A 283,860-nucleotide genomic window follows, 5' to 3' on the forward strand; every position below is an offset into this window, starting at 1 on the left:
ACCTGGCCATGCCCTCCCCACTTCAGGATGCTCCATGGCTTTTCTAGGGTTTGGAGCCATCAAGAGGTGCTTGTCATTTTGCAGACACTGGGTAGAATGGAAGTGTCCCCTTGCCTAGTTATGGTAGTTTAAACAACACGTCCACAAATTTTTCAATACTTCTTCCTTTGAGTGGTAGAGCTTAATTCTCCTCTCTCTTTTTTTTTTGCGGTACGCGGGCCTCTCACTGTTGTGGCCTCTCCCGCTGCGGAGCACAGGCTCCGGATGTGCAGGCTCAGCGGCCATGGCTCACGGGCCCAGCCGTTCCGCGGCATGTGGGATCTTCCCGGACCAGGGCACGAACCTGTGTCCCCTGCATCGGCAGGCGGACTCTCAACCACTGTGTCACCAGGCAAGCCCAATTCTCCTCTCTTTGAGTATGGGTTGGATTTAGTGACTTGCTTATAATGACTGAAACTTAGCAGAAGTGATGTCACTTTTAAGATTAGCTTACAGCTTCAAATAGAAGACTACAGCTTCTATTGGACCTTTTCTCTCTCTCTCGGATCCCAGCCACCATACAAAGAAGTCCAGGCTCTCCTGCTGAAGAGACCACATGGAGGAGAACTGGGACACACTGGCTGAGAGCCAGCACCAACCGCCAGTCCTGTGAATGAGTCTTCTTGGAAGAGGACCCTCCAGCCCTAAAGAGACTTCAGATGAAGTAGCCCTAACCAGTGTAATTGCAACCCATGAAAGACCCCAGGCCAGAACCACCCAGCTAAGCTGCTCCTGGATTCCTGACTCTCAGAAACTGTGATATAATCAATGTTTGTTTCAAGCCACTTAAGTTTAGGGGTAATTTGTTATTCAGCAATAGATAACTGATACACTTGGTCAACCTCACTGTCTGGAATCTCACCATTAGAGCTTCACCTATGGGTGGGTTAAGTCACTGTCACCTCCATGTCTCTCCCCAACGCTGAGATAAATAACAACTGGCTGATGCTGATTTGCTGACTCAGATAACGGCTAGAGGACACCTCCAATCTGGTTAGGGGATGCCATTCTGGGAATGGTATGTGGCCACTTAATCATTTTGAACCCACGCAGGATAGGGGTGGTCACCAATGAGCCGCTTTGACAGAGTTGTATGATTTCACAGCTTTCGTATATGGCAGCTTCCAGAAAAACCACCCCCTGCTTTAGCTGATAGCAAAGGGGCAGGGCTGTCATGGGGATGAGGGCTTGAGGAGAGCTGAGCTCTGACAGGAGTAAGGCCCAGGTTCCACAGATCTCTGACATTCCTGGGCTCTCTCCATTCCTTGTCCAGTAGTGGCCAGAGCTGCATTCATGAGACCCCTCTCAGCATCTTCCAACCCGTTTCAGAATCCCCACCCTTGGCTGGCCACTGGTCAGAAGTTAGCAGTGTGACTGTGCACATCTTAGTGTCATGGTATGTAGGTGTGAGTGTGTAAGGGCATGAGGTGGGAGACATTTGTGTGCAGAAGCATGTGCTGGTGGGAAGCATTCATCTGTGCACGTGTGCATTTGATTTGTGGGTATCTGGGTGGGAAGGAGTGTATATGCTGCCGTATTTTTGTGTGTACCTGCGAGAGTTTTTGTATACATCTATGAGAATCAGTGTATGTGCATGATGGCTTTATTGGAGTGGGGGCCTGTGCACCTCAGTCTGTGTGCCTGTCTTTGCTGCAGTTGGGATGCGTGTCTATGTGTCTGGCTTTCCACAGGCAGGTACCAGCGCTAGGAGAGCCTGGGCTGTGGTCCTTCAAGGGTTAAGAGAAACAGGCACCGCCATAACTCTTAATCATAGCTTTGCAAGCTTAGCCAGTGCCCCTGTTGAAAAATGTTTCAAAAAGCAAAATAAATGATCTTTTAGTTACAGAAGTATTGATTTTGCCCACATCTAGTAATAAAGAGCAAGTCACCTGTAGCTAAAACTCTTGTAAAATATATTTTATACTCTAATAGTCTGCAGATAGAGTCACCCGCTGAGCACAGATGACAAATCTCCCCAGCGCGGCCTGCGCCCCCCATATTTCACGTCAGGTACGCAGTGGTGGTGCAGGCAGTGACGGAGCTGGGCCTCCCTGCGGGTGAAGACACAGCGGCCTGGCTGGCCAGAGGAAAAGAAAAAGCCGGGTTCCCGGCACCAGGTCCATTCCCCAGGCCCCAACCTCCACGCTCAGCACCAACCTGGCTCACAGTGGAGGTTCCAGACCACCTGTGCTGCAGAAAGAGCTCCCCTCCTAGATCTGGATCCTGCAGAAGCAGCTCCCCCAGGCTCTCAGAGCAGGGCTCTGGCTCTCCTCACTGCCTAGCTGCAGAAGCTGACAGTTTGGGAGTGTTGAGGCTGGATCTAAGAGAAGAGTGAACAAGGGGGTGGGGACTCCTTCCTGGTTTGAAGCCTAGTTACCCTAGGTGTGCACACACACGTTCACACAGGTGCCACACGCTGCCCCTCCCAGGCCCCCATGTACACACAAAGGCACACACTTAGCCCCCAGTGTACACATACACAGAGAAACCCTCCATACGTTCAGAGGGACCCCACCCTGTGCAAGTACACACTTGCACACTTGGCTTTATCCATGTACCCAGACACACACCCAGGAGCTCATCCAGGGCATGTCCAGTTCCCCACACAGTCCTGCCGTGCATCTAAAGAACCAGCTGCATCCACTCTACCCAGAGAATTCTTTCGAGAAATAGACTTGTCTGAAATGACCAAATAGTTACTTTGCTTTTGGGGATCGCTCCTTTCCTTCATTACCTATGTTATATCCAGATAAATCTGGTCCCGTACACACCCACATACAACTCTCCCCACCCCTCTCTGCAGGTGGGAGGGCAGTTGCTTAGTGAGGGCACCCTGGTCTCTTGGCCTCTTTTACTTCCCAGAGTGGTGCAGCCAGGGATGAAGCCCAGGCCTCAGAGGTCACACACCTGGTTCCAGTCCCTCTTGTGCCCTGATCCGCTGTGTGGCCCTCAGCAAGTTTCTGCATCTCTCCGAGCCTCTGTTTGGATGGTGCCCAACATTTCCCCCCAGCCCTCATGGCCTCCCTCAGAGAAAGTCCACCGGACTCACCATGTCCCTGGTCAGGGTACTCTGGGAGAAGTCACAGTGTCCTCTCACCTCCATAGCCATCCAGCCGGCCTTGGGCCACCTCACCCCCGACAGTAAGATCACCTGGAGCGAGAGCGGTCAGAGGAAACTCAAAGACACGGCAGGGTAACCCCTCCCCACAAAGCTGGGAACAAACAGCCTTTTCCAATCCCTGATGGCAATGGGGTGGGGAGAGGAAGTGAGGAGGGTGGAGAGTAGAGGGAACCTCTGGGAGTGAGAAGGTGAGGGGCTAAGTCAGCACTGAGGCAAGGCTGAGAGATGGTGGGAAGGGGCCAGGAGCTTGTGGGGGATTTGGGGAGAAGGTAGTGCTAGCACAGGTAGTGCTACCCTAGCGAGGGGAGAAGGAACTCGCGCGGGGCAACTAAGAGGGTGTGTGTGGGGGTGGACGCTTTGGGGTGGTCGGAGAGGGCCAGGAATCCCCAGGGGTATCTTTGAGCGGTGAGGGCCAGCAGCCGGGTGGAGGGAGGGGACAGAGCAGGTAGCCGCCCCGCGCTGGGCTGGGGGCGGGGGGAGGGCTCTTTAAGCGGCGGCCGCGCTAATAACCTGTCCAGGAGATGGCTCGTGGCAAATTGCTTTGTTAGTCTTGTCAGCGCGGCCGGGGCCGCCGTCAGCGCGCGCCATGGATCACGATGATGAATCGCCGCGGATCGCGCAGATGCGGGCGGCCCGCGGCCCTGCCCCGGGCTGGGGGTGGGGGTGGGGGTGGGGTGGGGTGGGGTGGGGTGGGGTGTGGGGGCGGGGCCGTGGGGGGCCGGGCCGCCGCCGCCATTAGCTCTCGAATTAGCTCTAAGCCGCCCACCCGCCAGCCACTGCCAGGGGGAGCGCCAGCCGTGGGGGCGGGAGCGGGCCAGGATGGGGAGTGGCACCGGGGCCCTCACCCCGCCAAACCCCGAGCCCGGATGAGGCCTCCGAATCCCGGCAGATCCGGACGCAGAGAGTGGGCCTCCGGGAAGGAGCGCAGGGCGGCACGGTCTCCAGGCTCCCCGGCGAGCCTCCGACATCGCAGCCGGGTGTTCCCGCAATTCGAGGGTATCCCCTGCCCGTCTGGGGCGCCTAGAGAGTGGCCGCATCCTGGCATCCGCCCCTCCCCTCTGGTGCTGAGTGGGCCTCTCTTTCAGAGTGTGTCTACGTGCGGGGGATTGGGGGGGGGTTTGGCATTGCTGCTCTAAACCGAGTCCAGAAATGGCAGGGCTGGGGTCTGCCCTGGGACTTTCGGAGAACCTCGGATTCTCACTCAGTTCCCAGATCTTTTTGCACAGACGTCTGGCATGTGGGGGTCTCGGTTTCCAGGCTGCCCGAAGCCCTGTGAGCGCCCGCTTTTCCAAAGTTCCTAAGTTATTGGACCCACCACCTTGGTCCAATTTAGAAACATCTCCCCACACACACACCCATGCGCGCAGCCCACAGAGGCACAGTCTGCATCCATATGTTACATATTTAAACCTGTACACACATATGTTACATACAAATATAGGAATATATACCTGCAGCTACAACGTACGCATAACTCAGGGATAATGAATACACACAACACCTCCCAAACTGCACAGCCGCCTCCACTCCCAGCTCCAGTAGCCCCCAGAAAGTCTATTGGAGGCGGGTCCCCAACCAGTCTGGGATGCCTTCCTTTTAAGCCCTTTGAAGGTGTCAGCCACAGCCCTGGGGCGGTGGGTGGGGAGGCTCCAGGAACAGGCTAGGGAGGGAGGCCCTGAATCATTTCCATTTCTTAGCTCCTGTCTAGACGGTGGCACCTGCGGAATCATTTTGGTAAATCAGTAAAACCCACCCACATTGTGGCATGCCAAGCTCTCCACTGCCCCAGACCTCCCCAAAGACACCTTCCCCTTAGCCCTCCTACCCTGTTTTCCTCTCTGACTTTCTGTCCCAGCACATGCCAGGGATTTTGTGTACCCTCCCCATAAGAATCCACAATCAACTCAGAGCCCAGCACTTTGCCACCATGTCTCTGGAAGTGCACGGGGTGGGAGTGTGAATGAGCAGTCCATGGTGTCCCCTTGTGTGGAGGACCAGTGTGTACCATGAGGCTCTAGGCATACTGGCCCCCCAGCCACTACCTCCAGACCTCTAGGACTGGGACAGCTGGCACTGGCCAGGGCCTGGGTAGGAGGCAAGCAAGGGTTTCCCCAGCTGGGCCCAGAGTCTGTGTGGCAGACACGTCCCTTCAAAGAGCAGGTGCCTAGCTGAGCCCCATGACCCACCGCCTGGAGCCCTCAGTAGCCCTCAGCTCACCAGCAGAACCTGTGCTCTCCCTAACAGTCTGCTTCCCAGGTCAGACCTAGGCGGGGTTGGAGTCCTCACCCCCCAAGTCTGCCCAGCAGCCCCTGTCCTGTCTGAGGAGGGTACTAGGGAGGGATAGGTTGGAGTTGGGTCCCTGGGCAAAGAAAGATGATGTTCCCTCCTGCTGGAAGGGGAGACCCATCTGCAGCCAGGATTCCTCTTGTGGGGAGTGCACTCAGCACCCCCCCCCCACTACCAAGTAGGGATGGCTAGGGGCAGGGAGGGACTCCACATCTGTGCTACCATGGGAGGGATTTTGGTGACCACCCCCCGTTCATCTGTGTGTGTCTAAATGTGACCCTCTGCACATGCACCTGTATCCAGGTCTGTGTGTGTGACTGAGTGACTAGTGTGCATAGGGGGTGATAATTTTCTCGAGGATGATCTGTGTGCGTGTGTTCGTGTGTGGTGGGCAGCCAGCTGGGGGCGCAGCGTCCCACCATTTCTCCAGCGTGTGGAGTGAGCACCTGGCCTCTGTCCCGATTACCTAGGCCAAAAAGCCTGGGCTCCCCTTCCTTTCCCTTCCCTTCCCTATTCTCCTCTCCCCTCCCTCGCAGGGCCAGATCCCTGAAGGGAAATTAAAAGGTTATTTAAAGCCCCCGCCTCCACCTTTCTTGTCCCTTTAAATGGAGCCTAAACGGTTTTGCTTTGGCAGAAGAAATCTTTTCTGGAGCTTGGGGGTGGGGGATCCTGGTGGGAGGGAAGGGTCTAAATGGCCTAATCCTCTTACCGCCCCCTCCTCTCCCCTCCCTTCTGAGGTCCACCGCTCCCCGCCCCCCTCTGAGGCACTCAGTCCCTAACTCTGCCTGGGGATCGACCCTCAAATCTGTCTGTGGCCCCTTCTGGCCTGCCCAGGCCAAAATTCCTGACCTTCTCCACCCAGGCCAGGACTCTAAAATTCACTGGCAGCATGGGCCAGTCAGTACCTCCTGCCTCTCCATGCCTTTGCCCCTAAGGAAACAGCCAGCTTCCAGGAGCTAGACACAGAAGCATCACAGACCAGAGGGAATGCCAGAGCCAGGGTCCAGCTGCCCAACCCCGAGCGTAAAAACCACGTGCCTGCCCTGTGTTCGTCCTGCACTCAGCCACCTGGATTCACAACCACGCTTGAACTCACAGTTGCACAAGGATTGGTTATACACACTAAAAGGACTTATGGCCATACGAGGCTCTGCAGTTACATGTGGACTTGTGGTCGCGGGAGCATGGGTCACAAGGACACACTCCACATGTGACTCACAGTCGCTACCACTGTGCCTAAAGGCAGGCCACACAGAATCCCACTAAACAGGGACACACACCATACGCACCCCACACCCTACCCACCCTTGGCCAAGCACCTCTACATAGAGCAGCCACACACGGAGCTTCAGTACAGCCCTTTGCCACTCCAGCCCCACCAGCAGTGTGGGCGTTAACCTGCCCCTCTGGCACACAAACACCTTTCAGGAGGCCAGCCTTCATCATTGCCAGGGCCCAGAGCCAGCTGGAGAACACATCTTCCTGTGAACAGGTCCTCCTTGGAGGGAGTGGGGCACTGGTAGGACAGGAGAGGATCCCAGGCCCGAGGTTTTCCCCACGTAGGCCAGGCAGCAGGTGTCTGTCCTCCTTGAGACAGGTGCGTGCGCTTCGTGTGAAGCTGAGTCCCAGGCCAGCAGCCTCTCCAAGAGGCCTCCAACTGCCAGACAGGTGACCGGCTGCTAGGAGCACCCTCCTGTGTATGGGCTGAGTGTGTGTGGGGTGAGCTCTGACGGCTGGTGATGGGACGGTGTGGTGGCACTGGGCTGACAGGGCTGCGGGTGGTGTGGGACTGATAGGGAGTGTGTGTGTGTGTGTGTGTGTGTGTGTGTGTGTGTGTGTGTCTGTAGCCCTGGACCGATCTCAAAGAGGGACGGTGGGCGTGGGAGTCAGTCAGGGCGCTCCCACGCCATCGCTTGCTGACCCTGGTGCTAAGCGCCCAGCTGCGGTTGAGGCTTTGGGAGGGGACGGTTTCTCAATACCCCCTCGCCCTAGGGATTGGCCTATGGCTTCTGCAGACCCGAGAGAGGCAGAGATCCGGGGACCGGGAGGCCGAGACACGGAGATTCGGAGGAAGTGACGGGCGCTTATCGGGCCCACAGACCCACGGACTGTCGAACCCGGGCAGCCTAGGCCGAGAGCCGCTCTGCCTCACCGGCGGGGCGGGGCGGGGGCGGGAGAGGCGCGTGATTGGCAGCCACCCGGGCCATTAGGGAGCGCGTGGGCCCGCGCGGGGCGCCCGGGAAACGCCGTTTAAAACTCCAGCCCCCGCCAAGGCGCGCGTAGATGGCAGCGGCGGCGGCGGCGGCGGTGGCGCGGGCCGGGGAGACCAGGTGCGAGCGGGCGGGGCCGGCAGGACCGAGACGGGACGGGGAGGACGCAGGCCGAGAGCTCTGGGGACCGCCACCGCTCTAGTGGTCCTGCAATCCCGGACCCGCTAGGAGGACCGGAAAGTTTGCTTGGGGCCAGGGACTTGGAGACAGACAGACTGCGTAGGGACAGAGGAAGGAGGAAAAGGCCAGGGAGACAAGAGTCTGGGAGAGACCGGTAGACAAGCAGGGTGAGACGGAGGGAGGGATACCCAGGGCTGACAACGGAGTTAGAGAGAGGGAGCAGCCCAAGGAGCCAGAAAGAGCGCAGAACTCGAAATTCCGAGGCAGGAAGAGAGGAGAGCCTTGGGCAGAAACGCGCCGAGGCAGAGACGGAAGCCTCGGCCCGCGGAGACGCAGGCACCCGCAGAGAAAGCTTCGGATCCGTCACGGTTTTGCCTCATTTGGAAGATATTACTTCGCCCCTGAAAAAAAAAATACAAAAAAGGTTTGGATATTAAGCGGAGACAAATCTTTCTCAGTTTGGAGGGGGCGGGGAGGAGGTGGCCGGGGGTAATGCGGAACAGATGCGGCCCCGGGCTTCGCGGAGCCCGGGGCCGGGGCTGGGGAGGGGGTGCGGCCCGCAGCCCAGGACCCCGCCCTGGGAGGGCAGGGGCCGCCCGCGCCTCCTCAGCGTCCGCATTCACGCCGCCCGGCGAACCCCACGGTGACCCGGGCATTACCCGGGGTCTCGCATTGGTCCGGCCCGCGCAGCTCCGGCTCAAACTCCACCGGCTGCGAGTGAGCCTTTTCTATCGGGATTGCGATTCTGCACGAATTCTCCGGTCGGGGGTGGTTCAGCGCTCAGCCAGCTTCTGTCCTCGTAAATGCAGCCTCGGGCTGGAGTTCCCCAGGTGGGTGTTTGCGGCGCAACGGGCCTAGACCCCTGGAATTCGTTTTGCCTCCCGCGGCCTCGGCTGGCGTGGGTCGGGTGAGCTGCGTGTGGAACCGCAGGCTGGGGCCAGCCCCTGGAGCCTCTTCATGGTGCTTCGGGTGGAGCGGTCAAGGGGCTGGGGGCACTGCCAGGGACTCTCCTCTCTGGGCTCCTAAACCGGGTAGCTGTGACCCAGTTCTGGACGGGGACAAGCGGTGTCCCGGACTCTGCCGGCTGAACTTTCTCGTCCATCACAAGTTTCCGGGCTCTGAGCCGCGGCAGCCCTGGTGGTGCGCGTAGGGGGCCCGAGCTGAACCTCTCCTCTTCCAAATTCGCCCCGGATCTGGGGCCCGAACTTTCCCTGATTCCGGTGTGGGGTGTGTGTGTGTGTGTGTGTGTGTGTGTGTGTGTGTGTGTGTGTGTTCCTCATGCTCGTGATTTGTCCGATGAGGGAGTCCGGGATTGGGGGGTGGGAGGAGGCCGGGATCCGCGCCCTTTCCGCCCTTTTTCCGTGTTTCGAATCCCCCAAGCAGGGAGCCCGCGAAGCCTCTTGCGCAGCCTCAGGGCCAGTCCGCCCAGGGCGCGGGACGATCTTTTTCCTTTTAGAAAAGTATGCAGAGGCAAGGGGTCGATCGGGCTAGTGCTGGTTTTCTAAGGCGGCTCTGGGTTAAGGACGTCGGGGAGAGAGGAGGGCTTTACTGCCTCGATCGGCCTTGCGTGTTGGGGGGTGGGGGGGTACTGCTGGCCTCGCGGCGGCTGTTTGCGCCGCAGCCGCGAAATTGTGCTGTTCCCAGTTGGCAGCCGCGACGGCCGGGTGGCCGGGTCTTTCTCACTCGAGCTCGGGATCCTGTGCGCTGCAGGCGGGTTGGCCGGGCCCGGCCTCTTACTCGGAGGTCCTGTCGCCTATTAGTTTTAGGTGGGGTGGAGTGAGAGTTGTTTTCAATTTTGCAGGGATTCGTATTTCACTTCTCTTCATCCTCAGTCTTTCCCCAAAAGAGAAGGCAGCCTGACCAAAGGGTCGGTGAATTTAGTCCCTACCTCCCCTCTCTGCAAACCAGCTGTGCTAATGTTTGTGTAGGCGGTCAGAAAAAAATCGAATTTGCTGCCCAGTGAGAGCAAATTATCCGGACAACTGGCTCAAATCTCTCTCCTCCGTGGCCCGGGGAGTTACAGTCTTTGGACAAGAGACAGAATCGCTACTCAGGATGGGGGTAAACACCTTCCCCCACCCCTTCGGACCTTACGGGCGCCGACTCCTGCTGCGACGCGGGAACCTGTGTCGCCAGCAGCACAGACCCCACGTAGAAAGTGGAACAGAAGGGCAAAGGTGCAGAGGAGCGGAAACCCGCCCTGAGCGAAGGCAACCTCGAAGGTGAGCACGCAGGCCTCCGATGGGCTCCACCCGACCTCGGGCTGACGAGTCAACTTCAAGGGTGATGGGTGAATTTTTGGAGGACCCCTGCACTGGTCCCCACCACTTTCACACGCAGAGTCCTGTGTATCTCGAAATTGGAGCCGTTTCTCTGCTCCGATGCAAACATAACTTGCTCTGGAGACCCAGCTCCGCAAAGCCCCTCACACACAGCTTAGTGGATCTTTAGGAAACAGAAGTTTTCAGAGGATCCCGAGCTGACAGCACTCTGGCCCTCTCAGGCCTGGAATGGGGGATCAGCCCACTGCCCTCCTCTCCGAGCCCGCTGCCCTGAAACCTGGGTTCTGAGGGAACGCCCGATTGAGTTTGGCGATTAGAGCACTTGGACTTGCCCGTAGGTTGCAGAACCTGACCTCGGGGCAGAGACCCCTCCCTCCCCAATCTCTGAGCTAGTCCTGTACACGCACACATTTTGGGGCCATCCAGATGGACAGACACATAGGGATACACACACATACACACGCTGACTGCCACAGAGCGGCAGAGGCATGGGTTAGAGTTACCTGGGCTATGGGTGGCTCACTCAGACACATACAGGTGAGAAGTCACACAGGTAGAGGAACACACACATAGGGGCACACAGGCAGATCTGCTGGACACATAGAACTCCTTAGACAGACACCAAATACACAGGTTAAACGCACTCGGACACTCACGCATATCACACAAGATGCCCCCAGGGCACCCATCAGAGTCCCAACAGCGCCACTTCTCCCCCTCACCCGGTTCAGCCCAAGGGTCCCCCGGCCCACAGCTCCCGCCCCGCCTCTGCTCGCCTGATTCCCCACTAGCCCGGGGCCTCAATGCTCACTCCGCTGCTTACTCCCCCTGTCAGGTCTCTGGTCCTTGAGGAGCTAACCCCCACTTCCCCCTCGTTCCCAGTCCCCCACCCCCACCTCCCAGTCCCGCTCGGCCGCCCCGCGGTGCCCATGTAAATGACAGCAATAAATATCTAATCAAGGCCCCGGGCAACGATGCCCGTCGCCCGCCAAAGCCCATTACCGAGCAGGCGGGCGGGTTAGGGAGGGGTGCTGGCGGGACGGTGAGTGGCAAGCCGAGCATGTGGTCCGTTCTGGACCTTCATTCTGCACTGAGTACCCATCGTCTCTGACCTTGGGCGAGTCATTGCTCCTCTCTGCACCTCAGTTTCCCCTTGGGTAAGACGGGTGCTGAGCTGGGCTCTCCATTATCCTGGCCTGCCCTCCCACCATCCAGCGATCTTTCTTTCCACTTAGTCGCCTCTCTGTTCTTCGGACAACTTATTTGACTCGGCCCAGTGCTGCCAGATGGGCGGACATCCCAGCTCGCAAAGACCGAGGATCTCAGCTCTGGCCCCGCCTGTTCTTCCAACTTTAGCTGGGTTTCCGGCAGCGGCAGGGAAGAGTCCCCTGGATCTGCGGTCACCAGGCCGGAGTGCATTTCCCAGACGGGGTTACTTCTTGAGACCAGTCTACTGCCACTGCAGGCGCTGCTTCAGTGTGTCCCCAGGTCACTGGAGCCCACTGGGTCTCGCGGCCCCTTCCAGCCCCCACGGCTCTGTGCACCAGGGTTGTTTGCTTCCCCATGGCCGCGTGTCCCTGTATCCGTACTTCTGTCCGAGCACGGGGGCATCCGGGGTCTCCGAGTCGGCACGACACACCCCTCCAGCAGCCCAAGGCCCACACCTGGGCCAGGAGCAGGGACTTGCTGTCCCTGTTTACGACCTGGCCAGGCCTGGGTCTGGATGACCCTGGGGCGGCCCACCTGGTCCCTGCGGGACTCCGGGCCACCTCCTCCGTGCGGGTGTGAGGCAGGAATGCTGGTGGCCTACCCTGCCCTGCTCCACTCCAGCTCGGTCCAGGTCCAGGTCTCCTCTGGCTCTCTAGCTGCATCTCTGCTGGAAAGGAAGAGGAGAATCAAGCAATTATCCTGACAGTTCGATTCCCAGGGCCTGCGGTCAGACCTCCCCCGAGCCAGCCTGTCCTCCAGAGCAAACGCTGGATGGGATTTGAGAAAAAAAACAACAAAAATTGGCCTGTTTCATTTTCTCATCCTTCCCCCGCCGCATTTCCCTGCCTTAAAAAAAAAAAAAAAATTAACTCCAGCCGCCTGATTTCTTTGCACCCCCCCAACACTGAGCACCTCAGAAAAACTGAGAACAGTAGGGGGAAGGGCCTCCCTCAGTCTCGGCCCATTAGCCTGCGGGGGGCTAATTACCCCAATTAGCGGCTGATTTATAATTAATGGCTCGGACTGAGGGATAATTGGATGTTAATGGATAACAGTTTGTGTAGGGAACTAAGCGCCTGGGCTCCTCCAGAGGGCCTCGGGGGCGGGGTGTGTCCTGAGACCCACCCAGAACTCTGGAGATCTCTGCACTGGCGCTCCTCTTCCACCCTCCTCTGTTCCCATCCCTAAGCCAAGAGGCTAGGTGAGAATCTCCTCTGAGAAGCTGATGAGTTCTAGGTGCCCGGAGACCAGCACCCCATCTGACCTGACCCTTGCAGAGCCACACACCCTGAAGCCCACCATCTGAGGTCCTTGGCTTCAACCCTAGGACCACTTTGGGGGCCCTCAGCTGAGCTGGAAGGGGGATGCTGGAGATTCTGGACCTCGACAGCCCATTACCTCACCACATGGATCAAGCAGTGTGGGGTTAATGGTAGCAATGTGCGAGTCACGGTGCCTGTATCAAGTGCCACTGGGGGGTGGGGCATGGCCAAGACGAGAGCGGTGGCCAGGGCTTGGTGTGGGACAGGGTCAGGGCTCAGTCTGTGGCAAAGTCAGGGCCGAAGGAAGCTATGGCCAGGAGGTGGCTTGGCTTCTGGTGGGGACATGGGGTCTTCCCTGCTGGGTAGGGCAGGGCAGGCAGGTGAGGAGACTCTGGGCCTTGGCTCCCTCAGTTCTGGGTTTTGCTGCCCTTCTCACATCTCCCAGAGCTTCACCCAGGGCATTTGACCATCTGACCATTCTGCTAGAATTTGAGCCCCTGGAGCTGGAACTCATTGCATTACCCCAGAGTTCATTGCCTGACAAACAGTGGCTCTATTTTTACCTATGGGATGAATGTCTCACGTCTCCTGTGCTGGGTAGTGAGTACTTGCTCTGGAGCCAGACCCTGCCTGGCAGGAGCCCCGGATTGGTGAGGTTAAGGGCTCTTGGTGAGCACTGAGTTCACGCTTTGGAGTTAGACTCCATGGATACCATCGTGGCTAAGTTGAGTAGCTGTGTGGCTTTGGGCAAGTGAGTTTCTGTCTCTGGGTTGCAGCTTGCTTACCAGTCAAATGGGATGAGATTGTTGTGAGGATTAAATGAGATGCTGCCTGTCTCGGGATGGCTGGTAAAAAATAGTTACTATGATATCTTGGGTGAAGGGCAGGCAAATGGGCAACTGCAGTTTGGTGAGGTAATGCTGTGATGGAGAGTTCAAGAAGTCACCTGAGCCAGCCTGGCCTATCAGGGGAGGCTTCCTGGAGAAGGGGGTGCGTAAGCCTAGTGTGAGGGATCAGGGGTTCTCCACGTAATGCTGGTGGAGGGACAGTGTTCCCAGAGGAGGAGGCATGGCGACTGTGGGGAGCTGTGTCTCAGTGGGTGGGAGGGTGCTGGTGCAGAGAGTGAGGAGGGAGCAGGGTGGGGAAGTGGAAATGACAAATATGTGTGTCTCTAGAACGTGTCCTTGGCTGTTCTCTGTGGTTTTGCTGGCCATATCGAGTCACTGAATTGTTGGCGCCCTGGCTCACCCTCCTGGGAAGTGAGGCATGGCTGAGGGGAATCTGGTGCCTGGCAAGGGGAGAAAGAGGCTGGTTCCTGGGCTTTCTGCACACTTGCGTGCCTGACACTGACAGTGGAGATTCGGGGAGCTTGGAGGGTTCAGCAGTGACCTGAGAATTGATCTGGAAAATAAACAGCATCTGAGAGGGAGCGGCTGGGTGTATCCTCATCTCAGGTCTGCCCTTAGCCCTGGTGCCTGCAGGGTCCTTGGTCAGGGTACGGCCGTGGTTTCGGTGTCCTCTTATATCATATGCTCCCAGTGCTGATTTCTGGCGACTCAGAACAGATGTGGGAATAGGGGTGCTTATTGGGATGGCGGCTCAGGCTTTCCAGTTCCCAAACAGGTCAGCCAAGGGTGACTCACCTTCTTTGAGCCTCAATTCCTCATCTGTAAAGTGGGAATAATAATAGTACCTCCCTCAGAAAGTTGGGCTAAGAAATTAATGAGGTTACCATGGTTGAGTATCTGGCATGTTCCTGGCACAGGGCTTCTCTTAAAGTCCTGTAAACTAACACAACATTGTAAATCACCTATACTTTAATTAATTAATTAATTACTCTGGCTGGGGCGTAGCTTGCAGTATCATCTTAGTTGCCTGACCAGGGATTGAAACCAGGCCCCGGCAGTGAAAGCGCTGAGTCCTAACCACTGGATGGCCAGGGAATTCCCAACTATACTTTAATTTAAAAAAATGTTTTGAATAAAAAAAAAAAATCCTGTACCCACTGACTCAGAGCTGGAAGGCATCTGGGTCACTTGGTCAGCTACCCCCTCCCCACTCACACACATTCACGTGCACACACGCACACACATGAAGGACTCTCTCCTCCTCAGCTTCCTCAGGTGGCTGGCCGACGCTGGGTTACACACTTCCCCCGACCACGCAAGATTTCTCTCCCCTCTGGGGCAGCCGTGGGATCAGTGTTGTAACAGAAGAGGTTAGGGATGGTAGGGCCCTAGCCAGGGTCAATAGCAGCCTGGGGTTGGGGCAGGAGGCTTGGTCTGGAGCTCCCGGGTTCATGTGTTCATGTTCTTCTATCTGCCTAGCTAAAGTCTTTTGGTCTCCAAACTACTCGATAGGAGGAAAGGCAGCAGGGGCCTCTTCCCCCCAGAGGGTCACTGGGGAGCCTCCAGGGCTGAAGGGGTGGCAGCATTTCTCAGGGCAGGAAGTCCAGGGCAGCAGGCCCCCTACAGTCCCTCCCACTCCTGTTGGCACCCAGGGCTAGTCCTCACCAGGGCCTAGCTCTCGGTCACACTCTGGAAATAAATACCAGGTAGGTCCTCGGCAACCAGGGTTCTTGTTCTGCCTCTACCCCTTGGTAACTGTGGGGCCTCGGGCAGGTGACTTTACCTCTCTCAGCCTCAGTTTTCTCACTCCTATAGTGGGGGTAATAAGTCCTACCTGGTAGGGTTGTGTTGAAGCTTGTTAAGGTGAGCAGAAGAGGGTTTGGCTCATGGTAAATGTTCAGTAAAAGGTAACTGTCATTGGTAGTGAGATAATGTGTCTGACCATGCTTGGAACAGAGGAGGCAAATTGCTCAGAGAATTTTGGTTCCTCCCCTCCTGCATTTTTTGTTTTCCTTTAAACAAAGTTGTTCTGCATGGTTCTCCACTGTGCGTGGGAATGAGAAGAAATGGAGGAGGAATTAAAAGTTCAGAAAAGGAGAGGAAGAGGTGAAGAGAGATGGGGTAGGCCTGTGGGCGGCTGAGCTGGGTGTGGCCAAAGGAAGGGTCCACTTTTCCTTTTAATCAAAGATGCCTTGCATGTGGTTTCCTAGCTGTGCTGCCGTTAATTTATAAAAAATGCCGCCTAATAAAATTCTGCTTGATTCTTCGATTGGCTGGGCATTAGGCCGCAGCCAGCAGCGACGCGGGGACATAACGGATGCATTTGCAGATTTGGAAAATTAAAGCCATCTATATGGTGCCTGTGGTGGGACATCCGCCGATCTGCTTGCTTAATGAAATATAAAGATTCTTTTAACCAATGTAAGCACAATTCGACAGCTTGTGAAACACGGCCGCTCCATGATGGATGGCTCTCCTGGCTCGCCAGGAATTGCGGGGCGGCACCTTTTAAATATATAATTGATTCTGTTTGGAGTGTGCAGTGGGCTGAGCCCATGCACGGCCCGGCCTGGGGCCAGGGCTGCAGGGCCCTGTTTAGAGGCTCCGACTAGCCCTGCAGGACTCCAGCCTGGGCGGCTCTTGGCCTCCCCGTAGGACCCACAGCACTCAGAACTGGATATGGATGGGGCTCTAGCTGCTGGGCCTGGCTGAGGACCCCGGGGGGCAGGTCTGGGCTGCCCCTTGGCTGGAAAAGTGCCTACTGGGCAGGGTTCCCCCCAGTCCCAGACTTACAGTCCTGCGGAGAGAGGAGCTGGTGGTACCAGGGCCCGAGGACCATACTAGGCTGTGCTGGCCCTGCCTCCCCTACCATCTCTTAGCTGGTGAGTCTTTCTGATGCATGCAAGATTTATTCTTTACTAAGCACTGGCTGTGTACCAGGCTCTGTGCTAGGTGGTACAGAAGCCCAAAATGGGTAAAACAAATCTATTTATTTTCTCTGTGTTGATCTGTCTTGCTCTCGGCATCAACTCCATCTCTTTGCTTTTTTTTTTTTTTCTTTCTTTCCTTGTGTTTCTCTCTCAGACCCTGTTCAGGGCCACATGACTTCTGAGGGTACCATTTAGCGTACGTTCCTCTGGTCATACACACACACACGTTCACACACAGCAGCCCACAGAGGTATAGATAACCACAGACACCCACTTAAACACAGATGCATACACAGTCATGTTCCTGGTCACAGTCGGGCTGCGTACACACATGGCCCCACGTGATCACTGAAATGAGCTGCAGGCCTGTGGCTGTGTGGTTCCACATCTGTGCAGCTTGGACGGTAAGCAGCATCGTCAGTCAGGGGCCCCTCTGTGGCCTCAGAGGAGACCTGGGGCCCTGATGTCCGTCTGGAGAAGGAAGAGAGTGTGAGGCTGGGGAGAGAGGCGCTCAGCTGGGAGGATTCAGGCTTGCACAGCCTCAGCTCACAACATACACATGCTCACGTGTGCACACACGTGCATGTATGAGCACACGCACTGGGGGAAGGTGCTTTTTCTCTGCTGTTGCCCTATTGCCTTGGATCAAACCAGAGATGCTAGAAGTCAGGGAACAGAACATGCCGGAGTAAGAACCTGTGAGTGGGGTTAGGAAACACCAGCTGGTGGGAGGAATATCACCTCACCTGTGGAAACTTGTTCTACCACTTCCTAGCTGCGTGGCCTTTTACAAATTATCCAATCATTCTCACCTTCCGTTTCCGCATCTGTGAGATGGGGGTAATAACAGTCCCTACCTCCTAGGGCGTTGGGAGGATGGATGGGGATGTCTGATGTATCTGGGGCACTTAACAAATAGTTGTTATTATTAATTCATTCATCCGATCCTCATCTCCTGAGCGCTGCCTCTGTGCCAGACCCTGCGACTGGGCTGAGGTAGGGAATCCAGAAATGCATGAGACACACTTTCTGCCCCCAAGGAGCTCAGTCTGGTGGGGGAGATAGAAGTGTCATCACACTCCTCTGGTCCGGGGCTAGGATTGAGAGAAGCCACGTAAAGCGCTTTGTGTGGTGCCTCACTCAGTGTGTTCAGTAAATGGTAGCTGTTGTTGTTACCATCATTTCTATGACCTGAGCTTAGTTACGTGCAGCCTGAAGAGGGGAGCGATGCCTTCTCAGGGGCGGGTGGGGAGAGCCCCACTTCTGAGGAGTAGGTGTCAGCTGAGTAGCCTTGTCAGGTCATGGGGAGGAAGGGCAATGATGTTTCAGGTGGCGGCCCAGCAGGAGCAAAGGCGTGGAAGTGACACGTGGGAGTGGCAGGTAATCTGGTATTGCTGGGTACCAGGGAAGGGGAGGGCATCAGGCTGGAGGGGAGGGGTGGACAGACGCCAGACTGTGAAGGTTCTGGAGGCCGTCAGAGGGCCAGTGGGCTGGGCCGGTTTTGGGGCCAAGAGAGGCACACCGCTCCTGGCGTCCGTTAATAAAGACTTGTCGTGCATCAAAAACTGTGAGGTCAGCAATAATTAAGTCAATTAAAATGTCCCTTACCACATTAACAACAGTGGAGTTTTAAGGCCACAAAGCCCCTGAGTTTGGTGGGGAGGGGCATTCCAGCCCAACCGGGGTGGGGGATGAATAAAATTACTTCTAAGCTCTGTTCCGTCTTCCCCACATGGCCCCTGTGACACGTTTTGGAGCCTGGCTCCATCCCCACATCTCTTGGAACACAAAGATAACCCTCCCCCCACCCCCACCCTCAAAAAGGAAAGAAAGAAGGAATATAAACGTGAAGATCACCTGTAATCCCATCTGCTATCTCCCAGAGATAACCTCTGTTAACATTTCAGGGTATAACCTTCCGGACTTTTTTCCTATGCATATTTATACATACATTACAGAAATGGGATCACATCATGCATACTGTTACCTATTTCTTCCACTCAACAGTATATTGTGAGCATCAGCACATACAGATACACATCATTGTTTTAAACTGTGGCACCGTCTTGCATTGCAGGCACGACTCTTCCCTCATTTACTGGACTAATCCTCTCTTGATGGGCAGTGAGGGTTCCAATTGTTTGCCATCATAAGCAAAGCTGTCATAAATATTCCTATATCCATATCTCTGCATACTTGAAGGATAAATTTCTAGAAATGGAATTGTTGAGTCCAATGATGCTCTCTCTAAAGGCTTTTGATGCAGGGAGTAAAGAGCTCTTTTGTCAGTGAGGTAGGAGAAGGACCATTTCCTACGCCCCTCAATAACCCTGGGTAATAATTTTTCTTCATATTTGCTGACCTGATTGGTGAAATTATTTTATTGTTTCTGTTTTTATTTCTTTGGTGACAAGGAAGGCTGAGCATTTTTTGGTCATATGTCAGATGGCTATTTGCTTTTCTTCCTTAATAAGTTGTCTCCGGAATTCCCTAGTGGCCAGTGGTTAACACTCTACGCTCTCACCACCAAGGGCCCGGGTTCAGTCACTGGTCGGGGAATGAAGATCCCACCAGTGCCGTGCGGCCAAAACCAACCAAACAAACAAAGTTGCCTCTTTATTTACTTAGCCCAACTTTTATTAAGGTGACCATCTTTTTGTTTCTATATAAGAGCTCTTTATATGTTATGGGTATTCTCTTTGTTTTTTATTTGTGCTACTTTTTAAGTCAATTTTGCTATGTTACGTATGGTAAATACTTTCCCAGGTTTTGTGTTTGCCTTTTAGGTTTGTTTATGGTACATTCTGTTATACAAATGCTTAAACACTTTATGTCGCCGTGTCCATCACTCTCTTCTCTTAGATCTCTGCCTTTGGGGTCACGCTTATGGTACACGGAGTGGGATTCTGTAAGTAAGTGTTGTTGGTAGGTGTCATGTGTGAGTGTCGACTCAGAAATCTGTAAATCCAGCCCTCAGTTTCCAACTTATATATCCAGCTACCAATTTAACATTCTTTTTTCTTTTTTTTTTTTTGGCCAGGCCATATGGCTTTCAGGATCTTAGTTCCCCGACCAGGGATCGAACCCGTGCCCCCTGCAATGGAAGCACGGAGTTTTAACCACTGGACTGCCAGGGAAGTCCCCCCAACTTAACATTCTTACTTGGAAGTCAGACCCATATTTCACACTTACCATGTCCCCAAAAAGCTGTGATTTCCATTCCCCACCTCCTACTTCCCAGAGCCGCTTCTCCCCTAGAGCTCTCGATTCAGGAAAAGACCCATCTTCACTCAGTGGCTCAGGCCAAAAACTAGAGTATTCTTTTTTTTGCCCTCTTTTCCTCACATTTTATAACTGACCTATCAGCAGTCATGTCATTTCTACCTTCAAACTATGTCCTGATTCTGACCACTTCTCCCCCCTCCACCTGTACCACCCTAGTGGAAGGCACCTCGGTCGCTGGCCTGGGCTTATGCATTGGCCTGGTCTCTTCGCTTCTCTTCTTGACCCTCTGCAGTCTGTTCTCCACACAGCAGCTGAAGTGAGCTTTTAACAGCAAATCATCCTGGTCCTCACCTATTCAAGACCATCCAGGAGCTTCCCATCACACTCAGGGTAGAATTCAAACCCCTTACAATGGGCCATGAAGCCCCCTGGGATCGGGACCCCTCCTCTCCCTCCCACCTCCCCTCCCCCACACGCCCCCTCCCACTCTGTGCTCAAGCTACTCTGGTTTCCTTGCGGTTTCACACACACACCAAACTTATTCATGCCTCAGGGCCTTTGTCCTTGCTGTTCCTCTGCCTGGAAAATCTACTCCCGCCCCGCCCGACCCCTGAGATTCACATGGCTTACTTCAAATATCACAGTGCCCTTTCCTGACCACACGTTCTAAAACAGCCTCACCTTTCCTCCCGTCATGCTCTGCCTCTGCCTTGTTTTTCTTCAGAGCACTTATTCCTGTCTGACTTTACTACATAGGTTTATTTGTTGTTTTATAGCCTTCCTCCCTTGGAAGGTAAATTCCGTGAAGGCAAGGACTTTGGTACTTAGTATGTGGGTGCTTAATGAATATTTGTTGAATGAATATGTGTAATACATGAATGTGTATGAGTGTCACGTTTGTGTGTAGATACATGTGCTGCGTGGATGGCTATCTGTAAGAACATCTATGTGTGGAACTGTGGAGGTAATGACATTGTGTTTGTGAATGTTCACGAATTTGTGTGCAAATCTGACTGCTTATGTGAATGCTTTGCTGAGAATGTCTGCGTATGTGTATTTGTGCATGAACCGTGTGTATGCCCGTGTGTGCACGTATGTGCTGTGGATGTTTGGTGATGTGTCCACTTCAGTGAGGGTGGGGAGCTGAGACATCTGGACACGTCCTTCCTCTTATCAAATGGACCACTTTCCAAAAGTGACGTTTCAGGCCGATACATGGTGGGCACTCAGATGAGGACTGCAAGGGTCCGGAGGAGCCCTGGGGCTGGTGGGGCCCCGGCAGCCTCATGCTGATGCGAGCCACCTCAGCAGAAGGGATGTGCTCTCGGATGCGTTGGCCACCAAAGAATGAGGCTGAAGCAATGTGGGGCAGAGCAGGCACTGGACAGGCTGTGTGGCCTCAACACGTCACTGCTCTTGCTCCAAGCCTCAGTTGACTCGTCGGTAAATGGGATTCATTGCTCTTGGCCTGCTTGCTTCTTGGCAATACGGTGAGAATAGAGGGAGGCAATGGCAGTGTGTGTATGACAGTCACAGCAACAGTGTTCTTAAAGCTGTGCAGCATATGAGGGTTGTAATCCACGATATCATCAGAGCGAATGCCTCAGTGTTCCCAGGCCAGCTCTGGACCTGGCCCTGTGTGAGCCTCAGTGGCTGTTTGTTGAATAAATAATAGGTGTGTGAGCAAAACAATGATGTGCAAGTGAGTAAGTGCCTGGGTGATTAAATGAAGAGATGACTGCATGAAGCAGCAAACGGATTGATGAATCCCAATGACTAACATGTTTGAGCACACGCTACGTGCCAGACCCTATTGTAAAGGCTTCTCTTAATCCATGCAGCAACCACATGAGATAAGTACTATTACTAACCCCATTTTGCAGGTGGAGAAACTGAGGGTCAGAGAAGTTAAGTGACTTACTCAAAGCCACAAAGCTCCCAGATGGCAGAGTGGAGATTCCAGCCCAGGCAGGCTGACTCCAGAGCCCAGAGCACTAAACCCTACACAAGTCCTGCTGTGTGAATCAATGAATGAGTGGGTGAATGAATAAATACATGCAGGAGCCCTCTTGCTCTTAGCTGTGGGCAAGGCAGGCCACTTTCCGATGGGGAAGCAGAATCTCTCAGGGGTGAGGTGGGCATCCAAGGTGCGGACCTTGGGTGGTGTCTCCGCCAGGGTAGAGTGTGACCGCATGGCCTCACTCACATCCCCTCCCTCTCCCTGGTCTGCAGGCACATGCCGCGATGCAGCACTACGGGGTGAACGGGTACTCGTTGCACGCCATGAACTCGCTCAGCGCCATGTACAACCTGCACCAGCAGGCGGCCCAGCAGGCCCAGCATGCCCCCGACTACCGGCCCTCGGTGCACGCGCTCACCCTGGCCGAGCGCCTGGCTGGTAAGGGCCGTTTGTGGGGACGGGGGCTGGGGGGCCTGGAGGAAAGACCTGGGGGAAGAGACTCTGGAAGGTGAAGACAGGAGGGAGTACTGGGAACGTTTACTCTGGGAGACTCAGGAAGACCCAGGTCACTTAGTAACACAGGGAGATGTCAATTCAAAATCTGTGTGCGAGTGTCCAGAGCACCCTTGTTTGCCAGCACTGTGCTGGGCCCTGGAGCTGCCCTATGCCTTCAGATTCCCTTAACCACCCTGTGAGGGAGGGATTCATTAGCCTCTCTCACAGGTGGAGAGACTGAGGTAGGAGGTAAGGGACTAGCCGAGAGCATTCCAGCTAGGAAGTGGCTGGAGTGCCCAGGGAGTCCCATCTGTAACAGCTCCCATGTTTTGATCACTGATTGTATGCCAGGCACTGTGTGAGGCGCGCTCTCTCTCTCTGTGCGTCTAACCATTCAACTCCAGTAAAGGGAGGCTATTATCTCCATTGTATGGACAAGGAAATGGAGGCTCAGAGAGGTTAACTCTAGGCAGGGCTGGGGTAGGAGATTAGAATGTGACATTATGGCTAAAAATCTGAGCTTTGAAGTTATAGACTTGCAGTCATTGTAGGGTCTGCCCACTCACCTCTCTTCTCTGAGCCTCAGCTTCCCCCTTTATAAAAGGGAACATGGTGGTGCCCATCCCATAGGATGGTTGGGATGTTATTTGAGATAACATAATCAAGGTATTCAGTAGGGACTGGTAGGTGCTCAGAGGAAATTATTACCCGGGTCCCAGGGGAAGTGCCCATGAGGGAGCTGCAGCCTGGTCCCTCCTCTCCCAGTTCAACTGATTGTTGCCCTGCCCTGGCAGCCCCTCAGTGAGCATGGGAAGGGTTTGATGGCATAGGTGGGGAACGTGATTTCCTGGGAGGTGAAGCCACCCGCCCCATCCTGTCCCAGGCCAAACCTCAAGCAGCTGGTGAATTGCTCTGGCCCTGGGCCAGGTGGTCCTCAGAGAGCTTTAGGACACTCCCAGGGAGGCCAGGTGCCCAGAGACTCATGAGAGGGCACGGCAGGAAGAATGTGGCCAGGATCAAATGGTGGGGCAGACCAGAGAAGCATGATCAGCTGATGCAGCCAGGGAGGGCTTCCTGGAGGCCACGGAGCAGGAGTCAGGCCTTAATAGGACAAGGAAGGGGGACTAGCGTGAGTAAAGGCACAGAAATGGGTTGGGATACGAGGCCTGGGTAGGGGTTCCGGCCTGGCAGGGAGGGTGAGGCGGCCGCTTCTACTCCTTTAGATGCTGCCAGGCTCTGGGAAGGGCTCAGTGGGCAAAATGGAGCCCCTGGTCTCCTTCTGTAGATCAGCATTGGGGTCATCAGTGTCCAGCATGGGGATGTGGGTGCAGTCCTGCCCGGGCTGTGGCTGCTTCTCTGGTTTGGAGTGAATTCCCTGTGCCCAAGCTGGTGGTGACATTTGATCCTTACCATGTTCCAGGGCTCAGAGAGGAAGAGTCAGGGACAGAGGCTCACCTCTGCTGGTGGGGACAGAGGAAGTGGAGTATTCAGTGCTCCCACCAATTCTCTAATCTTGAGAAGGAGGGATATGAGCTCCAGGCGGGCCTTTGTATGGAGGCCTCGCCTTCCAGCAGGAGGTTTTGCTGACGGTACAGAGAGCCTGGCATCCCAGGCTGTGACTACCTCCCACCTTTGTAGTCCCTGAAGCCAGCAGCAGAAGGCTGAGCTGCTGCTCCCACACCCAGTGTTCTACTGAGAGGGGTCCTCACTCCTTCCCCTCCCGCAGCGTGACCAGCATGAGCTCAGGGCTCGGTCCAGGCTGGGATCAGTACCAGTTTGTAAGAGGTTCAGGGCTCCCTCTTCACACTGAAAAAGGAGCAGCCCAAAGTCTGAGGCTTCCTGGATACCCAGTTGCCTCCTACTTCCTCGTTTAGAGTGTGGCGTTGACTCCCCAGTCCCTGGAGTGCAGGGGAAGGACCTTGGCAGCCCTGTGCAGAGGCTGACACAGCTCGGGTTCCCTTCAGCATAGATAGTCCAGGGTCCACTTATGGGTGTTGGTAGGCGGGGAGAGAGAGGTTAACTGTCCATCCTCCAGGGACTGGTCAAGCAGAAGTGTTGGAGGCTAGACAGCAACCCCAGACAGACATCTATGCTGGGAGGTTCATGTTCCCAGCACGTGGGCAGGACTGTGGAATCTGTGGTCCACCAGGCCTGTCTCCCCTCCAAGCCTGTGGTGGTTAGTACCTGCTCTCTTTGTCCTTCCCTCCTGGAGGAAGCAGCTAGAAGGGTCAAGACCACACGCAACAAGGCTTTCCTGTGTTTTGAGGGCCCTGCCAGAGCCAGGCTTTCTGTTGAGGAGACATAAGAGCAGGAGCCTCAGGTCCTGCCATCAGAGATTCACAGGCCAACTGGGACGATGAGATTCATACCCAGAGGACATAGGATCAAGTGCCAGTGAATTCCGTCTCCTCAGTCAGACCTCTCCTGAGTGTACCTTGCAGATAAGTCATGGCCTGGCTTCTCATGGTCGGGACAGTATTTTGTTGGTATCTAGAATCTAAGGGTCATAGGCTATTAGAAGCTTTGTGACATGGACTTCCAAATTATTAGCATCATGTACTCTCAGAATATTATACCCTTATTATTCTGGGACTTTAAGGATTTTAGGGCAATGCCCACCCACCTACCTACCCACCCATCCCAAACCAAATAAGGAAGATCCCCCTCAGTCATATTCCTGACAGCCATTCATAGAGATGAGTTAGACCTCAGTGGTCCTGATAGTGAATGATGGGGTGGAGCGATCTTGAAAATCCAGCCACGTGGAGAGGAGATGGGTGATTTCCAAGGGGGAAAGGACCAGGGTCTAGCTCTGGCAGGACCACAGTGGGTCAGAGCAGGGTAAGATTCAAAATCTATTTCCCATAATTAAATGGGCCCCCTCTCCTTGCCCTCCAACGGCTGTACATTTCAAGACATTATCTTGGAGGCCCGCTATGGCTCCCAGCACCGCAAACAGCGTCGCAGCCGCACGGCGTTCACGGCTCAGCAGCTCGAGGCCCTGGAAAAGACCTTCCAGAAGACTCACTACCCGGATGTGGTGATGCGTGAGAGGCTGGCCATGTGCACCAACCTACCTGAGGCCCGGGTACAGGTAGGACCCGGCTCCTCTAGCTAGACCTTGCAGGCAAGCACCAGCCCATCGATCTGGCTTCCTGCTGTCCAGGAGCCAGCACTTTAGCCCTCGGTGCCACACTGCAACTGGTGTCTCCACGAATGCCTTCAGCGACAGGGAGGGCGGGTTGGAAAGGATTGTGGGTGTGTGTTTGCTACAGGGCGGGGGCAACCTTGCCACTCACACTCCCTCCGGGAGCACCCTGCCCCTCAGCTCTGCTGCTTCCCCCCCCACTCCTGCTCTCCTCGCCCTGTTCCCAGGTGTGGTTCAAGAACCGCAGGGCCAAGTTCCGGAAGAAGCAGCGCAGCCTGCAGAAAGAGCAGCTCCAGAAGCAGAAGGAGGCTGAGGGCTCCCACGGGGAAGGAAAGACTGAGGTCCTGACTCCAGACACCCCGCTGGAGGCCGACCAGCCCCCCAGCCTGCCCAGCGGCGACCCCCCTGCTGAGCTTCACCTGAGCCTATCCGAGCAGTCGGCCAGCGAGTCAGCCCCCGAAGACCAGCCAGACCGGGAGGAAGACCCCCGGGCAGGGGCTGCGGATTCCAAAACTGAGAAGAGCCCTGGGACTGAGAGCAAGGGGCTGGGCTGCAAGAGGGTCAGCCCCAAGGCAGGTGAGGCCCAGCAGCAGCTGTGGTGGGCCGGGGCCCAGCCAAGGGAGAACAAGCAGGTCTAGTCGCACGCGGGCCTGGCTGGCGAGGGGTGTCAGAGCAGTGATAGAGTTAGCCTTGGTGGCACTGGACCTGACCCAGAGAAAGGACTTGGCCATAGCAGGCCTGTTCCAGGTGGTCACCCTTTAGTTGCTGAATCCTGGAAGGGTCCAGGGAATTTAGGGGGTCGGGGGAGAGGCTGTGTGGCAGGGGAGGGGTACTTGGGGAGCTCAGGGCAAAAGCTATTTATCAACCATTATGGAAATTTTCCAGTATTTTAACAACCAGTACAGATGTACCAGTGCATACTGGGTGAGTACCATATGGGTACCAGAGAGTCCCACATGCAGCAGAGACTCAGAGCTGTGTTTTTGACGGAACAGAGCTCTGGCAGGAGGCATAGCTCAGACACAAACCCTGGGCTCAGGCAGGGAGTGGATGGGGCTGTGAGCTGAGAGCTGGAGGGGAAGGGGAGCCACAGACAGGAGAGGGGAAGGGGAGGTGACCGCCCTTGAGAAGAAAAGGAGTCTTTGGGTGGGACATTTCTGTACTGCCTGACTTGCTTATGGCTCAGCCATTCCCCGTGTCAATCTGTGATTCTGTTGTGACGATTTCAAGAGTAAATAAAACTCTTTTGTCCCACCAAAACCAAACAACAACCAAAAAAAAAAAAAAAGGAAAAAAGAAAAGGAGTCTCCCTAAGAAGTCAGACTTGGGGGCCTTCCAGAGTCTGGTGCTCCTCCAGGAAGCTTGGGTCCCTCCCTCCCAGGATCCTGGGGGATGCTCAGCCCTGGCTGACGTGGGTGGATATGGTTTCAGCCAAAGCCTTGTCTTGTCTGCAGCTCCAAGGGGGTGGCAAGGCCGAGGGAGCCCTCCTGGCAGACCAGTGCCCTGTCCTGAGTCCTCGATTCTTGGTTCTCTGCTTGCAGATTCCCCGGGCAGCCTGGCCCTGGCCCCTGCAGCCCCCGGGGGCGGCCTCCTGGGCCCCTCCCACTCTTACTCCTCATCCCCGCTGAGCCTCTTCCGTCTGCAGGAGCAATTCCGCCAGCACATGGCCGCCACCAACAACCTGGTGCACTACTCTTCCTTCGAAGTGGGGGGCCCGGCCCCTGCTGCTGCTGCGGCTGCCGCCGCCGCCGTGCCCTACCTGGGCGTCAACATGGCCCCTCTGGGCTCACTGCACTGCCAGTCCTACTACCAGTCGCTGTCAGCGGCCGCTGCTGCCCACCAGGGCGTATGGGGGTCTCCACTGCTGCCCGCACCCCCCGCAGGCCTGGCACCTGCCTCGGCTGCCCTGAACAGTAAAACCACGAGCATCGAGAACCTGCGGCTTCGGGCCAAGCAGCACGCGGCCTCCCTGGGACTCGATACGCTGCCCAACTGACTGCTGGCCTCCCACCCGCCAGGGCTCTTGGGTGCCCCCAGCCCAGCCCCATGGTTAACCCAGTACGGCTCTCAGGGAGTTAACTCCAGGAGCCCAGGGATCCCGGAGCCTTGGAGTCCTGCTTCCTGCCCCTCTCCCCCTCCCCCCACCAAAGCTCCAGCCCTCGGTGAAGCCCACACCTACGCCCTGCCCTCTGCATGGCCCTGCTTGGATCCCACGGAGGCTGAATGAGGAGGAGGTGAGAGGCTGGTGCCCCCAGCTTTCCTCGGGGAGTGAGAGGCTCTCGCTGGCTAGATCCCTGCCTCAGCGTCACCTCCTCCCATCCCTCCCTTCCTCCCCTTCTGTCCCTAGTAAGTTTGTGTGTGGAATGTGAGATATATAAAGCTATATTTTCAGGCACCTGCCTGCCCCAGGCCCCCTGCCCTGCTCCATCTCTTCTCCTCTGCTGCTCCCGCCTCCACCTGCAGCTTCCACATCTCCCTCTGGCCTTCCCTTCTCTCTGTCTCTCTGTCTCCCCTTTCCTTCTTCCCTGCCTGCTCTCTCCCTGTCTCTGTCCAGTTCCCCACCCCGTCTCTCCCCAGCCTCTGTTTTCCCCACTCTGGATCTTCCCCCATGTCTCTCCTCCCTGCCCCCGCTTTCTTTCTTTGGCGCTGGCTGTGTTGGTGTTGTCAATTCCCAAGCTATGCTTTGTTTGGGGTTGTGGCTTTTTAGTTTCAGTAATTTTGCTTCTTCCTGTTCCTCTCCTTTTGCTTCTTCCCTGCCTGTCTCCTCCCCGCCGGCACCCTCTTGAGGCAGCTGTTTCTTTGCATCCCCAGTAGAGGTGATACGGTCCTCGCTGGAGACCCTGGAACCACTGGAGCTTCAGGCAGTAGGGGGCACTAAATTACCCCCCCCCCACCAGCCCAGATTCTAGAAGGGCATGTTCTCTTCTCTCTCTTTTCTAGCTTTGAGGCCCCCCCCATACCCCTGATTGAGGAGGAAGGGAGTGGAGGCAGGAATCAGACTGGGGCAGGCAGCAAAACGGCAAGGCAGCATCTCCGGCTGCCACAGCGTTCATCCAGGCCTGACCACAGGGCTCCAGACCTCTCTTCGGTGAGACTTCCCTGGGTGGAGGGAGGCAGCAGGGAATGGGTGCTCTCAGAGAAGTGTCTTCAGAGGAATGCGGTCCCACGCCCTGGGCCTCCAGGTTCTGCAGTTAGTGTGCAGGGCAGGGGTGTGGCTAAGCCAGGAGGGAAGGTCGGACTCCAGCTCCTGATCACGGTAAGCGCAAACCATGCAGCAGTGCGGAGTCTCAGGCTTCTGCTGGCATCCTGTCCCAGAGCCAACTGTCGAAGTAAGGGCTCTGTCCAGGTAGTCACTGGCTCAGAAAGGTATGCTCCTGCTTATGGCCAGGAACCCAGCCCAGCAGACTCCCTCTCCGGGTGGAGTGACCTTGAGTCAGCCCGTAGCCTCTCTGGGCCCGTTTCTCCACCTGGATTAGATGGCCTGTAATGTCCTGTCCGGCTCTAACATTCTGCACGTCTGTGCTTACAACCTTGCGGGGCAGAAGTTTTTAGTTAAATTAATAACAACCACGAAAAGGCTCTCAAAAACACAATGTATGAATTAGAAAATGACTGTTGCCTTGCTGTGGAGCAGTGGGTGTCACACGCACAACCTCTCCTCTCCAGTCTCTGCATCTCAGTTGCCCCAGTAAGTATAATGGGTCCTTTCAAGTTGAGACAATCTGGATTGGATCCTGTTGTTCTTGAGTTTTAGTCCAGCTTCTGTGGTCCCCCCATCTCTAAGCCTTCACATGGTCTCAGGGGCTCAGGGTAAGGGGAGGGAAATGGCTTGCACAGATTCTGGGTCATGATGCCCAACCCTGTGCAGCTCACCACTGAAGCCTCCACACCCTGCTTAGGGAAGTTGGATCTGAAAACCAGGGTAAAGATTCCTAAGGCTTACCTCCTCTCCCAGTGGTAAGAGAGGGGGGTCTACTGGCAGGATTGCTTTGCAGAGTAGTTGATGCCCATGACCCTTGGGGAGTTCGTCTGGCCTAGGGCAGATGGAGAAGGCTTTGGATGGGAGCAAAGTGAGGGGGATGGTAGCTTGGGCCAAGAAAGCTGTTTGAACAAAGCAGTGGAGTGAGACTTTGTGGGTGATGGGGAAATGGTGGCTGGCTTCATGAGAGGTGGGGCTGAGGGTCCTGAATCCAGTATCTCACCTGGATGTGGCAGGGACCAAGGCAGGCAGGTGAGGGTTTCTGAACAGGGGGATCAGTTGAGCCAGGATCAGGTATCTGAGATTTGGAAGGTGAATCCAAGAGCCACAGGAGATCAGAGGAGAGACTTGGGCAGGGAGACAGGAGGGTAGTAGAGACTCTAGGAGACAATAGGGATTTCTGGTTTATCCTCTGGGATCAGCTCCAGGAAGTTCTGTTTCCGAAATGAAAGCAATCTCATCTAGCCCAGGCATGGGGACTGAAGCTTTTTGCCTGTCCCTGGAGGCAAATGACTGTCACTGGACCTTGGAATCCAATAGCTCTAGACATTACCACCTCCTCCAGGAAGCCTCCCCTGACTTCCCAAGGAGCAAGTCCACCCCGGAGTCATGTTCTACTATGGCAGAACCAGGCCCACCTCTGGCTCAGCCCAGCTTCTCTCAGAGCTTTGTCAATACTTCCTCATTCAATTGACCCAATTCCACCAGCCCAGAGAAGGCAAGGAAAGTATATGTGGTCCCCTTCCCCGGGCAAGTCTCAGCGTAGCTTAGGGGACCAGCCTCAGTGACTGAAAGCAGCTAGAGAGCAAGAGGGGAGAGTACTTGTAAGCCGTACCCTGCATCTCCTGTCAGCTTGGGGTGGGCCCAGCACACCTGAGACTGAGGCTGAAGTCTCGCCCAGGTTGGCCTGGTCATCTCAAGGCTGAGAGCCAGAGGCTCTGACTGTTCCTTCCAGGAAGGCCTCATTCCTCTCCTCTCCCTCCTGTTGGAGGTCTCCATTTCCCTGCTTCCTCACTTCCCCAGAGCATGATCCAGGGGCCTGGGCCCCCACCCCGACTCCGCAGCAGCGGGCTGTACAGACTGCTTTCCAAACCAGCTGTTTTGTGACCTTTTGTGCTTAGAGGTCGTGCCAGCCCGTGGCAAAACCACTGTGTACCGTATTTATTTATTCTGTTAGTTGAAAAAACAAGACTCAAATGCCCCTCCCCAGCTCCACCCCCTGCGTAGTACAGCATGACACTCTGTCCCGTGTATCCCTCCGTCTGTCTGTCTGACTTCCTGTGACGTTGTGACCTGTTCTTTGTCCTACTTGGCTAATAAAAGAGAATCTGGCAGCACAGCCCTCGGTCCAGGTTCATTCCCAGAGATGCCCATAGTGGGCTGAGCAGATGTCGTCTGCCTCAAGGTCTGCTCACGGTGATCCAGCGCTGTGGCCAGTGGTCACGGTGGTCTAGCTCCCTCCAGGGCCCTCACCAGTCTGTGGCTGGTGTGCCACTCTGGGGAGGTCATGGGGAGCAGAGGGACCAGGGCGGGGAAGGGTTCCACCGTCTTCTCTGGGCGGCTTGGTCCTCGCCCAGGCCCGTGTGGCAGGGCAGCTGGGGGCTAGGGCCAGCTGAGGGTATTGGGGTAGTCTGGGGGATGGGTATGTCGGACAGAGAGGGGCGGGGGTTCTGTGGGAATGACAGGAGGGCACACTGGATCTAAAGCCAGAGCTGTTCTCCAATGGGATTCTCCAGTGGGATAGGCAGCTTTGGGAGGGAGGGAGCCCTTTGTCCTCAGAGGTGAGGAAGCAGAGGAGGAGGAGGGACTCTGCTGCGGTGCCGGATGGATTGGAGATGTATGAAGCTCCTCCTTTTAAGAAAAAGACGACTGGCAATTTCCCCTACTCAGCCGTCACGGCCCTTCCCTGGGGTTCTGCACAGAGGGTCTGCACAGGGCCCCTGAGCCAGAAGGGGTGGTGCAGGCTCGGGGTTGGGGTTTGGGGGTGAGAGTCCCCTCCGGGGGTTTCCTGGAAGGAGAACACCAGCAGACCTGACTGGTGTGCAGGGAGCTGCTTCCTGGGCTTCCCAGGGAAGGCGCCTCAGGCCAGAGGGACCCATGGGGCCCTGACCCCCCCATTTCCCAGGTCGAAGCTGGACCCTAGGAGGCACATTCCTCTCTCCCCAGTGGGGCTGAGGATCAGGGCGGGGAGCACCCCCTTCACCTTGCCTTCCCACCTCCCTGGGAGGGGCTGGCTGATCAAATGTCTGCCCCAAATCTCCTGCTGCCCCTCCCGGAGCCCTGCCTGCCCCTACATACCTCTGCCCCAGGTATACACCTTCCCTGGTGGAGAGGGCACCCTGGGAACTCTGCAGTTTAAATCACTCATGCACTCAGCACTTACTGAGCACCTGCTGTATGCCTGGCCCTGTGCTGGGCACATAGAAACGAGTAAGGAAAACATGGTCCCTTTTCTTAAGACAGTACAAAACAGGGTTATTTGGGGTTCAAAAAATAGAGAACCATGGGAGTTCAGAGGAGGGGTCCCTAGCTCAGCCCAGGGAGGTCAGGAAGGCCCCTTGGGAGGGAGACTTTTGAGCTGAGTCCCATAGGTCCAGTGTTCACCAGGAGGGCAAGAGAGAAGAGTATCCTGGGAGGCACAGCACACACAGAGCTGCAGGACCGCCAGCTGGTGAGCCCCGAGCCCTGGGGGAGCCAGGGCCTGTCCAGGTGGGGCTTGAGAACGGTGCGGGGTAGTGTCAGGGGCTGAGGAGGGAAAGGAAAGCTGGGAGCTCGGACTCAAGCCCAAGGGGCGTTGGGAGCTATTCCCACCCAGTGGGGGAGTGGGGTGATCAGATTTGCATCTTAGAAAATCCCAACCCCTCATACCTTTGCTGCATGGTGGCTCAGGAGGAGGTAAGGAAACCAGAGAGGAGGCCACTGTCACATCCTGGTGGGAGGAGGGTGACATCAATGTGGACTAGGGGAGGAGGGGTGGGAGGAAGGAAGTCAAATTACTATGGTTACTGCAGGTTTAGGAGGGGTCAAGGGTGCTCCTGAGTCTCTGGCTTGGTGGATGGGGACCCTTGGGCTGGGGTGAGGGGAATGAGCCCGAGTTAGACTGGTCTTTGGGGCACCTTTAATTTATTCAAGGGAAGATGTTGGGATGTACTAGATCAGGGCACAAAAGAGGGGTCTGTCTGCGCTGCTTAGACTTTATTTAATAAGTACTTACGTAACACTTTCTCCGTGACTGGCACCTCACAGATATTGTCATTTAATACTCACATAACTCTATGTGGTATTATTATCCCCATTTAACAGATAAAGAAACTGAGGCGCAGAGAGGTTAAATAACTTGCCCATGACCACACAGCTAAGTATTGGGCAAACCAAGGTATGAACCTGGCTAACCTCAGAATCCATGCACTTCACCTTGGTGGTTGTCAACAGAGATAGAGAATGAAACCACGTCACTAAGTAAGATCACACAGGGGACTCTGAGGATGGGACCTCAGGGAAACACTGACTACAAAGCAAAGAAAATTCTGTTATGGAGTTGGGACAAGCTGCTCCTGGCTTGCTGGTGACTTTGGGCAAATAACTGCCCCTTTCTAGTCCTCAGTTTCCTTTTCTGTTGGCTGGGAATCATTAACTATGTCCAGCCTGCTTCCTGGGAGGCTTAGGTGAGACCAAGAGGAGAAGGGTCTGGAGGAGGCCGAGGGGCTGAGTGGCCTGTGCCCGGCACGCAGTAGGTGCTCAGACAGCCCACGGTGGGTGCGATGAGAAAGGCATGGGGCTCCCTGGAGCTTCTCCCTGAATCCTCATTTCCTTAGACCTTGGCCCATGTTTTCCTTCGGTCCAGGGTTCTTTGGGGGCCCTGTGGAAGGGGCACCATCTGAGAGGGTCCTGGGGGATGGACCCCTTTAGGGCGGGGCGGGGTGGGGTCCGCCCCTCCCCCGTTTCCCACAGAGCTGCCGGGCCTGGAGCTCCCCCACCCCCACCCCACCCCATCTCTCATTCTCTGCTCCCTTCTGGGAAAGCCGATTAGGAGGCAGCCTCCTGCCCACCCCCCTGACAAGTTTGTCTGAACTTCCAACAAAGGCCCTCAGAGGGCTGCAGAGGGAGGGCCCGGCACCAGGAACCTGACACCACTGGCCCAGGATCACCCGGGCAGCCTAGGAGGCGGCTATGCAGCTCTGCTCACCCTATGCAGGCAGGAAGGTCTCCCAGAGGGGACCTGGCCCCTCCAAGGCCTGGGGGCTGGCAGGCTGGGAGACATCTCCCCCTGGGATCCCCTCCTAACGGGGACAGGGCCAGCCCCAGGAGGTCAGGTGGGGATCTGCATACATTCTCACCCACAGTCACACACACACTCCCAACTCCCAGGGACACTCGTACCCTCCCCCGCTCACAACCACACACACACTCACACACGTATCCTCTGTGTGATACACACGGGATGTGCTGACTTCTGCATTGCACCACACAGTCTCAGGGTGTCTGTGTGTCTGTCTCTGCTACGCTTGCACACACCACCCATACAAGCCCTCAGCCTCGCCTGGAGGTTGCACACTTGCCCCACTCCCAGATGTGCACTCTTCCTGGCTTACACTCCAGACAGCATCCCCCCAACGCTGGGATAGTGGCTCCAACTCCCCCCTACACACAGGCCTCCAAGCCACACTGCCAGCTTGGTGCTTGGAGATACTCCACGATTGCTGCCCTGGGCCTGCTGAAGACACTGCCCAGATACCCACACGAGAGTCAGACCCGGGCCCGAGCTGCCGTTTAACACCCTTGTTCCCTGACTCCATGCATCCATCCTCACACACCATCTGCTCTCTTGAGGACACCTTGGGGAGACATAGGCCTCTGGGCTCAAGCCCTGTATTGTTCTGATGTCTCCATTTCAAAATCCTTAACTTTTTTTTTTTTTTTTTTTGCGGTACGCGGGCCTCTCACTGCTGTGGCCTCTCCCGTTGCGGAGCACAGGCTCCAGACGCGCAGGCCCAGCGGCCATGGCTCACGGGCCCAGCCGCTCCGCGGCATGTGGGATCCTCCCGGACCGGGGCACGAACCCGTGTTCCCTGCATCGGCAGGCGGACTCTCAACCACTGCGCCACCAGGGAAGCCCCCAAATCCTTAACTTTTAAACAAAGGACCCTGCATTTTCATATTGCCCCGGACTCCACCAATTGTGGAGCGGCTCTCACGCCCTCATCACAATCTCCCTCAGTCTGACTCACTCGGCCCTGCTGAGGCTTTAGAAACTCCGAGTCTCCAGAAAGCTCTCAACTTCTCCCACCTGCCTGAATGCCTCCGCTTCGTCTTACAGCTGAGCCTTCCCTGTCCACCCCCATCCCTCACCAGGCAGCTGAGTGTGATGGGTGGAGGGAACTACTAAGCATATATGACACTTCTATATACCTCCTCCTAGTGCGATCTTGGGGTTCAGCGTCCTCATCTGTAAAACAGCCTAATGATAACACTGACTTCGGGGTTCTTTGTGAGGTTTAAATAACATCTGTAAAACATTTAGCACAAAGCCTGGCATTTAGTAAATACTCAATACATACTTGTTATTATTGCTATGATTACATTCTTATAAGTGCTGGCGAACAAAACTAGACTGGCCCTATGATTGTCTAGTGGGTAAAACAGAGATTACTCGAATAATCACACATACATGAATGTGAAGTAGCAGCAGTGAATGGGGAGCACAGGTCTCTAACCTCGTGAGGTTTACAGTTAACAGGAGAGGCAATCTGAGGCAAGGATCAGGGATTGGTCTGGAACAGGGCCAGGAATAAGTCTGAGGCTAGAATCAGGGATCAGCCCGGGGCACGTCGGTTAGGGGACAGAGGTGGGGCTCAGAATGGGGCCAGGGTCAAAGCTTTGTGTGTGGCTGGAATCAGGGATCATTTGGGGCCAGGGGTAGGGCTCAGTCTAGGGCAAATCACAGCTCAATTAGAGGTCAGAGTTGGGGCTCAGAATGGGGCCAGGGCAGAGCTCAATTTGGGGCAGGGCTGAGCTAAGTCTGTCACTGGTACCAAGTCAATTTCATTTCTAGCAGTGACTCACTGTGGGGCTGTTTTAATAAGCTGCTAGGCTTCTGTGAAACTCTGTTTTATCATCTGTAAAATGGGGAGATCTCTGTCTACCCCCCAGCCCGTGGGAATCCAGTGAGCTAATAATGGAAGCGGAGGATTAAACCGCTGCCACAGCTGCTGCTGATTCTAAGCCTGGCCCCCTGGGGTGCTCCTCCCCCTGCCAGGCTGGGGAGGCCGTGCCATCCTCACCTAAGTCCCCAGCTGTGGGGAACTCGCCACCCCAGCCTGGGATCCTTTCCCAGAGGATTCTGGAGATTTTGCAAAGCCCTTTGAACAACAAAGGCCACGGGAGCGATACTTCCTCCTGGGGACTGACTGCCCAGTGGTTCCTTTATCTGGGCAACCAGGTTTGAAGAGCCATTCTTGGAAAGAGCTCGTGTGGGGCGTGTGCGGGTGCGTGTGAGTGTGAGCATGTGCTTACAAAGCTGCTCTTTGTTGCCGTCCCCACCTGAGAAGCTGCAGACCTGGAAGCCTGGGTCCTTCAGAGTTCAGCCCATCCATCCCTCGCCTCCACACAGATGTGCTGGGCAGCCAGGAGGGCGGGAACACTTTCTTACCTTAAGATTTTCCCGGAGGAGAGAGCTCCAAGAAACAGGAGCCCTAGTGCCTCAGGAACAAGGTAGGCTAGGCTGAGGGGGATGCTCGATAACATGGGGAGATGAAAGGGAGTTTTGGTTCTTTTAGCAGGTGCAGGGCATCCTCGGCCCTGGGGTCCCTCCCCAGCACACACGGACCCTCTGGAGGCAGGGCCGACAAGATGCCCGAGAGGCTTGCCTCATTCAGACTTACCTTCAGTCTGCTCTTGGTAAGCCACCTAGAGAGAGACTGTGCAGCCAGCAAGCCCCGACCTGCCTCTCGGACTGTGGGACATGGGAGAAGTCCGTCTCTGGGCCTCAGTCCCTGTGTTTAAGTTGGGCTTGGACTGAAGCCCCTGACTGCACTGGGTGGAAGCTCCAGGTATACAGGCAGGACCTGGAGTAGCCAGACCTGCAAAAGGAGTCTTTCTGCCTGTCTTTTCCTCTCCCTTTCTCCTGTTCTAGCTGCCAGGATCTCACTAAGCCCAAGCGAATGGACAAGTGTGGGCTGGCGGTGGCCTACTGGAGGGCCTGGTGTGTGGATGGCCTGGGGATTCCTGCTACGGGTTCTCAGAACAGACATCCTCAGGGGCCCTCCAGTTCAGTCCCCATTTGGGCAGGACTGACACCCAGCCCCTGCCACAAACCCGCAGGGACGGGAAGCTCATTACCTTGCTGGGCAGCCTGCTCCAGGTCTGACCGGGAAGTTCTTCCTCATTTGAGCTGAAACCTGCCTCCTCCTCATCAGGCCTGGCCTGGGGGGTGGGGGTGGTGTGCACACAGAAGACATCTATTCACACTGTTCTGGGACGTCCAGCCAAACTGGACCACGTGGCACCCCCCGCACTCACTGTGCCCCTTCCCACCTGTCCGCTCTTGCTGATCAGGCCTTCTGGGGAAAGCCTGTTCACTCTTCAGAACCCATCCATACGCACTCTCGCCTGATCACTCAGCCCCTCCCTTTCTTGACCCCTCTTGGCCACCCAGGGACACCCAGATAGAGCTCCCTGAGCAGGACTTGGCACGGGCAGAGCCAGGCTCAGAGTTGTTGTGGAACCAATACTGCACCTGTCTAACTGAACTGGAGGTGCAGCGTGAGCGGCGGGCTCTGCCTGGGACCCTGGGAGCCCGGTTCCTGTCTGGCCTTGCTCTGTGGCCCCGGGCAAGCCCTGGCCTTTTCTGGGCCTCTGTTTCCTGTGTAGAGGTTGGAGGGTAGTCTATTCAGGTCACCCGCCTGCCTTGGACGGCCTTGCTTTCTGAATGTCCTGCTGAGTTTTCTCTTCTGTGTGATATTCACCCCCCCCCCCCCCGTTTCCTCAGTTGTTCCACCCAGGGCCTCTCCCCATGCTGGACCACATGACCCGCTGTGGGTGCAGACGGGGCTTGGAGGCACTCGTGGCAAAGGCCCAGCAGCTGCCCAAGGAAGTGGGATGAAGGGGTGTCCAGGGATGGTGCCCAAGGACCAGTGAGCACCCTTTGGCCATGCAGGACCTCGCCCTTCTCCTTTAGAGATGAGGCTGGGCCTGAGGCTGAGGCTGTAGCCCAGCCCCTGTCTCTTCCTGTCTCTTCTCTTCCTGAGGATGTGGCCCTGTCTTGGCACAGGCTTTAGCTCCCTCCTCTCAGTCTTGAGTCCCAGTGCCCACACTTTAGGGACCACCCGCCACCAGTCTTTGTGAGGTGGTTGGGAGGGGCCTCAGTCAACTAATGTTTACTGAGCACCATCTATGTGCCAGACACAGCCTGGGAACTGGAGATGCAGTGCTGAACGAGACTGTCCCTGCTCCCAAGGCACTCATTGCTGGTGGGGAGACAGACAACAGGTAGATAGGTGCTGAAACAAATATGTTTGGGGTGCTGATTAAAGGTTATGAAGAAACTCAAATAGAGAGTGGGGTCAGGGTGCAGCTGAGGAGACGGATGGAAGGAGCAGACCAAGAGTGAGGCCAGAGAGGATCAGACAGATCAGATCGACAGACAGGCTGGTGCAGGCCTGGAGGCTCCACTGAAGGCTGCACTGAAGGCTCTGGGGGAGAAGGGGTGGGGGGGGGTGGGATCTATTAAGCTGATGACTCCAGGCCCTAATCCTGTGCCAGGCCTAGGCGGGTAGTGTGTGTGTGGGGGAGGGGAGCACCCCCGCTGGGGTGTAATTTCACGCTGAAGGGCCTGATGGGGCGTCCCAGGGACTGATCCTTTCTGGATCAGAAAACTCACTTCCCTTTGTCGCATGCAAGGGCGATTAATGCCTTAACCCTTTGTGGGCTGGCCTAGGGCAAGCCCCGCCCCCCTCCAGTCCCTTGGGACCTAGCCCAGAGCCCTTCGCCTCCAGCCCCATCAGCTCCTGGACCTGGTTCTGTCTGCAGAGAGGGAGAAGCTGTGACTGAGGACAGCCAGGGGACAGCTTTCCAAGCAGCTTTTCCATGTCCCTGTTCCCTGGAATGCAGCTGCCCAGGCCCTGTGCCCCCAGAGACGTGAACTCCCCACCCCTATCTGCAGGTTCTCTTATAGCTCAGTTCAAGTCCAGTCTCCTTCAGGAAGCCTGGGGTCTAGTCCACCGGCCACCACAGCCTTCCCACATGTCCTGCGAAGGGGCTCCCACTCTTTCCCGGGGGGCCCCTCCCAGCGGCCATAAGCAATACAGCCATAACCGCCTAGTGCCGCTGCCCTCGCAGCGAGGAACGAACACTACTCCGCCCCACACCCCCAGAAGGCCAGGTCCCCTGACCCTCACAGTCCACGCCTCCAGTAGCACCCCAGGGATAGCCCTGGCCATTCTGTCCAATGGTGGCATTGCAGGCCTGGGCAGCTCACCACCGGCAGCCCCTGCCTCTCCGCCCGCTCGAGATCGCGGCCCGCCTCTCTCCCCGTCTCTATTCAAAGCCCCACCAGGAAGTTGTCGCACCTTCTTTGGCCCCTCCCCTCGCTCCTCGCAGCGTAACTTCGCCGCATCCCGGGGCAGCCCCGGCGGGTCGCCCCTCCCAAACTCCCCTGGGGTCGGGGCAGAGGGGCAGGGACGTGGGCTGGGCCTCCCCTAAGCTCCCCGGGTCTCTGAAACCCCAGCCCCGTTAAAAGAAAGCCCCTAAATGTTATTTACACTTCGGAGTCTTAAAAACCATTAACAAAAGCCACTTAATTCAATTATCTTCCCGGCTGGCTCGGTTCTCAGAGCTGAGCGCGGGCCTCCCCTTGCCGCCACCCCCCGCCACCCCCCCCCCACTGTCATTGTGTCGGGCTAATGAGGTAAACTGAAGCGAGCCCTGTCCCCCCTGACAGGTTTATGAGAATTTAATAAAGCGTGGCCGGGACCAAATGAGTTGCCTCAGCCTGGGAGAGCTCATTGTCTTCGGCGTCAGCGTTTTTGACTCGAGCCGCCCCTCCCCCGCCCCGGCTCCCGCCTGGCTCGGCCCCCACGCCCGCGCCAGTGCCGCCCAAGGTGAGCCTGGGGAGGGCCTGGCAGAGGCCCGCTCGGGCCCCGCAGGGCCGAGGCTCCCCGGGCCGGCCCTGACCTGGGCAGTGTGCCCTGCGGAGGGGCTGCGTGGTGCCTCGCGGACCTGCCTGTCCTCACACACACACCAGACCCCGGGAGGGTACGGGGACCTCCGGGACTCCTCCTTCCCGCCTCCCTGCTCCTGTCTCACCCACCACTGCCAACCTGAGGCTGAGGCCTGGCTGGAGCCGCCTTGAGCGTGATTCACTTTCTCTTGCTTGTCTGCAGTGACCGGCCAGAGCGAGGGGCCTTCTCTTCCTGCCAGGGTACACGGTGGGGACACGGGGCCCTCAGTCATGACCTGGTCACCTTCTCCCTTTTGCCCTGAAAAGTAACGAGGGGTGGGGCACAGCCCAGTGAGTGGAAGGGACTTGCCCAGGTTTTAGCGGGAGTCAGAAGTGCTGCTGGAAGAGGCGCCCAGTGTGGAGGCCCCCAGACGCACAGGCAGGCGGGCAGGCCTCACCGGAGCTCCAGAGGTATCTGGAGAAGGCCCAGCTGTCCTTCGTCCCTCATGTCCCGGACAGCCTAGAACCGGCCTTTCTCTGTCTGGCCTCTGCATCCTCAGGGATGCAATGTCTAGGAGTTTCCAGACCATTCAGAGACCCAGAATTCCTTCTTTCCCCTTCCAAAGTGTTTCCAGAAGTTACTTCCTTCTGGGGCTGAAGCCTGGCCTGGGAACCTCATCTGGAAGGTCCTGTAGTCAGTGGGGTGTGTGGGAGCCAGTCTTCGGGATCAAGGCTCAGTCCGTGACCATGATGAAAGCTCAGTCTTAGTTCAGGGTCAGCATTCAGTGTATTGATTAGGGTCAGAGTTCAGGTTGGGACCAGATTCAGGGCTCTGTGACCAGCGTCAGGCTCAACCTGTTACTAGAATCAGGCCTTAGTGCATGCATCAGGGTCAGGGCTCAGTCTGTGCCCAGAATAAGGGCTTAATGTTTGTCCATGACCAAGACTCAGTCTGTGCCCAGATCAGGGTTCAATTTTTGGTAAAGGTCAGGGTTCAAGTCAGAACTCAGTCTAAGATCAGGGTCAGGGTTCACTGTGTGGCCCAGGCAGGGTCAAGGCTCCGAATGTGGTCAGGACCAAGCTCAGGTCGGGACTTAGTCTAAAATCAGAGTGAGGGCTCAGTCCAGGACCAGACCCAGGACTCACCTGTGTCCTTGATAAAGGATGTCTGTGTCCAGCACCAGGCCTCCCTCTGTCGTAAGGTCAGGTTCCAGGGTTGGAGGTGTCACTCAGTGAATCTGGGTGACTTTAACACCCACCCCCTTCATGCACACCCAACTCCCTACTCCCCACCTCCTCACCTCTATCCCCTGTCATGTGCCCAGGGTGCCCTCTGGTGGCACTCCCTAGCAGTGCCGGTTTCCTCAGTCTTAGCCCATCCATCTGGCCGTCTCCTATGCAGGGGAGCCTGGCCCTCAGGTGCATCCATTAATGCTCATCTAGCCAGCTCTATATTCCTGTGTCACCCCCCACCCCCACCACAAAGCAGAAAACAGGAATTGGCCAGGAGAACTCCCACACGCATAAGGAGCTTTTCTCCCTTCCGGTCCAGAATCAGGCATCTTGATAAATCCCTGTTTCCGGAGGCCCAGAACCTTAGCTGTGTGATAACATTCACACTCTTTACTCATTCAGTCGTTTGACAAATATTTATGGGCCACCTACCTTGTGCCAGGTAGGCACTGAGTGCACAGCTGTGAATAAGCCAGAAGTCCCAACCTCTTCGAGCTCACATTCTACTCACTTCTCCCTGATCCCCGACTCCTAGTGCACAGACCTCATCAGAAAGGCACTGGCATCAGCAGAAGGTTAGGTGAGATTCAGAACTGGGCAACTTCAAGTCCCTTCTTTCCTCTAAGAGTCAGAGGTTGGACTACTCTAGGTTCTGGTTCCTGGTCTTCATCTCTCCTCATACGCCTCATCTGGACTCGTGGCTTCACCACCACCCACAGGTCAATGGCTTCTGCATCTGCCTCCCCAGGGCTCTCCATCTGGAACTCGGGCCTGCGGCTCCAGCTCCTACAGGACAGCTCCACTGGGTTTACAGACCTTTCATATGACAACAGCCCTTGCTTTTTCTCCACCATATGCCCAGCTGCTCAAACCAAAATTCTAGAACTTCCTTCCAGATTCCTCTCTTTCACTCCCTTAAACTCCCCTGACAGGGAGACCTCAAAAATGGGTGTCGAATCGGCCCAGCTCACAGCCACCGCTCCGGTCCTGACTCCCAGCGTTTCCCACTGCAACGACCTCCCAACCTGGCCCCTCTTTTCCCTTGTGTCCCTCAACATCTATTTTCCACATAGCAGGCAGAGTGAGCTGTGCAATCATAAATCAGATCATGTCACTTCCCTGCTTAAAACCCGCCAGTGGCTCCCATCTCACGGAGAATAAAACCCCAGCTCCTCACCCTGCTTACTAAGCTTTACAGGAGCTGAGCACGACGCCCGCTCCCCCCTTCTCCAACTTCATCTCCCACCCTTGTCTCTACAGCCCTTCTTTCTTGGTCTGACACATGGAAGCCAAGTTCATTCTCACCTTAGGGTTGCACTGGCCGTTTTCCCGAGCATGAAATGCTCTTGCTCTAGACCCAGGCGTGGCTAACTCTTGTCAGTCAGAGCTCAACTTAAATGTCACCTCTCAGAGAAGACCTCTCCAGCCATCGAAGTCCCTCTGTCACACCTTCCTATTGTGATTTTCTGCACAGCACTATCAACCAGCTAGGATTTTTTGTCTTGTTTGCTTACTTATTTAATGCTTTAATTCTCCCCCAAGTAGAACGTAAGCTCCTCCAGAGCTTGTTCACCAAGCTATGGGTTCATAGTAGGGCTCAGGAATTATTTGTTGAATTAATTAGTAAAAAATGAGCTCCTCAAGGTCAGGGAGCTTCCTGCCTCTGTGCCTTCAGAATCACCTCCTCTCCTTCCACAGAAACCTGCTCCCCACGCGGTGGCACCCTGGAGCCCCTCTCTGCCCTCAGGGCCTGGAGCCTGCCGGGGAGGGGACTGCAGATGTGCGGAGACAGGGCAATCCTCCAGCCTCCTTGTGCGTGGAGACTGTGGCTGCCCTTGGGCCTCGCTGGCTCCACGGGGGATGCATTGCCCTAGGGGGGCCTGAAGGGATATGAGGGGAGGAGTACCCGGGTGTGGCAGGCCTGCAGGGACACTGGGGGGCTTTGCTAGGGCTGACGGATTGGAAAGTGGGTCCTGGGGTATAGAGCATATCTCCTGGTGTGCCTGGGGAGGGAGAGGAGGCACAGATGGGACAAAAGATGACCTTCAGCTGGCGGTGACAATGCAAGGGAGACTCCAAGGAGCCATGCCCCACAACCCACCCTCTGCTGCCACCTTGATCCCATTCTATTCACTCACACCATCGATCTGTGGCCCACTACCTTGAACCCTATCACATGCTCACTCTCCTCCCCAGCAGCCAGGCTCCAAGACAGGATCTGGAAGTCTTCCTGTAGAAGAGGAAGAAACCCTGATGGTGCAGCTCCAGGCCTCTGCCAGCAGGAGGGGGACGGGTTTGGGCTGGGCCTGGCATTCCCGGGCTAGAATCTGGGGTGCCTCTTCTTAAGAAGGTGGTGGGAGAAGGGTGGTCCACACCCCAAGGCGGCATCAGCAGCGGCCCCTCTCACCTCCTACTCTTCCAAGGCAGCAGGTGGCGTCCGAGGCTGCCAGTGGACCAGAAGAGACAGGCCTGGAGCCTGGGGAGGTGGCCTTCCTTACACACACACACACACACACACACACACACACACACACACACGAATGCAGGTGGGGGTGGGGAAGTGCTCTGAGAAGAGGTCATCAGCTCCAGGGGCTAGATGCTTCAAAGGTTAGGACCATCGACCCGTGCTAATTAATAGAGATGACCTGCTCAGCGCCCACTGAGAGGGAGTCACTCTTCTTCAGGTCAGTGGGAGGGAGACAGCAGGAGAGGAAGAGGCAGAGAGAGGGTCAGAGGAAGGGAGGAAGAGCCCCAGGGCTGTGGAAAGTGCCTGTGCCAGGGCAGAAGAGCAGCAGAACCCAGCCTGGAAAGAGAAAGGGAGGCTGATGAAGCCAAGGGCAGCTGGACAGGGAGTCATGGCCAGCCAGGGGTGGTGGGCCAGCGCGTGCCACCATCCCTGGGCACTGCTTGCCTGGGTCCCTGAAGTGAGACGAGGGGCTGGCCCAGGGTTGCAGTGTCTTTCCTCCAGCCCCCAGCCCCCTTGTTTCTCCTTGCAGGGCAGCCTGCATTTCTCTACCTGGATTCTCTACCTGCATTTCTCTCACCCACCTGGACAGAGGACAGGCTGAGCCCAGACTGCAAGCGCAGCCAGGCCAGGAGAAAGGTGTAGGCTTTGCAAGACCTGGGGAGCCCTTCTTGCCTCACCATCCCTGCTGGGTGACTGAGCCCTCAACCACCAACACACACACACACACACACACACACACACACACACACACACGCTCCCACACAGGTGTGATGTCAGACAGTGTCACCCAAAATACTCCCACACTCCCCATCTCATAATGTAGCCGGGCTGTCTCACCCACAGTCACACTCATATACTCATCCAGCCCCCTATCCGACACCCTGTTTCCACAGATGTTCACAGGCACCCACAGTCTCAGTCTTTTGTTCACAGTCACACACTCCTCTCCCTGGGGCTCCCTTCCAGGTCTCCAAGGTGGGCAGGTGCTGGGATGATGAAGCACTCCGCCGCAGGGTGGGGGGACCGAAGACTCCAGGGTGCTGGGTCAGAGGCCCCGCAGTCAGCTCCTCCCTCCTGCACTGCACAAGGGCAGAGGACGACTCCAAAGGTGCTTTATTAAGGAGCGAGGGAGGTACAGCGGGAATACACAGTGCGGTTCACACCGAGACCTTCAGGGTGGGAGGAGCCCCCTCACCACTCCTCCCTGTCGGCCCCCAGCTCAGCTCCCCCTGCTATAGTCGGGCAGAAGGGGTGGAGTGTGCTCAACACAGCTCTACCTTAGGGATGATCTGGCTCAAATCAGATCCTGCCCCCATTAATCCCAAAAGGTCATGTTGGGGTAGAGACAAGGAGGGCGGGGAGGGACAGAAGGGGGTCGGGCAGCCTTTCTCAGCAGGCGGGGACAGGAGACAGCCCAGGCTGAACCCATCCTTTCTCCCCCTCTTCCTCCCACCCCTTGGGGGCGCGGGCCTTGCTGAGAGCCCCTCAGAGTGGCTCTGCTCACAGTGCCCAGGGAGGGAAGGACCAGCAGCCCAGTTTCCGGACGTCTGGGGAGTGAGGTAAACTAGGGCCCAGCAGACCCCACCCTTTGAGGGCCGTGCCTGGACACCATCCTCACACTCCCCCCTCCCTCCCCCGGAAGTTCCAGAGATGGGACAGAGGAGGCCACCTGTGCCCAGCACCGGACCCGTATGAAAGTTTTCTTTTTCTTGTCTCTCCTCCTCCCTTTCTTTTTTCCTAATGGCACTGATGGGAGGGAACCGGGACAGGGGAGTCAGGGCCGGGGACCCGGGAGGCTAGGGGGCGACGCCCTCCCGGGGCAGGTCGAGCCGGACCCCATCGGCGCGCGGCGCATAGAGGGCTGCGGGCGCGGGGGCATCCAGGGTGAAGGGGCCGGGGCTGGGGCTTGAGCGGCCGGACGACGCGGCCGAGGCGGCGGGGCTGAGCTGCACGGCCGTGGTGTCCTGCGCCGTGCGCTCGCTGCTCTCCATCTCCAGCGCCACCCGCCCGCCGCCCCCGCCCTGGCAGGGACCCGCGGCCGCCGTCGAGCGCGAACGGGGCGCGGGCCCGCGGCGGCGGCTACACACGCAGCAGGCCGCGAAGAAGCCGAGCGCCAGCACGAGCAGCGCCGGCCCCAAGATGAGCGGCGCGTTGTGCCCCGGGACGAAGGAAGCGAAGGCGCCCACCAGCGTCACGTTCACGCCCGCCAGCAGCACGCACAGGCCGCAGGCGCAGAACAGCGCCGGGGACGGCGGGCCGGGCAGCCGGCCTTGAGCGCGGCCCGCGGGCGCCCGGGCCGGGGGGCCCTGGCTCTTCTCCGGGGGCGGCATCGGCCTGGGGACTCCGGGCACTCATCCAGCTCCCTCCTGCCGCCGGCCCCGGCCAGCCCACATGTCAGGGGCTCAGCTCACAGTAGTCCTGTGGGCACAGATCAAGGGAGAGGTCAGCTGGGCATCTGGGCTTCCAAACCCCCTCTCCGTTCTATGGCTATGTTCAGTGCCTGGGAGTGCAGAGGCCATGCCATCTTGGCCAGCCCCTGTCTCTGCCTCTGCCTTTGGGAAGCAACAGCTCACCCCCCATGGGAGGACTCCCTTATCCCACCAGGTCCCTGGAGTTCCTCGTGGCTAATCTTGCCATCTTCCCTCCCTCCCCACTTCCTTATGTCCTCCAGACAGACACCAGTCCTCCACCTCCTCTCCTCCAGAAAGCCTTCTTGGGCTAATTAAGTGAGTAAATAGGTGGAAAGTCCTCGGCACCGTGATAATCATGATCAGTAGTTCTAATCAGAGGCCAGGTGGCAGCTCTTGGGACTTAGCTTCCTCCCTTGAGTGTTAGAGGCCCTAGAAATCATCTGGTCTAGCCCCAGCTCGTCCAGAAGAGGAAACTGAAGTGCTGAGAGATCTAGCGATTTACCCAGTATCCGGGACCGGGACCTCATGACCTGCTGCCTGGCCTGGGGGCCACCACCCCAGGTTCTGATAGGCATAGCAATGACATTAACTTTCCCGAATATTAGATGAGGCCCTGGAGTGAATGACCACATAAGAGTGAGGAGCTCTTGAAGTTTTAGATGGTCAGTGAGAAGAGACAGTCCCTACATGGGTTGGGCTGGAGCAGACCCAAGGCCCCGGGTCCTTCCCAGACTGGGCATTCTATTAGATTCCACTCCTATCCCCATCGCATCCCCCAGGAGTCTAGTGTTGAACCTGGACTCAAAAGCCCAATCACAGGGTACTAGGATCCCTTTCTAGGATTTTCTCATTGTATCTGGTTGTGGGATCTATCACTGGATTCTATAATTCTGGGAATGCGTACAGAAGCAAGGGTAATGTCATCAGAGTCTGGGGAGTTTAAGACTTCTATTTGAGAATTCTGCTCTATAACATGAAATCACAGGTATTAAGGCCCTCGAAGGATGAGATCATAGCCATGGAGCTGTGTTAGAATTGTGAAAAAGTGTCGGAAAAGGGCTCTGAGTTGGGGTGGGAGGGGAGAAATTAGATGGGACTACTGGTTGGCACGGAGCATGCGGGATGAGCAACGGAGCATGACCTGGACCAGTGGCCTAACTCTCTGTGCTTCAGTGTTAACACGTGTAATGTGGGGCTACTAAGAGAACCTACCTGATAGGGTGTGGTGATAACTAAATGCTGTAGGCTAAATCAAGTGCTTAGAACAGTGCAGGACATAGTGAGATTTCCATGTTACTCATGTCGTAGTGGTGGCTGATAAAGAAGGGGCTCTAAGGTCTCAGATCTGGGGGGGTCAGTCATGTCAAGTTTGGAAACAGAACAGTTAGTCTGTCCCTCAGATGGAAGTGCCTCAGGGACGGGCCCTGAATTATCCTTCCCGAGTCCAAAGCCTGTACACAGAGGAGTTGGAGAGAATTTGATGATGGGGTGTGTGAAAACGAGGACTAGTGCTGGGGAGGGGCAGCTCAGGTTGTCACTCTGGACACAGGTAGGAATCAGCTTGGCCCAAGCAGGTCAGAGGGTCTGGAGGCCACCTCCGGGCCTGCCCAATGTGATGACTCCAGGGCTTCCTCCCCTGGCATCACAGTGGGAGGTGGCACCAGGGGAGGTGACAGCTGTCCTGCAACTCCAGCGAGAAGCTCCTGGCTGACACAGTAAGCTGGCAGGAATTCAGAAATCCCCAAATCCTGGTGAAGAAAGCATGTGTTGACCCTTGAGGGCATCTACCGACCACAGATTCCTCAGGAAGCGCCATATTTGCATGAACCCTCTTTTTTTGTTGTTGTTGTTTTTTTGCGGTACGCGGGCCTCTCACTGTTGTGGCCTCTCCCGTTAAGGAGCACAGGCTCCAGACGCGCAGGCTCAGCGGCCATGGCTCACGGGCCCAGCCGCTCCACGGCACGTGGGATCTTCCCAGACCGGGGCGCGAACCCGTGTCCCCTGCGTCGGCAGGCGGCCTCTCAACCACTGCGCCACCAGGGAAGTCCTGCGAACCATCTTTGATCTGCAGCTGTTGGTTCTGCCAGGCAGCAATAGCAACCGCTGAAGGGGTACAATTTTTAAAGCAGCTTCACACGCATGACATCACTGAACGATACACCTGCTTGATACTTACTAACAGCCACATCTTACAACTGAGGAAATGGAGGCTCAGAGAGGGAAGTTGATCTGGGTCTAGTGGCTGGACTAAAAGGAAGACCAGAATCAGAGAACACATGGTCTAGCTCACAACGTATGCAATCGTGCTTCATTTTAAAGAGAAGGGTTTGATCCCCTTGGTGTTGATATGGAGATAAATCCCAACACTTTCTTCCTGCTGCCCTCAGGAGGTGCTGTGAGATTCCCAAATTTCACCCCTTCTGTACCTCATCATTATCTGACATTGTCCTTCCTATGGGGAAGGCTCTGTCTGAGGCTGATGGAGGGAGCCCCTGATGGAGGGGATAGTGTCTGGCCTTTCACCTTATCTCACAGCAGACTCCTGAAAGCTGACACTGGACAAGGGTCGGGGGGGTGGCGGGGGGAGGCCTAGGTGGCTGGAGGATCCAAGGCTCTCCTTTCTTTTCCCTTATAGAGAAGACTCTTTATCTTTGGGTTTTGGCAGTTTTACTATGATGTGCCAAGGTGAGATTTTCTTTGTATTTATCCTTTGTGGGCTTCCTGATGCTTCTACAATCTGTGGCTTGATTTTTGCCTCTTTTGGAAAATTTTCAGCCATTATCTTTCCCTCTATTCTCTCTCTTCTCTCCTTCTTGCAACCTAATTGCATACATGTTCAACCATTTGACATTGTCCCACACATCTCTTATACTCTATTCTGTATTTTCTAGCCCTCCCCCCACCCCCGCCCCGGTTCTCTCTGGCTATTTTTCTACCGATCTGTCATCCAGTTCACTAATCCTCTCTTAACCTGTGTCTTCTCTGCTGTAACATCCATCTATTCAGTTCTTAATTTCAGTTGTTATAACTTTTCAGTTCTAGTATTGCCACTTGATTCTTTTTCGTAGATTTCAGTTTTCTTCTGAAAAACTCCCTCTTATGTATTTTCTTGAACATATTAAACTCTTTGAAGTCCATGTCTGAAAACTCCAACATCTGGATCTCTTGTTTTTATTGTCTGTTTTATTGCTTTTGGTTTGGGGTCATTAAGTCTTATCTCCTGTAATGCCAGATCACTTTTTTATTAAACGCCCAACATTGTAGAGATAGCTTGAGGTCCTGGATGATGTTATCTTCCTTTAGAGAAGATTTACTTTTGCTTCTGACATGCAGCTGAAGAAGGGACAGGCCCAATCTGTGACTGCACTGACTGGGAGCTGTGTTTCAGTCTTCCTGAGTCTGGTCTATATCTGGTTAACCAGTACTCAAAGAGGATAGCCTTTTGGGGCCCCCAACTAAAAGCTGGAGGTGTTTAACAGGGCCTTTCCACTTTTTAAGCCCTAAATTCCAATTTTGACTTCCCAAATCCATGGCCACTGCCCCCTACAAACTGGAAAATGCCTTAAGGGAAAGAGTGAAATAAAATATTATTTCTCTTCTCTCCAAGGTCTTGGCCCCTCAGGTCCTTACTGCCTTGGTAGCTCTCCCATGCCTTTAAACAGATTTCTTAAATGTTTCATCCAGCCTTTTTAGTTACCCTCAGTGAGTGAGTTGGTCTGATACAAGCTAGTCTTTCTTAGCCATAAACAAGTCTAGATGAGAATCTGAAATTAGCACTTTCAGATTGCTAACCAAGTTAGTTGTGTTATGTTGAGCACTTTGCAATAACATCTAATTTAATTTTCACAGCATGAGATTAAGTATTATTGTCATATCCCCATTTTGTATATGAGGATATTGAGGCACAGAAAGATTCAAGTTTCCCAAGACCACTGAGTGGCAGTGGTGGTGCCAGGATCTGAAAACTGGTGTCTTGACACCAAAGCCTGAGTTCTCAACCCAGTATAGCGCTAGGTTTGCTAAGTGCTTGTTGAATGACAGAAGCACAGGGCAGAGGCTTCTGTGGATAAGCTCCTGTAATCAGTACTTATGCTGCTCAAATATCAACAGCAGAGGAGGACAGGGTGTGTTCTGTGTGTCTCTTAAGGAAGGTAAACTCACTTTGCTCCTTCCTTGGCTTACCACACTCAGTTCAACTAAAGCAAATACCTGCCCAAGGGCTGAGCTTCCAGGGGCTAACTGCCAACAAATGATTCTTACCTGCTCCTGGGAGGCAGAACTGACTCTGGAAGACAGACTGCTCCCAGAGTCTCCACCCCAGGCAGAGAACAGGCTAAGGGCTGATTCCTGAAGTTGCCTCCATCCTGGTTGATTGGGACCTGGAGCACGCAGGGGTGAGGTGTTGAGGTCGTTCAGCTATTGCAATTAATTCAGTCTGCAGCACCATTTCCATCTGGTGGACTGTGGCCCTCCAGCTGGGGCTGGTGGATACTGTTTTGTAGCGAGTGCTCTGGGTGTCATTGGTGCTATTCACTAGATCTTTCTGGTACTCCCGCCTTCTGAACACATGTTATGATTGCACTTTCTGGCCAATTTGTGATTAGGTGGGGCTGTGTGACTAGTTCTGGCCAATGGATTATGACATTCGTCACTTCTAGGATGGAGTATTTAATTTCAGAAGCAGGACCCTCTGAGTTGGTGCTATTGCTATCCCTTCAAATATCCCTTCAAACCCTTTCTACCTCATCCCAAGGCCAGTCTTCAACTCCATTGCCTGAGCAGGAGGGAAGGTCATTGCTCTGAATCTTGAGTTTTAGAATTGGAACCTTCTCTTTAGTGAGCACCCCAAGCTGCTGAACCTGTAAAGATCATCTCGTTCAATTCCTTCATCTGCAGAGGGGGGACACTGAGGCTAGGAGTGAGGAAGTTCATGGAGGGAGTCTGTGGCCAAGCCAGACCAGAACCTGGCCTTTTCCCAAAAAGCCAGGGCTCTGACCATTGCCATTCAGCTGCGCATGACCCTGGTCAGGCAGCCAGAGTCCCCCCTGCCCTGCCTTGGCCTGGGAGGCCTTGTGGACTCTATTTGGGAGTCCAGGCCATAAGCAGTTAGAGGCAGAGGCAGACACTAAGGGGCTGGGCCTCAGATAACCAGGGTTCTTGACTCTGGTCTGGTTGGGCAACTTGGGAGGGCCAGGGCCCCTCTCTGGGCCTCAGCTGCTGAATGTAAAGGGAAAGGTTTAACCAGATTATTGTCTCTGAATCTGTCCTCCTGCTGCTGGTGGTTTGTGAAGGTGGACATGGAAACCAATCAGAAATTACTGCCAATATAGCAAAAGATCTCAAAAAACTGTGCACTTATCTGTAATATGGCTGTTCTTTGCTTTGGGCTGGGATTAAATCATTCCCTTCACCCTGGCCTGCAGAAGTAACCTGATGCTCTGCTGTTCAGGGTGGGGCTGGGGTGGGGGGTAGCTCTGATTTTGGGGAGATGGGCACTCACGTTGAACAGCAACTCTGTGCTAAGCACTTTCCCTGCACTCACACATTTAATCTTTACTATGACCCCGTGGGCTGTTGCCATCCTGAACCCAGTTCACAGTGAGAACCTGAGGCTGGGAGAGGTGAAGAACATTCCCTGGTTTACTCAGTTGTGATAGGTAAAGCTGGGATTTGAACCCAGTTCTGTCAGATTGAAAAGCCATGTTGTTTCCGCTACACTGGAATTTCTGCTTACGGAAGGTATAGAGATATTTATTTTAAAAATTATTAATTGATTATTACTATCCAGCCAATCATCAACAAGCTTGGGGCCCAGGGAGGATGGTCCTCCATAGGTGATGCAGAGCTCCTAGAGAGGGGGGTCTCCATCTGAAGCCCCTCAGGTCAGCCTGACCCACCCAGTCTCTGAATCTTGGATGTCTGTGTTGTTCTAGAGCAGTTACTTGACCAGGGGCAGTTTCCAGGCCTTCTGGTCCCAGGTTCCTGCTGCAAGGACCCAGGAGCCTCTGGGCAAGGGGGCTGGGGCTTCGGTCCAAGCATCAGGCACTGGTCCCAGCACCCTGTCTTCCATGTGAGATTGAGTCCCTCATTTGCTCAGTCTGAGCTCTTTCCCCTCACTGTGAAACCCTCTGTTTTCCTTAGCTTTGGCCCCTCTGTTCCCCTTCAGTCCCAGAAATTCTGGGCCAGCCCTCTCCCCTGGCCTCCCCATCCACCACCCTCCATTCCACCCCCATCCTCAGGGAACCTCCTACATCACCATTACTCAGTGCCAGCTTGTTCACTACCCTGGAAGCTCTCAGCTTCTGCCAACTGAATTCTGCCTCCTGGGAGCCCCCAAAGCTGCCACCACCCCCACCCTAGCCAATCCCACGGCTCCCCTACTTCTGCCCAGGCAATAGACATGCGAGAGAGCGCATGCACGCACACACACGCACACACACGCACACACACACACACAAACACACACACACACACACACACACACACTCTCACACGAGGCTCACCCAGATTCTCCAGGCTGGAAACAAGAGAATGAAGAGAGTGAAATCTGGAGGTGTGGCTTCCCAGCTGCTGCGTCTGACACCTGGGCCCCATGATCCTCATCCCTGAGTGCATGTGCACACACACACATCACACGTGTACACTCAGTGGCCAGACATATCCAGAAACACACACACAGATGCATTACACACTGAGAGTTGCAAACACATAGCCAGACACAAAGACCCTCTCAGTTGCCTGCCTATGTAGTAGAAAGAAGCTGTTGCCCAGCAGAGGGACCTCTGGAGACTTCTCTGCCTGGGAGCGTGGAGGTGGACTGCAGATTGGCAGCAGTGGAACTGCCCTTCCTGCCCACCTCCTTCCAAGGCTTTGGGAGGCGCTCTTTCTCCTCCAGCCCAAGTGCCCTGAGGGACTTCAGCATCCTTTGCACGACCGCCCCACCCTGCACCCTCTTAGTTCCTTGGCTCCTCATTTCCAACGCCCAGTTCCTCCGTTCCACCCCAACTATGCTCCCCCTCGTCACCCCAAGGACCTCACCACCCCTGTCATCACCCTGAATCCTTCCACCTCTGAGAAACCCAGCCATCCTACTCTTGACTAAACCCCATGGCGACCACTATAGAAACACCTGCACAGCACCTACTATGTGCCAAACACTGTTTTAAGCCCTTTATATTATTAACTCACTTAAGCCCTATGACAACCATATAGATAGATGCTATTGCCATCTCCAGTTTGGGATGGGGACAAAGAGGCTCAGAGAGGTTGAATCACCTGCCCAGGGTCGCAGACATGGTGATAATATGTGGCAGAGCTGGAATTCTGACCTAGGCTGTGTGTCTTCTAAATCTGTGCTCTTTACCACGACTCCGCAGCCTCTTGCTGTAACAGTGCTCTGACCTAATGCAATCCTGGAACTCTCTCTACATTTTCTCCGTGAGCCTCTCACCTCTGCTTCTTTCTCCTTCCACCCGAGAACCCCCACTGCCTTACTTCACTTACCCTCTTGCAGTTTACCTTGTCTTGCAACTTGTTCCTTTGTCCTTCTGCCAAAGCTGCCCAGTGATGCCTCGACCCTGCATCAGTCCAGCTTTCTGTCTCCTCCACGTTTGTGCCCAAACTGCTAAGCTTTGTAGGTGAAAAGAAAATCACCAGCTGGGCAGCAGGGCCCTCGTGCATCCCTGTCTCTGGCGTGACTCAGGCCCTCAAGGATCCCGGGGAACGTCCCCCTTCCTAGTCAGTGCTCAGCCCTTCTCACCATGCCTGCACCTCCTGGAGGCACTCGAGCCTCTCCTGCTTGAAACCAAACAAAGCCCCCACCTCCCCCACACCTGCCTGCATCCTGAGAGCACTGTCTGCGCTCCCTACTGTACCTCCTTCTCAAAGGTCAGTCCACTCCCGTCGCGCTTCTGTGCCACCGCGCTCCGAAGGCGCTTGCTCCAAGGCCGCCAGTCACCTCCTCGGTGCTGAATTCAGTGAGGATGGTTCAGTCCTTAGCTAACTTGACCTCTCCACAGCTTTGGACCCCTGAACCCTCCCTCCTGGGAACATTCTCTTCCTCTTAGAAACAAGCCCATTAAGCTTCATCTTCTCCCACAAAGCCCAGACTCCCAGCCGGAAACCTGGCTTCATCCTTGCACCTCCTCCTCCCTCAGGCTCTCCCCGCCACATTTGCAATCTAGTCTGTCACCAGCCCTGCAGATTCTTCCCTCCAGGGGTCTAGAACCCATCCCTTCCTCTCTAGACTCACTGCTACCCCATTCCACTCTCCTCCCCCTTCGCTCCCTGCTGAAACCCCTCCTGGGCTCTCCCAGCCCCAGCTCCCTCCAGGCAGCCCTCTAGATTTTGCTGGAGCGGAGCCGAACTCGCCAGGTGTGGTCGGGTGGCCACGCTGCTCCTGTTGCCTCTACGTTCACCTGGCTAACTCCAGCTCAACCGTCAGAGCGCAGCTGGGACGTCGCTTCCTTCAGGAAGCCTTCCTTTGCCTCGGTGATGGGGAACTGCTGTGTCCAGGTCTGTATCCCCCACTGGTCTACCTTGAGGACCAGGATTATATCCACCTTGTTAGCTGCCACATCCCCACTGGAGTGTCTGGGTCTCCCCAGGTGCCCAGGAAATATTGGTTAGACAAATGGTTAAGGTCAGAGGGGCCACTGCGGTCTGCCTTTATCTGTCTCTTGGTTTTGAAGTCGCTCTGTGCCCACTTCTCCCTATTCCCTCCTCACTTTGGGTCTTGGGAGGGTGCGGTGGACAGCTGGATGGGGACTGGAGGTGGATTCTAGGGCAGATCCTTACTGAGTTAAAGACGGGGGAGGGCTCAGGGTAAAGCAGAGGGGCCCAGGGCAGCCTCTCCATGCTGTGTGTCCCCTTCTCCTGTTTCCGTCTCTGTCGTTCTCATCTCTTTTCAGAGAACTGTGCTCAAGGCTACAGGTGCTTGACCTCTTGTCTGGGCACTACTCAGTTCCCCTGGGGTTTAGGGCTGGATATAGAGTATCTCCTCCAATCCTAAAGCTACCCTCCCCATCGTCTCCCTTCTCCTTTCATCCCCTTGCCCTCCCTCCAGCCTCCCCCAACGCCTGTAGCTTGCACTTGCCTGAGCTGGTCCAGTGGACACTTCTCTGCTGGTCCTGCCCCCGGGAACCCCCAGGGGAGAAAGGATCCCTAGAGAGGAGGGCAGCCAGGGGGGTGCCAACTTGGAGGGGGGTGCTGGGGGGAGCGGCGGCCGGCCCCCCTCACTCACCCGGCTGGCGGCTTGCAGATCCCCGGCTTAGCGGGTGGGCGGGGGCGTGAGGGCAGAGGGGCTCCAGGGAGCAGCTCCCGGGGACCCGGAGGTGCCGGGAGGGCCCTGGCTGTGGGCTGTGCCGTTCGGAGCGCCCATCTCAGCTTCCTTGCGGCCCTCGGCTCCCTTTGACCCCCCACGGATCAGCGTTCCCACCAAGTCTCCTCTTCTCTTTGGCTCCGGCTCCGCACCGCCCTTCTCCCCTCCCCGCCTCTAGGTTTTAACGCTTTTCAAGCGCCTGGCAATGAACTCCCAGCCGCCCACACACTCTCCAGTCTGGACTTCCTGAGTCCGGGATGGACACATTGCCGGTCACTCTAGAGCGAGGGGTGTAGGTCTCACTGGCTCTGTCTTCAGTTTCTGGCGGATTCCCAACCCTGGGCGGGGGTGGGGCTTGGGGGGCAGATGGGAGGGGGATGGAGCGGTGAAAGCAGGAAGATTTTTCCGGGGATGGGGCTTGTTTTCAGCAACCCTTCTCCAATCATCCTCCACAAATCCTGCATCCTAGAAAGAGGTGTGGCCACGAGCCCCTTATACAGCTCCTGGTGAGATTTGGTGGGATTTGTAAGGGTTTCTTCAGGGGTGGGAGCGGGGAGGGAGCGCTTGGCCTGCCTCCAGGCTGGACTGTGTTGGCGAGGACTGGGTGGGAGTCTGAGGTGCTGATTTTCCAGAACCTGGGGGAGTTCAGCTGGAGGAGCATCTCCAACCCCCTCTTCATTCATTCACTCATCCATTCATAAATCCGCCCTGATGTGAACCACGCGCCAGGCAACCTTCATCCTGACAGTGGCCTGGGAGGGACCACTCATCTTCCACCTGCAGATGAAGAAACTGAGGCTCGAGGCCTCACAGTCTCTTGCCCAGGCCCTGGAGGTGGGAGGGGGGTTCCTGAACCAGTACTGAGTCTTATCCCTAGACTCCAGCGCCAGCCTGGTCAGTCCTCCAGGTTGGCCCAGTGGGAATGTGACTTCCAGGGGGCTGCCTGGACTCCCCACCTTTGGTATAGTGTCAGCACCCAGCCCAAGGCTGGCTAGTCACATCCACAGTTGAGGTCAGAACAGAGCTATTGGATAGAACTGATTTCATTTATTGAACAGACCGCTGTCGTATAACCTGTCCCTGTCCCCGCCCCCCTCCCCCCACCACCACTGAATGGAGGGTTCCGGACCTGCTCGGAGGGGAGAGGGCGCTTTCCCCTAACACTACCCACCGCACCACCCCTACCTGCTTGGCCCAACCTCAGCTTCTTCCAAAGCATGGATGGGGAGAAGTCACGTGTCTCCACAGGGCCACTACTGGGACCAGGTGAAGGGGGTGGGGGTCAGGGGTAGAGATGCAGTTGGGGAGGAGGTATCTGGACACTCACCTGGACTGGGGGAAGGGAGCTCTCAGGAAGCCCATGGCAGGGGAAAGAGAGGAAACAGGCCCAGGCCTTGAGAACTCCCAGAGTTTCAAGGGTCCTTGGAGCCCCACCCAGTTCTTCCCCAAAGGACATAGCTCTTGCCTTTTCACGTGTTCATTTCCGAATTTAATCCGCTCTGATGCCCAACGCTGCTCTGTGCCTGGCCCTGCCAGGCATCTGGGATACCATAGCCCTGCCTGGGGGAGATCATGGCTGGGAAGGGTTGATGGTGGGTAAGGGGAGGACCACAATCCCTACAGCTCAGGCACCACCTTCCCCACTTCCACCCCATCCACCTCTAGGCATCTCTTTGGGGTGCTGCTGGTGAGGATGAAGACGGACCAGAGGAAGCACTTCCTTACTGATCAAGGAAACCAGGCCCGAGTTATTGTTGATGACGATGATGTTGAGGAAAAGGAGAAGGGAGAGGGAGCAGGCGGGAGGGAAATGCAAGGAGGGGGACACTGACTTCCCTCGGGCTGGAGGAACAAAAGTCTCCCCAGCCCAGCAGCATTTGTGAAATTTGTTCTATCCATGGAGGTCTGTCCCACTGTGGTCAGGGAGTTGGTCCCTGGGGCCTGTGCAGAGGGCAGCAGAGGGTAGAGCCGTGGGTGGGGAGAGAGAAGAGGCCTGGATGCGAGGTTTGGGACAATCTCTCACCATGGGACTTGATGAGTCCTTTTCCTGCAGGGCCTCAGCTTTCCCATCTGTACGATAGGGTGCTTGCTCTCTCCTGCTTTTGGTGTGGTTTTCCAACATCCACTGGGTACCTTCCATGTGCCTGGCCCTCAGCGCCCCCACTCTTGTGAGGGGGAAATAGACAGAGGCCACTCAGAGTGCTGGGGGCTGTGATGGAGGGGAGCCCTGGGGCTGTGGGGGCACAGAGAAGTCAGGGGAGGCTTCCAAGAAGAGGTGTCATCTGCACTGATTCTTGAAGAATGAGACTTTTCCTAGCTTGTCTTTTGCTCACCAACGAGGACAGAGGCCACATGGAGAAGATGTCTCCACAGAGGTCATACAACTCTGCTTCCCCCTGAGGTCGCAGGTGTATGAGGAGTGGCGTGGAGGGAGGAGCAATGTTTCCTGTACAGCCCGGCTCCAAACCCTGTACACATGTGGAGCCTTGAAGTGGCTCTCCCGGGAAAGCCTAGGGAATTGTTTTTCCACTAAATTTAAGCCATTTAACATTTATTGAGCACTTACTGTGCACCGTGATGGTAACTGGAAAAGGGCAATAGACAGTAGGTTTAAACAGGATTAGTAACTGTTTTGTGAAAAAGAAGACTTCAACCTGCCTGGAGGGTGTCGAAAGAGGGAGACAGAGGCTGGTGGAAGAGGATGAGGAGGGCATTGTGGTTAAGGGGACACTTGGAAGGAGGCCTTTAAGGATGGGGGATCTGATAGGCAGAGAGGAGCAGAGTGGGGGGCATCCAGGAGAACACAGGCCAAGGCTTGGGAGCTGGAACGTGTTTCGATGGTTCAGGAGCGGTGAGAGGGTGGGGAGAAAAGGAAGGCTGGAGGTCTTGTTTGCAGTCAGATCATGAAAAGCCTTAAATAGTGGAGTCAAACCCCAAGAGTCTCAGCACAGGGCTCAGCTCAGGAGACACCTCCTCCTGGAAGCCTCCAGGCCCGTGCGTCACCTGGGCTCCTGTCAAGGCAGCGACCATTTTGTTTTTCTAGGCTATGCCGCTGTCTGGTTCACTGCTGCTCAGGGCCCATTCCTGAGGAGCTGCCTGGAGCTTTTGATATTCAGGGGAGTCTGGTCCAGGCCCTCTATGCAGCCAGTGAGCTCCTGAGGCCCAGGGCCAGGCCCAGACCCGGTGTGGTTCCTGTGAGCCTGCGGTTCACTTCCCTGGCCAGGCTGGAGCAAGAGACTGGGGTATCACTGGGCCCCAAATTCCAGAGGATCCAGACAGTAGATCAAAAAGGGAAGAAGGCCAAGCAGCAGTTCAGAGAGAAAATCCAGGTCAAGAGCATGAAACCAGAGACACCGTGGTCCAGGCCCCACCCCACTACAGGGAATCCATTTCCAATGGTCTTGGTGAAAGCAGGTCTGGCATCTCCAGGACCTGGTTCATCTCTGGTTTGGACCCGGGCAGGCTCTGAGATTGGGGTAGCGGGTGGGAAGAGAGGGCAGGGCAGGGGGCAGCCCGTCAGCCCCTGCCTCAGCCCTCCCCAGCCCCCCTTCCCCCTGGCTTCAGCTTCTCCAGGGTTCTGCTCACGGTGGACAGGCTGCTGCGGACTCCTGCGGGAGAGACCAGGACAGGCCTTGCTGAGTAGACAGGTCCCGGGTCAGGGCCACCCAGAGGGACCCGGGGTCAGAGCGGGCTAGAATGGGGAGGGAGGGAGGCATGGATGGTCAGAGTGGCCCTTCTGGAGGACAGCAGCATGGTGTGGGTGTTAGAGGCAGGACTCGGGGCTGAAGGCCTGGTTTCTGGCCGCACCACTTCCTGGCTGCCTCACGTAATCTCCCTGTGCCTCAGTTGGCCCATATATAAAGTGGGGCTAATTATAGCACCTGCCTGTTCTGAGAATGAAACAAATTAACACATGGAAAGTGCTGGGCAGGGTGTCTGGAATAGGCACTTCCACTGGCAGCAGACACAGGATGGAGGCATCTTTGAGAAACTCTTGCTCTGGCATCCTCCAGTGTGTGGGGAGGAGGGAGGAGGGAGATGCCCAGTTTCAGGTACCCGCTCTGAGAGCTGGATTCCACAGTGGAAGAGGAGAGTGAGAAAATAAGCGGGCATGGGGCCTAGGGCAGGGAAGGGGGCAGTGCGGTGTCATGCTGGGCCTGACAGAGAAACCCTGGGGACCAGAGCAGCTGAGCTCAGCTGGGAGCAAGAAGGGTTCTGACTAAGCTCATGGAAGAAATACCCAACGCTGCTGCCTCCCTGTGATCGGAGAAGTCCCCTCTGCACTTCCCTCAAGGTTTCCCCACAGAGCTGTGCACCCAGAGGGGGAAGATGGCAGATGGACTCCGGGATTTCTGGAACTTACCTTCTTTATTACCATTGGCGCTGGATCTTCCTTCCCCGTGGTCTGGCCCTGGCTGGGGGTGGATTCTTAGGCTCCCTATAGGATGAGACCACCCCAAGCCCCCTGGTTACCAAGCCATTCTCAAATCAAGTCCAGCTTTGGGAAGGGAAGGCCCTCCTGTTATCTACCCTCCATCCCTGCTGCTGTCTTTGCTCCACTACATCCCTTTACGTCTCCCACGTGATCTGAGCTGATCTGGGGAGAGGAGTGAAGGTGGAAGAAATGGGCCCTGGAAGGAGAAGGTGGCAGATTTTTATTTTATTTTATTATTATTTTTTTTTTGCGGTACGCAGGCCTCTCACTGTTGTGGCCTCTCCTGTTGCGGAGCACAGGCTCCGGAAGCGCAGGCTCAGTGGCCATGGCTCACGGGCCCAGCCGCTCCACGGCATGTGGAATCTTCCTGGACTGGGGCATGAACCCGTGTCCCCTGAATCGGCAGGCGGACTCTCAACCACTGCGCCACCAGGGAAGCCCAAGGTGGCAGATTTTTAAGGAGGTGGAGGTCCCGGGGAGACCCAGGGATACATAGCCCCACAGGATTGATGGAGATGGGAGCGCATATGTGGGGAGCTGAGAAGAGGAGGGGAGCTGTACAAGGGTCCTAAGGTCTCACACACAGCCAGTACCAGCGACACACGTGGGCTCGGCTCCACTGCAGAGTGGGCCACAGACTTACAAACAAATCGTCTCACACAGTCCTCTGCTGGGGGCCGGGGAGAGGACTCACCTATCGTAGGCAGGATGCGGTCCAGGTTGAACCGAGCCTTCAGGAAGGGGTAGGCCAAGATGAGGAGCCCTGAGAAGAGAGACACAGAGGGGTTCCCTGATGGGGAGGGAGCCTGTTTAGTCTGAGCTGCATGAAGCTGTGGGCTGTGAGCCTGGGGGTGGATTATGGGCGAGCATGGGAGGAACCCCAGTGGCAGGGTTGGGACTGTGGGTGTATAAATGCAGGCTGTGAGTGTGTGCGTGGGGGGTTCCCCAATACCCGGCCCCAGGAGGGGTTGGGGAGCAGTGCCTTCTGCGGAAGGGGCTACAGGCTGTGAAGGCCCAGGCTCCTGGCTCCACACCACCCAGGTGATGAGCAGGTTGGCTTTCTTCCTTCCCAGCTGGCTGGAAATGGGCCCATTGACACTCCCCAACTCTCTGATGTCCCACCCTCCCCTAGGGCCCCCAGGGCAGGACTGGGGGTGCTCCTCAGTGTGCTCCTTTTCACCCAGACCTGGGGAGGGGGTAGCAGAAGAGCGGGTCCTGCTCTGCCCACTCCCAAGGGTCTGTGGCCCTTGGCCTGAGTTCACAGGTACAGATGCCCAGAGCCCACCAGCCTCGTGCTTCTGCTTCTGCTTGTGGCCCAGGGTGGCGGAGTGGGGCGAGGGATGGTACCCAACACCACTGTGGGGAGGTGAGTGGGACTGGCCCAGATAGACGGATAGATGCCTGGACAGACAGATCTGCTGCTGCGACATTTGGGAAAAGAAAAAGAAGCCTTCTCTCTGAGCTAGATCCTGTCCTGGCTCAAGGAGGGTCCCACAGAGAACTCTGTTCTCTTCCACCTGCCCCCCATCAACTCAGCCCCAGCAGGCTTATGAGTCCCAACACTAACCCAAGAGCCCAGGGCTTGGGACTGGGAGCCGGAGCTGGAGTAGCCCAAGAGGAGTGGTCGCCAGCGCCTCCTCCACACCTGCTGACCCCTGCAGTGCGCTGCGGGAATCTCACCCCAATCTCCCTCTCCCTCCCCGTACCCGCCCCCCACCATGGCTGCCTTGCTCACACCTCTTGCTTCCGTCCTCCCCAACCAAATTCCTGATGACCGAGCTCTTCCCTCCATTTCTCGTTCACCTGACCATGGCCCCGGCTCCCTCTCCGAGCCCAGCACCTGCTCACCCACAGCAGCGGCACCAATAAAGATTCCACCCACGGCAGCTGCAGCTTTGGACACGGAGACACCAATGATGATGCTGCCGGCCACCAGGCCGAGGGCCACGCAGGCCAGCTGCAGGCAGCGGAAGTCTCTGCTGCTGATGGGGATGTCCATGCAGGCCCACCCGGGGCACAGTCTCCAGCCAGCGGAGCCTTTTCCCCTGAAGAGCCCTGGAGGTCTCAGTCCTCTTGGATGTCTCCTTGCTGGAGCTCCACCTTTAGGGAGGGAGTTTCTGGGCAGTAAGATTCTGGGCTGGTAACCCTTGGCTTTATCTGCAACCCTATCCGACAATAGTCTTAGCTAGGATCTCTCCCAGGTCGCCCCAGCTTACTCTTCCTCCCCTAAAGACCCCTGAAGCTGGAAGCCACTCTCGGAACTTCTGCCTGCTCACATCCTGCCTTGGTTGCCAGAGTTCTGGAGAGCTGGGACTGCCCCACGGGCTCCTCCCCCGTCAGCCTTCTCTCGGGAGAGCTCAGCCCGAGCTCCCCTGCCCAGGACCTCCCCTGCCCAGGACCTCCTGCCCCAGCTCCCTGGAGCCTGCTCAGCTGCCACTGAGCCTCAGCCTATTAAAGTTTAAAGCAATGGAGGTGGGAGGCGGGGCTGGTCCAGAGGACGTGGCTTCCTCAGAGATGCAGGCGGCAGGAGGTGCTGAGTTATTTATGAGGTTGCAATGTGAGCTGCTGCCCACAGGCCCACTAGGGCAGTCAGCCCAGGTTCCACTGTTGGTCCTGGACGGGGCAGGATGAGCGGGCGGCTTCACGTGCGGCTCGGCAGCCAGAGACGTGAGGAGACTCCTTGGCCACATGCTCAGGACCCACTCTGCTGTCCCTTTGGTTGGAGGTACACCTGGGGGCCTCTGCTTGGGGACTCAGAGACAGAGGCATGGAAGGAGACCTGGACGAGGCTCAGGAGACAGGAACAGCGACGGGGACAGGAGGAGGAGGGGGAGAGGGTCCTGCCAAGTCCCCTCGCTAACCCCACCTCTCCCCCTCCCCCCTCCCATCAACCTCTGGGCCCCCAGGCAGGGCTGAGAGGTCCTAGTATGAGGACGAACTCAGGCGACCCTCTCCTCCTCAGGTAGGCTTCCTTTCAGTTGCCAGTGGGCTGAGAAGGTGAGCCCTTCCATCTGCCCTGGGATCCCGGGTGGGGGGCTGACAGGGAAGAACAGTGGTGGGTGCAGGGGTGGGAGGAAACACATGCAAGCTAGGGGGCTAGAGTTGGGAAGAGGAACTGGCAGGGGCTGGGTGTCAGCAGTCGGGGTCAGGAGACGGGGACAAGGCTGGCGCCTCCTGACCTCTGGGCTGAGCTCTGCCCAGCCTGTCTGACCTACTTGCAGAAGCCACCAAGTCAAGGCCGGGCAGCGGTAACCCAGCCCAGCCCGGCCCCGCACCCCAGTGCCAGCCCTCATCGCTAATTGCATTCTCTGGCTGTTAATGTATCAGCACAGTTCCCAGGGTCCCATCACCAGCCCCACTGGCCTCTCTTTGGATCTCCTGTCTCTCCGCTCCATGTCTGCCGTCCGATGCAGCCAGGCCCAAGGCCTCTGGCCTCCACCTGCCTCCACAGCTCCTCCTGCCCCCGGCCCCCCCCCTCCTCTGCGGCCCTTCTGCTAGTGTGTACCTGGCCTCTGCCATCTGGAGAACCCTCATCCTGCAGGACCCTGCAGAGCCATTCCTGAGGGCTCCTGAGTGGCTGCATCCCCACGCTGAAGTGCCTGCCACCTGTCTCCTCTGTAGACGGTGAGCCCCCTGAGGGCAGGTTCAGGGCGTGAGCACCACTGAGTGGCCAGTGGGCACCCGGGCTGGGCTTCTGGACACAAGGACAGAGCTTGGGGAGGGCTTGGACCTGTACGACCACCTCAGGTCGGCAGAGAGGAGGGCCGCGGGCACCATGGGACCTCTGTCTCTAACAGGAGGCTTTCCTGGGTGGGGGTAGGGGCCTGGGAATGCCAGGGTCATCTGACTGAGCTTCAACTGAGGGAAGGCCCTGTCAGGAAGCTGGAGTGAGGCCTGGGTGGGGACACGTGTGAACTCAAAGGTTTGAAGAGAGGAGGGGTGACCGCAGAGCACCGATGGACCCCAGGGCCATGTTCCCGGCCCCCATACGAGGAAGGCCCTGGAGGTGGGCATCCCAGCCACAGCTGCTGCTGCCAACATCCCCTGTGCCTCTCGCCAGGATGAGGTCTGATTATTCCTCTAACTAGGCATCAAATGACAACCCATGTCTCTGTCACACAATTTATCCCCCACTGACTAGTTTTAGAAGGAGCCATCAAAATAGTTGTCCATGAAAACGTGTTCCTGAGACATGAAGCTTTGGGAACCTGAACACCCTCCACAATGCCCCCCCCACCCCACCCCTCCGCCCCTATTAAGTGTTTGCATAACTCTGGCCAGGCAGGGCCTGTGCCGGCTCCTCTCCTGGTGTCAGGCTGAGGGCGACGCTCCCATACCATCAGCAAGACAGAGGCTCCCCGGCCACATCTCCGAGGTGGGCACCTTGCACTGTGGGACTCACTTTGCTCATCTGGTGAATGGGGATGGGGATGGCAGGGGCCAGAGTCAGGGATGCCTGTGCATTGTGGGTTTCAGATTCCAGAACACCCTGACCTCTAAAAACCGGAGACAAATTCTGAATTAGAGTTTTCCTTTGACACTGTAAATCCCTCAGGGCACAGAGGCAGAGCAGAGCATATGGAGGAGAGACACATTAAGCCACCATCAGTTACAAGATCACAGAACCTCCCAGCTCCTTCCCAGAACAGATGGGGAGACCGAGACATGGGGAGGTGGAAGGACGGCTTCAGAGTCCATGATGGAACCCAACGTCCAGATTCCCCGCTCAGCTGGGAAGTATGCTAGCACATCTCTAAATTATCTTATTGGAGGTGGGAGGAATTGGCAACCCCATCATTAGAGGGAGACATGGTGTTCAGAAGAATCAGTCGAGGCCTGCGTCGTTCCCGCATGACAGGAGTGTCGCTAAAGGCTACTGGAAACTTGTGACACCTGCTCCTCTGTTGATTACAAATGTAGAGAGGGAGACTTGCCAATTCTTTCCTCAATACTGGCCGTACCAGCTCTGAGAAAGAAAGTGCATGCTTGCCCTTGGGTGATGAGCTTACTGGCACAGGTGGATGAGATGGGAGCCCCAGGCTCTAGAGCCTGACCACCCTACACTTCCCCATCCCCAAGCTCAGAGCCCTCCTAGCTGAAGCCTCGGTCCTCCAGGCCCCCGGATCCAGTGTGGCTAGGCCGTGAGTCACTGCTGAACTCTGTCACAAAATCTCTTTGTCTGACAGGGAGGCCAGGGCTGGAGGGTGCCTGCCTATGCTCTTTCCTTCCTGGAAGCACCAAGTCCAAGGGTGGCATGGGGGTGGGGAGAAAGAGTGGGTGAAAAGGCCTCAGCTTGGTTTAGTTCTGTTTATTTTCCTTGAGGGGTGAGGACCCTGGAAAAGAGCTTGATTAATTCACCGATCCCTTGGGGGACAGGCAGCTTTCCTGGACTGTTTGGAAGCTGAAGTCGGGGAAGTGGCTTCCAAGGCAACTGCTACCATGGCAACAAGAGTGCCAGCCGTGGGGGGACCTTGCTTCTCGCTGCTCCCCTCAGACCTCAGCAGCTGGAGCAGTTGGCATGGGACTAGGGCACTGCTGTTCACCAAGCTGGATCTGGAGAGGGGCAGTCAGCCAGAAGGGAGGAGGGGACCTCAGAGCTCAGGCAGGTGGACACTTGGAGGGAGAAAGACTCCATCCCTGTACCTGAGCCCCCAGACGGAGCTCAGACAGGAGTCCTCAGGGTCCATTTGAATCAGGATGGGCTGGGGTCGAGGCCTGCCGAGACTGGATTTGAGGCAAGAAGCCTGAGGTCCAGGACACTCCAGCCCTCTCCTAAGGGCAGCCCGCACGTGAGCCCTAGAGCTGGGGCTCTGGCTGCCACAGTTCCAGGCCCCAGGGCCTCCCTCAGCATGTCTGCCTCTGCCCAGCAGAGCCAGGCACATGGCCTGGTCCCCAGAAAGGGCAAGGGACTTCCCAAGGTCACCTAGTGAACAGTGGTAAAGGAAGGACTAGGACCCAGGGCTCCAGCCCCCAACCTGGCTCTTCCCGTGGCATAACAGCTGCCCCATGGGGACAGGGACCCCCACCAAGAGGGACAGAGCAGCCTGCCAGCAGGAGGATCCCACAAAGGGCCAGAGGCCAGCCCCGTGTGGAAAGGCCAGACACATCTCCACCCACACAAGCCAAGAAGAAGGTTTCCTCATCTCCATCACTGGGGCCCAGTTGAGCAATTATGCCCCAGGAGACAACAATAAAAGTAACTACAACCATCACGGCTACTGTAATATTTATTGAGCACTTACTATGTGTGCTTGGAACTGCTCTAAACACTTTACATTTATTAATTTGTAACTTTCACAGTAGCATCACGAGGTAAGCACTAGCCTCCCCAATTTTTGGTTTAAGAAACTGAGACCCTCAGAGATTGTGTAACTTGCCCAGGGCCCAAGGCCAGTAAGTGGAAGAGCTGGGATTTGAACCCAGGTAGCACAGCTCTGGGTATCAGGTCTCTGGGAAGAATTCCAGTTCTACCTTCCTAGCTCTACAGCTGTGGGCAAGCTATTTTTTTCCTTTTTCCGCTTGGTTCTTCATGTTAAGTGGGGTAAATAGCACCTTACCTCATATAACTGCTCTGAGAATTAAATTAGAGAATGCCTGTGAGCTTCTCAGAAAGCACTTGTTACTTAGTAAGTGCACAACAACGCCAGCAAAACCAAAGTAGGCACAGCAGCATTTAAGCAGAGCTGTGGATGAGAGAGGCCTGGCCAGGTGGACCTGGGGAGTGGGATGGGTGGAATACTCGGTCCAGGAAGCTCCTGTAAGTCACATCCCTGCTGGACCAACCTGGAGGATTGACCAGGGTGGGGCTGGAGTCCAGAGACAAAAGTCACACCCTGCTTCCCAGTCTCCAGGGACAAGGAGACTGGGTCAAAAGGCTCAGATTCTGCAGGCCAATTTATCCAGCCCATCCCACACCGGGTAGATGAAGAGGGGACGTGAGGATGGTACGGGTTCCTGCAAAGGAAGGACCATCAACAAAAAGTATGTCCTTGTTGACATGGAGGATTCACGGTGCAGAACACCTGGCAGCCTGGCCCATGACCTGTCCCCACAGGGAAGAGCCCCGCACCCCCTCTCGGCTCTCTGCTCCCCCAGGGAGCAAAGCTGGCAGCAGTGCCCAGTCTTCTGCCCTGACACTCAGACCTCCCTCTGCCACCTCCTTGGGAATTTCTAAAGGCCCTCCCCATACAGTCCTCTGAGTCTGGTTCTGAGGATTACTAAGGCAATGCGCACAGAAGCCTTCTGCTTGAAGAACATGAGGACTGTGGATTGAGGCGCCATTTTTCTTTGTTACTAACTCTGGCAGGACAAGCACAGTCCCAGGCACACGATGGAGCCTCAAGAAAGGCTCAGTGCTGCTTCAGACAGACGGGACTCTGCTCCACTTCGGTGGGTGGGCTGGACTGGGTACAGGGCATGCCTGTTAAAGTGCTTTTTGAAGCCAGCTTGTGTGGTGGTTGCTGACACGGCCTCTTCCACTGGATAGGGAGATCCTAAAAGGCAGAGGCTGTTTCCCACTTATCTCTGGGTCCTGGCACAGAAAAGGAGATTGACAAATGTTTGACGAATTTCATTTCCTCACTGAAAAAAGAGAAGCAATGATCTCGCCTTCACCTTGTGCTATATTCAGAGGTCTTGACAAGGGGCACCCCCCCCTTGGCAGGACCCAGCCCCTCTCTAGAAGGCCTGTCTCCTCCTCAGGGTTGCAGGTGAAGAAAGGACCACCAGGAAGGCACTAGAATTTAAAACAGTTTTATTAAAATAAGCACAATGCATAATAGCATCCTTGTGTTGCAAAAACATCTGACATATGCAAATCGATTTTCTTAGATAACCAAGCAGCTCCGCTGATGCTCAGCTATCAGCTCCCCAGCAGAAGGCACCACACAGCTCAGACCAGGGTGGCCGGGCAGCCTCCGGACTGGCTCCACCTCAGGCACAGAGCTCCTCAGTGCCCCAGACCTGCGCTGCCCTCCACACCAGGCTCGAGGAAGGTAGCAGCAGACACACTGGTCTCTAAGTCACTCATCATCTGAACAGCTTAAAACCAGTTAGAGTAATAGGAAATAGCTCATTAAAACCTTCCAAATACATGGAAATTCAGGAGAGAAGAATGAACCCTAAGAGCTCTGGAAAGTCCACGGGCTCACAGTGGGAGTTTAAAGTCTCATCTTTGTCGGAAGAGCACGGTTAGAAAAAATGCCAAATATTGTAAAACACGAAATAATACTGACTTCAGCAGCAATCCCAAACAAGGCAGAGGATGATAAATGACGGACACATTTTGGTCATGGCAAAGAAAGATTATGTGCTTCTCTGAGCTATCGACTGGAAGACGGATCTGGCTTCCTGAATGCAGAAGGCTCCCTGCCCTTCCCTGAATCGAGGGGATGGCTTCCCTCAGCCCACGGGGGAGGACGTCCAGAGGACAGAGGAAGGTGGAAGGACCGCCAGAGGGGGGTGACAGTGCAGAGAGAGGGAAGAGCCTCTGTCAACTGACGCTTCTCAAGGCTGGCTCCCTGAAGGCCACAGCCCCAGCCGGTGAGAGCGGGCTGGATCCTCGATCCGCAGGCGGGTGAGCAGGTGGGCAGGAGCCCAGTAAAGAGATGTCCCTGCTGCAGGCAATTATGCAAAGTGACAAGTGATAGTTTTCCCTTTCAAAGACAACCCCTTAGGAAAAAGCTTTTTCCTTGAGGACTCTGGGGAAAGGAGGACGAGAGCCTTTGTGGATGAAAAGGCCTGGATGGAGCCGCAGAGCAGGCCCCTCACAGGTTTCCAGTGGGGCCAGGCCTGGGGCCCGGAGTGGGACAGAGCTCTGTGGGTGTCGGGCTCGGTTGCGTGTCTCCACTGCGGCCTGCCTGGGTCAGCGCCCTCCGGCGGGCCAGGCGTGACTTGGAGGGAGGGGAAAGCTTCACGGAGCAGAGGCCCTCGGCCAGCGCCTCCGACTCCTTCGCCAGTTCATTCTCCTCGTGCTGAGACAGCTGGCGGTTAAGGGCGATGGCCTCAGCCGCAAAGAGCGTCAGGTCCATTGTGCTGCTATTTCTGCAGGGATGGGGGGAGCAGAGAAGAGAGGGAGGCAGGGCTCAGTGGGGTCCGCCAGCCAGCTCCTCGACACCCGCACCAGTTGCTGCGGTTCTAGGCTCCCACTGGATTTTTCTGAGCTGGCACAGGTTTTCTGAAGTTCTTGCATGGGTTTGGAATCTGACTTCACTGGGGCTGGAAAGGCTTTGAGCCTCAAGGACAGTCTCTGGACTTAAGAGTTGGGACAAATGCCGCCTTCCATCCAGAGCCCCCTCTTCTGAGCCCTGCACACGCTCTACCAGAGGAAGGGTCACGCACTTGAAACTCACCCACGTACATCCCTCTCCCCCATCAGGACAGGGGGCTCCAAGAGCAGGGGCTGTGCCTTTACGTCTGTGTCCCCAGAACCCAGCTCGGGGCTAGCATGTAACGGGCACTCTGGGTTTGCTGAATCAGTTTCTAAGGTGGATCTAAGGTTTGGAGGCTCAAGGCATCTGGATGCAGCTCTAAAGAATCAGGAAGAAACCCAAGCTGGGCTCAAATGAACTGTGACTATAAAGGTGTAATACCTCCCTGTTTAACTCCCGGAAACTGGCCAGGAGGTTGGTTCCCAGAGGGATTCCCATGAGGCTTTATTTAGCCCTGGTCCTTGGGGAATAGGGAGTGCTCACTGGGAACATGATCTAGTGGTAAAGGCACTAGAGTCAAACACATCTGCGTTCAAAGTTCCACTCCCTAGGCTACTGTGTAGCCTTAAGTTAACTTGATTTATCTATTCCTCAGTTTTCTCATCTATAAAATGGGGCAATAGGAGCACCCCTTTTTTAAATGTATCGTAAAGCTCATGAGATTCAATATATGTAAAGCCCTTAGTACGATCCCTGGCGGGTGGTTAAGTATTTCCTATACAGTGGCCATTATTATTGTTTGTCTAGTAGTGTATATGACACTTGGGCCCTCTGCCTTACAAGGCCCCAGGTTCCTGCTACTTTCACCAACCCGCAGCAGTAGAAGGAAACCCTGGTATGCTTCGGGCTGTAAACAGTGATTTCCAGTTAGGATTCACGTGGATCCACAAAACAGGTTTTTCTCCTGCAAACAGCCTAAGGCGGGATCTTAAAGATGCTGGGGCAGGGGAAGCCATCCAGGCGGAAGAAGAGAAAGTGTAGAGGGAGACAAGGAAGAGGAGCAAGGAGAGGGAGGCCAGGAGCCCATTCACGAAGAGGATACCTGAGCCTAGAGATGGACTCCCCGTCCCCCACGGGGGCATGGGCCCCAGTGTGGCTGAGAGCTCGAGGGGAAAGTCAAAGCCAAATGAGCAAGGGCGTGGAGTGCAGCAGGAGCATTTACCTCTGGAGGACTTGCGGCGTGGGGAGTCCCCTTTCTGGAGCTTGCTAGAACGGGAAGGACAGATGTGTGGGTAAGCGCTGCTCCCGCTTTCAAGAGCTGCCCCCACCCAAGCCAGAGGAGTGGGCAGGTTACTAGAGGCTCAGGCCCAGCACAGGGACTTGCCCATGCATGCCTGCAGGGTCAGACCTTCCAAGGAGACAGAAAGCAAGGTACAGACCCCAACCCAGCTGCCTCTGCATGGAGAGCCCTCTCTTTACCTGGCAAAGTCCTAATCACCCTCCGAGACCCAGCTCCAGGGTCACTTCTCCCATGAGAGGGTCCCCCTTCCTTGCTGCCCCCCAACCCCTGTCCCAAGCAGAGGTGGGTCCTTGTCCTTTGGTGCCCTGAACACTTTTTTTTTTTTTGCAGTACGCGGGCCTCTCACTGTTGTGGCCTCTCCCGTTGCGGAGCACAGGCTCTGGACGCGCAGGCTCAGTGGCCATGGCTCACGGGCCCAGCCGCTCCGCGGCATGTGGGATCTTCCCGGACCGGGGCACGAACCTGTGTCCCCTGCATCGGCAGGCGGACTCTAAACCACTGCGCCACCAGGGAAGCCCCTGAACACTTTTGATAACACTTCTGTCGTACTATCCTATCATTTATTCCCTTGGTTCCCTCTCCCCATCAGAACATGAAGATAGAGCTTGGGTCTCGCTCCTCCCACTACTGCCAGTGTCTGGCATGTGGTAAGTGCTCAGTGGTGCAACACTTGGGTGGCTGCAGCAGCTCTTGGGTGGTTGGGAATCAGCCACTTGGAGACCCATGGATGGGGTTCCCACCTGTAACTGGGGCTGGCAACGCTTGCTTCCTTCCCCTGAGGCTGGCTAGGGACTGGCAGACCAAGAAGACACAGTAAATCACAGGAGGTTTGGCAGACCCTTTGGAGGGACAGAGGTCTGGTATCATGATTAACTGAGGAGGATGGTTAAAAATGTTTTCTAGTGAAGACTTGGAGCTTTCCTTTGGGGAAAACACCAGCCTTTGCCTTTCAGGAAAGCTGCAGCCAGACCCCAGCAGCACAAGAGGAACCTATGAGCCCCCAATGCAGCCGCACAGCAAGCAGGGTGGAAAGGCCTTGTTTCTGCACGCTCTCAGCTAAGGAAACTTCTGTATAAGGGGATGGTGCTACCATCCAGGCTGCTCCCTCTGCTGGGTGCCTCTGCCAATAGTGGGACGCACATGGAGAATCTCCCAGAGGCCTTTTCCATTCCAGAGGGGCATGCGCCGCCTGGGGCTTAGTCTGTGGCCAAGGTTAGAGCCCAGTCAGTGATATCTGTAAGGCACTCGGTGTGGGGTTAGGCCAGGGGTCAGTTCAGTTCTACGTGCACAGGGGTTGAAGCTGCCATCCGGCTCCCTCCAGCTGAGATCAGCCACGGGGGTGTGAGAGCTTCCTCATGCCTTGCTGCAGCCCTGAAGAGGTGGACGCCCCCACCCCCCCAACCAGTCACTCACCCCCTGCACCCACGGGTGCTGCAGAACTTGGGCCGCACTCAGTCTCTGTTTCACGTCTCTAACCAGGAGCTTGGAGATGAGGTCTTTGGCCTCGTTGGAGATATGAGCCCAGTCCTTGTCAGGAAACTCATACTTGCCTTCCTGGATGCTCTCAAACAGCTTGTTCTAGGTAAGGAAAATTCCTACTGAGGCCACACTGGCCAGGGGATGGGCAGAGTGTGCCTGTCATGGTCTGATCATGTGGGTCCAGTCGACCTCAGCTGCACCTGCGGCTAGTGGCCTGGGTATTTCCCAGACTAGGGCCCCTTCCCCAACCCCCACCCTCCCCTAAATCATCCAACCACACAGAACGCCCTGGGTGGGTGGGATGGCAATGCTACTTGGAGGGCCAGGTGGGTGATGAGTGAGGAATGTCAACTAGAGAACAATGCCCAATTCCTCGGCCTTTCATCCAGGGCCCTCCATCCAGATGACCGGGCTCATCTCCCGCCACCAGAATCCTTATCCTTCCTCTTCCTCCCTCAACATACACCACTGTTTCAAACCTCCTATCTTTGCTCGTGCTGTTCCTTCTACTTGCATTTCTTGCCTCTCTTCCCCTCCTGGAGGGGGCCAGACTCCTCCTTTGAGACTCACTCAGCTCAGGAATGATATTCTCTAACAATCCTACCCTGAACTCCTCTCTGGACTGAGGGCCTGATGATCTCCATCTCACCTGGTGGCTGCTCTTGGACTGAGAGGGAAGGGCACGATACACCCCATTCCAGATCAGGCACAATCACCAAGCCCAGTCCCGCTTGGCCTCCCCCAGCCACCTGACCTCCCAGCAGGCCCTGTGCTCACCTGGCACACTGTGCAGACCTCTCCCCGGTCCCAGCCACAGTCGGCTCCGCAGTGACCCACAAAGGGCGGGTAGCCACTCAGCATGATGTAGAGGACCACACCCAGGCTCCACAGGTCACAGCGCTTGTCGTAAAAAGTGGCCTTATCCGTGAAGACTTCTACCACCTCAGGGGCCATATATTCTGCAGAGCCACACTGGGCAGGGCCAGAGGTGGAGATGGGGAAATGGCAGAGAAGAGAGAGGCTTAGTCACAGGGAGGGGACCGTAATGGGACTTGAGCAAGAGGATGGAGTTGCAGAGTAAGAAACTGTCGAGAAAGTCGGCCAGAGAGCTTGACTGGTGCCACCCAGGCACTTAGAAAAGCTGGGCCACTGGACATTTGTAAACTGAGTCCTATCATTCCCCACAATCCACAGGACCAGTTAGTTCCAGGTCACCTTCTTATCTTCTCAGGTCCTTCTCCAGTAGGCAGAGACCCTGGGTCAAGAAGCTCCAGGAATCTCTCCCTGCCCTGGCTCTCTGTAAACAGTCACTCAATGAGCAGATACTTCAACGTACCAGGAGCACAGCTCTCGGGAGGAGATCCAATTCCATAAAGCAAGGATTTCTTTCTTTCTTTTTCTTTTTATAAATTTATTTATTTATTTTTGGCTGAGTTGGGTCTTTGTTGTTGCGCGCGGGCTTTTCTCTAGTTGCAGCGAGCGGGGGCTACTCTTGGTTGCGGTGCGTGGGCTTCTCATTGCGGTGGCTTCTCTTCTTGCGGAGCAGGGCTCTAGGCATGCGGGCTTCAGTAGTTGTGGCTCATGGGCTCTAGAGCGCAGGTTCAGTAGTTGTGGCACACGGGCTTAGTTGCTCTGTGGCAAGTGGGATCTTCCCAGAACAGGGATCAAACCTGTGTCCCCTGCACTGGCAGGTGGATTCTTAACCACTGCGCCACCAGGGAAGCCCAGCAAGGATTTCTTAAAGTGAAGTCCTGCCAAGCTTCCCTGCTAGCTTTGAGCATGGAAGAATAAGAATTTAGAATTAAGAGACCATCAAAGCTAGGAGAGCTCTTAGAACAAAGCTGATCTCCTCACTTCTCCCATTTATGGATGGGAAAACCAAGGACTAGAATGGGATAGGGATTTGTTCAAGCACATCAGTGGCAAACCCAGGTCAAGAATCCAGGAGTCCTTCCTCCTATACTTGCATAGAAGACTGCTGATAAAAACAAAACAAACTCTTTTTGCTTCCCTCTTCATTATTTCAGGCTCACCAGGAGGCAACCCTCCCCCCAGCCTCGCAACATACACAACTAATTTGACGGGAAGATGGCGAGTGGAGAAAGGACATTTTCTTTGTTATTGGCAATCAGAGTTAATGCCTTTGAGAATAAGGCAGTTCAGTGTAGTAGAAGCTAATACAGAGACATCTCTAATAATGTTGCTTAGAATGAGACATGGGCATATTTTAAAACGTCTTAAAAAAAGATTATTAGGGACTTCCGTGGTGGAGCAGTGGTTAAGAATCCGCCTGCCAATGCAGGGGACACGGGTTTGAGCCCTGGTCTGGGAAGATCCCACATGCCGCAGAGCAACTAAGCTCGTGTGCCGCCACTGCTGCGCCTGCGTGCTGCAACTACTAAGCCCGCGTGCTGCAACGAAGAGTAGCCCCCTGCTTGTCGCAACTTGAGAAAGCCCGTGCACAGCAACAAAGGCCCAATGCAGCCAAAAAAAAAAATTAGGAAAACTCACTTTTGAAGTGTGCAAATCTCAAAAGAATTGTAACAATTATAGTATATCCAGTATGTACAAGAGATGTCTTAGTAAGAAATAGCTCCCAGCAGCACCATCTGGGCAGGAAATGGGAAGTAGGAGAAGCAACAGGATAACTCAGCCAGGCCCTTACGTGCAAAGACCTCTCAGTTCTTGCCACAGAGGCCATGCTCCCTAACCTTCACCATAAGGTGGATGTGCCCCGACTCCACCATGGGAATGGGAGCTGTCCACATGCTCATATGCAAGAGTGGGCCTGAGAGTAGTGTCTGTCTTCACCTGGGTCAGGAGTCAGGGGTCAGCCTGTTCTTATGGATATAATTAGTCTCCTCATTAGCAGTGGACCCACCCCAAACTGAAAGCTCTAATGTCAGTTCCACTAGCACCTAAGCAGGGGAGGGGTGGGGGATGGGCGTGGTTGTTAAGATAGGAAGTGAGGCCAAACAACAACTCAGGCAGCAGCAGATACACTTGGTTTCCCTTCCTTAGCCCTCTGTTCTGGTCTCCAGAGCATTAGGGACAGGAGCTCAGAAGGAGAGGGCACAGGTGCCCAGCCATACATACTGGAGTGGTCAGCTCTGGTGTGGTTATGGGGGTGCAGGAGTTGTTCAGTTTCACCCCACTGCCCAAGTCAAAGTCACAGATTTTCACCGGAGACACCTGAAACGGAAAGCAGGAAGCAACGTTACAAATAGGAGCAGCCAAGGGGCGTGAGGAGACCGCGTGTCTATGTGGGTATATACTGCCACAGTGTGGCTGCCACGCTGAAGCCCAGCTTTACCTGGCAGTCATGTTTCCTCATCTTGAGTGAACTAGAAATCACCTGAGGATTTGTCCTAAGGTGTCCTCTTCTCCATGCTCTTTCCTTATTTCCCGACTAGGAGAAAATGTGTGCACTACACGGGGTCAGACTGTGATCGTGAACTTCGTATAAGACAGGGAGCAAACCTATGGAACTCTCACCAACAATGTAGGTTGCAACTCAGAAGTTAGAGAAGTTAGCACGTATTCCTGAAAGACTCCTTGTAGCTCACTCACTGCAGGGCAAAGGAGTTTTGCATAAAACCCTTGACCACCTCAGGTGGCTTAGGGTGACCAACCTGTCTTTGCTTACTTGGGGTTTTGTTGGGTTTAAGCACCGGGAGTCCTGCATTCCAGGAAATCCCTTAGGCCCGAGCAAACTGGGATGGTTGGTCACTCTAGGCAGCATCAACATAGCAGCCCAGTCCACTGGGACTAGATGCTGCACCTGAGACTGCAGAGAGCATGAGTCATCTCTGGAGCCAAGTGGGAGGCGCTGTGTGAGTGCATGAGAATGGCCTGCGTGGTGGAATAGCACAGCAGCCAGTCAAAAGTGCTAGGCCCCATTTGCCATTTACCTACTGCAGCTCCCACCTCTCTTTCTTTCCTCCCTCCCTTTTCTCTGCCTTACATTCTAGCTTTCTTCTTTTCTTTTTCACTTAGCTTCTCTTTTTCACTGTGGTTAAAATATATATAACAGAAACATGCCCTTTTAACCATTTTCAAGTGTACAATTCAGTAGCATTATTACATTCATGCTGTTGGGCAACCACTACCAGTATGTTTCCAAAACTGTCACATCACATCAAACAGAAACTCTACCCATTAAGCAATAACTCCCCATTTCCCCTCTCTCCAGCCCCAGTAACATTTAATCTACTTTTCGTCTCTATGAATTTGCCTATTCCAGATATTTCACATAAGTGGAATCACACAAAATTTGTCCTTTTATTTCATTTAGCATACTGGCTTCAAGGTTCATCCATGTGGCAGCACGCGTCAGAACTTCATTCTGTTTTACGGCTGAACAATATTCCATTATATAGATATACCACATTTTGTTCAGCCATTCATCTGCTGAGGACACTTGGGCTGTTTCCGGCTTTGGCTATTATGACTAGTGCTGCTGTGAACATTGATGTTCAAGTCTCTGTCTTCAACTCTTTTGGGTATATACACAGGTGTGGAATTGCTGAGTGCTATGGTAATGCTATGCTTAGCTTTTTGAGGAGCTGCCAAACTGTCTTCCACAGTGGCTGAACTGTTTTATAGTCCCACCAGCGATGGGGAAGAGACCCCATTTCCCCACGTCCTCATCAACTCCTTTTATTTTCTATTTTCTGTATTGTAACTATCCCAGTAGGTGTGACATGGTATCTCACTGTGGTTTTGATTTGCATTTCCCTGATGACTAAGGATGTTGAGCATCTTTTCATGTTCTTTTTTTTTTTTTTTTTGGGGTACGCGGGCCTCTCACTGTTGTGGCCTCTCTCACTGTGGAGCACAGGCTCTGGACGCGCAGGCTCAGTGGCCATGGCTCATGGGCCCAGCCGTTCCGCAGCATGTGGGATCCTCCCGGACCGGGGCACGAACCCACGTCCCCTGCATCGGCAGGCGGACTCTCAACCACTGCGCCACCAGGGAAGCCCCTTTTCATGTTCTTGCTGGCCATTTGTATACCTTCTTTGGAGAAATGTCTTTTGAAGCCCTTTTCCCATTTTTAAATTGTCTTTTTGATATTGAGTTTTAGAAGTTCTTTATATATTTTGGATATTAAACCCTTATCAGACATATGATTTGCAAATATTTTCTCCCATTCTATGGGTTGTTTTTTCACTTTCTTGATAATGTCTTTTTACACTCAGTCTCTCTTAATTTTAACGTCAGCCATAAAAAGGGGCAACAAACCTGTGTCATGAACATCAAATGAAACAAAGGACATGAAAGTACACTATAAACCAGAGGCACTATGACAGAGTAGTTCAGAGCACCAGTGGAGTCTGGGGTCAGCCTACCTTAGTTTTAATCTCTACTACTTAACAGCTGAGTGACTTTGGGCAAGTTTCTAAATCTACCTAAGCTTCAGTTTCCTTATCCCCATAAAATGAATATAATAATAGTGTCTACCTCATGAGATTTTATAAATACTAGATAAAACAAGTGTAAGTGCCCGGTACAATGTTAAGTGCTCAAGAAATGTTAAACATAATTATTAATAATAACCATAATGATAATCACGATAAATTATAAAGTTTTATGCCAGAGCCACTGACAGGAAGTCACAAGATTTATTTGAGCGAATACATTTCTATTCCCCACAAAAGCATTGTAAGTAGCAGGCTGACTCACATGTTCCCTCACAGCCACTCCTTATTTATGAGTTCTCCCCTAATCCAGACCAAGATACGTGTGTCATGCATATGCACATGTATACACACACAGCTAGGAATGTGGGCCATCAAAACCACCTGGGCCTAAGTCCCTCCTAACAAACAAAGACTTTGTCAAATTCATACATGCTATGAAGATGCAAACACTTCCATTTACTAATAGATTAAGATAAAGATTAAAATAGGCTGCATTTGTTCAACACCAAGTATAAATGTCTTCTTTTTAATGGGCATCTTTGGAAATAAAAATGGAAGCAGAAACCCTTTTCAAGAACTTGCTTCCTAATTATCACTTCTAGTGGTGGACACCGGCAGGCATATATACCATAACATAAACATCATTTACAGGCAGAGATTTGCTTGATGTAAGATGGAGGTGCTGTCTGACTCACATCTACTGCTCTAAAGGTAGGTGCATTGGATTAGAAAACATTCATTTTGTGCAGGTCTCATATATTTTACAAACACTCAGGCTTAAGCCAATCTGCTGATAAAGAGCACCGAAGGGCCAAGGATTAGCCCTACTTGGGATGTAGAAACACTACACGTTAGGTATAATATTCTCATGTGCCTCTAATAATCAGTTCAACTTGGTACCTGAGGCCGAGAGAGCTGCTAATGATTTACACTGAAAGTAAGGGTGGCTTCCCTGAGTCAGTATGAACTGTGACATCCCAAATCAGGCCCTAAGTACCTTTTCTGGAGATTCACACAATATATTTTCTGGCTTCAGATCGCGGTGAGCAATGCCTGAAATGACAAAGAGCAAAGAAATGGTTAACATATGCACTTGAGTATCAAACATTCCACACACAATTAATTTTTTCCAAATGCTGTTGTTCGCAAATTAATTCCCAATTATGGTACATTAAAAAATCAACTAGCTGCAGGAGGCAGAAGTAGCCAGAGACGCAAACCAAATGCACAGCTGATTCTGCAAGTTCTTTTGAAGCAAAAGCTTTAGAAGTCAGTCAGGGATAAGAAGGGCTAAATGAATCCCAGCCAGCCTACCTCTCAGCACCGCACTGACAACCCAGAATAAGCAGCCTAATATGAAGCAAAGAGCCCTGCAAACAGCGATGCTTGGAACAGCAATGAAGAAATAATTAGTGCCTTGTTTAAGAGCATCTCAGGGGGCTGGGACTGCTCTACCTCATTTCTTCTTGTGTGGCCGATTCAAAAAAAAAATGATTCCTTCAGTGGGACTCCCTGAATGTTCAGAGGATCAAGCATTAGTTAACAAGTCTCCCAAAGCTTGTCTGGTTCCCTTCTCACCTGCTCTGCATGTCCAAGACAGTCCTGCCAGAAGCTCAGCAAGGACAGCTTTGGCCCGAGGGTGCTGTTCTTAAGAGAAACCTCTCCTGTATTTTGGTCAGACCTCCTTGAAGAAGACTGCGGATTTACAGCCTACCCTGTGAGGCATTAAAAGTTGCTGAACTGGCCAAGAAGGCACCTGGGGGCAAACCCCTTTAACCAAAGACAGAGACAAAGAACCAACTCATGGCCATGGTGTGCTAGTGGTGGACACAGAAACCTCCCATTCCTTTTTCCTCCTGCAGAGTGTACGGCACAGAGATAGAGGGCTGTAAAGTCAAGCAAAAGCCAAATAGCTACTGCTTGGAAGTACTGGGAAGTAGCAGAGGATTCGTGGAATAATGGGGAAAAGCAGACTCTGCTTCACTACAACTCCCTTGCTGATCAACTTCTCAGCAGCCCTCTAGATCGCCAGCAGGAGACACTTCACTAGGGAAGAAGAACCTGAGCTCCAGCAGCCTAAGTAACTTCATCAGTCACCTAACTGAATGAGAACCCAGAGCGACTACGTCCAGGCTGCACAAATTGAGCTGGGCTGCAGCTCGCCGCGTTAAAAGTGAAAGATATTTTCCATTACAGCAAATGCTCCCACAAAAGGATCATGAACCACACGTGGAGCCTTACTCTCCAAATAGGTGTCGATGGCCCCGTTGTCCCCTGGCCTGCGAACTGAGAGCCAGGCCGTAATAGTGGGCCTCCTCGGTGAGCACACCGGCCATCGAACTGCTCCGGTTCATTTCCCAGAGGTTGAGCTGCAGTATGTCCAGTATTTAAAATATGGAACTTGTTTCAGGCTGACCCATTCTAGCCCAATTCATCTTTCCAGCATAAAGTTATTTAGAAAACAGCCAAGTTCAGCTGCAAATCGTTTTTCATCCCCTCCAACTTCTAGTCACATGGGCAGCTGGCCAGCTAGATGTTAACTAGCACTTCAGAACTCCTAAGACACCACCAGCCTCTGTTCCCTGTAGTGCGTTCTGGTAAAAAAAAAAAAAAAAAAAAAACACACAAAAACACACAAAAAAACCTGCCTTTACCCCCCTCCAAGGTATGGATCTTATAAAAAGTGTGACCCAGTTTTGCAATCTACAGAGGCAGCTTGGGGAGCAGTTGTAAATCTCTGTCAGGCAGGTGTTACGTACAAGCATCCCAGCTTTCAGAAACAGAACTACTGCTATTCATCATGCTGTGCAAAGTACAGACACCCCCTTCTAGGAATTTTCATCCCATGTGCAAGTCAGGCCCCCAACATGGGCAGCGTCAGCACGGAGCACTCTCCTCAGCCACAGGAGGAAGCGAGGTGGACTGGTGAACCTCCCCTCCGGCACAGGTCTCACCAGCCTGCACGGTATCACTGGCACATAGTGGTATACGGGAGCAGCATGCCTGCAAGCGGACCTGAGCGCTCACAACCAATGAGGCTGGCCAACGTCCATGGAAGTGAAGGGAGCAGAACTAAGTCTCAGAGCATGTGCTCCACCCCCACGCCCACCAGGCAGAGTGTGTAATTTTAAGGGAATCAGTATGCGGAGTAAAAATGCCTTCTGCCTGGTGGGGGAGGAGGGTGGAAGAAATGTTACTGAAGAACTACTATGTGCCGGGCACTATGCTCCACCTATATATGTATATGTTATAAGTATACAACACATACACAAGAGACACACAATTATGTAAGTGAATCAATATATATAAAAGGCCCAGGCTAGTGCCTGGCACATAACAAGGGCTACGTAAGTGTTAGCTACTGTTGATGATGTCATTATTATCTCTCTTAATTCTCACCATAGCTCTAGGAGGTAGGCATTGTTACTGAGAGAGCACACAGCTGGTAAAAAGGTGAAGCCAGAATTCATTTTTGCCATGGCACTGCTGTTAGGCAAATTTTAAAAACATATGTAATAGTCAAACATATTTCAAGAAATGCAAAAACATATAATTTGCAAAAATATTTAATTTACTACAAAAGTTCTAGCTAAGGAACTGTAAACTGAAGTGTAATTCAAACAATAGTAGCTTGCTATTTACACAATGTTCAACAGATACCTCAAACTCACCATGTTAATAGAAAAATGCATTTCCCATTTATTGTGAACAAGATATAAAACTACAGGTATACTACCATGCCAATTTTGAAAAGAGAGATACAGGTGATATATTTTAAAAGACTAGACTGAATAATACCCAAATATTTATATTAGAGTCTAGGTCATATTATGCATGAGTTTTGCATTCTTCATTAGTAAAGGATCATTCACATACACACACTCAGACATGCCTTGTTCAGCATGAAATTCATTGTTTTTTACTCCTTGCTCTTTCTCCTGTATCCCTATCCTGCTTAATAGCTCCACGTCTACCCACCATTCACATCAGAGATCTAGAAGCCACCCTGGCCTGCCCCCTCACCCTCCTGGGTGGGCCTGCCAGCTGTACCAGCTCCTGGCCCAGCCCTCTACCTGGCCTGCCCCTCTCCCTTGGTCCTCAGAGGCAACCAGCCCAATCCACCCACAACGGCCAAGGCCTGGCTAACCTTTGGTGTGCAGGAAGTCAAGGGCTGCGGCGACATCCTGCACCACTCGGCTGGCTTCTCGCTCGTTGAATTGCTTCTGCTTCTGGATGTGGGTCAGGATGGAGCCTGGAGAGCAGAGGGACACAGAGGAATGCCTTTTCAGGCTCTAGTAAGTGTAACTTCTCAGAGGCCAAGTTTTCAAAAGTTTGGGGTGGGGACATAGGCTTATTCATCGCTAAATGTCCAGCAGCAGTGTGGTACCTGGCACAGAGCAGGTACCAGCACAAAACTGGACCAAACAGAACTGGAAGCCTATCTTCTGTATCTGTCTATGATAAGCACAGAAGGGAGAGAGAATACCATTTAAGTGACCAAAAATATTAATGCCACTGGGGTAGATTCGGCTTCTGAAATTGAAAAGAACTAAAAGTGAATCCACACGAGGTTGGGGCCTCTCTAGAGGAACTTTTCCTCCCTTGCATCTGATCTCAGTCCAAACAAAAGCACATGCCTTCAAATGGAAAAGCCACACCTTTACGCGTTATGTAAAGGTCTAGTAAAGGGAAAAAAATGGCTTTCCCCCCGAACTTTCCCATTTATTATTATTATTTTGTTGTCAATGGCTAACATTTACTGGGTAGTTAACTATATACAAAGCACTATGTGATACTCTTTAAATAGATTATTTTATCCTCATTGCAATTGTACAAGATGTACAAAATAGAGTCATCCCCACTACATAGCTATAGATGGGGAACCTGAAGCCAAGAAAGGTTAAGCAACTTGCTCAAGATCATACACCAGGAAGTGGTGGCATCATCAGGACCCAAGCCCAGTAAGTCGGGTCTCGGAGCCTGTGCAGACTTCTCCTCAGCAGGACCTATGGTCTGACTCCTGGGGAGATGGGTTTTCCTGAGGCAACCACATACTCTCTTTACCCGCTGAGTCTGCCCTCAGTAGAGCTGCGCTCTAAGTGATATAGTTACTGATGACCCCGGCTGCATCAAGCATCTCAGACAGGTAATTCATGGTGCTGGTGTGGTTGGGAGGGGCGGGGTAGACACAGGCACGAACATATGGCTTGGCTCCATGTGGTCTGTGCTCACCACTGGAAGCCAGCATTTTGGGGCAGAAGGTGTCATCTCTGTATCCTAAAAATGGCACATGTTTACTTATTATCTCTGGTTTTTGTCATGGGGAGGGGATGAAAGATCTTCCACTTGCCAGATTAAAGAATCAAAGGATCCCAACACGCTGTGGAACATTCTGAGAAAACTGGCTCTTGGCTAGGTCTCAGGCTTGCTCTACTGTAGTGAGTCTCTCGTTTTCAAATTTGTTAAAAGGGAGAGTGGCGAGTAATACTCTACACAATTCTAAGATAGCCCCCAGCATACCCAATTGTTACAGCTGACATTTATTGAACCCTTAGTGCCTATGGGGCACTGAGCTAAGCATTTCACATGAATTATCTCATTTAATCTGCACAGTGTCCCAAGGAGGTAGGTGCTGTCATTACCCTTATTTACAGATATAGAGAATACTGTTGGGAAAGATTACGTGACTTGCTCAAGGTCACACAGCTAGTAAGCGATGGAGCTCCCTTAACCACCAAACCACTCCGTGTAGCCCTCCACTAGACTAGGCTCCAGACATCCTCCCTAACCTTCACCTTGCAAATGCTTCCTAGGGCTGGGTGAGTGATGGGGAGAGAAAGGGCTTCTCTATGTCAGAAAAGCAACTTAAATATATATTCCGGTGATCATGTGTGTGGGTGACAGTGGTGATGGTCGAGAATGGCATCTGTCCATCTGAAGGATGGTATCTTCTGGTGAGCCTTTTTAGACTTCACAATGAATGCAAGAGCTCCCACCCCATAATTAACTTCATTAAATAGTGAATGTATCAAAACAATGGATTGATAAATTGATGACTAAATGTATCTATATATGAGTCCTATTATAATGAGACGGCAATAGAAGTCCACACAGGTGACATTCTGAGTTCTGCAAAATGCTAATTACATCCTTCCCTCCGGCCTTCCTTCTCCCAAATCAAGGGCAGTTTTAAGTCCTTCATCCTTTTTATTAGCTTGACTCATTTTAGAAGTCTCTGGGATTCATGATGGATGATCACCGCCCTGGGTCTTAATCAGAAGTCCAAACACATACTCAACAGTAAGTACCTCCTTGCAATTTCTCAAAGACCAAGTAAAACCTTGTGTCGTCTTCAAAGAACTCAATCAGCTCCAAAATGTTCCTTAAATAGGGAAAACAGTATTATATATTGAAGCCCACTTACAAATACACGATGAAAAAACAAAACAAAACAAAAACCAATGCCCTGTAACAGGGCAGAAATCAACTTGAAATCAGAATGCTTATTAAAGCCCCATGTTTGAGAAGTAGCCAATGGTGTTAGCAAGATTCAGGTCACCTTATCTTTCCATAATGTTTAGTCTCTGGTGTTTTCACCAAGTCTGTGCTGTCAAACCCCAACCCTAAAACCCACTAGGTAGAGTTATAAAAAAGTCCCAGTCACATTAAACTGAATAAAATCTGCAGCCGACTGGAAGCAATTGCGGCTAATAACACTGAATAGTAGGTGTGTGTCCTGGAGGCAAGCAGCAAATAATTACCTGCCCTCCCTCTTGCCCATAAATCACGGGGCAGTATTTACATTGCCTGGAGAAAATGGAAACATCTGTCAAATAGACTTGGGGCCTAACGTGGGCACCGCTAGGCCCTAACTGCTAAGCGCTACTTAATGAAACGGCTGCGTTCCCGGCCACTGTAGCACTTGTGGCCTTCCCCGGTGAGCACTCTCTGCCTGCCTGAGCGTTACTGCGCTCTGCCAACAAGGTCGTCTTGTAACTCAGTAGGGAAGCCACCAGCCTGGATATTGGAGGTGTTGGGGGCTTTTTTTCTTTTAAAGAACGAAATAAACCAAGTAGAGTCTGTAATGCTGAACTCAGAAGCTGTAGGGCTGAAAATAAAAATCTGTTCCTCATAAAAAATGCTGACCATTTTGGGAGACACCGGACATTTACTAGCAAAAGGGCGTCCGAATAAGATGGCCAAATGGCCTAATTTGAAAGAAGATTGTAGAGGCAGTGCCTGGAGTTAAAATCAACAGCAGCCCCCTTCCTCCAAGCTTAATGACAAAACCATCAATACTGGCCACTGGCTCCCTGCTGACCCTGCCATGGAGAGAGAGGCGGGAGCGGCGTCTTAGAGGTCACCCTGATTTAAAGCCACAGTGGGAGAGCCATTCATTTGGAGAGGGTGGTGAGTAGACTAAGACGGGGCTAGACACCACCTTGGCCCAGTTATCAAGCAACGAGTGTTAAACAAGGTTTCAGGACCCTTAGTAGTAGCTGCACGTATATAAATATGCTAGGAACAGAAAGCGCAAATAGTCTTAATAGTTCTCATCATCCTCAACTATTAACTAAAGCAGGTCCCTACAGATTTCTACTAGGCAACACTCAGTCAGCCTGCTTTCCACAGGCACTTGAAAGAAATAAAACCCCGTTTTTTCCCAAGCAGCCACTGATTCAGATTGCTTGCTCTTCTAACTTGCATAAATTCCTGATATGTACAGTATTTCAGCCTAAATAGAAGACAGCTTCTTTGCTGCTGCTGCTTTTCCTCTCTCTCTCTCTCTCTCTCAACACTGAAAGATGGAAGGAGTTATACACAGTTCTGGGGGAAAGAGTGACAGCTAACTGCTGGGGTCAGGAGACGGTAAGAATAACTTCCTTTTCTGCAGCCAAGCATCCCCCCAGAGAAGCAGCAAGTAACCCAACACTATACTCACTTGTTTCCTTGACACTGATACAGCGTCTCCACCTCCCGAAATACCCTACTCCGACTGTGTCCTGCATGTTTTTCAATGATCTGTGTGAAAAATAAAATCTGTCATATACACCCACCTGGTCAAAACACCCCTCAGCGGGTGCCCTCTGGGACAGTGCAAGGCCAAATTCAGGCCAAATCCAGTTTCAAGCGCAAGTCTGGAGTAGGCCGTGTGGCTCTGTCAGCAAAGCAACCGACTGGCCCCAGGGCTTTCTAGCCCACCTGGGCTTGTTTGACTCTGGCCAAGTACATCACCATCGAAGCCTGTGAGGTTGCTACCCCCAGCCGCCCAGGGGAGACCGAGGCAGCCAGCAAGACAAAGAACCAGCTCTACCAAACTCCTACCCTGAAAACATCTCAGTCTGCTTTAAGGATAAGAATTTACAAGCTCTACTAAAGGATCTTCTAGTGCTGGAGGAAGAGCAAGGGGAATAAGGGATACAGTGAAGAGGAACTAAAGCCCCAAGGCCCAGCTCAGATGCCACCTATGCAATTCTTCTGAGAATCTACCTTTGGCAGGCACCGTATTAAGTCATTTAGGTACATAATCTCAGTTAATCCTTAATCCTTAATCCTTACAATCCCGAAAGATAGGCAGAGGTAAAACATTTTGCCCACAGCTCTGGTAAGTGGCAGGGCTGCAATTCAAGCCCAGAGCTGCCTCCAAGGCCCTTGCTATCCTATACCTGCTTATATCCTACACAGCTTTTTCTCACAGAACCTAGAGGCTCTGTCTCTCCTATGATACTGTGGGCTGCTCCCCCTCCCCACCTGTACATGGAGATGCCTGGCAAGTACTGACTGAAGGAATGGGGGAGCCAACAGCTGAGCAGGTGGCTTACACAGGGACTGGCTGTCCGTGCACATCTCTACAGACCCATCCAGAGCCCCAAACCGTTGCTAGTAGAGCCTGTGGGCAAGTCTTCTGCAGAGCTGGCTCTGCCTTATAGTTCGATGTGCGGAGTGGACAGACATCTGGTTCCTTCATTCCAAGACTGCTGTCAAGGACACTTCACACTTCTCCAATATGCAGCAGCACAAACATCCACAATCAAGTAATTTTCTAAACAAGTACATGTCTGTTAGTAGACCACTGAACCCATTTTCTGAGCTGTCAGAGAGGTGAGGTGCTGGGGCACAGAAGCTATTCAGCTCATTTGTTCACCAAGCAGATCAAAGTCAGGAAGAACTTTCTAGCAGGCAACTATTCAGCAATGGCATACTTTTCTGAGGAGGTAATGAGCTCCTGCTACCAGAGATGGGGGTGGCGGGTGCCAAACATGGAAAACTATGTGAAGAGTTACAGGGGAGGCTGAGGACCAGATTACCTTGAAATTCCATTCCAACCGTGAGACTCTAGGATTCATCAGTTGGATGCCTGTAGGGAAAGTCCTAATAAAACCAAGTACTGTGGAGCCAGGCTGGAGAAGTAGCCCACGTCTGGGGAGCTTTCAAAGAACAGAAGAGACATGAGACATGGGCAGAACTGCTGAAACCAAAGAATTGCCAAGCCCAGGTCTGGTGTTTGCCCAAAGATGCCATGGAGCATGAAGGAAGGGCAGCCTTGAAGAAATAGTTCTGTCATCCATAAATGTATTCACATCTTTGAAAATCAATTTACATTTGTGTTTTTTACCACACTTAGGCATATTTTTTTAAAAAAATTACTTGTAATTTATACTGACCTGTTTCCAACAAGGAATCGAGATAATGCTTTTGTTACCATATGAAGCAACACTCCAGCAAAAAGGGACATGGCTTAGCAGAAGTGTTCTCCTTTATAAATCCAGCTGCGACTAGGACTATGACCAGTTGGTTAAAAGAAGAAACATTTCTTTCAGGAGCCAATTTGGCTGGGTTTGCCCATATGAGGTGGCACTTAGACCTGGTGGCTCTGGCAGATGATTTGAACACTTTGCTGGATACCAGAATCACCCGGACAGCTTGTTAAAATTAATGTTGCTGGGGCCTACCTCTAGTTTCTGATTCAGGAGGTCTGGGATAGGGCCAGATAATTTGTATCTCTAACAAGTTCCTAGGCCATGCTGGTACTGCTGGTGCAGGGACCACACTTTGAGAACCACTGCTCTAGATCCATCCCTTCCTCCATGTAGAGTTGGCAAATGGAAGCACAGAGGGATACGGTGAGCCACTCCACGGTCATGCAGCTGGAAGTCACCTCTCCTGCCACACAGCTGAGTGCTCGGTCCTCATCACCACATTGCTGTACGTCACTTGTATAGCATCTTGTAATTTATAAAATGTTTCTACTTCTACCAGTTCATTTTTGTTTTCATCTTCATAACTATTCCATGAGACAGGAAGGGCAGGTATTATTATCTTCATTCTAGAGATGCGGGAACTGAGGCTGAAAGAGGTTCAGTGACTTGCCCCAAGTCAAACAGTAGTAGTTTGTCAAAACAGAGATTCAGATAGGCCCTCTAATTCCAAATCTGACTGTCTGCTCCCTGAAGCTAACTTCATTCATTAGAGGCATTGTTCTAAGCACTTCACACATATCAACTTATTTAATCCTCATGACAATACTATATACTATATCGGTTCTGTTATTACACTCATTATACAGATGAGGAAACTGAAGGACAAAGAGGTTAAGTAACTTGCCCAATGTTACACGGCAAGTAAGTAGAGAAACCAGTGAATCCAATGAATCCAGCTTCAGAGCTCCCGTTCTTATTAAGCCACTATATTGCAGAATATAAAATTTATCTGGTTTAGGACAAGCTAAGACTGACCACCTGCAAAGTAAAGCCTGGCATCCGGATGAGACACTCACTTTGACAGCATACTCCTTGCCACTCTGCAGGCTCACGGCACCTTGAACTTTGGCATAGGCTCCCTCTCCAAGCAGCTCAGAGGTCAGTTTGTACGTATCTAGAGGTGAAATGGGTGAGAAGAATAACAAGATGAGTCACCCCTTTGCATAGAAGGAAAGAAGAGCTGTGTCACTTGGCTTCCCCAGTCTGACAGCGCAGGCGCACGAGGACTCTGCAGTGCTCAATGACGAGAGTCTAGTGCTCCCAGCCGCCTTGGGACTCGGCTTCATAACGACCAGGCCACATCACTGAAGGATCTTGTTCCTCATTTTAGAGATGAGGTCAGTGAAAGAGGTTCAATTCGGCACATGCTTCCCAAGTACCTACTATGTGCCAGACGACATCGATGGGGACACAGTGAGGAATAAAGTATAGTGCCTGCCCTTTGAGAGTCACGATCCAGTGGGGAAGACAGACACATACCCAAGTGACCCCAGAATAAACCGGGCAGTGGTCAGCACTCTACTATCACAGAGGGACAAGACATAGTAAAAAAAAGCGGGGGAAGGGAAAGGTTAAATCTGTTGAGGGAGTCTGGGGGATCCTCACAGAAGGGATGTGATTTGAATGGACATCATTCATTCATTTACTCATTTGTTGAGCACCTCCTATGTGCCCAGCTCTGTGCTAGGAACTGGTGATACAAAGGGGGATAAAGCACTGTTTTATTTTATACCACACACAATGGAAGTCGGAGGTTTTTTTTTTTTTGTGGTACGCGGGCCTCTCACCGCCACGGCCCCTCCCATTGCGGAGCACAGGCTCCGGATGCACAGGCCCAGTGGCCATGGCCCACGGGCCCAGCCGCTCCGAGGCATGTGGGATCCTCCCGGACCAGGGCACGAACCCGTGTCCCCTGCATCGGCAGGCGGACTCTCAACCACTGCGCCACCAGGGAAGCCCTAAGGCGGAGGTTTTTGAGACATTTTCAGAAGTCACCGGCAGGAAACAGGAGACAGAAGATGCAAACAGATGCCTTGAGGTTTTTAGGGTGCTGAGTCAGAGAGGCTCTAACACAGCAATAGGCCTGGGTGAAAGTATATTTAGGTGGCCTGCCCAAGGCCCGCTCCTCACAAAGAGCACAAGCTCTCTGACCCCCTTCCAAAGGAAGCCATAGCTCTATCATGGTCTCTGCCGAGGCCTCTCCTCCCTCGGTCTCCATTCTTCAGCTTTTTCCTCTTGAGGCAGCCTAGCATTTAAACCCACAGACTACTGAGCAGAATACTTTTAACCATGAAATTAGATTTTATCACTCTTAGTCATGAGAAACCCCATAACTGCACAAGCCATCCCTGAATAACAGGAAATACTCTCGTGTTCATTGAAAGAGGAAGACTTGTTGATTTGGAAACTATTCTAAAAAACCTTGGGACTTTTGTTCATTCCCCAACCCCCTCTGCCATACACACACATCTACTGTTAAAGACAAACAGACAAAACCTACACTAAGCACCCTGTTGGTTCCATCAAGGTTTGGTCTCACAGCTGTAAGTATTTTAAATGACGTGCTTCTCTTACAATGGACACTTGGGTATCAGCCTTTGTGTGTGTCAGGATAGGTTGGTGGCTGGAGGTCCAATATTCCTGACTCATAAAGGGCTTGTTTTTAGGACCACTCTACAAAACAGTCAGTTCACTAGTATGTCTGCAGTGTTGGAAAGAGGGACCGTAAGGAGAAGCTATTTCAAGTTTCACAATGAAAGAAACAAAATAGATGATGGGGGCTCTGTCACTCCTAGGAGGAGCTACTTATCCTTTCAGTCCTTCGCAGGAGTGTCCAATGAGTCACTTCATCCCATCTGGTGCCCAGTGATAACAGGACCAGCACTGAGCCTGGTGCCTCACACACACTGTTCAAAATGTTTGACAACTCAACATCGTGTCCCCTGAACACAACATGCACTATTAAACAGAGTCAAACTCACCCAGCACAAGTAGTTGCAATCTCTATAAGCTGAATTCTCTGCTTATAGAATACTGAAGCTTCTTTCCTTCTTTCTTTCTTTCCTCCTTCCTTCTTCCCTCCCTGCCTCCCTCCCTCCCTCTTTCTTTCTTTCTGCCGCGCCATGTGGTTTGCGGGATCTTAGTTTGCCAACTAGGGACTGAACCCTGGCGACGGCAGTGAAAGCACAGAGCCCTAACCACTGGACCGTAAGGGAATTCCCTAGAAGATTTCAGTTTCATTTGCAGCCATGGCCCTTGACGTTCCCTCTTCCTCTGACATGGCTGTTCTACCTCTCGGCAGCTCCTCCAGGACCAGCTGAGGGAAAGATCACATCTGAAAAGCAGCTGAAGCATACCAGGCGATCTCACTCCACGTGCAACTGTGACACACTGGCCTTTCTGCTCCCTGATGAAATGCTCAGACCATTCAGAGGAGGCTTGTGCACCATCCAAGAGCTCTTCCCATCCCTGCACTCTCTATCACCCCTTTCCGTAAACTCCCTCACCCCTATCTTTCACGCCTATCACACGGAGAACCATGAAGCTGGCTCTAAGATGATGCATCCTATGACCTTTACCCCTGGGCTACCAGGACACTCCTCCCATGCCTGGGAAGCCACCAACCCAGCTCTAAGAGATCAAAGAGGGTGACCAACCTTCAAACTTTCCTGGCAAGGAGTCAGTGGCCCGGGCCTTCCGCTTCTTCTTCTTCCTCTTGTCACTTTCTGCAATGGGAACAGGTTCACTGCTGCCCATCTCTGGGAGAAAAGAGGAGATAGAAGGGAAATATCATTGGACTGATCAGGCTATAAGTTCACCCAAAAGGAAAAAAAGGAGGGGGGGACCCAGGAGCTTTCCACTCACATTTTAAAAATATCTATGAGGGCTATTTATCTGTTTTGACCCAAGAGGCAAAACTAAAAGCAAAACCATTATAGATCATTAACTGTGGAAAGGAACTCAGACAGATACGCTAGATTAAAAGAGGATAGCAGAAGCCTGCCGTAACCAAGCTCATTAGCACATGGATTTAGATCTGCCCCCAAACTGAACAACGAATCCTTAAGCAGAATCCCACATGTGACATCCTCCTTCAGCCTCAGCACCAGAAAGGCAGGACCCAGGGAGCTTAAGCAGGAAGGGAGGCGGGTTTGCGGGGGCGGGGGGGGGGGGGGGGGGGAGGGTCCATGCAAATGAAATCGCATGCTGCTCAGTAACATCCATGTGGATGTGCACAGGGACTCAAAAGGCCCTCAGTGGAGGCTGCCTCTGTGACGGTACAACAGGGCAGGGGGTGGGTTTGAGGATGGCCCTAAATTCCTTCATGTCCAAGAGCACAGACTTGAGTGCTTGGGAGGCCAGCGCATACCCTCCCTCCTCAGCTCCTTATTTGAGAGGAGGCAGGTAGGGTCCATTCAGAAGCCTGCAGTTGACGGGTCTACACCGGGTTGCTGGATGCAGTCATTTATTGCAAAAACATTATTATCTCTCTGGCAAGCACCTGGCTCCCCACCTTAAAGGGAGGATTTGTGAGGCAGACATTCAGACATTGGACAGATTGGGCAGGAAAGGGTGGGGACAGAAAGAATAAGCATGAAGACTGAGAGGGGGAAAGAGAAAAGGAGGAATAATGAACCAGCAGCCAATCATAGTCCTGTTTCTAAGACACTGGAGTAAGGGCCTTCCCATGTTAAAGATAAATTACTTATAGAACATGCCATGCCCTTGATCCAGAGTGGAGCCTTAATACTCTTCGCCTGCAGTTAGAAATAATAAGATTTCTCTGAAGTCTCTGGGTCTAAATCCCCACCAGGGTGATTAAACCTTTACCTCCTTCTAAAATAGAGGCGGTCGAGCACTGATGGGGCATACAATGTGAGTGACTTTTAGACCAACCTTCAATAAACACAGGCTCTGGGTTGCTGGATTTTTTTTTCTGAGATTTTGAAATGGAAGCTGGCTCTTTGCCCATTGAGGGGAAAGGCCCACTCTCTTCTCAGAGGACCCCAGCTGAACATGATCAGAAAAATGGCAAGTCTGCTCAGGAAGATTGATTAGAGCCTACGCACAACTACTGCACACTGTTCTCAGAAGCAAGTACACACAACCATTAGGAGAAAGCACACAGAACAATGGCGCGTTTCAATACCACAATCCAGAACCTGGTTAAGCAGCCAAGTGTCTGACAGCTCAATTGAGCTGCATTCTTCCTCCCATTTTTAGGATCTGACGACAGTAGACTTTCATTTACACTTTAGAGAAGATAAACATGTGGAGAAAAGGAATCCACAGAGGATCTCCAAGTATTACTCTAGCCAACAGCTTCAAGCACAAGATATACCTGGGGACTGCGACATGCTATGAATTCAAAGAACCAAACTCAAACAGCAGCAGCCAAAGATCCACCCTCACCAAGGGAAATCAAAAGGAAAAGAGCCGCCCAACACAGTGAGAAATTCTACAGAAATAAAACAAGGCTCACTCGTCTCCAGGACCCCAGGAGAGGGGTGCTGGCCATTGGGACAGCAGGCTGAGAAGGAGGGACCACTGCCCCTCTTGCCCTGCCCTTGAGTGCAGTCCAGTGGCACCCCTCCCCACCCCATCTATTTTCTCACCAGCACTGCGAGCTGAGTGCAGAGGGGACAGATTTGGGATTCACTTCTCTTCCTCCTTCCCCTGCCCACACTCTGAAGGAGGGCCAAAGTACAAGCAAAACAGCCCAAAGGCAGCAATGGAGAGAAGCAGCAAGACAGCTGGCGGTGTTATAGTTCATGGGGGACGCGCAGACATACTTATGACTAGCTAGAAAACCCCGTTAGCTGCAATTTATACTTGGTTTTCACCACAGCAGGGCTGAGGGAGCCTCTCGTGGAAGAAGCATACCTCTGAGCACTGCTGCATACATGGTATTAGATTTTATGGCTTCACACACAAAAAGATCGAGTACCTGGTCTATTCTGCATGGATTTCAATGGAAGAGGGTGCGCCAGAAGGGACAAATGGTTAAGACTTTCCTTGGAAACAGAACTTGTTGAAGGAGAGTTGTTTTTGAAACTAGGAGGAAAAAAATGTAGGAAGACAGTGAAGTGGAAAAAACATGCTTAACTTCCCTGTTTACAGCGGGGGGAGCGGGATGGAGATGTGTCATAATCTTACCAAAGGTCTGAAAGCTCTTCACCTGGAGCCTGTCCATACACTCTGTTGGGACCTTAGTTTATTATGCATGCAATCATTTGAGAAAGGCTTCCTCAGGGTGTGAGGCTCCACAATCAAGCTGGCTTACCTCCTTCCTTTGGCCTAAGAACTCCTCTCAGCCATCAAAACCCAGCTCAAAAGTCTCCCCACCTTAGAGTAAGTTAAGGTTTGCACAAACACTTTTGAAATCTATGCAAATAGATGGTGTTACTGCACAGAGCTCGAATCCGGTGCTCCATCCTCTGTTCCCAAACACCCTGCTAGCAGCTATACTAGAGCACTGGTTTTATTTGGCCTTGAGCTCTCTCTACTGTTCCTAAAGGCCAGGGCTATCCTTGCCTGTGCATCTCTGCGTCTCCTATAAGTCGTGGTGTGGTGTCAGACATGTATCAGGCATCAGAAAACGTGTACTGAAATGAGAATGATATGAGAGGACGCACATCCTCGGGGTTAGGTGCAGGCCTGTCACCCAGGCCCTCTAGGTAACGAGTGCACACACTGAAAGAAACGTAGGTACACCTTTGCCCTGCAGGCAGCACAGAGTAAGGCTTTACTCAGTCTATGAATTCGCTGATAAACTCCCTCTCAACAAAGCCCTATGACTCAAAACGTCCTTAACTTTCTAGCAAGAAGCCTGGTCTTTGCTATAGGATTGGGCGATGTGTCTGCTACTTCAGAGGAGGGAGTGAGCACTTCCTTCATGTCTGTAGACAGACCTCAGCTGGCATGGAGGCTCCCAGCACTTCACTGCCTCCAGCCCTTGCTTTCCTCTTGGGCCAGGCTTGGCGGTCGGTCCACTACTTGTGTATCCGCAGAGGTAGAGTGGAGAGGAAGCACACTGCTGACAGGGAAGGCTCGTGGGCTTGGCATCGGGAGACCTAAGTGAAAGTCTGGTTCAGATATTACCAGACGTAGCACCAAGACCAAGTTACTTCGCCTCTTAGCATCTCCGTTTCCTCATCTACAGGTTAGGTTTAAAAATAATACCTGCCCTTTCCAGCAATGCTGTGAGGACCCAGTGAGCTACTTAATATAAATGCACTTCAAAAAAACATATATGGGGCTTCCCTGGTGGCACAGTGGTTGAGAGTCCGCCTGCCGATGCAGGGGACACGGGTTCGTGCCCCGGTCCGGGAAGATCCCACATGCCGCGGAGCGGCTGGGCCCGTGAGCCATGGCCGCTGAGCCTGCGCGTCTGGAGCCTGTGCTCCACAACGGGAGAGGCCACAACAGTGAGAGGCCCGCGTACCGCAAAAAAAAAAAACCCCAAACAAAAAAACATATATGTATGCATAAGTCTGTATGCATATACAACACAGTAGAAAGATTAGACAGAAATACACAAAATTGTTAAACTACTACAATCTGAAAGAGTGCCTATTATGTGCCAAGCACAGGTATTTTACATACATTATCTCTAATTCTTACACTAATCTCCAAAGTAAATATTTCACCATATTTCAAGTGAGGAAACTGAGGCTCAGAGGTTAAATTATCTACCAAACACCAAACATCTAGTTAGTGGTTTAACTTGGATTCAAACACAATGCTGCCCTTTCAAGTCCAGGTCACATCTTATCTATAGTAGTTTTCTCTGTGTGATAGGGTGATTTTTATTTTCTTCTTTATATTCTTCAGTATTCTCCAAATTGTATACAATGATGTTTATTACTTTTTTAAAGTGCTATTATTGTTTCAGTCAAGTTTCATTTTTAACAAAATACACAGTAACATTTCTCCAATGCACACTGGAATTTAGAGTCCGATTGTACAGTTTTACAAATTATACCTAGATTTCTTTATATTGAAATTCAACAGCAGGCAAAGAAAAAACATTTCAGGAATATTGGGGCCCTGAATTTTTATAATCTTGGAAAAACAACAAATGGCATTTTAACTTTTATCTTTATAAATGCTATGTTTTAAAAGGAAAAACTGTGAAAAAACCCCCAAATAATGCACTGAACATCTGCACCTGAGATACACCCTTTTAAATCCTGGTCTTCACACTGTGTGAGCTTTGGCAAGTTGCTTAGTTTCTCTGAGTATCAGTTTCTTCATATACAAAATAAGGTCAGAGTAAGGCCTGGCCTCCCTGGATCACAAGGCTTTTGTGAGGATCAAATAAGAAAGGAGAAGTGAAAGCACTGCTGACTTACTCATTCAACAAATACTGTTTTTTATTTGGCACCTACTGATTGTCCAGTGCTAGACAGTGAGAATATAAGAGAAGACACAGTCTCTGCCCTTATCGAATTTAAATCCACTGACATGTAAAACGATTTCAATTCAGTGGGACAAGTGCTATGACAGGGGTACCAGGTGCTGTGGAGCAAAAGACAGGCGGCTAACTCACTATAGGTCACTAGTGACCAGTTTGATCACTAGAAGAAGGGACAGCTAAGCTGGAGCCAGCCAGGAACCAGCCAGGGTGGGGGCTGGGAAGAGAGACAGAGGAGGTGCATGAGCTAAGGCCTGAAGGAGAGGCAGTATGGCCAGCTAGTGCCACTGCAAATTGTTCAGGCTGGCTGGAGCATAGAGTATGTGGGGAGTGATGACAAGTCAGCTGAAGGGGTGAGCAGGGGCAGATCATTTGCAGCTTCACCACCATAGTATCATCACCATCATCACTATTATGTGTTTCTATTCCTAGGCATAAGTTTATCTTGTTTTCTCCATTAAAGTAAGTGTAGGGATGCATATTCTCCTTTCTTTGTAAAACAGGTATTCATTGGAAGCGTAGTAGGTGCTAAAGATACAGATCCAACCACCAACCTGGCTCCTTCACGGGGAGAGGGCCCAGAGGACCCACAGAGCAGATGAGGAGCGGCTGAGGGGTCTCACCTGGGGGGACTACCAGAGCCACAGATATTCCTAACATGCCAGTACCGAGCCACTGTACAGCCCACAAGTCGACCTCAAGGCCCCCCTTCTGAAAGAACTGTGTCATTTCTCCATGAGGTCTTATGAGCCACATGGCCCCCAAAAGGCACCAGATCTGTTCTCCACCTTTTGGTAGAGCTTAGAGAGAACTAACCAGCTCTAACATCTGGTATGTCACACCAAAGACGATCATTCTTCCCCAAGAACATGACTCTTCTGGCTAACTCAGCTTGACAAACTTAGCTCATGCTCCTCTCCCAACCACCCTAGAGTTCTTTTCAAGATCTATGATTCACTTCCCAACATGTGACAGCTAGTTCCCTCAGTCGCTAGAGCTTTCTAGAGAAGGAATAGTGGTGACAGTAAGCTGATGAGGGTAATTATCAATTCATCTGCCTTCTCAGTCATCAGCTGGCTGAGGGCCCCCAAACAAATGGAGAACTGAGAAAACGAAAGGGAACTGAGGAAATGAAAGGAAGGGGGATGGACACTCCTAAGGAAGAGGCCAAGATTAAGAAATCTGAGCAGAGGAGGAGGCAGTGAGGAGGAATGGGGAGACTAGCCCGGGACACTTACTTCTCTGAAGCAGTAGTAATAGTAGTGGTAGTACACACACTTACATGGTGCTTACTCCATGCCAGGCAATGTTCTAGGCATTTTACAAATACCACAGTTTACATATACTGACTTACTTAACCTTCACAACTCTATGAGGTAAGTACAATTATTATCCACATTTTACAGATGAAGAAACTGGGTGCAAAAAGATTAAGTAAGTTGCCACGATCACATCGCTAGTAAGTGGCAGAGCTCAGATTTAAATCTAAAGAGTCTGGCTCAGAATTCAAGCTTTTAACTATTACAGCATACTTAAACATTAATGCTGAAAGGCAGAAGGGGACAGCCAGTCAGAGTTAGCTGGGCACCAACAAGAATGCTTTTATTTAGAAACCTTAGCACAGAGCCTCCCCACTGATGTGCTGTGAGTGAGATATTGATCCTCTCACCAGGCTGAACAACATCATTTTCTGTGTGCTACGATGTCCAAAAGGTTGGGTGGCACTGCTCCAGCTTAAACACAAGGGCATTACGACCATATTATCACGATTATATTAATCTAAAATCTAATTTATCAGAAGTTTCCTCTCCTTGCTCTGAGATAGCTTTGTGTTTTGGCCTGTTTTGTAGGATGAGCTACAAGCCAGTCCAACCACATTATTCCATGGCAGTTCTGGTATCAGGACAAGGCTACTGTATTCTTCTTTTGTCTGGCCTATTAGTTGGTTGATTTGGTTTCTGATGGTATCACTACCACGTAGGGGACAAGGTCAAGGGTACACTCAAATGGAAGCTAGTCAAATTTAACACACGGTGGATGAAAGGAGTCCCCCTGTGAAATCAGCTTGTCCTGATCAAAGGACGGTCTGTTAATGTGATTCCAAGGGGCTAAGGTATTTCACAGGTTTGCTGCAGAGTCCAGTGTGTAGTGGGGCTGGGCAGCATTACACAGATTGCAGTCTCTCACTCAACTACAGTGAAAGCAGCTTGAGGCCCACTAAGGTGCCAGAGGGGTGGTGATTCACAACAGGCCTCAAACAGGCTGGGATGGTAAGATTCCCAGGGTCAAAAGGTCTAGCTTCAGGCCCACCTTCTTCCTCGGTTCTGATTCTGGGATCATATGCAGCCTTCAGAGCTCTCACTGCATCATCACCTGGTGGAAGGAATGAGAACAGGAATGGTGCAGGGGGTAAAGGGAGTGTGTACTTAAGAAATAGCAAGGAGGAAAACAGAACTACCATATGACGTAGCAATTCCACGTCCGGGTATTTTTCTGAAGAAAATGAAAGCACTAACCTGAAAAGATATCTGCTCCCCATAAGTAAACAACCTAAGTGTCCACTGATGAACGAGCAGATAAAGAGTGGGAGATACACACACACATACACATATACATACAATGGAATAGTATTCAGCCATAAAAAAGAATGACATCTTGCAGTCTGCAACAATATGGATGGTCCTTGAGGGTATCAGGCTAAGTGAAATAAGTCAGACAGAGAAAGACAAATACTATATGATCCGCAGGACTTCACTTATATGTGAAATCTTAAAAACAAAACCAAAAAACAAGCTTATAGACACAGAGAACAGATTGGTGATTCCTGGAGGTGGCAGGTGGAGGGTAGGTGAGATTGGGGGTAAAAGGGGTCAAAAGGTACAAAATTCCAGTCATAAAATAAATAAGTCATGGGATGAATGTACAGCATGGCAACTACAGTTAATAATACTGTACCGCATATGTGAAAGTTGCTAGGAGAGTAGATCTTAGAAGTTCTCATCACACACAAAAATTCTGTAACTATGTATGGTGATAGATGCTAATGAGACATTGTGGTGATTATTTCACAAACATCAAATCATTATGTTGTACACTTGAAACTAATATAATGTTGTTATGTCAATTATACCTTAATTTTTTAAAAAAAGAAAGAAAGAAATAGCAAGTAGGAGTAAAGGACTGGATTTGTGTAAGCAGGACTGTATAAAAAGCTGAAAAAGGCTGAAGTCAGCTCATCCAAGCTTATTAATATGGCCTACAAGGCCCTCCAACATCCAGTGCCTGTCTACTTTCTAGCCTCACTAACCATCAGTCAGTCATTCTTTCCAGGAAAAATGAAAATAGGTAGTTCAGCTTGCAGTTCACAACCTCACAAGTGCTTTTCCTTGAGACAAGCGCTGTGCTTTGGTATGCAGCAGGAGTGCTTTCGAGCATTTCCACTGTGTCATGCAGAACATTAAAAAGATGTGTACTCAAGGGCTGAGATTCAATAAAATTAATAACTTTTACTGCTTCATCAAGGACATACTTAAGTGAAAACGGCATTTTTTTAAAACTGTGAGTGCATAGCAATAAGAATACAATGACTGCTAGTGCAGTTCAGTGCCACTGCCTTGATTCGCGCTAAGGCATCAGCAGTTTTGCCCACTGTTGCTTTGCAACAACAAATAGCATCTTGGCACTATTATGAAAGTAGTCTTGACCTTGCAGATATCTGAAAGGTTTTCAAGGATCCCCAGGGTCTGTAGAGCACACTTGTGAACCACTATTCTAGGCAATGGGGAGGGACTGGGCCCCACTGGAGCTATGCTTTAGGGCCATCAAACCAGCTGTGATGGCAGAATAAACTGGAGGCTGGAGGGGGATGAGAGGGCAGAGCGAGGCTGTGGCAACAACCCGGAGGAAGGCAGGGAAGGTGTGTGGCTGAGGTGGGGATAGAAAGGAAGAGGAAGAGGTGAGGGGTGTGATGGGGAGTGGTAATGAAGCCAGAGAGGCAAAGCTGGTCCTGGTCCTGCCCAATGACTGGAGATGGTGGAGGAGTCCAAGACCACTATCCTCCTTGAAGGGAAGGCATGGAGTCTAATTTCTCTCTATCCCCACTGCCCTGTATGGAACCAGGCACACAGGGGGACCTCGATATATGCTTATTAACCAAAATCAGGTAACTGTAAGAGCAGTAGTACCATCAAAGAAGGGGAGAATTCAGGAAGGGAAGCTGGCTGGGGATGGGGAGCAGGGGAAGACTGTGCCCCGGGAAAGCTTCAGTTGAAGGAGGGTGACATAGCAGCAAAGTCTGAAAACTCTCAGAACAGGCTAAAGCCATTCTCACCTAGCCCTCATCTGAAACAATCTACAAATGAGGCATTGTTTATAAACCACCAGGCATGATGAGACCTCAGGATACTGTGTCATACAGAACACTTCAAAATGTCCTCAGATATGTCACAAATTTTTAAAACCTGGAAAGATACATCTCAAGCCATTATTAACAATAGTTAACTTTGGAAGAATGAAATTGAGTGGGTACAGAATTTTACTTTTGATACTTCTGTTGTATTTGATTTTGTTTTGTTATGATACAGTCATTTTACCTTTATAATTAAAAGGGAATAAATATGTTTTCCTTACTGCATAGTTTTCCTTATGACCCTCTCTGCCAGTTTATTCTGGTAGAAATGTGCTCCACCCTACTGAGTAACTGTCTTAGGCATGCCAGAAAGCCCAGCTAATCCTAGCTGCCCAACTGAACACTGGAGTCTCTGACTCACCCCTTCCTCTGGAAATATCAGATATAGGTCTCCCAACTTTTGGAAAGTTCGCTTCACACCACTTTGCTTTTATGAAAGACCTACATTAGTATGTACCTGTTTTCAAGACATACTAAGAGGATTTTCATATTTACAAGAAAGGGTGAAAAGTGAAAATAGGGTTCAGCATTTGTCTTCCAGTGAACATTATAGAGGAACCACGCACCACGAGCAGTGAGAATGGCACTGCCAAGCTCCTTCCCCAGGAACTACACTCAGTATCAAGCTGACAGAGCTTGGAACTGTGTCTGTGAGCATCTATGCTTGACCTCCGTTTATTTTGTGCATCCGTTAGCAAGATGTGTCCTAAGATAACTGCTTTACACCATTTCTGCTTAAGAAAGGTTTCATGGGAACACTCTACTTTCAGATAGTGGGGGAATCTGCAATTTCAACCTGATGCAATCTAAAAGGTTAAATAAAATGTGCATCCAATCTTACCTATAGGTCTGCCCAACTTTGCGAAGCAGACCCTCTGTAAACTTGAAATTCCAAATGCAATAATGCTCCTGTCAGGGGGCTGCTGTCTTCCAGCTGCAGGAAGTGTTTCAATGGCCTCTGTACATAGCAGACATTCTTCAGTTTTCCATTGGCCTCTGCTTCATTATACCTGGCATGAAAATCTTCAGAAAGCAGAAACAGAAAGGATGTAAAAATGCTGACTTAAAAAAAATGAACAGAGAAGATAAAGATCAACTTGTGGTTCCCCAAAGCTATGTGTTACACCAGTAAGTAAGTAATCACAAGGCAATCACAGATTTCCCCAGTCTTTAAAATTGGAGCATGTAAAATGCTGACACAAAGCATGTGAAGATTTAACAAGGGTCTGGGTAAAAGTTTTCGGATTATGCTTCCATTGTGAGATTCCAGAACCAAAAAGATGTAACTGGACCTGAATGACAGATATGGGCACCTCTGTACGCTGAGGAGACTCACATGGAAGGTAAAAGCTGCCACTTTTCTGTTGTCCACTTTTTTAGAGATGAATGAGCTCTGGTTTCACCTCCTAGTGGTTAGGTCCAAGATTCACAGGCAGGAGGCACCAGAGTCAGAAAGGTAAAGTAGATGCTGAGAGCAGCAGGTGGCATGAACAAGAATAAGGTTTTATGCCAAATGCATAACTATTGCTAGTTTTCCATCTGATGACTTCATTTTCTGTATGTCCACTGCTATTTTTAATCTCATGGCTCTAGTTACCATGTGTCAAAGTTGATTTGTCAATTTCTCTACTCAATGAATATGTACTTCCCCTTTTCCCAGTGGAAAAGCTCTAAAAATGTAGTTTAAATCTGAATTCTAGGCCCTGGAAGCCAGATGTGTTTCACCATTACCTCAAATCACATGTCCCAAACTGTACTTATCCCCAACCCCCATCTACCACCTCCTTCCTCCTTCTTCTTCTTCTCTATCAGATTATATCATTCTGCCAGTCACCCAGCCACAGAACCTTTAAATCATTTCTAATGTTGCTTTCTCCTCCAACCTCATAAACTCTATATATTCCCATTGGCAGGCTCTCCCTCAGCCTGGTATATTGTTCCTTGCAAACACCACCTATTCATCCTTCCAGGCCTATCATAAATTACTGAAAGTAGTCCCACAAATTACAGGAATAGTCCCTCTTTTTTCTACTTCATTCTGTATTTAATTGAAACCACATCTAAATACTATTGTAATGCTTAGAGTAGGCTATACTCATGTACATGTGGCTCTCCCATGAGGCCATAACCTCCTCAAAGGCAAGGACATGTCTTTTTCATCTTTGTATTTCCAGCACCTAATGTAGTATCTGGCACAAAAAAGGGCTCCAGTAAATATCTGAATGAATTACTTCATCCACAAAATATTTCTTTATTGTTCAAAAGAGAATGTCAGCATGTAGAATTATCCTTCATATTGTGCCTTTTATTCCCAAACAAATCTCTGTGGCCCAACGAAACTATTTCCAGGGCCCAAAGAAGCTCAGGTTGCGTTCCCTCTCCCTATGGCCACAATGCTTCCAGGGGCAAACTTGAATACCTTGACTTTAACCCTTTGCCTTCAGTTTTGCCACAGGTTTAAACCCCTTGGTCCCTTCTTGTTGCCTATAGTAAAGGTCGGCAATTTGTTTTCTGTTTAGGGCCAGACGGTCAATATCTTATACTTTGTGTGTCATATGGTCTCTGTCACAATTACTCAATTTTGCCTTTGCAGAGCGAAAGCAGCCAGAGATGATACGAAAATGAGTGATTGTGGCTATATTTCAATAAAACTTTATTTATGGATGCTGAAATTTTAATTTCATATGATTTTTGTGTCACAAAATATTAATTTCTCTTGAATTTTTCCCAGCCATTTAAAAATGCAAATGGCTTGCAGTCCAGACAAAAACAGGTGGTGAGCCAGATATGGCCTGTAGGCCATAGTGCGCCAACCCAGCTTATTCCCTTTCCTCACCAACTCCACTCCGCTACACACACACACACACCTCTAGTAGGCCTACAGTAAAAACAACCTTCACAATTCCTCTGTGGACTTTGTTATTTTGCTGTTTGCAGCCACTCTAGGGCAGGGGAGGTAGAAAATGCATGGGCTTTTGAGGCCTAGATTCAGAGTCTGGCCTTACCATATACTAATGTGGTAGCCTTGGACATAATATTTAACCTCTCCGTACTTCACTGTCATCATCTATAAAATGGGGGCAGTAACACCCACATGACAGGGATTTTGTGAGAATTAAACGAGCTAATGTGTATCAAGTTCATGGCATAGTGCCTGGTTTATAATAGGCACTCGATAAATAGTAATTATTACTCTAGCTTGGGATATGGCTTCCCCAGATCAGCTGTGACCCTGGAAAGCAATCCAGACACTCTGTAAACCACAACTGGGCAGCAGGAGAGAATGAACTGAGAGCAAAGTACAAAGGCAGGAATAGAATTTGGAGGTTTTCAGACACATGACCCAGGATTCTAAGTGCCTGGTTTGCCCCGATTCCTTCTGACACCATTCCAAATTCCACTGGGCCTCCTTTCCTCCTCAGAAAGAACTTCTGACTCTCACACTACCTGAATCTCCTTAGCATTCCTTACCAAATATCCATATGAGCCCTGGAACCCTCTCCTCATTCCTGCACCTCTTTCTCGTATAGGGCTGGGAAAGGGTGAATGCGGCCAGACCAAACCTCACAGACTGGTCTGCCACTGGGTCTTACATAGACCAGGCACCCAACTCTCTCTCAATTATTCATGAATTTCCTGCTATACAGAGAATGAACTTTTTTCAGAGGTCAAGAACTAGTCTCTCTATAGAAGTTTTAGAGCAAAAAAACCCACCAAGTATACAAACAAGGGTTCCCCCATAAACCATCAGCGGTGGGCAGATAGGACAGATAAGCTTGTGGTATCTGTCCTTGGTACAAAAAGCCAGATTTGAGCCTGGTACTTCCTTGCTCCAACATGTCTAATGGGGGTCTACTGCCTCTGGAATCACCAAGCTCCTGTGCTGTCACTCAGGGCCTCCACAGTCTTGCCCTAAGCCACCCCTCCTGCATTATATCTTACTACTCCTCTATAGAAGTCCTCACCTATAGGCCAGGCAAAACAGACAGTATCTACCTAACTACCCTAAACAATTTCCAGCTTCCCACACTTGTGCATAACTCAATCATAGCACCTGTAACATTTTACTGCACATCTCCCCCTAGACTGTGAGCTAGCAACAGGGCAGAGACTGTGTCTGATTCATCTCTGGGTCCCCTACACCTAGCACAGTGCCTGACATGGGGAAAACATCCAATAAATGTTAATGAATGAATGAAAACACCTGAAATTATTCCTCCCTTAAACTGTTTTAGTTGGACTCTTATTAGCAGCTAAGTACAGTCTGGGTCACTGCCAAGAAGTAGAAAGATCTAAGAAAAAGAAAAGAAGCATGACCAATGTGATCCAAGCAACGGAAAATAGGTTTTAAGAGTGAAGTAAAAGAAAGCAAGGCTGTTTAGCCTGCCGAAGAGAAGATAAGGCCCAACTCGATTCTGGCTTTAAGTCTACAAAAGGTCCTCATGAGAAAATCTTGATTTCATCCTCCCTTTATAATCAGAGGGAACTTTTCCATATTCATGGAAAATGGAACAAGAAGAAATAGCTTAAGTTAAGGCCAGAGGGGCTGAAGCTAAAGAGAAAGAAGAACCAAATTAGGCACCACTTTTCCAAAGATACCGTTATTGTACTTTTTGATGAGTGAATTGGAGGGGTTTTTTTTGGCCGCACTGTGTGGCTTGTGGGATCTTAGTTCCCGGACCAGGGATTGAACCTGGGCTCTCGGCAGTGAGAACACAGAGTCCTAACCACTGGACCGCCAGGGAATTCCCGCTGAGCACTTCTGTTGAAGGCTGTGCAAAAGGAAATGAATATGCTGCTCTGTTCCTGTTTGCTGTGGAGACTAGGTGGGTGAAAACACAAGTTGGGTAAGATTTTCTAATAAGCCACTGACTTTTTCCCTTTTTATTTATTTATTATTATTATTATTTTTTTGCGGTATGTGGGCCTCTCGCCGCTGTGGCCTCTCCTGTTGCGGAGCACAGGCTCCGGACGCGCAGGCTCAGCGGCCATGGCTCACGGGCCCAGCTGCTCCACGGCATGCGGGATCCTCCCAGACCGGGGCACGAACTCACGTCCCCTGCATCGGCAGGCGGACTCTCAACCACCGTGCCACCAGGGAAGCCCCGCCACTGACTTTTAATTGACCCTTTTTTCTATAGGCACTTTCTGTCATGTCATGTTTTGCAGTCCTGTGATGGAACAACCTAGTATAGGCATACCTCAGAGATACTGCAGGTTCAGTTCCAGACCACCGTAATAAAACAATTATAGCAAAAAAGCAAGTCACACAAATTTTTCGGTTTCTTGGCACATATAAGAGTTATATCTACCCTATACAGTAGTCGATTAAGTACGCAATAGCATTATGTCTAAAAAAACAATGTACATACCTTAATTTAAAAATATTGCTAAAAAATGTTAACCATCATCTGACAATGCAGGGTTGCCACAAACCTTCAATTTGTAAAAGACGCGATAATTGCGAAGTGCAATAAAATGGGGTATGGCTGTATTTCAAATTTTCCTGAAGAGACAATGGAAAGAAAGAGAAGGCAACAATGTCAAAGTAAGATAGTAGGGAAGATGGCCCTAAAAAATATATTTTCTATAAAAACAATACCTAACTGGATATTAATAATAATTTTTAACAGTATTACTATTAAAGCTAACATCCACTGAGCACCTACTATGTGCCAGGCACTGTGCTAAGTGTTTAACATAAGCTATCTCAATCCTCATAACAACCCCATAAGGTAGGTTATATATGTAGCCCCATTTTACAGGTGAAGAAACTGAGACCCAGGAAGGTTATATAACTTGCCCAAGTCACACAGCTAGCAAGTGTCAGAGCCAGGACTCAAACCCAGGCAGTTCAACGTAGAGTCTACTAACTACTGTCTCCCTGTATAAGAAGGGTAACAGGCTGGAATTTAAACCTTAGCCCCTCTGAATCCAAGTTCATATTCTCAGCTACTTCCTTATACTGCCCCAAGCTAGGAAGAACAAAGTAACATATGACATCAGCAAGAGAAGAGATCTCAGATGTAAACCAAAATTACCCGCCATATTCCAGAGAAAGAAGCTAAGATGTAAGGATTCACAGATTCTAATGAGCACAACCAGGACTTGAATGCCAGCCTCTTGACTGCAAGTGGAGTCCTCTTTCCTCCATTATAGATTCTTGTTGAATTTGAGGGTGAGAAAATGAAGGAACAGTATGTGCCAAATGGGCTCCCTCCCCAGGCACTGTTGTAATGAACTGTTAAACTCACATTAGAACCTGTGCCTGAAATACCAAGGCGCCAGCAGCCTCTGTAGACTGATTCTAAGATTCTAGTAGTAGAGATGGCAATGAACTGATTAATGGTACTACAGGAGCTGCCAAAATGCTCACATAGTAAACCAATCAAGCAGACCTAGACCAGGCAGCTACCATACTAAGTCAGTGGCTCACAGTTTAAGCCTGGACTGAACTATTTCAACAGCTTCCTTGTTGATGTCCCCATTCTCAGACTTCCTTTGCCCCAGACTAGCCTCCATTCTGCAGCCAGAATAAACAGAGCCCCAGTCATGGCATTTAAGCCTTGCAGCATAATGAAAAGAACATGGATCTTTGAACCCAACACTCATAGGTTTGGACCAAACTCTGTCACTTACTAGCTACATGACCTTGGGCAAATCACTTTAATCTTTCTGAGGTCCAGTTTCTTCATCTTTAAATTGGGGCTAAATATCTCCTTGTTACAGGATTCTGAGGATTAAATAAATTATAGTGCATCTAATATACTCTTGGCCACAAAGCAGAGTAGAGACTGGATAAATGTTAGTGTTCTTCTTCCCACACCCTTTTCTACATTTTGGCCACAATCAATCATTTCAGCTATTTCCCTTCCTCACCAACTCCATTCCTCTTCCCCAACACACACACACACACACACACACACACACACACACACACACACACACACACACACACACACACACACGCCACCTCTAGACCCCTGCTCAAGCTGTTCTTTCTCACAGGAATGAACCTCCTCTAAGGCCCAACATAAATTTTCCACCTTCAGGAATCCTTTCTAGACCCTCTTCGGTCGTGTTGGGATTGATTTCTCCTTTTCCCAAACTCCCACTTTGTTTACATTCTTTACTACATTTACTATAGTCAGTCTGATTTCAGTTATTTATGTACTTACCTATCTTGCCAACAACACTGGAGGGAGAAGGCTCTAAGAAGAGAATTACTGTGGGTGGTGGTGGTGGGATGAATTGGGAGATTGGGATTGACATATATACACTAATAAGTATAAAATAGATAACTAATAAAAAAAAATGAACATGCACTGGAAAAAAAAGAGAACTACTTATAGGAGGGCGGGAAATGCGTTGTTCTCCTCTGTGTATATTTCTCAATACCTGGGTCTTGTACACAGCAAGAGCTCAATATGCGTTTATTAAACTGAATCTTGCCACCACTGACTGGGCATCTTTACAGAAAGATCCTGGACTGAGTTTACTAAAATTCTGCTCTCACTGCCTGACTTGATCAACATGCAATTTTTAAAGTGTACTAATATTCCTAAACTGTTCTACCCCACTGGTTAGGAGACGACAGTCATTAAAACCATATTAAAAAGCAGAGTCGGGGAACCCGAAAATAGATCTGAATGATTTCTGTCTCAGTTTCTAAGTCTGTAAAATATAGAGTTTTGAGATGTTACATAAAAAGCGCTTAAAACAGGATCTGCCACATAGTAAGTACTCAATAAATGTTACAATTTTATTATAATGTAGTAGACTGGAAAAAACAGAGTCAGGACTTTTCACTTCTAGTACTATCTCCACCACTGACTGATGTCTTGTCCAATCTTGATCAAGTCCTTTCCCCTCTCTGGGCCTCTCCCCATCTGTAAAACTGAAGTAGAACCAGACGGTTTCCAAGCTCCTTCTATCTTCAACGAGGTATATTTTTCTATGATCAACAAAGAGCCTTCTGTTCCAGATGCTGAAGCTGTTGGCAAGGAAAAATTGTAGCTGCTGGTTCCCAGAGGAGAGGGGCCAAGACCAAGGCAAGGCCAGGACAACTGATTAGTAAACCACCTGTGCACCTTCCCCTGTGTGAACTATAACACATTCAGTGCAGGTTCCTGAACAGAGCACCACCTCTCTGCCAAGAAAACTCACAGCAAAGGCAAGACAAGAGCCTGAAAACAATAGCAGCAATGAAGAATCCTGCCTTGTGCAGAATTCCTGCACTTTCTTACCTTTGATGCCTGTAATTAGGGCACCATCAATCTAAACTAGGGCCCTCCTTAGGCACAAAGAGAAGGAAGAACACAAAGGCCCACTCTGAGCATGAAAGCTCATAAAGCAAAGACCAAAGCGAGTAAATAAAAAATGTCACTGAATCATTCGACTGAACACACTGCAGAGGCCTACTATGTGCTAGGCAGAGGAGGTATGAAACAGACATGATCCCTTTCCACCAATGTAGTCAGAGTACATATGGGGTGACACATCCCAAAGCAGACTGTAATAAGAGCTATATTTGAGGTGTAGCCTCTGCTACGGAAGACGGGAAGGGGGCAACAAATCCAGTAGGGGGGACCAGAGAAGCTTCAATGACAAGCTACATGAGACACAGGCCTTGAAAGATGGGGAGGTGGGAACCTCAGGAAGATGGAATATAGGCAAAGGAACATGCAGGGAGTACTAGAGAAAAAAAAAAAACAAACTAGTTTATTTTGCCTGGGCCACAGGGTGCAGGTTTGGGAGAACAAAGGGAAACAGGGCAGGAGAGAGATTTGGGAACAGATTATGGAGGGACTCATCCACGAGGCTGAAGAGTCCAAAGTCTATATGGCAGGCAATGAGGCCCACCAAGGTTTCTGAGCAGAGATATAACATGATGAGAACACTGTCTCAGGAAGATCACATGGGCACCCATGAAAAGGATGCAAAAGGAACCAAATTACTAGATTACTATGGGAAGCTTCATAAGTATGTGTTGGAATCCAACAGCTCCTGTTCACAGAGCTTCTCACTGCCCAGGTTCAGCTTCATGTAATCTGAGTTTAAGAGGTGTTCCCTTGCCAGGTCCGTTAACCGTCAAAATCTGCTAGCATAACAGGACTTCCAGACAAAGTAAAAAACCCAATTAACCCTATGGATCACAGAACAGGAAGAGCTGATGCGGGAGAAGTTGGGGAGGGAGCACCAAAGTCTCCACCTGGCCCAGCTCCGCATAAAAAACCAACCCTGGATCTCCTCTTTATATCACTTCCAGCCAAGCCTTCTTTACAGGGGCTGAAGCTAAGTACAGTGGGGCCGAAAGCACTTGGTCAGAGGCTGCAGATCTAGTGAAACAATATATATGAAATGCCCAGCACAGTGCTGGGCACATGGGCACTGGTCAGTAAGCACTGACCCAACCTGCAAGGTCAGTTCCACCGATAAATCCCACTGAGGCTTCAAGACCTAAGTCACCTTAACTCTTCCCTCAAAGGCCTCTCTAAAGTACCCCAGTCCAAAATGACCTAATTCCTAGATATCACGCCCATTTCATGTGCCAAATATTCAGCACCCAATTCATGACAGGTGCCATACAAGGTGACTCATGTAACCCCATTCAACCTTCACAATGACCCTCCTAAGCTCTTTTAATACAGGAGAAACTAAAGCTCTGAGAGGGGAAATGACTTTCTTGAGAACACACAGCTAGGAAGTGGCAGAGGTGAGATCTGAACCCACGACTGCCTGACCCAAACTCAAGCACTTCCAACACTTCAATCCTGTCACCAGCGATGGCCTCTTATCTGCTACTGACCATGTGACAGGTAGCCTGGAAACTCCCTATGGAGAGAGAAGGTACCTGACACTATTCTCTCTCCTCACTGTACAGCGACCCACCTATGTCAGGGGCTTTTAAATGAAAACATCTAACTTTAAAATAATGGAGTACACAGATATGATAAATTCCTCACATGAAAAACTATTCATGACGTTGGACTGTCTGAGCCCTGAGCCCAGCCATATAGCCTGATAGGGACTGAGTCTCAAGCTGGCCCCAGGATGAGCTCCGACCTCAGACACCTGTCACAACCCAAGCCCCGACCCTAGGCACAGGCTGAGCCCGGACCGGAAACACACGCTGCACCCAGAGCTCGTCCCAGACGGAGCCCTGCCAAAGGAGAGCCCTAAAGAAGCGTCCCCTTCGGCTGTCCCCGCCCCCCGCAGCAGTCTCTGGTCGTGACCTCGGGCCGTTCTGAAAGCCCCGACTGCTCCGTCCCAGGCACACGACTCATTCACAAACCCACCCCGCTCCCCGCACCATTTCACTGGCAGGGAAACCTCGCTGTCTGGGCTTTACCTCAGCTGACTCCCGGCAAGGCCTGTCGCGCACACCAACCACCTGCTCGCTCAGCCAAGAACACGGAAGAAGATATACCAGCCCCGAAAGGTGGGCCCGACGGCGTGTAGGGAGGAGCTGCGCCTGCGCCCTGATGGCCACGCCCAGCGAGTGGGGGCTAAGCAAACTGCGCAGGCGTGACGGGTGAAGGGCGGGGAGGTTGCTGGGATAGGGGGCAGGGCTTAGCTCCTTCTGGCCGTCCCTTTCCTGAGTGGAGGTCGGGAAACCCGGGAAGCGCAAGGAGGGAGGAGGCACGGCAGCAGCAGGTATAATTATATTTACCGAGCGCTTCTGCATGCCGGGAAGGAATTTTTAAAATCCCTTTTACATATGGGGAAATGCTGCCAATCTTTTTAAAGACGAGAACGAATTCTGTAAAATTTCTTAAAAGGTTTGCGTGCCTGTAATTTCACCATGAGAGTTTCTCCTTGAGTAAAGTATTACCCCCAGTAGGTGATGGTGGTTTAAAATAAAAAACGTAAGAAGTTCATTTCTTGCAGAAAACTACCTGCAAATAAATTAATATTTCAACCAACCCCCGACCCTCCCCCAGGCTGCAAGTGTGATGAGGGAGTGAGAGTGCTGACTTGAGGTTAAGGCAGGCCCTAACTGAGTGTGTTTCCTCCGTTGTGAAATGGAAGTAAACATCCCTCCCTGCCTGTGTCAGGATTGCTGTGAGGGTCTGGTGAGCAATGCTCGTGAAAGAGCCTCTTGGACTTCCTTCCCATCATCCACCCGACAAATGTTCGTTCCCTTTCCCCTTCTGGGCTCAGTCTTCTCATCTGTATGATGGAAGGAGGTCTGGAACAATAGGGAACATTCAGGGCTTTGCTAGATTTCCCAGTCTGGGTGACAGCTGGAGGCAGGGCGGGTTCTCCCAAGCTTCTGTATTAAGTAAGTCACTTCCAGAATCTCTCAGTTCAACCTGAAAGCCCCTGTGTAAGTTGACCTCTCCCACCATCGCCTTCCAGGCCCATCCAAGCCTCAAATACTCAGAGGCTGTGCTAGCCTGTTCCCATCTCTGTTCCCTGAATGTCTCAAGAGCTAGATGATCCTCAGTCACTCAGGTCTGTGTTCCAGCTCAGGTTCCCAAAATTGCTGTGTTCCCTGCATGGCAACCAAGTTCAGTTAACAGCAGAGATGAGGGCTCTGGGGGGCTCAGAGGAGGAATGGCTTAAAGAAGGGCTTCCCAAATCAGTTGAGCTCCAGCCATGCCTGTGGCTCCCTTCACCACACACTCCACACAGCTCCTGATGGTGGGGCAGTGGGAGTGGCAGCAGGAAACTTCCAAGAGGCTGCAGTGTTCCTGGGGGCCAAGGGTGGTGGGCTATCTTTCACTCAGCAGGTGAATGCTCTGCTCCAAGGTGGGGAGAATGGCTGGGCAGCTAGGCTGCAGACGGCTTTGTTTTCCTGTTGGCTCAAGAGCCATAAAAATATTTGGAGCAGGGAATGAGGAAGCAAGCCAAACTATCCCTCTACCTTCAATACATTGCCTCTCCAAGGATCCTCTCCTGCCAAGTTTTGCCCTATGGGGGGCTCTTTTCTCTGTGTAGCTGAGGCCTCAGCTCTCTCTTTTATCTTCTCCTTTCTCTGTCTAGTCTTCTGCAAGCATCCCTCTCTGAATTTCTCAGAGTAGTTTTGTGAGGGCTTCCTGATGTATTCAGACATTCTCATGTAAGGTGCAGGCCTTGGCCACACAGTTCTGAGATAAGTCTACGCTCATGGTGTATTCCAGAACAACTATGATCCCAGAGCCTGAAGTTTCTAAGAGTCTAAGCTGTCCAGTAATTGAGGAAGTAGTGCGTGACCTGCCATAGGAGGTATGCAAGCAGAGCCACCTTTTAGAATGCTGGACTGGGGCCTCCTCTGGTAAGCCAGAAGAAGGGGCTGCAGAGTGCAGGGCCTTACAGTTCCTACAGCAATGAAAGGAGGGATACCGGGCACCAGGAAGGGAGCTAGGCAACTAGCCAAAGACAAACGATTCAACAAGCTATTATATGTCAAGCATCTAGAGCTGTACCTAACACACAGTGTTATTATTGTGAACGATCCACAGACTGTAATGAAGGCGCTTAGAGATCTAAGTCCCTCACTCCCACACCTGATCATGCAGTACATGCCAGAGTACCTTGGGGGCTGGGCTGGGACTGGAACCCAGGTCTCTGTCTCCCAGGAGAGGCACTGCACAAAGCCAGGCTGTCTCCTCGGGTAGAAGGAAGAGCTCTAGGTGGGCCTCTGCTGACTCTTAAGAACCAAGCTGGTTTTCAACTCTTGGCTGGGCAGTTGAGGGTAAGGGGCAGTGGACTGATGGCAAGACCTGAGCTAAGAGTGTCAGGTGTCTCCTGGGGAAGAAGCTCAGGAGTCAGCCCCATGTCTTGCCACCACTTGGAGCTCTAGCCAGCACCCGACAGACAGCCTTCTTTTGAGAAGTGTTTCCTCTGCTGTGATTACAGTTAGGGCTGTATTTCTGCCCTGTACCTTAACCCATTAGCTCCAATAAACCACCCAGATTAAGGGGGTGGAGTGAGAGTAGCCAGTGCCAGGTGACCTGAGCTAAAACAAGGAAAGACTTTCCCAAGAGACTGAGTTCCCCGAAGCCCTCCCCACTCTGAGGTTCCTAGCCTAGCCCAGGAATTCTGGGCCTAGGATTCTCAGAGCCCTGGGAAAACCTTGGTGACCCCACCCTGGAGAGCTGGGCCAGACATGACCACATCAGCCAGCCCTCCACATGGCCCAGGATCTCAGGACAAAAAGCCCTCCCTGCCCCATTCTGGCCCAGTTCCTTCCACAGCCTTCCCAGGAGCCATGTGGCACCCAGACCACAGCTTCCCACCAGGGCCTTTAGTTTGCCTCCTTTATTTTACCAAAAATAACAACAATAAAATTTCCCTCTGTTTCACAAAAAAATACATCCCCCGCCCCCTGCCGCATAATCAGTACTGGCCATAGCCTAGACTCCATCTTCCAATCCACAGTCCTCCTTGGCAGAACCTTTGACACCACCCCCCACCACCCCCCTCACACCAGAGCTTCTGGCAAAGCTGCTGGGCCAGTGCTTCCCTCGGGAACTTCTCTGGAGGCAGCTGTCCCAGGTCCAGCTGGCTGGACCCAGGAGCCCCATCTGCTTCCCCAGAGATCTGGCAGCTGCGGGGCCATGGAGAGGGGCATGATTTTGGAGTTTTGGCTCAGCAGACAACCCCAGCAGACCACAGGGGTGGTGGGGTACTCTGGCATCAGACTAGAAATCCTTGCTCAAAGCAGGAACAGTTGTATCCTGGAGAGAAGCTCCCTCCTTTGGAGTGCATCTCATCTCCCTGTGTAGCAATCCACAGGCCAGGGGTGGGAGTCAGAACCCCTGGTTTCCACTCCAGCTCCACAAAAGCTTTGCTGGGAGGCCTTGGACAGCTTCTCCCGCCTCTCCTCTGGCTTCAGTTTCCTCCCATGTACGTGGATGATTCTGAGTGAGACTGGATGATCCTCAGATTCCTTCTGGCTCTCCATCCTGGCCCCCCAGCCTGGAGTCTCCAGGAGAGGAGGGCCTTGTCCCTGCCTCAGTTTCCCCACCTGTGGGTCTGGGCGCAGGGCTGGGCATGGCCAGTGTCTCTGTGGACAGCTATGCTCTGAGATCCAACCAGCTGGAATATTTCAGGGATGGTTGGGAAGGAGGCAGGCACTTGCAGGATGGGGGCTCTCCAAGCCTGGAAGAGTCCATTCACAGCTATGTGGTCCTCAATGTCCCAGGTGGGAGATAAGGCTCCGGAGCTTCCCAATTCAAGCTCACTAGCTTTGTGGGTTGGAGGATGATCTTGTGCTGGGCTTCAGATCCTCACAACCACATCTGGAGATTCAGGAAGCTAGACTGGAGTGTATGATTCCTGATTTAAGGACTGGGGATCTTTGTGGACATGAAGAATCACCCCTGACGCCCATGAGGCTATCTATAATCAGGCCTTCTGGAGGCAGAGGGATGGGGGAAATGACAGCTCCTGGGCATCTCTAGCTGAGCAAATCAGAACCTATGGTGGGCCAGGATTTTAGTCAGGGCAGGGCCCCCCTTCCTACCTCCCCCCATCAGTGGCTCCCCAGAGCTCATGCTGATGGAAGATGGTAGCCTGGAAGATTCAAACATGGAGCCACATCTACCACCACAGTTCGTGCACTTACACACACAGTCAGACACACCAAATGGGGAGACTGACTCGTCATCATTCCTAAGTGGTCACGGTCCGATGGCCCTAATCCCTACTTCCTTCCTTCCTTCCCTTCCATCCATCCATCAATTTACCTAACATTTATGGAGGGCCTACTATGTGCCAGGAACAGTCTAAGGCACGTAGCTCTCACAGACACACCCCACAGTCAAAATCATACACGTACACACCGATACACACGTGTCATCCGTGTCCACTCACTCACAGGCTGCTCATGCTCTTGCATCTTTCTTGCCGTCACTTCAGCCACATCCACGTTCCCCAAACAGGCTTGGCAACCACCGTGGAAGGGTCAAGTGTCAGAGCAGACTAGACTGCATGCTAAGGGTTTAGCTGCTCCTTTTTACCTGTCTGCCCACCTTTAAGCTCTTCCCTACTCCACTCACAAACAGTCAGGGGGACATGTGGGCAGACTCCTGAGAACCAGAAGTCCAGGGGCTTTGGGTGTGTGGAGGGGCCCCAGGGCCTTCAGGTCCCTCTGCTACCAGACTTCTGAGGGTCCCCTCCCTCGCCACTCTGTGTTCAGATGGTCCATCTGATGGGCAACAAGGTCCAGGTCTGGGCTCAGTGACAGATCCGCTCTGTCATCTCCCTCTGCAGAGACACAAGGTGGGGAGGGGTCAGTCAGAGCTCAACCTGCCAGGCAGCCCGTTTCCAAACCACAGGGCCTGGCTACTCTTCTGCCTGAGCCTGGCCCCTTCCCGCCACCACCGCCTCCCAACTCCAGGCTGCAGATCTGTGTTTGTAAACTGATACTTGAATGAAGTCGCTATTAAAGTACAAAATCCATTGTTAAATGAATTGCGGTCCCCTAACATATCCACTTGGATATTGGATTTTCTTAAAGCAGGTAGCCTTCGGATCTGAAAACTCAGAGGCTAGCCCTGGTGGGGGAGGGCAGTAGGGGCTTGGCCTCACCAGTGGCTCCAGCTCCCGCTGGTCCACCAGGCTGAACTCACGGATGAAGTAATAGAAGTGCTTGTAACAGGTGTTGACGTGCGCCTCGGCCCCCATGCTGAGAATGCTGTCGAAGTGGTGGATGTAGACATGCACAAAGACGCGGAAGAGGCGGGTCAGGATCTTGGTGCAGACCTGCTGGAAGTTCTTGGGGAAGGGAACTCCTAGGGGGCGGGATGGGCAGATATGGGGCATCAGCAATCTGATGATGAAACTCTGCCCAACCCTGCCCTCCCCGACACAGGCAGCCTCTGCCCAAGATGGCCTCTTCCCTAGCACACTTCCCTGTGGGAAACAGAGATCAAGGTTTGCTTTCTCCCATACTTCCCTTTTTAATGAAGCACTGTGCCTCTCCTCTGCTGAAATACAAATCATCTTCTGATTTTCCCATCACCCTGAACAGGACTCTGCTACTTTGTTGGGTCACTGACCAACCCTTCTTAGACTATAATAGAAGTTATGCCAAAACTCTCCCCAGAAACATGCGCATCTGTAGGTGCTCGCACACAACACCCTTGGACGCAATTCCAAGGAGAGTTCATCAATATCTGGGGTCCATTTTTAAGAATATGGGCCTTCAGGATTGAGTCCTAACTTCCCAGCATGGCGCCTGCTCAAGGCCTTTCATGATCTGATCCTGACTTGCCTCTCCAGCCCTACCGACTCCTTCCCCTTCGCAACATTCACACGGCAGGCCCCAGACGCCAATCCTGAGAATTACTAAATCTTCATGAACAAGTTCGTATATCTCTCAGTCCTTCAAATAGTCAATAAGACTCACAAGAACCTTCTATCTGTGAGCCAGGCCTTGTGCTGGGTCCTTTGCACCTTTAGCCTGGTATGATAATGGGTATGGCAGCCATTCTAGATCTGATAAAACAGAGGTGCATAAATGTGGAACCACTTGCCCAAGGCCACACAACTATTAATTAGTACAGACTGGAGGCAGGATTCAAGCCCTCTTTGCACTGCACTGCAGCACCCCTCGGATAAATGCCACAGACCCTGCCAGAGACAAGGTCTAGGACCTGTGGAAAAGGCACAATTTCTGTACAGTCCCCCATGCTCACGGTGGAGATCTTGGGGGCTACTCTCTCTTCTCTGCGGTGGCAGAGCCATCCCAGGATTAAGGCACAGGCACCTGGGATCTCACAGGCCTGGGGGTGAAGACTAGAAGGGAACAAGCAGTCAGACGCAGGCCCACACTGACTCTCCCCACTCCATGAGGCCCTTCCCCTTCCTCACTGCTCTCGGGTGGGGCTGAGCCCTGTCTCCCTGTGAGCCCTTCCAGGCCCAGCCCAGGTCCCTCAGACTTGTCCTGTCCATCTAGATGTGGGGCCCTGGGCCTCAAGAGACCTGAGCTGGTTCTGAGTCCCTCCTGATTCTCTCGGCCTGTTTCCTCTCATGTGAAATGAAGATACCCATGTTGGACATGATAGTGCAGGAAATGGAAGGCCACTGACTGGGGAGGGGCGTGGGCACTGATTTGTGACTCAAGGCCCTCAGCATTCAGACTTCTCCCCTCCAGGCCTGACCACCCTGCCCCGCCCATCTCTGATTCCCATAGCCTTAACACAGATGAACAGGAGGCCCTGGTGGGGCGCGGCTGCTGTGATGAACACAGGGTCATGCCTGCTCAGCTCCTGAGCCAATACCGTGTCTTGCTGCCCTTGGGTGGGGAAGCCGGACCAGGATGACATCATTCATCTCCTCTCCCCACCCTCACCTGCCCAGGCTGCCCAGCTGAGAAAAGAAAAGGCTCCATGGATTGGGCTTGACAGGGAAAATTCTGCCTTCAGAGCCCACTGAGGAGGACATACCGTCTGGCCCCCATGGGGCCCCACCCCTTTCCCTTTCCTGGGGCCAGGAGTCAGAGGGGACTCCCAGGAGGCTGCAAGTCAGATCAGCCCAAGCAGGGCGGGCGATCTGCTAGGAGCACCTTGAGGCACTTGTTCTGGAAGGTTTTGAGAATCACAGTGGTCTTGCCAGGGTGTTCCCTGGAGGGACACTCAAGCTTCAGACAAAAAGAGGCCCCAAACTGGGAGCCAGGCAGCCCTAGCTCAAGATGCTCAATCTTGAGCAGACACGATCTCCCTGAGCCTCCGTTTCCTCTTCTACAACATGGCTGTATCAAGCTAAATGCCTCATCTGCGCGATGGGCCCCGCTGGCTCCCTTCCTCCCTAGCCAGGCCTGACCTGCCTGCCAGGCGGCACTCACCCACGCGCGTGGGAAAGACATCCTCGTCGTTGATGAGGCCCTCAATCCAGTCCATGAGCAATGCCATGTAGCGAGGCGCCGAGAGCTTGGCCGGCCGCCGGTACTGGCGCTCGTCCTGCCAGCGGTACTCGTAGCGGGGCCCGCCGGCCATGACCGGGCAGCTGCTCTCGCTGCAGCGCTCGGCCATAGTACCGTAGATGAGGTTGATGCGGTTGAAGAAGTCCACCACGTGCACGGCGATCCAGTCGTCGATGTTCTCACCCGGTGGCAGCCTCACCACACTGCGCAGGTCCAGACCCGACTTGAGCGACGCCTGCGCCTTCTTATACAGCTCAAAGCGCTGTGTGCCCGGCTCGAAGCGCTTCCGCGGCCTGAACGTCTTGTCTTTGGCGAACACCTGCTTCAGGCACAGCGCCATGGCCAGGATAGGCCGAGGGCCAGGGGTCCAGGGGCAGGCCCTGCGGATGCCCTGCCAGGGCCAAGGGCATGGGGGAGCATGGTGGTCAGGTCCTTACCAAATGGGCTTGACTTCCCAACACATCATTTCCCTCCCACCTCTCGGCTTTTGGCCTGGAATTCTCTGCCTGGAATCTAAATCCTCCTCATCCCCACAGTCCAGCATCCTGCCCTATTTCCAGATACCCTAGCTCCCCCTGCCAAGCGTCCACAGCCCTCCCATCTTGTTTAGTTTCCTCTCCACTTTCATTGTGTCTCAGAGAGAGGGCTGGGCCTGGGCTCCAGACAGGTGCTCCTCAGACTTGCTGTGAACCATTAGAGAGCTGGCAGAGGCTTCCTGCAGGCAGAGGCCCCTGCAGGAGGCAGAGGCCTGGACAAGATGACCTCTGGGGATCCCATGGGCTAGTTGGTAAAGCGTGGGAGAGCCGGCCTGCATTGTCCTGGGGCTAGGGGGGAGCCCCCACCCTCGGCTTCCTCTGAGATATCCCGCAGTCCATCCGGTCACCGGGGATTCCCAGGGAGCACAAGGGACTTTTCTACCAAAAATGTACTTTCCTTTTATTACCCTGAAAGGAAAGAGCTCTCGTATGGCCAGCTGGGTGGCCTCTGAGTGTGGCTGCAGGCACTGGAGGGAGGGGGAGGTGGCAGGTCCAGAAGGGCACCACTTCCTCCAGCAGTGGCTGGAGATCCTTCCTCCCAAGCTAGCCTCCTCCAGCCTGAAACACAAACCAGAACAGCCGGCGGCCCCTCCCACTGCACCTGACATTCAGTAGACATTCCTACAGCACATACTATGTGCCCGGCACTGGAAGGTAGGAAAATGCAGTCAAATCACCCAGCTGGGCCCATCCAGAATTCAGAAGGATTTGCTTTGCCTCTTAGAATTGAAGGATCTCAGTCTCCGAACAGACTTTGGGGACGGTGATAAGAGCCCCAGGCTTTGAGGCTGGAGACCTGGGTTCTAGTCTCATCCACCACTGCTGGGTGACCCCTACAGCAGGCATGGATTGGGCCATGCAACTTCCTCCGTCAGTCACAGGCCAAGTTCCTGGGACTTCCAGGGTAGTCACCTCATCTCCCCTGTGAGTGTGTGAGCTCTTGGGAAATGCAGAGCCAAGTACCCACTGGAATTTAGCCACATGAGCACTGATCCTGACCCCAGACTGAGCACTAAGGCTAAGTGTAGGCTAAACACTGAGCTTTTGGGCTGCAGGCTGAACTATGACCTGGCCCTGACCCTGGTCAATTTGAGTCCTGGACTCTAACCCTAGACTGAGGCTTGAATACAGCCACAAAGCCTGGCCTTGACCTCAGAGCTGACACTGGAGTATTTTCCTTTCTCATATCTCTAGAAATACTGGGACAGGTTTGGGGAAGGGAGGGTGGGAACAAGGTGACAATTGGATGTAACCAAAGGTACATGTGGGTCATCATGTCAGACAAGTCAAGCTAGTGGAGAAGTCTAAAACACGCAACACACAGGCCATGAAGGGGAAGTCAAGTAAAATGAGAGGAGTTTGGAGAGTAGGGGCAGGTCTCCCAGCAAGATCTTGTCCTCTTGAAAAAACCTCAAAGATGTGGCAGGTCATCCATCCCCCACCCCTCAACTTCTCACCCAAAGAAGTTCCCAGTGTGGGACTTCCTGATCCAAGAGGAGATTTCCATGCTTGAATTGCAGCCTGCATTCTAAACTCTGCTTGGGGCAGGACCTTCCAAAATCATTCACACTGCAATTAGGTTGGGTCCCTGGGCTCTCCACCTTTGCACAGCCCCCCTCAGTGACAGCTACCAACAGTCCCTCACCCTGGCATTCAACACCTCACCCTAGCTTTCCTGCCTCACTTCCCTACAGAAACTACCCTGGGCTTCTTCCTGATCCCTGAACATGCCCCCAACTCCTGCTTCTGTGTGTTTTCTTACACTGGTCCCTTGGCTTGACTCACACTGTCAGGTTGAATGCTACCTCCTCCCACAGCCCCTCTACTGAAGCCAGATCTCTTTGTCCTTAGGTGGAGATTACTCTTTGGCCATTTGGTCCCCCACCAGCCCCACCCCCCCGCCTCGGTCAGGGCCTGGCACATAGCGGATGCTCAGGCTTTAAGGAAAGCTCAAAATCAAGAATCATAGGATTGAAATAGCCCTGAGAAATCAACTGGCCCAACCCACTTCTTGTATGGATGGGGAAACTGAGGCCCAGTAAGGGGACTTGAGGAGACTGCATTCACACAGCAAGTTATAGGCAGGGGATCTCCAATGGCAAAACTGGACACTGGGATAAGGTGGGGCATGACAACTAGTAAAGGGCCATTTTCCTGCACTGCCTGGTCGCTGGTCTGGTGGAGATAAGGGGAAAGGAGGGGAGTGAAGGGAAAGGGGAAGCATCTTCCCATCAACTAGACCAACCTAATTCCTGTTCCCCCAGCACACCGAGCCTTCCCCACACCCCACAGCAACTTTGGTGTCCTAACCAGTGAGCTAGAGTCCCACCTTCCTGCTGCACAATTTCAAGGCCCGGGTCTTTCCCCAGGAAAATGAAAGCTTGGGGGTGGGGGGATGGATAGATGCCCTTGTATCCGTGCCACTTGTCTGTCTTCACTTCCCACTCCCATCCCTTTACTGAGTTTCTAACTCTCACAGAATCTCTGTCCCCTCCCTGAACTTCCGAACCATGGCCATTCCCCCTCTTGGCCCCCGTTTCCTAACTCTGGATGTCCCTTCACTCCTAAAGTGGCTAGTGATGGCTTGCTCCCTGGGTGAGCATCTTGGTTTCCCAAATGAAGACCACAGAGGGGCCCTGCCTGCTTCTGATGCTCAGCCACACCTGCCACTCCCCCAGGCCTGACCCAGGATCTTGGCCCCAGTCTGAAGCCAGAATCCAGCCTAGAGTAGTGCAGGTGTGTGTGTGTGTGTGTTGTGTGTGTTGTGTGTGTTGGTGTGTGTGTTGTGTGCGTGGTGTGTGTTGTGTGCATGTGTTGGGGTGTGTGTGTGTTAATGTGTGTGTGGTGTGTGTGCATGTGGTGTATGTGTGGTGTGTGTGTGTGTTGGTGTGTGTGTGTTAATGTGTGTGTGGTGTGTGTGCATGTGGTGTATGTGTGGTGTGTGTGTGTTGGTGTGTGTGTTGTGTGCGTGTGTTGGGGTGTGTGTGTGTGTGGTGTATGTGTGGTGTGTGTGTGTGGTGTGTGTGTGTGTGTGTGTGTGTGTGTGTGTGTGTGTGGTGTGTGTTGGTGTGTTGGGGGTGGGGGCAGGCGGGAGGGCTGAGGGCTGAGATCCAAGAGAAAAGTAGAGGCGAGGACTCCCAGCTCTTCCCCGCGGCGCTTGGCCACCTACGACCACTCCTCGGCCTCTCCCAGGACCCCTGACACCCCTGCCTCCCCAGCCCAGACGCCAGGACAGACGGGTCGTAGGACCCAGAGGAGCAGGCCTGAAATTTCCGCCTCCGAAGACACGCCCTCCTCAACCGACTCTCCTCAACCCCAGCCCCGACTTTCCAGCTCAGAGCTTCGGACACGGACCGAGGGCTGTGGCCAGCCTGCTCGGGCACAGGTCGCCTCGGGACGGTGCCACGCCGGGACGGCCGGAGAAATGAAAGTGGAAACGAGGCTGGGCCGTGTGCGCGGCGGGGCGCGAGGGGCACTCACGGGGTCCGCCGCGTGGGCTAGCGCGAGTCCACTCTGGCCGCGAGGTCACATCCCCAGCAGGCGGTCCCCTCCTTTTGCTCGTCGCCGGCCGCGCCGGTCCTCTCGCCCGTCTGCCTGCCGAGCCCGCGTCGCCCTCCCGCCCCAAGGCGACGCCAACTCCGCCCCGGCCCTCCCTGCCCGGCCACGCTGCGGCCAGGGGGCGGGGAAGGGGCGGGGAGAGGGGACCCCCCCAACCCCAATACCCCCGCCTTTCCGGAGAGTCTGTATCGCTCCCCCAGCTTCCCAGGGGCAAAGGACTAAGAGCTGGCCCTCTCAGGAGGGCCAAGGAGGCAGCCTCAACTTCTTCGACTGTAAAATGGGGACAAGCCCAGCTTCTGTCTGGAGCTGGATAATGGTGGTTTCCTTGCCCTCCTAGAATCTTCTGTGTCTCGTGTGTCCCTGAGCTGGAGATCACTATGCACTCCCATACCCTCAGCTCCTGGCATAGTGCCTGGCACATAGCAGGCACTTAATGAATGAATGCCTTGGGTACAATGAGCTGAGTCCCCTACCCCAGCACTGAAAGGACTGGCCCTCAAGAGTGCTCAAATCACAGACTTTCACCTCCCCCACCAGGGCTGGGGTCTTGACTTAGGCTGGGCAGATGGTCCTCACTCCTGGGCGGAAGTCACCCCATTTCCCCCACCACATTTTTGTTCCAGCTGTTCCCACTTTGGGATAGCTTCTTTCCTTACTTTCTTCCAGCCAAATCCAAAGACTTCAAGACCTGATTTGCTTTTGCTACTTTCTACTTGGGTTCTTCCCCTGAGGGCAGACAAATATTCTGCAGCAGCACAAAATGCACACGGTGCGCCCCAGGCCCAGGGACCAGTTGGCTGGCTCTGCCCTAGGGTGGTAGGGAAGGTTCGAGGCCTTCTAGGGTGGGAGAGCCAAGGCAGACAGATGGGCTACAGAAGTCACCTTGGAGGGGTATGAGAGGTGAGCAGGCAGGGATAAGGGAGAGCTCGAGGCAGGAGATGGGCATTTACATGGCACAGAAGCCCCTCTGGGCTCCCCTTGTGTCTGGATCTTCTGCTTGCTGGATGGCATGAGAACACACTGGATCCTTAAACATCTTAGCTCATAGAACTGAAGATTCTTTCTTTTATTGAATACCTATTTTTATCCCAGTCTGAAGCTCTCTTTTTTTTTGGTGTCTGAGTCTTAACTCAGCCCCAGATTCTCTATAGGCCAACATTTGCATGCTCTAGTGTATGCAGAAGGAATTCAAACCTAGTCCTTCATTTATTTGATATCGTAATTAATACCCTTTATTGAGCATGGCTGTGCACTGAGAGCAGGGGATCAGGTGACGGAGCTGACCCGGTTGCTGGCCTCAGGTGCTGACAGGTCAGCTGGGGGGTCAACACACAGAGATAACACAAGGTCCGAGCTTAGTCATCCAGTTGTGAGAACACGGTTATGGACTGACAGCGAGCACTTGGTAAGTGTGGAGTTATCGGCGTGAAACACATGGAATACCCAAAGTGGGTGCTTTGAGGAGAGTTTAAAGAAAGCAGTGTTTAGAAGTATAGTCAGGGTGTAAGGAAACCACAGGGATAGCATATCACCAAAGGACTAGTAGCCCTTTGCTGTCTATCCTGAGCTGGAGGGAGGGGTAAAAGTGGGAGCCATGAGGATGGCATTATTGACCAGAGCTGTGGCCCGAGCTTGAGGGACATACCCAGCCCACAGCAATCATACTGCAAAAGACTGGGGGTAAAAGGGGCCCCACTTCCCTCCCTCTGATTTCTGGCAAGATTTCCCCATTGGCCAAATCCTACCAGAAGCCAAGGGCAAGGGAGCCAGTTGATGCAGCCCATAGAGGTCAGCCTCCTGGGACCTAGAGCTTGGAGGAGGAGGTTGGAGTGCATCTGGAGGGGCAGTGGAAGATACTCAGCACGTGGGCCCAGGGACTTTGACTTCACAAAGGAAGTAGAAACTGCTTGTGCTTTCCTTATCATTCAGTTCTAAATATTTCATAATTTCATTGTCATTTCCTCTTTAACCCATGGATGATCTAGAAGTGTGTTTTTTAGTTTCTCAACCTATGGGAGGTTTATATTTCTTGTTGACTTCTAATGGTATTTCATTGTGGTCAGAGATCATGGACTGTAAGATTCTTTGGAATGTGATGTGACTCCCTCTGTGGCTTTGTACATGGTCATTTGCTGTACCTCTGAGCTGGGTTTTATAAGATAGGCAGGAGTTTGCTTGCTGAAGAGTGAAAAGCATGGAATCTTACACTGTGGGAAATTAGGTTGATCCATTTTGAAGAAACTTCAGAAGTTCCCAGCTTATCAACAGAGCCCCTGGGTGTCTGCCTCAATACAAGCTGACAGGCTGGCATGTGGGATGGGAGGCAGGTGGAAGGGTTGGGAGAAGCCAGAGATAGCCCAGATCCCACAAACATCCTGTACCCCCTTCCTGTGACTCTCAGTCTGGGCTAGTGAGACTGTGTTCTTCCAGGAGGCTCTGTTGGGGCTGAGAAGACCCAGACCTTGGAGAACAAGGTCCAGGCTTTACCATGTATTAGCTGTGTGTCCTTGGGTTACTCCTACCCTCTCTGATGGCATGCTGTAATACCACAGCACTGCCTACCTACACAGGACAGGCACTGTTCCCTGACACTGTGTCCTGAGTATGATAAGTGCTCACGTAAGGCCATCTCTGAAGCTTGGCAGGAGTCGTCGAGGACCTAGTTGAAGATGTACCCTCTCCCACTGCACAGCCCAGGCTCCTTGATGGGAGAGCCAAGTGGCAGTGGAGTGGTGTCCAGACCTGGGCTCCTGCCCTGCTCTGTGTCTCTGGGAAAGCCTCTGCCCCTCTCTGGGCCTCACTTTTCCCCATCTGTACCACAAAAGCATCTTCCAGCCATACCATTCCAAGTGCCTTATCAAGACCAGCTTCCTGCTCCTGCCTCTGTGGGCCTGTACCCAGTGACTCCACTGATACAGAGTGACCTCTCCCTGCGAACTCCCTAGCCCCTCCCATGCCAGAAAAGGCTCCCCAATCCCAAACTTCTCCCAGAATGAGCAACAGTAGTCCCAGCTCACCCCACCAGACTACAGACTTCTCCTGTAGTCTGATGGGGCCCACCTTCTCCTCACTCTCCCAAGAAAAGGTTTCTATTTCAGTTTCTGCCCCTCCCTGCCCAGAAGGTAGGATCTCCTATCCTGGGTCTTCCATCCTGGCACACTGAGGAAAAGCAAAGGACACCCTCATGGCAGTAAGAGGAATTAAGGTTGGACTTCCTTTAGCTTGAAGAAGACAAGTTTCAAGGGAATGTGACAGGGGAAGACAAGGTTGAGAAATATGTACATCAAAATTCTGTGGGACCTCTCTGAGCCTATTTCCGCTTCTGTAATACAGAAACAACAACAACTGGGACTTCCCTGGGGGTCTAGTGGTTAAGACTCCACGTGTCCACTGCAGGGGGCATCGGTTCGATCCCTGGTCGGGGAACTAAGATCCCACATGCCGAGTGGCATGGCAAAACAAAACAAAACAAAACAAAACAAAGAAACAACAACAACAATAGTAATAATAAGCCTCCCATGGAAGAGCTGTGAGGATCAGATGTGCTAGTCCTCATAAGCAGCAGAAGTCTGCAGCCAGTCTTTCTAGGGGTACTGCCTTCAAGCACCCTGCAGGCTTTTGTGTAGAAGAGGGACTGCACTTATTTCTCTGGTCCTGGAGGGCACGGGGCAGAGACCAGGATAACACGAGGAGACACTTGGCACATCAGAGCTCTCCAACCATGCAGCCTGGATGGCTACACTCACTTCTCCGGAGGGAAGTGTGCAAGCGAAAATGGCACAGCCCCCCTGTGACATGGGCTTCAGAGGGTTTCAGTCCCTCTGAAGAGCAGGAGTGCCCTCTTGACCTTGAGAACCTTGCCCATGCTCCAAGGTCCTCCTCCCTCTCAGCTCCCCATCCATCTCTCGAGTTGGAGGCAAGGAGACCTCTAGAGGCTGTGGTGGAAACCTGGGGTGCATAAGGGCCTTAGGACAATTTCACAGCCCCCCTACCTGACCCCCAACATGGCCCTGCTAGGCACTGCCCCCTCCCCCAGGTGCACGCCCTCCAATCACTTGGGTTTGTTCTCAGCTCAGAAGTGTCCCAGGAGTGGAGGTGATAGTCGGGTGGGGGGAGGTTCACCAGTGTCCCAGGCTCAGACTTCCATAGAACCCACCACGAAGCCTGCACAGGACGTTCTGTCCAACCCTAACCCCTCCTCTGCCACAGTGGTGCCTCATATTCAGCCTCTGAAGCTGCCTGCCTGGAGCACCACCCCAGTTCATAGCCCTTCTCCTACAGGCAAGCCTCTTCAGACTGCTCCAGTCCCTATGGCATTTTCTTCCTTCCTCCGCAGTATCCTTTCTCCAAGTGTGTTCAGTAACATGTGCCTCAGAGTTGCCAGTGGGGATGGAGTTTCCTTACAGAGAACCATCTGATTCTGACTAGGCCTGGAAATCTAACTATCAGTTATATGAAGGACTGGGAATAGAGGAACAAGTGAAATGACACTGGGGATGAAATCAGCAAAATCCAGAATGAGGAAAATTCTATAGGTTAGATTCTCAATAAATAAATAGCAAGGAAACAAAAGAGATGAGGGGACACCTATTAGTTAAAAGTGACCATATGGAATATTACTCAGCAATAAAAACAAATCAACTATTGATATTTGTAACAACTTGAATGGTTTCAAGGGCATTATGCTGAGTGAAAAAATTCAACCTTAAAAGGTAATATACTATATGATTTCATTTATATAAATTCTCAAAATAACAAAATGATAGTGATGGAGAGCAGATCAGTGGTTGCCAGAAGTTAGAGTTGGCAAGGTGCATGCAATTCTAAAGACATAGCACATAAACCATAATGGAAAAGACTATGAAAAAGAACATATATACATATATATATGTGTATATATATATGTGGATCACCTTGCTGTACAGTAGAAATTAACACAACATTGTAAATCAACTATACTGCAATAAAATAAATTTTAAAAAAAAGATCGCACAGAGGACTTTGTGGGTGACAGTTCTGTATCCTGACAGTTCTGTATCCTGACAAACCTATGCATGTGATAAAATTTCATAGACTTACATACAAAAGGAGAAAAATGAAAAATGAGTACATACAAAAACTGGTAAAATCCAAATAAAGTCTGTAGTTTTAATAGTATTGTACTGGGCTTCCCTGGTGGCGCAGTGGTTGAGAATCCACCTGCTAATGCAGGGGACATGGGTTTGAGCCCTGGTCCGAGAGGATCCCACATGCCGCGGAGCAACTGGGCCCGTGAGCCACAACTACTGAGCCTGTGCGTCTTGAGCCTGTGCTCCGCAACAAGAGAGGCCGCGACAGTGAGAGGCCCGCGCACCGCGATGAAGAGTGGCCCCCCCTCGCCGCAACTAGAGAAAGCCCTCGCACAGAAACGAAGACCCAACACAGCCAAAAATAAAGAAAGAAATAAAGAAAGAAATAAAAGAGTGCCTCGTGAATAAGGCAAGTCAGAGAAGCCTAAGGAAATTGAGCAGAGGTCACTCACTAGTGAGGCGAAATTCAAAAAAAAAAATAGTATTGTACTGATGCCAATTTCCTGGTTTTGATAATTCTACTATGGTTATGTAAGGCTATCATTGGAGGAGGCTGGGTAAAGGGTACACAGGAATTCTGTATCATTTTTGCAACTTTTATGTGAGTCTAAAATTGTTAAAAAATGAATTTTAAAAAACTGACTTAAAAGACTATCCAGTTGCAAGGTATGGATCTTATTTGGATCCTGATTTGAACAAACCAACTGTAAAAAGAAAAGTTATAGGACTAACAGATACACACTACTATATGTGAAATAGATAAACAGCAGGGACCTACTGTATAGCACAGGGAACTATATTCAATATCTTCTAATAACCTCTAATGGAAAAGAAACTAAAATACATATATATATATATATATATATATATATATATCTCAATCATTTTGCTGTACATCAGAAACTAGCACAGCATGGTAAATCAACTATACTTAAATTTTTTTAAAAACCACCAAAAATTAGGAACACTATTAATAAAATTCATCATTTATAGATCTAGGGTGAAAACCAAATTATCTCCATATGTACTGGAAAAACATTTGACAAAATCAACACTTGATTTTTAAAAGTAACTCTATAAGATAGAAATCAAGGGCATTTTTCCTAATGTGATAAAATATATGTTTTTCAGAGCCAAATGGAGTAGTTAGGGTACTAATATTTATTTTTTTAAGAACTGCTAATTGTTAAGCGGTAATTCAAGAATCATTTCTACTAAAGTCACAAACAAGATGAGGATGCCCACGTCTATTATTTAACATTATATTGGAGGTAATAGCCAATGCAATTAGGTAAGAGAAAGACATCAGAAGTGTAAAAATGGAAAAGAAGGAAAATGCTATTATTTGCAGACAGTACGGTTGTCTCCCTAGAAAACACAGGAAGTCAACTAAAAATTTACTATAAACAATAAGAGAACTCAGTAAGGTAGCAGAGCACAAAAATATACATAAATAAATAGATTTCATATATTCAAACTACAGCTAGCTAGAAAATATAATGGAAAAAGAAAGTCCCACTTACAATGGCAACAAAAAATAATAAAATAACTAATAATAAATCTAACAAGAGATGCAAACCTATATGAAAAAACTTTAACACTGATGGATACAAAATAAGCTGAGCAAATGGAAAGATATGCATTCTCAGATAGAAACACTGTCATTATTAAAGATGTTGGGACTTCCCTTGTGGCGCAGTAAAGAGGCCGCCTGCCAATTCAGGGGGCACTGGTTCGAGCCCTGGTCCAGGAAGATCCCACATGCTGCGAGCAACTCAGCCTGTGCACCACAACTATGGAGCCTGCACTCTAGAGCCCAAGCTCCACAACTACTGAAGTCCATGTGCCTAGAGCCCGTGCTCTGCAACAAGAGAAGCCACCGCAATGAGAAACCCGCGCACTGCAAGGAAGAGTAGCTCCCGCTCGCAACTAGAGAAAGCCCGCTCACAGCAACGAAGACCCAACGCGGCCAAAAAAATTAATTAATTAAAAAAAAAGATGTTGATTTTCCCCTAAATTAATGAATAAATTTAATCTGATTTCAATAAAAATTCCTATCATGTTAAAAAAAGTTATGAGACAATTGTGGAAATTTGAATATGACTGCACTTTTGATAGTATTAAGGAATTATTGTTATTTATTTTAGGAATTTTTAAAAAGTACCTGTCTTTTAGAAATATAAATGGAAGTATATATGGATGAAACAATATGATATCCAGGATTTGGAGGAAAAGTGGGTGGGGATATAAATGAAACCAGATTGTCATGTGTTGAAATTTTTAAATGTTGGATCATAGGGACCTGGTTTCATGCTATTATTGGCTCAATGTTTGAACATTTCAACAATAAAGTGTTTAAAAAAGGAACTACACTAAGGGCAGATTTCTGGGCCTCTTCTCATAAAGATTTTGTTTCAGTGTCTCTGGGGTGAGCCCATGAATCTGCCATTTAGCAAGCTCCCCAGTGGTGTTTATATAGAAGACTAAGGTTTGAGAACCTCTATTATGGACTGAATGCTTGTGTCCCCCCAGTTTCATATGTTGAAACCTAACCCCCACTGTGATGGTATTTGGAGATGAAGCCTTTGGGAGGTGATCAGGCTATGAGGGTAGGGCCCTCAGGAATGGGATTAGTGCCCATATAAAAGAGACTGGGAATCCCCTTCCCCCTTCCACCATGTGAGGACACAGTGAGATGACAGCTGTTTATGAACCAGGAAGGAGGTCCTCACCAGACACTGAATCTGTGGATGCCTTCATCTTGGACTCCTCAGCCTCCAGAACTATGAAAAATACATTTCTGTTGTTTATAAGCCACCACATCTATGGTATTCTGTTATAGCAGCCTGATGGACTAAGATAACCTCTTCCCGTTCCCCATATACTATTGGTACTTGTGGGGTGGGGTAAAAATGGGAGACTTCCAAGAGGGCTAGGGTGATGTCTTCTAATAATAAAAGTGGTAAATTAGTATAGTTTTAACATCTTACAGAGGCAGCATGGTGGGGTGGAAACAGTATATCTATTTCATTCATTTGTTCATTCATTCATTTATTCCATAAGTATTTACTGAGGGCTCATTAGATGGCAGGCACTGTTCTGGGGCCAGGTGCAGATATTGCCCTTGCTTTGTAGGTGATGACAAAGCCTCAGTCTTCTGAGGAACTTCCACTAGGCCCAGGTGTCCCATTTCATAGCTCATAAGACTGAGGCTGCAGAAGATGCTAAGTAAGCAGCAGGTCAGAGAGGGGGTGGTTCTTAAAGGGGAAGGGTCCTTGGCTATCACTCAGTCTAATCTCAACAGAGTACATGAGAAAACTGAGGAGCAGGGAGCAAAAGGGATCAGCCCACAGATAAATACTGATGATGACAGACATTCTCTGAACCGTCTCTACACATGTGCTGGAGATGCATTTTGTCTTTTCTTCCTCTCATCAACCCTGGGAAGGAGGGAGATTTGTCTTTCTGTAGCTGTTAAGTTGTCCTTCCCTCCAGAGGGAGGGATGGAGGGGCGTGAAAGAGAGAAAGACAATCCCCTTAAGGGGGAAGAACGCCTTGGACATGTTAGGATGACACCCCAAACTCTGCCCTGCAGTTCTCTTTGGGAGAACCCCTAGGTGCCTTTGTGGCTTCATTTCCTGGAAATGGGAAAACTGTGTCCCCCACATCCAGGAAGCAGCAATTCAGGCAGTGGGCGGGAACTACTTCTTGGTGGAGACCCACACTGCACTCCGTGGAGTCTGGATTCCATGGCAAGTACAGCCTGTGACTTCCTGAAGTTGTTATCCAGCTGGTCATGGGCTGCATTTGGGCCTTTTTCAAGAAGCGTCTGTAGGAGCACAGCATTGCCCAAGGCTAAGAGAACTAAGGGCGTGTGCTTTTCTCTTCCAGGAAGTCTTCCTGCCTTATGCCAGCTGCCTGGAACCAACCCTCCTCAGGGGGGAGCCCTTGGCACAGAAAGTTCTTAGTGCTTTGCAGAAATGCTCCTTGCTTAAGCCCATGAGATTATTGTCTTCCCTTTGGATTGTAAACCCTTAAAAGTGGGTTCTTATTTCTTTTACCTTCTCCCCTGGAACACTGTAGCAATAACTAACTGTTGTATGGGATTTTCTGGTTCACAAAGTGCTTTCATCACTCCAGACGTTTTTGAGTCCTGCAACAACCATGGGAGGTGAGTATTGGCAGCAAAAGGTGAAATGACTTGGCCAAGGGGTACAGCCTGAAAGTGGCAGAGCTGGGACTCAAACCCACGCCTCCCAACTCCATTCATGGTCCACCCCCTTGCCCAACATTGCCTGAGCGCTTAGCAGATGTAGTCACATGACCCACCCTGTAGGTTAGGGAAAGGAGAACAAATTTGAAAGGGGGTAGGCACTTTTCTAAAAGTGTTCTGGGAAAGTAGATGAATGCAGACATGTGTACCTGGATCCATGTTAATGCAATTAACAGCATTAAGATCATCAACCATCCTCAGTAACCTTGACACCACCTTAGATTTCTTGCTTACTCTTTGATACCCTGGCGAAATCTGCTGGGACAGGTCATACTCCATACAGATAGCACCCAAGAAAGTACGTCACTTAGTGTGAGCCGAGGGTAGAAAAGGAGAAGGAGATAGGGAGGAGACCAAGTACAGAGAGAAGGGGTTCAGGAGACAGAAGGCTACTGGAGGGTCACTTGGCTTCTAGGGTGGAGGGTCGCCTGCCTCTGGGAATGAGGCACGTGGTAGATCACCTCTGAGATACCCAGAGCTTCCCTGACCGTGAGAGCAATTCCTTCTCCACCGGGACACCCAGAGGACACAGTGCAGGCTGCTGTCTCTGAGAAAAAGTGAGAAGGGAGAGAAAGTGGCAGCCAATCAATCCCAGCTCCAGTGGGGTGTGAGTCTCCCAGCTGAGCTTTGTAGCTGAGTTTCCATCCATTCTCCATCATTGCTGCCTGCCCAGCTCTCCGTACATCATCCGCCTCTGCTCCCTCACCACAGGCGAGAGCAAATGCACATACGATGGATGGAGAGCTTCAGCCTACACAGGCAACACACAATTCTCCATGCAGCTACAGGGGCCAGGCACAATAACCCAGTACAACAGATAATCCAGCATTGGGCTCCAGGGGTCATGGGCCTGGGGAATTCTCAGCTCTCACAACTGAACGAGGAAGCTATCTGGACTCCAAGGGTCAGAAGGCCTCTGCTTTCCTCTGTCGTCCCTCAAGGTCCTCACCCAAGACATGCTAGGAACAGCTAGCGTCTCCCCAGAAATTGTCCCTAGAAGCAGACAATAATCAAATCCTTATTTTTCAGATATCTTCCACTTGTGTTGCCTGGGACGAAAGTGCAGAGAAAATTTGCAACAAAAGGATAGAAGGAATGTTGCTACCAATACCCTGTGTGATGTAGGGGAAGTCATTTCACCTGGTTTGGGGTCTTTTTCCTCAGCTATAAAATCACTAATTTTTGCAGGGGATCCCAAACCAGGCTGAGCCTCAGAATTACCTAGAGATTTTTAAAAAAAATTGTTTTCCAGACCAAAAGAATCCATATTTCAGTGGTGGGGCCCAAGAATCAACATCTTTGGCAAGTTCTTCAGGTGTTTCTGATGCCCAACCAGGTGGGTAAATTACAGGCTTTGGTCTCTTTAAGCTGTAAACTGTTATGTGCAGTGAGTCGACAAGGAATTAAGTAAGTAGCAGTCTGTAATCAGGAGTAACTTGGTCTGATAAGCCAAATTATCTGGCAGGCCCTGCACCTTGGCCTGGAACTTCAAGTGCCACCTGGCTCCTGACCCAGATGTCAGCTCCCGGGCTCTGAGTCCTGCATCCACGCCTCCCTTTCTTTGTCCAGGTATGGGCACTGGGTCCAGCCAGCTGGTGGTTAAGGAGAAATAGTGGTCACTCCAACCTGTATGCTCTGGTCTGGGCTTAACCCAGCCTTCCCCTCCTTGCTCCCGCCCGCCAGCTTGTGAATCCAGCCTTGAGATTCCCCAATTCCTAATGTCATGCTCTCTGGCATGATTACTATTGCTCAAGCCTTTTTAAATTCTTGGAAGAGAATTTCTGAAAATGGCAAATACAGTGCAGGAAAAATAGCACAACAGAAACTTGTGTTCTAGAAGTAGAAGATCTATGTTCCAGAAGCAGAAGTTCCCACCTCGTCTATATGAGACGTGTGCCTTGAAAAGGTAAAGAACTTAATCTAACAGCTACTACTCTGTACTTGTATTATGTGTGAAGTATAGAGCTAAGTACTCTACATGTATCATTTAATTATTTTCTTAACTTTTGAGATAGGAACATTAATTTTTAAATTTACAGGTGAGAATACAAAGGCTCAGAGAAGACTTCCCTGGTGGCGCAGTGCTTAAGAATCCGCCTGCCAATGCAGGGCACACGGGTTTGAGCCCTGGTCCGGGAAGATCCCACATGCCTCAGAGCAACTAAGCCCGTGCGCCACAACTACTGAGCCTGCACTCTAGAGCCCGTGTGCCACAACTACTGAAGCCCATGCGCCTAGAGCCCATGCTCTGCAACAAGAGAAGCCACCGCAATGAGAAGCCCCTGCATTGCAACAAAGAGTAGTCCCTGCTCTCCACAACTAGAGAAAGCCCGCACGCAGCAATGAAGACCAAACACAGCCAATAAATTAATTAATTAATTTTTTAAAAAAAGGCTCAGAGAGATTGAGTAATTTGTCCAAAGGCAGAGCTGAGATTCTAATTTAGTCCTTACTCTTAACATCTACGATGCTGTCTCCCCAGTGTCCTCATTTGTAAGATGGGAGTAATGTTATCCTCATAGTATTGTTGAAAAACATCAAATGGAAGAAACTTAGGTAGTGGAAGCAAATACCTCAGTCTGTTGGAAATCATACACCAAGTGAGACTCAGGAAAACACCTCTGTGCTTCCTCTTCTCCCCTGCGAAATCAGTGTCAAAATATAAGATCTGTCAGCTTCTTCCCACCTGACCAGAGGCAGAGCCAAAATGCGAAAATAAATGTAGACTGAAGAAATAAGAATGCAAGGTGAGGATTCATGCCAAATCATGAGTGTCGGAACAATAACAACAAAAGTGATCTGGGGGGCTTCCCTGGTGGCGCAGTGGTTGAGAGTCTGCCTGCCGGTGCAGGGGACACGGGTTCGTGCCCCGGTCCGGGGAGATCCCACATGCCACGGAGCAGCTGGGCCCGTGAGCCACGGCCCCTGAGCCTGCGCATCCGGAGCCTGTGCTCCGCAACGGGAGAGGCCACAACAGTGAGAGGCCCGTGTACCGCCAAAAAAAAAAAAAAAAAAAAAAAAATAGTGATCTGGGGATCACAATGGACCAAAAGTCAAACATGACCCAGTAGTGATGCTTCAAACCAAGGCAAGGATTTTTGTGTGTGTGTGTGGGGGGAGGGGGTGGAGTAAGTGAAACACTTGAGGGGACACCTCTGATTACCTCTGATTACTGCCATGGCAGGTGTAGAAGAGCACCAAGGAAAAGCGAGTATCACATCTGTAGGGAGGGACATGGGTTCCCGGCAACAGGCAAGGTTCAAGTCAAGATGTGATGGGAATGCTGGGCTGAAACCAGTCAGATGAAATGATATAGGGATAAGTGTAGAGACCCAAAAGTCAAGAGTTCCAGGTAGGAAAAGCCATGTTTGACAGCAGATCCTGGGAAGACAGCTGAGGGTGGAAGTGGGGACGAGGTTGAGGGGAGGGCACGGTGGAGAGGTGACTTCAGAGTGGGCCAGGCCAACTTCCAAAGGACTTCCATCCTAAATCCACTCTGGTCACCCCACAGGATTATCTCTGGCTTAACTCCAGGCCCCAATGGTGAAGCAGACTCTGGTGAGTCTGTCCAGAAGCATGGGCTGGGGTTTTGGGTCATATAAGGAAAGACAGAAGGTTGTTCCATTTGCTGAAAAGACTCCAAGGCAACTTGAGAGCTATCTTCACACATCAGCAGGAGATGCTGTGGGGTAGAAAAGCCAACAGACTTTTCTGGGAGGCTCCAGTTATGTGGGGCAGAACAAAGCCCAGTGAGGGGAGGGAGAGATGGTTAGATTTCAGTGCATGGTGGGGACAAACTCGCAATCACTCAGAGCTGTCTCTGCAGGGCCCAGGTCAGCCAGCAGGGTAGAGAGCTTGCAGTCCCTGGAAGTTTTCGAACAGTTGCCCAATGGCTTGGAGATGCTGTAGGCAGGGCTGCTGTGGTGGGTGGGAGGTTAAACTTGACAAGGTTTTCTTCGGTCTTTCTTGGAAACGGTTTCTTCAAATGACAGCTTATGGGAAGCCCAGTACAAAAACAAAAACAAAAACAAAAACCTTGCTTCTCTCTGGGTGAGCTGGGGATAAGGACCAGGCTACCAGGATCCCCACCTCGAGGAACTGTTGGGATGTTCTTGAAGTACAGTTGAAAAGTAGTTACTAGATAGCGTATGAGATCTTTTTAATGCTAAGCCCTGGTAAGCCAAGACAGGAGCTTGAACGTGCCAGGCTGGTAAAAATAATTGTTTTGCTCCCCAAGTTTGTTCGCTGTCTCAGTTCCTTTTGCTTACAAACCCTGGACCAGCTGCCTCCTCTGATGGCTCCTCGGCTTTGTTTTCACATGCAGCCTCTGCAGTAAGAACAAGCGAAATGGCCACTGCCTGGGGCTGGCCTGGGGCATAATCGCGATGGGTTTGCCAAGGCTGGGTCTCATTGTACGAGGGATGTTTGCGGACACAGGTGGTCTGAGCTGAGCAGTCATCCAAGAGGAATTTATTCAACAGTCACTGGTATCTTCTCTCTCTGTGCTGGGCTTCATGCTGGACCCTGGGAATACAATGTCCAGTAAGATATGATCTGTGTCTCTGAGGAGTGTCCAGTCTCTGGGAGAGACAGCCTTGTAAAGGCAGAGCACAAAATGCTGGGGACGCTCAGGGGAGTACACACCAGGTGGGGACAGCGTAGAGGGGGTTAAGTGCCAGGGAAGGCTCTGGGAGAGATGTTTCAGTGGAGCTTTGAAAGACAAGTAAGAATTAACTTGATGAAGGGGGAAAAGCTGGCAAAGTCTATGCTAAGATCAGAGCAGAGGGAAGAACAGCAGAGTGTATTTGGGGAACTGCCGGTCATCCGGACTGGCTGGAGCTAAGGGAGTCAGAGGGGCCTAGCAATAGATGCGCCTGGAGAAGTCACCAGAGACCAGTTCTTAAAGCTCTTGTGAGCTGATCCAAAGGGACTTTGTTCTGAAAGCTCTAGGCAGCTTGGGAGGATTCGTAAGTCGTATGAACTGATTTTTGTTGTGGCTCTTGCAGTTCCTGAGGCCCAGAGGGCTCAGCAGTAGCCCTGTGAATTTGAGGGATGAGCCTACTCAGTGGGCGTTACCAATGATACCATTAAGTCTGGAGCACGGCCTTCTATTCCTGGCTTGGTTCCTGAAGCAGCGACCTTCAAGTCATCTCTTGCCTTTTCGTGCACCAAGTCCCTCCTTTAGCAGAATAGGGATAAACATGCTGCCACCACCCTGCCACATTAAGAGAATTGCCAAGACCAAAATGTTCCACGTGGTATGAAACAGAGCACAAAAAGGTCCTCCTTTAGGTAGAACATGATGGCTCTTGAAAGAAAGTTTGGATGAATCACAAATGTATAATGAGTGCATTCTGTTCTTAAGTTGTTGGCAGGATAACTGGCACACCTGTTTCTCAGAGCAAGGGCTTGTTCAAGAGACACCCATGACTTCTTAAGGCCTGAGCTGGCTATTGGAACGGGTTTGGGGTGATTGGGAAGCTGCCCTCTTTTCTGAGCTGGAGGTGGGGGAAGGCAGGGGGTGCAAGGAGAGCAGCAGCACATCCCACCAACCAGCAGGTTTCTGCTGATCTCATTGGGTTGTTAAAAGGACTGAGACGATCCGAGTAAAGGGCTCAGCACCATGCCTGGCTCATGGTAAGCCCCCAATAATAGATGTTAGTGGTATTGTTAACGTGTATATATTTTGAGACCAACTCTGAACTCAGAGCGCCTCCTGTCTCTTGGATGGAATATATATTCTTTGAGATTTTAATATCATCTACCCTCTATTCCCTGTTAAGCCATGGGTGCTTCAGGGCAGGTACCATGGTCTAGCAAGACATGCATTCCCCACAGCACCCAGTAGTGTTCTCTAACCCTCCTTGCCCCTCTTCTGAGATGGCACTGGTCAGTTTGCCTTGTAGTGTAGTTAGTATTCATGTCAGTGTCTTGCCTCACTGAACTCTGAGCTCATCAACGCTGGACTGAACATTTAAATCTGTGCCCAGAGACAAGCGTGCTTAGCTTGGCCCTGCTTCAAGGCCTCAGCATTTGCTGATCTCCTTACCTGGTACTTTCCCCAGCTCCAGCATCAGCTGTAACCTCTGCAGAGATGGTGCTCCTGACCATTGAGTTATTGCCTTCACTCCACATTCTATCATATTTTAAAATTTTCAGTATTTGAAATAATCTTGTTGGTTTATTCATTTGTCTTCTCCACAAGAATATAAGCTCCATGAGAACAGGGGCCTTAGTTGTCCCTTCATTGCTGTATTCCCCAGTTTCCTATAATTGTGCTTGGCATATAATAGGTGCTCCATAAATATTAATGAATGCTGAATTGATTCTAAATTAAATGGCTGGGGGAGTGGGCCTTTGTACCTCTTCTCCAAGACTGAACAACAGGTCAGTATTGCAGAGATTGCAAAAAACAGAGCATGTGGCTCCTGCTTCCCAACTGCTTGGGGAAGAAAGAAACAGCAGTATAAACATCATCAGAACAAGACAAGGCAAACTCCTACCAGGCGCTAGATGTGAGGCACAGAATCAGAGGCAAGAGACACAGGTGGTGGTTGGAACACAGCTTGAGCGCAGGGACCATCGTACTCACTCCACTATGTCAGCACCTAACTCAGAGGTTGTAGAGGAAGTGCTCTGTGAGCGACTATTGAATTGCACTGAGCAGACAGCCCACCAAAGAAGTGCAGGAGGTTAGCTGAGATACAGAGAATCTGTGTTTAACTTGCTATCTTCCTACTCAGTTAAGTTTTCGACCTGTGTGTGTCAAGAGAGCCTCTTAATTTCAAACTATTTAAATATAAGCATATACAGAACAAGATAATGTTTTGGCTAAAATCCATGTCATTTATTTATTTAACAAAAACCTGAGTATCTTCTCTGTTCCAGACCATGTCCTTGGTGCTGAGAATGGAGATAAACCCTGGCCCTCAAGGAGCTCACATCTGGGGGAAAGATACGTACATGAGTAAATATAATGTAGCGTATGCCGAGGGGACCCCTACGGGAGGCAAAGAGCAGAGGGACCGGATTCTACGGTTCATGTCCACAGGAACGAGAGACCTGGCTAACGGGTATTTTTTGTGAAGAACAGATAAGGTAGTGGTCCTCAGAGTGTGGCTGGCTAATTATCTACATCAGAATCATCTGGAGCACATATTAAAATGCAGATTCCCAGCACTTCAGCAGGTTGGGCTTTGGGACCTGGGAGTCTGCATTCTAAAGTGCTCTAGGTAATTCCACTGCAAATTAAAGTTTGAGAACCCGTTTGCTTATAAAACTGGAATGAAGAATGATCTGCACATCTGAAATGCTCATTTGTGTTGGCCTTTGGTGAGAGGCAGGGCAAGAAGGGAGGAAGAGGGGAGATGACATTTATTAAGCTCTATATAGTCTCTATATAAGTTAATTTAATTCTCACAATAATTCTGTGAGGTAGATATTATTACTCTCATTTTACAGATAAAGAAACAGAATTAGAGAGCTTAAATAATTTGTTCAACATTTGGAGCTAATGAATCCCAACACTGAACCTAGATTCACTTAACTGTAAAGTCTGTCCACTTTCTGTAACACCATGTTGTACCAGGGGACTGAGTAATGTAACAATTTTCTTTTAGTTCTTTGCCAGATCTTGCTAGGTAAATATAAAGAACAGCCAGATGGTACTCTGATCATGTCCGAAGTAACTGGCCATGGATACATACTTCTCTGGCGAGTGGGGGACTCAGGGCAAAGCTGGGAGGAACAATAAAATGAGCAGCCAGTTCTGGCTTCTTTCCCCATCATTTTCTCACCTTCTGGTGGAGGTGTTATGAAAGGTACTATGGCTAAAGCCTGGGTCCATCCGGAGGGAAAAGGAAACATATCCATGAAAGTAACTCCACCTGATAGCAGAGATTCCTGGGACTCCAAACATCCAGACTCAAGTTTCTCAAAAAAGTTAACTGTCAGGAACAGAGGCCTGAACTTGCATTAGGAAACAGCTCAACCTTAAGAGAAACTGTGAAAGACCAGCAACTTTTCCAGGTTAAACAAACACTATCTCTTTCTACACACAGACTCAGAAGTACAGCAAAATAAACACAGCTCAGAAAATAATGGGAAGTCCAACCCCCCATTTTATAAGCCCAACTTATAAAAAGTCTCCTGTAATAGAGAAAACACACACACAAACTGCAAATCCTGGTTAAATTCCCACTCACTATATTGTGTCATTCGCCAGACCATAGGCAGGAGCAGCGAAGTGGAGCATGTTAGATGAAGAAAAGGAAAGGTGTTATAATAGAGGCAGCTGACAACAATACTGGGGGCGGGACACGCTCCGGGGCCTCGAGTTCAGAAGGCAGGTGCGTAACCGCCACCGGCTTCTACCGCTGAGCTTGGAGCCACAACAGTGGCACTACTAACCAGACCTGAGTTTCCTGCGCTGGAGAGCTTCTTTCTTATTTCTGGCATTTCAAGCAACTGCTGAGTCCAAAGATGAGTTTTGATGAAATCAGCCCACAGTACTGACGCTATGGATAGAACACAGCTTAGATTTCACTATTTAGTGTAACAAAGATTATAAGCCAGACTTTATTTTATTGCTACATTTTCCCCACACCCATTATGGGTACATTTGCTTCCACCTACCTTTTCTATAATACTGGCATGGTTTAGAGTTGTTAAAAAAAAAAAAAAGCCAGTCTGGATTCATCCTCTCTTTACAAAAGTGTTGATTTATTTATACTGCACTTGATTCAGCCCCTCCAAATACACAGCTCCCAACAGGCAGAGTTAGAGAAGCAGGCACCACAAACCATAGTTTAAAAATATGCAGGCAGCAGGCACTGTACCCGTTTAACTATAACTGAAAGCTGCTGATACTTCAAACCAGCTACACTAAAGCCATCTCTGGGGGCATCTAGACGGAGTCTTAATCCTGATGGCAATATCTGGTTGTTCTAGAGTCTAACAGGATACCTGGGTTATGCCTTTGGCCAGCCAAGTGGGAAGAGTACGTAGAGCCCACATCTAACTACAGCAGGTCTTCAAGCTTATTATCCTGTCACAGTTTATAAAGATGAGGAACTAATCATTTGGGAGCTGTGCAGTCAAAATGTCCAGAAAACAAATATACTATTACAGTGTGTAAAATCAAGTCAACCATCTTGTGGATCCTTGGCTGTCTCTGGTCATGACCTCAAACACTTAAAAAGGAAACCTCAAGTATGCTGGGAGATAATGATCAGAACGCTTGGGTACCTTGGTTCCTGACTGTCAAGTAACAGGGCTCACCGCCATGTTACTTCTTGCAATAAGCATACAGGGCAAATCCTTAGAGACTGCTCATTATCGATGCTAAGCTCCTGAGAGGTCAGGGGGTGGGCAGGCTCAGGACTATCCAGGGCTGAGCAAACTCTGTAAACCAGCCTTACAGCTCTAGGTCTTATCCTGGTTCTGAGAACATTTCAGTTCTGCTCCAAGTCCGCTTTGTTCCAATTCAGCGATGACAGACATATATTTGAACTCGTTTGGTCTGAAGTTAAAGGTCTCCACTAACCCGTAGGTCTCTTTTCGATCAGTGGCATAGAAGAGCTGAACTTGGTTGGCAATGCACTGTGCCTCAGCAACATTCTGAAAGGTAAAAAGAACAGTCAGGTCCTTTCCAGCACAGGGCCATGAAGCTCTGTGTCTAAGTCCTATGGCAGTTGGGGGCCCTCATCCAGGAGTCACTGCTTGCAGAAAGCTTCCCTGACATCCCAAGTCTTGGTGAGGTGCCCCTTTTCTGTGTATTCAAATTACCCTACACGTCCCTCTAACATAGTATGCATCATACTGTATTGTATCTGTCCTTTTTTTCCTCTTTTCTTTTTTGTCCGTCTTCCTTTGTGTGAATTTCTCAAAGTATGTGCTTCTTTTACATCCTGTACCCAGTGAAATCTGGTGAATGTTTGCTAATAAATTAATGCATATGTTAAAAATTTCCCTCTTCATTCAGTTCTTTAGTAACTGTTTAGTTTATCTCAAGGGGGAAAAAAATAGCAATAGTTACCCAGCTCCAAGAACCAGTTTGTGAGTTACTACTAAGTTCTTGACTAACCAGACATACTTTGAATAAAACCTGTTCCTCATACCACCTCAGTCAAAAAAGTAGTGCCAAAGCCAGCTGTAGTTTTACAATTCGTCCATAAAGTCTATGACACAATGTTTTTTTCTTTTTTCTTTTTGACTGTGCTGCGTGGCTTGTGGGATCTTAGTTCCCTGACCAGGGACTGAACCCAGGCCCTCGGCAGTGAAAGTGCGGAGCCCTAACAACTGGACTGCCAGGGGATTCTCTATGACACTCTTTCTTCCCTGTGATGGAGCCTCGTTTCTCTTTCCTTGAGTGTTGGCTATACGTAGTGACTTGCTTCTAACGAATAGACTAAAGTGGAATGATGAAAAATGACTTCTGCTATTCAGTCACAGAAGACACTGCAGGTTCTGTCTTGCTATCTCTCTTGAATCACTTGCTTTGGGGAAAGTCAGTTGCCATATCATGAGGACATTCAAGTAGCCTACGGAAAAGCCAGTGTGGCAAGGAAATGAGGCCTCCTGCCAACAGCCATGCAAGTGGGGTCAGAGGTGGATCGTCAAGCCCAATCAGCCTTCAAATGACTGTCGTCCTTGCCAACATCTTGACAGCAACTTCATGAGAGACTGAGCCAGAGCCACCCAGACATGCTGCTCCTGAACTCCTGACACACAGAAACTGTGAGGCGATAGATATTTGTTGTTTTAAGCCACTAAGTTTTGGAGTAGTAATTTGTTATGCAGTCATTTCTAACTAATCCACCCGCAAAGCCCCAGGGAAAAGAAGGGGCCACCTTCTCTAAAGCTCAGTAGCAGGGAAATGGTGACCAGACCACTCTGTGTAACAGAAGTGGGATCAGGACACAGGCTACACTCTTGAAACCTTACAAGAGAGTTACTTCAAAAACTCTTACTTTTGTTTCCTATACATTCTCTGGTGCCAGCTGATCAGAGGCACTTATTCATGATTACAATGTTCACACAGCCAAAACCCAACCCCAAGCGATAATGGAAAATTCCTACTAAAACTGTCAGAAGTGTGCTATGCGTAGCTACAGTGATAAAAAGAGGTTTATAAATACCACAGCCTGCTTCACCTCCATTCCCTCCTATGGGCCTTGCAGGTCATTTCTCATAAGCAGGCACTGATCTCTGAGACTGGATCTTCAATCAAAAGCCATTTTCCAAAATGCTGGCTATTTCAAATTAATAGAATTTTAGAGCTGGAAGGGGCCTTAGAGATCACCCAGTCCTCATTTAATGGACCAGGAAACCAAAGCAGATGAGGGTCAGGGATAGACCCAAGGTCATATGGCTAACAAGTGGCAGACCAAGGACCAGACCTCTGGACTCCCAGGCTGGTACTCCCTCCACTTCACCCTGATAGTATTTCTGGTGGGGCAAATAATTAAGACTGATCAAGGTCGATAACTCTACTTCATCATTTTTATCTTTCTTATATTCAAACATGCCTCAAGAACAAACCATCTCTAAAGCAAGTGCATAATCTGAGGCAGATACCACCACTCTCTGAGGCCCTAAACTGTAGGGCCTGTGAGTCAACTTTTATTTGAGGCTTAGGATGGTGGAGGTAAGGGTGATTTCAGTTGTGTACATTCTAGAACAGTGCTGCTCAAACTGCAGAGTCCTAGGTGGAGGTGCCTCTGGTCCCTTCACCTCTCTTTCAGCTGTTATATCCTGGGGTTTTACATAATAAGATTCTGTGTGGATAAAGGGCTCTGACCACTAGTTTGAAGACCATTAGAATGGTGGGTAGAGAGTTAAGATATGGAGATATGTGCAAATGTCTCTCATGGAGGATTATGGAAAGCTCTCCTGCACCCCAACCCCTGCCCACTTATTCACCCCCTGCCTTTTATTCTCTCAACATGAAACAGTAGTCTCTTCCCTTTCCAAGACCCAAGAAGATAAACATATTAATTCCCTATGTTGCTCAACAAGGAGGTTTATTAACAAACCTGATTCCTCCCTCTTTTCAATCTTAATAGCTACAATCAAATTACCAATTCTTGCCCATTTTATTCCCTATATATTTCTGGAGACATTCTCTCCCCTCCATCCCTACTACCACTGCTCTAGTTTAGGTCTTTACTACTTCTTGCCCAGACTATTGCAACTGCATTTTAAATGATCACACTGACCAGGCTAGAACTAAAAAATATTTAGGAAGCAAATACTTAAGGTTAATGGTCTTAAAATCCAACTCTTTATGGGTCAACCCCCATTCAAAACCCTTTAATGATCTTTTTGTGCCCACAGCATAAAGCTGATCCTTTAAACACAACCCACCAAACCTCCTTTTTTAATATACCAGTGACAGCAAACTGCTTGTAATACCCCAAGTCATTTTATGCCTCCTAGCATTTATGTATTCTATTTCCACCACCTGGAACATTCCCCTCCCCCTCCCCACTTTACCCTGCTAAACTCCTGCTAATCTTTGAGGTTCAGCTCAGGTGTCATCTCTAGGAAGGCTTCTTCCTCCTTCTGGGCCAGGAACGCTCCCCCTGCCCCCTCCCCCAATGCTGTGCATGTCTCTCTCCTAGCACTTACTACATTCCAATGAAATCATCTGTTAACACACATGTGGACACAAATGAGGCTTTCTAATACTATACTAAATTTTCATCATTAAAGTTAATCAGTTCAGAAGAAACCTCTAGTTTCCAGGTATTTCTATTCATTTGCTTTACTGTATTTGGAAACACTATGCCTAAACTGCAAACTCATGCATGAGTGTGCAGGGGATCATATATTTATATTACATTTCTAGGTTTCCCATCTCTGAATCGTGTATCTCTACACTAAATTCTAACATGTCTAATTCTGTACTACATTAGAAACTCACAGTCAAGTTGACTTATACAAGGCAAAGGTGTGTTGTCTGGTATGATGTTAAATATAAGGCTAGGAAGCAAATTTTAATAATTATGGGTCTGAGACTACTAGGGTGAGGGGGTATAAATGCTAAAACAGAAAGGGTCTCCTCTGACCTCTAGAGTCCACTTCTAATACAGTTAGATATTATGCTTTGCTGAAGATCAGAAAATGCAGTATAATCTCTATGTCACTCACTCCTGTGGTCAAATTTTAAACTTTATCATTATTGATAACTATATCCCCTCCAAATCTCAATTTGAAACATCCGTACTTTGTCTACTATTTCCTATATTTAACACTCACTCCCAAATTAAAAAATCCTTTAACTCAAGTAGGACTCGCAGTTCTGTCTCTAACCTTCCTCATGTTTCCACTTCCCTCTTTATCCAACTTGCACTCCATTGTCAATAATTACAATCATTCCTTTGCATTCACTTTTAAATTCCTGGTCCCTATCTTGCTTCATTACATCACTTGGCTAAACCATAACCCTAGTTAAATCCAACTCTCGGTCCTCCCTCTCTGTGCTTGTACCCGCACACCCATTCTCTCTTCCATTTTCCTAGATCACACGTCAACAAACACTTTCTGGAAAGGGAGACACTGTTAATATTTTAGGCTCTACGGCCCTACAGTCTCTGTTGCAGCTACTCAACTCTGTTGTAGAGGTAAAGCAGCCATAGATAACATGTAAATGATAAACATGGCTGTGTTCCAATAAAATTTTATCTACAGACACTGAAATTTGAATTTCATATACTTTTCACAGGCCATGAAATATTATTCTTTTTTAGTTGTTTGTTTCCTCAACTACTTAAAGATGTAGAACACATTCTCAACTCATAGGCCTGTCCTAGACAACAATTTCACACTTTCTCTTTTCCACCCAAAAGTCCAACACCTATTCTTCCATCCTCACTCTCAGCTGACGATCTTTCTTTTCACTAAGCAATCTGAAGAGAACTTCTTACAAGCTACCACCACCTCTATTCATTTAACTGTATTTGTGTCATTATATCCTGGCTTCTCTCCTGTTGTTACGTTTCTGGCAAAGATCAACCCCTCATTCCCAAGACTCACCCCACTCAAAAACACCACTTCAACAACTCTCCAGCCTCCTTCTTGTCCATTATCAATATTTCCCTCTCTACTGGATCTTTCCATCAGCCTATACATATAATGCTATTTCTCTCATTTAAAACAAAACCAAAAAAACACTCTCATCCCCACTTCTTCCCCTATTCTCTCCTTCCCTTCTCAAAAACATCCCTTGAAAGATGTGTTTATGCTTACTCTTTCTCTTCCCATTCTTTCTTAAATGTACTCCAATCATGCTTCTGTCCTACCACTCCTTTGAAACTGCCCTTATAAAGGTCCCCAATGACTTCCATGTTGTGAAATCTAGTAAATTCTCAGTCCTCATCTCATTTGCCCTACCAGCAAGTGAGATTTGGCTAGTTGAGCACCCTTGTTCCTTGAAACATTTTATCTTAGCTTCCAGGGGCTTCTACCATCTTAGTTTTCCTCCTGTCTCACTGACTCTTCCTTTTTAATCTTCTTTGCTGATGCTTCCTCATCACTCCAGGGCTCAGTTCTTAGACCTCTTCTCTTTTCTACCTTAATTAACTTCCTTGGTGATTTCATTCAGTCTCATGGCTTTAAATAACAACCTGTATGCTGACTACTCTCATTTTTCTCTCTCTAGCTTGGACCTCTCCCCTGAACTCCAAGCTCATGTATCTAACTGCTTACCACTTGGATATCTAACAGGCGTCTCAGATTTAACGTGTTGAAAACTGAGCTCCTGATCTTCCTCCCAAACCTCTTCCGCCTGCAGTCTTGTCTGTCTCAGTTAATGGCAACTCCATTCTTCTGGGTAGGATTTTGGGTGACTTCCAGTTGAGTGTGATGGGTAGAAGGAAGAATGGGAGAAATGGGACTGAACAGTTACAGGAATAACAGACAAGGAAGGAGAGTCTCAATTATGTCCTAGACTTGGGACTTACTGCTACTATGAGATACTAGCTGAGTAGCATAACTTTTCCCTTTCTTGTATGCAGCTGATTAAGAGACAGAGGAAAAATAAGTGGGTGTTGTAAAAAAGAACCTCAGGAGGAAGAGGCACTAACGTGCCCACTGTCTTGAGGACATCCTGAACTTAAACCCTGCCAGATAAATGAGACTGAAATGAGCAAGGACTAGACGAACAGGCTGAACAGTAATCATAAAACTGCTCCTGGCCCTGGATATGTAAAGAACACACACAACAGACATCATTACCTACGGGCATATGGTCAATGCTCTATCCCAGCAAACGGGAAAAGGAGGAAGGAAATTCACTATGTATGATGAATGCTGTACATGTGAACGGTGTGGAGGAAGATAAAAGATTAAGAACTATTCTAGACTTTGAACTCTTCCCTACATTTAAGAAGCCAATTTACTTGTCCATAGTCTCTTGCCTGAAACCCCTAGGGCCAGATGTGTCTTGGAGGCAGAATTACTGGATTTTAGAAAGGTAACAAGTGCAGATACCATATAACTGTATCTGAATACCTTCAGGGTCACCAGGTAAATCCAAAAAGGTAAAAGTTGATTCTTACCAGGAACGTGGAATCCATTTCTGCTGTCATCAGCACTATGCCCTTTTCTTCCTTAAGTTCAGGGTAGTGATACAAAATCAGCTGGCTGGCTGCAGCTTCCCCTCGGGTCTGTAAGGAGGAACACTTAATCAAGGCTCAGGAAGGTGCCACCACAACAAAACTGCGACTTCACAGCAACAGAGAGTCTGGAGGGAATTCTGGCTCTTAACAGCCCCTTGGGTGGCTGGTGAGTCGGAGGACTGGCACGTGGCGGTGGCCAGGTCTGCCAAGGCACATCGAAACTGACAGCTTGCACAGTGTTATTTGTGTCTTCAATTGAAAAAGGTTTGGCTTTTCTCCCGGAAAATGTTTACAGTAGGCAGTGAATCCTTCATCACGGCCATATATTTAAAAACAAAACGGCACAAGCAGCTACCAGATCAAGTCCTAAATAAAGCAATATGCCTGTGTAATTGCCGCCTTTATGGACTAGTGCATTTCACAGTTGAAATCTACTCCCCTTGGCTGGCTCTGAGGACTGAGCTCTTTTAAGCTGTAGCAAACAGCTGGAGAGTTTGCACATGGGCCAGATTTGTAATGTGCAGTTTTAAAATATAATCTGGGTGGGAGGAAGGGGGGAAAGAAGAATGGGAACATCATAATTTCATGAAGAAGGGACAGGGCAGTGGTGACTAGACCTCACTCCAGACTAGGAAGAGAGGCTAGGTTCAAAGCCTAAGCCCTCACATAGTATAGAAGGAAACAACTATACATTCAACAGATCTCTGGGTTTCATCTTTAAAATTTCAGCAAAAGTCCTTTTAATTATCAATACCTAATTATTGCTAGGGTACTCTTAATAATAGTTCAGCCTCAGTTCTCTCGAACGTACTTCAGATACACATCATTTTGGTCATAATTATGTTTCTGGATCTTTTTCCTATACTTGTATATGAGCTTCACGAAGGCAGTCCTAGCGTAGTTTCCAACACAACAGCATAATGGTTAAGTTCATAGACTTTGGAGTCCATAACCTGGAGTCAAGCAACCCCAGCTCTACCACTTACCAGCACTGTGAACTACCTTCTCTGAGCCCACTATTTTTTTTTTCTTTTCTTTCTACTTTTTTTTTTTAAAAAAAACAAACACAATATAATTTTTGGATACAATCACAAGGGCTACAGTCATGAGCAAATTCTCATTCTGTTTTGTGCTCCCTTTACCCCAACTTCAAAGCGATTATAATACATTCTTGTTTTTGCCAGATTCAGCCTCCAAATATAGAATGTCAATCCTAGTGATGATCTTATTTAAAATACTTTTATTTTAAAAGCTTCAAATGCTTTGGATCAAACTTCTTAATCTAATACTTGGGAGTAAAACAAAGAAAAAGGAAGGAGGGAAGCAAACAAAACGACATCTGTGAAATGAAAACTATGCATCTAGCACCTCAGAAAGTGCTGACCTGGTCAATAAAACACATGTAAGACAAAGCGCCTACCTTAACGTTATGAAGATAACCATCACCACTCACCCATGTTTGGTAAGTGAGGTACGTGCAGTAAATGTTATAGATGTATGGGGAAGAGAGCAGAGAGCCAGCAGTAGTCAGAGAACGTGTTTTGGGATCTTTTCAATTTCTAGGTAGTGAGCGGGGCCTAAAAAGCGAGCCCAACAAAGTATGACAATTCATCAGTGCTACAGCAAATCCTGCTGGTAGTTAGTACATATTATGTGTCCTCAAGCCTCAGCAAGGGCTCATAGTAACACAAAGGGGTAGGCCTCCTTCATCTAGGGGCTGAGCACAGGCCACCTACCTGAATATTTATAAGTGCAGTGAAATGGAGTTCAGTACCTGTCCACTGCCCGACAAAGAACTCATAACCTTCCCTTCTTGGCAGTGCACAAAGAAACTGTGGGAAACAAATACATGAGGAGACAGATGAATAAATAAAATCATTTGCTCTATGTCCAACCACCTGTGTCATTCACTCCATTTCTTCAAAGTTTGGGTTTTAAAACTTTTTTTAAATTATGAAATTCATATGTATGTGATGATGTAACAAACACTCATGCACTTCCCAACCCACCTAAGAAAGAAGGCATTAGCGATCCAATTGAAGCTCTCTCTGTAAACCCATTCTAATTCCATTCCAGTATAACAGGTAAACTGCATTTGGTGTCTGTCATTCCCTTTCAGGTTTTTATACTTTTAATGTATAGGTATACATCCATAAACAAGAAATAGTACTGTTTGCATGTTTAAAAACTTAAATCGTATCAAACTATATGTATACTTTTTTTTAACATCTTTATTGGAGCATAATTGCTTTACAATGGTTATATGTATACTTTTGCAACTCGCTTTTTTTTACTTCACATCATACTTCTGAGATTTACTCATGTTGATAAGTATAACTTCTAATTCATTATTTTCACTGTTATATGGAATTTGACTACAGAAATTTACCACAATTTTATCTATCCTTCTTTTGATGAACTTTTGGGTCTTTTTCAATTTCTAAACTTTCTAATGCTGCTGCATTAATTTTTGTCACAATTATTGTAATCACTTCATATTCTACTATCTGAGGCTGATACTGAAGCATGTCTCTAAACACCAAGAAATAATTAGTTTTATGCTCAAGATGAATTGGGGAGGAGTGGTGAAGAGAATGGTGGCAGAACAAAACAAAGTATAATCAGTCCAATATGCATTAGTCATGGAATTGTCTCCTTACTGCTAACCACCAAGGCTCTGTTTTATTATTATTACATGAGATAACCTCAGTGCCTAATGGGTAAACATTTTTTTAAAGCTTTATTAAGGTATACTTGAACTATAAGTTGCATATATTTAAAGTGTACAATTAGAATCGTTGTGACATATGTATACAGTGAAACCATTACCACAACCAAAGCAATGAACATATCTATCATCTCTAAAAATTCCTTTGTAATTCATATCTCCCTCTCTCCCACTGCTCTTAAGCAGCTACTGACTTGGTTTCTGTCACTACTGGTCAGTCTTCATTTTCTAGAATTTCGTATAAATGAAACCACAGAATCTATACTTCTTTTTGGTCTGGCTTCTTTCACTCAGCACAATTGTTTTGTGATCTATCCATGTTGGTGCATATATCAATAGTTCATTCCTTCTTACTGCTGAATCTTACTCCATTATATATGTATTGTATATGATGTATATGTACACACACACACAATTTCTTTATTCTTTCACCTGTGATAGAGTTGGGTATCTTCAGTATTTGGTTATTACAAATAAAGTTGCTATGAACACTTGTATACACGTCATTGAACGGACATATGCTTTCAGTTCCCTTGGGAAAATATCTAGGAGTAGAATGGCTGGGTCTTATGGCAGGTATATGCTTAACTTTTAAAGAAACTGCCAGACTCTTTTCTAAAGTGGTTGTACCATTTTACATTATTACCAGCAATATATTAGAGTTCCAGCTGCCCCATATCCTCACCAACATTTGGGATGGTCAATCTTTTTAATTTTAGTCATCTTAGTGGTATCTCACTGTGGTTTTAATTTGCATTCCCATTATGACAAATGATGTTGAACATCTTATAACTTCCATTGCACTTCATTGGTGAATTGTCTGACTCTTTTGCTCATTTTTAAATTGGGTTGCTTGTCCTCTTATAAAGTTGTAAGAGTTTTTAGTATATTCTATATACAAGTCACTTGTCAATATATGTTTGCAACTATTTTCTCCCAGTCCGTGGCTTACCTTTTCATTTTCACAACAATGTCTTTTGAAAAGTAGAAATTTTTAATTTTTTTTATTGTGGTAAAATAGACATAACAGTTACCATTTTAACCATTTAAAGTGCACAGTTCAGTGGCATTAAGTACATTCACAATGCTGTGAAACCTTCACCACCATCCATCTCCAGAACTTTTTCCATCTTCCCAAACTGAAACTCCATACCCGTTAAACAGTAACTCCCCGCCCTGCTTTCCGCTCATCCCCTGGCAACCACTGTCCTTCTTTCTGTATGTGAATCTATTCTAGGTACCTCATATAAGTGGAATCATACAGTATTTGTCCTTTTGTGACTGGCTTATTTCACTTAGCATGATGTCTGTAAGGTTCATGAATTTGCAGCATGTGTCAGAATTTCCTTCCTTTATAAGGCTGAGTAATGTTCTACTGCATGTATGTATCACATTTTATTTAACCATTCATCTATCAGTGGACACTTGTGTTGCTTCTACCCTTTGGCTACTGTGACTAATGCTGTTATGAACATGGGTATACAAAGAGAAAATTTTAATTTTGATGAAATCTCATTTATTGATTTTTTCTTTTATGGTTTTGTGCTTTTTGTGAGGTATCGATACTTAAATCTCTGCCAAGCCCAGGTCACTAAGATTCAATCTAAGATTTTTTTTTCTAGATCATTTTTTTTTTTTGGCGGTACGTGGGCCTCTCACTGTTGTGGCCTCTCCTGTTGCGGAGCACAGGCTCCGGACGCGCAGGCTCAGCGGCCATGGCTCACGGGCCCAGCCTCTTCGCGGCATGTGGGATCTTCCCGGACCGGGGCATGAACCCGTGTCCCCTACATCGGCAGGCGGACTCTCAACCACTGTGCCACAAGGGAAGCCCTTTTTCTAGATCTTGAGTTAATTTTTGGATACTGTGTGAGGTAAGAGTAGAGGTTCATTTTTTTGCGTATGGATACTCAAATTATTTTGCACAATTTGTTGGACATGTGTTGAAAAGATTATCCTTTCTCTATTTAATTACCTTGGCACCTTTGCTGAAAAACAACTGACCATGCATACGCTGGTTTACTTCTGAATTCTCTATTTTGTTCCACTGATCTATTTGTCTGTCTTTATGCTGCTACCACACTGTCTTCACTACTGTAGCTTTATGAAAACACAGTCTTGAAATCAGGTAATGTAAGTTCTCTAAATTTGTTCTTCTTTTTCAAAATTGTTTTGTTATTCTAGGTCCTTTGGATATCCAAATAAGTTTTTAAAATTGGCTTGTCAATTAAAAAAAAGAAAAAAAAGGCCTATTAGGATTTTGATTGGTATTATGTTTTATCTAGAGATCACTTTGGAGAGAAATGACAACAATATTGAGTCATCCAACACAGTATATCTCTCCATTTACTTAGATGTTTTTTATTTTCTCTCAGCAATGTTTAGAAGCATTTTTTGAGAATCTTAGAAATTAGTATAGACACCAAGTCAGCTGATCCATCTCACCTATTCCCTTTCTCTTAGGTCTTCTGGCAGCTCAATACCCCAGCAACAATTTCTTAATTCCTTTTAGGTATATATAATCAAAATAGCATGGCCAAAGCTGAAAAGAAACTGCCAATAAAAGAGAAACTTAAAGGAGTCTGAAAAGATTAAGGTCTCAGGTATTGCTTCCAACATTCACTTCTATTAATAAATAAAGATCCACATCAGAAAGGGCTGAGACGTTTCAGAGAGCTAAACAGCCACAGGCTCATTGGGCCAAATCCACATGATTTCATAAGGCTAAAAATCTTACTTATCAGTACAATCAATATGTGAGCATCTTTGTTAAATAACTATAACATGTGAGATGGTATGGAGCATGAAGAGATTGGTTAGGAAACATCCTTGTCTGGCAGCACTGATAAGCAATCCTCATATGGTCACTGGACACTTACTGTTGGACAGGACTGAGCTCGGTTCCAGATCAAATCAAACTTCTCTTTCTGTAGGTTAGAAAAGAATAAAATTCAAAAACAAGAAAACATAAAAGGCCACAATCACATTTAAATTCACCAAGACTGAACTCTAGAACTAAAATACAACTAAAACAACCCCAAGTTCCATCATCTACAAATCCCTACAACAAAGAGGAAAAAGTAGAGGTACGCTTTCCTGTTCAATATCGGAATTCTTTGTGAAGAGTGGATACTGCAAATGCTCTAACTCTTTAGGGGACTCTGCCCAGTGTCAGAGACAACAGGTCACTGAGTCTGTCCAGGGAGAGCTAAGAAGGCCTGTTCAAACAATGAGTCAGCATTGGAGACCTAAAATATCACGAAAAGTGCCAAGCCTTCTGAATGTTGCACTCATGAAAGGAAAGGGTATATATGTAAAAGATCTTTTTATTTTCTTAAAAGAAAATAAAAGATAGCAATACTCTCACAACAACCAAAAGGCCTGGCTTTATTTTTCCATCTGTAAGTTTTCCTCCTTAAACGTACACGTGTAAGCTCAGTATATATTTGGGTGCTTGATATAAACTTAACCTAAAGCTACTTCCTCTTCAGAGAAGAACAATTAAAGAACTAGCTGATAACCCAGTACATTAAATGCTTTCTTCTGGTAGAAGGCAGCAGGACATAAACCAGAAGAAGTCGGCAGCCTTCCTTCCCAGTCACAGATCTTAATGGTCAAGCGGTGGCCCGTTACTATCTCCAAGAAAGCAATTTTGAGAAAGGAAAAAGAAAAAAGCCACTTGCTAAGGGGAAATGCCAGAAAAAGACTAGGAGGAAGCTCCAAGTCAGCTCAGGTACAGGTCACTCACAGACAGGAAGGGAAGAAAGCTAGGCCAGAGGCCTTGTCCTAAATTCCAACAGCTTGGCTGGAAAACACCAAAAAGAAATAAAAGACACTTGAAAATTGCTCAGCAACATAAACTTACACCATGCTCCCTTGTCAGAGACTTGACTCAAAGAGACATTTCTAAACCAGAAAGATGAAAAACAAAAGCCATAAATATACCATATGGAGCTCCCAATCTTTGGTGCTCAGGGTATAATAAAAACCCTCAGAGCTATAAATGTAAGTTCTCAAGAGGCAATAAACATAGGAAAAGTAAAAGCAACTGGCCTGCTAAGGTTAGAGCCCTGACCTTCATGTTATAACACTCTCATTTTCCCCTCCAAACTACTTACAGGAATAACTGCGTAGACTGTATCTTTTGCTGCAAAATACTGCTGCCAAATCTGTACAAAAAAGAGAGAGTGTCTGTGACCATCAGTAACCTTTTCAACCTGTACCAAGAAGTGGTGACAGCTTTCATTGCTCAGAGTAATATGCTATTTGATAACAGGGAGGAAAACCCAACGTAATACTTTTATTACTAGTACATGATTACAAAAAAGATTTAATACAACCTACTCTTCTAGATGATTAAACTGTAACTCTTAATAACAAATTCCTATCAGAGAAACGGATTCTGAGACCTTGTTAATCACTTCTCCCAAGGTGTGCCTTGTGTGTAATAGACAAGCTTCTTTTTTATCATATGTTCTCTCTTCTCTCCCAAAACCCGCACTGTCCGGCCAACTGTGGGCCCTCTCAGAGAGCCAGGATCAGTCATTCGGAACCCAGGGTCTGAAGTCAGGCAGATCTGGACACATATCCCAGCTCTTATCATTTGCTGGCTCTGCTACTTTGGGAAAACTACTGGAAATCCCTAAATTATATCAATATACTCATCAATAAAATAGTAATATTAACCTTAGAGGATTACCGTGAAGACTACTGAAATAATGTTTGTGCTTAGCACAACAGAATTACAATGCAAACCAAAGCCAAGGTGCTCCGAGGGCAAAAAAGAGGCACTTAATCCAAGTTAGGGAACAAGTGGCAGAGGAAGGGACACTTGAGCTGTATCCTGAAGAATGATCAGGAGTTAGCCAGGTGAACAGGGAGTCTGGGAAGAAAAACAGGTAGGAGAGAAGATAAGAGACACATTCTAAGCAGAGAATGACAAGCAGTAGCAAAGGCATAGAGGTTGGGGAAGGCATCATAGCCAAGGTGACACCTGAGGGAGCTGGTGTTGAAGACTGGGTCACCTTCCTTTAGAGCTGCTCTGCTTTGTCAACATTCCCATGAAAATGGGGGGGGAGGGAGGCAACTGAAGATACTAATCAAAGTGTGATCTCACCAACACAAAGCACAGAAGGACTATTACCTCCTAGGACCTTACTCTATCAATGCAGTAAGGTTGCTTTTCTTTTTTTTTTTTTTTTTTGCGGTACACGGGCCTCTCACTGTTGTGGCCTCTCCCATTGTGGAGCACAGACTCCGGACGCGCAGGCTCAGCGGCCATGGCTCACGGGCCCAGCCGCTCTGCGGCATGTGGGATCTTCCCACCAGGGCACGAACCCGTGTCCGCTGCATCGGCAGGCGGACTCTCAACCACTGCGCCACCAGGGAAGCCCTGTCTCCTCATTTTAAGGACAGCATATCCAGCTTATTTTTATTTAATTTGTATTAGAAGATAGTTTATGAATCCACACTGAATTTATGAGACTGACAGACGTTCCCTAACATAGTTGACCTTGGTTACTCAAAATTACATTAATGAACACAAATTCGTATCTAAAAATATAGGTCTAAATGATATTTGTCATATGATTATCAGGCCTCCTGGGCCTGGCTTCTCTCCCCCCTAAAGGACATGCCTGGTGTCCACTTTCTATTGGCACTTCTTCCCAAAGGCAGTTTGAGGTCTCCCGGAGACTTTGCATTAAGCCTCTATTAACAGAAGTTAGAACTCTGCGCTGTTTTCTTTTTGTTTTTCTGTCTTTCCACTAGGCTGAAACCCCTTGAGAGCTGGGGATTCTCTCATTTATTTCTATGCCTGGCACAGAGGCTGACATTTAATAACTGTCTGCTGAAATCAATGACACAGCGTTCAAGGACACCCACAGCAATTGGCACAGCTTCCCGTAAGGGAATATGATGCAGAGTCAAACAGACAAGGCTTTGAGTCCTAGCTCTGCCACTAAGTTGCTTCATGTCTTTAAGTTACGGTTTCCTCAGCTGTAAATTGGGAATAATAGCACCTACTTTATAAGGGGGTCATGACAATACAATGAAATAGTGTATATAAAGCACTAAGTACAGTACCTGACAAGTAGTATACTACTTTTATTATTATTTTGATTCTCTCAATATACCTAAAATATAATTCATGGAACTATAAGGAATGCCAATAAATAGCTTATTATATTCTAATTAAAGAGAAAAGAATCAGATGTGAAAATGTAAATAGCATTTACAAATGCTAATTCAAGCAATATGGAATGCCTGGTATATGGAATGACCAAACAAGCGGAATAGATCACACGTGGTTTGAAGGTGTCCAGGAAGCTTCCTGCAGAAGGTCCTAAAATAATGGAGGACTCTGAATGTCAAGCAAAGGAATATGGGAAATCACTGAATATTTGAGAGCAGGTTACTAACATAATATTTATTTTTATTTATTTATTTAAAAACACAAATATAGCACTTATTCTGTGCCAGGCACTGTTCCAAGTACTTTATAAATATTAACTCATTTAATTCCCCAAATAACTCCATGAGGTAAGTACTATTATTATGTCCACTTACAGATAGGGAATCTGAGGCCCCCAAAAGTTAACTAACTTATCAAAGTCATTCCGCTAGTAAGTGGCAGAGCTAGGACTTAAAACTGGCAGCTTGGTCCTAGAGTCTGTGTTCTTAACCAATACACTATGCGAAGTAGAACTTTAGGAGGATTGAACTGGTGAGGATATGATAGGGGGAGAGGGGGTGGGAGAAATAAGAGCAGGGAAACCTATTTAGAAAGGTAATCATCCAGGCATAGAGGAGTGATGATTTTAAATAAGATGTGGACAAAAGGAATGAAAAAGAAAGGGGAAATGTCAGTTGATTAGATATATAGGAGTGAGACCAAGTTTTTGTATGCACTATTTTTCATGTAATTCATCACTTTTGTTTTCAATGATTGCCTTTCATTTTGGCTAGAAAGAGGTGTCAGGAAATGTATGCTCCTTTCTACTTTCAGATTTGGTTCACAGAGCACACATTTTCATAAAGTATGACAATTCATTTTCATTCATTACCTGTTTTATTTCTTCTGCAGTTTTGTCTTTCACCATCTCAATGTTAAAGATTGAACTGAGGGTCTGAAAGAGAAAATAAAAGGCAATTAACACCCACAATTAAAAAAATAAAACAGTTTAACTCTATCTGTAAGCCTTGTGGGAAGCAACATGGGAGGACAGTACAGCAGATCTTCAATAAGTGGAGAATGAGTATAAGAAAACCCACATGCTCAGAAAAGGGAGCCCCCAGGGCAGGTTTCACAGTTCTATTTTCAGGGGATATCTACTGGTACTTCCCAAATGTTTCACGCTCACTAATAAGTGTTGCAGCACTTTGCAGCTCCTAAGAGGAGAAAGTTCGGTTGTTACCTTTAACTGCTATTCTGCCAGAAGTGGCTCCTTATTTGCAAGTTAAATGACAGAGTAAACATGTTTTTATTTGATTTTTTAAAACTACTTCCTGGGACTTCCCTGGCGGTCCAGTAGTTATGACTCCACATTTCCACCGCAGGGGGCACGGATTCAATCCCTGGTTGGAGAACTAAGATCCCGCATGCTGCGCAGCGTGGCCAAAAAAAAAAATCTACTTCCTATAGAAAGTAGTAAGTAGTATACTACATTTCCTTCACATTTCCTCTAGCACCCCCAGGACCCACACTATACTAGGAGTCATATCAAGGTCATAACAAAAATTCGTAGAAATATCTCTCATCTCCACAGTTAGAAAATCACAAAATCACTGAACCACAGTAAATATGTTCAAACTTGCAGCCTCTTATTATAGATGTTCCATATGAATTTACGCTTGGATATTTAATTAAAAACCTACCTTGTCCTTGGTGAATCCTCTGCTCATACGCTGTTTCCCCAATGTGTCTGTCTGAAATATACAGTGGGACAGGATATTAATCTCTACTTTTAAGAAGACGACCACCCTCCCTAGGTGAGGTGCCCAATAATTCATTTAGTAATGTTGCACCTCAGAACTCACTTCTCTCCACTCTATACAGTAACTGTACATACTGTTCTAAGAGTTACTGTTTGTGAGACAACTTTTCTTTGACTGATTCTGAGATACAGAGATGAGAAAGGAGTTCTTTGTTAGTAAACACCATCTACTGGTACTGAGAGTCCATTACATCCCTGCCACCATGGATGAGGGAATCCTTCTCAGAACAAGCCTACTCGGGTTTCCTGTGCTCTCTTTCCCAGTGAGCCACAGAGGAGGTAAGAATGGAATGATGTATTTTCCAAGCTGCTTCTTATCTGTGACAGCATTTCTGAAGTCAGGCAACCTCAGCAGACTATTGAGTCTTTTCTAGTACTCCATCTTAGTATTCCCTCCCTCAAATTAGACTCCCCCTCAAAAAAGGCCAGGAACAACTGAAAGTGATTATTTTCTCTCCTAGCCCACTCTCAGATAAAGGTCATGGCCAGGAAATACAATTTTGAGTTGTTTCTGACAGTAGGGATGTGTTGTTCTGAGTTTTCCATTCAATTTCTGTGCCTTTCAGAGAGGAGTGCAATCCACACCTGGGATTCTGAAGCTGAAACATACTTTCTGCATTAAACCCTGTTTTTCATTACTCTGTGCTTTAATGAATCCAAACCTTTCATAAATGATGTCGGTAGAACCAGTACCCACAAACTAGACAAAAGCGTGCTGTAGAAAAACCTACTGGATACACCCTATGTGCCCAAAGTCTCAAGAGCAATTAATGAAACATTTAAAGCATGTCTACTACAGATGCTTTGGAAACCTATGGGGACCTGCTTTTTTGTTATCACAATAATTGACTGGATGGTTTCACCTGCATTTATGGGAGAGGCAGTGGCGCTAAATGAGCTGCAATTTTGCAGATGAGTTCTACATAATGAATTTTCCCTCATCCCACACAACTTTCCAATTCTAGCCAGACCTTCCCTCCTTCCTCCCTCCCTCCTTCCTCCCTCCCTCCTTCCTCCCTCCCTCCTTCCTTTCCTTTCTCTTTCTTTCTCCTTTTTTATTCAATACTGAATTTTTCAGAAATGCAACTACTATGTAACTTCAGAGAAGACTGTACATTGTGGAATCTCATGAGGGTCACTGATAACAACACTGCTTATGGTTTGGGAGTTTTTATAATTACCAACATCCCGTACCAGTTTGCATTTGATGCTTACGTATTCATGGTGATTCCATACAGAGGTGAAAGAACCTGATGACCGTACTAGGTCTCACAGCATAGTTGTGCCCAAGAACTTACATGCTGAAATCTGTATTTTATTTAAAAAATACTTCCCTTTATTACAGTTAAGGCATTATATTTATTTTTCCCCCTGAAATTATGTGTGTAGGTGGGTTATATTGTCTACATTTCATTTCAGGGTAGAATTAGAGAGAATTAAATACAATTTATTATAAAAAGGGGATGTTGGGTATCACGTGGTAGGGAACCAATGACTCAAAGTAAAGAAAAGGCTTTAGAAATGTAGCCATTAGCTATTAGCCTTCCTCTAGCTAGATAAGAAAGACAGTAAGTGAATATTTACCTAAGAGTTGCCATAATTTAAATTAAATCTTTACTTATTCTGCTCTTGTCATCGTAAGGCTGAATTTCTAAGTCTTGTTTCAAAAAGCCTTCCCAGATAATATTGAAAGTTTATAATACAGTAATATTTCCCATAGCTATTTATTTGTAATCTTGACACTATGTTTGCTAAAGGAAATTACATTTGATAAAATATTTGTAGTAGAAAGTTATTTGTTCATATAAAATTGTAAACTACGTTTATCACAGGTTGAATTTCTCCCCAACCTTGTAATGATTAACCCATTAACTATTCTTATTCTAATTAACTCAACCAGTTATTAAAAGACTGAGTGGATTCTCTTAAAATTTAGGATACCCAAGGCAAAAAAAGTTATTTTCCAAGTAAAATAAACATCTCTCCTTTTACAATGTAGAACCCCAATTTTCCACTGTAACTACCTTATTTCAGGCCCCTGCAGCCCACACCTGGATATATTCTCCCTGGCTTTGCCTCTCCCCCCTCCAATTTGTTCTGTACACCACCTTAGATTAGTATTTTTCAAATCATAGGTTGTGAAATCAATTTAGTGGACTGTAGCCAAAGTTTTTTAAAAGATGAAAATAATAATAAGAGTGCATTGCATGTATCAATAGTAAAAGTAAGCATTTGTTTCAGTTATAATTATATACATATATGTGTAATGAATTGCAATGTAAAATATATTTCTTACCGTGGGTTATGGTCAAAAAGTTTGAGAAGCACTGCATTAATCTTCCTATACAATTGTCCCCTGGTATCAGTCAGGGATTGGTTCCAGGACATCTGAAGACACCAGAATCTGTAGGTGCTCAAGTCTCTTATATAAAATGGTGTAGTATTTGCATATAACCTACGCACATCTTCCCATACACTTTAAATCATCATACTTACAATACCTAATACAATGTAAATTCTATGTAAATAGTTGTAAATACAATAAATGCTATGTAAATAGCTACCTGTAAGTGGTAAACTCAAGTGTTGCTTTTTGGAACTTTCTACAGTTTTTTTTTCCCCTGAATACTTTCTATCAGCTGTTGGCTGGATCCACAGATGCAAAATCTGTGGATGCAGAACCTGCAGATAGGGAGGGCTGACTATACACAGCTTTCAACATGCTTTTCCCCAGCTCTGATTCTTGTTTAAGGGTAATAAGAGCTAACATGTATTAAGCACTTTTTCCCTCCCTGATCCCTACATGTGTGCCTTGACCACTCGACTATACCCCCTGGGAGCAGAGATTACCCTTTTCATCCCCTTATATCTCCACCATGACTACAGTACCTTGCCAGAAGGAGCAGTATACCAGTTATGGATGGAGCTGATCCCCTCAATGAGCCCACTCCCAGGATAAGGGTCAGGGGTGGGGATGTAGAGCACTGGTGAGCCAACAACACCCAAAGGGGTAGGTCTTACCTTCTGTTCCACACATTTGATAAAGTCACCTTGCTTGGAGTGCCCCACTGGCTGCTTCCGAAACTCACTGCACTTCTCCAGTCGGGACTCAAAAGCAGTTGGGTCAGACCTGATCAAAGGTAAACCAAAGGATAAACAACCTGGGCCTTTCTTTCTTAAATAAATTTATTTATTTAATTTATTTTTGACTGCGTTGGGTCTTCGTTGCTGCACACGGGTTTGTCTCTAGTTGTGGAGAGCAGGGGCTACTGTTCGTTGTGGTGCGCGGGCTTCTCATTGCAGTGGCTTCTCTTGTGCAGAGCACGGGCTCTAGGTGCGCGGGCTTCAGTAGTTTTGGCATGCAGGCTCAGTAGTTGCGGCTCATGGGCTCTAGAGCGCAGGCTCAGTAGTTGTGGCGCACGGGCTTAGCTGCTTTGCAGCATGTGGGATCTTCCTGGACCAGGGCTTGAACCCGTGTCCCCTGCACTGGCAGACGGATTCTTAACCACTGCGCCACCAGGGAAGCCAGCCTTTCTGGATTTTGAAATAACAAAGCACCATGTTCCACTTTCACAGAGAGAGGACACAGTCAGAGGCTGAAGGATTTGTCTTAATTTAGTTAGGCCTGAACACAGGCCTACAAATCAAGAAAGTGGAAAGAGAAATCCACTTATTCAACTGTTACTACTCCTCAAGGGGCCTGTGTAACATTTTTCTCCTGCAGGATATTCCCTAGGGTGACACAGGGCTTGCTCCCTCAGGTACTTACACTCTGGGTATTTGGAATTTAAATCCTTAAGATAGGAAAGGTACTTTGTGGTCATCTTGCTGGGTTAGATGCAAGAATCCTCAGGCAGGAATCCCAGGTGTCCAGCTCTTACTGGAACGCATCTAATTCTCAGACATGTCCCTTCCCTCCCCGACTAGGGCAAATCTCTATTTATTCAGATCCCAGCAACTCAGAGGCTTCAGGCAGCCTATTTTGCAGATTTAGCACCTGAGTTCTCCCTGACCCTCTCTCCAAAGAACCTGCTCCAGTTGATGGATCATCAGAATTTGTCCTTATGTCACAATGGGGCTGGTCTTCAGGCGTCAAGTCCGGGTTGGGGCTGCCATCTGTTAAGAATGCTTCAGGCTGTGTAGCTGACAATATCTGGCTGTGTACACTTTGGTGAAGATGTCATCCAGGGGCTCCAGCTCCCAGGCCATGAGACCTGTAGTGTCATGGGTGACGTCTGCAGGCTCCAAGGGCATCCTGGTTACCCCTCTGGTCCTTCTTGGTCAAGGCAATGGAGGGCGCTCGTTCTCCATGTAACTCTTTCTGGAGGTGATGTCGAACACCACTCCCTTCACTGCCATGTACTTGGATAGAGCGTCCTTCCTTCCGGAGAAGGCCAGCTCCTCCTCGATGAAGAGCTGCACCAAGGGCCTCACCTGGTAGGGTGTGGCACCTGCCTGGCCAGGGCTGCAAGTACCAGGGCCTAGGTTAGTGTTGCCAGTGAGCAGATGGAGATGGTGAGGGGTGGCCCAGGCAGTGGAGCCCTGTGTACTCTCACCCTGGACATCTTTCATTACTAAAACATTTTGAGTCTAAGTCTACCTCTCTGTATCTTTCACTCCCCCAGGAACAAGAGAAAATGTCTAGTTCTTTTTATGAGTACCTGAAAATTGCTCTTATGTCACCTCCTAAGTTTTTCTAGGTTGAATTTCTTCAGTTTTTTCAGCCTCTCTTCATATACATGATTTGTAAATCATTCCTTACTGTGGACCTTCTCTCTGGGCATGTTCGTTTATGCACACTCTAGATACAGTGGACCTAAAGCTCTCACCAGTGTAGAGTGTGACGCAAAAACCCAGGTACTGGACTGGAGTGGGGTCAGCAGGGCACACAGCCTTGTCTTGCTGTTGGCTCACACTGAACTGGGGTTATAAGTGCTCCAAGAGCCCAGGTTTTAGTGAGTATGCTACAGCACTAACCAATCAGGACTATAATTCCTTTTAAAATATCTCACGATAGCCCACCTGTTGGTCTTGGGCCTCACGGTGAAGCTCTGTCTTGCCTCTTTCCTCGATGACTTGGCCCAGGTTCTACTGATCCTTTCTTGGCCCTGCTTTCACTGCATACCTCCCTTTTCCTCTACCTCATGTTCTTTTCCCTTTTGTAGCCGCAGTTTTCCCTCCCATCTCACTCAACTTCTTCTAGAACTTATTCCTTCCTCTCTCCCTTTCACTCATTCAACAAACTTGACTTGTTGTCTCTCGCCTGTTGGTTGACTTGCTGGGCTTCAGAGATACAGAAATAAATAAGAAAGAGTCCCTACCTCAAGGAGCTTACTATCTAGTAGGACAGAAGGACATGTAAATAAGTACATGAGAGTGCTACAGGTATTAAGATGAAAATTTGCTCAGATATTCCCAAATGGCTAAGGTCGTTTCAGGCTCTGTTGCTCCCCATACCTGGAACACCTGCCCCCAACGTCAGTCCTTTATTCCTTTGCGCTGGGCCATAGAGCTAAAAGGAAGTTTTGGTATTAGATAAAGCTAGGGAGACTGGCAGGTACTAGAGCACAAGGGCCTTGCATGGAACACTAAGGATATGGAGTGGCCTTGGAAAGCCACTCTTTAGGAGACAGCAGTAGTATGTGTAAACACTGACACAGGAGTGATCTAGTGGGGAAGGAAAGTAAAACCAGTCATTCATTTGTTCATGAATAGGAATGAACAGGAGCTGTGAAGTATTCAGAATATTAGTAGACCACTCTTCTGAGATGCCTGTCTGTGAAAGGGATCAGTGAGGAAAGGCTGAAGGGGAATGTAGGTCAAGAAAAGGTTTTTAAGATGACAAATACTTGAGTATATCTGAATGCTGTTGAAGGAGAGCAAAAATCCTCATTCATTTATTCTGTCATTCTTTCAAAGAAAGATCATTATAGTAGCAGTGACATGGACTGGGGGTGGATGGGTCTAAGACCAGAAGTGAGGAAGACTAGTTAGAGCAGGGGTCCCCAAGCCCCGGGCCACGGACCGGTACCATTCCGTGGCCTGTTAGGAACTGGGCCACACAGCAGGAGGCAAGCAGCGGGCAAGCGAGCGAAGTTTCATTCTGTATTTACAGCCACTCTCCATCCCTCGCATTACTGCCTGAGCTCCGCCTCCTGTCAGATCAGCGGCAGCATCAGTCTCATAGGAGCGCAAACCCTACTGTGAACTGTGCACGTGAGGGATCTAGGTTGTGCGTTCCTTATGAGAATCTAATGCCTGATAATCTGAGGTGGAGGTGAGGCGCTGATGCTAGCGCTGGGGAGTGGCTGCAAATACAGAGTATCATTAGCAGAGAGGTTTGACTGCACAGAGGCCATAATAAATCAATTGCTTGCAGACTCCTGTCAAAACCCTATCAGTAGGGACTTCCCTGGCGGTCCAGTGGCTAAGACTCCACGCTCCCAATGCAGGGGGCACAGGTTCAATCCCTGGTTGGGGAACTAAGGTCCCACATGCTGCACAGTGTGACCAAATAAATAAATAAATAAATGCCTTGGGGCTTCCCTGGTGGCGCAGTGGTTGAGAGTCCGCCTGCCGATGCAGGGGACACGGGTTCGTGCCCCGGTCCGGGAAGATCCCACATGCCGCGGAGCGGCTGGGCCCGTGAGCCATGGCCGCTGAGCCTGCGCGTCGGGAGCCTGTGCTCCGCAACGGGAGAGGCCACAACAGTGAGAGGCCCGCGTATTGCAAAAAAAACCAAACCAAAACAAAACAAAACAAAAAAACCCTATCAGTGAGTGGCAAGTGAAAACAAGCTCAGGGCTCCCACTGGTTCTGCATTATGGTGAGTTGTATAATTATTTCACTATATATTACAATGTAACAATAACAGAAATAAAGTGCACATAAAATGTAATGTACTTGAACCATCCCGAAACCGTAACCCGCCCCCCACCACGGCAGTCTGTGGAAAAATTGTCTTCCACAAAACCGGCCCCTGGTGCCAAAATGGTTGGGGACCGCTGAGTTAGAGGATGACTGCAATATTCTGGGTGAAGATGATACAGTAAATTAAGGCTGTGGAAGTAGAGATGAGCTAGAACTCAAAGAAGTTACAGCATCAGTCTTAGGTTTCCTTTCCTAAGACAACTGTGCCCACCCTGCCAGATTCTCTCCCAAGTCCCTTCGATTTTCACTTTTGATCTCTTTCAGCTCTTCCCAGTTCAACTCTTTGGACCCTCCAAGGCCCCCTTATACCCACCTCAACCTCCTCTAATCTCCAGGTCCTTCTCTCTGGAAGGTGAAGGGTAGTGTTAGGAACCCCGGATTCCAAGTCAGAGAAATCCCAACCAGCTGTGTGACCTTTGGCAGGCCTCTTAACTCTCTCTGATCCTCAGTTTTCTCATCTTAATGAGAGAGTTCAACTGAGAGCCAACTGTAACACTATTAATCTTTGATGCCCTGCCCCCACCCAATCTCCTTTCCTTACAGTCAGGGTCCTCAGCTAGAAGCCTGGGAACCCGAGTCCTAGGACAAGGCTCAGCTGCCTCAATAGGTGACCTTGAGCAAGTCAAGTCCCTTCTCTGGAAGGCTCCATTTTTCCCATTTCGATAATGAGTACAGGTCTCTCGGAGTTGCCTGCCTCTTAAGGGCTGTCGAAAGAGTCGACCTCAGCGTTTTGAGAACTAAAGCAGACAGAAAGACAACTGGGGCTTCGCAGAGACTCCCGGCTCTCACACTAGCTGTGTGATCTTAGGCAAGTGACCAAGCCTCTCTGAGCCTAGATAATCATCTGTAGAGTGGGGGCAGTGCCAGTGATCCTCTAGCAGGGCTGCTGGAAGGGCTGAGAGCGCCAGATACAGATACACCAGGAGCGCGGGCCGAGCGCCGCCCCTCCTCCCTGCCCGCCGCCCGCCGCCGGCCGGGCCCGCACCTGCGCAGCTGCTGGATCTTGTCGCGGTAGCGGTCGTAGAAGGGGTTAGCCTCGATCTCTTTCCCGACCCCGCTGCCTTCGACGCCCCCCGCGGGCCGGCCCGAGCCGCGGCGCACCGGGAATACGCGCAGCTGCGCGGGTGACACGAGCCCCAGGCCCAGGGCGCGGCTGCGCACCGCGCACAGGCCGCGGTAGAGGCCGGCCACCTGCAAGACGGCCGGGCCCGCGCCACCCGCTGCCGCCACCACGGCAGCCATGGCTGCCCCCGCCTCCTCCTCCTCCTCCCCGGGCACGTCGGCCTCGGCCCGCGGCCCGCGCGCCCGCTCCATTGCCCTCCGGGTCCGCCGCGCCCGCGCTCCAGCAGCGAGGTTCCGCGCACGCAAGGTTCCGGGAGCCGGTGAAGGGCGCGGTGGGAGGCAGGGGGTTCGCCGCTCCTGGCCCGGGCCCCGCCCGCGCCCCGCTTGCTCTGCAGCTTTAGCGCCCCCGCCCAGCCTTCTCGCCGAGCCTGCGACCAGCAGCCCTTGCGGGTTAAGTCTCCTCTTGAAAGCTGCTCGGACCTACTGGTCCTCACCGAGCTTGCTCCCTTTTAAATTCTTTAGGCACGTACTGGAGTAGTCATCCTTCAGCATCGAAGGCCCTTTCATCAGCTGTAATCACAGTAGCAGCTTCTCTTTATTGAGCGTTTCTATGTGCAGGACACTATTTGCTTCATACTGTGTGAGGCAGGTTTTATCCCCATTTTATAGACGAGGAAACTGAAGCTGAGAATCATTAAGAGACTTGTCCAAGACTTGTCCAAGGGCTGAATTCTTTTAAAGATGCCAGCTGCCTCCGAAGCCTTTTCTTCCTCTGCTTCCTGACACCCACCTTGAACTCCAGCCAAACTGAACTACGCTTCTCCCCAAAGACACCTGGATTTGTCCTTGACAAGTCTTTATACCTGGAATGCTGTCTCTCCACCCAATGCCACCATCTTCTTCACCCCCTGAACCAGGTGTGAGTGAACTCCTGGGGTCAAGAACAGTGACATCAACACCTGGTCTCACCTGCGCCCAGCACAGGGCCAGGCCTGGAGCAGGCCCCCTGTGATGGCATTGATCAGTCTGCCCTCATGAAAGTCCTCCTGTCGGGTCTTACCTGATAAAAACCCCTCTTGAATGATGTACCTCTTAGGGTCAGGGACAGTGCCTTCAACTCTGCTCAGTCCAGCCTGCACTTTCGGAGATGGGCCTTGGGCCCTGGCCTGTGCTGGGAGTAGTGTGGTAAACCCTGAGATTAGCAAGTCCTTTAAGTGCGCCAGCCTGTACCTGCCTTAGCATCCTTGCACTGGCTGCTCCCTTTGCACGTGGCTATCTCCTCATCATCTAGGGCTCAGTTCACAAGTCAGCACCTCAAAGGGACTTTTCTTGATGCACCCCCATCACTTTATATTCTTTATCCCACTACCTTATTTTCTTCAGAGCAGTTAAGGCTACCTGAAATTCTTACGTATTTATTTCCTTGTTTACATTAATTCATGGAGCTTACATTCTAGTGGGGTGAGACACAATATGTATACATACCTACATACGTACATAAATAATGTTAGGTGATAATACACGTTATGAAAAAACAAAGCAGGCTAGGAGAGACAGAGCTAAGGGGCCAGTTGAGCAGAGACCTGAAGGAAATGAGGCATGGTCTGTGTGGATACCTGGGGGAAGAGCCTTCCAGATGGAATAGCAAGTGCAAAGGCCTTGATGCAGGAGCACGCTTGCCCTGCTTGTGGAACAGCAAGAAGGTTATTGTGCGAAGGAGGCATGGAGAGGGGTAGTTTGATCGTTCAGGGCTTTGTAGGCTTTGGTTAAGGACTTTGGTTTTAAATCTGAGTGAGGGTCCTCCTTGGTAGTGCAGTGGTTAAGAATCTGCCTGCCGATGCAGGGGACACGGGTTCGATCCCTGGTCCGGGAAGATCCCACATGTCATGGAGTGACTAAGCCTGTGTGCCACAACTACTGAGCCTGTGTCTAGAGCCCATGAGCCACAGCTACCGAAGCCCGCACCTAAAGCCCATGCTCCGCAACAAGAGAAGCCACTTCAATGAGAAGCCCATGCACTGCAACGAAGAGTAGCCCCCACTTGCAGCAACTAGAGAAAGCCTGCACATAGCAACGAAGACCCAACACAGCCAAAAATAAATAAAAATAATTTATAATAAAAAAAATTAAAAAGGCTCATTCTGACTGCTGGTGGAATATAGGGCGTGGGGGACAAGGATGCAAGCTCTCCCAAGGGTGATTAATTTGTCCTAGTTTACCTGGGATTTTCCTGATTTTAGCATCAAAAGTCCTATGTCCTGGAAACTCCCTCAGTCCCAGGCAAACAGGGATGGTTGATCACCCTAAAGGGAGACCAGGTGAGAGAGGGTGGTACTTGTATTAAAGTGATGATGATGGAAAAATGGTCAGATTCTGGGTATGTTTTTTTTTTTTTTTTTGTGGTATGCGGGCCTCTCACTGTCGTGGCCTCTCCCGTTGCAGAGCACAGGCTCCGGACGCGCAGGCTCAGCGGCCATGGCTCACGGGCCCAGCCGCTCCGCGGCATGTGGGATCCTCCCTGACCGGGGCACGAACCCGTGTCCCCTGCATCGGCAGGCGGACTCTCAAACACTGCGCCACCAGGGAAGCCCCTGGGTATGTTTTGAAGGCAAAGCCTAAAGATTTTGCTACTGGAGTGAACGTGGGTATGAGAGAATGAAGGGCGTCAAGGGTGACTGTCAGGTTTTTGGCCTGAACAACTGGAGGGAGAGAGTTGCCACTTACAGAGAGGAGGAGGCTGGAGTAGGTTTTGGAGATGGACCGTCAGGAGTTTGGTTTTGGACATGGTAGTTTGAGATAACAGACTGGCAAGGAGGGATGTCAGCCAGGCTTTTGGGAGTATGAGTCTAAAGTCCTGAGGAATGGTCTGGGCCGGAGGTACAACGTTGAGAGTTGACAGTGTATATATGGTAGATACGCTATTTAAAGCCATGAGTCTGGGTGAGATCACTGAGGGAATGAATGTGGACAGAGGGCTGAGGACTGAGCCCTCGGGCACCTGACATTTAGAGATCAGGGAAAAGAGGAGAAACTAGCAAAGGAGACTGAAAAGCAGAAGCCAGTGAGGTAGAGCCCAGAGTAAGTGGAACCTGGAGAGAAATCTGTGCTCATTAGTGCCCCAAGTCCCACGCTGGGGGCTTAAAGAGGGAAGTACTTAGATGGTGCCCAGAAGCTGAGCTAGGCCTAGTGGTGCAACCTTCAGGCAGGCTGACGTGGGTTTAGTTAGGGGAGGGCTTTCTAACTGAGCTGCCCATAAATGGATCAAGCTGCTTCAGGAGGTGTGGGCAAGTCCCTGACCCAAGCAATTCCCCATGTATTAGTGCTGGGTAGGGGAGATCTGCCTCTAGGGCTCAATCATGTGCTGGGAGTTGGACTACACAACTCTCAAAGTGCCTTCAAACTGGAGACGGTGTGATTCTGGGAAGCCAACTGAAAGAACTTTGTCACAGAGTAGGGGGTGTTGAGCTGAGCCTTGAAGGATAAGCAGGTGTTCAGTGGTGGGGAGAGTGGGGAGGAGCACTCCTAGGTGGAGAAGCAGTGTGAGCAATGCTCCAGAGATGTGAATAAGCAGGGTCTGTTAAGCAGGGTCTGGTCAGAAGGGAAAGGTGTGTGAAGGATGGGGAGGAAGGTGAAGCTGAAAAGAGATGTAGGGCCAGATGGTGGGGAGCTCCCATACGGCCTGATGCCCTGGAAGCACTTGCCAATACTCATTGAAGGAAGGTAATGAAACAAAAGAGAAATTGTAAGAGCCAAGGAAGGAGGTGTTGACCACATAGCTCCCCTGAGTGGGTTGTCTCCTGACAAGTCAGACATAGCAGACTTGATGGCAGGGCTGCCCACTGCTCTGGGTGCTCCCTGCCCAGGGATCCATCAACTGTTCCTTAAAGCCTAGGGACAAAATAAGCCCCCGAGGAATCTAGGGCCCTTTCCTGGGGGCTGCTCTGTAGGTCAGAGGTAGGGGGCCGACAATTCAGAGGGTGGGTCAGTCCCTGGTAGAAGCAGTAGAGACGGACTAGGCCTAGGAAACACCACTGGTGGAGTCTGTTCCTTCCATTAGACTTCACAAGCATCGCCCTTGGATGCTCAGTGTTCAGAACTCTGTGAACCACCTTTAGGGAACAATGGGGTCTGGGAATTCTGGGGACTCCTATTGGCTAGACAGATGGGTAGGTGAACTCCCTCTCCCCAGAGCCATCGGCCAGCTAGGTACCAAGGTTTGACATTATGGATTCCCAAAGGGAGGACCTCAGCCTCCCTGGTGGTAAGTGTGCTCCCTCCCCAAATCCCTGCCCCCTGCTTTATGCCCTAGGTTTGGGGGCACTCAGGGAAGACCTTTTGCATGGGTGGGGGTGATGGCTGCCTGTGTGGAAGCATGCTAAGAGTTAGGACAGGGTTTCCTCTAGAAAACTATGGATTTCTTGAGGGCATAGACCATGTCTCTCTGACAGCCCAGAGGGGGTACCACAAATACCCCAGGACATCACAGCTGAATGGTTAGCGGTATGGTGGAATGGGATGGGACATTGGTGTCCCGTCGACTGGTAAACTTTTACTCTCTTGATGGGCTTTGCCTTTAGTGAGGCTTCTCATTCTGATGGATCAGACGGGGCCAGGGTTGGGAACCAGAGGCTTGAGTAAGCCTGGGCAGGTCGTGCCCCTCTAGACCTAGCTTTTCTTATCTGTGAAGAGCGAAAGGTGGCCTCTTAAACTCCCTGGAAATCCTGCTTTGACTGAATAAAAGAATGATGAGGCCAGTCAATGAGAAAAGGAAGGAATGGAGAGAGTGGTTAAGTGGAGGGAACGATTGGTGAAAGGGCTAAGCAGAGGAATGAGAAACAGCTGAGACCCCAAGCTACAGCTATCAGCCAGCTTGCTTTTTTTCTTATTGCCTTCCTTAGTGTGGGTGCCACTGTACTTTGGATTCCTGGGGCTGTGTTCTGTGATAACCGGCGGCTGCATTCTCTTTCTGCACTGGAGGAAGAACCTGCGGCGGGAAAGGCGTGCCCGGGAGTGGATGGAGGTGATGCGAGCAGCCGCATTTACCTACAGCCCGCTGTTGTACTGGATTAACAAGCGACGGCACTATGGCATGAACGCGGCCATCAACATGGGCCCTCCCCCTGATGCCACCAAGACCGAGACTGACACCCAGAATTCAGATCACCCGTGGGAGTTGGACATCCCCGAGAGCAGGAGCTATGCTACTCAAGACAGCAGCCCCAAGGTGGAGGCCCCCAGCCCCCTGCAACCTGCAGTGCAGCTGATCCCACAGCAGCCCCTACCTTCCCCGGTGCTGCGGCCCCAGGCCAGCTCCCGACCCCCGATTCCCATTTTTCAGGAGGTGCCCTTTGCCCTCTCGCTGTGTAACCTACCCCCGATGCTGAACCACTCAGTCTCCTACCCTTTGGCCACCTGTCCTGAAAGGAACATCCACTTCCATTCCCTCCCCACACTGGCCCAGGGGGACCACTGCTTAAATGCCAAGCTGTCTGCTTCAGAAGTGTAGCCTCCTCCCACTGAGGATGGGAGCTGGAGGTATCGGGGCAGTGCAGGAAATGGAGCTGACCTCAGGGAGGTGGTACTGACACAGAGGCCAGGGCCCATCTAGATGTCACATAATGAAAGACTTAAAAAAGTCCAAGACTCCCTTGTGTCTCATTTGCTGTTAGGAGGGAAAATGTCTGAGGGGGGCACTTCACAAACCAAGCTGAAGGTCAGAGTCTCACCAATACCAATGGGAACTGAGGGCTGGCTGCGGGGAGACACGCTGAACCAGTAGTTGTGATGGGCTCAACATCCCTCTAGACAGTATTTAAGAACAAAACCATATGTCAGACCCTGGGCTAGGTACCCAAAGGGAATGACATTCTGTGGGACATTAAGCACAGTTGCGACAAGAGTGGCAGCCACTGAGGATGCATGAACGATGGTGATTGGTAGTGGCCAAAACAAGTCAGTATGAAACCCATGAGCCACACTGCACTGCTGCTGGAATTGCATTCTTTGTTAACATCTAAGATGTATTGCGTTCTTGTGTGGTTGTCTACATTATTTCTAATACAAGAACACTGCCAAACATATCACAATCCTCTTCTTACAGATGAAGTTTCCAAGGGCATTTGCCGTATCATTTTTTTTTTTTTTTTTTGTGGTACGCGGGCCTCTCACTGTTGTGGCCTCTCCTGTTGCGGAGCACAGGCTCTGGACGCGCAGGCTCAGCGGCCATGGCTCACGGGCCCAGCCGCTCTGCGGCATGTGGGATCCTCCCGGACCGGGCCACAAACCCGTGTCCCCTGCATTGGCAGGCGGACTCTCAACCACTGCGCCACCAGGGAAGCCCTGCAGTATCATTTTTATGTTACAGAGCAAGGTCTCAAATTTATGTCTGTCTAGCATCAAATTTCCTGATCTTCCCACCATATACCGTGGTGTCCATTCCCTAATGAAGTCTTGTTTGAAACCACTTGGAAAATGATTTATTGTGTGTGTAATTAACTTGGTTCAAGGATTGGCTTGGGGGAAGGGCTGGCCAATGAACCTCCTAAAAAATGTATTTTTTTTTTAATCTTTCTCAAGGGGATTCATGGCCTCTCCCAAAGTTAAGATCCACTGTGTACAAATATTAATTTTTGTACCTTCTGGAAACTATTCTAAAAGGAGAGACAAAGATAATACTGGCTATTTGGTCCCAGTTCAAAGATAAGAAGACCCAGCTCTGCTCCAGGATATAAAATTTTCCCTTTCACTTTGGGAATGAGAAAATCATCTTACCATATTTGTAAATGAGCTAAGCTTTTTTCCTCCTGAGAGGAAAGGCCACCAAGATTGTGTGTGTGCGCAATCCCAGAATCTAGCGGTCATGTAGAGAGCTATTAAAAATTTTTTTTTCCTGTGTGTGAAAAAAGCCCAGCTCCTCCCTATATGACCCCTTATCTTGAAATGGATTTCAAGCCTTTTTCCTCCTTTTTTTCCAAAGACATTGGAATATTTCTTGTAAACATGCTCTTATATTGAATCTCAAAATAGAAAACAGGCATTAAGTGGAACTTCTCTGGTTGATACAGAGGCAGGGGCTCACTCTTCCCTCATCCTGCTCCCTTCCCACCCTGCACATGCCAAAACAGCCTTCATTTCTTCAGGCCAAATTGGGCGGATCTTCAGGCAGATTCTTCAACGTTACTTTCTGTCCACCATCTGTTAGGCTTTGCATTCAAAAGGAGGAAGGAGTCCAAAAAAATAGAGATCAAAGCAGATTTTTTTCTTAGTAATTGTGAGGATGGAGGGGCAAGCCTTTAATCACAGACACAGTGAGAGAAAAAAGAAATGTCTTATTTAAATTAAAATTGTTTTATTACTGATATTAAATTAGCAAAGCCCAAATCAAGTGATGGAAATCTTGAATTCCCTCCCTAAACAGAACCAAAATTGCTTAAACATTACCAAAATAGCTCCACTTAAGCAAAGTAGATTTACATTTCTTAATATGAGAAAACAACAAGGTAGGTTAGGTTCGTATAACAAACAGTACACGCTCTATAAAGTCTCAGGAATACCCAAATGTTTTCTGGTTTGGATACGAAAGAGGGGACCATATCAAACTGGCGTTGGTAAGCAAGCCAATGAGGTGTAGCAAACAAAAGCTGTTACTAAAAACAACTCAACAGCAGGCCATATGAGTATGAGCCCATCACAGTCAAAATCTTCAACTGTGACCGGCAGGACCAACATGGGGGGCGTGGGGGCGTGCAGATGTGGTTACGGACAGAGATATAACGTGAGGGGGAACGCCAAAGGAAGGGAAAGAAACCAGCAGCAGGTGAAGGGTGTCCACTCTTCAGCTGTGCTGTATCAGACACAATCCTAAGAGCCAGGCCCTTTTCGGCCTTTAAGACGACACTACAGTCATCCCTAAGCCAGGTTCTCTCTTCTTTTGGTTCTTCTCTTCCTATAATACATTGCCTCTCTGATTTATGGGGGAGGCTCTCTAGGTAAACATTATACCAGATAAAAGGCGAAAGAAAAACAGGACCAAGAAGACATGCTTTGGGTCACTCAGGAAAGCAGCAGGAGGAGCTGCCGGAGTGCAAAGGTAAAAGCATTTGAAACGAAAACCAAAACCAAACTCACTACTACTACCTAGCTGAGGGCTGAGGTGTGGTAGGTGAGGCTTGATTAGAGATCAACACAAATCATAGGGTGGATAAGCTAAGACAACTTTCAAATAAAAATCCCAAATTAATAATGATAAAGGCTTATGAGAATTCTTTTTTTAAGCCAATGAATACGCTCAACTTAGAACAAAGGAGTTCAAGATGTCCTAGTTCTGCCTGGGAGATATGGCACCTTCCCAGGCGGTGTGGCAAGGGTACTCGCAGGTCTGAGGGTGCAGCAGGAATACCTCTGCCAAATCTGGTGGGGAGAGGATGGAACCATCCAGCTGGCTCAGGGATGATGGTAGGTGGCGGACAAGCTTCAGGTGGGAAGAATGGAGGCTAAACTAAAAAGCACAGCTGATGCAAAAGAAAAGTATATACGAAGAGTTAAGGTGTCCTCCAACTATTTGCCTATGAATAAGAATTTGAAACTAAAAAGGACAAGCTACATTACCCTCAAGTATACTTCATATAAATCAGTTCTCAAAAAAATACCTTCCAGGTACAGACATACTATTTATGGTACAGTACATATAAATATAGCAGTATAATTCAATTTATTGCTAGAATTTTATTTGGTTGTTACAAAATCTGCAAGGGTATATATATTAAAAAGGGGGGGGGCATGAAAGGCAGCCAGAAGAGTAAGTTATCTTCAAGTTACCTAAAGTGCCAGGCTAATTTTATACTATATTTAAACCTTTCCAAGAAAGTAAAATAGCATAGGTAGGCAAAGGAATTGTTTGAGAGAAATAGAGCGAGAAGCGTAAGCCATAATGAGGTAAGCAGACACATTCATGGGAAAAGACTTCATCCTACTTCAACTAAATTTTAATATTTCTAGAAAAAAAACCCAAGGTTAGCCAACACCGACCTGAACATCATATAAAGAAAAAAAACAGCCCTTAAATATTTAAGGGTGCTCCACCGCATCCATGGCTAACGGGCAACTTGGACAAAGTTAAAATGGAAACAAGCTTTACTAGAGAAGTCTGAAAGCTTCTCCAGTTTCTCCCTGACTTGGCCTACAGCACAGTTAAGTTTTGCAGGTTTCCTTTTGTGTTGCCTGAAGATTGCTTCTAAGATCAACACAGCACACACAGAGGTGACATGGAGGAATAATTCCTTCCAGTTCAGGGACCTTTAGTAGCAGGGCTACAGAAGCATTTAATGGGAGAAGTACTGCACTTGCTTGTATTAGATTTGCTGCCATAACGTGAAGCCCCCCGCCCTAGGCCTGCCTGCCATGTTTGGCATCCTCTGGACAGAAAGCCTCTAGCTATTTCTGAGCTGTAATTGTCAGGAAACCTAATATGATTTCAGGTGTTTCATTTCACAACCTTTTTGGCCTTAGCCCACAGAAGAACATAGTAGGTTCTTGGTTAGGCCCCAGGTAAAATCTCAAGAAGTTTCCTGGATTAAAATTAGAGGCAGAGCTTTCCTCTATAGTTCCTGAGTAGCCAGGCTGAGACAGTGGCCGAAGGACTGCAGCCCTGCCATTCAGAATGGAGACAGTATCAGAAGTGAAAGTCAGCTACGCCTTAAAGGTAGACTTGAGTGGGTGCGTGGGGGAAGATAATCTAGTTCACTCAGGGAGGAAATGTAGCTCCCACTGGATAACTTTTTATGCTCATAAATCCTGAAACAGGATTAAAAGAGAGAAAATCCCCAACAAGACTTCTCTGGTTCACAGGTTGGGAGGAGTTGAGAGGATAGACCAAAGAGCCAGAATCCTGAGCCTGGAGGCAGCACCGTCCCCAGTGTCCACTCCCTAAATCTACTCCCCCAGCACCAGGCCAAACCCCATGGCAGCACCCAAAGAGGATGTCTTAAGGAGATGGGGACACAGCTTCAAGCTGCTACCAGATCAGATGAGCAATTTTTAACAGCAAGTCCTTTGTTCACGTCCTGTTTCAAACCATTCTTCCTACTTCCCACAAAATATGCACAACTCTTTCTTTCATTTTAAATATTTACAAACAGAAAAGGTCTGTCTGTTAAAGCAAAGACATTTTCTGAGTCTGTATAAAGTGCAGCTAATTTAAGGCAAATTTATGCGAAATATAAAAGGTGGCTTATTCTCTCTATATACACATTTTCCAGTTTTAAAAGATAAGGTCTCCTCCCCTCAAAAAAAAAGGAAAGAGAAAAAAAGAGGGCTTGACTTTTCTTCTGGCAATTTTAAAATTAAGATCCTACTGGTTTAAGGAAATCATAGATTTCTGAATATCATATTATAAGTAAAATGGTCTTTTTTAAAAAAATAACTTTTACATAGCTTTTTCAAACAAGTTAAAAGGTGGCAATGTGTCTGCTACTGTAGTTTGGAGGACTGGAGGATTGATGGGTAGGTAGAAGGGTTGTTTTTGTTAGCTGAGTAGATATTAGGTAGTCCAGGGCATACATCCATTTTTAAAATAAGCCTGATGAGGCTAGACACCTAAAGCTGCTCTTAGCTCCAGGAATGAGTATCTTCCGTCTCCATCAGAATCAAACTCCCTCAAATGCTCTGGTTCTGGCACAGCAGAATGTAAGGAGTCCCAGATTTCCTCGTAGGTCAGCTTCCCATCCACATCCTGCCCAGTCTTATGGAATAAATCCTGAAGATCTGTTAAAAAGGAATTACAAAAAAATGTATATGTCTATACATATAACTAAATTTAGTTAACAGTTTAAAAAGTAGTCTCAACAGAATTTTAAGCACTGAAAGAAAAGCTACTTTGCAGACTTTGTTCCCAAAAGGTAAAGTTTAAGATCTCGCTAAATCTGAAAGACTAATTCTTGATCCTTTAAAAATGAGAGGAACACTGTAGGGCACTATCATCCCAAAATAGAATCAGTGACAGATAATCACAGGAGAAGTGAATGGACTGGCTTTCTCTCTGTTCAGGGCCCTTCTTTTAGATTTCCCAGATTTTATTCTCACGTTGAAGGGGTGGAAAGGACTGTAGAAGCCTTAAGAGCTAACTGATAGGAGCTCTGATAGCCTATAAAACAGACTACGTATGGCATATTGTCAGTTCAACAGTTACTATATGACCCAGCAATTCCATTCCTAGGGTATATACTCAAGAGAAATGAAAACATGTTGTCTACACAAAAAGTTGTATACATATGTTCATAGCTTCATTGTTCCTAATAGTCAAAAAGTGGAAACAACCCAAATAAATGTCCATCAACTAATGAAAGGCTTAACAAAATGCAGTATATCCGTAGGATAGAATATTATTCAGTCATAAAAAGGAATGAAATATTGCTGCATGCCACAACATGCATGCCAACCTTGAAAACATTATGCTAAGTGAAAGGAGCATATTGAAAGAAAGAAGCATACATATGACCACGTATTATGATTCCACTTAGATGAAACACCCAGAACAGGCAAATCCAAAGAGACGGTGGTTGAGAGATTAGTGGTTGCCAGGGGTGGGGGCAGGGGGATAACAGGGTGTAACTGTTCTCTCTTGGAGACTGACCCCCTCCCCGGCCCAAGAGAGGGCCCTATAATAAATACCTAGGAGGGCTGCTTGTTTACACGTCTAAAAAGGGCTTGGATGTGTCCCCACTGAATGACTTAGTGGATTCAGTCTCTAATACCAGAGGACAGTACTGTCAAGCAATTTTGTAGACAAGCTTTTGGGTAAGTCCCTACTTTTAGTCCTAAGACAGCTCCAACAAAGCAGCTGAAGTCTCAAAAGCTCTCCGAAAAGCCAGAAAAGCAGTGAGACACTTGTTCCCAATGCCTGCCACCAAGTGGCTAGCTGGAAAATGTCTGTGTGTGTGTACATGGGGCATGAGTTTTAGAGCATGCTATGTACTCTATAGCAGTATTCAAATAAAAATCTGATTGGTGCCTCAGGTCATTTATAAAATGTAGTCATTCAAAAGTGTGTAAGGTCTCCGTTAGGGATTAAAGTATAAATGTTAAATTGGCTATTTCTTAATCTGCTCTAACAGTCTTTCCTCCTTTTATTCTCATCAATTCTTGATGTAATAATGAAGAGTAGGAGCAGGCAACTCGTGTTGCCAATAAACACAACTTAACACTCTCTTGTCTCTCCAGAAAACAGAAATAAAAATTGGGGACAGGGAAAAGAGTAACTGCATTTAAATGACAATATAAATTTAAGCCTTCTATGCTTTAAAAGCATTAATTGTAGCCTGCAGACAACTCATTCACTTAACAAATATTCACATGTACCAGGCACTAGGCTAGGGGCCGGGACTGAAGTTAAATGTTATAGGTCCCCAGGAAATTACAATGGAGTGACACGTGCAAATGTAAGATATTATGAGTGCATACACAGGAGGAGCCTAATCCAGTCCTGGGAGGTAAGAAAATGTTTCCTGGTGGAAAGGTATCTAAACTGAGGTGAAGAGCCAGGCAGAGATAGGGTGACAGGAATGGGTGATTTTTCAGGCAGTTAGCAAGTGCAAAAACAGGAGACCAAACACCACGAAGAGGGATGGAACACACACTGTTGGAAGCAAGGCAAGCACATTTCTCTGTGAATCATATCCTTCCTACTAAAGTTTTTCTTGCTGATTTTCAGCCAAAGGACCCCTCATTTTTGGAGGGCTCTGACAAATAGGGTCAACTCTTACTTTATTTTGCTAATCTCACAGTATTGTGTTTGCTTGCTTGTCTTCTCCACTAGACTGTTATAGACTGTTATATCCATGAAGAAAGTGAGAATGATTCTTATACTGTATTCTTACTGCTTACACTGGGTCTAACCAGGCACTCATTGAATGAATGAAGAAGACTCTAAAAAACATTCATAGAGAGATAATATAGTGCAATGTGGTTAAGAGTGCAAACTTCAGCGTCAAACTGCCTTGGTGTGAATTTTGCCTCAATCAATTATTTGCTATGTGGACTTAGGTAGTTTCCCTATCAGTAAAATGGGTATAATACATGAATATTGATGGTCCCAGGACTGTTATCAGGATTATATGATATAATGCATATCAAGTATCTGGCCTATAGGAAGTGCTCAATCAATGTTAGATATCATTCTTTATCTTACAAGTTTAAAAAGTCAGAAAGTTATAACTTTGAGCATTTTCTCTATCACTCCATAATATAAAAATTTACCTTCGATGCTAGAAATTCCTGGTAGGGAGACAGGCCTTAGCTGAGCAGCTTTCTCAGTCTGGCCTCCAAGAGACCGTGGGAATTTTGGCAATGCTGATGGCTTTGATGTGAAACTCTGAACTTGCTCTGTAACAAACAATACAGTTTTAGATTACTAATGTGACACCAAATTAAACCAGTATTGAAGGTCCTAACCTTTTAGGGCAAATTCATATTACTTAATTTAAGAGAAACAGCTGAGAATTAAGTAGCATAGTGACTACATGAAGTTAAAGATACAAATTGAGATGTTTTGTGGATAAGTGAAGATCAATCAATATTATGTAACATTAAGGTTTGAAGCTGTGGTCCCACTGGTTGCTCTTATAGTACAAGTTAGCATTCCACATGTTTAGAGGTTGAGAGTTCAAGCTGCAAGTGAGAAAAGCATTGGGTATTTGACATCCTAGGAGCTGTGCTATGAGCCCGATCTGGGGGCATCTGCCACCAGACCAGCTGGTGCTGAAAGAGTGCTAACATACGATTATGTAGCACAGTGTTAGGGCAAGGCCTCCCACTGTACTTTGTCTCTCACTTAAAAGAGAATAAGAGAAGTTGTATTGCTTTCCCCAAAATGAAAAATACTTGTGGGAGGGTAGGGGTCAAAACCAACATAATATAATGCCGTGGTTACATCTTCATAGAGCAGTACCAGCAGAGGTTAACGCACCTGCTAATACTGATTAGGTTATGTCCCTGACTAAAGCCAAAGGCCCTTCCAACCCAATGATCCCATTGTTATTTGTTAATGGTTTTTTACAAGGACTAATATTTATTTTTAAGTAAATTTTTATGCATTTACAGAAATGAAGACTCCCGTAAACAACATTTAGGGCTGGTTTAATACATGCTACGGCAGTAATGTTTTTGCCTATAATTGGATGCAGACAGCATGGAGAAGTCTATTTCCAGCTAAACACTACCCATTTTTCCCTTAATAGACTGGAGTACAAATCATGTGCAAAATGGGCTTTTTCTAAATGAAAGCAAAGCGTAGCAGCTTCATCTCAGTGCGCTCAGGCATCACTCACTCAGTGCCATCAGTCCTGCTGGAACACCTTTCCCCACTCTCTGTGTGGGAGGCGAGCTGCCCAAGCCTGCGTGAAATATTCAGAAGCCAACCCTGAGTATCTCACCTTCATCGGCAGTCTCTGGAGGCCTGCTGCTCTCAGGTTTGTTTGTGAGAGCACTGATCAGCTGCAGTTTCTCTCTGAGCTTGGATACCTGAGAATCTGAACTATCTTCTTTCTGTCCAAAACAAAGATCACAGAAGGTTTAAGGCGGAAGGAAGACCTCAACTGATTCTTCATGATATACCCAGAGCCTATTTAGCCTGTAGTGCTTGACCCCAAGTAGGCTTCCTCTGAAGGCAATGAATCAACAATTACTAGAGATATCTTCAGTACTCAGTGTTGATTAGGGCCTGGCTGGATTTGAGCCTAGACCATCAAGGGAACATTATGCTACAGATGATCTGATTCACTGTGTGCATTTGGCGGACGGGGAAGGCAAGCATGTGTCAGCAGTAAAGGAGACATATACTTGCTCAGGTGCTGTTGTGATACCCATTTCCTAAATGGGTAGGATATTGTTTTCTAGGTACTATTTCACACTAACTAACTAATTTTCCTGAATAGCTTACTTCACCTTGTGACTAGATCAGTTTAGGCAGTTTTATGCTTTTATCATCTTAAAAAAAAAAAAAGCAACCAAACCACAAGTATTCCCCCTGATCTTCCTTCTCTGCCACCATGGTAATGATTCAACTGGTGGCAGGAACTGTTAGGAACATAAGGGAGCTACAATATTTTCTTTCCTGTTCTTCATTCATTTATTTGTTTATTTTTTAACATCTTTATTGGAGTATAATTGCTTTACAATGGTGTGTTAGTTTCTGCTTTATAACAAAGTGAATCCGTTATACATATACATATATCCCCATATCTTTTCCCTCTTGTGTCTCCCTCCCTCCCACCTTCCCTATCCCACCCCTCTAGGTGGTCACAAAGCACCAACCTGATCAGGGAGCTATAATATTTCTAATTCGAGGCCTTACTTGTATCTTTAAAAAAATTTTTTTCCCCTACCCTGCCTCATTCCCAGATGATAAAGTAGCATACAAAAAATACAATTAATTATAAAAAGAGAGAAGTCTGGTTTCTGTGAGGTCAGTTTCTAACTGCGTAGGCTAGTGTGAAAGGTCCTGAGCCCATGTTTAGTTAGAATATCGACCATTACACATTTCTTTTATTCAATATTTATTTACTTATTTCTCTCCTATCCTTATTCTACCCTAACAGTTACTGTACAGTAGATCACACTTAGTTTATTTAGGGAGCTAAAATATGGATGTATATAGCTAAAACTAGGTACTAAATGCTTGAATAATTTATGGCAAGGAGAAATTACATTTCTTTTGGACACTTAGATGAGGTAGGACAAAGGGACTACTACATTGGGGTAAGAGTTAAAAACACGAAGTGTCAGAAAGTAAAGCCAAAAAATTCAGGCAAAAATGTGTACTAGCTCTATTCTGATATTTACTGTCAAAATCTGAACTGTTGCTGAAATCACTATTATTTTCCAATAGTAACCACCCATTACTTTTTTTGTGCTTGAACATTTTTATCTGGATCTTAAATTTTTCTTGTCATTCTCTAGGTGAAGATAAAATTTTTTTGGGGTAGCAGAAGTTAGAAAACTCAACAAAAGCCTAGCTTATAGAGCACTAAAATCTTAATATATGTGATTTTTATCCAGACAATACAAAACTGTTAAGGAAGAATAAGTCTAGATGCAAAGCATTACATTGAAAACTGCCTGACATATGTGGTTCATTTCCTGTGAACCCCATCCTTGAGCTCATCGAATGCAATGTGCATCTGAAATGATATTTTAGTCACTCAGTCACAATCTTTCTGGCTTTTCCTTTATTTTAGCCAAGATCTTATAATATTAAACAGTACTCTAATCACAGAGAATGCTGAAAACAAACTTTCTTTCCTGGGATAACAAAGCAACATCAGACTACTTGTCTTATCTTGACAATATGTCTGGGAAGAACAAAAAAAGGGAAGGTACAAGGTGAAGGGAACAGGCTGAAGCTTAAAGGGACTATGTATGTACTGAGACTGCAATCTTTCTTTTCCCCCTTCCACCCCCCAAGAGTCTGTAATTTTAAAAATAAGAAATAATTTTTAGTTTAGACACCATTTTTAGATTATCTATGCCTCTCATCATTAGTACAGATAACTTACTGTCTTAGCTTAAAAGTCACTTCCTTAGGGAAGCCTTCCTGTTCTCTGTTAGGACTGTTATACCCTATACCTTTCCTTTGTAGCACTTATCATACTCGTGATTATCTGCTCAATTATGTGTTAATGATCTTCTGGCTGATGGACTTCGAGCTCCACCAGAACAGGTGTCACGTGTCTACACTGCTCACTGTGGTCACACCAGCTCGTAGCAAAGAGCTGGGCAAGGGGCAGGTTCCTGATAAAGTACTTGCTTATTTACCAATACACTAATTTACTAATTACTTTGTCTTGGAGTTTCAAAAAAAGACCAAAGTGCTCCCTTTGAGAAAGAAGCAGGTGCTCATGCATTTATTCTTACTTCAGAGAAAGCCTCCTATTATTTACCTTTATGCTCTGGGATTTTACTGACTCTGTTCTGTTGGTCACTTGATGCAAAGACTCTCTCTTCAGAGTGGCAGCTCTATCATTCATCTTAAAGGGTAAAAGGAACAACAAGAGAAGATTAAAGGAAAACATTAAAACTTAAACAACATCCAGCATTTTAAAAACAAACTGGCCAAACTTATTTAAAGGGTCTCAATATACAACTGATTCACTATGCTGTACACCTGAAACTAACACAACGTTGTAAATCAACTATATTCCAATAAAAATTTTAAAACAATAAATAAATGAAGGGTCTCAGAACACTTTCAACAGAAAACCAGCAGGAGAATGAGAGGAGAGAGGGAGAAAGGCCTCAGAGAGACAAAGCTGAACCTGGTGCTTCTAGTTTCTGTCACAAACTTTAAAACTTTGAAGTATAAAAGGCGAGAGGACTTCTAACCAAAACCATGCTGGGTATGATGCTGCTGGAAGAAACAGTAGGACAGATGGCACTATTAGCAATTTCCTCTTCTGGAAAAAAAATAGGGTGAGGAGGGGAGGGACAGTATGGAGAGCTTTGGGGCTGGTGAGTTTTCACTATAAGCCTTGAAAACCAACCTTCAAGACCTAATACTCATCAAATCATCCAAAATTCCTAGCCTCTACTGTACTCAGTTTAGCTAAGTTCAAAAAGGCTTTTAAAAATGAGGAGGCTCCTTTGATCTTCACAGCTTTGTAGTAAATCACACACCCCTGTAAAGGAGGAAGAGGAGCAGGTCCTCCTACTCTACCCTCAAAGCCAAGGCCGGGCCACTTGCCAGGGCTCCACTGTAGCAGAGCCAGTTCAAAGGCTGCTTCCTATGTGCCAGGGCTTGACTTTACTTGTAGGCTTGCTTGCTTCTAGCTTTGGCAGTTACTTGATTTACACAATTTATACAGTTACTTGACTTATACAATTTATACAATCTCCTGTATTTGGTTTCCATTTCTATATGCCTATGTCTTGGCTGTGGGAAATCTTTAAGAGTGGGGCTCGCAGCTATTAAAAAATGACCCACATGGATTCTAGAACAATGCATATGTGAAAGGTGATTAAAAGAAACAACCACATCTTATTTGCAATAACATGAAAACCAGTAAACCATACGGTCTGTCAGCATCAGTGACTTAGTACGTCATTCAGGTTCCTCTTATGTAAAATGAGAGGGCAGACTCAATGATCTCTTAAGGGGAAGAGCTGGTCTGACTGATTTGTCTTAAATAGCTTTCCTGACATTATCTGCAAGGGGATCCCCCTCATATGCCCATGAAACAGGACAAGTCTGAAAGCCGAGTCTGGGCTTAAGGAAATGACAAAAGATTCTCTAGTTATTGTCACTGTCATTGTTCCCATCCTTAATAAATTAAAAAAGTAAAGATCAAGAAGACCTCCCTTGGAAATATGTGCCAGAGCTTCCCTACCAGATGAGTCACTGGCAACATAAAAGGAAGCTTGTCGTCTCTGCCAACTACTTGTGGTGAGGCCTTGGCAAGCAACTGAACCTCTCTACATCTCCCTCCCAAATCAGGACTGACATTGTCTGTGCCATTCACAGCACACAGCTAGTGTAAGGATTAAAGGAGATAAGGATTAAGCATAACACAAACGTGGAGCCTCTCAAGTGTCCTAGAAGTCGTGGTCTGAAAAGGTTGTGGAATGTCATCCATGTACAGACAAAACACACTGCAACACAGAACATGTCACAAAAGACGTGAAGAGGCTTACCATGCTGAAGGACAGGTTCGCTCGCTTTTCTACCTTGCTCATAGCAATCAGATCTCTTTCTATCAAGTTGACTCTCTGGGTAAGATTACTGACTGTCTCATTCATCCCCTTGAGTTTAAGATCATTCTCTCTCTGGTACCCCACTAGGGCACTGTTTACCTCCTCTAAAAAGTTGTGGAGGTACAGGATATCCTGGAGTGGAAATAAATCAAGTTGTGGAATCCAGCTAAAGACATGTACTAGACAAGCAGGCCAGCAGCACTGAACAACCATTATTATGTCAACTTATTGAAGTAAACTCCTTTTCCTGCTCTTGACCATTGATTGTCAGTCTCTGTTTTGTCCCTCCACTCTGAACTGCTCCCAGTTTACTCCCTCTGGAATTGTCTGACCTCAGTTAGACAGGAGGGGGAAAGAGGGAAGAGACTACCAACATGATTCACTCTCTGGTCCCAGAAAGCTGAGAGCTTGAGAATTGATTTCCCAATGTTTACCTCACCTGCTGGCGAGAAAGCCTGCTGGGTTATTGACTGAAACGCTCAGTAACCTAATTTGTCAGAACAAAACTACCGTAGAAACAATACCAATTACTGAATTGGCTCATGTAGCAAAACCATAACAGGTAGTGCATTATTTAGTACAAGATTCAATTATTTTTGACATTCTCCAGTACTGATTATTTAGAAAGGAATGATGATTATAGGCTTTAAAGGGCATTAAATTCAGGACAGGAATTCTTCGCAGTGAAGATTTCTTTTATTCTTTTTAATGTGATTCTGAACTCATCCTTTTCCCTCCTCTGGTCTTTAGAAGATCTTGATTTTCCAGGATATGCTTTCTAATGTTCTTAGTACTTACTGTGACCCCAAACAGCCATCACTTTGAATTAATCTGCTATCCATCCATCTTTAACTTGCCCAGATTGCTATTCAAAAACTGTTCAAAAACAGTTTCAGGATAATCTGGTCACTTTATGACTTTCAAGATGTGAAAAGGAATTTACTCCACTGATGGACATGCAGGGAGAAAAAGCAGACTGCCAAGGAAGACACAGGCAGCATGCTGGCTCCCTGACAGAGCCACACCCCCCCCAACTCTGCTCAGCTCTCAGGCAGGCAAACGTGTGCACGAGATGCCTGCTCAGGGATCGCAACATGGAGCCTACGCTACTCAGGCCGCCTCCAGAGTTCAATGGTCATAGGGAGTTAAGCCAGAGACAAAAGTACCTGTTTCAAATTCTCACTGTGGGTTTTACTGTCAAGTTCAGATGTAGCTGACGGTGATGGAATGATCTGGTTGCTTCCACTGGTTTCCTTTAAGGCGTGCTGATTCTGTGAACAGGAATGAAGGTTGGTACAGGCAATAAGTAATAACTAAGTTTGCTTATCCATCAGGGACAGTCCTGGAACATTCCAGCTTCTCACAGGTGGCATCCACAGATTAATCAACAACTATTTCCCAGGAGCCTTGGTATGACCAATCCTGTGCTAGGCCTGAGGGCACCAGGTACTTCTGGGATCCCCAGCCTAAAGCCTGGACTGGATCAGCAGCACCCAGACTGCGTCAGGGAACTGAGGTCCTCTGTTTCTCAGTCTCTGAATGGAATGAACTCCCTAGAAACCAGGCCTCCTCTCCCTGTCACCTGTACTCCCAGAGAAACTATACAACCACTGTATCTCCCAGGACCAACTCAGTCTGAACCTGGTTAGTGTCATTGTTTCCCCAGGACTAAAGAGCTTTATACATTCAAAGAACAGCCAGTCAAGGAACCACTGGCTTTGGGCACTGACCACAGTAACCAACCGTGCACATTATTAGCTTCTCAGTTTGTACAGCACATGCCAAGAGTTATGAGGGTTACCCTTCCTTTCTCATCCCCTTCCCACTGCTCAAGTCTCTCCTGGCGGCGACTGAAGTATAACATGCTTATATACACTTTTCCCTCTAATGGAAAAACTTTGTATGGCTTATTCAGTAGGAGGATTACCACTGGAAACCATGGAAGTTTAAAAGATACACATTTAATGATAACAGGATGCAACTGGTAAAAATAAACTGTTTTCCTTGAAATCTGAAATCCTAGACATTTGTCAACTCTGCTTTTATAGGAGACAAATGGTAACAACAAAGAGAAAAGGAGGAGAGGATGAGAAAAAAAAAGAAAAAACCCCATGGTTCTATAAAGTATGAATTTTTGAGTTAGTAAAAAGTATTTTAGAAAATAATTACTTTGAGAAAATGCTCAAGCTATTAAAATAATAATAAAAGAACTGTTGAGTTAGAGAAGTCTTTATTATTATGGATCACACAGTTACTCAGTGGCAGAGTTGGAATTAGAATCCAGGGTGTCTGGATACCTAGATCAAGGCTTTTTCCTCTGGGTCAGCCCCACTAAATAAAAGTGAGGAGTATTTGTTCTGAAGAAAATGAAAAACCCTCCTTTCTAGAGCTCTAATACAGCCCAGGTCTCCTTGGTACAAACTGCCCAGTTTAAACTTGAAACTCCAAAGCTTGAAAAGAGCATGTAGGGCAGATCTAGAAATTGGGGGAGAAGCTAGGGAACTTTTGTGTGCCTTGAACTGTCCTGATTTCATACATGTATAACTCATCTCTCCAGCAGGACAGCGAGGGCTGTGCCATCCTTTTTCACCCTTCATAAATCTTTCATGGAGCTGAGTATCCGTTAGGAGATTAATTAAGGCCTCTGAATGACTGCAGACAGCTTACATCTGCACAGCATTAAGCAATGTTTGAAAACAATTCCCGAGCACTGCAGGGGTTTGCTTCTGTCTCAGTTATCTGTTGCTGTATAATAAATCATCCCCAGGGACTTCCCTGGCAGTCCAGTGGTTAAGACTTCGCCTTCCAGTGTAGGGGGTGAGGGTTTGATCCCTGGTTGGGGAGCTAGGATCCCACATGCCTTGCCGTCCAAAAACCATGGCATAAAACAGAAGCAATACTGTAACAAATTCAATAAAGACTTTTAAAACAGTCCACATCAAAAAAAAAAAAAATCTTAAAAAAAAAAAAGAATCATCCCCAAACTTTGTGGCTTAAAACAAGTTTATTATTTCTCATGATTCTGTGGGTTGACTGGGCTCAGTGGGGGTGGGGTGGCTTCCTGTTCCCCGTGGTATAGGATGAGGTCACACATGTGGCTGTATTCGACTGCGAGACAGGCTGAAGCTGGAACACCCAAGATGGCCTTTCATCCTCTGGAGCTCCTCTTTGCTTTGCCTCTAATCATTCCCAGTCTAACAGCCCTGCCCAAACTCCTGATCCACAGAACAGTGAGAAACAATAAACTGTTGTTTTAAGCCACTAAGTCTTAGGGTGATTTGTTATGTAGCAATAAATAAGACACTTCCCCACTCCCCTTTCCTTCTTTTCCGTTTTCCTTCCTACCCATTCAACTCTAAGGACAGTGTCTTAGTGCTGTAACTCCTCTACCACGTTTGCAAAAGACTCAGCTTTTAATCCTATCTACCTCAATTTATAGATTGTAGTAAAATCAATCAACACTGCTTATTTTATCTTTTAAAAAGGTGCCTGTGGGGCCTGTTTAGGTAAATGGAAAGTTGGTATCACAAGATTACACAGAAAAGGGTAGGCAGGAGTATGCTAACTTTCTGTAGCATTTGTAGATTTCCGTACCATATCACTCTGCAGTGACTCCATGGTTTTCTTGTGTTCGTCCACAGTCTTCTGTATTGCCTCCACAGCAAGATGGACGCTGTTTAAAGTATTGCCAATGGAAGCAACACTCTGAACAGAAACATGTAGTAGGGTCAGTGTTTTTTCCTTTTTAAAATTTTTTAATAACTTTATTAAGATATAACTGAGAAACAATAAACTGCACGTATTTAAAATGTATAACTTGGTAAGTTTTTACATATATATACATACATATATATATATATATATATACACACACACCTGTGAAACCATTACCACAATCAAGATAATAAACATCCATCACCCCCAAGTTCCCTCATGCCTCCTTGTAATTCTTCCCTCCCTGTTCCCAGGCAACCACTGATCCACTTTCTATCACTATATATATATGTGTCACTATCTATCTATCTATCCATACACTTATATATCTCAGTTTGCATTTCCTAGAATTTTACATGAATAGAACAGTGAGTGAGCATGTACTTTTTTTGGTACGGCTTCTTTCATGCAGCATAATTATTCTGAGATTTATGCGTGTTGTAGCTACTCAGCATGTTGTGGAGTAGCATTCCATTCTACAGATACATCACCTTGACCTGCTGATGGTGTTTTAGACTTTAGGTTGTTTTCAACATTTGACTATTACAAATAAAGCTGCTATGAACATTAACGTACAAGCCCTCATGTGGGCATATGCTTTCATTTCTCTTCATCATAAGCTTTCTTGTTATCACAATTCCTAGGAGGTGAGTGGCTGATCACATGGTAGACGTAGGCTTAACTTTTGTACTCCCTCTCCTCATCAATACTGGTATCCTCAATCTGTTCCATGTTAGCCATTCTAGTGGGAGTGTAGTGGTATAGCATTGTGATTTTACTTAACCACTGACCTAATGGAGGATTATTTCAAATACCTTCGAACTATGAACTCCATGTAGTTTATACTGACACAATTAACCAGAAAGTACACATACACACACACATAATTTTCATAGACGAAAGCCAGATCTTTCCTTAAAAACAAAACAAAACAAACAGAACAAAAAACCCCCCAAAAAACTAGCTTATAAATCTGGGATCTGTAGGTAAAGTTCTCCCACAAACTGCCTCTATGAAGCCCTGCAGGCAGATGGTCAGAGCTATCATTGTAGATTGCCACTCTCAGGAGCAAATGATGACTTTTGAGTGAAAATGGGTGGAACCATTTTTGGCCTTGGAAAACCCAGCATTGTAGAGATGAAGGGAAAATTCCATTTGGCAGCATGTGTTCTGCTTTAGAATCCCATCAGTAACTACTGAGTAGAGTTAGATACGGCTAGTAGCTTACTTGCTTTCATTAGGTCCAAGGAGCCCAAGTGGATTGCGGACTTAGGAATATAATTCAGAAATGATCTTTTAAAACAGCCTTGTCCTACACGAACATCTAAAAGAGTGTTACTAATTTGATAGGTTTTGGTCTTTCATTAAGATATACTGATAATTTTATAGTGTCCCATTAGTATTTTTAACCAAGTGTGTTTATTATACTGATAGCCAAGAATCCAAGAGAAAAAGAAATGACATTTTCAACATTAAAAAAAAAAATTACATGAGATACACTGGAGTTAGGTTTTTTGAGATGACCTACCACTTCAAAACCGAGCCACCTGTAATAGAAGTAGTGCCTGACATGATAAATGCACAGATTTGCAAAGAGACAACATACTGGGTAGAAGTCTCTAAGCTGGGATTTTGTCTATGTAAGGTCTGTTGTTACAGCAGCTACAAGCATTCAAAGACATCCACTGTTAGAGAATCTTCACTGGCTGGATGCATGAGCCCATCAGGACGCAAGAAGATAGTAAGCTCTTGTTTAAGATTTTTTTTTTAAGGAAGCAGCTGACAGAGCCATGTGAACTCTAGAGCAAAACCCTGAAACTAGTATTCTCACCAACTGCAAAGTGCCTGGCACATACTGGAGGAAGCCCCACAAATGTTTGTTGAATTAACGAATGCAAGAATAAACCAATTTCCTTTTTGAATGCAAGACTGCCAGAGTTGCTTCTGTATTAAAGGCTACAGAGGCCTACCTTTTTCCCCACTTGACCCTTGGGAATAATGGCAAAAACAGTCTGGTCTCATCAAAGTTGTCCCTACTTTTTTTTTTTAAGTTGTAAGCAGATGACCATATTGGACAAACAGCAGACTACAGAGACTGAGCACACACAGGTGGTGTGGCTATAAAATAACAAGTTTTGTTTCTGGCTTAGGAATTTCTCACTCCTTTGAGGAAACAATTTGTCTGTTTATAGAGCCTGGTATATAATCAAATCAAACTCAGCACACACTGACTTTTAAAAGCCAAAGATTCTAGATTTGATACCCATTGTTTGGGGTTCCCTGCTCCAGAATCCTTCTTCCACTTACTGCTACAGGAATATATATTAAGATATAACTGAGAAACAATAAACTGCACGTATTTAAAATGTATAACTTGGTAAGTTTTTACATATATATACATACATCCTGCTTCCACTCCTGGCAGCTACAAGATGCCTAACCCTCACGTTGCTTGTGTGCCCATTAAGCACTCTTTTCCTTCCATTCCCTACCCACTCTCCCCACCCAGCTCTAAAGATCCCAACATATTCTTCAACTGGTTGGTTACTGCCTCCTGCTCTAGGCTGAATCCTAGGGATCAAGTAAATAGAAATTCTAAAGTAATGTTTGCCTAGGCCCTAGAGTCTAGGGCATATACCTAAGAGTGATTTGCTTAGAGGGTGTGTCTCTCTATCTTTATAAAATAATATATATTGTTTTCCAAAATGCTTCTTACCAATTTATACTCCCAGCAGGAGTGTTTGGAAGTTCCCCTCTATCCACATCCTTGCCAGTATTTATCACATCCTGAATTTTTATTTTGCACTTCCCCAAATTATCTTTAAAAAACAAAACCAATGAAAACAAACAAAAAAAATCCCCTCTCTTTCTCAATCATGGAAAATAATAGCAACTTAGAGCAATTCTCATGTACAATTGCTCTGCTTTCATAAAGACATTGTGGATGATGAACTGAAACAGGCAAGTAATGAAAAGCAAACCCACACATGTTAACACAAGAGGCCCAGCAAAGCAATCCTGGGACTTGGAAAGCCAAATAAAAAGGTGTGAATCTATATAAACCATAGCTAAAACCACCTGCTGCAAATTAAAGGCCCAACCAACCAGACCAAAGCAGAGATGTCTTGAACTCTATTACTGTCCTTGGAGTAGCTGATTTCAAACGCCAGCCTTTCAAAGAGAATTTGTAAGAAGACAGAATTACAGTAGGTTAATTTCAGTGCCCATACACAGCACTTACCTTCTGAAGTCCCTCTACAGTGGCAGGCAGGCTAATTAAGTCTGCAGCTGACTTGACATTGGCTTTGAGGTGGTTTACTGCAGAAGTCAGCAGAGAAATCTGAAAGGAAATGAGTAATAAACAATGAAAACAGAACTTGTAGAACAATGCTCCCTTTACACACTCTACAGCTGATGGTGATGTCAAGCACCTTTGGGCATCATGTGATTCTGTGATCCAGACGTTCTGCCCGGTCAGGTCACCGGAGTAGAAGAACTCTGCAGAGTACCTTGGATAGACTTGAGATGTGGGAGGAAGCAGTAACACCCCTTCTCTCCCTGCCCAGTTTAAATACCAGCGCCAAGGAGGGAAAGGCAGGCATTATTCTTTACCCCACTCCTGGCAGCTACAAGATGCAAAAATCTTAAATTACCCAAAAGATGTAGTAATTACAACACAATCCTTCAACAACTGGACAGGAAGAAAGCTAATGATCAAGGACCTCTGAAAGATTTTATTTTGGTAAAAAATACCACCTCAGTTATTTGCTGAACTTTTGTTTCTGCCCAAGGGGGAACATATAAAGTAAAAGCCCAACATCACAATATACAGTTGACAGCAACTGAACCCTGACAACTTGAATGGCACTTTCAACTGCCTGGGGATTTAGTTTTGGTTTAACAATGTGATTAACATTTCAAACTCAATAGCTCAACCAAAGCACTACTTTGTACCCTGAAGGGGCTCAATAAATACCCACTGACCTGCTGGCTGACTGAATGTATTAAAATAGGAATTGAATCAAAATAAAAAGTATCTTCCCTTCTGCTATTTATGGGTAAAATTCTAAATAGCTGGACTTCTCTCTAGAATGAGGACTGGTGGAACCTGTGTAATACTGTTTCAGGTTGCAGAGATCATATTCTAAAAACCTTGCAATGTGGCTCAAAACTTGGTTCCACACTGCTTTCCTGTCCCAAGTTCTAGGATGAGGACACAGATCTACCAATAGCAATTATATTCAGAATGGCCTCACAGAGTAACCATGAAAGTTTCTGGGCACTTGTGACATGCCTAACCCTGTGGTAGGCATCAGATGGATACAAGACAAAGTAAACCTGACCCCTTATTCTTTTCTTCAACAAATGTCTGGCACCTTCTCTGTGCCCAGAACTGTGGAGAAAGTGGCAAATAAGACTGTGAGGTTTTGCTTTCATGGAGCTTACATCCTGGTAGCAGGTGACAGAAGAACAAAGAAGCAAAGTATTAGATAGTAATAAGTACTGTGTACAGTATTTAAGGAGAGCTCCTGGAGTGAGCCCCAGCGTGTTCTGAACAACGGAGTGCAGTGAGGAGCCTTGGAACTCTTCTCCCTCTTTCCTTTTAGGAGGGATGTGTTCAGGGGCGTCAGACCATTTTCCTTTCATTCACCCACTCATTCATTCATTCCTGCAACAAATATCTATTAAGCCCTATTTTATTCCAGTGGTGAACAACACAGATGTCAGTGATCTTTGGAGTTTACATTTTAGTACAAAGAGACAGACAATTTGATATAAGAAAAATTAGATAGCGGGATACATTAGAGCAAAATGAAAATAAGGTGACTTCTGTTTACAACAGCCAGGACATGGAAGCAACCTAAATGTCCATCAACAGATGAATGGATAAAGAAGATGTGGCACATATATACAATGGAATATTACTCAGCCATAAAAAGGAACGAAACTGAGTTATTTGTAGTGAGGTGGATGGACCTAGAGACTGTCATACAGAGTGAAGTAAGTCAGAAAGAGAAAAACAAATACTGTATGCTAACGCATATATAAGGAATTTTAAAAAGCGGTACTGATGAACCTAGTGGCAGGGCAGGAATAAAGACGCAGAGGTAGAAAACGGACTTGAGGGCATGGGGAGGAAGGGGAAACTGGTATGAAGTGAGAGAGTAGCATTGACATACATACCCTACCAAATGTAAAATGGATGGTTAGTGGGAAGCTGCTGCACAGCACAGGGAGATCAGCTCGCTGCTTTGTGACGACCCAGAGGGATGGGATGCAGGGGTGGGAGGGAGGCTCAAGAAGGAGGGGATATGGGGATATAAGTATACATACAGCTGATTCACTTTATTGTACAGTAGAAACTAACACAACACTGTAAAGCATTTATATGCCAATAAAGATGTGAAAAAAAAATAAGGTGACGATGAGTGACTGGGTAGCTACTTTAGATTGGACTGCCAGAGAGGGCCTCTATTAGAAGATGAAATTTAAACTGAGATCTAAATAATAGGAATTAACCAGAGAGAGAGATAAAAAGAAGTACATTTCAGGGCAGAGGGAATTGCTAGGGCAAAGGTCCCAGTGTGGGGAAGAGCTTGGCATATTTGAAGAATAGAAAGAAGGCCTGGGGGGCAGGAGCAAAATATGAGTGAGAAAAGGAGAGGGAGAGGGGGAGGGGAAGAGAGAGGAGGAGGGAGAGGCAGAGGGAGGGAGGGAGAGGGGGAGGGGAAGAGAGAGGAGAAGGGAGAGGGAGGGAGGGAGAGGGAGAGGTAGAAGTAGATAGGTAACATTAAAGAAACAAGTACTAAATGTGATACTGAATACAGTCTAAGAAAATATTAGTGCAGGTTGAAAGGGACAGGCTTCACTGAAGCAGGACTCAAATCAGACTCTGAGAGAGAAGTAAGAGTTTTATATATAGAAATAAATCAGCTATCCTTTCTAGGTTAGAAGGGTGAGTGTGGCATCAGGGAAGAGGTAGGGAGCAATAGCAAGAATAGGCCCAGGAATACTTTTCCTTCATAGCATTTCTCAGAGCGACAATGATTTATTTATGTGTGTGATTTTAAATTAAGGTTTCTCTCCTCCACTACTAGACTGTAAGCTCCAATGTCATCAAGGACCATGTCTGTTTTATTTTCCATAATACGCCTGACACAAAGACAGGCATTCAATAAGCATCTACCAAATGAATGAATGGCTAAGAATGAACACTCTGTGTCTGGGATGGACGCTGAGAAGGGTAGACCAAGCAGAGTAGAGGGTAGAGTCTAGGAAGCAGGAGATAAGGCTACATAAGTGTGAACTCATTTTCCTCACTGGTAGCATGGTATAACAACAACCATCTCATAGGGACATGTGATGGTTTTAAAATATGTCCACAAAATCTTTGATAGTCCTCCCTTCAAGAGGTGGACACAAACTCCCTTTCCTTTGAGCGTGGCCTGCACTGAGTGTCTCACTTTTGGCCCACAGAATAAAGTGCAAGTGACAATGGGCAACTTTGAAAACTAGGTCATAAAAAAGCACTGTCTTCCTTTTTGCTCTCTTTTGGATCACTCACTCTGGATAAGCCGGCTGCCATGTTGTGATAACACTCAAGCAGCCCCATGGAGAAGCCATGGTGGCACAAACTGAGACCTCCTGCCAACAGCCATATGAGTGAGGATGCTTCAGTCCCAGTCAAGCCTTCAGATATGCAGCCCTGGCCGTATATCTTAGCTGCAACCTTAGAGAGATCCTAGCCAGAACAACTCAACTAAGCTGCTTCCAAATTTCTGACCCAGAAAACCTGTGAGATAATACATGTTTGTTGTTTTAAGTCATTAAGCTTTGGGACAAACGTAACACAGCAACAGATGACTAATACAGGCTATGAGGCTTAAATGAGATACATATCTAGAGCTCTCAGCACGGTACCTGATACAAACAAAATACCAAGTAAGTGTTAGCTCTTTAATAATGAAATTTAATAAGCACTTAAACATGCAATTCTCCATAAGTGCTCCAAAATACTCAGACTAATCTTCAACATTCCAACTCTATCCATTTAAAAATAAAATGGGTGAGAAACTTCAGCTCCAGAGAGATACTCTCAGCAAACTATAAACCTCTTAAGAGCAGCAGTTACATCAAGGAGGTTTTAACACATGCCCTTAAAAAGATATGAATAACACTGAGGTCTGAAAAGCACATACGGAAATAGGTATTCTCATGCACTGTTAATGGAAATGTAAATTGGAGAAGACTTGTTAGATGGTTATCTAGGATTATCTGTCACAATTTGAAACATTTACACCCTTTAATTCAGCGATTTCATTTCTAGAAATCTATCCTAAAGGTTACTTGTTAAATCAAAAAGAATAAAATACTTAGGAATAAATCTAACTAAGGAGGTAAAAGACCTGTACTTGGAAAACTGTAAGACCCTGATGAAAGAAACTGAAGACGACACAAACAGATGGAAAGATAGATCGTGTTCATGGATTGGAAAAATTATTCTTAAAATGAGACCATACTGCCCAAGGTAATCTACAGATTCAATGCAATCCATATCAAAATACCAATGGCATTTTTCACAGAACTAGAACAAATAATTCTAAAATTTGTATGGAAACACAGAAGACTCTAAATGGCTAAAACAATCTTGAGAAAGAACAAAACTACAGGTATCATGCTCCCTGATTTCAAACTATAGTATAAAGCTACAGTAATCAAAACAGTATGGGACTGGCACAAAAACAGACACATAGATCAATGGAACAGAGAGCCCAGAAATGAACCCACACTTATCTGGGCAATTAATCTACAACAAATAAGGCAAGACCATACAATGGGGAAAAGACAGCCTCTTTGATAAATGGAGCTGGGAAAACTGGACAGCTACGTGAAAAAGAATTGAACTGGACTACTCTCTCATACCATGAACAAAAATAAATTCAAAATGGATTAAAGACTCAAATGTAAAGACCTGAAACCATAAGACTTCTACAAGAAAACACTGTTGGTAAGCTCTTTGACACTGGCCTTATTAATACTTTTTTGAATATGTCTCCTTAGGCAAGAGAAACAAAAGCAAAAATAAACAAATGGGATTTCATCAAACTAAAGTGTTTTACACAGTGAAGGAAACTGTCAACCAAACAAAAAGGGATCCCACTGAATGGGAGAAGATATTTGCAAATGATATATCTGACGAGGGGTAAATACTCAAAAATATACAAAGAGCTCATACAACAACATCTAAAAAACAAACAACCCAATTAAAAAATGGGCAGAGGATCCGAACAGACTTTTTTCCAAAGAAGACAGGCACATAAAAAGATGTTCAACATCACTAATCATCAGGGAAATGCAAATGAAAACCACAATGAGATATTGCTGCATACCTGTCAGAATGGCTACTATCAAAAAGACAACAAATAACAAGTATTGGCAAGGATGTGGAGAAAAGGGAACCCTCTTGCACTGGGAATGTAAATTGGTGCAGCCGCTATGGAAAACAGTAGGGAGATTTCTCAAAAAAATAAAGAACAGAACTACCATATGATTCAGCAGTTCCATTCCTGGGTATTTATCCAAAGAAAATGAAAACACTAATTAGAAAAGATATATACACCTTTATGTTCATTGTAGCATTATTTACTATAGAAAAGATATGGAAGCAACCTGAGTGCCCATCAATAGATAAATGGATAAAGAAGTTGTGGTGTGTATGATACACACACACACACACACACACACACACACAATGGAATATTACTCAGCCATAAAAAAGAATAAAATCTTGCCATCTGTGACAACATGGATGGACCCAAAAGATGTTACGCTATGTGAAATAAGTCAGACAGAGAAAGACAAATACTGTATGATATCACGTATATGTGGAATCTAAGAAACAAATGAACAAACATAACAAATCGGAAACAGTTACAGATACAGAGAACAAACAGGTGTTTGCCAGAGGGGAGGAGGCGTGGGGGAAGGAAAGAACTAAGTGAGGGAGATTATGAGGTACAAACTTCCAGGTGAAAAATAAATGAGTCACAGGCATGAAATGCACAGTGTTGGGAATGCAGTTAATAACTATGTATTATCTTTATATGGTGGCATAAGTAACTAGACTTATTGTGGTGATCATTTTGAAATGTATATAAATATCAAATCACTATGTTGTATAACAGAAACTAACAGTATTATAGGTCAATTATAGTTCAAAAACAAACAGACTCATAAAAAGAGACCAAATTTGTCGTTGGTTACCAGAGGTGGGGTGGGGGGGAATTGTGAGGGGAGGGGGAGTGGGAGGAAGGTGGTCAAAAGGTACAAACTTCTTGTTATAAGATAAATAAGTACTAGGAATGTGATGTACAACATTATAAACTTAATTAACACTGCTGTACGTTATATATGAAAGTTAAGAGAGTAAATCCTAAGAGTTCTCATCACAAGGACAAATATATATTTTTTCTACTTCTTTAATTCTGTATCTATATGAGATGATGGATGTTCAGTAAATGTACTGTGATAATCATTTTATGATGTATGTAAGTCAAATCATTATGCTATACACCTTAAACTTATACAGTGCTGTGTATCAATTATATCTCAATAAAACTGAAAGAAAACAAATTAAAAAAAGATTACTTTATGCTCACCAGCATAGAGGTGTACGCTCAAGACTATTCACTGCTTTCTTATTTGTAACAGCAAAACTCTAGAAACATCTAAATGTCTAACACTAAGGGTGTAGATATATTGAGTAAACAGAGAAAGCTGTAGAATATATACCTAATGACTCCATTTAGTTACACACACGCGTATGCATGTGCACACGCTAACCTAAAAGCTAATTCACATTAAAAGCTATTACAATTCTGTAAATGCATATAAAGGGGACTGTAAGAATGTAGCCCAGACTATTGACAGCGAAGAACTATGGGGACAGGGAATGTGTGTTATGTGTGTGTATCTGTGTGTGATGGGGGCACATACAGAGATGGGGTTGAAGGGGAGTTTTCGTAAGAGTTCTATGTGTATTTTACTATTAAATCTTATATAAGAATACATTCACATATTACTTATGAAATTTTAAAGACAAAAGGTGGGAAAGAAATATACACATAGGAAAACACATCACAAAGCTTTAGAAGGGGTGTGACAGATTTCCTTGGCTGGCCCTTTCCCCATGCCCTCCACTGGGCCTTCGAAGACTATCTTAACATGCTCAATCATAAAGTACTTGGAAGGGGTCTCCCCCATGTGTGTTTTACTCAGCCCCAAATCATGTACACAACTGGCTCTACACCAACTTGATGGGCAAGGATATGATTATTCCAAATGACCTATCAATTGTGTGGTTCCCTTTTTTTCACCTGAGGGAACAACTCCTTCCACTGACAACTGGCCAGAGCTTAAAGGGACAACAAGCTGTGTTCTAGGTGGAACAATCTGGGTAGAAACTACTCTCCCAGGTACGGCTCTATCCTGAGGCTGCGGCAGAGCCAGATGCTAGTCACAGGTACCTCAAGAATGGTAATGGCTTCACGAATGGCCAGTGTGGCTGGTTGACAGCTATCATTTCACCCAAAACCAGAGGAGCAGCCTGGAAGCCGAGGCAATGTAAGGTGAGGTGCTGTTCCACTTCTCCCCATGCCCCAAACGCTCTAGGCCTAGGGTATCAGCTGCCTCACAGAAAGAGTATGCTCTGGAGAGCTGACCACTAGTGCTCCAATTACCAGGCAACACTTAGGACTTCTTACTCACTTATAAGACCTGGACCACACACTGTCAGTAGGACCCAGCTACAGTCCCAGAAACTGCAAAGCTGGATTCCATTTTTCAGCATTCCTCTCTTGGGTGGAATAATGCCCAAATCTGTGGAAAACTACAGCAAAGCTACATGCTTAACTAGAATAGAGAGACAAGGGGCACTCTCCCATTATTGATATCTGGGACTGCTTTGGTCTCTGACAGACACATTCTAGCATAGCATGTCAGAATGGATTCAAGTGTTATAGAACTTATCTCTAAAGTCACACATTGCAATTCAAAGAGTCTAAAAAGTTGAATTAGGTACAAACCATTAAGGAAAAATCCCCCACATTCCAGCCAAAAGATGAGTCATGACTTTCATGCATATTACATGACTTTTCATTAGTGAAATTAAAAATAGCTACTGTAGACCATTTTATTAGACCATTTTACACTATAAAGCCTGAAATGCTGCTTTGGGGTTAAAATTAAGTGCTCTTTAAATAGTAAGTAAAAAAGTTACTAAAACAGACAATCATCAATGATGAATGATTATGAGCCCTGACAGGGACTCGACTTCACATCCTTTCAGCTTTATCTACTAAGCACCTACTGTGTCCTTTAGAGGTTATAAAGATGGAAGGCAGAGTAGAAAACTGGAAAGAAAACAGGTTCCTACAACTTGAATATTTTGTTAGAACTGCTACACAGCTGTTGACCTCGGTCAAACTACTTAACCTCATTGAGCCTTAGTTTTTTAATCTATGAAATGGAGATAGCACCTCCTACTTCACAGAGTTATAGAAGCGAAAAAGGAGAAAGGAGATCTCATACGTAGTACATCTAATAGGGGCCTGCATAAAGAAGGCATTTAATGAGTGGCAGTTACCATCATCATCAGTCTGTGCGCAAAGCTCAGAACACAATATACAACCTTCTGGTGTAATGAGATGCCTCAGAACGGTAAACTCCACGACTGGCTACTATAAAGAGCCCACAGTTTGCCCCAGAGAGAGATGCTAACTGTCTCTCAGTGCTTCATGATGGTTTACTTTCACCTGAGGTACTCTCTGGACAAACTGCTCATGTGCTCTGTGAATACAAGCAAGACCACAGTTTATCCTATTTTTCTTGTAAAAACGGAGTGAATACCTGCTTTTCCCTTATAACTCAGAGTCCAAGGCTAAATGATAACTAGTAAATACTAGGTGCTGCAACCCATCAATTATTTCACGAATACTTTTTAAAAATGAAAGAGAACTGAATAAAAAATAATAAAATATCATAAGGCAGCATAATATTAAGGACAAGTGACTGTTTTCAGAAACTTTTATTTCAGTCACATACACGTATGCATGTGTTTACCGGGTAATGATGGAAAATATTTCTTACTGTGGGTTCCAGGAAAAAGTTTGAAAGCTTCTGCCCCAGGCCACTGATCTCTGGTCGCAAGTGCTGAACCGCCCCACTCCCAAACTACTGCTGAAAGGAGGGGGTAGCTTCAAAAACAACAGCAAGCACTTCATTCTAGCATGGTGCTCTCTGCCCTGGCTGATTCTGAACTTTGTGACTCCACTCTGAGAATAGAATATCCTCTTAGCCCCGACAGGGATGACAAAACTATTTTTAAGCACTTTGTGGGTGTACCATTCACTTGGCACTTGAGTTTTCTTCTCGACGCACACGTCTTTCTTAACTAAGCCACAGAAACTGAGAACAGGGGCTATAGTTACCAAGTGGCAACTGCAGCACCTTGTTCGTATAAGCACAAGGTTTGACTGCTGAATCCTGACAATGCTGCATCAACATCTTCTCAATATGCCCTTTTCCTCTGGCAGAGTCTCTCTTTCGGAATGAATGTGAGATCTGGCCAATTTAGGGGCTGGAAAAGTTTTGGCTCTAGTCCTTCTTGCCTGGTCAAGGTATTTAACCAACTCTGCCATTTCCTCCAATGCTATTCTAGAATAATACTTACCATTAGCTGCTGATAAGTTTTTAGTACAGCATATAGCACTACACCCCAAGGCTGTAAGTTTGTAAACTATATTAAACAAAATAAGCTCTCACTACCTAATAAAAACAATTTTCTTGGGCGTTAGACAACACTGTTTTTTTTTTTCTTTTTTTTTTTTTTGCGGTACGCGGGCCTCTCACTGTTGTGGCCTCTCCCGTTGCGGAGCTCAGGCTCCGGACATGCAGGCTCAGCAGCCATGGCTCACGGGCCCAGCCGCTCCGCGGCATGTGGGATCCTCCCGGACCGGGGCACGAACCCATGTCCCCTGCATCGGCAGGCGGACTCTCAAGCACTGCGCCACCAGGGAAGCCCAACGACACTGTTCTTAAATTTAATACCTACACTGTTCCTTAGGAAAAGTTGATTCAAGAATTTCTAACTTCCTCTAAACTGTTCTACTTGGTAAAACTCTGTTCCTCTGCAGAAAGGGTTAACATTTTAAATATTGGGTAAATGCATAACTATTACCTATTTTACCTGACTTTAATGTGTTGGGATCACAGTATGCAAAGCACCATTTCAAAAAGTAAAACAATCTGAAGTGAGTTCCCTATACTTACAGATACATACTGAACAGACAAAATGAAATATTCATAGCTAACACAGAAATAGAATCACACTTTTGCTACCTGCTTATTCATTTCTGTGATGTTTATCCAGACTTTGTTCAATCCCAGCTCTCCAGATTCAATCTTCTCAAGTTGTTTTTGTTTGCTGAGTAGTTCTTCGTTAAGTTTGGGAATTTCCTGGAATGAGCTTTTCTGATTAGATTCCACTGAAAGCAAAAATAAGAACAATAATAAATAGCCATAAAGTTCCCTCATGGCTCCAAGATGAAAAAATGATCCTACAGCAGGAAAGAAGACAGATTAGTGAAAGTTAATTCTGGGAGGATAATGACAATTCGTATCTATCAACTCCACTATTCTTTTATTTACGTAAATGTATATCTCTAACACTAAAGCTCCATTTAACTGGGGCTATTTCACTACTGGCAATACAACTTCTTAAAGTCAGGTGGCTAAAAATGATAACCAACAACATCAGCAGAGAGTTCGATTTGAATTTCAACTCTGTAACTTACTGGGATTTTGAGCAAACTACTCAAATTTTTTGAGCTTAGTTTCTTCACCTGTAATACAGTGATAATTCTAACCATCCTGTGAAGTATATTTTAAGTGAAAGAATGGCTGTAAAGCACTACACACAGCTGGCCAGGCATACAATACGTGATAAATAAATGTTAAGTACTGACCTGCTCAATTAAGAAGCTTTCTGACTGGTCAATGAAGATTTATAAACCTTACTCCATTAATGCTCAAGGTGACATCCTAAGTTATATCTCTAAATGTTTAAATCTATTTTTTTTCTATCTCAAATTGGTCAAACGCAAGATAGATTCTTGCCACCTTTCAAGTACTGTTATGAGAGCGAAGATATTTAAATCTTTTTCATAAACAGCAAATAGTGTTTTCTTAAATCAACCCAAAAGCTCAAAGTGAAACAGAAGATAAAGGAAAATGTTAGGTGAAGTATAGGGTATTATCTGGCCTTTCTTTTGGGAAACAACATCTCATGGATGGTTTAGAGATTTGCCAGCCTGCAGGTAGAGGCCTGAAAGAGTGCTTTCTCTTCTTTCTTTAGAGTATCCTTTCCTTTTCATGGAAAATAAAATACTGATTGATAGTGGTTGGTCCTCTAGGATAAAACCTATGTCTTTCTTTTAAAGCCACAGACTGCCTGATTAGTTGTCATATGCTTTCTTTAAAACCAAAAAGTGGCATAATGGACAGATAAAAAATAATTTACTAAAGTGTAAGTTCCCAGACTTTTTTTGTTCATTTCTGTATAGTTGGCATTTAGAATATACCTGGCACACGTCAGGCACTCAGTAAGTATTAGAGACTAAATAAATCTGGCCTTTGCTTACCTCCCAACCATATTTCTCATCACTTTAGCTACCACTTCAATCTACTTTCTAGCCAAGCTGATTTTCCTGACACACCAACCTCTTTAAGCCTCAGTGACTGCACACACTATTCTCTCTGCCTAGATGCCCTTGGCTTGCCCCTTCTTCATTTCTGCCACCTTAGCCTAGTTAATTCCTTTCAAGATTCAGCACAAAGAGCTGGCCCCCACCTTGGACCACCGTTACCTCTTTACCACTCCAAACTCTACTGAGCACTGAACACACTGTGCTATACTTATTTACTTGTCTGTCCCCTCCATCAGACTGACAGAGAGCTGCCTGAGGACAGGTCTTATTGGGTCCTGTATTCCCAGGGCCCAGCACAGTCCCACGTACACAGAAGCATGCAAATGCCTATCCAGTGAAATGACTGTATGGTATGAAATGGAGTTAAGGTTATCCTATTAAGTTAAACAAAGAAAACTCAACAAATAAATAAATTCGACAACAAAAAAATCCCCCCAAAAATCAGGGGGTGGCGGTGGTATCCTCACTGTAAGCAAACCCACTACCTGAAAATTCAGAACTATTAAAAGAAATTAGATATTTTTATTCACTTTTCAAAAATATGTGAAGGATTTCTTTAAAAGTAGTAGACTTGGCTAAGTGCTTTTAATGTAACATTTGATTTACACACAGTTTGCAGGAATACATTCATCTCATATGGTAGGAATATTTTACCAGTCGAAATTAATGTAGCACTTATAGCACCCAACTGAATTTCGTATACATATCCAGTTAGGTTATAAAGAAAAACTTATCCCACACACGTCTGCCATTCTCTGGTGGTAAAACATCCTAAGGCTGGGGGAGAGTCTCTTTTTTTCCTGCAGTCTGTGTGAATTAAGTAGAGGAGGAAGTAGGACAAACACATAAATAACTTGGATTAAAATTATTAACTAATAAACATGTGAGTCTGACAAGCCCTGAAAACACTCTGGATCCTGAGGATTGTATGAGCTAAGAGGGGATTATATTCATGATCTGATTTGGGGTTTTTTAGGAGAGATAAGACAAGTAAAGGCACTCTGATTACATAAGGGAATGAAGTATAGTAAACAAACAACTTATGATTACTAATTCATGTTCTTTCAACATGGAAAGCAACTTATTTAAAATTTAGTATAGTCATACTCAAAAGAACTTACTTAGCTCTTTTCCTGATCAGGAAATGGAGATTTTTGCCTACACCCTTTAGATACAACATATAATGCCAACAACAATACTTTATAATTATACATCTTTATAATTTGCAATAAACTTTTATGTAATTACTCATCTTGTGATCAAGCCCCTACTATGTGCCCGGCCCTGTACTTGGCACTAGTGCATACAAAAGACCCTGAAGCTCTCAGTCTAGTGGGGAGCAAGGCGTCGCCCCAGAATTACTATACAGTGTGACAGATGTTATGACAGAGGAATGCCCAAAGTGCTTTCGTAAAACAAATACATCTGTACATATTATGGATGGGAAAATGAGGCTCAGAAAGAATAAGTGACTTGCCTATGTTTCATAGCTAGTGATGAGCAAGTCAGGATTCGACAGTCAAACCTTGTGCTTCTAAGACCAATACTCTTTCTAGTATACTGCAGCTGTCACAGATGCTTATAGCCTAACAAGACCATTTTTAAGTTCTGCACTGAATGACCAAACTGCTACTCTCCCTGTATGACCAGCAATGAAGATGTCTGATTTATCAATACTGTCCTTTTCTTCCAAATTCTTTCCCCTCACTTTAGCCTTGAGCGATAGGGAAGATTGCTTGGGAATAGAATCTTCTTTATAATAACTGTGGAGGTCTTCTGGAGTACCTGCTTCTAGAGGAAGAACACTAAGCTGAGAGTTTCAGGCCAGCCAGCACTTCAAGCTTAAGGATCAAGTTACTCCTTGGCCTCAAGGGAAAAATACCAAGCCTATCTGCTTTGCTTTCTGTTCCAGATATTTCAGCAATCCTGCCTCCTTTCCTCACAAGTGTCTTGGAAGATAATGAGATAAAGGACAAGGGGCTCTGAATTTTTCAAAAAGGTATTTAAACCAGGTCAGCAGGTGGTCTTATTTCCACTGTCCTCTTGAAAAACAAGAAATAAAAATAAACTTATTGAAATATATTGAAAGTAGAAGCATAATTCAAAGGAAGACTATTTAAGTTTAACAAGATTAACCTCATTTAGCCAAGAAAATGGTTTTCACAAAAAAAACTCTTGCCAAGTAGTCCACAATGGTTCAGCCTGCGGATTGATTTATGCCCCAGGCCCTACCCCATCCTCCTTCAGGAAGTCCTGCTTTAGACTGTATAGGTGCTGGTGTATCTACTGCAGCAAACCAAAGCCCACAGAGCAGCTGGACTGACAATTCCAAATCTGCTTCATTCAACTGGCTGACAAATGCAGTCAGGGTCCCAGGGGAAGGCTGCTCAGTGATAGAAAGTAGGTCTCACAGTCCAGGGTACAACTCCTGGCATTTCCTGAATAGAGTATTTCCAGGTATTAACATGTGCTCAATAAATATTTGTATTAACATGTGCTCAATAAATGTCTGTTGCCTGATCGATTGTCAGGTCTATTACATGTATACATTTCAAATATGCTTTTTTTTTTTTTTTTTTTTCCGGTACGCGGGCCTCTCACCGCTGCGGCCTCTCCCGTTGCGGAGCACAGGCTCCGGACGCGCAGGCCCAGCGGCCATGGCCCACGGGCCCAGCTGCTCCGCGGCACATGGGATCCTCCTGGACCGGGGCACGAACCCGTGTCCCCTGCATCGGCAGGCGGACTCTCAACCACTGCGCCACCAGGGAAGCCCAAATATGCATTTCTAAACAAAGAAATTTCCTGAAAATGAAAAGCTCTGCTAAGGTACAAATTACACTGGTGTTCTAAAAACACAGGCACAGAGCAATCAGAGAAATGAATCCCTGGAAGGCAGAACTGAGCAATGTTTTGAAATGTATAAATAAACAATTGCTATATGTAACCAAAACAAGCTGTAGTACAAACGGAGGAGGCCCAACTAGTTACGGAGAGATGATGGCACAGACAGGTGTCGTCAGTGGTTATTTATAGTTAAAACACTGCTTCTCAGAACCTCATTTCCAAGTTATGATTACTACTTACCAAGAAAACACTGGCCTTAAAAACACCTTGTAAATACTGCTAAGGACAACATTCAGGAGAATACAAATACAAATCTCATTCTTACACTGTACTCTGATCCCACCAATTGATAAAACATATAGGTCAGGATGATCCTGGTAGAGAACTGTGGCCTACCCAATCCCATTCCCTGAATCAGAAGCTCAGAAGAAAACCAAAGTTAGTATTTCAATATATTTTTTTCAAGCAACATCACTAGGAACGTCATTAACATACTCACTAAGGATTAGCTGTCCCTAGGTCAGGTATGGAACTTAACTAACTGCAGGCAGCAAAGAGAAGCTGGGGTGAAGGAAAGCTAGGATGTTGTGATCTCCTATGGCTTAAGAGAGGAAGTAAGGAAACAACTCTAATTCTAGTTCTGGGGCCAGATTTCTTTATGGCTTTGAGAAAGCCTGGTGGTCAGTTTCCTGGTGTGTTAAAGCTGCTAAAGTTAGGGTATTTTTGATTAACCTGAAACTGCTTCCTTAGCTTAGAAACTTTTTTTAAAAATTAATTTTATTATTTATAATAAAATTCAGATTGTAATTGTAGCTATGCACTAATTGTTAGTTAAAACAAAGACTGAGTAAAGCATCTTTTGGGCATAACTTTACTTTCTTTTTTTTTGTACATTGTTTTTATTGTTGTTTTTAAAAAATTTTTATAGTTTTAGAAAATTAACCCTTGAAACCTAGAACTAAACATCTCAGTGTTGCTAAAGGAAGATCTTTAGGTTAAAACAGGTTGAAGCTACCATGCAAACACACCTTTCAGAAAAAGTACTTTGGATGTGCAAAATACAACTTGACAATTTTGCATACATAAAACTCTTCAACTTCAAGTTTCTTAAACTTTAAAACACTCATGAGACAGATATTTATTTCTGAGTTGGCATACAGTAAGCGCTCCATACATGCTGGCTATCATTATTACTGCTCAGTCCTATGTTTCTATAGGTTTTTATTAAGGAGGAAACTGTCTGACAGACACTCCCACTTGCTTTCTCAAATGTCCCTGTGAGGAGGAAGGAAACAGCCTAGTGTTGCTATTGCCACTTTATAGTTGGGGAATATGAAGTGGCAACAGGTGGAGATTAACCAAGATTCTAGACTTCTGGATCTTAGCCCTTGCCTTCTGCACTGTACGTGTTGACTGCAATACCATTATTTCAGATGCTATTTGTCCTAGTGGTGCATAAGCACTGTTTTTTGTTTGTGGATTTAGAAATGAGTAACTGTTACTGCCTTCAAGCTGACAGCTAAGAAAGAGTTTAAAAATGCTGACAGGGGCTTCCCTGGCGGCGCGGTGGTTGAGAGTCTGCCTGCTGATGCACGGGACACCGGTTCGTGCCCCTGGTCCGGGAAGATCCCACATGCCGCAGAGCGGCTGGGCCCATGAGCCATGGCCGCTGAGCCTGTGCGTCTGGAGCTTGTGCTCCGCAACAAGAGAGGCCGCGACAGTGAGAGGCCCGCGTACCGCAAAAAAAAAAAAAATGCTGACAGGAACATATAATTGCTTCATCAGAGTGAGCAAAAATCTTAATTCAGTGTGGTTCACTTTGTCCTAGAACCTGGAAAAAGAGTCCAAAATTATACTCTGAAAAGGGTGACCACTTACTTGTTCTAAATTTTTCCTTGAGGGCATCCAGATCCTCCTTCAGAGCAACTTGCATCCACACCAAGCCAACACAGGCCACGACGCAGGCGGCAAGGATGACGAAAGCACAGAGGGGGTAACAGATCCTGCAGCATCGCAAATAGTCTCCCCTGATCGTAAGAACAAATTCAGCCAGGAGTACAGAAGAGATTGGAATACAGCCTTACTCAAAATAGCACGTTTCGCCATGCAATTATCATCTCTAATGAATACCAGTTAATTCACCAGGGAACACGGGGGTAACACACTTAAATCTGAACAGCAGGTTGAATATGTCTAAATAATATGACCTATAAAGAGTTCATCTATAGGGGACAAAGGTTTCAAACGTCACATGAAACAGAGGGAGTTCCTGTGAGCTACAGGAAGCACCTGCGGGCACTGCAGCTCACTGCCATCTTCAATTCATCATCAGTTTCTTTGGAAACTGGCTCAGGTTAGGGAAGTGTAAAGACCAGAGCTTCTCTGCCATTCCATCACTGTACTGTAATTCACTTATCTATTTCTCTCTCTTAAATACATACTCCAGAGGACCTCGTTTCAGTTTACTGAAACTTTATAAACTTTTGAGTGAGTTTTACTCCAAATGGAATGAAAAAAAGTAGACAGTAGGTTTAAGTGGACACCTGGTACACTCCAGCTTATTGGTTCAGAAAGAAGGGAAACATAGAAAGGGGTCAGATTTCACACCAAACTTCAACCAGCACTCAAGGTCTAAACTAACCCAACAGGATAACTATTCCAGTTAACTATTCCACTTCATCAGACCTTCACAGCCCAAACCCAGGACTACCCTGAACTACCTCACCTGGCAAAGAAACCAATCTCTTCCTTTAACATAAAAGGACACAGACATTCTAAACAAACCTCAAAGGATTCAATCTCTTTTCTTTTAGCATCCCAACCTTCTGCCTAGCTCTTGCTTCCACAACCTCAGCAGCATACTATTCTTTTAACGTGCTCCTTAAGAGAGTCCAAGGGCACCTTCAAGGTTCCCTTCAGCCCTTTCCTACCGTAACCCCCAATTCGCAATGTCTTTGTGCTCACTACTGGATTTGTCTAGTGACTGCACCATCTAAAAGTGGTTTGAGAAAACCTGCTTCTTCTTTTTGTTTCCCACCTGTCATTTCTCTCAAGACTCATGCTTTTTACAGAATGTCCCTCACCATATTCCCCCATCACCAAGATTCAGACCCATCAAGAGTGCAAAAAAAAACAGAAACAAAAAAACCCTCAACAACAACCCCCCCCAAAAACAACCACCAAAAAAATCCAACCAACCTAACAAAAAAACCTGCAGTCCTAAGGTCCCTGTCTCTCCTATTCTTAACAAAAGGTCTAGTCCCCCAAATTTCTCTGTTCTTTGTTCCCTATTCTTAGCTTCTTTGCTACTCCCGCCTTGGTCTCTCTGGGCTCTTAGCACATTCCCCAAGTCCACCCTTCCACCCTAGATTCAGAGCTCTTCTTTGTATACTCAGAGATAGATCTCTAATTTATCCTTCATCCAGAAACTGAACTCATCTTCTCCCTAACATTCTTCCTCCCTCTGTGCCTTCCAAGGTCTACACACTTTTTTCTTCCTAAGAACTCCCTTCTCCTTCCCTTTAATTTGCCTCCTTGGTAGTGCAAGGAGATGCCTTTTCCCCATCCCACCCCTGAGTACTGCATTACTCACTTGACAAAGCGAGAGCGATTTCCAGCTACACCAAATTCCTCTTCCTCCTCTGAGCTGGACTCAGAGTCTGAGTCAGGAGGCTCGGTGCGAAGCAGGCGGTGGCCTGAGCCTTTCTTGGGCTTCTTTCTCCGGCTGTCCCCAGCCAAGCCGATCAGTGCATTGAGCTCTTTGCGCTTTTTCATCTTCTTGTGTGGGGTAAGTGGAGCACCCACTCCTGAGCTGCCAGGTTCGTACCCGACGCCCAGTTCTCTCGAGGCCTTGGAGCCGCCTTCCAGGGTGAGGAATCCTGGGCCAGAGCCCCTCTGGTCAGTCCCACCCAGGAGTGGGACTGACCAGATCCGCTGGGGGCTGGAGATTGGAGCCCAGAGGAAACCGTAACTCAGATGGGTAGGGGAAGTCACATAAAGATGGCCAGGGAGCTGGTGATCCAAATGGATAAAGCCCTAGGCATGCACTGTCAGTTACCGAAGGGGGTGTTGGACGTGGAGGAGGGGGGAACCTTTGTCTCCCAAAGAGAATAAAAAGTCAAGTCAAGAGACTCTCAGACCTGGTCAGTATGTAGTTATTTCTAAGGGTGCTCCAGGAGCTGGGGAAGGACACAGATGGGTGTTTTGGACTTCCGGGGTAGAATTTCCAATGCAGAGAAAAAAAGAAACTTGTTCTTCAATGGGAGGAGTGGGGGAGATGCAGAGCGAGACGCTGCGCTGGGAAGGCGCTGTTCCCTCCCTAGCTGGCGGCAGGAGGGGGCTCCCAGCCGCTACAACCCCGACAGAGAAAATGCCTGAGTCTGAGATGATCACCGTCCTCCGGCCTCTGGCCTGAGTTTGAAGGAAGCCAGAGGCCGAGGAAGACCCAGAGCCCGGCCTGGAGGGCTTGGCCTGAGAGGAGCCAGTCCCGCGCCTCGGGAGACCCCAGCCCTGCTGTCTGGGCCTGGGGGCGCGGTGAGGAGGGGCGACGGCGGCTCAGCCCACCTGAAGCGCTCCCACCCAGAGTTCGAGGTGTTCCGGCACGGGCGACTCTCGGCAACTCACACGCGCCGCCTCCACTGCAGCCGCGACTCCGGCCCCCGCTCCGGCTGCGGCCGCCCCTGCTCCCGACTCGCTGGTGGCGGCGGCGGCGGCGGCGGCGGCCGCGGGCTCCAGACCCGGGCCATCGCTCCAGCCCCAACTCACTTCCCTTTGGCAGCAACCGCCGACACCGCCTGCCAGTAAGGCGCGCTCCCATTGGCCGCCCGTCTGGTAACGTCATGCGAGGGGGCGATGGGGAGGCGGGGTGTTAAAGGATGCAGGCTCAAGCGAGGACAGGTCCCACCTGCCAGTCGAGGAGGCCCCGCCCCCAGGAGGGTCTGGGACCTGTAGCTCACCTGACAAGGGCGAGTTTCGTTTCTTGAGGAGCAGGGTTGGGCCAGGCAAAGCATCCAGCTGCTCGACCTGCTTGGGAAGTTCATCAGCCGCCCGGGCCCCCCCCAGTTGTCACTAACCCAGCCTAGAGGCTCCAACCCTCTGACTCTCATGCTGTTTATTAAAGGTTTAGGCCTGTTACAGATTAATGACCCGGTTGAACACGTTCATTCATTCATTCCGTAAATATTTACTGAGAAATTACCATATGCCAGGAGCAGTTCTACCGCTGAGGATTGAGCAATAAACAAGATAACCACTATCCCTGCCTTCCTGCATAGGGTTGCCCAATTTAGCAAATAAAAATACAGGACACTCAGTAACGTTTGCATTTCAGGTAAACAACGAATATCTTTTTGGTATAAGTATATCCCATGCAACGTCTGGGACATCTTCATACTTTTAAAAGTTAATTCTATTTTACCTGAAATTACTTTTAACTGGGTGTCCTGTGTTTTATCTGCCAACTGTTTTCCTGCAGCTTATACTCGAGTGGGAGGACAACAATAACATATAAAATGTCAGGAGATGATAAATATTATGAGGAAAACTGAAACATGATAAGGGGACAGGGAGTGCCTCTGTGATAAGGGGACCTTTGGTTAGAGATTGGGAGGCAGTGAGGGAGTGAGCTGTGCAAGTGGCCAAGCGGAAGGAGTGACCTGGAAGACCTGCTGTGGCTGGACCTGAAGAGCAAGAGGAGAGCGGTAGAAAATGAGGTCAGACAAGCATCAGGGGCAGATCTTTTTTTTTTTTTTTTTAATTTTATTTATTTATGGTTGTGTTGGGTCTTCGTTTCTGTGCGAGGGCTTTCTCTAGTTGTGGCAAGTGGGGGCCACTCTTCATCGCTGTGTGCGGGCCTCTCACTATTGTGGCCTCTCTTGTTGCGGCGCACAGGCTCCAGATGCGCAGGCTCAGTAATTGTGGCTCACGGGCCCAGTTGCTCCGCGGCATATGGGATTTTCCCAGACCAGGGCTCGAACCCGTGTCCCCTGCATTGGTAGGCAGATTCTCAACCACTGCGCCACCAGGGAAGCCCTAGGGGCAGATCTTGCAGGATCTTATGGACCACTGTGAGGACTTCGGAAAACCCTTGGTGCTTTAAGCTCTGGCTTAGATTTTTAAAAGATCTAAGCCACTGTGTGGAAAAGAGAATCAGGGACCAGTGAGGGACAAATAAAGATGATGGCAGTTGTGGAGATGGTGAGCATTCTGGATGCTTCTTGACCACAGAGCTAACAATATTTGCTGATGGTTTACAAAGAAGGTGAGCAAAAAAAGAGGAGTAATAGATGACTCCAGGGTCTTAGGGTGGAACAGCTGGAAGAAAGGAATTGCTGTTTACTGAGATGGGAAAGAACAGATTTGGGGCAAACTTGAGAAGTCAATTCAGTATTCAGATGGACTATCTGGTATATTTATTTGGAGCTCTGGGCAGAGGTTGGGGCCTGAAATGTAAATCTGAAAGTCATCAAATGTAGATGGTATTTAAAGCAAAGTGCTTTGAACTACTTGGAAAAAAGTCACTTAAAGTGATTTTTATACCCACATTCTTATTGTGGCAATCACACTGTCTTTGTCTAGGGATACCCACCCAAAGTCTGGGTCTGTCTCTTATTTATTTTTATGTGTCTAGACCAGAGGTAGATGATCCAATATATATGTGTTGCCTACATGAGTGGGCAGAGTCATACAGAGGTATGAGTGGAGTTTTGGAATCAAGAGATCTGCAGTGAAATCATGCTTTGAATATTTGCTAACTCTGTCAGCATGGAAGCCATATAAATTCTGAGCTTCAGTTTTCCTCTCTGCAAAATGAGGATTAATATCTATTTCACAGGACAGACCAATGAGAAGATGCCTGTGAAAGTGCCTTTGAAGCCCCCAAACATGGACAGTTACTTTGGCTTTTTTTTGGTCTCATTTTGTTTCTAGAGCTGCACTGCCCAATATAGTAAGTAGTCATTAGCCACATATGGCAATTTAAATTTACATTTAGCTTAATTAAAATTAAATTAAAAGTTTAAATTAGTTCCCCAGTCTCACTGGCCACTGTGCTCCACAACCATATGCGGCTAGTGGCTATTGGGCAGCACAGAACAGTACATTTCCATCATTATAGAAAGTTTTATTGGACAACTCTGCAGTAGCACTTCCCTGAAGGTCTGGGAATGGACAAGAAAAGGTCTTGACTTCAAGAACCATTTCACAAACAAACCCTATGTTCATAAGAAGACACAGGCAAAAGGGGTGACTGGCCCAGGATGGCCCTTCCCATGGCCTTCCTGTGCTGTAGATCTTGCATGTTCACCAAGGGAACCAGGGGCTGAGGAACCCAAGGGAGTAAGGCGGAGCCAAGGATGTATCGCCTAGTTACAGTGACATCTGGTCAGCCAGGCCCTGACCTTTCATGCAATGGACTGGTCATGGGTGGGGAGGCTGGAGGAGGGTATTTGAGAGCTAATGGGATGCTTCTGCTGGATCTACCATTCAGTCCCTCTGTCTGACTGTTCGTCTATTGGTCTATAGATAACACACCCTTCTGTGTTGGGTAAACATCCCATGAGATGCTGAGTTATCCTTTGAAAACTGATGGCCAGATGTTTTTTTTTATCTCAGGAGCTCTTGGTACCTCCCTAGCCTCCTCCCTCATACCTGGGACCTTCAAGGCCAACGATTAGATTAATCCAACCGTCTCAGAGCGAGGGCTCCAGCACTGCCCTCCTACACCAGGACTCCTCAAGGTTGTAACCCATCTTTTCATTTGGGGAGGTTCATATTATGATCTTGTGTCTAGGGAGGCTTGTTACCCATTCAAAACTTGCCTGAAACACAATGTGATCTTGGGTAAGTCACTTTGCAGCTCTGGTACTCCAATTTTCCTGTCTGTAAAATGAGAATAGGAATATTCCCTGCCCAGCCTTCTGCTCTGTGCTCTTTGGGGGAGGGAGCAGCATGAAAGTGTTTATATGCTGTGAAGTGTCCTGTAGGGTGGGTGATGCCTGCTGAATCCTCCTAACAGCTCTGTGGGGAGAGTGAGCAAGGATGACTTCCCTGTGCTCAAAATTCCATCCCGTGTGAGTGGCAAAGCCTCTTGAGATGCTGTGCTCTCTTAGAAGACTCCACAGAGCACTTTCACTTGGGAAAACTGAGGCAGAGAGTGGGGGCAAACTTGCCTAGGGCCATGATCAGAAATGGGATCCAGGACTTCTGATTCCTGGGCTGAAGCTCTTTAAGATCTCAGAATCCTCTCTTCTCTGGGGTCGGAGTCCACATCTGAACTCTGCCACTTGGCAGCTGTGTGACATTGGGCAAATGGCTGAGCCTCCACTTTTGAGAAATGGTGGTAATAAGAGTAACCAGGACCAGCCATATAATTTGTGGGGCCCAGTGCAAAGGAAAATGCAAGGCCCCTTGTTCAAAAATCAGGAAAAAAGCTTTTTACCCTTCTCTCATGATTTCTTGCTCAGCACATCACGCTGTTTATTGCTCACTAGTTAACATCGTGTTCCCTTGGGTATGGGGACCCTCACAGGGCAGGGTGGGGGCCCTTCCTTATGACTTGGCATGCACCGCCAACCCAGCCCTCTTTGTGCCTGCACCCAGGCCCCTCTCTAGGATGAGGCGGGGCAGGGGGACAGGCAGCTTAGAACCCATCCTGGGGAGGGGGAGAGGGAGGTTAGGAGAGGCAGGACTATGTATGAGTGAAGCTTCCAAGTCCTCAGTGTATGCTCCATGTTCCATCAGATTTCACTTTCAAAACAAATTCAAAAATAAAATGATTAAGAATTTCAAGATGGCGACCACAGAGCATTAAACCCCAGTTGTGGGGCAAACTTCTGATTTATGGGTTCTGTGCAACTGCACTGGTCACATACCCGTGAAGCTGGCCCTGACAATACCTAACTCACAGAATAGCTGTGCAGAAGTAATGTGCCTGACTCATAGTAAATGCTCAATAAATGTACCTCTTCCATTAATGTGATTATTAATTATTAAATGTGATTTATTACAGATTTATTAAGTGTGATTTTGATGATGACCCAGTTGTGGTAATACATCTTCATTTACCTAATAGAAAACGCTGCTTCCATCTGCTACAAGAACCCTCTTTGCCATCATCTTTCTTGGTGTTTTTCTATGGTCAAAGTGGGGGGAAGGAACAGAAATGAACATTTAAAAATACTCAGGTATTAGGCATTTTCGTGTTAATTGTGACTGCAATAAGCTAATCCTCACTAGACAAGCATCTTATCCTTGCTCTAACTGAGATGAAAATAGATGCTCAGAGATTGTAAGAGGCTTGCTCAGGGACACACAGCACATCAGTGGCAGATACTGGGGCTTGAATCTGGATCTGAGCCTCTGAAGTCTGAGTCCTGCACCTGGTGCCCAGCTCCATCCTGGCGGAGTCCGCTGCCTGGGCCTTTGTCTGCAGCTCATCTAGGAAGGGACAACCAGCTGAAGCGTCTTACCTCTCCTGGGATGGCCTCATCTGCTCCCCCCAGCCCCTTCCCCATTCTTTTTGCTGCTGTGTCGGCAGCTGCTTCCTGTACCCTGATGAGAGGGCTAAAGACAATGGGAAGGGGAAGGATTGGGTGGTAGGAAAGGGGCCAAGCTCCAAGCTAAACAATGGTTTTTCTCCCAGTGGGTCCCAGGCAGCAGGAAGCAGCACTGGTTCCCAGTATTATTGTGGGCAGGGGTGAGGGCTGCCCCCACCGGGTTTCTTCTTCTATTCCAGGCACAGTCTCCTTTGAGTTGCTGCAAGCTTTTTTTGCTGCAAGCCTCAGTTTCCCCATATACTGACTGTGCCTTAGCACCCAGAACCCAGTGTTGGAGGGACCTCAGGGACTGTTTGCTGAATTAAATTATTGGAAGAGCAGAGGAGACTCTAAAGAGTTTCCAGGCATTGTCCTTCATCTTGGTGACTCCATCCATCCATCCATCTGACAATCCTGCCTTAAGGAAGGCCCTACCATGTGCGAAGCCCTGTGTGTGGCCCTGGAATACACCAGTAATATCCAGGCTCTGTTCTGTAAGAGTTCCCAGGAAGCAGGCAGTGGTCCCCAGGGTTTATATTGGGAGGAAAAAAAAGAAAGTCTGGAGTGACTGGGTTTATTTTAGGATGAGAACAATAATCCTGGGAGGAAAGTATGTACACTATGGCCTCCAGACCACCTGCTCCTGCCCTCTTCCCTGGGGGCTTGGGCTGGAGAGGGGGTTGCAGCTGGACCAGAAGGAGCCCTGGACCAGTACAGTCTGGTATTGAGTCTCAGCCTCTTCACCCACTAAACTGTGTGATCTTAGGGGAGTTCCTTTTCCTCTCTGAGTCTGTTTTCTCATCTGTAAATTGGAACTAACAATGCGCACCTCCTGGCAGTGCCTGTGGTAGGATTAGATTTAAATGGTGGGCATTAAAGGACTTCAAGGGAATTGCTAAGTGCATTGAGTGGACAGGGAGGCCAGGAAACAGACCTCCGAGAAATCCTATTTGGAGCAGGGAACTTAAGCAGCACAGACTGGGAGAGAAGGTGGTGGGATAGTGAAGGGAAGGCTCTTCTAATTGAGGAAGGGCTGTGTGTGTGTGTGTGTGTGTGTGTGCGCGCGCTCCCTCCATCAATGCTGGGTGTGGATGAAGGAGTAAATGGCAGGAGATGCTGAATCAGCAAGGGGTGGGGGTAACCAGGAGAGGCTACCTGGGCCCTCCTGAGTCCTTTACTGAGGGAATAGCACTGGCTCTGCGTGTCTAAGTCAGCCTGAGACTACAGTCCAGCTCCATCTGAGACCAGTCCCTACTTACCTGAGAAGACTGGCACTAGAAGACAATAGACATGCATGACCTCGTGCTGCCCTCTGCTGGTTTCCTGCACAACTGCACCTCTTGGATGGGGACAATTTCCATTTAACACAAATGATAACTCTCCTGTGTCCAGCCCTGTGTAGGGAGATGGGGACACACAGATAGACATGATCACACTCCTGTTGTGTAAGAACTTCTGGGGTGTGTGTGTGCGTGTGTGTGTGTGTGTGTGTGAGAGAGAGAGAGAGAGAGAGACAGAGACAGAGACAGAAACAGAGAGAAACAGACACATGAACAATAAAGATGTGATCAGCACCATGATACAAGATGCAGAATGGGTAGAGATGGCATTAGGGAAAGATTTTGAAAGGAGGTAAGCTTTCATCCATCCATCCATCTATCCATCATATATTTATTGAGCACTTAATGTATTCTAAGCCCTAATCTTTGTGCTAGAGCTATAACAGATAACAAAATATACAGATATCCTTGCCTGCATGGAACCTACATTCTAATGAAAGGAAAGAATTCATAAATAAGATGGTAAATATATACAGTGTTGGATGATGAGTACTAAGGAGAAAAATGAAGCAAGAAAGGAGGACAGAGTATTGTTGGAGTGATTACAACTTTTGAAGTGAAATTTGAATAAAAAGACCCAAGGGAGAGGGATTTTAGCTTCTGAACATGATTAAGTTGTACTGGACTTTCTGTCCTGCATAAATAACTAGAAAACTGGACAAATATATGAAAAAACTTTTTCAGTCATTGGACACCTGTTAGCACTGAACTATGATCCTTGAGAGAAGGAAAACAAACAAGATGATTCTGATGATCACCCTAGCTTTATGCCTGAGGCAGTTTCTGGCAGAGCAGGGAGAGAAAACCCAAGTAGACCACAGGGGTATTTTTGTGTTGATGAGAGGGATATTGGAGTTTGGAAAGGCTGACACATTAGAATTTGCAGGGTAAGAGTACCAGAGAGGAAGCAGCTACTCAGAAATGAGCTCAAGAAATATATATAGGGGGTCTCACTTGAGTTTTTGTCTAAATGCTAAGTTGTGCATGCACAGGATGAAAATCCATAAGTGTGGGTAAAAAACTACTGGGGAGTTATACTTTCCAGAATTCAGACTGGGCTGGGAGACATTCATGTTCCATCTGTATAGAGTGGAGAGAACTTGTTGAACCAGGGACATTCAGTAGAGACTTCAAAAGAATCGTAATAGTAGGGCTAAAGTAGCCTTAAAGACTACTCTAGAGATACCTTAATAAAGCTTGAAAAAGGATGGAACTGATCCACAAGTAACTTAATTGTCTGCCCAAACAAAACACACTTCAACATTCTTTAAAGAAAGGAAACAAAATTCAGACTCTCAACAATGAAACATTTACAATGTCCAACATCCAATAAAATGATTAGACATGAACAGAAGCAGGAAAATATGATCCATAACCAGAAGAAATCTTAATCCATAGAAATAGATCCAGAAATGACAGAGATGATGGGATTAGCAGACATAGACTTTGAAGCAACTATTCTAAATATACATTAAGAGATTTGAATGGAAACATGAACATAATGAGTAAAGAAGTTGAAGTTACCAAATGGAACCTCAAGAGTTTAAAAGTACGATATCTGAACTAAAGAATACATTGTATGTCTTTATAGCAGATTAGATACTAAAGAAGAAAATATCAGTGAATTTGAAAACACAGCAATAGAAAATATCCAAACTGTAGCACAGAAAGAAAAAAGACTTAAAAAAATGAATAGAGCCTCAGTACCTATGAGCACTACAAGTAATCTAACATATTTGTAACTGGGGTCCCAGGAAGGGTAGGGGTGAAAAACATTTGAAGAAATAATAGCCCCATTTTTCCAAACTTGAAGACTATAAACAACAGACCCAAGAAACTCAACAAACCCTAAAAGGATAAACACATAAAAAAAAACCATACCAGGCTTCCCTGGTGGCGCAGTAGTTCAGAGCCCTCCTGCTGATGCAGGGGACACGGGTTCGTGCCCTGGTCCGGGAAGATCCCACACGCCACGGAGCGGCTAGGCCCGTGAGCCATGGCCGCTGAGCCTGTGCATCTGGAGCCTGTGCTCTGCAACGGGAGAGGCCACAACAGTGAGACGCCCGCGTACCAAAAAAAAAAAAAAAAAACCAAAGCACATCATAACCAATTTACTAAAAAACTAGTTATAAATAGGAAATATTAGAGGCAGACTGAAAAGAAGATATGTATTATATACAGGGAAATAAAAAAAGAAGTATCACTGATTTCTCACTAGGAACAATGCAAGGCAAAACACAATGGAATAACCTCTTTAAAGAGATGAGAGAGAGAGAGAGGGAGAGAGAGAGAGGGAGAGAGAAGAGAGAGAGATCAAACTAGAATTATACACTAGTTAAAATGCTCTTCAAAATCAAGTGAAAATAAAGACATTTTTAGACAAACAAAAGCTGAGAGAATTTACAGAAACTACTTTGCACTAAAAGAAATGCTAAAGGAAATTCTACAAGCTGAAGTAAGGTGATACCAGATGAAAATTTGGATCTATACAAAGAAATGACAAGCACAGGGAATGTTAAATACAGAGTCCTTTCATCTCAGTTTAAAAAAATTTAAATTAACTATTTAATGCAAAATAATAACAAGGTACTGTGGTGTTTTTCACATATGTAGAAGTAAAATGTATGACAAAAAAGGATAGGAAGGAGAAATGGAAGCATATTATCATTTCCTTCAATATGTGTGAAGTGGTATAATATTGTTTGAAGGTAGAGTGTGATAAGTTACAGATGCATATTTTAAACCTTAGAGAAAATAAAACATGCATGACTGATAAGCCAATGGTGTAAACAAAATAGTAAAACAAACAAATAAACAAACAAAAACCCCTCTATCCAAAAGAAGGCAGGAAAATAAAAAAGGACATCAAAATTTGAGGGTAGTGACTAAAATTACTTAAAATGAAATCTGTAATTTTAAATTCTTGCATTAGAAAGAAACAAAGGTTGAAAAGTAATTATATAAAAGTTTACCTTAACATAATAAGAGGGACTTCCCTGATGGCGCAGTGGCTAAGAATCTGCCTGCCAATGCAGGGGACATGGGTTCGAGCCCTGGTCCAGGAAGATCTCACATACTGTGGAGAAACTAAGCCCCTGCACCACAACTACTGAGCCTCCGCTCTGGAGTCCACTAGCCACAATTACTGAGCCCACGTGCCACAACTACTGAAGTCCCTGTGCCTAGAGCCTGTGCTCCGCTACAAGAGAAGCCACCACAATGAGAAGCCCGCGCACCACAACAAAGAGCAGTCCCCGCTCTCCGCAACTAGAGAAAGCTTGAGCATAGCAATGAAGATCCAACGCAGCCAAAGATAAATAAATAAATAAATAAAAGGTTTTCCTTAAAAAAAAAAGCATAAGAAATAATTTTTAAAAACGTAATACGAAAAAGAAGGAGCAAATTAAGTTAAAAACAAATATGGTTGACCCTTGAACAATGTGAGGGTTAATCTGTGTATAACTTAGAGTGGCCCTCTGGACCCATGGTTTCTCTGCATCCACAGATTCAATCAACGATGTAGATCTGTGGTATTTATTATTAAAAAATATCCGCTTGTAAGTGGGTCCATATAGTTCAAACTAACGTTGTTCAAGGGCCAACTGCAGAAGGAAGGAAATAATGAAGATATGAGTGGAAATCAATTAAGTAGAAAACAAACAATAGAAAAAAATTAAACCAAAGCTGGGTTCTTTGAAAATATCAATAAAACTGGTATATCTCTAGTCAGACTGATTAAGAGAAAAGAGAGAAGCTGTGAATTATCAATAACAGAAATAGAAGAGAGAACATCACTACATATCCTTTAGATGTGAAAAGGATGATAAGGTAATATTTTGAAAAACTTTATGCCAATAAATCTGACAACTTAGATGAAATGGACAAATCCCTTGAAAAGTACAAACTGCCAAAACTTACTAGAGAAAAAAAAATTCCGTATTGAATAGTCCTATATCTATTAAAGAAATTAAATTTGTAATTAAAATCTCTCCCCACTTCCCCCCAAAAATAATAAAGGAGAAGAAAATCCAGGACTAAATAGCTTCTCTGGTAAGTTTTATTAAACAGTTGAGGAAGAAATAATACTAATTCAACACAAACTCATTAAAAAACATGGGAAGAGGGAAATTTCTCCAATTTATTTTTTGAGATGAATATTATCCTGATATTAAAACCAAACAAAGATATTACAAAGAAAATTACTAATTTTCTCTTATGAAAATAGGTACAAAAACATTTAACAATTGTTACCAAACTGTAACCAACTACAAATAAAAAGCATATATCATGACTAAGTTGGGTTCATCTTAGAAATGCAAGATTAGTTTAACATTTGAAAATCATCATGTTATAAAATAAAGGCGAAAAACAAAATTTATCACAATACATGCAAAAAAAAAAGAACATTGATAACATTCACCAACTATTTATAAGAAAAGCTCTAAGAAAATTAAGAGTAGAATGCGATAAAAAGCATCTATGAAAATCCTACAGCTAATATCATATGTAATGCTGAAAGAGAATACTTTTACTCTTAGATTAGGAACAAAACAAGGATGTCTGCTCTCACTATTTCTGTTCAACATTGTACTGAGGTCCTATTCATTGCCATAGCCAAAAAACCCCCCAAAACAAAAAAACACGTAGTTAGATATGAAGAAGTAAACTGTCTTTATTTACAGATCAGATGATATGATCATATACTGTAAATAAAAAATCCTAAGGAATCTACAAAAGAGCTATTAGAGCTAATATATTAGTTTAGCAAAGTCACAAGATAAAAGGTCAATGTACAAAAGTTAATTGTGTTTTTATATACTAGAAATGAACAACTGGAAAATAAAAATTTAAAGTACCATTTACAATGACTTAAAAACATGAAATATTTATGGATAAGTTTAGCAAATTATGTGTAAAATTGGTACACTAAAACTACAAAATATTGCTGAGAGACTAAAGTAAGACCTAAATAAATGAAGACATGTACCATGTTCATGGATTGGAAGACAATATTGTTATGATGTCAGTTATTCCTAAATTGATCTATAGATTCAATGCAGCCTTAAGCAAAAAACCAGCAGGTTTTTTTTTTTTTTGGATAAAAATTGACACGCTGATACTAAAATATATATAAAAATGCCCAAAACCTATAATAGTAAAAAAAATTTGAGAAAGAAGAACAAAGTTGGAAGATTTACAATATTTGATTCTAAGACTAGTCCCAAGATGGGAGCATGTTTGCACGTTTGAGGAACAGTGAGGATACCGGTATGGCTGTAGCAGAATGATTGATGCAAAGAGATAATGGATTTCATTCTAAGTGAGTCAGGGAGCTATTAGAGGATTTTGATAAGAGGGATTATATGATCCCACTTAATGTTTTAATAGGATCACTTTGGTTGCCATGTTCAGAACAGAATGAAAGGCAAAAGAGCAGAAGCAGAAAATCAGTTTAGAGGCTACTGCAATAATACAGAGGTGATGGTGATTTAGACCAAGTGGTAAGAAGTGGTTGGTTTATGGACACATTTTCGAAGGCAGAGCTGACTGAATTTCCTGATGAAATGGATATAGGATATGAAAGAAAGAAAAAGAGAAGTTAAGGTCTGGGCAACTGGACAACAGAACTGCTGATTACTGAGATGGGGAAGCTGGTAGGAGGATGAGACCAAGGGTTTTGTGTGGCTGAACCACACTGACTCCATCTTGTCAGCTTCATCTTACACCTGAAGTCCTACCCCCTCCCCTTTCTGCATGACTGAGCTTTAATCTACTCACAAGGTATGCGCCCAAGCCAGATAAGTTCTCTGTCAACTTTTACCCTTGCCTCATTTCATATGAAAACTGGAAGAATGCTTTTTGCTGACACAGATGGTTAATGGTCATGAGACCCCTGGGGGAGAGGAGAAACGCCCAGTTCCATATGGTGCTGATGTGCTTCTCACTTGGTAGTCGGGTTCTACATTTAGCTTTGGCCCCTTTAAATCCTCCTGTACCCCTTCCACAGTCCAGTGTGCAGCACCGCTACAAATGCCTCTGGATCATAGTCTGCCCAGACCTGCCTGTATGTAAGTTACCCACAGTAAACTTCATTATTGCACTTTATGGAGTTGCCTGCTGTGTTTTTCAATCTTAAAGTTCCTTCTCAATTCAGAGGATATTATTCCATATCCCTCCTCCCAACAATTTTATTAGAGACGTAAATCTGAGATATCTATTGGTTACCCAAGTGGGGCTATCAAGTAGATAGATATATGAATCTGAAGTCTAGGGTAGAAGTCTAGGCTAGAGATGGATTTAAAGCCATGGGATTGGATAAGATGACTAATGGGATGAGTGGAAATAGAAGAAAAGTTCCAAAGGCTGAGACTTGTGGATCCTCCAATATTTAGCACTTGGGAGGTTAGAGGGGTTCATCAGAGAAGTAGGAGGGAAAGCTTTGCTAGGAACAAAGGTGTTAGGAAGAGAAGAGACTGATAATAGACATATGGGCAGCGGAAGTCATGAAGGGCCTTGAATGCCAGGATAGGGATATCATTGAAGGGTTTCTAAAAAGACAGAGTCATGATCAGATTCAAGACATAGAAAGATTGTTCTGGTAGCACTGTGGGGCTGGAATGGAGGTTAGGAAGGTGTGAGGCTGTAGGCAGGAAGACCAGGGAAGAGGCAAAAGCAATCATGAGGTCATCCAATCAGGCCAAATCAGGATTGATGATCTCCTGATCTGGGATTTCCCTGTCCTTGAGCTCCTGGAGCCCAGGGATTTGTCTGCCAAAGATTCCAGCTGGGTGTTCCTGGCTTGACCTGAACCCTGAGAAGAAATGAATAGTCGGGGCCTCTGTCCGTGGTGCTGATTTGTAAGGTCCTCTCTCCACCTCTTGAAGACACTTCTGTGTTCCTATCTCAGCTTTCAGGACTGGCACAGAATCAACCAGCCCAGCATCACTCTGCATATAGCCAGAGGCTCAGATCCTTGGGATGTGATAAAAGATGTTTTTGTGTGTCTGGCTCCATCTCTTTTCAGATCTCCCAGGGCATGGTTGCTTTGATAGAGTCTTGCTGGCCAGACAGATTGAGAAAGGCCTCATACCTAGGGAATGGAGGGCACTGACCCAGTCACTTTTCTAGACCCCGCCCCACCCCTGTGTTTGAGGTTGTTGGACCTTCATAGTTCCTTAGACTTTTTTCTTATAGGGACAGTTCCTTAGCCTATTTCCCATTCTGCTCAGCAATTATCCTTAACAATCCAAACCCAAACTTTCTGGCCTTTTATATTTGCATGTTGACTTTTCCTGAAAAGCCTTTTTATACCTTCTTCATCGGAATCAATCCTAGGTGCTCTTCAATGCTCAGATTAGGGGTACCTTATTCCAGAAAGCCTTCTCTGATATCCAGGTTGCTTAGGTGTCTCTTTCTTCTCCTACTCTTCCTCTTCTTCTTAATTGACACCAGTTGCACAAAATTGGCTTATCTGTAATCTTGGCTCATGACACTGCCATTATTAGTCTTTGCATAGACCTATTTTCCTCCCTCCTTCCCTCCTCTTCCCTCCTTCCTTCCTTTCTCCCTTTCTCCCTCTTTCCTTTCTTTCTCCCTCTCCCTCCTCCTTCTACTCCTCCCTCCCTCTCTCTCTCTCTCTCTCTCTCTCTCTCTCTCTCTCTCTCTCTCACACACACACACACACACACAGATACAGAAGCTCACAACCCAACCCAACAAGTAACATCAACAATAATTATAGAGATTGGTTCAAGATGGCAGAGTAGAAGACTGGAGAACAATTATACCACAGAAGTCCACCCATTGGAGTGAAGGCTCTGAGCCCAACGTCAGGCTTCCCAATCTGGGGGTCTGGCAATGGGAGGAGGAATTCCCAGAGAATCAGACTTTTAAGGCTACTGGGATTTGATTGCAGGACTTTGACAGGACTGGGGGAAACAGAGACTCCACACTTGGAGGGCACATACAAAGTAGTGTGCGCATTAGGACCCAGGAGGAAGGAGCAGTGACCCCATAGGAGACTGAACCAGACCTACCTGCTAGTGTTGGAAGGTCTCCTGTAGAAGCAGAGAAGTGGCCATGGCTCACCAAGGGGACAAGGACACTGGCAGCAGGAGTTCTGGGAAGTACTCCTTGGTGTGAGCCCTCCTGGAGTCCACCATTAGCTCCACCACAGAGCCTCTAGGCTCCAGTGCTGGGTCACCTCAGACCAAACAACCAACAGGGAGGGAACTCAGCCCCACCCATCAGCAGACAAGTGGATTAAAGTTACTGAGCCCTGCCCACCAGAGCAACACCCAGCTCTACCTACCACCAGTCCCTCCCATCAGGAAGCTTGCACAAGTCTCTTAGATAGCCTCATCCACCAGAGAGCAGACAGCAGAAGTGAGAAGAACTACAGTCTTGCAGCTTGTGGAACGAAAACTACATTCACAGAAAGACAGGCAAAATGAAAAGGCAGAGGACTATGTACCAGATGAAGGAACAAGATAAAACCCCAGAGACACAACTAAATGAAGTGGAGATGGGCAACTTTCCAGAAAAAGAATTCGGAATAATGATAGTGAAGATGAGCCAGGACCTCAGAAAAAGAATGGAGGCAAAGATCGAGAAGATGCAAGAAATGTTTAACAAAGACCTAGAAGAATTAAACAAGAAACACCTAGAAGAATTAAAGAGCAAACAAACAGAGATGAACAATACAATAACTGAAATGAAAAATATACTAGAAGGAATCAATAGCAGAATAACTGAGGCAGAAGAACGGATAAGTGACCTGGAAGACAGAATGGTGGAATTCACGGCTGTGGAAGAGAAAAAAGAAAAAAGAATGAAAAGAAATGAAAACAGCCTAAGAGACCTCTGGGATAACATTAAACACACCAACATTCACATTATAGGGGTCCCAGAAGGAGTAGGGAGAGCGAAAGAACCTGAGAAAATATTTGAAGAGATAATTGTTGAAAACTTCCCTAACATGGGAAAGGAAAAAGCCACCCAAGTCCAGGAAGTGCAGCAAGTCCCAGGCAAGATAAACCCAAGGAGAAACACACTGAGACACAGAGTAATCAAACTGACAAAAATTTAAGACAAAGAAAAATTATTAAAAGCAACAAGGAAAAACGACCAATAACATACAAGTGAACGTCCATAAGGTTAACAGGAGATTTCTCAGCAGAAACTCTACAAGCCAGAAGGGAGTGGCACAATATATTTAAAGTGATGAAAGGGAAGAACCTACAACCAAGATTACCCTAGCCAGCAAGGATCTCATTTAGATTCAGCAGACAAATCAAAAGCGTTACAGACAAGCAAAAGCTAAGAGAATTCAGCACCACCAAACCAGCTCTACAACAAATGTTAAAGGAACTTCTCTAAGTGGGAAACACAAGAGAAAAGGACCTACAAAAACAAACCCAAAACAATTAAGAAAATGGTAATAGGAACATACATATCGATAATTACCTTAAATGTGAATGGATTAAATACTCCAACCAAAAGACACAGGCTCACTGAATGGAAAAACAAGACCCACATATATGTTGTCTACAAGAGACCCACTTCAGACCTAGGGACACATACAGACTGAAACTGCAGGTATGGAAAAAGATATTCCATGCAAATGGAAATCAAAAGAAAGCTGGAGTAGCAATACTCATATCAGATAAAATAGACTTTAAAATAAGGAAATAAGGAATGTTACAAGAAACAAGGAAGGACACTACATAATGATCAAGGGATCAATCCAAGAAGAAGATATAACAATTATAAATGTATATACACCCAACATAGGAGCACCTCAATATGTAAGGCAAATGCTAACAGCTCTAAAAGGAGAAATCGACAGTAACACAATAATAATGGGGGACTTTAACACCTCACTTACACCAATGGACAGATCGTCCAGACAGAAAATTAATAAGGAAACACAAGCTTTAAATGACACAAGAGACCAGACAGACTTAATTGATATTTATAGGACATTCTATCTGTAAACAGCAGATTACACTTTCTTGCAAGTGCACATGGAATATTCTCCAGGATAGACCACATCTTGGGTCACAAATTGAGCCTCGGTAAATTTAAGAAAATTGAAATCATATCAAGTATCTTTTCTGACCACACTATGAGATTAGAAATAAATTACAGAGAAAAAAACATAAAAAACGCAAACACATGGAGGTTAAACAATACATTTCTAAATAACCAAGATATCACTGAAGAAATCAAAGAGGAAATCAAAAAATACCTAGAGACAAGTGACAATGAAAACATGACAATCAAAAACCTGTGGGATGCAGCAAAAGCAGTTCTAAGAAGGAAGTTTATAGCAGCAGAATCCTACCTCAAGAAACAAGAAAAATCTCAAATAAACAATCTAACCTTACACCTAAAGCAACTAGAGAAAGAACAAACAAAACCCAAAGTTAGTAGAAGGAAAGAAATCATAAAGATCAGAGCAGAAATAAATGAAATAGAAACAAAGAAAACAATAGCAAAGATCAATAAAACTAAAAGCTGATTCTTTGAGAAGATAAACAAAATTGAAAAACCTTTAGCCAGACTCATCAAGAAAAAGAGGGTGAGGACTCAAATCAATAAAATTAGAAATGAAAAAGGAGAAGTTACAATGGACACTGTAGAAATACAAAGCATCATAAGAGACTACTACAAGCAATTCTATGCCAATAAAATGGACAACCTGGAAGAAATGGACAAATTCTTAGAAAGGTATAACCTTCCAAGACTGAACCAGGAAGAAATAGAAAATATGAACAGACCAATCACAAGTAATGAAATTGAAACTGTGATTAAAAATCTTCCAACAAACAAAAGTCCAGGACCAGATGGCGAATTCTATCAAGGTGAATTCTATCAAGGTGAATTCTATCAAGCATTTAGAGAAGAGCTAACACCCATCCTCCTCAAACTCTCCCAAAAATTGCAGAGGAAGGAACACCCCCAAATTCATTCTACGAGGCCACCATCACCCTGATACCAAAACCAGATAAAGATACTACAAAAAGGAAAATTACAGACCAATATCACTGATGAATATAGATGCAAAAAACCTCAACACAATACTAGCAAACAGAATCCAACAACACATTAAAAGGATCATACACCATGATCAAGTGGGATTTATCAGGGATGCAAGGATTCTTCAGTATACACAAATCAATCAATGTGATACACCATATTAAAAAATTGAAGAGTAAAACCCATATGAGCCTCTTAATAGATGCAGAAAAAGCTTTTGACAAAATGCAACACCCATTTATGACAAAAATTCTCCAGAAAGTGGGCATAGAGGAAACCTACCTCAACATAATAAAGGCCATATATGACAAACCCACAGCAAACATCATTCTCAGTGGTGAAAAACTGAAAGCATTTCCTCTAAGATCAGAAACAAGACAAGGATGTCCACTCTTGTCACTATTTTTCAACATAATTCTAGAAGTCTCAACCATGGCAATCAGAGAAGAAAAAGAAATAAAATGAATACAAATTGGAAAAGAAGAAATAAAATTGTCACTGTTTGCAGATTACATGATACTGTACATAGATAATCCTAAAGATGCCAGCAGAAAACTACTAGAGCTAATCAGTGAATTTGGTAAAGTAGCAGGATACAAAATTAATGAACAGAAATCTCTTGCATTCCTATACACTAACAGTGAAAGATCAGAAGGAGAAATTAAGGAAATAATCTCAGTCACCATTACAACCAAAAGAATAAAATACCTAGGAATAAACTTACCTAAGGAGGCAAAAGACCTGTACTAAGAAAACCATAAGACACTGAAGAAAGAAATCCAAGATGACACAAACAGATGGAGAGATATACCATGTTCTTGGATTGGAAGAATCAATATTGTGAAAATGACTATACTACCCAAAGCAATCTACAGATTCAATGCAATCCCTATCAAATTACCAATGGCATTTTTTACAGAACTAGAACAAAATTTAAAATTTGTATGGAGACACAAAAGACCCCGAATAGCAAAAGCAATCTTGAGGGAAAAAAACAGAGCTGGAGGAATCAGACTCCCTGACTTCAGACTATACTACAAAGCTACAGTAATCAAGAGAATATGGTACTGACACAAAAACAGAAATATAGATCAATGGAACAGGATAAAAAGCCCAGAGACAAACACAGATACCTATGGTCACCTAATCTATGACAAAGGAGGCAAGGATATAAAATGGAGAAAAGACAGCCTCTTCAATAAGTTGTGCTGGGAAAACTGGACAGCTCCATGTAAAAGCATGAAATTAGAACACTCCCTAACACCATACATGAACATAAACTCAAAATGGATTAAGGACTTAAATGTAAGACTGGACACTCTAAAACTCTTAGAGGAAAACATAGGAAGAACACTCTTTGACATAAATCACAGCAAGATATTTTTTGATTCACCTCCTAGAGTAATAGAAATAAAAATAAACAAATGGGACCTAATGAAACTTAAAAGCTTTTGCACAGCCAAGCAAATTATAAAAAAGATAAAAGAGAACCCTCAGAATGGGAGAAAATATTTGCAAACAAATCAATGGACAAAGGATTAATCTCCAAAATATATAAACAGCTCATGTAGCTCAATATTAAAAAAACAAAAAACCCAATCCAAAAATGGGCAGAAGACCTAAATAGACATTTCTCCAAAGAAGATATACAGATGACCAAGAAGCACATGAAAAGCTGCTCAACATCACTAATTATTAGAGAAATGTAAATCAAAACTACAACTCACACTGGTCAGAATGGGCATCATCAGAAAATCGATAAACAACAAATGCTGGAGAGGGTGTGGAGAAAAGGGAACCCTCTTGCACTGTTGGTGGGAATGTAAATTGATACAGCCACTATGGAGAACAGTATGGAGGTTCCTTAAAAAACTAAGAATGGAATTACCATATGACCCAGCAATCCCACTACTAGGCATATACTCAGAGAAAAACATAATTCAAAAAGACACATGTACACCAATGTTCATTGCAGCACTGTTTACAATAGCCAGGTCATGGAATCAACCTAAATGCCCAATGATAGACCAATGGATAAAGAAGATGTGGTACATATATAAAATGGAATATTACTCAGCCATAAAGAAGAATGAAATTGGATCATTTGTAGAGACGTGGGTGGACCTAGAGACTGTCATACAGAATGAAGTAAGTCAGAAAGAGAAAAATAAATATCGTATTTTAACACATATATGTGGAATCTAGAAAATGGTACAGATGAACCAGTTTGCAAGGCAGAACTAGAGGCACAGATGTAGATAACAAACGTATGGACACCAAGTGGGGAAAGCAGGGGTGGGGGTGGGGGTGGTGGGATAAATTGGGTGACTGGGATTGACACGTATACACTAATATGTATAAAATGGATAACTGATAAGAACATGCTGTATAAAAAATAATAAAATAAAATTCACAAAAGAATAGCAAAATACAAAAACGAAAACAATAATTACATTTAAGTGTCCATCCCCTTTCCCCGTCCCATGTAAACACCATCCTGAAATTTCTATTTGTCATTTCTTTGATTTTCAAAACAAACACACATACACACTTTTTGTAGTTCTAGCTTTTTTTGAAATTTACGAAAGAATATCATGCTGTATACAATCTTCTGAGACTTGCTTTTTTCTTTTAATATAAATATTACCAATATTCAACCAAATTGTAATATGGGCTTTGGTTCATTCAATTTTGCTGCTGCATATAAAATATCCTTTTCTGAAAATATATCACAATTTACCGATTTCCTGTCAATGGATATTAATGGAGTTGTGTCTATTATTTTGCTATTACAAAGAGTACTGCTAAAAATATTATTGTACATGTATCCTGGTGCATCTCTCCTCATACACACCCACACTTACATACACACACACATACATATCTTGAAGTGGAATTTCTGGGTTGTAGAGTATCTGAAAATTTAAACTTATAAGATAATACTAAATTTTTAATCAAAATGGTTGTGTAAATTTACACTTCCACGCACAGTGTATAGTAGAATAGTTGACCAACATTCTTTCTAACATTTGCTATTGTCAGACTTCTTTATTTATTTTTTATTTTTAACCATTTTAATTGAAGTATAGTTAATTTACAATGTTGTGTTAGTTTCAGGTGTACAGCAAAGTGATTCAGTTATATCTATATATATCTATATCTCTCTCCATATATACATAAATATATTCTTTTTTCAGATTCTTTTCCATTATAGGTTATTACAAGATATTGAATATAGTTCCCTGTGCTATGCTCTCAGACTTCTTAATCTTTGTAAATTGAATGGGGTCATTGGGATTTCATTGTAGCCTTTGTTTTCCTTTACCTGATTACTAATGAGGTTCAGCAAATGTTTATTAAAGATTTGGTTTCCTTTTCTGTGAAATGCCTAATTGTGACTTTAGTTCATTTTTCTATTGTTTTTCCTTCTATGAATGACTTGAGGCATTTTATACATTCTTTATATGTCTTTTGTTGGTTTTCTGTTACAATTGTATTTTTTCCAGTTTGTAAATTATTGCTTATCTTTCTTTAAAATGTCTTTTAATGGACAGAAGTAATTATTTTAATATAGCTCATTATTCTTTTTGTTTTATGATTAGCTCTTTTATTGTAAATTGTTTAAGAAATTACTTCCCACGTCAAAGTTATAAAAATATTAACCTGTATTTTGTACTAAATGCTTCAAAGTCTTATATTTTCCATTTTGGTCCTTAGTTCATCTTGAACGGATTTTTTGTGTATAGGGCAAAATATGGATCCAGTTTCACATTTTTCATTTCTGTCATATTACATGATAGGTCTGCTTGGGGATTGTCTATTCTAATTCATATTGGCCATTTCTATCATCATACTGTCTTAATTACCGTGATTTCATAATATATTCTGATAACTGGTAGGGCAAGTCTTTCCTCCCTTTTCTTCTTCAGAAATATCTAGGATATTCTTGGCCCTTTCCTCTTCCATATTAGTTTACAATCAGTTTGTTAGGTTGAATTTTAAAAAAGCTCTATGGAGATTTTGATTGAGGTTGAATTGAATCTAAAATTAACCGTATTAAATATTTCTATTTGGAGACATGGGATAGATATGTCTCTATTTATTTAAATCTTTCATATCTTTCAGTAAGGTTTTCCCCCCAGCTTTTAATTTGGGAACAATAATCAGGACTCTATATATCCACAAGAGTAGTAAATCAATACCTGCGCGCCCTTGAAATGTTTGCTTTAGCTCTCTATATTTATATAAGTATTAATGTATCCTTTTGTTCTGAACAATTTGAGGGTAACTTACTCTCAAGTTATGAAATTGTACTCCCAAATATTTCTGCATATAACTCCCAAGTACATAGATGTTCTTCTGCATGAGCACAGTGTAATGATCATATTCAGGAAATTTGACACTGATGCATTATTATTTTCTAATATAAAGTTCTTAACAAAAAGTCTTCAATTGCTCCTTTAATGTCCTTCGTAGCTGATTTAAAAAGCATCAGGATCAAATCAAAGATCTCACACCATATTTAATTGCTTTGTCTTTTTTCTCCTTTAATCTAGAGCAGTTCCCCACCTGTCATTAACCTGTGTGAATTTTTGTCTTTTGTGATATTTTTGAAAGTACAGGCCAGTTGTTTTGCAAAAATGTCCTTCAATTTAGATTCCAAATGGTTGTCAAATATACACTCCCACCAGGAAGTGTTGTATGATTGTTTCCTCAAGGTTAGATTCAGGTAAAACATTTGTGGCAGGAATACTATAACACTGCGATGTCCATCTCAGTGTATCACATTTGAAGGTACAGTGTCATCTGTGTAATTACTGGTGAAGTTAGATTTGATCATTTGGCTGAGGAAGTATCTCTCAGTAATTTATTGTAATTATTTACATGTAGATCTTACACAACTTTTAGTTACTATTATGCCTAAGCACTTTATAATTTTGTTGCTATTACAGTTAGAACCTTTTAAATATTGTTTTCTATGGCAATTGTTGGTTGCTGGTATATAGAAATGCAATGACCTTTGTATATTGCCTTTATGTCCAATTGCCTTGCTCTCCTAATAATTCTAATAATTTGTGGATTTTTTTGTTTTGTTTCATTTTATGTGGACAATCATATTATCTGTATTTAATGACAGCTTTATTTCTCCCCTTCCAGTCATTTATGCCTGAATGTCTTTTTCATTTATTAGGGTTGAAGTTTCTCCTTTGTGCTCTCAGCCCCAGTGCTTCCGTGTCATGCAAAAATTTTTCTCTTCTGAACCTAAATTCTAAGGAAGGACCAAATATATGTGTTTCCTTGCCAGTTGGTCCCTGTCTGTTGTCTTAACTTCTTTCTGTCCCTGTGAGTCTTTGTCAATATCCATGTCTTAAGAAATTTCTATAGGTTGTGGGAACCAGGATACATTTCTCTGGTGGAAACCCACCTGTGGAGTCTAACAAGATTAGTGGGGTGAAGTTAAAACAAAGCTTTGAAGGTGAGGGCAACTCCTTCAGGAGCTGGTCCAGGAATTCCAGTGAGAAGGTATTACAATGTGTGGCAAGGTCTTGAGAGTCTTACCTTATGCTCAGAGACAGCTGTGGCTTTGGCTGGTTGACTCTGTTGACCTCCTACCACTTTTCCCTGTTCACTGCTTTGGGGGAAAGGGGATTGAGGAGCAGAAAGGATTATGCCAAGAGATGCTGTGATTGGAGACCTGTAGGTCATCCTGGGCTTGGCTCTATCCTCTGTTGTTTTAGGGCTGAACAACTGGGTCCTTGGGACAGGCTGGCACAACAGCAGGTCTTTCCTTAACTCCTCCAGTCATGCACAGTCCTCATCCCACCCCATCAATACCTGCCTGAAGCATGGCTGCCTCTCCCACCAGATTGGAGCTCCTCAAGGGCAGGGCCAACTTCTTATATCTTCCTGTGGTCCCTAGCACCCAGCACGTTGGGGAAGGGACATCAGAAAATGCTTGACCATTAACATTTGTGGGGTAGCTCAGATCATGTCTGTCCACAGACATTATCCAGGCATAATCTCTTTTCCCAAAAGTCACGACAATTCTTTGAAACATGGTAGGGATCATCACCCATTTTATAGCCAAGTAAATAGAGGTGCAGAGAGGTAAGCGATACATCCAGTTTCACACTGCTGCTAAGTGGCTGGCAGTCTATACGCTGCTTCACATCTGCTGCCTCTGGAGGGATCCACATCCGGAGGGAGGCTGGTGTTCTCCCACTGGGGAATGCTCAATGTAGGGAGATTCCTACTGTGGTTGGGGTGATAGGGAGCTCTGTCTGGTTTCAGCCTCCTGTGATTCTTTCCCCGGTGGTGTCTGTTCCTTTTGGCCAGCAGAGGGAAGCACTGAAACACAGAACTTTCTAAAGCCCAGGACTGCTTTGGGTTCACCCTCCCTTTCCACGGTCAGAGCCTCAGTAGAGTTCTAGGCAAGTAATAATGACTGCTGTTTACTGAACGCCTACTATGTGCCACAATTATTATCATATATATTATTATTTTTTTTTTTTTGTGGTACGTGGGCCTCTCACTGTTGTGGCCTCTCCCGTTGTGGAGCACAGGCTCCGGACGCTCAGGCTCAGTGGCCATGGCTCACGGGCCCAGCTGCTCCGCGGCATGTGGGATCCTCCCGGACCGGGGCACGAACCCATGTCCCCTGCATCGGCAGGCGGACTCTCAACCACTGCGCCACCAGGGAAGCCCATATATATTATTTTTAATCTTTAAAACAACTGCACGTGGAAGGGAGGACAGTCTTCATTTTCCAGATGGGGAAACTGGCTCAGAAATTAAGTCACTTTCCTGTGGCCGTGGAACTGGTAAATGGTATACCTGGGATGTGAACCAGGTCTGCCGGTTCCAAAGGATTGGTGTGTCTCCTTAGCAAGTTCAGGACAAATGTCTGTTGAACAAACTTGTTGAATGGGAGGGTCCCCCTCCCTCCCAGACACGCTACTCCTCCAAGCCATCCTACTTCTTGGGGTTGACACCACACAGAGCTGAGTGCAGATCTCCAGCTTGAGGAGGAAATCACCCTGCTCCCTGCCTTCTACCTCCTGATTCTGTCACTGCCCAAAGTCTCCCATAATGTCTTTTTCTTCTTCCTTTCTGAAGCTGCCTCCAATGCTTCTTTTCCATCCAAAGCTGGGACAGGAAACAGGAGCTTGGGGCTAGAGTCTGGGACACTGGACTGGACTGGACTGCTGACCTCTGACCTCTGGTCTTGCTGCTACTAGTCTTACACCCAGGTGCTCCTCAGTGGCCACTGCCCTAGTATAAGCCTCCACCTTCTCTTGTCAGCCCTCCTCACTGCTCTCCTACCCTCTAGGCCTTTCCACCTCTCCACACTAATCCCCACATTAGCCAGAGTGGCTAATGCCTCAGTTCTCTTCAAATCTTTCAGCCCTCCCCATGGCCTCTAGGGTAGAGCCCCAGCTCCTCAGCCTGGCCTGCAAGGCTTGGTGTGATCTGGGTCTGGCCTTCCTCTCCAGCCTCTTCCCTCAGTCTGCCCCATCCTCATGCCCAGTGCCCCGGCATGACTCAACAACTGGCTGGCTGTCCCCTGCCTCTGTGGTCGTGGCCATCCACATTATTTTCTCTGCTAGGGAAGGCTTGCTTATCGTTCCAGACTCAATTCTAGGGACTCTCTTCTGGGCATGCTTCCATGACCTCTCTTTCCACCCCAGCTGGAACAAATTCCTCCTCCACTCCCTTCCCTGTGGTTCCAGTAATGGGAAGCACTTCCCTGCCCTAACTCGTTCTGCGTTTTTCTCTCCCACTCCTCTGTGAGTTCCTCCATGTCTGAGATAGTTCTGTGTCCCCAGCACTCAGTACGGGGCCCAGCACATGGTAGTAGCTTAGTGGGTGTCTGTTGAAAGCATGATGGCTTTACTGCTCAGGCCTGCGGCTTCAGGCTCCAGCTGCTGCAATCTCCTCTGAAGTTATGGGAAAACTGGGCAAAGCTGTATGAAGAAAGAGCTGGCTTCAATGTCCCTGCTGGTCAGGCTCCCTCTGCCTCTGGACACCCTTCCACATTGAGTAAGCATCCCCCACCATATCCCGCCATGGCCAGAGGGAGATCCTGCCTTGGAGTTCTGCCTTGGCATAAGCCTTGGGGCACATTCCCTCCTTCCTTCTCTCCCAGCCACTTCCCTCTCCAAAAGTCTGCCAAGAGTCTATAAACTGTGCAGCTCCTGGCATCCCCTGTTGCCTCCTGGCTTTACTCACCCTCTGTTGTCAATGGTCAGGAGAGAGGGTGAGGGAGCAGGTGGGGTTGGAGATAGGAGAGAGCGGAGGTGGAGAGGGTGAGTCATACCTTGATGTTCTAGGGCTTCCATCTTCTCGGTGAAGGGGCAAGGAGAAGTAACTCCTCCTCTTTGGCACTTTTTGCAGGGAAGGGGATGAATGATTTAATAACAGGAACCCCAACATCTTCCCTGAGGGCAGGTCCTCAGAGGCACCTGGAGCCAGCAGGTGCCTGCTTTTTAGCAGAACCTGATTCACATTTTCTGCCCTTGTCTTGTCCTCTCCCACTCACAGACATGTTTGCATTACATAAGTTCTGATTTGCTTTACTATTAGACAAACTACTATTTGTGGAGGGATTCACTTTTCAATCCATCTATGCTGATTTTTTTTTTGCGGTACGCGGGCCTCTCACTGTTGTGGCCTCTCCTGTTGCGGAGCACAGGCTCCGGACGCACAGGCTCAGCGGCCATGGCTCACAGGCCCAGCCCCTCCGTGGCACGTGGGATCTTCTCGGATCGGGGCACGAACCCGTGTCCCCTGCATCGGCAGGCGGACTCTCAACCACTGCGCCACCAGGGAAGCCCCAAGATGATGCTCTTAATTGGAGTTTTTGGCTGCCCCAGGCAGCTAGTATGTCTGATGAGGAGGTAGTGGGGGCCAGGCAAGGTTTGGTCGGTGTGTGGCTTGAACACCAGGTGAGGGCTTGCCCTTCTCAGCCAGACCCCTGAGGGCAGAAATTATTGGGAACTTACATCTGGAAAATGCCGAGAGGGGTGGAGCTGGACAGGGTCTGAGGGGAGGGCTATAAGAGTCCACCCTCATGCGGAAACATGCCCTCCTACCTGGGTTCCTCCAGAGGGGAACAGAAGCCCTGTTTACCTGAGGTCACACTGCCATTGGGTCTAGCTGAGGGAAAACACTGAGTCATTATCCCTAGTAGGAGAGGGAAGGGAAAAGTAGGAAAGAAGAGAGGAAGGAGGGTGAGAGACAAGTAAATTGGTCTTTTTGGAATGTCAGATGGAGTTTTCTCTGATGTGCCAAACACACCCCTCCCCACTATGTGTTCTAAAGCAATTGAGAAATACTCATATCTCTTTTCTTGGTACCTGGGAAACTAGGTATTTACACAGGGTTCCCAATTTTTTTGACTCCCCAGGACCAGGCTGGTAGAGCTGACCATTGACTCAGGGTCCACTGAACTAATCAGGGCAATAAAATGGGAGTAGCACATACATTTATTATTTATTTATTTATTTATTGGCTGTGTTGGGTCTTCGTTGCTGTGCGTGGGCTTTCTCTAGTTGCAGCGAGCAGGGGCTACTCTTCCTTGCTGTGTGTGGGCTTCTCCTTGCAGTGGCTTCTCTTGCTGTGGAGCATGGGCTCTAGGCACGTGGGCCTCAGTAGCTATGGCACACGGGCTTCAGTAGTTGTGGCTCGCAGGCCCTAGAGCACAGGCTCAGTACTTGTGGCGCACGGGCTTAGTTGCTCCGCGGCATGTGGGATCTTCCCAGACCAGGGCTTGAACCCGTGTCTCCTGCATTGGCAGGCGGATTCTATTTTTGTTTGTTTTGTGGAGAAGGTAAACTTGTATTTTATTTTGCCCAAGGAGGGGAACAGAAATCACCTTAATATAACATTGCCTTTCCTGTTGTCGCAGTCACAGTCACATCAGCAGGCCAGAAAAGCCATCCCATTCCTGCGGTAGGCACTTGTGAATGTGGAAAGGGGGCCAGTCTTATGGCCGTAGCGTTGAACGGCCTCTCTGATGCGTCAGGGCTGGATGGCATTGATGTGAGCCTCAACACCACGGGCCGCGGTGCTCTTTTTTCTTTTGCTTCGTTTGGTTTTAGCTGAGTCTTTTCTAGCACTCCCATTCCCTAGGGATCCTCATGTGGTTCTCCCTGAGAGCTGTGATCCAGATGATGGAGCGCTTGGTGTAGGAGGAGGGGTGTTCTCAGGAGAGTCTGGGTAGGACCTCAGGCAAGATCCCTCAGCAGAGCTGTGATACTGAATGAAGGTGGCAGAAATGGCATGGCTGAAGGGGTCTCCTGCCTTGGTTACCACGTCCTGCCTCATGAGAAGAGCCAGGTCCACTAACTGTGCCACAGTTTCGTACGCTAAATATGCTAAAATTTCCATAGCGACAACATTGGGCTTTATCTCCATACTGCTGCAGTCCAACCAGTCTCGAAATTTGGAGGCTTTTCTGGAGAAACTTAATTGTCTACTTTCACAGAATTCTGCATATTGAGCTGAATCCATAATTCGAGTTTGTCTTTCTGCTCTCTCCATTCTTTCTTGTGTAACTTCATCAATTTCATCATCTTCAAACATTGCCAAGAATTCTCCTGTTTGGTCAATAGAGTTGAGAAAGTCTTGAGCTTTTTATCTTTTGCTCACATTATTACTGCCACTCAATTTGTCTCCCAGAAGATCATCCTTGTCGATGCCTTTGACAATCTTTGATTTGTAGTCTCGGAAAAACATGTACTTTAGTAGTCTTCTAAGTTTTTTCTTATCTTTGTACATCAAAAACAGAAGATCTTCAGCAGAGATTACCCTTGCTCCCCGAAGTTGAGAAACTTCAGCAGCGTGCTGTAACAGGTTGATTAACTGAGTGTGTACTACATCTTCTACCAAAACTGCTGTTTCACGGAGAGGCCTCCTAGAATCACCTAAAGAAAACCCATATATTTTGGTAAGATGCACTTTCTCCAACCACAGCTACATTCATCCACATGCAGTGGCAATGGACAGCCTCTGTCTCGCATCATACTCTGCAATTCTGCTGCAAAACTTATAGACTTCCCTGTTCTTCCACCACCTGAAGTGGCAGTAGATATTGGGCTGGCTGCAGTATTATTCGTCTGTGGCTTAAATGGACAGGTCACTTGCTGGCCTTATTCCAGATAGCTCATCTCTGTTCTAGGAACGCTTGTAGACCCGGCTGCGCGTCGCGCGTGGAGAATGTGGGGTTAGAGATGGTTCGGTTTTGGCAGCGGTGGCGGCGGCCGGGGACACGCCTGGAAAGGGACGCGGGGCGGGGAGGGGAGTCGCTGAGCGTGTCTAAAGGGAAAGGGTGGCTGGGCGCATCTGGGGGGACAAGATGGCATGAGCTCGACTCTCTCTGTGGGGCGGGGGTTGGCGGAGGTGGAGGAGGGAGGGCTACGAACGCCCCCACCACTCTCCGGCAGGCGGATTCTTAACCACTGCGCCACCAGAGATGTAGAATTAACATGTAGGCCCCACCCCCTGCCTTCTGACCCGAGTCATCTCAGCCCTGCCCACGCACTCAGTTACATAACCAGGAGGCACAGAGCCCTAGGTCTTAGCTTGGGTCTCCCCAGAATGCAGAGCAGATGACTCACCCCAGAAAATAGGAGTGGTGGGTGGCTGGGAAGAGTGACCAGGGGAGGAGGCAAAGCCAATCGGAGCTGGTTACCCCTGGGGGCAAAGGGCTCAGCCCTGCCGGACCGACTGCTGAGGGACTGTTTACACCACAGTATTGCTTGCCTGGGGCATGGGAGGGGAGGGTATTTGTTTATCCACTAGCTCCTTTTCTTCATTGATCATGTTGGGGTCCAGGGCAGCCCACCCCAGAACATGCCTCAGTGGCGTACTGATTATTTTGAATTGAAGTTATTTAAGAAACAGTCCGTATGTAAGGGGGACACTCTGTCTCTCCTCTCTGTCGCCCTGAGAGCGGGAAATAAATCTCCCATGTGAAACTTGCCCTCCCTGTACGAGGAGGTAGAAGGATGCCCTTTTCCCCAGAGATAGGGAAGTCAGGGCTGAGAGTTCACCTCTTTACTGATTTGCTACCCAAGCCCAAACCTGGCTTAAATCCTTTGCTAATCGAGCACCCAAACCTAAGTTTCTTTGTCCTGTCAATTCCTCTCAAATTCACTGTCTCTTTGTCTAAAAAGCATAAAATCTTTGTCTTGCTTTGGCCACTTCTCAGGCCCTATTTCTATGAGACCTCTGTATGCACGCACGAATCGTATTTGTTTCTTTTTCTCTTGTTAATCTGTCTTGCATCAATTTTATTATTAGTCTAGCCACAAGAACTCAAGATGGGTAGGGGGGGAAATTCCCCTTCGCCGACAGTCAAATGTTGCCTCAGAGGTGTCAACTGTCTGGTCCAACCAGGTGTGTGCACCTGTGCTGGCATGGCTGTGCAGACCCGTCTGGGTGCCCCACATGGCAGCTGCAGGGACGTCCTAGGGCAGAAAACTGAGAGATATGAGAGAGGTGAGGTGCCAACAGGCTACACCTGTGTGCAACTGGCTGCTGTAGAAACGGTCAGAGCACAAAGGCGAGCAGAGAGGCAGTGAGATGGGGCATAAATGCTGCTGGAGCAGAGGTACCATCATTTGCCCCCTGGAGAGCACAGAGCATTGCCATGATCTCAGGATCCTCACCAAAGCCCCGTGACACCATCTGATTCACTGACGGGACAAACGGAGGCACCAAGGGCAGCAGGGTTTCATCTGAGGTCACACAGTGAACCACAGAATTGAAACCAGAACCCACATTTCCTGACTCTCACCCAAGGGTCTTCAGTCTACTGGGCTTACACAGAAGTGATCTTCCCAGGAACAGGGTCACCTGGCAGGCAGGGGTGCCTGAGCTCTGGACCCAGGCTCCTGGGAATACTGAGAGAAGTCTTTTTTTGGGGGGGGGCAGAACAATGTTAGAATGTGAGCTCCTTGTCTGTCTTGTTTATCATTTTATTTCAAGTACCCAGTGAAACATCTGGCACATAGTAGGTGCTCAATACATACATGTTGGTGAATGAATGAATCGGTTTGATGACTGATAGGAGAAAATTGGCACCACTGCTGGCTCCTCTTCTCTTGTACACAGATCTCCTCTTTGATGTTTATCTTCTCAGGCACTGACAGATCTTTGTTCACGTTTTGTATGTAACTTAGGTCTGCTGGGTTTTATCTGTTCTGCTCCCTCACCTCTTTTTCTCCTCCCATTTGCCAAGACTATTCCCATATTTCCCAGGGATGCGTCTCTTACTCATTTCTTTCAGAGTGTTACACAGCTCGCTGTTTTACCCAGAACCTAAAGTACCACACCATCCCAGGTGGAAGGGCTGGGGTCTGGCATCCTTGGAAGATCAGGGATTCTAAGACAAGTCCTCCTCCATTATGCTGCATCCTTAGCTGTCCCTGTGGCAAAGCCATCCTTAGGGTGGATCAGAACACCTTGGAAGAAGACCCCTCCTCTCTCTGGTCAGAGCCTGCAGAATAACCAACTTCAGTCCAGCCTAGCCCCTTCACATTCCCCTGCCTCACCATCTACACACTCCATACTTCCCTCCCCTACTTCTCACACTTTCAGGACCAAGGTACTCAGCCAAAGCAGGATGGGATGGCCCGTGAGCAAATACAGCCCGGGTGGAAGGAGCGGGGCTGACAAAGATCAGGAAGCCCCGGATGCCAGGGTGAGGAGCCATCTCCCCTGCCTCCCCCAACTCACTTTGGGCACTGACTGTAGCCCAAAGTGAGTAGCCGTGAAAACCGGCAACGTGCACAGAGCATTGCCATGCTCTCAGGAACCCTACCACCACCCCATGACAAAGGCCATGTGAACAGGAGACAGAGGTGGGCAAGCTCAGAGGAAGGGATGCGTCGAGGACATCAGATGTTTCTGAAACTTTCTCGGTGATTCCAGTGTGCAGCCAAGATGGAGAACTATGGTTCTAGAGACAACTTTTCTTCCCATGAACGTAATCTGATCCCTCCTCTCCCCTATCACGAATTCACACTTACCACTCACTCTATTTGCCTGACATCCCTGGGAAACTGAGGTAAGTGTCAGGCTGAGGATGGGGTGAGCTCTGGGCTCCCCACTAGGCAGCGGCCACTGGGACCCAGCCACAAGAGGGGCCAAATTCACTGTCTAGAGGGGCACCTGTATGGCATTTCCAATATATTTTGCCTTTGGTCAATCAACCTTTTCCCCCTTTCTCTTCCCCACATCCCCTACAATAATAGCCAATCCCTTCAAAGTCCATTCAACAAACAATTATTTATTACGTGCCTACTGTATGCTGGGTACTGGGGAAGAGGAGAGAACCCTGATACAGAGCCTCCCTTGAAGATTTACAGAGCTATGGGTAAGAGTGGGGCGGTGAGGTGGGTGCACGTTGCCCACATTCTCCTAACTCCAGCAAAACTCGGTGCCTGCAGAACCCTCCAGGGTATCCATCCTTTCACTCATCCACCTGAGCGTGGGTTCACTGAGCGCTTGTGTCTTGTCTGCCTCTGCTCAGCCATGCAAACGAGGGAAAAGACTAGCTCAGTCTCTGGCTTGCAGCAGAATGGGTAGATCTGAGGCTAAGGCAAGCATTCTTGATAAAACAAGACAACGGCTGCAAGGGAAAAAGGGAACAAATCCAAGAAGAGCTGCAGACTCAGTTAGAAGACTGGCTCTCATTTGTGTTTCTGAAGTGGAGGAAGGCTTTCTGGAGGAGAAGAGCTATTGGAAAACATTTGGATAAAGGCAGAGGCTCAATGTCTCCATCCCCTTAACACACATACTATTGGATAGAGGGTTATCTCCAAGCTTTTCTTTACAGTTGACATTTTCTACTGGGCTCTTGAGGACAGAGCCAGTGGGAGCTCCACGGAGGCACATTTTGTCTTCCAAGAATCACACTGCCAAGGTAACCCGAGGGGTAGCGGGTAGGAGTAGGGCTTGGGAACTGACTGCTGTCCAGTCTCTGATTCTGGCAACATGGTGACCTCTCTTGGGCTCTAGAAGTGTGGATGGCTGCCGGATTTCAGCCAGGGAGTGGACAACAGGGTGTGTGACAGATAGACCATGAGTGCTGGGTCGTGCTTCTAGCAGGAGGAGGTATGCAGCACCTCTAAGGCCGTCATCAACATCCACCCTGCTGGTCCTCCCTCTGATTCCCTCCTCCTGATTGCCCACCCGGGCTCCAGGCCCCTTCCATGCCAGGCCGGCTCGGAGCCACTGCACACACACGGAGGGGGAGATCTTCCTGGAACACACCTCCAACCACCCTTTCTCCTCACCCACTCTGTGGCTTGGAGCACAGAACACAAAGTTCATTCCACTTTCTCCTCTGTCCAAGGCTCCATGTTAACACTAGACATTCCGGTTTCCCAACATGCTCCTCCTTGTGGTTTTGGCTTCACAATACCCCTAATGTTTTCTTCTCCTCCAAGCTGTGCCCTTCACCATAATCAGATTGTTTCTTGTTCCCTCTTAGGGAGCTCTGCCCAAGCTAACCTCACTTGTAATTCCTTCATGAGCCCTGGCTTGGGGAAGTAAGAGCTGCTGCTGCCTTGCTATGAGCCTTTGGACAATTCCCTGCCCCTCTCTGGGACCAAGTGCCTCACTCCATCAGTCCAGGGGTCATTGAGCTTGCTGATCTCTCCTCATCACCCTGAAAATAATGTTCCCAAGTTCAAGTCTGTACTATGATCTTGGGAGTGGAGTTGGCATTTTTCTGACCCAAGCTCTCCCTTCTGGGGCTAGAATCTTGCCCCTGAAGGTGCCTCACAAAAAAAGACTTAAGCATCATGAGCCTGGCATAAATGCGAGCTCTCCCCGTGGTCCATGTTGAAGGGGACAGCGGAAGCTCTCTTGCAAGAAAGCACAGGCAAGTTGAGCCTCAGTTTCATGATCTGGAAAATGAGTTTAAAGAGTGAGTACCTATGACCTCCTTGTTGGGGTTAAATGAGATAGTGTGTAGAGAGTGCCTGAAACATCCAAGGTAGCTTATATGAAAAGGTGGTCATTATTATGCTGATGATTATACCAAGAATCGCCTTCTGGGTGCTCCTCTAAGGAACCAAATAGGGAAACCCATTGCCTCATTGCTTTGAAGCCCACCATCTAGTTTTTCTTCAGTTGAGTTTTGGTAGAAATCAGCCAGGCTGTCTCCTCTGTTGTCTGTGAATTTGAGGGCTGTCGTCACTGCCCTGTGGAGCTCAGACTAGCCTGGGCTGCTGCCAACAGCAGGGCGTGGTTGGGGTGGGAGCTGGCAGGGTGCCTGGGTTCATAGTATAAGAGAACTTGAGAGCATCAGGAGGCAGGTGGGAAGCTGGGTGGCTGCAACTCAAGCCATGGTGCCTGTTTTGCTCTCCCTGAGCCTCTCCCAGCTGAGCCTGTGGGCTTTTGGACTGATCTTGGTCTTAGACTTCCTCAAGCTCATTCGTCTGCTGCTGGGGAGGGAGATGCTGGCCAGGGCTCTGGACAGCTTCCCAGGGCCCCCCACCCACTGACTCTTCGGGCATGCCCTCGACGTAAGTGACCAGGAGGAGGATGGTGGAAGAAAACGGCCTCCTTACCTTCAGAGAATCTGGCCTAAACCCCTGGGGGCCATGGAGGGAGGCTCTATGCTTGGGCAGAAGAATGGGGTCCTTGGAGCCGTGGTTCCCATTCACCTTTCCCACTGGGTCTCCCCCTCACTCTGTATTCCAAGCTGGCATCAGGTGGGGGTGGGGGATGGGGACACTCAAAAGCTGGGACCCAAGCGGGCCATCATTCTGTCCCATCATTCTGAGGCCCAAGGTTCAGACAGAGCTCTGCTAAGGACTCGGGGATAACATGGGAAAAATACCCCTGGATAGTCTGATACAGCTAGGCAATCTTGTTTAGAGCTTAACCAGTGTTCTCTTTGTTCTGTGCAGTATAAGGTTTCCTTTTTTTAGGGCAGAAAATGGCAGTGAAGGCAGGGACGAGTGGTCTCACCTGAGAGACCTCCGGACCATTTAAACAGTCGGTGACCCCAGAGGTGGGGTCCCCCCTGCCATGCCTATGGACTGGGTGGGGAGCCAGACATCTTCCTGGGGTCAGATTCTGACTCGTCCTTCCCACTTATCTCAGGGCAGCGGGGACCACTTTAGCACGCATTGTCAGGAACAGCTCTTAGTTTCCTGCCTTCGTGGGGATGGAGACCAGAGTTTTCTGAACACAGGACAAGGGACAGCTGCATTGGAATCAACTGTAAGAAGCAGATTCCTTGGCCCCCAAGCTCTGAAGACCCTAATTAACATATTGGAAGTAGGAGTCTGAGTTAAAAAACACCCTCAAGTATTTTGATCTGCAACCAGCATTGGGAACTCAGGTATAGCTGTCAGAGATTAAGGCTCAGAGAGAGGAATAATGACTTCTACTAGCTCCTGGGTACACTTTTCCCACAAGCAGTCTAGAGAATTTTGCCTTTCCTCCATGATTGACACTAGTGGTGAGCTTTACTGCTGGGTGAGGACTGCCCAGGCCTATTCTTGCCCGTACAAATAACTACCCTCTCAGGATGGCCTGGTAATCGACCTGCATCCTGGAGCCACCCAGAAAAGGACAGGGTGGGTCTGGGAGATGAATCAGACCCAGGCTCTGCTCTCAAGGAGCTTACTGTCTAGGGGGGAAAACAGACACCAGAGCCTTCCTTGCCCACAGGCTGCTGGGGTGCCTCACCAGCATTTTGCATCAGCCCCAGGCTTGGTATCTCAGCACTTGTCCCACAGGGTTGTCATCTTCTGTTTACTTGTTTATCTTCCCCACTTGACCATGACCCCTGGAGGATGGAGATCCAGTCTGATTCTTCCCTGTCTCCTCAGGGTCCAGCACAGAGCCTGCCCAGAGTAGGCATCACTGAATGAACAGACGGTGAACGTTAGAGACTAGGGTGGGGTACCAATAGAGGAGATAGTGATGGAGAAGACAAGTGGAGGGGCCAGGAGGTGTTTGGGGGGACTGTACTAAGTACAGAGAAGTTCCCTTCCTGGGAAGGTTGAGGTCTGACCCTAATGTGGGTATGAGAGACATTTAGGAGACCTTCAATCCCTTTCCTCTCATGTCCCCTCCACTTCTCCTTGCCTCCATCAAAGTGGGATTTGCCATCAGCCTGTGGGCTTCCCTGGGGCAGAGACCTTGCTCCCCCACCCTCATGTCAGAGCCAGCTGCCCTCTTCCCCCAGATGCTCCTGTCCCCACCCTGAGAGTGCGTGGAGGACCTGGAACCCAGCTTAGCTCTGGCTTCTTGGCTCTGACACGAGTTAGAGGGCCTTGGCACCAGGAAGGGTGGGCAAGTCCTGGGGGGGTGGTTTCTCTCAGACACTACAAAGGTCTCCTGGGGAACCATGGCGGGCCCAACACCCCTGTGTTCCTCCGGGGATTGTACCTGTGTTCTCAGCTGTGTGGACTTGTGCCGTTTCATTCAGGATGTGATCAGTCCGTACGGCGTAACTGCAAGTTTGATTCTCAGACCTAGTGGTGATGGAAATAGGAAAGGAAGGGCCCCAGGGGCCAGGAAGAACTGTCTATCAGGATTAACTTCTCCCTTCTTGGCCTCCAGTTACAGTCTGTCCTCTACCTGTCAGTCTCCTCAATTCTTAGAATGTGTCACCTTGAGGCAGGGTCATGTCCTAGTCTTCCAGGGCCCGCATCATTCCACTCTGGGGCTCAGGGAGGACCTTGCACATAGTAGGGGCTTCGCCATACTGTCGGCCAGAAGATGGGGCCCCTGGAAGGAGCCCATGACTCTGGCCTGTACTGGGAAGGGGTAAGGGAGAATGCCAACTTCAAGCCCAGGAAAGGTGATCCCCTGAGACTGTAAAGCCCTCTTCCCTGGCCTTGCTCATTGCTGGGACAGTTCCCTTGACCTTGTGCTAGGTAGTGAAGAGCACTGGTCTGGGGGTGTGGCTTATTTTCACTCAGCAGACATTGATCATGGGCCTTCACTGTGCTTCCTCTCCGTGTTTCCCTTTCCTTGTCAATAGTGTGGAGAAAAGCATTTTTACCTTGCTGGGTTAGAAAAGGATCAAAAGAGATAAAGTACAGGTACCGCCTTCCCGCAGGACCGTGTTGCTCGCAGCCTGGAAAGGCCTGGCTGTGTTGCTGGCAGCGGTGATCTGAGGAAGATGACCTACCTGACCATGTGCCTCAAGGAGAGCTTCCGCCTCTACCCCGCTGTGCCCCAGGTGTACCGCCAGCTCAGCAAGCCCGTCACTTTGTGGATGGCCGCTCTCTACCTGCAGGTGGGATGGGGTGGATTCTCGGTGGAACCGGAGTCCTTGCGGGTGCTCTCTGTACCCTCGCACCAGTGGGGAAGAGCCCAGAATTTGTGCTTGGCCTGCGTCCAGGTCCTAGCTCCACAAGGTAGGGGTAAATCCCTCTACCTCTAAGCCTCTGCTTTCCCTTCTGTAACTGGGGATGAGAAGGGTCCCTGCCTTACTGGGTTGTCCTCAGGAGGAAAGAGACAATATTCGTCAGGGCTGTCATGTACCACCATGCAGGTTGGGCCCTGAACAACTTCAGGAGGCACCATTCACTTCGGGTACGATGCTGTGCCATGTACAACCCATACAACCGTGTGTGGTAGCTTTGTGAGGAGTGTTTAATGCTGGGTCTGACACCTAGTAAGCACCAACGAATGGTAGCTGTTACTGCTGATCGCATAATACCATGAACAAGTACTTCCCTTGAGAGTCAGGTAATAGAAAGCAGGAAGTGTGTGATAGTCCTTGCCTGTCCTACCTCGTGGTGGGTGGGTGCATCAGTCCTTTTTCCCTTTTCCTTTCTACAAATGTCTGTGTCCAGTGTTGTGCTCAGTGAGGGGGCTACAGGAAGTAGGTGTGATGATGATCAGAGGTACTTTGATGTGTTGAGGGTGGTCATGGACTCTCTGTCACTGGCAGTGCTCATGCCCACCGTAGGAGCAGTGCAGTGTGGCTCGACCCCGAGGTACGCCATCCCCGGGCCCAGAGGTCAGATGGGGTGGGTGGCTACGGGTTCAGCCTGCCCTAGGACCTGGCAGGTATTTAAGCAAGGCCTGTCCCCTCAGGTCTTCGACCCCCTGCCCTTTTCCCCGGAGAATGTGGTTGGATTTTTGCCTTCATTCTGCTCTCTGCTGGGCCCAGGTAAGGAGAGCCTAACATCCCTGGTCCTCTGGACCAGGGAGGTGAGGATGGAGGATGTCGTTGGGGAGGCATCCTTTGGGGGAACTCTGGGATGAGGGGGACCATGCTGGGTGTGCGGTGACCCTGATGCAGGGGAAGTTCCAGGGACCTTCCTCCTACCATTAGCATAGTCTTGTCCTTGGCAGGTGGGTGGGTGAGTCGTTCCAAGAGAGACCCCCTAAGCCACAGCCCACAGTGTGAACCTACCTGGTCTGAGACCCTCACCATACTCTCAGGGTCTGTTTCTTAAGCCCAGGTCAATCAATCAATCAGCCAGTTATTCATCCAAAAAGAGCTACTGATTTCTGCTGGTCACTTAGAGCACTGGTTTTCATCACTCTGGACACCGTGTAGCCTGATGTCATTTTGTGCTGCTCATCGCAGGAACTGCCTCGCACAGCAGTTTGCCATGAACAAGATGAATGTGGTCACAGCCCTCTGCTTGCTCTGTTTTGAGTTTTCCCTGGACCCCTCAAGGCCACCCATCCAGATGCCCTGCTCTCCAAGAATGGCATCCACCTCCACCTGAAGCCGCTGGGCCCCGGCTCTGGGAAGTAGATCTGCTGAGAGTAGGGCCCCAGCCAGCCCAGGTTGTGGCCTCTCCCTGGGCGCTGCCATCTCCAAGCTGGGTTGTAGAGTAGCTGTGTTCCCTTGTCTTCTGCAGGCTTGTGGATTAGTGGGGAATAGGTACCTGCGTAGACTGTCACCTCGAGGGCAGTGCCACGTAAACATGTGTGTCTATAAATGCTTACTATGCATGTGTTCCAGAGCTCACTCATTCATTCAACAAACATATGGGGAACACCTATTTGCTTCTAGACTCTCCATTCATCTCCCGTAATTGTCCGTCTTTCTAAAATTTACTCAGCGTTTGCTGCAGAAGCTGTGCCTTGCGATTGGCGGTTATGAGCAGGCGCTCACTCACTTCACGTGATAGATGGATGGCTTTCGAGCCTGCCCCTTCACTGAGATCTGTTTCTTTTTTAACTTTGTGTGTATGTTTTTGGAATATAACAGACATAAGGAAAAATTGCTTAAAGCAGAAATACACAAGACAATGAATTTTTTTTTATTTTTTATTTATTTATTTTTTTATTTTTTTATTTTTGCGGTACGCGGGCCTCTCACTGTTGTGGCCTCTCCCGTTGCGGAGCACAGGCTCCGGACGCGCAGGCTCAGCGGCCATGGCTCACGGGCCCAGCCGCTCTGCAGCACGTGGGATCTTCCCGGACTGGGGCACGAACCCGCGTCCCCTGCATCGGCAGGCGGACTCTCAACCACTGCGCCACCAGGGAAGCCCCAAGACAATGAATTTTTTAAAAAATATATTTATTTATTTATTTTTGGCTGTGTTGAGTCTGTTGCTGTGCGCGGGCTTTCTCTAGTTGTGGGGGCTACTCTTCATCACTGTGCGTGGGCTTCTCACTGCAGTGGCTTTTCTTGTTGCAGAGCATGGGCTCTAGACACTCGGGCTTCAGTAGTTGTGGCACGCAGGCTCAGGAGCTGTGGCTCGTGGGCTCTAGAGCACAGGCTCAGTAGTTGTGGTGCATGGGCTTAGTTGCACAAGTGAAGAAATGGTTTCAACAGGTATCATCAGGGAGCAGAGCCCAGTGTCCCAACCATGTCTGGCCCACGGGTGGCTCTCAAGTCTAAGATGTGTCTCCTTCCCTGATCTCTGGATCCTTAGCAGGCCAGTGAGGCAGGACTGAGGAGGCTGTGACCCCACTTAAATACTACGGGAAGGAACCTGCCAAGATGCTCATCGGGGAGGAGCTTGAGCGGAGGCCTTCTGACCCAGGTCTCTTCTGACTAAGACCCCATGGGTAGAATTGCCTTTCTCTCTGAGGACACGTGTCTGTGGGAGCTCTGGAGCCAGAGGGAAGGAGGAGGCTCCATGTGAGAGGGGAGCTGGGAGCAGCGGGCACCAGAGATGAATTCCACGTAATCCTACCCGCTCGCAAGACAAACCCTGCTGCCTCCTGGGATCCAGAGGCTGTGTGCATGTGTGTGAGCAGAGCGTGCAGTGTACGAGGGGCACATATAGGTGAGGCTGCACAGGGGTGACTGTCTATGTATGTGTCCTGGGGGGGGGGTGCATAGGAGTGTGGACACAGCTGGGGTTTTTCCTACTGTGTGGAGTGAGCAGGGTCTCTTCTTAGTCACTCTCTTCAGCTCCTGTAAAATCCTGAGGTTAGAGCTCACGTCCATGGCTGGCACCCAGAAGACAAAGTCCCCATCGTCCCATGCTCTGAGAGTGACCAGCCCGAGCTCTTCTGCACCACCTAACGCCAGGGGACCTGCCAAGCTTCCTGTCCAGGATGTTCCCAGCTAACTCTCCTGCCCCACCCCCGGTCAGGCACAGAGAGTCCTCCTGGCCCCATGTTGGAGCAGAGTGAACTAGCCCTGTGACCTAGGAACGGGGAGGGGACTGGGCCGAAGGTTCCAGCTGCAGGCAGCGGCTGGGGGAGATGTCCCCTTCAGGAGGCACATGGTGGCATCACAGCACAGCACAGGGCTGCAGCGGGGTCTCGTCTGGCATCCGGGGCCCTGAGTTAGGAAGGGCAGGGGTGGGACGGGAGGAGGACCTGTGTGCAGAAGCAGCAAGAGAGCAGGGCTGGTGCAGAGAGGCTGGTGGAGGAGTGCGAGGGGCCTGGCGCTGGTCAGGGTCAGGAGGACCAGTCCCCCCGAGGTCTCCAGGAGCGCCAGGGTTGAAGAAGCCCGTCCTTGCTCAGGGCCTGGGCAGAAACGCCGGGGACTGCAAGGGGCTGTCCTGTGGGGGAGGTGCACTGGCTGGTCCTCTGCTTCGGGTCTGACATCCTCTCCAAGCAGCCATGCCTCGTGACCAGCTGGTCCTCCCAGAGCCTCCTGCACAGTCGCCCGCTCGGGCCTCTGAGGAGCCTGCAGGCCCTGCGTGTGAGGAAGAGCTGCCGGGGTCTGGTGACATGGCCAGCGCTTCTCAAATCTGGGCTGGGCTCTTCTCAAATCTCATTTGGGGTGAAGGATTGGTTCCTGAGGCCCTCGTGCTGAGCCAAGTCTGTAAGGCTTCTTTGCTCAGGGCAGGATGGGCTCTGGCTGGGCCCCTCTAAGGATGTAGCAAGGAAGCTACCACACAACAGCAGGGAAGCTCCTTCCCTGACAGGTGCCCGGGGTGAGCTTCTTCCCTCTGAGCCTTTGGAGACGAGCCCTTTCTCCTGACTCAGCTGCCGTGGGAGCCTCAGGTGACAGGCAGGTTGTGGGGCGTGAGGGACCCCAGAGTGTGAGGCTGCAGGGGCGCTGGGACACGCTTCTTCTGCTGGGGTTCTGGGCCCACAGACCAGGGGTCATGTCCCCTCCTCGTCTCCTCTGCCTTCCCTCCCCTTCTCTCTCTCTTCCATTCCATCCAGCTCCTTGCAAGGGAAGACACACACGCTCCATATGACATTGTGAATTTATCCAGGGAGTGGGAAAGAGGGGAAGCCAGGTGAGTGACAAATGGGCAGACCCGTAACACACGGGAGTGATCGGGGGCCCAAGGCGATGGTAGTCACGCAGGACTTAGCAGCTACAGTAACGGCTGCCCAGGGTGTCCGTGTCCTAATCCCCGGAACTCAGAGCAAGCCTGTTTCATCTGAGTGGGCCTGTGTAATCACAGAGGGCCTTATGAAAGAGAAGGCGATGTGAAGACTGAAGCAGGGGGACATTTGAAGAAGCTGATGGATTTGAATATGGAGGAGGGCCCAGGAGCCAAGGAACGCAAGGATTGCAGCTCTAGATGTGGGAAAAGACAAAGGGAGGGATGCTCTCCTACATCCCTGCACCGGGGGCCCTGCCAACACCTTGGCTGTGTCCAGGGAAACCCACTTCCGGCTTCTGACTCCAGAGCTGTCAGAGAATAACTCTGTGTTGTTCGAAGTCCTTAAGGCTGTGACCAATTATTTTATCAGCAAAAGGAAGTGAATTCAGGGACAGACAGGCAGGCATAAGGGGAGAAAGACAGGCAGAGAGTAGACAGACTGAAGGAGGGCAGGTGATCAGGGTTTGGTGGACAGTCAGAGACACAGGTGGGTCAGAGACAGATGGAGAGATAAGCAGATAGGGAGCCTGGAGAAAGGTGAGAGGAGGAGGGCAGAACATCTGACGGGCAGGAGGCAGGACATGAGGTAGGCCGGCAGGTGGGCAGATAGAAGCAGGAAGTGGGCACAGAGGCAAGGACGGGAGAGAGTGACAGCGAGAAAGGATGGCAGGCAGGGGCCCTCAGAGCTCGTCCTTGTCTCCAACAAGCGTTACAGGAGCTTCCTGAGCTGCAAGTGGATCCCATTCTTGGGCTTCAGCACAACTCTTGGAATGGGAACAGGGACCCTGGAGGGATCGGGTGCCAGCTCAAAGCGAAGCAAGGTCAGGGCCACGGCCACCTTCATCTCATTCATGGCAAACTGCTTCCCGATGCAGTTCCTGGGTCAGGGAGGGAAAAGGAAGTGAGCAGAGGCTTCTAACCCCTGCCGGGCACAGGGCATTCAGGGCTCTCCGCCACGTGGCCCAGCCCCGATCCCTTCCTTACGGGTCACACTGAACGTGCCGCCCAAGCCTCGGTCCCCCCTCTCCCCCTGACCTTTGCAAAGGCCACCTCTCTCCAGGACTAGCTCCTAACTCCTACTTCTGCTCTCAGCAGTAGCAAGTCCTGTAGGGGGGGGTCGGCGCTCTAAGCCACAGGGTCAAGTCACGTGAATCAGTAAATGTGAATTAGTACTTTGTTCACTCGTCCACAGGCATTTTCTGGTTTCTGTCCAGGCCAGGGCACTGTAGGGGGGTGTGGGCAACTCTCGGGCCCTCAGTACCCATGGCAGACAAGCAGGGGCCCCAGTCCCCAGACAGGACAGGACAGGGTTGTGTAAGGAAGTCAGGATGGCAACCGGGAGGCTTCTTGGAGGGGCCACGGGTTAGCGCCCCTCGACCTGCTGGACCACTTGCCTCCCAGTTAATGCTCCGGCCTCCTGTCTCCCCGTAGCCCCTCAGTCAACCCGTCCCTGGAGCCTTCCCATTCTACTCCAGTAAAGCCCCTCCTCCCATCCCGTGGGCTCCTCACTGGCCTTTTCAGTCTCCTTGCCTCCCGTCCCTCTACTGCAGCCACGGCGGCTTGGGGCCTGCTGCGCCCTCCATCACAGGGAGGACACGTCGCGGGGCCTCAGCTGGCGTCACAGCGCTCTCTGGGCTGCTCCTCACTCACCTCGCACCTGTGCAGCCCCTCTTCCTCGCTCCACTCCTGTTGAGGTCCCCTCCCCCCGCCTCTGCCGGCCACATGCTCAAGACTCAGTCTAGTGACCGCCTGGCCTCCCGCCTCTGCCGCCTGCGCCTCTTTCTCCCACATCCCCAAGCAGCTTTAGTGTTAACTCAAGGACACATCATCGTCCCGTGACCAGACAGTGCCAGAAATATGGAACATTCCACAATCTTCTCAGTGAATGAATGAGTGAAAGAGTGGATGAATGCATGATGTCTGTCTTGTAAGGCAAACGTACGGACCACTACACTATGGAAACGTCGCATGTCTGTCTTGAAGAGCGGTAGTGGTTTCTTGACTGTGAACTGTTGGAGCAAGGAAAGTTACTTTCGTCTCTGTGTTCCCATCTTGTAATATATGATTTGGCACACAGAGGCAGGTTAATAAATAGCTTTCTATTTGAACAAAGTTAATTGAATTGAAAAAAAAAAAGGAGTGGATTAAAATTAAACATTAATTCTGACCTCAGAATTGAGTTGCCAGGTACCCCTTGTCCTCTGGTGGCAGCCGCATGACCTGCAGCCAATGTCTACAAGGAAGAATAGGACCCTGGCACAGATCAAATCCTAGAGCAAATTCCGGGAACGTGTTGCGTCAAGCCTGTTCTGTGAAGGTTGATTCACCAACTGAAAATTTCACAGAATTACAGGCTCAGAGACAACTTGGATTACTAAGTCATTCCAAAGTTATGGAAGTTACTATTTCGGGGAGGATCTGTAGCCGTTGAAGATTTTCACAGGAGTCATTTTCGAGTGTATCATCCAGGTTAACAGCTATTTCATGTGTGTTTTATATTTTACACGGCAGGAACTTCTCAAATGCATGTGTCCAACACGAAATAGTGAGTTTTCTCTCAAAAGCACTTGATTGCCTTCAATTTCATCCTTTTTTGCCAAAATTAGACTCTGTAGATTCTGGAACTATGGTGTATAATCCCCACTGCATATATAGAATTTTGGCAACCAGAAATGGTGTCATGTTTATATGAATATGCAGTCACAACTGTTAGGTTTGGCTACAGAAATAGAAAAGACACATGTGGCTATGTAACTTTCTTCAAACGGCAACTGTAAGTGATCACATACATGGTTTGAAGCCTCAGGAGAAGAAAAGCAGCTGGAAATCTAAATCCATGCAAACACAACTGATGATACAGTCAGAGGTGGATTGTTGAATTATGTAGAAAAGGCAGTGGGCTGGACTAGGAATGTGTGAAGAGAGAAAACTATCTTTAAAGATGACTGATAATTGTGGAAAGCAAACATCTGAAGTTTACCTTTCATGAAAAATTCTAAAGCTGAAAAGTCATACTCTTAAAGTGAGGAAAACCCTGGAATACTTTGGAAAGGTCACGGCCATGGCAATGTGGCTGGTCGTTGCGGAAGTCAGGAGGTCAAGGTCTCCGTGGCGTGCCCTGAAGGCCTTCTTGTACATGGGGACACACGCCTCCTTCTCAAAACGTCAACATACAGGGACATAACTGCATACACCACATATGAATGTAGACAGTCACACACATCAGGTAGCACCCAGTGACACCCAGATGCCCCAGGTACAGAAGGCCTCACCTGGATCCTCCTGAGAAGGGCAGGAAAGCATGGCTGTGTTGAGAAGGACCTGGTGCAAACCGGGATGGGTCAAACACCTGCAGAGAGCACCAGGGCCAGGACAGGTGGGATCAAACTCCTTGCACAAATCCCCCAGGGGACAAGAATCCCCGAGGTACAGCAGGGGAGGTGCTGGTCTGGAGAGAGCATTCCATCCCCTCCTCCATCATACCTCTGGGTTCGGCCACACCTTCGGGTTGTGGTGAAGCCCATAAAAGAAGAGGGAGAGCGGGACTCCTGTGGGGCAGGGAGGAGAGAGAGAAGACCGATGGTACCCATGGCAACAGGGGCAATGTGCACAGAAGGCCTGGGAGCCACCATGAGAGCCACCCTCCATCCCTCTGAATGAAGTGGTGCTCTTGCAAGACAGGTGGGCTGGAGGTGACCAAGCACATGAGCACAGATTAGGAGCAGGTAACCATGGCCAGGACTGAGAAGGAAAAGAATTGGAGGCTTAGTATCAGGATCACCTCACATGAAAACTCACAGTTATCAGGTGTCATCATGAGCCCTCGGGGAAAGTGCATTAACTCATCTAATCCTCACAGCAGCCCTCAAGGAAGGCACTCCTATCCGCATGTGCAGATGAGGCACCTAAGCTTCTGAGAGCTTAAGGGACATGACCATAATCCCACAGCTAGGAGGTGGCAGGGCTGGGATTCAGACCCACTGGGAGGTGAGCCAATGGGTGGCCTCCAACCATGGCAGGGCTCTCAGACCTGATCATCAGCTGCTCTCGGCCATCCACCTGAGGGCTCCTCAGAGACTGGACCATCTGACCCATGACAATGGATTCTCTGAGCTCCCTCATTTACTTAGACCTCATATGGAAAGAACCACATCTCCACCTACTTCTCTCTTAAGCCTTGGTGTCTCAAGGAATTAGAATTTTCAGGCTCTATTACAAGACCACCTTCAGGGTCTAGCATTTGTTTACTGAGCTTTTGCTGTGTTCAACTTCTATGTCAAGCATTTTACAAAACTTGTCCAAACTACAGAGTAAACATTAATTATCTTAAGGTGGAAACGAGTCAGAGCATCTCAGAACTGGGAAAGAACATGTGGATTTCTGATCTCCCACGTGGTCTTGCAGAGTGCTTAGTTTAGTGGGTGTGGGTGAAGCTCATACCTGCAGGTAAGGAGCGTCCATCAGGGAAGGTGATGGGCTTGCTCAGATCTCTGAAAATGAACGGCACTGGTGGATAGAGTCGCAGTGCCTCCTTGATGCACATGGTGGTGTAGGGCATCTGTTCCAGGTGGTCCCTGAAAGGCAGCCCATTTGAGAGCGGCAGAGCCAGACAACCAGGGGTCCTCCACTCGCGGAGGGGCGAGGTCCTCCCACCTGCTGGGCACTCACCAGGTGATGGATGCGTCATCCCCCAGGAGGCTCTGGATCTCTTCCCGGCACCTCTGCTGATGCTCAGGGTGGGAGGCCAGAGCATAGAGGGTCCAGGAGATGCCACTGGCTGTGGTGTCGTGACCCTCGAACATGAACGTATCCACTTCGGCACGGAGCTCCCTGTCAGACAAGCTGCTCCCATTCTCCATCTGCGGAGGCAGGGGGAGTGCAGGGTCTGCCCTTCCTCTGTGCTTCTGGGCAAAGCCTCAGGCCTCTCCTGCCCACACTCACTCTGGCGAAGAGGAGGATGTCCAGGAAATCCAGGTGCCTCTTGCTCCTCACCTTCTCCAGCTCTCCCTCCTTCTGCAGGTGAGCCTTCCTCATCTTGATCACTCCATCTGTCCCACAACAGTGGTTCCCAGGCAGAGCTGAGGGCTTCTGTGGGCCCAGATGCAGCACCCACCGTAGCCCTATCTGCACCTCAGGCCTAATCTGGGTACCAGGTGGATGAGGACGAGGGTGGGAATGGGCGCACATGTCAGGGCAGAGAGCTCCAGCATCGTCTGATCCAGGTCGGGAATCCCCTCAATAGCACAGCCCACGGAGGCTCTGCCTGGATGATGCTGGGAGGGGGTCTCATTCCACCGTCAGCAACGTGGTGACACATGTGTCTCCCTGCACCTCACCTGACACCCTGACGTCTCGGGTCCCAACCCCTGCACCAGGAAGTACCCAGTGTGGGTGTGTGCCAGCCCCTGAAGAGGAAGCAGGAGTCTGGGCCCTGCCTGAGGGGTCAAGACCAGGCCCTTTTACATGTGCATGATGGGGGTGGGTGGGCAGGAGCTGCCCAGAAGGATCAGAAGAACCTGTGTGTTGATGGGTGAGCTGACAGGCGCGGTGGCTCCAGCGGCCTTCAGGGGTCAGCCTGTAGATGATGTCATTCTGGTAGAAGATATTCCTCACCCGGGAAAAACTCAGATTGCTGAGGTCCTTGATGGCCTGGATGTAGGATTGGATTTTCCTGAAGGGAGAGGATGCAGAGGAGACTGGAGTGGAGGGAGCCTCTGACCTGGAGTCGGAGTGGGGCTCCGGGTGGGGATTCCTCAGTCAGCGGGGACAGGCAGCACTGAGGCTTTGTTATTTCTGCCTCACAGCCCAGGAGACCCTCAGTCCTTTACAAGTGGCCTGAGCAGCCAGGCTTCTCCCTGTGCAGGAATCAGGGACCTGTGACTGAGTCAAGGTTGGTCTGGGTGGAATTTGACTGTGGTCCATGGCTCTGTGCAGAATGTTGCTTTCTGTGCTGATAAGCGTCCACGCTGCCTTAACTGCCTCTCAGGTAAGTCCTCCCCAGCTGGTGAGAACAAGGACCCTGCCGTTGAAAGGTTGTCACTGACCTGTCTGTCTGGATGCTGCCCTGGTGGCTGAAGGCGCACTTCATGATGGTGTCCAGGGTCATCAAGGAGACGTGTCCAAGGACCTCCAGATGTGAGTCCAGGCTGACGAGCTCCTCCCACTTGTCCTGTGGTGGGAGGGGAACATTGACCCTGCTCTGCTCCCCCAGAAGGCCTGTGCTGACAAGGCCGGGCTCTCTGTCTCTAAATCTTTGGATGAGATTTCCTCACTTTCTAAGCAGATGTGTTTTAGCAATTTAAGGCTGTATCACACATGTGTAATGTGACGTCTATTTTCTCAGAATCTTTTATTATATAATTAATCATGTTCTCTCATAATATTCTGTATTAGTTCCAAAGTTTAGGAACAAGTGTTGATCATAACCACCTTATGGGAGGCCAGAAAGCATAGTTTCTCAGGGAACAAATGTGGAGTCTTTTGTGTCCTCAGATTGAAACCGGACAGGTGATGCCCAACACTAGTATGCAAATATTTCAAGGCAAGGAAAAGCTTATGGGGCTCTATTGGGGCTCCTAGGAAGGGACATTAGGTACTTCAATTCCTTTGATTCATTTAATGTTACCTGAGACCAGGTGGTGCCCAGTCCGGATGAGAGGTGATGCTTGTGAAGACCCAGCTCTCTGTGTGTAAACCTGGCCTCATTTCCTCCCATGAGTGGCTCAATTCCATGCAGAGGCCCTGGACTCCATGCCATAGTCTATCTGAGTGACATCCTGGGATGCCCACTCTACCACTGAAGCTGCCATTGTCCAGGGCAGCCAGGGGCAGTTTGCACTGCTGTCCAGGGGAATGACCCTTGCTCTTTCCTTTGTGTTGAAGATGTGGAGATGAGAGGAGAGTGGACTCTCAATACACCATGGCCCTGCTTTCCCTTTCCTTGGATCCAAGCTGGTGCTGGGATACCCCTCTGTCCCATCCAGTTTTGGTGAGCACTGTCTCAGAGTACGTTCTGAATGCATAATTCTGGGGGCTGTGTCTGACGGATGCCTGAGGGACACAAGTGTTTGAGAGTGGACCTTTTTTTTTTTTTTTTTTGCGGTACGCGGGCCTCTCACTGTTGTGGCCTCTTCCATTGCAGAGCACAGGCTCCAGATGCGCAGGCTCAGCGGCCATGGCTCACGGGCCCAGCTGCTCCGCGGCATGTGAGATCCTCCCGGACTGGGGCACGAACCCATATCCCCTGCATCGGCAGGCGGACTCTCAACCACTGCTCCACCAGGGAAGCCCCTGAGAGTGGACTTTGTCAGCTGTGCTGGATGTGAGTGGGTCCAGGTGACGAGGGATAGACTCACCAGCATCACTCGGACAGAGTCGGCCATGAGACCCACGTAGGGCTTCAGGATGTCATAGTGGAAGGCTGGGGTCAGCATCCGCCGGTGCTGGAACCACGTCTGCCCCTCCAACACAAGCAAACCATTCCCTGGGCCACAGATGGGTGTGCATGTGGGTCGGGGAGCCTGGATCAGAGGGACGACTGGGCACAGCTTGGGAGGATCCAAGGGTGTCAGGAAAAGACACATCATAGGCAAAGGTAGGAAAGGCTAGTACAGTTCAGGAATGTGAATTTCCAGAATGGCTGGTCCATAGGATGTGATTATGACAGCTGTGAGACAGAGGTTGAAGAAGAGCAGGGGGGCAGGTGATAGAAGGAATTAGTTAATAGTCAGGCTGAGAATATCGCAGAGGACTGAGAAGTGATGAAGAAGAGGCTGAGCTTCAGGAGGGCTCTCAGCACCTGTACAAAGGGTGAGAGTTTCACTGGAATGAGAGAAATGAGGCTTGACTGAGAGATGAGGTGGTGACAGGGTGCCTGGTACCCATTGTTCTCCATTAAGCAAAGTGGTAGCTCTTGGTAAACCTAACTGGTGGGTGGACTGCAGTTGTATTTAAATGTACTTACCAATCCAGGGGATCAGCATTCTATAGGAATCGTGAGACTTTGGGTCTGAAAGGGAAGGAAGGGAAGTGGAGGGCACCGAACAAGGCAGGCAGCCCCCAGAGCAGCTGTGGCAGCTCCCATTCCTCATGCTGGTCAGCTGGCAGTCTGTCTCTAGCCACCTCCCTCTTGCCTCCCATCCCTGACTCTCTCTGTCCTGATGGTCACTGTGGGCCCAGGAAGGCAGACTCAGTGTCCCAGCAGCAGAACACCCACAGGACTAAGACGGTGAATCGGCAAGAAAGATAGGCTCTGCTCAGCGCCACAGAGTAAGAAAGGAGCCTGTGGTTTCCTCCAGTTTGTGGTGGTTTGGCCATTTCATGACCCAGGACAGGCAACAGTGAGAGGTGCCAAACCTACATCAGTGTGGACAGGGAACTGTCTTCCAGACCCGGGATCATCTCAGTTGGGTTAAAACAAGAAAGAAAGTAAGACAGGAAAGAGAAGCCAGCCCCACCCGGGTGTTGAAGCACTCACTGTGCGTGAGTGATGCTGGCCTTAGTCTGGCTTGTGGGCTGCAAGGACGGCTGGTAGGGAGCCAGGTACTGATGGCTGTAGTGCCAGTTTCTTCTGGAATTTCACAGATCCAGGGCCATGTACCCGAGAGGGAAGACTTTCTCCTGCTGGGATGTGGGTTTCCCTCTCACCTGATCTCCCCAGGACCACCTTCATGTAGTCAGGGTCATAGATCAACACCAGGGCTTTCGTCCCCCACAGCCAGCGAGCACAGGCACTTGGGTATTTCTCTACCCACTTCAGTAGGGGTTGCAGCTCGGTCTCGTCTTGGAACTGTCCCCAAGGGAAAGATAAATCAATAAAACCCTTCTCTGAGTTCCAGTGCTGGAGTGGGGGTGAAGGGCAGGATGGGTACAGGGAGATCGTTCTGGATCGATCAGCAGAATTAGGAATTTGGAACTATTTCTTCTGATCTGGGCTCTGCCCCAGACCTGCTGGCTGTCCACCTTTGTCCTAAGACCACATTCTGTCCCCTTGTCGGGTAGAGCCCTGGGCCACCAGTACGAACTGCCTACAGAAACTTACATCAGGGATTCACTCCCTGGTGTAGAGAACTTTGGGAGGTGATTCGTACAACATTTGCATGAGCAATTTATGATAATTCGTATCACTTGGTAAGTAGTTTTGTCATATAATTTTGTTTATTTAGAGAATAAAATATATTATAAAAATTAAATTTATAAATTAATTTCATGTTGCTATACTGGTTGTTATATATTTTCAGTAGTACCCCAGCATACATATAAATGTTTGTTAATTTGAAAGTGTCGGATGTATATGGATAAGTGAGAAAAATTATATACTAAACTGTGTTTGTATCATATTATTTTACATATTGCGTGTGTACACAGATTCTGGATGTATATATGGAAATGGTATTGAACTAAGGTTTTGATATGTGGATTATTTTATCCCATTTTCATTTACCAGTGTCCAGAAACTTGTGTGCACTTCCCACTGCCTAGAGGAGTCTCTTGAAACTCCTCGGTGTGGACCACAAAGGCCCTTGCTTTCTGGCTTTACCCTCTCTATTCTTGCCTCCTGCTGGGCTGGCGAGTCCACAGGACCCTTTGCTCTTCCCCCAAAGATGCTGCTGCCTGTGCGCCTTGCACTGGCCCCACCTGCTCACACTTCTAAGCCTCTGCCCAGGTTCTTTCCTCTACCTGATGTGCCCCTCCTCTTAGTCACAGAGCAACTGCCTCTCCTTAACCTTGCAGATTCAACTTCATTTTATCACCTCTGGATTTCTCATCAACATTTGGTCCTAGGCATGTTCCATGCAGTCACCTCATCTTTAATTCAATGGCTTCTGTGTAACTCAAAGCAACCATCCGCCACTTTGGTATCTAATCTCTGCCTGCATCCTTCTACCATCAGGACTCACCAGCTCTGAGGCAACTTGCCTACTGTGGGATGGGTTCCTTCACTGAGCACATATTTACTGAGCATCTACTATGTGCCAGGCACTGGTTTAAGGCACTGAATGAGGATGCGGCTGTAGATGCTTGTCTGTTTGGAGCCTCCAGGAGGAGACAGCGAGATTGAGGACATGACAACCGTAGGGGCTCATGAATGTGTGATGGAGGGAAGACCAAGCCTCTGGGGAAGCTCTGGGGAAGGGGCCCTAACTCGGACCTGGACATTAGAAAGCTCTTTGTCATGCATGTACTCATTCGTTGAGTCATCATTTACCCAGATGCTCTCAGGTTACAAAGAGGAACCAGAGGAAGGCTCTCCCAGAAGGAGCTCACAGCTATGACACTGCAGACAAAACTAGCTGAAACTGGTTAGCACTGCCTTATGAGAAGGACAGCCAAGGGAAGAAGTGTTGTCCCCTCCGCTCCTGGGAGACCCAGAAAGACATCTTGGAGGAGGTGGCTTGGGGTTGAGCCTTTGTAGACAGACATATGAGGGACAAGATCATTCCAGGTAGAGGGCACATGGGAGCAGGGTCCCAGAGGCCAGAATGCCCAGGCAGGCGGGGAGGACGCTGAGTAAGCTGGGGTACAGGAGATTAGGAAGGAGAGGGGAGAGAGGTACTGGGCCTGCCCACGTGGGGCTCGGGCTGTTTCCGGTTCCCGTCTTTAGCTCCACTCTACTCTAATCACGCTGCAGAGAAAGGGAGGCCTCAGCTCTCTGCAACCCCTGATTTTCTCCCAGCATTTGTTCAGTCCACAAACCCTTGATGAGCCCCTCTCCAGGTGGCCCCTGACGTGGCTCTGAGCCCCCCGCCGACCAGGCTAGTGCTGCCAGTGCTGGGTGGGTAGGCGCTGTCCCCGCCCAGCCTGCAAGCCGCTCCTTCCCTCCTTCCTGTCCCTCCACACACTGGATGGGCAGCCCTCTGCGCAGGCTCCGTGCAGGGTGCTGGGGGTGAGGGGGATTTCACGCTCGGTTCCGAGAGCACATAGTCCAGTGAGGGAGGACACCAGGCGGGTGACCTCACCCTGTGGATGCTGCAACTCAAATGTCAGTTCTCCTTACCTGGCATCATCCTGGGAACCTCGCTCATGTGTGCCAGCAACTTGTCAGGGTTTAAGCACCGAAATCAGGAGACTGGAAAATTCCTCAGTCTTAAACCGAGCCAGTTTGTCCCTACAGCTGACATAAACCCCCACCCAGCAGGTGGGCCTCTTTTCCTGTGACCTGACACCTTCCTAGATTCCTGTCTGTCATCTCCACGGACAGTGAGCCCACAGGGCAGCATCCAGCAGACTGATGTCTGTGCTCCCAGGCAAGCTCAGGGCCAGGCAGAGAGGATGCGATTGAGGGATGGGGCAGGGAAGCATCTAGAAGCCTGTTCTATGAGAACAGCTGAAGCTGCTCAGCCTGGAGACGGGGGAGACTCAGGAAGGAAGAGCCACTGTCCTCAAAGTGCAGGGCTGCCAGGACAGCCTGCAGATCTCCCTAAGGAAGGAGTGTCTGACAGACCCAAGGACACCAGCACGGGGTCCTGGGAGGGAGGGAGCTCCCCGGACTGGGATGAGGAGCCAAGACCTGAGAGGTAAGCTGGGTCCTTTTGTGAGGCCACGTGCTCGCCCCACAATAAGGCTTCATCCCATGGACTTGCTCACCAGGACCATGGTCTGAGAGCCCCGGCCCTCCCTGCCCTCCTACTTCCCCATCCCACTCCATCCTACCTCCTGCATGTGCCCATAGAGCCAGTGGGAAGGAGGAGACGGGAACTGCTGGAGGGCTTTGAGCAGCCACTGTCTGTGCAGGTAGAGCTGTGCTGCCTTGAGCAGAAGCAGAACCAGGCCGAGCAGGGAGGCCACCTGCAGGAGCCCAGAGACACCGCCCAGGGCTCTGGGGGCGCTCAGCACAGAGACACTCATGGTGCAGTGGCTTCTGGATTGCTGACTGTCCCTGAAGGTGGCTGACCTCCCCTGAGCACGCTGCCTGGTCAGGGAGGCCTGCCCCGCCCACCTGGGTGAGGGTGAAGGTGACGACAGAGCTCAGACCTGGGCCTCCCGAGTTGCCTTTTGTTTTTTTTTTTTTTAATTTAAACCAGTATCTGTTACAAAATGTAAGTAATATAAAGAGACGATAATATTTATAAATAGAAATGGGAGTTTAGGTTGTAGCAGGATCCTGCAAACTATCACGTGCTTACTTTTTAAAAAACTTATACAAATGGAAATAGAACAGAAAAATGAATGTTTTTTTAAAACTTCTTTGAATAACATATCACTGTGATATCTTGTTTAACACTGTGGTATTGTACAGAACCAGAGTTTAAGTCTGTAGTATCATCTAGCTGTGGAGTACCCTGCATGACCACATGAATCATTTTCATTCGTCTCATGCAACTGAAAATTCCATCTCCCCCGCTTTTTTTTTTAACTAACCAGTAAGTTACTGAACACTGAGGGTATGGATGCTTAATATTTTCTTAAGTTTGCAGTGATATGTCTGTGTCAATACCCCTGCCTTCCTTCTTAAGAAATGAGAGAATACAAATTTGAAATGCAGTAAATATGGCTACTACTGAAATATGATAGTCTTAGTTTTAAAAAAGGTTTAGGATTATGTACTTAATATTTAAATAAATTTAATTCAGATCTCTTGCTTTAGTCACCTTTTGAGGCTTAAAGATTCTTAAAGCAAGATTCCTTTCAGAGTCATTGTTTTCACCTTGCTATTTATTATTGACTTAATCTGTGTTTGTCTGCATCCTCCATTCTTTCTCTCTGTACGATCATGCCTTCATCTCTCAGCAATGTTTCTGGAGGCTCTACCTCGTACCAGACACTTTACTAGAAGCTGGAGATACGGTCACAGATAAACAGATACAGTCGCTGTCCTCGTGCAGCTGGGTCCAGGCGATGCAGGAGGGAACGTCTACCCTTCTGGGGTTGGCACCTTACCATTCTGCCACCATCATGTCTGAGTGGCACTGCTGAATCCTATTCCAAGAATCTGATTCTAATCTCATGGCCAAGGCGTCCATCTGCTATAGTCAACTGTGGTTGGTGGTGAATAGGGCTTTCAAAGGCCCACCCTTTGCGAGGGAAGAGATCTCAGAGCAGACATCCAAAGGAATGTCAAATACATGAATGAGTAGATGGGTAGAAGGACTCATTTGTTTATTTGTAACTATGTGTTGAGTACTTACTTTGGATCAATTACCATCCTAGGAGCTAGAGATCCAGCAGTGAACAACAAGATCCCTGCTGTTGTGGAGCTCCTGTTCTAGTGGGGGTGTGGGCGGGGCTGACAATCCTGCCCTGAACTGAGACGTGTCCTGCTTGAATTCATTCTTGGGGCTGCTCTGTGTTCCCAGGTCACGTCCATCACTGGGACTGCCCTGCTCTGTTGATCCAGTGCAGACACTGACTGGTGGGAGCCTCTTACCTCCCCAGCTGTGTTACCTGGTTTTCCTGGATCTCCTCTTGTTGGCCCAGAGGACTTGGGGTCTGTGTTTCCGCACTGGATCATGCCTCCTTTCTGATTGCTTGGTGCCCAAGCCAGCCAGCTGCCTGCAAATCATTCTTCATTGGCACTGCCTTTGTTCTACCCGATTATGTATGGCATTCTAATTCCTGACTCTGCCAATATTAGAGGGGTTGAAAGAAATCTCAGTATTATAAGAGCTAGAAATATTTGGTTGTGGTTGCTATATTAGGCCAGTATAAATTGAGAGGTGATTAAGCACCATGAGTAGTATAATTTACGTAAGAGAAATTATCTACTTATTGAGTCTATATATTCTCTGATGGCCATCAGTGTAATGGAAACATCACTGGAGGTGTTTTAGTGGTTCCATCGGTCAACTCTTAAGTCAGAAAAGTGACAACTGCATCAAAAAAAGACCAGAATTTCTCAAAATCAAAATAATCTGGAAATCAAATACAACAATTTTCATGAACAAACTGGGCTTTGGCTGACTCTCTGTGGCTGACTCCAGTAGGAGCCATCTTAGCTCCACTCTGCTGATAATCGCTCGGCCTCCTTCTCTTGAGAAAACACTGGCTCTCACCGTGTGCCCTCACCCCCCGCATCCCCCCAGGGCTGAGTGCTGGCTCACTCAGTGGGTAAGCACTGCCCTTCCCCAGCCTGCAAGCTGCTCCTTTCTCTCCATCCTCTCTCACTCCACACACTGCGCAGAGCATCTCTCCAGGTCAGGCTCTGTGCTGGGTACTGGCATACAGGAAGGGGATGATATCTCAGCCCCAGGAAGCTCGCAGTACGGGGTATGAGGGAAGAGAGCCCAGAGATGAACAGACCCTATTTAATGGCACAAGTCAAACGTCAGTATCCTTTGCTTAGAGGCCATCCTTGAGGCCTGATTGATCACTTTGCCTGGGAATATCACAGTTTTAACCACTCAGAGTCCTGCATTCCACCAAACCGAGCCAGTTGGCCCCCCTCTGGCTGACATAACCCCCCACCCAGCAGGTGGGCCTCTTTTCCTGTCACCTGACACCTTCTTAGATTCCTGTCTATCATCTCCATGGACTGTGAACCCACAGGACAGCATCCATCAGACTGACATCTGTGCTCCCAGGCAGGCTCAGGGCCAGACAGAGAGGATGCGATTGAGGGATGGGGCAGGGAAGCATCTAGAAAACTGTTCTATGAGAACAGGTGAAGCTACTCAGCCTGGAGAGCAGGGAGACTTAGTAAGAAGAGCAATTGTCTTCAAAGTGCAGGGCTGCTAGGACGGCCTGCAGATCTGCCTAAGGAAGGAGTGTCTGACAGACCTGAGGACAGCAGCACGGGGTCCTGGGAGGGAGTGAGCTCCCCGGACTGGGACGAGGAGCCAAGACCTGAGAGGTAAGCTGGGTTTTTCCCAGGAACCACGTGCTTGTTACACAACAAGACTTTGTCCTGTGGACTTGCTGACCAGGACCATGCTCTGAGAGCCCTGGCCCTCCCTGCCCTCCCACTCCCCTCGTCCCACCCCTTCCAACCTCCTGGTTGTGCCCGTGGCTAATTAGAAGCCCTTCAAGAACATTTTTATAATCACATTGGAGAGATCAGTTTTGCAATATCAATAGCAAAACCATTTCTCCATTCAAATACATGAGAATTTCAAGATTAAGTTTTATCTTTAACCTAAATTATGATATTTTCCTACTAATAAGTTTAATTTGAACTGCAACCAGAAAATGTGCTCAACTGGGACTGCATCCCTTGCTTCCATCATCCAAAGAGGGTCCACCAGTTTCAGTCCTACTTTATTGAAGTACTACAGTTGTAGCAGGAGTAGTTTAAAATTCCCTTTTATCCTTTGTTAGAATGGATATTTATTACGTTGAGGTAGGTTCCCTCTATGCCCACTATCTGGAGAGTTTTTATCATAAATGGCTGTTGAATTTTGTCAAAAGCTTTTCCTGCATCTATTGAGGTGATCATATGGTTTTTATTTTTTAATTTGTTAATATGGTGTATCACATTGATTGATTTGAGTATATTGAAGGATCCTCGCATCCCTGGGATAAAGCCCACTTGATCATGTTGTATGATCTTTTTAGTGTGCTGTTGGTTTCTGTTTGCTACTATTTTGTTGAGGATTTTTGTGTCTATAATCCAGGAGCATGGTATATTTCTCCATCTGTTTATGTTTATGAAGATATTGGTCTGTAATTTTCTTGTTTTGTGATATGCTTGTCTGGTTTTGGTATCAGGGTGATGGTGGCCTTGTAGAACGAATTTGGGAGTATTTCTCCTCTGCAGTTTTTTGGAAAAGTTTGAGAAGGATAGTTGTTAACTCTTCTCTAAATATTTAATAGAATTCGCCTGTGAAGCCATCTGGTCCTAGGCTTTTGTTTGTTGGAAGATTTTTAATTACAGTTTCAATTTCATTACCTGTGATTGGTCTGTTTATATTTTCTAATTCCTGGTTCAATCTTGGAAAGTTGTACCTTTCCAAGAATTTGTCCATTTCTTCCAGGTTGTCCATTTTATTGGCATATAGTTGCTTATAGTAGTCCCTTATGATGCTTTGTGTTTCTGCAGTGTCAGTTGTAATCTCTCCATTTTCATTTATAATTTTATTGATTTGAGTCCTCTCCTTTTTTCTTGATGAGTCTGGCTAAAGGTTTATCAATTTTGTTTATCTTCTCAAAGAACCAACTTTTAGTTTTATTGATCTTTGCTATTGTTTTCTTTGTTTCTATTTCATTTATTTTTGCTCTGATCTTTATGATTTCTTTCCTTCTACTAGGGTTTTCTTTGTTCTTTCTTTTTCTAATTGCTTTAGGTGTAAGGTTAGATTGTTTATTTGACATTTTTCTTGTTTCTTGAGGTGAGCTTGAATTGCTATAAACTTTCCTCTTAGAACTGCTTTTGCTGTGTCCCATATGTTTTGGGTTGTCGTGTTTTCATTGTCATGTTTCTAGGTGTTTTTTTCTTCTTCTTCTTTGATTTCTTCAGTGATCTCCTGGTTATTTAGCAGTGCACTGTTTAGCCTCCATGTATTTGTGTTTTTTACAGTTTTTTTCCTGTAATTACCTTCTAATCTCATAGCATTGTGGTTGGAAAAGATGCTTGCTACAATTTTAATTTTCTTAAATTTTCCAAGGCTTGATTTGTGACCCAAGATGTGATCTATTCTGGAGAATGTTCCATGTGCACTTGAGAAGAAAGTGTATTCTTCTGCTTTCAGCTGCAATGTCCTAAAAATATCAATTAAGTCTATCTGGTCTATTGTGTCATTTAAAGCTTGTGTTTCCTTATTAATTTTCTGTCTGGATGATCTGTCCATTGGTGTAAGTGAGATGTTAAAGTCCCCCATTATTATTGTGTTACTGTCGATTTCTCCTTTTATGGCTGTTAACATTTGCCTTATGTATTGAGGTGCTCCTATGTTGGGTGCATAAATATTTACAATTGTTATGTTTTCTTCTTGGATTGATCCCTTGATCATTATTTAGTGTCCTTCCTTATCTCTTGTAACAGACTTTATCTTAAAGTCTATTCTATCTAATATGAGTATTGCTACTCTAGCTTTCTTCAGATTTCCATTTGCATGGAATATCTTTTTCCATCCTCTCACTTTCAGTCTGTATGTGTCCCTAGGTCTGAAGTGGGTCTCTGGTAGACAGCATATATGTGGGTCTTATTTTTGTATCCATTCAGCCAGTCTGTGTCTTTTGGTTGGAGCATTTAACCCATTTACATTTAAGGTAATTATCAATATGTATGTTTCTATTACCATTTTCTTAATTGATTTGGGTTTGTTTTTGTGGGTCTTTTTCTTGAGTTTCCCACTTAGAGAAGTTCCTTTAGCATTTGTTGTAAGGCTGGTTTGGTGGTGCTGGATTCTCGTAGCTTTTGCTTGTCTGTAAACTTTTGATCTCTCCATTGAATCTGAATGAGAACTTTGCTGGGTAGAGTAATTTTGGTTGTAGGTTTTTCCCTTTCATCACTTTAAATATGTCCTGCCACTCCCTTCTGGCCTGTAGAGTTTCTGCTGAGAAATCAACTGATAACCTTATGGGGATTCCCTTGTATGTTATTTTTTTGCTTTTCCCTTGCTGCTTTTAATATATTTTTCTTTGAATTTAATTTTTGTTAGTTTGATTAATATGTGTCTTGGAGTGTTTCTCCTAGGGTTTATCCTTTATGGGACTCTCTGTGCTTCCTGGATCTTCTCATGTTACGGAAGTTTTCAGCTATAATCTCTTCACATATTTTCTATTATAGAAATAGAAAGACCCTTTCTCTTTCTATTATTCTTCTGGGACCCCTATAATTCAAATGTTGGTGCGTTTAATGTTGTCCCAGAGAATTCTGAGACTGTCCTCAATTCTTTTCATTCTTTTTTCTTTATTTTGCTCCGCAGCAGTTATTTCCACCATTTTATCTTCCAGCTCACTTATCCATTCTTCTGCCTCAGTTATTCTGCTATTGATTCCTTCTAGAGTATTTTTAATTTCACTTATTGTGTTGTTCATCACTGTTTGTTTGCTCTTCAGTTCTTCTAGGTCCTTGTTAAGCGTTTCTTGTATTTTCTCCATTCTTTTCTGAAATTTTGGATCATCTTTAGTATCATTACTCTGAACTCTTTTTCAGGTAGGTTGCCTATTTCATCTTCATTTATTTGGCCTTGTAGGTTTTTACCTTGCTCCTTCGTCTGTAACATAATTTTTTGTCATTTCATTGGTTTTTTTTTTTTTTTTTTGATGGGTGGGGTTGTATTCCTGTCTTACTGGTTGTTTGGCTTGAGGTGTCTAGAACTGGAGTTTGCAGGTGGTTGGCTAGAGCCAGGTCTTGGTGCCGAGATGAGGACCTCCAGGAGGCCTCACTCTGATTAATATTCCCTGAGGTCTGAGGTTCTCTGTTAGTCCAGTGGTTTGGACTCAGTGCTCCCACCACAGGAGCTTAGGCCTGACCTCTGGCTTGGGAACCAAGATCCCACAAGGCATGCAGTACAGCAAAAAACAAAAAAAGAAACAAAAGGAGCTGTACAATAACAAAGAATAAAAAATAAAATAAAATTAGAAAGATAAAAAATACATTAAGAAAAATAAAAATATTATTGAAAGAACTGCAACAAGGTAAAACAAAACCACAACAGAATAAAGAAAAAAAAAGTGGGTTGTGGGGGGCAAGCCAAAAGGAGCAGAAAAAAAACAAAGAATAAAATTAAAAAAATTAAAGATTTATTAGAAAAATATAAATGAATCAACAACAAGGTAAGACAGAACCCCAACCTAAAAGAAGAAAAAAAAAGAAAGAAGAAGAAAAAAAAAGGCCCTGGCTATCAGGGGTAGAGCTTCTGCAGGGGTGGGACTTAGGCAGGGGTGGGGTTTAGGGTGAGGCAGGGCCTAGGCATGGTGGGGGTGGTTACTTTTAAGCATGGGGCGGGGCCTAGTCTTAGGGCCTTTGCAGAAGGGGAAGGGCAGCAAGTTCTCAGGGTGGCCTCCGGAATGTGGAGTTCCGGAGTTCGGAGGTAAGGCCCTCAGTGAGGGTATGTGTGTGAGGTTTAGGCCCAGTGCAGTTGGAGGGGGTCTCAGAGGGGGGTCTCGAGTGTAGAGGTAGGGCCCTGGGTGGGGGTGTAGGTGCGGACCTTGGGCTCTTTGTGGCAAGAGGGATGTTCTGAGGGCAGAGGATTATGCCTGGGAGCCCAACAGGCTCCCCAGTGCCCACGTGGGCAGGGAAAGCACTGGCCACATTCCCTTCCATTCCTCTGCCTCCCCTGAGGGTCTCCCCCATTGCTGCTGGACCCCTAACCATGGGAGGGTCCTGCTGGGTGTAGGAACTCCTCCTCTCCCTCAGCCGCCCCTCAGGGGTGCCGGTCCCATAGGTCTGGCCTCCCCCTGCCCTCCCTCCCACTCCCTCAGGACCCACGCCTCTGGAGGGGGCCTCTGTGGGCAGAGGATCAGGCCCAGCATCTCAGCAGACTCCCAGGGGCCAAGTGGGCAGGGGAAACCCTGGCCACACTCCCTTTTTATCCTGTGCCCTCCCAATGGTGCCCCGCTTTCCCCCTCCAGGCGTGGGATCCCTTCCCCTCCCCCACCCACCCCTAAGAGGCACGGGTCCCGTCCCACCTCCACTTCTCCTCCCCCCTCACTACCCCCAAAACCTCATGTCCTACCCGGTCGCTGGGGTTCCTCCCATCCCCTTGGGTGTCCATGGTCCCCTTAGGTGTCCATGGTCCCCCTACCGGTGCCTGGTAGGTGTCCTAGTTGTACAGAGACACGAATTCCACGTCCTCCTAGTCCGCCATTTTGACTCCGCCCAGCAGGCAGATGCTTAACCACTGTACCACCAGGGAAGTCCTGCAACACTTCTTCTTAACAATACGTTCATTATTAATCCCTTGTTACAAGCTATTCCTATTTAATTAGCCATAGCATTCCTAATGTTAATTGTACAAAAAGTTTTAGGGTATACACAACTTCCAAAAGGACCTAGTATTATTGTCTTCTGTGGACTACTATAATCACCAAAGCTGTAAAATTATTAAAGAATCATTATAACCATGAACTTCCTCTATGTTAATATTTATCATTATATCACTTCTGTTGCTTGCCTTAATGTTAACAAATTGAATGCCCTTGCCCATACCATATCCATGAATTAATATGAAATTAGGGATATGATTTATTATACCAATAGCAAGTTAGCTGCGTACTCCATCCTAAGATCAGGATAGGCTTCAAATTCAAAATATGCCTAAAATTGGTACATAGGAGCAGTTGCACAATTTCATATGAAGTAATTTCAGCAATCATTTTATTATCAGTTATATTAATAAGTGGGTCGTGTATACTATGTACTCTTATGATTACTCAAGAATATTTATGATTAAATTTCCCCTCATGGCCACTTACCATAATAGGATTTATTTTAACTTTAAAAGAAATGACTTGAGCTCTATTTGACTCAACTGAGGGAGAATCAGAACCTGTACCTGGCTTTCATGTTAAATATGCAGTTGGACCATGTCCCTATTCTTCTTAGCTGAGTATTAGCTGAGTATGCTAATATCATCATGATCAATACTCCTATAAAAATTCAGTTTGGGGCTTCCCTGGTGGCGCAGTGGTTGAGAGTCTGCCTGCCGATGCAGGGGACACGGGTTCATGCCCCGGTCTGGGAGGATCCCACATGCCGCGGAGTGGCTGGTCCCGTGAGCCATGGCTGCTGAGCCTGCGTGTCTGGAGCCTGTGCTCCGCAACGGGAGAGGCCACAACAGTGAGAGGCCCACGTACCGCAAAAAAAAAAAAAAAAAAATTCAGTTTTTAAAGTTGAAGTATAGTTGATTTACTATGTTGTGTTAGTTTCAGGTGTACAGCAACATGATTTAGTTATACATACATATATATATATATATACATGTATATATATTATTTTTTAGATTCTTTTCCATTATAGGTTATTTAAAGATATTGAATATAGTTCCCTGTGCTATACAGTAGGATCTTGTTGTTTATCTATTTTCTATATAGTCGTGTGTGTCTGTTAAACCCAAACTCCTAATTTATCCCTCACCCTCAAAATTCAATTTTTAGAAGCATTTCATAACCTCTGTATTCCAGAAATCTACACATTTGATTTTAGTTTTAAGACTTTAACAATTTTATTTCTATGAGTGCAAGCATCTTACCCATTATTTTGTTATGGCCAACTCATTCATTTCCTATGAAAGAATTTCCTGCCACTAACCTGAGCCCTATTCATGTGACGTGTTTCAATCTCCATTACGTTATCACTATTCCACCACAAACATAAAAAAAAAAAAAAGAAGAAAGAAAGATACTGTAGTTTTAAGCCAATGATATTTGAGGAGATTTTGGACTGGAGTTAATGTTGTAATGGGTTGAGGATTTTGGAATGTTAGGATGGGATGAATGTGTTTTGCAAAGGGGATGAACAAGAATGTTTGAGAGCCAGAGGGCAGACTTCAGTAGGCTGAAAAATGACCCCCAAAGATATCAGGTTCTCATCCTGAGAACCTGTGGATGTTATATGATTTGGGAAAAGAGTCTTTGTAGATGAGATAACTTAAGAATCTCAAGCTGGGGAAATTTTCATGGGTTATCAAGGTGGGCCCTAAATGCAGGGAGAGATTTGGCACACACAGAGGAGAAGATCATGCATGCCAAGATGCAGAAGAGAAAGACTGGAAGATGTTGGCCTTGAAGATTGGAGTGATGCAGCGACAGACAAGGAATGCTGGCAGCATCAGGGAATGGATTCTCCACTAGAGCCTTCGGAGGAAGCACAGCCCTGCTGACACTTTGGCTTTGGTCCAGGATGCTGAGTTTGGACTTGAGGCCTCCAGAACTGTGAGAGATTAAATTTCTGTTGTTTTCAGTGACCATGGTTGTGGTAATTTGTTACAGCAGCCCTAGGGGTTTTGTACCAGAGGAGGGGGCATTGTAACAAATACCTAAAACTGTAAGTGGCTTTGGAATTGAGTAATAGGTAGAGGCTGGAAGAATTTTGAAGTGCATGATAGAGAAAACCTAGACTGCCTTAAACAGATGATTAGTAGGCATATGGACAAACTCAGAATGAAGTGGAAGCATGGAAGGAAATGCTTATAGTCTTACAGAATATACATTTCATCATAACAGAATGTTGGGCGAAATATAAACATTAAAGGCGCTTCTGATGATGACTCAGAAAGAAATGAGGAACATGTTATTGGAAACTAGAGAAAAGCAAATCTTGTTATACAGTGGCAGGAAATTTAGCCGAATTATATGCTACCGTTGTGTGGAAAGCAGGGCCTCTAAGAAATGACCTTGGATATTTAGCTGACAAGATTTCCAAGCAAAATATTGAAAATATAGCCTGGTTTCTTCTTGCTGCTTATAATAAGAAGTGAGAATAAAGAAATAAATTGAGGGAAGAGCTGTTAAACAAAAAGAAACTAGTTCTTTATGATTTGGGAAATTGCCAGCCTATCCAGATTGCAAAAATTAGGCTAAAATGAAGAGAATCTCTCTTAGGAAATCATGCCGTGCAGAGAAGTCCAAGGGTGTCCTTTGTCGGTTCTGAAGAGGTCAAATGTGTGACACATAGATTCTCTCAAGAAACTCAGAAGGCAGGAATAGAGGTGGGATTATTCAGGAAAAGCCTCTGGAGGATCTCCCTGTCTAATGGTGTGAAGCCCTGTGACATACAGGGGAGATCCACAGGATTTATGAGAATGTTCTGTTAGCTGAGCTAGCTTGTACTGAAAGGGATCAAGAGAGGACAAAATGAAGGAAAGCTGCTGGACTCCAAATTCTACAGGAAAGAAACAAGCTAACAAAACTACTCAGCTGCAGATATGTGCTGTCCTTCAACAGAAAGGGAGAATGACTCCAAGACAAAACCTTAGTGTCAGAGGGTACAGTCATGAGCCCAGAGGATGGAACCTCAAGCCACAAAGGATTATTCCCGGGCCTGAAATACAACGACATTTGCCCTGCTGAATTTTGAAATTGCAACAAACCAGACTCCTTTCTTCTCTTGTCTTCCTTTTGGAATAGGAATGTCTATAACTCTTATACTAGGCTTTGTCACCAATTTACTTTGAGAACAGATAAATTGTTTTTTACTTTCACAGGGCCAAATATTTAGGGGAATTTTGTTCCAGGATGGCTGATACCCAGGCTCACACCCACACCAAAGTGAGATGATTTAGGTAATAAGATTGAGACTTCTGAGCCGATGGTATTTCCATGAGACTTTGGACTTGAGTTGATAATATAAAGGACTGAGGTTTTGGGGATTATAGGATGGAGTGAATGTATTTTGCAAGTGGAATGGACATGAATCTTTGGGAGACAGAGGGCAGACATTCGTAGGCTGAATAATGACTCCCAAATATATCAGATTCTATTGATAATTCTAGGACCATGTAAATATTACCTTACTAGAAAAAATGGTCTGGGAAGATGTGATTACATTCAGAATTTTGAGACTGGGAGACTATCCTGGATTATCAAGGTGGCTCCCAGATTAAATCATTTGTATCCTGATAAGAGGGAGGCAGAGGTAGATGTAACACACATGGGAGATGATCATGTGAAGACAGAGTGAAAAGAGATTTGAAGATGCTGATTTTGAAGAATGGAGGTATGTGGCCATAAGCCAAGGAATTCCAGCAGTCACCAGAGCTGGAAAAGAAAGGGAATGAATTCACCCTAGAGATTCCAGAGAGAGTGTGGCTCTGCCAATATCTTGATTTTGGCCCAGGGATACTGATTTCACACTATGGCCCCAAGAATGAAGACATATTAAATTTATATTGTTTTAAGCCACGAAGGTTCTGGTACATTGCTACAGTTGTCCCAGGAGACTAAGATAGGTAGGATAGTAATCCTTTCTCTGAATACCTCATAGAATTATTCATTCATTCAGTCATTCATTCACTCAAAAATTACTATCTTTTGAGTTCACAGTTTAGTGCCTAAAGGCAGAAAAAAAAATTAGTACAATAAATTATGATAAAGGATGTCCTGAAGGAATGAATAGTAGGCATAGACCACCTAGAGAAAGAGAAAATTAAAAAATAAAGATTTCTTGGAGGATGGATAGAATACCGGTTGGCAAACGCTAGAAAAGATTTTAAAGTATTAGCAAATCCATGGATATCATACAGAAAAAAGCCAGGGATGAGGACACCATCTTCAACCCAACACTTCTCTCACTTTTCTCATGATTATCTCCTTCAAGGTCATATCCAAGACCCAAAACGCAGAAAGTAAAAAAAATATGCATTTCAGGAAGAATTCCTTGGAAGGCATCCTCCAAGGGGCCCAATTTCCTACAGACATGCTCTTCCACCTATTTACCTCTTACTCCCAACACCCTCCTCCTTTGCCCGTCCTCGTGACAGCTAATGCATTACACAACCCATGAGGCCAGAGTTCTTTCCTTTCTCCCCTAAATCCTGGGCTCGGTCCAAACTCCAGGGCATGTAACCACTTACATTCATTCCTCTCCACTTTCCCCCAGTTCTGTGGTTGCTCTCCATCCCCCTCTGGGCCCCCCTCGCCCCCACATTCCCCCCCCTCCCACAGGGACTCTTGGACTCCAAATCTTTCCCTTACTTGGCTCAGCGCCAGGTTTTCGCCCACAGCATAGGGGCAGTAAGGGAAAGACCTTTGAAGTGGGAGAGCCTGGTTTGAATTCTGGTTGTACCTCTTTCTTTCCCTCCCTCAGTCCTCGGCTTCTTCTATATAGGTGGGCTCACAATGCTCGGTACTAGTGAACACTAGTGAGCACTTCCTATGTTCTAGGCACTGAGCAAAGCCCAGTATATGGTTTCTCCCACAACAATCCTACAAAACTGATTTTTTAAAAAAAATCCCCATGCTCTAGATGAGAAAACTAAGGCACAAAGAGGTTAGCTGCTTGCTCAGGGTCACTCTGTTGATAAGAAGTAGAGCCAGGATTCAAACCCAGGGAGTCTAGCTCCAGAGACTTTGCTGTTAACCATGAATGTAGAGAGATGACTAGTGGGTTGAGCCTCTGTTCCGTACATGACAGCCCCCTAATTTTCCAGGGGCGTTTCATGCTTGGTCTGTTTTCCAGTGTTTCCAAGTAGCAGGAGAGTGTTTCAGGTTATCAACGCCGTGTACTGGTATAAACGCAAGCCTCACTATCCAGGGCTGCGTTTGTGAGAAAGGGTTCGGCAAACCACGTGCTTGGATGGGGCAGTCATTGAAAATGATGTTTATGGAGACTTTTCAATGAGCTTATAACAAAGTGATCAAAGCAGACTGTACAACTCTCTGTAGCGTATAAGCTAAACTCAAAAAAACTGTGTCATCTGTGGTCAATATTTATTAACCAGTAAATATTTTTCCCGTTCATTTGGTACCCACACAACCCAACCAAGGACTCCTTGAAGGTTGTCACTAGGCGTTCTATACTTTATACCTTCCATAACCTGGACCAGAGGACTGTGCCTACTGATGATGCCCAATAAATACTTACTGATTTGATGAACAGATGAAGGAGGGACAAGCACAACTTTGCCCCTGAGACAGGGCTCTGCACATAGCAGGTGCTCAATAAAAATGTGTTGCATGACATGACAGGGCTGGAATCAAGGTGGTTTCTGTATGGAACAAGAAGCTGGAATTCTCTTTCTAATGAAAAACTTTGATGCTGAAAAGAAATCTCTTTCTGGCTACAGTGGAGATAGGGCATTGTTGACAGGCACCAGATGGAAGTAGGTTGGCCAGTTTGGGGTTGCTGTGCTCACCCAGGGGCAATAAGAGGGTGGCTTGGTCTTATAGCAGTGACTATGGGGCTGGAGAGGGGACTGAGCCCAAAGATATGTAGAACAGAGTGACTGGCTGGGAGAGGGGGTGCAGGAGGAGGGAGGGGCGCTCCCTGGGCCTTCCTGGGCTGCCTCCTCTCTTCCCTGCTGGCCTGGCTGGTGACACTGGGTTCCTGAGTGGCCTGGCCTTCTGTTGCCATTTCAGATCCAGCAGATGGGGAGTCTGGACAAGGTGGTGTCCTGGGCCCACCAGTTCCCCTACACCCACCCACTGTGGTTGGGACAGTTCCTTGGCTTCTTGAATATCTATGACACTGACTCTGCCAAAGCTGTGTACAGTCGAGGAGGTGAGGGTTCCTGGGAGAATGTGGAGCTTCCTGAGAGCAATGGGCTCAGGACACCATGTGTGGAGGGGTCCTGGGCCTATGCCCTAAGTCTGGGCAGGTGAGGTCCCCACCCTATTTATCACCAGGCCTCATCTGGGAACCCCTCAGTCCCTGCCTGACTCAATCTTCCCTTTCTCCTGCAGATCCTAAGGTCCCATTTGTGTATAACTGCTTCCTCCAGTGGATTGGTGAGTGGGCACCTGCCTTCCCGTCCCACTCCACTTCGGTGCTGGGGGAGCAGCGTGCTTCCCTGGCCTGTCTCTCCCTGCCCTGTTTCCACTCAGTCAGTTATCCCATCCATCAGACTGCCTGGTCCCCATTTTCCCCTCTTAAGCTCAGCTGCTCAGTGGGATTACAGGGAAGGAGACAGGAGAGCTCCGGGTTGGCCAGGGAAGTAGCCTTCAGGTGCCTTCTCCTGCAGGGTTTGTCTCTTTCCCTGCATGGACATCTATTCTACTGGTTCTATTTCTCTGTTAGAACTCTGACTAATACAGATTTTGGTACCCAGAATGGTTGTAGAGGAACAGAATCTTTGGATGAGTTTCCTGAATTGGCTTCTGGGTTTTCCAGAATTGGTTCTCTAATAGAAGTAGTTGGAAAGATACTAATGACTCTGTGGTCAATGGTAAAGAGGACACAGGCAGTCCAGGGCATGAGGTAGCAGTAGAGACACACAAAACATCATCACTGGGTGCTACTAACCAAATTTTTATAAAAGGCAAGGTTCTGATGACCATATATTTGATATCTTATGACATTTTAGTCAGACTAAAGGGTATAATAAGACTGGCTGGTTGCTCCTGGCTGCACTGGAGAAAGTGCGGAAAGAAACGGATGAGCCGGGGGATTCGAATTGCCAGCCCAAACTACAGGTGGAAGATCAGAAAGCTTCTTTGCCTATTTCCTCTCATTTGTTAGATCTGGTGGGTTTTTATCTTGTGCCTTCACCTGCTGTGTGTTTTTCTGTCTTCTCATTTTATTTGTCTTACTGTGTTTGGGGTCTTCTTTTTGCAGGCTGCAGGTTCGTAGTTCCCATTGTTTTTGGTGTCTGTTCCCAGTGGCTAAGGTTGGTTCAGTGGGTTGTGTAGGCTTCCTGGAGGGGACTAGTGCCTGTGTTCTGGTGGGTGGGGCTGGATCTTGCCTTTCTGGTGGGCAGGTCCACGTCTGGTGGTGTGTTTTGGGGTGTTTGTGGCCTTATTATGATTTTAGGCAGCCTCTCTGCTAATGGATGGGGCTGTGTTCCTGTCTTGCTCGTTGTTTGGCATAGGGTGTCCAGCACTGTAGCTTGCTGGTCGTTGAGTGAAGCTGGGTCTTGGTGTTGAGATGCAGATCTCTGGGAGATTTTTGCTGTTTGATATTATGTGGAGCTGGCATACAGAGTGAAGTAAGTCAGAAAGAGAAAAACAAATACCATATGCTAACACATATATATGGAATCTAAAAAGATGGTTCTGAAGAACCTAGGGGCAGGACAGGAATAAAGATGCAGATGTAGAGAATGGACTTGAGGACACGGTGAGGGGGAAGGGTTAGCTGGGCTGAAGTGAGAGAGTGGCATGGACATAAATACACTACCAAATGTAAAATAGATAGCTAGTGGGAAGCAGCCGCATAGCACAGGGAGATCAGCTCCGTGCTTTGGTGACCACCTAGAGGGGTGAGATAGGGAGGGTGGGAGAGAGGGAGACGCAAGAGGGAAGACATATGGAACCGTATGTATATGTATAACTGATTCACTTTGTTATAAAGCAGAAACTAACACATCATTGTAAAGCAATTATACTCCAATAAAGACGTTAAAAAAAAAAAAAAGAAAAAAAAGAAAGCTGCTTTGTCTGACCTGAAAGAAACCTTTGTTTCCTGTAGCCAAAGACCTCAGCTAGGGCTGAGATTTGTGACAACTAAACCCAGGATCTCATCCTTTCAGTGTCTGAATTATGATGCAAATTGATTTCCCAATCTTCTGCCAAAGTGTGAGCATTTATTGGGAAGTAATGGGAACCAGAAATTGGAATGGGGACATACGGGAAGATCCCAGTGAAGCCGGAGACATCAAACCCCTAAATTCAGCTGAGTCTTCTTTGCCAATTGCTGAATATATGTATTCCAATTATGCATTCCAGAACCAGAAAAATAACCTTAGAGTAGGTTTGGGTATATAGCACCAGCTAGGTGGCAATAACTTTCATGTCTGAGGTAAGGTTCTCCGGGAGGTTGTATATGTTATAAATCGATGCCCAATATATGGTGCTGTTTCCTTTTTTTATTGACCTACAGTTGATTTGCAATATTGTGTTAGTTTCAGATGTACAGCAAAGTGATTCAGATATATGCCTATATATAATCTTTTTCAGATTCTTTTCCATTATAGGTTACTACAAGATACTGAACATAGTTCCCTGTGCTATACAGTAAATTCTTGTTGTTTACCAGTTTTATATATAGTAGTGTGTATCTGTTAATCCCATGCTCCTAATTTATTCCACCTTCTCCTTGGTAACCATAAATTTGTTTCTATGTCTGTGAGTCTTTCTGTTTTGTAAATAAGTTCATTTGTATTATATTTTTAGATTCCACATATAAGTGATATCATATAACGTTTACTTTCTCTGTCTGACTTACTTCACTTAGTGTGATAATCTCTAGGTCCATCCATGTTGCTGCAAATGGCATTCTTTCATTCTTTTTTATGGCTGAGTAGTATTCCATTGTATATATACCACATCTCTATCCATTCATCTGTTGATGGACATAGGTTGCTTCCATGTCTTGGCTATTGTAAACAGTGCTGCTATAAACATGGTGCTGTTTCTTCCACTGCCAAGATTCACATGTCCAGGAATCAAGGGATGGAAATATGAGTGACACCACTCATTATTATTATAATGCCAAGTGATCCTATTAGCAAAATGTTTGCTTCTTGTCCCTGAAACTTTATGCTCTGTTAGCCTAGAGCTCCCTTAGTTCCAAAGGGAGGCAGGCTTCCACCCAGAAACACAACAATGATGACACTGAACTGAAAGTGAAGGCTGCCACCTGGCCACTTTCACCTCCTTGTGCTTCATCATCTTACAGAAACTCAAAGGCAGTTTCTGTACTGGAATAATCCTGAATACTGAAGTGAAATTGGTAGGTTCCTTACCAATGAAGGTCAGGAGGAGTATGTCCAGAATAGAGGAAATACTTTGGATGACTCTTAGAACTACCATGCCCAGTCATTAAAATAAATGGAAAAATGCCACAGTGCAGTTCAGGCAGGCTAGTAACGGCCCAGATCTTTCAAGAATGAAGTTTTGAATCATCCCACCAGGCAAAGAACCATGACCGGATGAGGTGCTTTCTGAGGGCAAAGAGAACATAGAGTGGGTGATGGGAGAAGGTAGTTATCATAGCTAGTTATGACCATGTGATCAGTTGCAGAAACAAGGACAGTAATTATTATGAGTATTTCTTCCTTATTTTGTTATGACTATGACTGTGCGTGCATGTTTGTGTGTATCAGATTTTTTTCTTCCTTCTCTCATTCTCTTCACATATAACATAAGGTATATTAATAATAGTTAAGTTAACCTCACAGCATTAAAATTCCAGTATATCAGGGAGAAGAGTGACCACCATCCAATGACTTTCTGTTGTCTTGAGGCACAAGGGTTAGAGTCTTTCAATTATACGTCAGATACTTGGCAGAGTATGACTTTATAAAGTCTATTTGCAGATTACGTAACGTTTAAGGGATCTGTAGGGATGCCAGGTTGAAGGGGTGGACCGTAATGTTTAGTTCTTTGTGTAAACTTGGATAAGCTATAGATGCAGTTAATCAATTAAACAGAAGTCTAGCTGTTGCTCTGAAGATTTTGTAGATATGGTTAACATCTACAATCCACTGAATTTAAGAAAAGATTTCCTTGATAATCTGGGAGGGCCTAATCCACTCACTGAAAAGCACTGCAAAGTTCTAGAAGCTGGGAATGCAAGAAAAGAGATTCTCCCTTAGAGCTTCTGCAGCACCTTGGTTGTGGCCCAGTTAAATCAATTTCAGATTTGTGATCTCCTAAACTGTAAGATTAAAATTTTGTGTTGTTGTACATCACTAAATTCCTGGTAATTTTTTGTAGCGGGAAGAGGAAACTAATACAGAACAGACAAGCAGGCAGAAAGGAAAAAAGGCAGGGAGAGGGTGGGTAGGAGAAAGGTAACAGAAAAAGGAGTAGGAAGCCTGAGAAAGGGTGAGAGAGTCTGATGGGCAGGAGGCAGGAGATGACGTAGGCCGGCAGGTGGGCAGATAGAAGGAGGAAGTGGGCACAGAGGCAAGGACAGGAGAGAGTGACAGTGAGAAAGGATGGCAGGCAGGGGCCCTCAGAGCTCGTCTTTGTCTCCAACAAGCGTTACAGGAGCTTCCTGAGCTGCAAGTGGATCCCATTCTTGGACTTCAGCACAACTCTTGGAATGGGAACAGGGACCCTGGAGGGATCGGGTGCCAGCTCAAAGCGAAGCAAGGTCAGGGCCACGGCCACCTTCATCTCATTCATGGCAAACTGCTTCCCGATGCAGTTCCTGGATCAGGCAGGGAAAAGGAAGTGAGCAGAGGCTTCTAACCCCTCCCGGGCACAGGGCATTCAGGGCTCTCCTCCACCTGGCCCAGCCCCGATCCCTCCCTTACGGGTCACACTGAACGTGCCGCCCAAGCCTCGGTCCCCCCTCTCCCCCTGACCCTTACAAAGGCCACCTCTCTCCAGGACTAGCTCCTAACTCCTACTTCTGCTCTCAGCACTAGCAAGTCCTATTGGGGAAGGTCTGCCTTCTAAGCCACAGGGTCAAGTCATGTGAATCAGTAAATGTGAATTAGTACTTTGTTCACTCGTCCACAGGCAGTTTCTGGTTTCCGTCCAGGCCAGGGCACTGTAGGGGGGAGTGGGCAACTCTCGGGCCCTCACCACCCATGGCAGACAAGCAGGGGCCCCAGTCCCCAGACAGGACAGGACAGAGTTGTGTAAGGAAGTCAGGATGGCAACCGGGAGGCTTCTTGGAGGGGCCACGGGTTAGCGCCCCTCGACCTGCTGGACCACTTGCCTCCCAGTTAATGCTCCGGCCTCCTGTCTCCCCGTAGCCCCTCAGTCAACCCGTCCCTGGAGCCTTCCCATTCTACTCCAGCAAGACCCCTCCTCCCATCCCGTGGGCTCCTCACTGGCCTTTCCAGTCTCCTTGCCTCCCCTCCCTCTACTGCAGCCACGTTGGCTCGGGGCCTGCTGCGCCCTCCATCACAGGGAGGACACGTCGCGGGGCCTCAGCTGGCGTCACAGCGCTCTCTGGGCTGCTCCTCACTCACCTCGCACCTGTCCAGCCCCTCTTCCTCACTCCGCTCCTGTTGAGTTCCCCTCCCTCCACTGCTGGCTACACCTCTTCCTCCCTGGACCCCCAAGACACCATTAGTGTTAACTCAAGGACACATCTCAGTCCAGTGACCAGGACGGTGCCAGAAACATGGACCATTTAACAACCTGCTTGATGAATGAATGAGTGAGTGAAAGAAAGAAGGAATGATGTCTGTCTTGAGTAGAGGTATTTGTTATTTTGTTTTTTGTTTTTTTGGCCGTGCCACGAGGCTTGCGGGATTTTAGTTTCCCGACCAGGGATTGAACCCAGGCCACGGCAGTGAAAGCACAGAGTCCTAACCCCTGGACCGCCAGGGAATTGCCAAGGTATTTGTTTCTTGACTCTAGGAGGCAGGGACAGTGTCTTTCATCTCTACCTTCCCATCTCCTAGCACAGGACTTGGCACACAGAGACAGCTTAATAAATAGTTTTATATTTAAATAAAGTTAATTGAATTGAAAAATAAAACCAGAATGGAATAAAAGTAAATATTAATTCTGACCTAGGAATTGAGCTGCCTAGTACATACCCCCGTCCTCTAGTGGCAGCCGCATGATGTGCTGCCAATATCTACAAGAAAGAACAGGACCCTGGCAGAAACCGAAACCTAGAGCGTATTCTGGAAGCATGTTTGTGTCAAGCCTGTTCTGTGAAGGTTGAGTCACCAACTGAAAATTGCACAGAATTAGAGATTCAGAAAAAAACTCTTTTCTACTAAGTAATTACAAAGTTTCCAGAAGTTACTGTTACAGGGGAGGATTCTAGCAGCCTGGGAGGATTTTCCCAGCAGCCGATATGGAGTATTCTGGTCCCTCTCAACAGCTATTTCAAGTATGCTCTATATTTTACATGCCAGAAACCTTTCAAATGTATGTATCATATACAAATTAGTAGATTTTTCTCTCAAAGGCACTTGATTGTCTCAATTCTATACTTTTGCCTGCTTGGACTATTGAACTCAATGTATAATATCATGGAAAAAGACCTCAGATCACAGGAAAAGTTTTGACAACTGGGGAAATTGTCATGTGTATCAGACATTAATATGCTGTCAAAACGTCTTTTGGATAGACCCCAAGTACAAAGTGAAACACATTGATAACAAACTTTCTTAAAACGCTGCTATAACTTTTCCAGTATATGGCTTCAACGGTTTCATGCAGGGCATCTGAAAATGGAAGCATGTGTAAACTACTCATGATGCAACAGGACGCATAATGGGGAAGCAAATAGAAAATGTGGGACTGAGAAGGTGCAGAATAAAAAATCTACCGTTTAAAATTATGACAATGGAAACGGAGGACAGTTGAAAGTTAACACACAGTGAGTAATTTTAATTAGGTAGAGTCATCATCTTACAGTGAGGAAAAACACTACAATACACTAACTTGGAACAGCCATCAACACAGAAACGTGGCCAGCCATTGAGAAAGAGCTGTGGGTTAGTCTGTGGCCTGCCCTAACACTTGTATGTTGAACATACAGAAACATGCTTCCATCCCAATACACCAACATAAAAGCCATAACTGCATACACCACATATGAATGTAGGAGGTCACAGACATGGGGTAGCACCCAGTGACACCCAGCTGCACCAGGTACAGAAAGTCTCACCTGGATCCTCCTGAGAAGGGCAGGAAAGCACAGCTGTGTCGAGTAGAACCTGGTGCAAACCGGGATGGGTCAAACACCTGCAGAGAGAGCACCAGGGCCAGGGCAGCTGGGGTCAAACTCCTTGACCAATCCACCAGGGGACAAGAATCCCCGAGGGAGAGCAGGGGAGGTGCTGGTCTGGAGAGAGCATCCCATCCCCTCCTCCCATGGCCATAATACCTCTGGTTTTGGCCACACCTTCGGGTTGTGGTGAAGCCCATAAAAGAAGAGGGAGAGTGGGATTCCTGTGGGGCAAGGAGGAGAGAGAGAAGACTGATGGTACCCAT

At 47.9% G+C, this 283,860-nt stretch overlaps 9 protein-coding genes and 2 pseudogenes across 22 annotated transcripts; 2 read left to right on the forward strand and 9 right to left on the reverse strand.

The window, feature by feature from the left end:
- The first annotated feature begins 21,836 nt into the window (after positions 1-21,836).
- Positions 21,837-27,191, forward strand: DMBX1 (diencephalon/mesencephalon homeobox 1). 2 transcript variants are annotated; one of them, XM_060004764.2, is made up of 4 exons: positions 21,837-21,990; positions 24,963-25,141; positions 25,423-25,771; positions 26,737-27,191. In XM_060004764.2, the coding sequence occupies exons 1-4, from the start codon at positions 21,837-21,839 to the stop codon at positions 27,189-27,191; spliced, it is 1,137 nt and encodes a 378-aa protein (XP_059860747.1). The 2 variants fall into 2 exon arrangements, with proteins under 2 accessions (XP_059860747.1, XP_059860739.1); XM_060004756.1 differs by having other exon boundaries at positions 21,837-21,988; positions 24,946-25,141.
- A 16,956-nt stretch (positions 27,192-44,147) lies between these two features.
- Positions 44,148-54,967, reverse strand: TMEM275 (transmembrane protein 275). 4 transcript variants are annotated; one of them, XM_060004777.1, is made up of 3 exons: positions 54,683-54,967; positions 53,316-53,408; positions 44,148-45,448 (listed from the first exon to the last, which is right to left on the reverse strand). In XM_060004777.1, the coding sequence occupies exon 3, from the start codon at positions 45,358-45,360 to the stop codon at positions 44,827-44,829; it is 534 nt and encodes a 177-aa protein (XP_059860760.1). In that variant the 5' UTR covers positions 45,361-45,448; positions 53,316-53,408; positions 54,683-54,967; the 3' UTR covers positions 44,148-44,826. The 4 variants fall into 4 exon arrangements, with proteins under 4 accessions (XP_059860760.1, XP_059860779.1, XP_059860770.1 ...); XM_060004796.1 differs by lacking the exon at positions 53,316-53,408; XM_060004787.1 differs by lacking the exon at positions 53,316-53,408 and having other exon boundaries at positions 54,536-54,967.
- A 3,321-nt stretch (positions 54,968-58,288) lies between these two features.
- Positions 58,289-61,194, reverse strand: KNCN (kinocilin). Of its 2 annotated transcripts, XM_060004815.1 has the most exons (4): positions 61,044-61,194; positions 59,890-59,958; positions 59,124-59,198; positions 58,289-58,368 (listed from the first exon to the last, which is right to left on the reverse strand). In XM_060004815.1, the coding sequence occupies exons 1-4, from the start codon at positions 61,192-61,194 to the stop codon at positions 58,289-58,291; spliced, it is 375 nt and encodes a 124-aa protein (XP_059860798.1). The 2 variants fall into 2 exon arrangements, with proteins under 2 accessions (XP_059860798.1, XP_059860808.1); XM_060004825.1 differs by lacking the exon at positions 59,890-59,958.
- A 5,741-nt stretch (positions 61,195-66,935) lies between these two features.
- On the reverse strand, positions 66,936-109,566 carry MKNK1 (MAPK interacting serine/threonine kinase 1). Of its 3 annotated transcripts, XM_060021579.1 has the most exons (14): positions 109,480-109,566; positions 104,501-104,634; positions 99,970-100,151; positions 89,961-90,062; positions 87,321-87,418; positions 84,486-84,565; positions 82,852-82,925; positions 80,691-80,795; positions 77,541-77,596; positions 74,220-74,315; positions 71,901-72,095; positions 71,058-71,222; positions 69,567-69,610; positions 66,936-68,237 (listed from the first exon to the last, which is right to left on the reverse strand). In XM_060021579.1, the coding sequence occupies exons 4-14, from the start codon at positions 90,058-90,060 to the stop codon at positions 67,961-67,963; spliced, it is 1,290 nt and encodes a 429-aa protein (XP_059877562.1). In that variant the 5' UTR covers positions 90,061-90,062; positions 99,970-100,151; positions 104,501-104,634; positions 109,480-109,566; the 3' UTR covers positions 66,936-67,960. The 3 variants fall into 3 exon arrangements, with proteins under 3 accessions (XP_059877562.1, XP_059877569.1, XP_069397155.1); XM_060021586.1 differs by lacking the exon at positions 104,501-104,634; XM_069541054.1 differs by lacking the exon at positions 69,567-69,610 and having other exon boundaries at positions 68,096-68,237.
- Positions 109,567-112,377: 2,811 nt separating this feature from the next.
- MOB3C (MOB kinase activator 3C) lies at positions 112,378-121,103 on the reverse strand. 2 transcript variants are annotated; one of them, XM_060004838.1, is made up of 4 exons: positions 120,999-121,103; positions 116,905-117,373; positions 114,689-114,850; positions 112,378-114,323 (listed from the first exon to the last, which is right to left on the reverse strand). In XM_060004838.1, the coding sequence occupies exons 2-4, from the start codon at positions 117,320-117,322 to the stop codon at positions 114,211-114,213; spliced, it is 693 nt and encodes a 230-aa protein (XP_059860821.1). In that variant the 5' UTR covers positions 117,323-117,373; positions 120,999-121,103; the 3' UTR covers positions 112,378-114,210. The 2 variants fall into 2 exon arrangements, with proteins under 2 accessions (XP_059860821.1, XP_059860829.1); XM_060004846.2 differs by having other exon boundaries at positions 114,214-114,323; positions 114,648-114,850.
- Positions 121,104-131,444: 10,341 nt separating this feature from the next.
- ATPAF1 (ATP synthase mitochondrial F1 complex assembly factor 1) lies at positions 131,445-165,048 on the reverse strand. 4 transcript variants are annotated; one of them, XM_060021608.1, is made up of 10 exons: positions 164,673-165,048; positions 159,779-159,887; positions 156,639-156,689; positions 155,828-155,890; positions 152,882-152,932; positions 151,643-151,690; positions 147,775-147,870; positions 145,979-146,086; positions 139,963-140,036; positions 131,445-132,010 (listed from the first exon to the last, which is right to left on the reverse strand). In XM_060021608.1, exons 1-10 carry the CDS (start codon positions 164,999-165,001, stop codon positions 131,797-131,799), a joined length of 1,143 nt encoding a protein of 380 aa, XP_059877591.1. In that variant the 5' UTR covers positions 165,002-165,048; the 3' UTR covers positions 131,445-131,796. The 4 variants fall into 4 exon arrangements, with proteins under 4 accessions (XP_059877591.1, XP_059877599.1, XP_059877600.1 ...); XM_060021616.1 differs by lacking the exon at positions 131,445-132,010 and adding an exon at positions 134,885-134,942 and having other exon boundaries at positions 164,673-165,043; XM_060021617.1 differs by lacking the exon at positions 131,445-132,010 and adding an exon at positions 137,248-138,934 and having other exon boundaries at positions 164,673-165,042.
- Positions 165,049-168,906: 3,858 nt separating this feature from the next.
- TEX38 (testis expressed 38) lies at positions 168,907-170,255 on the forward strand. The gene is made up of 2 exons (XM_060004859.1): positions 168,907-169,010; positions 169,648-170,255. Exons 1-2 carry the CDS (start codon positions 168,974-168,976, stop codon positions 170,253-170,255), a joined length of 645 nt encoding a protein of 214 aa, XP_059860842.1. The 5' UTR covers positions 168,907-168,973.
- A 1,820-nt stretch (positions 170,256-172,075) lies between these two features.
- EFCAB14 (EF-hand calcium binding domain 14) lies at positions 172,076-209,879 on the reverse strand. Of its 2 annotated transcripts, XM_060021599.1 has the most exons (11): positions 208,403-209,879; positions 206,689-206,837; positions 200,600-200,745; positions 190,443-190,541; positions 187,082-187,192; positions 184,654-184,758; positions 183,428-183,619; positions 181,681-181,767; positions 179,176-179,287; positions 178,001-178,126; positions 172,076-175,510 (listed from the first exon to the last, which is right to left on the reverse strand). In XM_060021599.1, exons 1-11 carry the CDS (start codon positions 208,582-208,584, stop codon positions 175,335-175,337), a joined length of 1,485 nt encoding a protein of 494 aa, XP_059877582.1. In that variant the 5' UTR covers positions 208,585-209,879; the 3' UTR covers positions 172,076-175,334. The 2 variants fall into 2 exon arrangements, with proteins under 2 accessions (XP_059877582.1, XP_059877587.1); XM_060021604.1 differs by lacking the exon at positions 183,428-183,619 and having other exon boundaries at positions 208,403-209,877.
- A 26,690-nt stretch (positions 209,880-236,569) lies between these two features.
- On the reverse strand, positions 236,570-237,371 carry LOC132431922 (transcription initiation protein SPT3 homolog; annotated as a pseudogene).
- Positions 237,372-249,961: 12,590 nt separating this feature from the next.
- LOC132431875 (taurochenodeoxycholic 6 alpha-hydroxylase-like) lies at positions 249,962-262,430 on the reverse strand. Of its 2 annotated transcripts, XM_060021625.1 has the most exons (12): positions 262,123-262,430; positions 259,117-259,258; positions 258,434-258,478; positions 257,826-257,953; positions 256,515-256,639; positions 255,987-256,141; positions 255,412-255,518; positions 255,139-255,329; positions 254,911-255,044; positions 253,954-254,018; positions 253,743-253,819; positions 249,962-251,348 (listed from the first exon to the last, which is right to left on the reverse strand). In XM_060021625.1, exons 1-12 carry the CDS (start codon positions 262,315-262,317, stop codon positions 251,180-251,182), a joined length of 1,533 nt encoding a protein of 510 aa, XP_059877608.1. In that variant the 5' UTR covers positions 262,318-262,430; the 3' UTR covers positions 249,962-251,179. The 2 variants fall into 2 exon arrangements, with proteins under 2 accessions (XP_059877608.1, XP_059877613.1); XM_060021630.1 differs by lacking the exon at positions 262,123-262,430 and having other exon boundaries at positions 249,963-251,348; positions 258,947-259,230.
- A 15,764-nt stretch (positions 262,431-278,194) lies between these two features.
- Positions 278,195-283,860, reverse strand: part of LOC132415019 (cytochrome P450 4A11-like) — a 15,341-nt pseudogene continuing 9,675 nt past the window's right edge.

Source organism: Delphinus delphis, chromosome 1, assembly GCF_949987515.2.
Source record: "Delphinus delphis chromosome 1, mDelDel1.2, whole genome shotgun sequence".
NCBI classification, from domain to species: Eukaryota; Metazoa; Chordata; class Mammalia; order Artiodactyla; family Delphinidae; genus Delphinus; species Delphinus delphis.

Coding starts and splice junctions, on each gene's coding strand:
- DMBX1 (XM_060004756.1), top strand. CDS start 21,837: ATGCAGCACTACGGGGTGAACGGGTACTCGTTGCACGCCATGAACTCG. Junction 25,142..25,422: donor TACCTGAGGCCCGGGTACAG/GTAGGACCCGGC, acceptor CCCTGTTCCCAG/GTGTGGTTCAAGAACCGCAG. Junction 25,772..26,736: donor GAGGGTCAGCCCCAAGGCAG/GTGAGGCCCAGC, acceptor CTCTGCTTGCAG/ATTCCCCGGGCAGCCTGGCC.
- TMEM275 (XM_060004796.1), bottom strand. CDS start 45,360: ATGCCGCCCCCGGAGAAGAGCCAGGGCCCCCCGGCCCGGGCGCCCGCG.
- KNCN (XM_060004815.1), bottom strand. CDS start 61,194: ATGGACATCCCCATCAGCAGCAGAGACTTCCGCTGCCTGCAGCTGGCC. Junction 59,199..59,889: donor CCGCATCCTGCCTACGATAG/GTGAGTCCTCTC, acceptor CTCATCCTATAG/GGAGCCTAAGAATCCACCCC. Junction 58,369..59,123: donor CGCCAATGGTAATAAAGAAG/GTAAGTTCCAGA, acceptor TCTCTCCCGCAG/GAGTCCGCAGCAGCCTGTCC.
- MKNK1 (XM_060021586.1), bottom strand. CDS start 90,060: ATGGGCAGCAGTGAACCTGTTCCCATTGCAGAAAGTGACAAGAGGAAG. Junction 80,796..82,851: donor CTTTGAGAAATTGCAAGGAG/GTACTTACTGTT, acceptor TCTGCTCTCCAG/GCTCCATCCTGACCCACATC. Junction 77,597..80,690: donor TGACTTCCTGCACACCAAAG/GTTAGCCAGGCC, acceptor TTGTCATTTCAG/GCATTGCTCACCGCGATCTG.
- MOB3C (XM_060004838.1), bottom strand. CDS start 117,322: ATGGCGCTGTGCCTGAAGCAGGTGTTCGCCAAAGACAAGACGTTCAGG. Junction 114,851..116,904: donor TGTCTTTCCCACGCGCGTGG/GTGAGTGCCGCC, acceptor CCCGCCCCCTAG/GAGTTCCCTTCCCCAAGAAC. Junction 114,324..114,688: donor GCACTTCTATTACTTCATCC/GTGAGTTCAGCC, acceptor GTGTCTCTGCAG/AGGGAGATGACAGAGCGGAT.
- ATPAF1 (XM_060021608.1), bottom strand. CDS start 165,001: ATGGAGCGGGCGCGCGGGCCGCGGGCCGAGGCCGACGTGCCCGGGGAG. Junction 140,037..145,978: donor AAATGGATTCCACGTTCCTG/GTAAGAATCAAC, acceptor TTTACCTTTCAG/AATGTTGCTGAGGCACAGTG. Junction 132,011..139,962: donor GATCGAAAAGAGACCTACGG/GTTAGTGGAGAC, acceptor CTTAACCACCAG/CTGGCTGGACCCAGTGCCCA.
- TEX38 (XM_060004859.1), top strand. CDS start 168,974: ATGGATTCCCAAAGGGAGGACCTCAGCCTCCCTGGTG. Junction 169,011..169,647: donor GGACCTCAGCCTCCCTGGTG/GTAAGTGTGCTC, acceptor TGCCTTCCTTAG/TGTGGGTGCCACTGTACTTT.
- EFCAB14 (XM_060021599.1), bottom strand. CDS start 208,584: ATGAAAAAGCGCAAAGAGCTCAATGCACTGATCGGCTTGGCTGGGGAC. Junction 179,288..181,680: donor TAAAATCCCAGAGCATAAAG/GTAAATAATAGG, acceptor TGTTTTGGACAG/AAAGAAGATAGTTCAGATTC. Junction 175,511..178,000: donor AGGAATTTCTAGCATCGAAG/GTAAATTTTTAT, acceptor CCTTTTTAACAG/ATCTTCAGGATTTATTCCAT.
- LOC132431875 (XM_060021625.1), bottom strand. CDS start 262,317: ATGAGTGTCTCTGTGCTGAGCGCCCCCAGAGCCCTGGGCGGTGTCTCT. Junction 259,259..262,122: donor TCTATGGGCACATGCAGGAG/GTAGGATGGAGT, acceptor CCTTGGGGACAG/TTCCAAGACGAGACCGAGCT. Junction 254,019..254,910: donor TGGACGCTCCTTACCTGCAG/GTATGAGCTTCA, acceptor CCTGCCCCACAG/GAGTCCCGCTCTCCCTCTTC.